The sequence below is a fragment of the Coccinella septempunctata genome, chromosome 4 (genome assembly GCF_907165205.1).
Source record: "Coccinella septempunctata chromosome 4, icCocSept1.1, whole genome shotgun sequence".
Taxonomy (NCBI): Eukaryota; Metazoa; Arthropoda; class Insecta; order Coleoptera; family Coccinellidae; genus Coccinella; species Coccinella septempunctata.
This window is the reverse complement of record NC_058192.1, coordinates 7,061,977-7,350,334: the sequence shown is the minus strand read 5'-3', so window position 1 is coordinate 7,350,334 and position 288,358 is coordinate 7,061,977. Positions and strand designations below refer to the sequence as shown.

Sequence of the window (288,358 nt, the reverse complement as noted above, 5' to 3'; positions counted from 1 at the left end):
TACTATACCATCTATTCCATTCTCTACTCTACTCTCTACTCTTCACTCTCTTCACTCTATTCTCTACACTAGTCTCTACTCTTATGTCTACTCCACTCTCTATTCTACTGTCTATTCCTCTCTCTACACTACACTCTACTCACTACTCTCTACTCTCTACTCACTACTCTATACTCTCTACTCTCTACTCTTACTCTAGTCTACAGGGTGTCCGGGGAATAACTGTACATACTCTTACCAGAGATAGAGTTGGACTAGCTGGTTACGCATTGACTATAAAAAATTAATTTCTGGATTTCCCTAGAAAGCTACAGGGTGATTTTCCAACTTCATGGAAATACTTAGACCATCATAAAATCCAAACTTATTGACGGATATTATTGAAACTTGGGAGGTTATTGACACATGCTAAGGTCAAGTCAGAAAGATATCAATTGTTTCATTATTCCAGGGCAGGACTCATTAATATTCATCTAAAGTGTTCAGGGCAAAAAAAACACTTTGTATTTCAAATGACAAATAATTGATTCGTTTTTTAGGAAGAAGCTAAATTATGCTTCAATTCTCGGTATCACTCAAAGTTGTCACATCAAGAATTATTTTTTTATGAATTTTTGAATTTAGATAAAGTTCGAAAATTTGAATTTTTCACCATGAAAAAAACTGAAAACGTCATGTTTGAATATAAAATGCGAATGTATTAGTAGAAAATTTACAAAAAAGTTCAGAGCTTTAATAAGCACTTCAATAACGAAACACTAACAAATGAACGATATTTCAAAAGTGGTTCGAAATGAAAACCAATAGCTTGTATACATTTCTCTTGCCGAATTTTCAAATCGGACACAGCCTTTCGAATCATATCACCATTATTTCTTAAAATATCGCAACAGTTGATTATTCTGTTCATCACTCGGTTCATCAGCTGTTCTCTCCACTGGAAGAAGTGTAACTTTGGTCTATATCATTGTTGTCGAACACCCAGTATACATAAGAATAATTTTGAAATATGCTTCTGTATACCCTATACACATCACCAAATTTTTTTTCAAAATACCTTCATTTACTCCCTCAAAGTGAAATCCGCGTCTGGGGTGGCCACCCAGTATATCAACAAATTATTATAGTCTTCTTCACCTTCAGTGACTTTTCTAAGAAAATTTATTATTTATTTTCATCCTGCACAAGATGAGTATGTCCTGTTCAGGTAAAAAAATTGCAATTTTCGAACTTTATCCAAATTAAAAAATTCATAAAAAAATAATTGTTGATGTGACAACTTTGAGCGGTACCAAAAATTGAAGCATAATTTAGCTTCTTTCAAAAAAGCTAATCAATTATTTGTAATTCGAAATACAAAGTGTTTTTTTTAACCTGAACACTTTAAATGGAGATTAATGAGTCCGGCCCTGGAATAATGGAATAATTGTTATCTTTCTGACTCAACCTTAGCATGTGTCAAGAACCTCCTAAGTTTCAATAAGATCCGTCAATAAGTTTGGATTTTATGATAATCTAAGTATTTCCATGAAGTTGGAAAATCACCCTGTAGCTTTCTAAGGAAATCCAGAAATTAATTTTTTATAGTCAATCCGTAATCAGCTAGTCCAACTCTATCTCTGGTATGAGTATGTACAGTTACTCCCCGGACACCCTGTATACTTTTCTGTCTACTCTACTCTCTACTCTTCTATCTACTCTACTCTTTACTCTACTATCTATTCTTCTCTTCTCTCTACTCTTCACTCTACTCTCTAATCTTATTCTAGTCTCCACTTTTCTGTCTGCTCAACTCTCTACTGTACTGTCCATTCTACTCTCTACTCTTCTATCTATTCTACTCTCTACTCTGCTCTCTACTCTTCTATCTACTCTACTCTCTACTCTACTATCTATTCTTCTCTCTACTCTACTCTCTACCCTATTCTAATCCGGACAAACAGACAAATATTTCAAAAAGAAAATTACAGACAGAGACTCCAGTTTCATTTCTTATCTAGTATAAAAGGGTTTAAAGCACTTGAATTGTTTCTTTTTTCAAGTTTTTGGAAGAGAGATCAATCAATCGGCCAAACCTCGATATTCTCACCGAAATGTCCGGTCGATAGGGTCCGTAGGAGCAAGTGGCTAATCGTCCGGACTGCCGATCGAAGATCTTATGTGAACACCCATGATTTCATGTAATATCCGAAGTACCAGTCTTGAAATAGCTCTTCCAGCCCTCGGGGTCCCTCGATCCGGGTGCCTGCGCTGCCGTCCGTCGGTCCGTCTGTCCGTGCGTCCGAAGGTGCCTATTAGATCGCAGACGGTCCGCGCCCCGGGACACGACAATCAACTCCTTCTTGTTCCTTGCTGGAGAGGAGGCCGTGGATGTCGGGCCTCCTCGCATGGATTTGATCACAGAGCGTATCGCATCGTGATTTTTATGAAAGATAACATAATATTGGTTAACTTGTCTCGCGATATGAAATATCGACCGATTTTTTCCGTGAAATGTGATCACGAGGGGTTTCGAGAGAGCTGGATCCCTGACCTCCTGGAAGGATAAAGACGAAAATTTACTGCGTATAAGAGTTCTAGAGTTATTGTGCATCTATCCATATGTTTTGGAATCTGCTAGGGTTAACAATCATCATTCTTATACCTCATTACTAACAATAAATAAATCATCTATCATATAGGAAAAAAAGGATGATGATGATGGTAACAAACTTTTCTATGGAATTTTCATCTGGAGTGTGGCAAAATGGTTCTCTTACTTAAAAACAAGCTGTCACATAGAAGGTTTCGTGTTTTTGTTGATGATAATACTAGTAATTTCAAAACATCATCTGCTGGTTATCTCCAAGACTTATGCTACATGGGCAAACTAACCTACCAAAATTTCTACTTAAGTATACGAGGATATAATAATAATAATATTATCCAGCGTATCCAGCGTATTCCAGCTGTGCTGGAAAACGAACATCACAAGCTCTACTGGGATCGCACGGTTCTCACAGACCGAAAAATAACCCACAATAGACCAGACCTCATATTGCTCAATAAGGATGAGGACAGAGCACTATTCATCGACGTGGCAATTCCAAATAATACCAATCTTCTAGATAGGCACACTGAAAAAATTTCAAAATACAGAGATCTCGAGGAACAGACCAGAAGACAGTGGAAGCTGAAAGATATCAAGACCATCCCTATTGTCATTTCATCTACAGGCCTGATACCGAAGAAACTACTAGAGAACTTGAGGAAACTTCAGTTGGACGAAAATATCTATAGAGTCATGCAGAAGGCGGTACTGCTCGGAACGGCGAGAACTGTACGCAAGTACATGGGGAATGCAGAGGAACACCGTCTGCTCCGACAGGAAGTGCGGGTGGAGCAGGAATCCAACCTACAGCAGGGAGGCGAGGAGCGACCCGGACCCGACCACCATCACGAGCCCGAAAACCTGGAAAGGGCTCCAACAGAGCTTAATCCTTTTGATATCTGAGATATCTGGGATAAGTGAATTTTCCTCTGGAGAGGAGTGTGAAAGCCGCAAGGCTAAAGTCATAATAACGTTTATTGATCCTTTGAGACATTTATAATGTATAGGACAAGTCATAAGGTGGAAAATAGAAATTACATTATCTAAGCAATATAACATCATTAAGGTATTCATTTACTGTATAATAACATTTGTTCAGCATCAAGTTCTTAACAGTTTTTCTAAAATTTCTGGAATCGAGAGATCGAACACTATGAGGCAAATGATTATAAAGTCTAATACATTGATAGGAAGGAGACATCTCAAACTTAGTTGTTTTATGCTTAGGGACAAATAGAGTTCTTTCACTTCTGGTACCATAGTTATGAAAACTAGACAACCGAACAATATTTTCCTCATTTTCTTTCACGTGCAGAAGACATTTGAAAATAAAAATGGAAGGTAAGGTTAGTATTCTATGCTCTGTAAATATGGGTCTACAGGATGAACGTGAAGGTATACTGAATATCAATCGCAAGATACGCTTCTGTAATATAAAAGCTCTTCCAACGTCCGAACAGTTTCCCCACAGCAGAATATTATAGGATAAGTGGCTATAAGCCAAACTGTAGTAGATGTTTATGAGTGACTCTAGCGGAAGTAAGTTTTTAACCCTATTCATGGCATAGTAAGAACTGTTCAACTTTTTGCATACGGACTCTACGTGCAAGCCCCATTTCAAGTGGTTGTCAAGGTGAATGCCAAGAAATTTAGTATCGTTCTTAGACAAAATAACATTATTTAAATGGTCAAGCACCAGAATACGATCACTTTGCCCGATTGTAAAGTAAATACATTCGGTTTTATTTATGTTTATCATTAAGTTATTTTTATGACACCAGGTTACGAAACTTTCTATTAATAGCTGACATAGAGCCTGAAGCTCATCGAATGTTAGGGCTGAAACCACTACCGAAACATCATCAGCAAACAGACTTATCATAAAGTTCCTTATTAGCGACGAAAAGCCTCTACACGTGAGCACTTTCAGGAACATTGCTCTCAAATTAACGGGGAGATCATTGATGAAGAGCAGAAAAATAAGAGGCCCAAGGACCGATCCTTGTGGTACTCCAAGACTCAGATAATTTTCGTCAGATAAGCAGCTACCAACTCTAACAAAAATTGATCTACCCTCAAGATAGCTCCGGAGCCAATCCGAAAAAACCCCTCCAAAACCCAAGTTGTAGCATTTGTCGAGTATGAACTTAAGTGATAAACTATCGAATGCCCGCGACAGGTCAAAAAATAAACCTGCTACATGTAGGCCATTGTCGAGGCATTCATAAACATAATCAACAATTGAAAACTTCTTAGCCTACTATAGAACCAAACAAAATTTCATTGTCAAAATATTTTATTACTCAACATATTCTCCTTTTAATTGGATACTGTTATTACAGCGAACCTGCAAGGTCTCTAGACCTTTCAAAATAAATGTTTCTTCTTGCTCTGCAAACCAGACCCCCACAGCTTTTATTACCTCCTCGTTGGAAGAAAATCTACGACCTTTTAAACTTTTTTCAGTTGAGGAAAGAGATGATAGTCGGATAGAGCCAAATCTGGTGAATAAGGGTGGTGTTCTTGTAATTCAAAACCTAAATCACGAATTTTTTGCATGGCAACATGAGATTTTTGTGCAGGGGCGTTGTCCTGCAAAAAAAAACACCTCTGGATATCTTTCCGCGTCATTTGTCTTTAATTTTTTCCCTTAGAGTGGTCAGTAATGTCGAACAGTAATCTCCGGTTATTGTTCTACCCTTATCCAGAAAATCAATCATGACTACTCCATGGCAATCTCAAAAAAAAAAACTGAAGCAAGAACTTTTCCAGCAGATTTTTGAACACGAAACTTCTTAGGTCTTGGAGAACCAGAATGTCGCCATTCCATCGATTGTTGCTTCGTTTCTGGATCGTAGAAATGTACCAAAATCTCATCCATCGTAACAATTCGGTTTAAGAAGTCTACATCGTTTCTAAATCGAGCACAGATCGAACGCGATGCTTCTACCCTTGCACGCTTTTGGCCAACATTCAAACATTTGGGGATTCATTTTGCAGCAATTTTTCTCATGTACAAATTGACGTGAACTATATAATGAACGCGTTCGTATGAAATATTCATTGCTTCAGATATCCGTTTTAGCCCAATTCGACGGTCTGATAAAATCATGTCATGAACTGCATCGATATTTTCGGGGACTGACACGGAAACTGGCCTTCCCGATCGGTCATCATCTTCAATGGAAAATTTACCTCTTTTGAAGCTTGCAGTGCAAATTTTTCACGGTCGCATACGAAGGACATCGATCACCAACGCTATTAAGCATATCTTCGTAAATCTGCTTACCTCTCAACCCTTTTAAATACAGGTACTTGATGATGGCTCGATACTCCAATTTTTCGATTTTCGCAATTTCGGTGGACATCTTTCTTTTAATTTCTTGCGTTACTCTGGTTTACTTTTTTGACCTCAAACTTCCCACTGACACTTCTAATGAGATATTGTTCGTTGCTATGGTAACGCAATATTTTTTTATGCATGGAACTGGTCTAGGCTAAATAGATATCAATACATCCTCGTAATGGGATATTTCTATGAGAAATATATTGCCCTTATTCGACATGGTATTCCCTACTGCTAAAAGTCAATATCTGCTATCAACGTTCTGGTGATCATTGATCGAAAGTCTAAACTCCGCCATCCGAAAATAAATCCGTAGTCGATGCAAATGTATCTACGTGTAATTTCATCGGATCCATTAATCAAATCATCGCCGATCGTGATCTACGTTCAGATAAACGGAAAAGTCTGCCGACGGCCAGACGCATTTTAAGTGAACAAATAGTGTCCATCTGGACCTGGTCGAATTTAAATTGCTAATAATCCGAGTTCTTCCGATTCACATTAGGTTTCTGACGAAAGGCGATAAATCGGTGCTCGGTCTGTTGGGGTCGCAGTTTTTACATAAACGAATGTGATTTACATCGTTTACTGGTGATGTGGGCGTTTGATACATCCGCCATTTATAAAGAGGACAAATTCATGAACACTCCTAATGTATAAGGGTATTGAAATTCAAAAATGAAAGGAGCTAAGAATTTTTCACTATATCCTTGTAATCTGAAATTTCTGCTGATTTGGAATCCCTTAAGGCTTCGTTTCAAAGTCTCCAAAGTTTGTTAAATTTGATGATACAGAACTATTCAATGTTTAGCATGTGAACTGTTTGCTACAGAGCAAATGGTATGACTATAGAGCAATTTTCTAAACTTGGAGAATTGCAGCTGAGTGAAATCTCAATTCAATTATTCTTTTCACGCACACATTGATCTAACAAGAAAACACCCTATAAGTAATCCACGTCGGACATGCTAATAAATAGCTACTGTATGTTTCGATGGTCGATATGGCAAACAAGAAAAAATCATCCTCCCATCGTTCTGAGAGCTCTAATGTAATTCTAATTGAAAGTGAGACATTTTAGTAATTTATACGATTTCAATGCCTCCGATATGCAATTAACCGGCCAGATCTGCTCCTTTCGTTATTTATCGATCCGTATACGCGGCTCCTGCGTGCCAAACGAAACGCATAATTAATAAATAATATGTTGCATGATTTAATAGTTATAAATAAATCGCAACGGTGCAGCGATTATAATCGCTAAATAATTCAAAACGTGGACATGTGTTATTGTATCTCGGTATTGGAATGTGAAATCAAATTCCAAGTGACAGTTATGGGAGCTGAAATTATGTAATTGGAGTTTTTGTGCCATTTTCTTGTTTCGCCGGTGACATGTGTCAACGAATTCACGTAAACGCTGGACATGGCGATAATTTCTAAATCTGCAGGGTAGAGAAAGGCGCACCTATACTCCATTCACATTTATTTTAGCAGTCGGTTGCCCATGAAATGATTAGCTCAAGTTTTTGTAACTAGAACGGAGTAAGGTTGGCACTCATGAAATGTCGTTAATGTCATAACGCCGTTGCCGCAACTAATATCGATTTTTATTACGAAAATGTCGAAAGGTATTGAAAAAAGAGACAGGGTTTCAGGAAGTGCTATTTAGAATTCAGGTCCGCTCATTCAAATAGTTATACCCTGATATTCCAAAATCCACAATACGTCAGACGGTAGCGAACATATTCAATGTAAGATAATTTATATTATGTTTCATCTGAATCTAAACGACTTATATTTCAGCTGAATATCTCCACAATTAGTAAGATTGTGAATGAAGAGGATGACAAAGAATTTCCTTCTATTGGGAGACCCAAAAAAGTGGTGGCGTTTGAGAATTTTATGTTTGAATAAATTAATGCGAAAAGTTTACTACAATATTTTCGATTAATGTCATCGTAGAATAAGTTCCCGAAAATTGATTTTTCTATTTTTCATTTGACTTGTCCTTTACATTGTAAATGTCGTAAGGTATCAATAAATACCTAATGTATTAAGATGAACATCCACAAATACGCGCCAGTTGTCCTTTTAATTGTTTATTCATGTTTTGTTCAAAGGTGAAGTTCATCTTGACTTGGAACTTCCTTTAATTCCTCTAACTTATATCGATGCAAGATGATTTTTGTTGAAGAATTTAACATTCTTGTAATTATCTGTTAATTCCTTCAGGAGATACCCATTCCCAACCCCTGCATCATGCGCATTTCATCTTCGGGTTAATATTTTTGAAATCTACAACTGATGTAACGTATTCAAACTTTAGCCAAAGAAGATAACAAACATTAACTCTCCTCCAGTTAGTGCATATTATGATATTATACTGATCTCTTGTATTTTCCATGCAAATAACGGGATTTGGTATGCCTTCAATCAGTTTGTATAAACTTCAATTATGTTCGTCACATATTTTCCGAAGAGATTCGATATTGTGATAAAATACGTAATAACAGAAACTTTAACGTAGAACGGGCAACATAGCGTTGATTTAAAATCCAAAAATGTTTTGACAAGCGTCATAACCCCACATTTTCGTACTATACAGAGTGAAATGTGTCAAATTTCCATGTCACTACAAATTATGATTGAGGTTGCCAATTGAAATATTCTTCTAATAAACAAATAGGGAATTTGAGTTGTTAATTTAAGGAAAAATTCATCAACTTCCAATAATAATGATGTGCAGATGACAGAATGACATTGACAGTCGAAAGAACCGTTTGTAGTGTGGACCATAGAATTTTTTTTACATGTATGACGAAACTGAGATAAGTTATTGGGCATAAAATGGTCCATTAATTTTTGGATTGTAATGGGGGATAGAATTTTTCACTGATGACAGTAATTTTTAAGGAATATCAAGCATTTCTTGAATCCCACGGATAATTGTGCAACCTTTAATAAGTTGGCGTCAACACGTAGCGCTACGGGCACTGAAACGGGCGATACAGCTGCAACAATACCCGGCTAACACTAATTATGATCTGGACCGACAGACATTTACCTGGAATCACAAAAATTCTAGCACAAGACTGACATCGAATAATTGTTATGATTAAAAATCGTTTTGAAGATACTTTATTTCATGATCCTCTTCATAACCGTATAATTTACCTCGAGATCATGTGGTCCTGGACGTTAATTTTTTTATTACATAATTCGAGACTGGGTGAGACTCACTTTATTGTTTCAGGAAGACGACCAATAGTCATCGAAATGATAACTTTTCGAATTATGGGTTCGATTGCGGTTAGACTGAACCGAACATTGTTTATTATGGAATTATAGTGGGTGGATCTCGGTTTTCGAGGGCCTTGAGCTATCTGAACGTTTCAAGAAATTCGAAAATATCTTAAATAACAGTTATGTGGATTTAATGGTCTGAAGGCAGTGGAAATATTCGGTTATGGTCTCAGAACTATACTTACAATGATATTCGTTTAGGGAGTCGCCTGTCTTTTAATAAAAATTAGTTTTATTATAGTTGTTTCGCCTTTTTTGTGAGGTTAAATTATTGTCCCTTTATTCCGAGCTATTTTAGGAGGATCTATGAAGGTAAAGCAATAGGTTTCAATGTTATTCAAAATGGTTCGTTTCACTCTAAGACCAGCTTTAGCACAATCAGTTCCCGACTATTTAATACTCCTTGATAATACATAGGTACCTTGTGATTGGGCAATACACTGCTCAAAACTACAAATATTTTAACAGTAGATCCTTGACGTCAAAAGAAACATTTTTTTCGAAACGGCTCGGTTTGAAAGATACCAGGGCCATATTTTTTTATATGGGCCTAATAAAAAAAAAAATGGTATAGGAAAGAAGTGCTTCTCTTGACTTCAAGAGTCAACTGTTAAAATATTTGTACGAGTCAAAGACTCACCTTGTATAGGTATAGGTATAGTGACTTTAAGCAAAGGCCAATTTTTCTGTTGGATACATATAGAGAACATGCTAAGAGCGTAGTTTTATACCTAATCAATTTTGTCTATCTCAGAAGGAATACCTAAAGAAGTTTTAAAATTTGAAGGACTGGTCTTTTGTGTACCTGATTATTCTACGGAATTTTTGGAGACTGCAACAGTGGATTAGGCGAGTAACCCAAAAACAATGTTAAATGTTGCGGTGTTCGGATATAACGTTAAAAAAATGCTAGACCACATCTTGGGATTCAGAATGAAACTGCTCTCCAATCTGGCTTCTCAGCAATATGTGACGATACCAGTATGAACCTGCATTTATGTGCAGTAGAACTTCATCTAATTGCAGCTCGTAAATACCCGTAATTACGCATTGTCTGAAAAATATCGAAAATACCGCAAATCGAACCATCAGATAACCCATAAGCCACGTGCAATGCGGTCGTACAAGGCTTCTTTGAAATTTCTGCAGATCGTAAAACACCATTGTTGGCCGGCAGAGCGCACGGTAGCAGCTCGATCGACCATCAATAAATAAAGAAGAAGAAGTAACAATGCCAAGTGCGCGGTTCCGTCCATAGATCTGGAGGTTCGGTCCCGCTCTGCCAGTGGACCTGGAGGATCTTCTTCGTGAGCGGGTCTGAAGAGGGTGTTGCCCTGGTTGGGCCGCTGCTGGCCCGAATGGCATAACGTAAATCTTGTCGCGAACGGTAGCATCGCAGAAAACAATTGTTCTTGCTTAACGTCGGTTAGTATAAATGTTATGCTCTTGTTTTCTGTCTTCTTTTTGCAGATGCGCCATTGGTGGTGGTATGGAACGATGTATAGATTGTCATGATTCTATCGTGCTGCTGGTTTTGCCGAAAATTTCTTCACCCAAACATCCTTCTTGTTCTTGAAGGAGCATTTCTGTGTTGGCATAAATTTCTCATCTATCTTTCAGTATACTGCCGAGCTATCTCGAATAATCTAGGAGAAAATACACTGCTCAAAAATTGAACTAGGTTTTTGGAGAGAAAACTCACTTTTTGCACTTGAACCAAATTGTCAGCATTGCTGTAGCATGTAGGTACTATGTGGAGAGGCGTATATTTGCATTTTATATATGTTACATAATATAGGAGTCATTTATACAGAGTGAGTCTTTGAGTCGTACAAATATTTCAACCGTAAATTCTTGAGGTCAAAAGAAACACTTTTTTTCTATACCTTTTTTTTCGATTCGGCACGATTCAGAATAACAAGCTAAATCTGTGACACTGCATATCTGTGAATCTTTCAAACAGAATTGTATTCAGCCAAAGTACCCAATTTTTCGAATTTCATAAATACTTTCTGAACATCGAATTACTCGAAAACAGCGTATTATACGAGATAATACTTTTATTTTACAAAACGTTCAAATATTCATTAGATAGCTTCCATCTTAGTTTCAAGAGTTGGGTTCTTTGGATTCGTGGTATTTTTATGGTACGTTATGGTCATAATGAGAAACCAGGAAGACGTGGGTGATATCTTGTCTTCGAAAAATATTCATCAAACGAATGAGAAACTATATTCCGAAATTCATTTCATTCGATAAAACCCTTTGTGAGATAGAACTGTTTTCCAACAGCCTGTATCTTTTGAACCGAGCCGGTTCGAAAAAATGGTGAAGAAAAAAGTGGTTCTTTTGACCTCAAAAATCAAAACATATCTTAGATTTGGCTGGACATTGAGTAAACTTTGAATCAGAGTTTCTTCAGTAAGTATGAAACAATTTGAAATTAACAAATCTCCTTATATTCAAATAATTTAAAAATGTTCTGGTAGTACTCAATCGTACTAAAGAGCTCAATTGCAATATGAATATTTTCAGATTCACCCTCCATATCCCCAGATCATTACCAACCTACTCGTCATCATTTTTCACAACCCATTTAGGAATTATCCTGATCCACGAAACAAAGGAACACCGCGAAGAATCCCCACAAACAAATGTTGTTTTAATAGCATAATTAGAGGCATTTTTCGTTCGAGAACTTAACACTGCTTAATACCCATTTAATGTTTTAACAGGGTATGGTTACCTGGTCTAGACAATGTTGTGACGTTAAAACGCCCTAATTTGACGTTAAGGGCCGAAAAGAAACTTGGTTCTCTCAATTAAATCATCCTCGAGTCATCGAAACTGTAATTATACACAACTATAATATATAATATGAAATTATACACGGCGTTAGAGTTGTTCGACTGCCTTGTCTTTATTCTCGATATAATAGTTTGGACGTATAGTATATAAGAGGTTTTGGCGCTAAAAAGCACAAAATATCAAAACATTCACTAGTTTTTTCCGAGCAATATGGGTCCAAAAATTTATTGATCTTTTTGCAGGTTTGCGTTTCTCGCTTAACGCACTGTTGAAGTCTCCAACAATTCCATCGAATTACAACTATTATCGAAGAACTGGGGAAGTGATTCCGTTGTAAATCAATAGTAAATGGCCACAGAAGGCATTTACATAGGAATTCATCTAGTTGAAGCATTTTATAACAATCTACACTCCAACAAGCAAGAAAACCAAGGTGATCCATGCATATAAGTAGATATGGATTTTGGATTGAGTCTTCATCACTCACTGCTTTATGAATGGAAATTACGCACGTGTGAGAAAATTTGAATTTAAGCATAAGTTGACAATATCCATTGACGATAAGTGCATGCGTTTAATGAATTGCAAATTAGAATAATTCTCACTTTCATTTAAATATTCATGGAATTTGAGCATTTCCATATGTTACATATTATACAAATTTCAATCAGCAGGGAATTTATGGGAATTCCATGCTGAACATCGAGAAAATCAGGAAATGGACTATTTGAGAGGGAGAAGAATTTCGAGGTTGATGCAATTCGATATGCACGTGTCGAAGCATCAGCATCCACTCAATTGCATTCAGAGGTTACTTGATAATGTACAGGCTATCCCTAATTCAATGTCCAGTGAGATGATCTCAGCAAATTTTGAAAATTAATCATTCTTATTAGCCCTGGATTTTGGTTTGTAAAAATTGATGCTAACAAGCTGGAAATGCTGGAAATATCACTAAACTGAAGTTTACGACAATTTTCTGCCAAGACTTTACTTTTGGGGACCAAGAAACTTCAAAATTGTTAGGTTAGGTTAGGTTAGGTTAGTTTAGGTTAGCTTAAGTTAGGTTAGGTTAGGTTAGGTTAGTTTAAGTTAGGTTAAGTTAGGTTAGGTTAGGTTTTGTTAGGTTAGGTTTTCCATTTTTTGCAATTTTCACTCTGATGAGGCTTCTCAAACAGTTGTAGCCGAATGTTGCTCAGTCTTTTGCTGCTGATACCTGAGTAGACAACAGCTCATTGTTCGTTTCAGTAACTTCCACTTCGTTTTTCCCTTCTCGAGCTTTTGACAACATACAGACGTTCGGATTGTGAACACATGTGTTCTGCTTTCCTTTTCCTGGCTTATTTTTTTTTTTTTAATTTGCGATCCATTTTGAACTAGACTAGGCTAATGAATTTTCAAAGCTGAAAAAATGTTTATTCATCGATGAAAACAGATGATATGAGCGTGACTGGCAAGACAGTTTTTCCGCCTTTTAAACTGAGTAGAAAAAATTACCAAATTTGGGCGATCAATTGTGGCTGAACCACTTGTATGTTTCAAACGATTCTGATGTCATTGGAAAGGCTATTTCCTCTTCTATGAAATTAGTAACAATAGTTTTTTTGTCCCATGCACTCTCCTCAGTGAAAATTGCGAAAAAACAAAAATTCCCAGGATTCTTGGTCCCCAAAAGTTGACCTTGGCAGAAATTTGTCGCAAACCTCATTTTTCCTCCTAATTCGCTCAGGATATATAGAAAAATTCTTCCAATATCTCATAAAAAGATCTCTGGGGTATTGAAGGAATGAAAATGCATCGTTCGGCTCGTCAAAAATTCAGAAACAATTTGTTCTCTACAAGGTACCCCGCGGAGTCTAAAAACCTCAGTTTCCAAGACACCAAACCAACCGAGAATTATGTTGATGAGTGCAAGTTTTTCAGCCGAAAACGGCTACGGTGCACACCGGAGGAGTCCCTGTAATGTACCCGATGTACAACAGCATACCTACATGGCTGAAACAACAGCGAATAGCTTCATAATGGAATAAATCCCCATTTAAACCATATCCAAACCGTGATTATTCATTTATGCCACGGCCCATTCCGAGCCAATAACTAATCAAAATCGGACATGTCTCGCATTCAGCCCCAATAACTTCGAGACCGATGGACCGATCGTTTTTCGTGCCGGCACTGTATACGCATAGTCCAGCGGACGACAAAACACCAGTAGTCACAGCGGATCTGCAGAAATAAGTAATTAGGAGCAATAAGAAATCGAGGCACGGCAACTGTATTAATAAATACGAGTACCGCGATCCGTCCTGAACCTTTTGAATATTCATGGTGGACATACTGGACGCAGGACAGTGGCGCTACGGCTGGCGAGGAATTTTTACGACATGGCTCTCTTTATGACCGCAGTGAATTTTTGGTATAACGCATAAATCATTATAAGGATTAATTAGAGTTCGAGGACTGGCGATTGTATCAGTGGAATCCGGAATATTTAAAGAGACAACTAAAGACTTTGTAATCTGTGGAATTCGATTACATCCTCTATCAGTTATACTACCATATTTACCCTTTGGATAATTTTTTCTAGATTTTGTTCAAGAAGCAACCCTTGTACAACTAATCCCACGTTGGATATCTTCAGAAATCAGAATCTTTTGGGACAGCAATTTTTTCTGAGGTATTTTGGAGTGGATATTTATACGAGGGTATATTCAAACCCTAAATCACGAATTTTTTGCATGGCGACATGAGATTTGTGTGCAGGGGCGTTGTCCTGCAAAAACAAAACACCTTTGGATATCTTTCCGCGTCTTTTCTCTTTAATTTTTTCACGTAGAGTGGTCAGTAATGTCGAATAGTAATCTCCGGTTATTGTTCTACCCTTATCCAGAAAATTAATCATGAGTACTCCACGGCAATCCCAAAAAACTGAAGCAAGAACATTTAAAGCAGATTTTTGGACACGAAATTTCTTAGGTCTTGGAGAACCAGAGTGTCGCCATTCCATCGATTGTTGCTTTGTTTCTGGATCGTAGAAATGTACCAAGTCCTATCGTTTTCAAATCGAGCACAGATCGAACGCGATGCTTTTACCCTTGCACGGTTTTGATCAAAAGATTTGGGGATCCATTTTGAAGCAATTTTTCTCATGTCCAAATTGACGTGAACTATATGATGAACGCGTTCGTATGAAATATTCAGTGCTTCAGATATCCGTTTTAGCCTAATTCGACGGTCTGATAAAATCATGTCATGAACTGCATCGATATTTTCGGGGACTGACACAGAAAATGGCCTTCCCGATCGGTCATCATCTCCAATGGAAAATTTACCTCTTTTGAAGCTCGCAGTCCAATTTTTCACGGTTCACATATTTTTTTTAACTAAAAAGAACCACAATGTTGAAAATGTGATGGCTTGCTCCACGAACCTCTGTTGGGCTTTTCTTTCAACTGACAGGAGCTCTTTTGGGACATGTCACACTATTTTGAAAGATACATCAATTTGTTTCAGAAAATTGAAGATGTTGATGACCCTAGTGGAATGACCTTCTCCCAGAGTATTACTAATTGATAACTTGAATCGATTTTTTTCTGATGAAGCCTGGTTATATCTATATGGATACATCAATTCTCAAACTAAGAGGATCCAAAAACCAGTAAACGTTTTCATTGAGATTTGACCCTTCATTTCAGCAAAAAATGAGAGAAGTGTTTGGAGCAAAGAGAATATTTACTGCAACTGCCTTAATTATGGAGAACTCTGCAACCATAAGCAGCTCATTCTGATTAAATCTTGTAATTCAGTTTCAGTATTCATCAATGCCATATTTATGGAGAATTGAAACTGTTGAGATTTTTACTGTCATTGATTCAAGTACAACCTCTTTTCATAATTGAAAGTACAAAAGACAGTTGAATTTTTATCGATTATGTTTCCGATCCCCTCAGATTGTTTAAATTCTTGTAATCTAACTCCATGAAAGAAATACTTTTCAAGAGTTGGAAGAAATCAGTTTTTCTGAAAAAGTGCCTTTCCATACAAAATAACCACATATAGGTTAACGCCATCAATGTTGCATTTTGGAAACATGAAGTGATTCGTATAACGTGCAGTCACAGAACATTAACTTCCAAAATCCCATAGTCTACTTGATCTTGAATCTTTTAGAATGTACAATATTAGACAATAGGTACGCAAGCTGAGTTAGTTTTCGAATTATTGAACTTTGAATCTCCTAGAACGCTCTACAAGATGAGCTTTCATCTTGTATAATCTAGACTGTAAAGTGTACGGAAAAATGTTGAATGACTATGTCGTGAAAGCATTTAGCTTACTGCAGGATTGTTTAGAAAACTGTTTGGAGGGATGTATCGAATTCGATATTTTAATCATCATCCAGATCACTTGTAACCCCATCCCAGCCTGTGCCAATGGAACACCGCCCTCTGGAACAGTTATTTATATTTAAAGAAGCATCCTGTCCGCCGGTCCTTTTTTTTCCTGCCGCGAGTTAGGCCGGTAGAACAGGGGCACTGTCATACGCGCCTGTCGAACGTTATTTATATGTCTGCGATGCTACAATGGACTCTGCCAGCCTGTTTGAATACCGCATGAACCAAATTCCTTCGAGGCCCACGAAGTGAGCTAGGCAGATTTCGGCACAAGGTTAAACATGAAGGAACAAGGGAGCCATCTAATCCAACCAAAATATTGACGCTTTCTAAACTCGAAAAATAGGATGGGTAAAAATTAACGAACTCCTCTAAAAATCATTGAAATTTCATCATATTCTAATGATGGAATATTGGAAATCTGTTAGGTCTTCCACAATATGCACAATATTAACAGTAGAGTCATTCGGGGCAGTGTGCGCACTTTTGCCTTTCAAGCCATACCCTGTTTCAAATGTTGAAGCTAGGAAAATTAAAACATATTCATAAGATAGAGAATTTCCTAATCTATAAAAAAACATCAAAAAGCAAACAAACAAAAACGTTTTTTTTTCCGCAAAAAAAAATTTAAAAGTGAAAGTCGGAGTGCGTTCACATACCTCGTATTGCGTGTAAGTGTGCGCACCCTCACGGGGTAAGTGAACGCAGTGCTTAGTGAACCACACAATCAAAACAAATTACAAAATAATGTCATCAAATTGTTACAATATTAGAGAAATGCTGTTTATTGTCAATTCAGAAGCGCCTTTTTACAAGCAGTGCATTGTTTTTCGTGCCACAATTCCTGGTGAACACAACACTTGATACATTCCCCTATTAGTGGCTCTTCATATTTTTCCGAACAAATAGGACAATATTGATCGAGTCTTAACCAAGAAAATCAACAATATCATAATTTATTCCTCACTGAACTAATGCTCATATAATGAATCTATGCGCACACTTACCCGCGCACACTTTCCCCAGTAAGCCAAAATTTGAATTAACGTTCTTATAGAGTTGAGCAGCTAAGAGAACCTAAAATTTTTTATTATATATTCAGAAAAATGGCCATGATCGAATAATATATTCATTAACACTGTCGGACTCGGAACTTGGACCTGGCAGAATTTGCAGAGATGCTAAAAATTAACAAGAAAACTAGTGAATTTGATTGATTGCAAATAAAAAGTTAACGAAACGTCGCACGGCGCACTCCTATGAAAAACTAATTTGGCGATTCTGCGCCCTTGCTTCACCCAAATGAACCCCTCTTTCATACATTGCATAGTCGAGATATACGCACTGCGCACACTTACCCTCTGCGCTCAGTTACTTCGAATGACTACCTATTCAGTTTGTGGAGAAAATTCGAAAATGAGATTAATTCTGTTAATTTTTCAGTGAATACAGAATGTCTGATCTATTTTTACCAAGAACGTGATCGTGATTCATATAGCCTTATTCTACATAGAAGAATCTGTGAAATCTATTCCCAGACATTTCACAAGATTAAACCTCTTTTCTGTGTGTTATTCAAGTGCTGTAAATAATGTTTGGGGCTGAGCTAGCTCTGAGCATTAGTACATGAGTGCAGTATTCAAATTTTGGTTAGATCTACCTAAGGTAGATTCAGATTCCAGGCCATTTAGATTCCTGTAATCTATCTCAATAACAGAAATGTATTTCGCACGATTGAAGAAATTTTTATTGAATCTGGCAATAACTCTTTCTGAACGTGACTAAAAGGATCAACCATGAAACAATGGATCCTATATGTGAAGTGGATGAAATTGAAACCACCACGATTGCATCTGGTTCACAAATCCCCTAGTGTTTTCAGAATTCCCCAACAATTCCATCTCCTCAACAGATTTTATCGAGTCATTGTTATCAATATTGGTTTCTCGGTAATCAGCAGTCCAAGTGGGCTTTTGAAGGGTCATCAGTTAAGAACCATACGGAAGAAAAGTTAATGGAGAAGTGGGAGACTTACAGACGTATAGTATTTTGCCAAGTCACCCTATTGATGGGTTCGAGAATGATAATATCATAAAGAATTCTTCGAAAATTCAGATACAGATTGGAATATCAGTGTTGAGGTGGTATTTCTAGGTGATAAAATATGGAAATTGATCTAACTACGTAGTTTCGAATCCATTATATTGATATTGTCCTGTTGCATATGTAGGATAGTGAATTTACAAGAAAGTTTGAGTAATGCTTCAATGCGTTATTTGCATAGCTACGGTATATTTCATTTGCGAAATGCTCATTTGTATTCGCTCAGCGGAAATCAAACTATGTATCTTTATTAAATCTCTCAGTTTGTGACAGTAGAATCAGTGAATAATTTGAATATCACGAGGAAGTCGTTCGGTACATGTCAACAATGGAATTTTATGTTAGACAGTGCAAAAAAAGCCGCATAAAATGAAATGCCAACTAAAGCACGTTACTTTTTATCTCTTCAAGCATTCGCACAATTGGAACTCAAGTTTGATGTGATGAATTTCCGTACCAACATTTTCTAACGAAAAATTGGGCTGAGGCAGAAGAATTCCACACAATTCTTCAATTATCTCTTCTCACGTAACCGTTTATGAAATAGCTCTTCCGCTGGATGCTACCCATAAAAAATTCCCCCGTCCAGCTTCTATACGATTCGATCAATAGCACTTGATGGGTATCGATTCTTAGAATTAATGGTCGCGGTAATGTATCGAAACTGCTTCGCTTTCATTTCGGACAACATGACCGCGGGCGAAGAACGGAGGCTCGAACATCCACCATACTTCCATAGAATTACGTATAAACAACGCGGGTCCGGATTTATATCAAGAGATACGCGAGCGTGTGCGTGGGCCCCATGCGATATAATTTACCGGCCATCTCCGGAATGGATAATGACTGAGTTATTATCGAAAGTGCCCCTTTGGTCTTGTACAGTAGCCGGGATCGATATTTTGGTACTGCGGAGATGGTCCGATCGATACGCTCTCGAGAGGGACGCTCATCTTTTTGCCGTTTTCGGCATTCCTTTTGATGGTTCCAGTTAGAAGAGTTACGAGGCTGCATTGTGGGCTTTATTATACGAGACTTCAACTTGTATATGTATTTTTGAAGCATGCTATTCTCTTCATATCGAACACTTTTTTCATGTGCCAGATATATCTCCAAAATTTGGAGATTGAATACGAGGATGTAATGATATCTAGTTAGCCTAGACCAGTTCCATGCATAAACAAAATATTGCGTTACCATAGCAACGAACAATAACTCATTAGAAGTGTCAGTGTGAAGTTTGAGGTCAAGAAAGTAAACCAGAGATACCCAATAAATTAAAAGAAAGAAGATGTCCACCGAAATTATTGTGAAAATCGAAAAAATTGAGTATCGAGCCATCATCAAGTACCTGAATTTAAAAGTGTTAAGAGGTAAGCAGATCTACGAAGATATGCTTAATACCCTTGGTGATCAATGTCCTTCGTATGCGACCGTGAAAAATTCGACTGCAAGCTTCATTTTCCATTGAAGATGATGACCAATCGGGAAGGCCAGTTTATCGATGCAGTTCATGACATGATTTTATCAGACCGTCGAATTGTGTTAAAACGGATATCTGAAGCACTGAATATTTCATACGAACGAATGCATCATATAGTTCACGTCAATTTGGACGTGAGAAAAATTGCTACAAAAAGGATCCCTGAATGTTTGAATGTTGACCAAAAGCGTGCAAGGGAAGAAGCATCGCCTTCGATCTGTGCTCGATTTGAATATGATGTAGACTTCTTAAACCGAATTGTTACTATGGATAGAGACTTGGGTACATTTCTACGATCCAGAAATAAAGCAACAATAGATGGAATGGCGACACTCCGGTTCTCCAAGACCCAAGAAGTTTCGTGTCCAAAATCTGCTGGAAAAGTTCTTGCTTCAGTTTTTTGGGATTGCCATGATTGATTTTCTGGATGAGACAAGAACAATAACCAGAGATTACTGATCACTCTACGGGAAAAAATTAAAGAGAAGAGACGCGGAAACCTATCCAAAGGTGTTTTGTTTTTGCAGGACAACGCCCCTGCACACAAATCTCGTGTTGACATGCAAAAAATTCGTGATTTAGGGTTTGAACACCCCTCTTATTCACCAGATTTGGCTCCATCCGACTACCATCTCTTTCCTTAACTGAAAAAAAGTTTAAAAAGTCGTAAATTTTCTTGCAACAGGGTCTGGTTTCCAGAGCAAGAAGAAACATTTTTTTTGAAAGGTCTAGAAATGTTGCAGGTTCGCTGTAATAAATGTATCCAATTAAGAGGAGAATATGAGTGAAGGCTCCTATTGAGCTTTGTTTCTATATTTTCTTGGTAATGATGACTTCACTCAACTAAACGGAGTAAAGAGTGCAACTTCATTTTAAGTTCATCAGAAAACAAAAAAATATCAGAGAACCACCAGAGTTCACCATGTACTTACGGTGTCACTGGTTAATCAAGAAATTTCAAGATCTTGAAATTTCTTTCTTGAGTCAAGACGAGATTCAATTAAGTCCTTTCGTTTGCATAAAAAGTGTAGCACTTTTCTACACTCGATTTTAGTATTCGTTTGCTGAGTGAATTTACATCAGTGTAGAGCAGGTATAGTTTATCTTCATCTGCTTTTGACTATGTGTAGATGAACTACAATTCCTCTAAACTGGTATAAATCAAATCGAGTGTAGAAAAGTGCTACACTTTTTATGCAAACGAAAGGAACTCATATGTATGTCAAGAAAACTTTATGACAAGATTCTTCTGAATTTCTTGACTTTTTTTCAAGACAAGACAAGAAGTTTATCATCAAGACGAGAATTCTTGTCTTGTCGACACCTTCAGAACGCTAACTTGGTACAGCAGACGCTGAGAATTATGTTTAAGTTGATAATATCGACCTTCGAACTTCCATAGCACTGTAGTTTCAGAATAAAATCATGAAAAATGTACCGAAAGATCGCCTTTGAAAAATTCTTGAGAAAATGCGAGTTTTTTCTGCTTTCTATTCCAAATCTTCGTCGTTGTAGCCCACAAACCGAGGACTTTCGGGATTAGTCTCCAGTTGATTGGGGAGATCCTAAATCCGAACTCTCAAGCCCGTATTGCGGACACCACGGATGGCGAGAATAACGCCCACGCTCAACTCTGCCCATTTCCTCGACTTCCACATCCTCCATCTGATCGATCAGTGAATGACGTTTGTGCAGACGATTCTATGAATCGGGGGGCCCACGCTCGTCTCCAACAATGGGCCCCGGGCGCGGTGACTTGCAGAAGGGCCAAGCCAGACTATAATGCCGCCGCGCCCGCCAAGGCACCTCCGCCGTGTCATTACGAGGGGTTGCGGGCCGCGAGGGGCTGCCCACGCGCTTCTTTCTGCTCGGCCCAGCCATTGTACGTGCCCGTGCCCTTGTAAAGGAGACGCTTATTGTTATTTTTTGGGTTCGTGCGCCCGAAAGAGGTAAAATATCGATTAGAAGGATCGTAGGCTTTACGCCGATTCGGAGTTACTGAATTATAGAGACTTGAGGTGCCACCATACAGAGTGAGCCTTTGACTCGTATTCTTGAGGTCACTTTTTTCCTATACCATTTTTTCCGATTCGGCCCTGATATGATATATAAAATATATGTCCATTTTGAGTTTTCATAAGGAGCTGTGCCACCACTGGAAAAAACACAATTACCTTCAGATTCATCTTACTCGAAAACGCGTTCATCATTTAATAGTTCACGTCAATTTGGACATGAGAAAAATTGCTGCAAAATGGATCCCCAAATGTTTGAATGTTGACCAAAAGCGTGCAAGGGTAGAAGTATCGCGTTCGATCTGTGCTCGATTTGAAAACGATGTTGACTTCTTGAACCGAATTGTTACTATGGATGAGACTTGGGTACATTTCTACGATCCAGAAACAAAGCAACAATCGATGGAATGGCGACACTCTGGTTCTACAAGACCTAAGAATTTTCGTGTCCAAAAATCAGCTGGAAAAGTTCTTGATTCAGTTTTTTGGGATTGCCATGGAGTAATCATGATTGATTTTTTTGGATAAGAGTAGAAAAATAACCGGGGATTACTATTCGACATTACTAACCACTCTACGGGAAAAAATTAAAGAGAAAAGACGCGAAAAGCTATCCAAAGGTGATTTGTTTTTGCAGGGCAACGCCCCTGCACACAAATCTCATGTTGCCATGCAAAAAATTCGTGATTTTGGGTTTGAATTACTAGAAAACCCCCCTTATTCACCAGATTTGGCTCCATCCGACTATCATCTCTTTCCTCAACTGAAAAAAGGAATTACCGAGGGCGGTAATAAAAGCTGTGGAGGTCTGGTTTGCAGAACAAGAAGAAAAATTTTTTTTGAAAGGTCTAGAGTCGTTGCAAGTACGCTGTAATAAATGTATTCAATTGATAGGAGAGTATGTTGAGTAGTAAAATAAAATTTTGTTTCATTCTAGGCATCTAGGCTAAGAATTTTTCAATATACCCTCGTACTACTATGAGCCCTGAACCTTCCTACAGTTTTGTTGTTCCCAATTTATGAACTGAGGAAACTGAATTAGATTTTCATCAAAATAAGTTTCAGTAAATGGAAGGATGAGCTGAAAATATCCTCTTTTCTCCAAATTCATCTCATATCTTCTTCTGGCAGATTCAAAAACATAACCCAAACAAAATCTAGATCTTAATACACAGCGAGAGCAAAAGCTTCTTTGAAGACTTTCTTAGTATTGTACCAGCATACTCTTTTCTTTAACCCATCGAATTTTTAATAGACTATTAATCATAATGATCGAACGGTTTCGAGAGGCTTTAGCTTAGTGATCCCGGACCTCTCCGTTGATTATACGCCCAGCCTTGCTTTTCTTAGTCCTAGTAGACCAGCGTTTGTGAGTTTGGGATGTAGCTCACGGCGAAAAAGTCACCTGTCAAAAATGGTACCACATGAACGTGTGGCGGCCTCAAAAAGATGGGGATGCAAGGAGCAGTGGCGTATGCAAATCAGCCTGGGACTGAATAAATTCCTGATAATGAGGATAAATCATTGAGCTTACGAGCTGCTGGCTCATATTTCCAATGATGAACTTGATAAATATAGGATGCTCGAGGAAATGGGGAATTCTGCAAGAAATATTTATAATTTAGGTACCAAGATCATCACAACAAGAGACCTCTGAAAAGCAAACAGTAAAACAGGATAGGAACCGTCTTTTCGATTCAGCGGTGTCTGCAGATGCATTACAATCATTGATATCATATCGAATGACTTGCTATTCTTAGTGAGTGCTGTCATCTTCTGAGAGATGACAACTCTAAACTATGACATTATTAGGTAATAATGGAAATCAACGTACGCCTCAACAATGCATCAAAATATTTCATGGAGTTAAGTGTTACTACTGCATTTATAGTTTCTTAAGTTGAATGACGTTGTTTCACTAACAAGAATGGTGAACAAATTATTCCTGCTAGTTATTGGTACTGAAGTAGCAGTAATATGAATTATACATAGAGATAGAACACTTGAACGCATTGTAAATTACATTTTTTGTAAAATCAGCAGGAATATTCAGTTTTTCAATTTTCATGGACTTTGCTACATGTACCTGGCGGAAAAAATAGCAATATCGATTGAATTAACTTTTCAGATATCCTGGAACTTTTTTCTTTATAATTTGCTGGATCTTCTGGTGCAGTGCTCCTGAAGACAACATAATTTTTAATGTTTCGTCTTAAGGTTCAGGTCCTGATTTCAGGTAAGTATGCCCAAAGCATCTTCGACGAAAAATCATTTCTCGACGACACTGAAGGAAACACCGCAGGGTAAGTCGGCAATATTCGGCTGCAAGTGGGCCATGTACGATGTCCATAATTAAGTGGCGATCGTCGAGACTGAATTTTATATAGAGCCCTGGGCCTTGGGCACCGTGACCACTCACTTGATCCTTCTTTTGCTCACCACTAAACGCCGAATATTACAGTGTAGCGAATGAAAATTCGATACCAACTCACTGCTTTGGAATGTCACAGACAATCCTACTCGAAATATTCTCACTGGAGTTCGCATTGTTTCCACTACGATCTCGATGATCCTGTAAATATCCTGAGGCAGTCTACACACAACACAGGTGTGTTTCAATCAATTGAATAATTAGTCCAGTTGTAAAATTCCTTCGAATCATTGAATTTATGGAGAAACACCGTTGCTATATTCAAAAAATAAATCAGAGAAAAAACAAGAGTATTATCTTCAGTTGGAAGGTCCTATAACCTGATTAATTCAGCATTATGGTAAAATAAAGTCCCAAATAATCTGTTTCTTGATCCAAATGTCTCAAATCATTGAATTGATGTAGCTGATAGAGATACACCGTTGCTATATTCGAAAAATACAAAAAGAACTGGGAAAGCAAAAAATAAAAATCAGAAAAAACATTTTGTATAATCTGTTTCTTCCTCCACTCCTCTCAATTATTACCATACTTATCGGATCTATCAGAGATTACATATTTTCCTCGGCATAAACATCATGATACATCAACTGCCATCATCGTCGCAGCTACCATTCGTTCAAATCCAATAATCCTTCAAGGAGCCTTCAATTCAAAGTTCAAACAATAAGCAAGATTATCTCCTGAAAGCACAGCTACTACCATTCTTCAAAAATCGAACTGGGTGTGAACTGGGTGTTCAGCGAGATGGATGGCTGGACCCATATGCGTGGGTGAATTCAATTTGGAAAAATCTCATCTTCCTAACGGATCCACGGTGAAAGAGCGAAGAAGATAAGTAAAGATGGGTCAGCAGATGAGTCTTCTCGCTGTCAGGAGGTGGGAATCTTTGCAAGTGAATCTCCATCGGTTTGCAGAGACGGCTTGAGCTCTTCATACGCCATTTGGCCTATGTGTGAGTGTTTACGTGAATGAGGCTAATTGTTAGAAGCAACATTTATTATAAGAATCAATTTCAAATTGGTTCACTAACATTTTGATGAGTATTCTGATAGGAATCTGAGAACTAGCTAAGTTCATCTCGTTTTTGTGTAAAATTTACTCCAGGGAGCCTTATGAATTGAACTGGGAAATTGGAAATGAAGAAAAAACGTTGCCAAATTGAAAGTTTAGTATGGAATATGGAATTAAATGTTTTCGAACATGCTGAGACTATTGGAAGTAAAATCAGCAGTCTTTTTGTCTTCCTTTGTTTTTTCAGCCTCGATCGGTATATTTTCAAAGACGACTTTTAATCTGCAATATATTCTATTATGTTTATTTTATCGGTTTAAAACTTTGTGATAAAAATGTGATGCTCAGCTAGATCTTTCTATCAGAATGATTACTGGATCCATTAGATTCAATGGTTACTAGTTCTTTCAAACATTGTACCGCCCTATATTCGTAGACAGAGTGTAGTTATAAATTCTTGGAATAAATTCCACTCCTTTCCCGACTCATTTCCAATTCTGTCCTATACTCCGCAAAATACGATTCCCAGACTGAAGTGGTGTAAATCCTTATGGTCCAACTCCTGGTTTTGATAAGAACGTATAAGAACAGGTCATGGAAGTTGCAATAATATGTTTCCCGATGGATTCGGTTGAAAGCCATAGTTGTGAGTGTGGGTAACCAGATGAAACCATTAATCACCTGGTTATTTCCAGATTTATGAATTTCAGGATGGTTTTAGAGCTATTTATGGAGTTTCTGAATCTTTTTTGAATTTAATTGTGAATTTAAGGTGAATCTGATATATAGAACTCAATTTATTAGCTCATATTATCCTGCTTTTTATTTCAGATAAAATTTTCTGGTATTTTGGAGAAGACTTCCTGGATTTTCTATATTTCTTTGAAGAAAGGATTAATTTTTGCAGTGCGAGATGCCCTTCAATATGAAATATTTCAGCTTTTTTTCTTAACAGCTTCATCTCTTACAATCCACTACACTCATGAGGAAAAAGAGTTTTTCACTGGAGTTCTTGTATCATACGCAAAATTGTATGGTAACACGCTAACCTGTGCTAAAACTGTATCTTAAACACATGCTATAATTATTGTTTGATCTCAAGAATTGTAATGCTCTATATCAAAAAAATATATATTCATAGCTTCCATTGAGACTGGAATAGGTCCCAAGTAGATACCTAAAGAATGAATAAATAAATTATGAATGAAAATTGAATTCATTTTGTACCATCTCTTCTTGTTTAATGGAAAGGCTCCTTTCCACTACTCTTATGACTATTTCTATATGTCTAAGTATGCGCTGAAAAAATATGATCATGTTGGAAGATGTTGTAAGAATTTAATTATGTATTTTACTTGTAGGATTCTTCCAGTACTTTCACCAAATCATCATTTCCATCCATTCATTGTCTTCCCTATCTGCTAACCTACAATCAACAGTTCAAAGGACAATCCGCGATACCACCTAAGAAAAACGGTTCTCATTCCAAGTCAACATAAATCTTCCACGAACCATTTAATTTCTCAGACAATTATCGATTGCCACAATGTACCGGGTGATCTCCATTCGTCCAATTCCCATTGGAATTGAATCATTCCATCTGTAATTCAGTCCGTTAGCGGACGGAAGAAAAAAAAACGACCAGAGCTGCATTATCTAAATCCGAACTACGATCGGACTGTATTGTTAGCCGGCGTTTTCGTATATCACGCTTATGGAATCGTGTACCGGAGAAGATGCAAAAATGCCGAGGAGATGAAACGTTCTCCACTTGCAGAACACACACAAACTATAATTATGTATAAGGGAGTAAACATTATGGCAGAGCGTATCGGATGTTGTTGCCAGGGGCGGAATTGGCGTATCAAATAATATAAATAAATTAGTTATTTCGTTTTGGCCGCGGGTAGGATTTAAACTCAAAAGGTGAAATGCGCCTTCGTATTTAACGCTGTTGTTGTTCGGACTGTCTCGCGATTGTCCGAAGGAATCGGTTGGGTTTAACGCCTTGAGGAGTGTTGAACCGCACTTCATGCATAAGAAGTTCGGGTAATTGTTTCATCACCTCAATGAAGAGGATCACTCGGCTCGGCATGACAAAGGTCAGTCGAAGAAGATACACTGAAAGGTATCTCCTGCAAATTTAACACACTGATATTCATTTCTGATATTTTGAAGTAGCTAGGCATAACCAGAATTATACAGGGTGAGTCTGTGACTCGTAAAAAGATTTTAACAGTAGATTCTTCAGGTCAAAAGAAATGCTTTTTTTCTTTACCATTTCTTCGGAATCGGCTCGGTTTAAAAGTTACAGGCCTTCGAAAAACCACAAAAAATTTTTTTATCAGTTCTATCTCACAAACGGTTTCATCGAATGAAATGAATTTCGGAATATAGTCTTTCATTTGTTTGTTGAATCTTTTTCGAACACAAGATATCACTCATGTATTCCAGTTTTCTCATTATGACCACTATGTACCACAAAAGTACCAAAAATTCAAAGAACACAACTCTTAACACTAAGTTGGACGCTATCTAATGAATATTTGAACGTTTTGTGAAATAAAAGTATTCTTCATGTTTTCTCGTATAATGCGCCGTTTTCGAGTAATTTGATGTTCAAAAATTAAAAAGTATCTGTGAAATTTGAGAAATTGGGTACTTTGGCTGAATACAACGCTGTTTAAAAGATCCACAGCTGTGTAGTGTCACAGATTTAGCTAGTTATTCTGAAGGTAATTTTGTTATTCCAGGGGTGGCTCAGCTCATTATGAAAACTTAAAATGGCTATATCTTTTTATCAGGGCCGAACAGGAAAAAATGGTTTAGGAAAAAAGTGCTTCTTTTGACCTCAAGAATTTACTGTAAACATATTTGTACGAGTCAAAGTCTCACCCTGTATATTTCTGACGCACCAGAGTATGAGTTACTGTTAGTTCTTTGAGCCAAATAAACAATGTTTTTGAGAACCCCTTATATATATTCTTTTGATATAGAGCATTACAATCTTGAACAGCAAACAATAATTATAGCATGTGTATGAGATACAGTTTTAGCAGAGGTTAGCGTAACGGGGTACCATACAAATTGGTGTATGATACAAGAGCTTAGGGAAAAACCTCAGTAAAAAAAACCCTTTCTCCCCGTGAGTGTAGTGGATTGTAATTGTTCACGAAATAAGCTGAAATATTCCATATTGAAGGGCATCTCACACTGCAAAAATTGATTCTTTCTCCAACAAAAAGGAAAATCCAGAAAGTCTTCTCCAAGATACCAGAAACTTTTATCTGAAATAAAGAGAAAACAAAAGCAGAAAAACGTAAAATAATAAAATTAGAACCCCTTGCTACCGAGAAATGTTTATGTATATCTACTGCATTTTGACGGTCAGAGGCGGAGTTTTACTTGAATGTGATGAGAGCATAGATCTGCTTGCTGAATTTAAAGTTCATCTGAGTGAAATTCAACCCATTAGCTTCAAAACGCTTTTTTAACCCAATTTAACCACCGCCACAGGAATGCAACTGGAAAGGTTCATGAAATAGCAAAAAACTATATCGTGCTGAAATGCATTATGCAAATTTCGGCCAGTCCATATTTAAGTCGATGAAACAGATTTTACTGAGTATGGTTTCCTTGAATATGGGTCAGTTTGAGAGATTGCCACATTCAGTCAGAAATATAAAAATCAGGGAAATGCAAAATATCTCTCATTATTTACATAGCACACAAAAATATCAACTGACAATCTGGAAATGGTTTCGTACCATGCAGAGGGAAGTTTTGTGTGGATTAAATAGAATTGTATTCGGAATCACTTTTTATACACCCTTTTCGAAGTTGAAATGAATTCAGAGAAAGATATATTTCGTAGAAATCAATTGATTTCTGTTGAGGGAATTAAAAACAGTAAAATATCAATGTCTGAAGAGCTTCTACCTTTCAAACACTCAGTAAATATTAACGTTTGATGAAAATCTATCACTGAACTAATAACAGTGCAAAAACTTACATGAAACGCCATGCATAGAGAAGCTTTTGGGGTTTATACTTGAAAATAATTTTTTTTCAGAAGAATTTGCACTTTTGCTTGCTATACGGCTATAGGTACGAACAATCTGCTCAAGTTTTCTATGCATTTCGACAACGTTGCTTCCCTTCCTTCATGCAAATCGCCTGAGAAAGAATATAGAGCATCCCGACCATATAATTTCATGAACCGTTCGGCAAAATTGTGAAAGAATAGATCATCATAAAGGTCTTCTTCAGTAATGTCCAGGAAGCTTTCGTGCTACTTCTCATTAAATCCGCATTGGACTTAATTGGGTGGGTTATTTTGCCCCATTTACCATAGCATATTTGCATGCACATTGCCAGTACTGATCGTGTTGGATGGGTATGGGTTACGACCTTGGAAAAGTTAATTTTGATGGTACATCGTGAAAAAGGTCCATATGAATTTTGTCGATTCAAGCCTTGTAAGGCCTGATCCTTGAACATTGAACTCTTCTATTGAATTTTTCATTTAACACAAAATGAAATATCCTTTCACAATTTTTTATTTAATGTTTATGTGTAAAAAGTCTCCGAATTCATAAAAACTCGAAAATTTTTCAGAAAATATCATGGAAAAATGTGTAATTTTTCTAAATATCGATTATCTGGAACTCGCTGACAGCATACAATGGAAATGGTCAACTGAACCAACCCATAGGTGCTCCAGGTACATGTATTGTGCATTCTGTGCTCGAAAAAAATTTCTGTCTTACCTCACATACTCCACTCGGTTCACCAATGAAAAGTGTCACACAAAGTCCGCCATTTCTGATTGGCGGTGTACAACGCAATACAGCTTAATGGCCGCGATTGGGAGGCAGGCCATGGATGAGACAAAAGCCAATCGCTTTTGCCGCGACCGCGGCGGTGTTCCGGACACATGCTCTCACGACACTCACGTGTCTTTTTCTCCGGAGTTGGAGTATGCTATTGTTCTCCGGGAGGAAACAATTGACTAACGCGCGATTACCCATTGTTCCCTTCACGTCCGTAGGAGTCTATGCGGGGTTGAAACGATGCATTCAATACCCATAACCGCCACTCTTAGTCTCTCTGACTATTTGGTCCTTCGAGTTGGATTTTTTCGACACAGTCAGGGAAATTGATACGGTGAATAAACTTGAGAGGTCCGAACGTTATATCCATATTTCCACGCACTGAGACAAAAAAAGATGAAGTAGAATCAACATATAAGATGATCGAAATGTGTTTGGTGATAGATTTGCTCCATCCTGAATTAATTTGATGATTTTTTTAAAGTTGTATCAGATCAAAGTTTTGAATATGAAGAATTATTGCTTTGTTACTGAAAAAATAGACGATTGCATTTCGTATATGACCCACAGTTGCAAAATTTAAAAGTTGAGGAATAGAAAAAGGCAAGAAAGAAGGAGAAAAGTTTGAAATTTCATTAAATGGAAGATAAGGTGGTGGTAGTAACTGATTACTGCCCTTTATAGGCAAATAGCAATCGAATAAGGGTGCATCATTCAAAAATGAAAAAAGAATAAAGAAGGAAACAAAAATAGATATCCGTTTGGCAAAGGTTATTCGGGATAAATTATAAATTGTGAGCTATAATAAATGTAAGTAAATTATCGAATACAAGGAATCCATACAGCATAGCTTCTCAAATGAATAACTCATTATTTACAGAATCTTAAAATCCAGGTAATTACGAAAAAAAAAGGCTGAAAAGAACGAATAATAGATAAATATTTATAGTAGATTGGTGCCAAGACATATCTCCAGATTGCATGGTTGCAAAGTGGCGAAAGCGCTAGTAATATCCCGAAATTTTTAAATTGAGAAGTGGATTAATGTCTGAAAATTAAATATCAATGAATATGTTAACGGCGTGCAGACAAATTATTGAATTCTGAAAAAGTACACCTCCGGGCAGGATTCGAACCCGCGCCCCTCAAGAGGCGCCCCTCAAGAGGGGCGCGGGTTCGAATCCTGCCCGGAGGTGTACTTTTTCAGAATTCAATAATTTGTCTGCACGCCGTTAACATATTCATTGCTAGTAATATCCTACTGCACCCTATCTATTCGTTTAAACAACACTACCCAGAAGGAAGGAGCTTGTCGAATGACCCAGATTTCACAGATGAAATCGTCAATCATTCAAATTTGCTCGAGAGGAAGTATTCCCCAAGTTATCCTTGTCAAAATCTCTAACGTAACTACATAACATATGGCTTGATACGATTATTTCTCTAAATTCATCAGGTGTTGACTCAAGAGTCGTTGTTTCCTTATTTCAGGTTTTAGTTTGTTATTCTGCATAAATCTCTCATGGCCCTCAAAAGAATTTTATATTTTTGACCCCCGTGAAAAACCTCCTGGTTTGGGGTATTGAATCAGATTTGATCCTTGATGGCAAAATATTATCCTTCAACAATGTCAAAACCAAGATATTAAACAAGGTGAGTCTTTGACTCGTACAAATATTTTAGCTGTAGATTCTTGAGGTAGAAAGAAACACTTTTTCTTTTCACCATTTTTTCCGAATCAGCTCGGTTTAAAAGATACAGGTTGTTGAAAATCCATAAAAAAAAATTATTTTTAGTTCTATCTCATAAAAAATTTAATCGATTAAAATAAATTTCGGAATATTGTTTTTCATTTATTCGATGAATCCTATTCGAACACAAGATATCACCCACGTTTTCCAGTTTTCTCATTATGACCACTACGTACCATAAAAATTCAGAAAACCCAACACTGGAAACTAAGTTGGACGTTATCTAATGAATATTTGAACGTTTTCTTAAATGAAAGTATTCATCATATTGTCTCGTATAAAGGCCGTTTTTGAGTAATTTGATGTTCAAAAATAAAAATACCTGTAAAATTCGAAAAATTGGGTACTTTGACCGACTACAACTCTTGTTAAAAGATCCACAGATGTGAAGTGTCACAGATTTGGTTAGTTAATTTTGTTTTTCTAGGGGTGGCACAGCCAAGTGTTTCTTTTGACCTCAAGAAAGACCTGTTGAAATATTTGTACGAGTCAGAAACACACACTGTATCATTTTACCCATTGAAAATGTCATAATCATTCAAACTCGCCATAGGCGCAGTAATGAGATGATCCTTGAAATAATCCACCTGGCACACATCAATTAAACAAACTATCCTTCGATAACATCGGACGGTGTGCATATAAAAACGGGTAACTCGGTTACATTTATCCGTGTCATACGCGGTTATAAAAATAATAACAGGATTTAAAGGACTAATGACGGCCCATTTGGGTAATTCCCGTGTAGTGCGCGTATGGCTGAAAAGGCCTGCACCCATTCTGCTTTTTTTTCGTCTGGTGTCTTTGTCAGTCGGATGTGGACCGTTCCAAAGGGCCAATTATCATAATGGCCGCGTTGACAAATATCAAAACTCAATGGGGCGCTTTTGCCTTGGAGGAAAGCGGACCCGTAGTTATGAATAAGTCATGGGTGGTGTGGTCGCGACTGATCCCATTTACATCCATGGGTAGGCATATCGCTGTAATTACACACGCTGAATGCGTATGTTGGACCAAACTACTCCATGAGATATTTTCGAAATTGTAGGTAAATCATTAGGTACTAGCAAAATTGATAAGATAAATCGTGTTTTCTATGACACTCAATTGGAAAAATGGGTTTTTTCTGCTTGCACAGTGAACGACACTCCAGTGTGGGAAGTATCATTTTCTGAAAATACTCTTGAGGTTAACTTCGTACACATCATTGCAGAGAACCTTTCGATATGATAGTTAATAGTGAATGCTGGACACCTATAAACATATATACGAAGCTTTAGGCCTTAGACTCAATATCGACAAAACCAAAATCCTGGTAAGTCCGCCAGAAAGCCTTCAAACACATATCAGCTTGGAGAATAAAACTCTAGAACAGATCGAGCAGTTCAAATACTTGGGAAGCTTCATAAATGCTAGGGCTAACCTAGACACGGAAATACACAACCGTATCAATTCGGCATCACGGGCATTCAGCTAAAGGTCAGAGTGTTTCAAAATCACGACCTCAATCTGAAGACCGCTGTTTACAAAGCAGTAGTCCTCCCAACGCTTCTTCACGGAAGCGAAAGCTAGACGCCCTACAGGCGACATATTAAACAGCTTGAACAAACGCAACAACGTCATCTAAGACAGATAATGCACATCAGATGGTTCCACAAAGTTTCGAATGCAGAAGTCTTGCAACGCGCGAGTAGTATAACAATTGAGACTCAAGTAACGAGGGCCCGACACAGATGGAGCGGCCACATTCTGAGGATGCAAGACACAAGACTCCCCAAAAAAGCTCTGTATGGCGAATTGACAGAGGGAGCCCGGAAACCAGGAGACCAGTATAAGCGGTTTGAGGATATACTACATCAATTCCTAAAATCAGTTAATGCCAATCATAACTAGGAACAACTAGCGTTAAACAGGTCACAGTGGAGGTTTATGGTGCACAGTTATAATGGAGACTCGAGAAGAATACAGCGGCGGGCAGATCTGGTTGGTGACTATCCATGCCCGGAGTGTGGAAGGATCTGTTGGTCACGGTTTGGTCTCTTCAGTCACAGGAGGGCACACAGTCGCAATTAGCACTAAGTTCTGTTCTTTTTTGTATATTTATTCCCAGCAATGAATGAATGAATGTATGGTCCAGAGTCCCAATGAACTCCAGTATCTGAGAGGGCTTCTAAGAGGCTAATTGCTCATTCCTTGCTCAGGCTTGAAATGGCGAGGCATTCTATGACCAGAGGTGAGCAGGAGTTTCATTCATTCTAATCATATGCTTTCTAAGGCGACATGTCCTGTGAGGAAGCGTAATTTATTCTTACTCAGATCCAAATGCTTCTTGGATCTTGCAGTTTTAAAATTATGGAATTATGGAGGAATTCTTGGAATGATCCATTCCAAGGGAAGATTCCTTTAGAGTGTTCGTCTTTTTGTTTCTTCCTTCTCCAGAAAGTCTTTCCTACACCACAGATCTGGGCCAGTAAATGTTGTTTGTGCTCCTTTTATGGAGATTGTGTTGGCTTCCTCGTTATGATGTTCTTTATTATGACACATCCATATTTGAAGTGAGAGAAAAAGAATCTTGGGGATGTCCCCCAAAAATACTGCCAGGGATGCACGTCATAATTGTGAGGCTAGTAATCACTTACGAGGCAATAGTCTGGCATGCCAAGAAAATAAGGAATCAGAGAACCTGGGCCTCTCTAGTCTCTAAGTATGGAAAACATTTACTACGATGCCAAGTAAAAAGGAAGATGGAGAAAGTCAACCCACCCCTTAAATCCTAAAAAGAAATCCTATTAAATGGTACCAGATGGTTCGAAAACCCCAACAGGAGCAGGCACCAGATGCTAAACCGTTGTCCAAGCGTAATTCAAGCAAAAATATGACATAACGTCTATATTAAAGCTCTTATCTGCGAGGTGATAGTTGCCTCAGCTGACAAGAGCTTCCCCAAATAGTCGGAAGAACACACATTCGCAATTTGTCCCTTTTTTGTACAGGTAACTTGAAGACGACATGACAATATTCCTTCCAGTCTAGTTGACGGTCAAGCCAAGAAGATCCGAATGTGATTAGTCTCGATTTGAGGCCGAAAAGATACAGATAAGTACCGAGATGGGCCTTCGCATCATCGAATCCAGGAACAAAGAGATATTAAATTGTTCCATTTCCTTTGAGATCCCGTGGCGGGCATCCGCAGAAACCGCGGGAGCACGGCATAATTTAATAAACCGCACACCGCTCAACCGCAGATTCCACGTTGACATGAGGTTCCATTGTTCTCGAAATAAATATCGATCCGATGGCCGGTCGAAACGGGGAGCTGGACCCCGTACGGCAAAAAAACCCGATATCGAAGTACCGCACGTGTTCGTCTCTCAAATCCCAAATCTGAACTAGACAGTAGGAATTCGATTCATCGCAAGGCCCGTTAATTTATATTATGTCTGTCCCGCGGCCCGGAAAAAATGGCATTGGGTCCTGGCGAGTTGACGGAATGCCATTTTGGGACATTTTCGAACGACTAATGACGAGGAGTTTCGAATTTTCGAGTTTTTTCTGGTCTAGGTGATGGTTATTGCTGAGTTGTGGAGGCAAGCGTCAATGGAATCCGTTGATGATCCCGGATCGGACGTCTATGTTGGGACTGGCCAGTCGCTGACGCTATCAGCGACAGTTTGGTAGATGCTAGGTTTGACTTTGTACAGGATGGGCAAAATTCGATGGGATTGGAAGACAGCTCTGTATCCATAAGATCTAGGGAAAAATAGATGGCACGTTTCTGACATCGGTCTTTCTCGATCCTCAGAAGGTTATGCAGTTAAGCTTTACACCTACCTCTGCTTGTCTTCATCCTTCATTTGGTCTCAGTTTATCAAGCCACTTAATAAAAGTTCAAAGTAATAATTCATTTTTTTATGTCCCTATTACAAACCATCGCCTCCTTTTGAGAACCTCGCTGATAACTTGGTTATACAGTGAGATACTGCGTTTTACGAGGATATATTATGAAATTCTTTGCCTACTATAGAACCAAACAAAATTTCAATGTCAAAATATTTTATTACTCAACATATTCTCCCCTTAATTGGATACATTCATTACAGCAAAGCTGCAACGTCTCTAGACCGTTCAAACAAAAGTTTCTTCTTGTTCTGCAAACCAGACCTCCACAGCTTTTATTACCTCCTTGTTGGAAGAAAATTTACGACCTTTTGAACTTTTTTTCAGTTGAGGAAAGAGATGATAGTCGGTTTGAGCAAAATCTGGTGAATAAGAGGGGTGTTCTAGTAATTCGAACCCAAAATCACGAATTTTTTGCATGGCAATATGAGATTTGTGTGCAGAGGCGTTGTCCTGCAAAATCAAAACCCTTGGATAGCTTTCCGCGTCTTTTATCTTTAATTTTTCCCGTCGAGTCATCAGTAATGTCGAATAGGTCTTGGAAAACCAAAGTGTCGCCATCCCATCGATTGTTGCTTTGTTTCTGGATCGTAGAAATGTACTCAAGACTCATCTATAGTAACAATTCGGTTTTTGAAGTCTACATCGTTTTCAAATAGAGCACAAATCGAACGCGATGCTTCTGCCCTTGCACGCTTTTGGTCAACATTCAAACATTTGGGGATCCATTTTGCAGCAATTTTTCTCATGTCCAAATTGACCTGAATTATATTATGATGAAAGCGTTCGTATGAAATATTCAGTGCTTCAGATATCCGTTTTAGCCCAATTCGACGTTCTGCTAAAATCATATCATGAACTTCATCGATATTTTCGGGGACTGACACAGAAACTGTCCTTCCCGATCGGTCATCATCTTCAATGGAAAATTTACCTCTTTTGAAGCTTGCAGTCCAATTGTTCACCGTCGCATACGAAGGACATTGATCACCAAGGGTAAAGCATATCTTCGTGAATCTGCTCACCTCTTAACCTTTTTAAATACAGGTACTTGATGATGGCACGATACTCCAATTTTTCGATTTTCACAATTTCGGTGGACATTTTCTTTCTTTTAATTTATTGCGTAACTCTGGTTTACTTTTTTGACCTCAAACTTCACACTGACACTTCTTATGAGTTAGTGTTCGTTTCTATGGTGACGCAATATTTTTTTTGCATGGAACTGGTCTAGGCTAACCAGATATCAATACATCCTCGCATAGTGAAAGTAACTCTACAACCCGAGGTTTTTGAACATAATTTCATCCATATCTTGTATCTACTCGTACTTTCAAATCAAAGGTATCTGATAAAATTATGAAGGATATGCAGACGAAGAGAAACGATTTCCTACATTTGAACCATTGTTTCTTCGAATATGAGTAAATCCAGAGTTATGAATGAGAAATTTCATCAACGAAAGAATTTTTCTCTCAATGAATCGGTTGACTCCGCAAAAGCACCCACATAATCCAGTAAAACTGCATCAGTAGGTACAAAAACATCCATAATAGTCAAATACAAAGCACACAAAGGGGGAAAAATCGCAGAGGCACCCTCAGAAAACTGAAGTGTACCATCTCCTGCACTCTTGCACCAATGTTTACTGCCGGCATCTGGAGTGAGCGGAGATGGCCCTAGAAACAGAAAGCAAGAACACGCATCTGACTTGCAAATGAAGAAGCCCGGCATGAATCACACTCTCTCTCTGTGCTCCTCACAGTCCATTGAGTACGCGAGAACATTACATGCCTCATACTTTTCTGTGCTTTCAGTTTTCACCCTCTCGAGGGAAACGCTCGACTGTGGATAATATAGGCGACAGATCATCGATATTGATGGATGGGACGATCTGTCAGTTTTCGGTAAGGAGTTTTCCGCTTCATGGGGTTCGATTAGACGGTAGGATCCCAGTGGAGGGGCAGTCATCTGTGGCCTAGGGGGTTCATTAATTAAGTTATTGTCCATTTGCGACCTAATGAAGCGTGGAGTGATTCGGGAAAACTGATTTTCGCCAGAAGAAACTTGGCCCTGGATGAATCAGGTCCACTAGAACTTTCCGTGTCTCAATATTACGAAAGCGCTGAGGTGCCACACCAAAAAAAAAAATTCTAATTGTAAGCACAATTCCGACTTGCATAGAATGTCCGAATTCTGACATTCAAGTCAGAATTCTGACTTGCAACTCCGAATTCTGAGATACAAGTCGGAATTCTGAGATACAATTCGGAATTCCGAGATACAAGTCGGAATTTTGAGATGCAAGGCAGGAGGATGGCTAAAATAGGTCTAATGACTTTTGTTTTTTTTGCATTTGATCCGTGAATGTGTTTTTGGCTTCTTGGAGGAAATTTGGATGAATGAAATGATATTTTTCTTTTCGGTTGCACCATAGCTGAGCTGCCTCAAAGATTCGTGCTCAGTGCTTGTGAAAGCACTTGGAGTATTTTTGTACTCCCGAGAATTAAGCTCCTGGGAACTTTTCAAAACTTTTCTCACTGCTTAGTGATTCGAGCACTTTATCGAAATTCCTACATCCCGTTTCATAATCAAGTTCAAAGTCACTTTAAGTTTCGTTTAGTGTCAGTTTCGGTGGGGTCAAAGAAAAGCTTCAAAATTGAAGGAGCTCTGAGTTTGATTATGAAACTGGCCATTAGTCCTTAGTAATCCTTATAAAGTGCTCGCGAGAGGCCTTCGGAAATCGTGTCAAAACACGAAGAAGCGATCGACTTATTGTCACCCTACAAGCATATATGGATACTACAGATATATTATATATTATCATATTATCCTGATTACCCGTAGGTTACGACGAACCCCTCAGAAGCTCAGTGAGCTTAAAGTTAAAACTTTTGAAAGAAAAGAGATAGGGTAGGCGTAGATTAAAGGTCCTAATGTGCCTATACATGCCTTAAATGAGACAAATCTGCTCTACAGAGGGCATTTTGCTCACATGATTCGGCAACAATCGAATGCAACAAAACATTCGACCAATTCTAGCCCTACTACTGTCTTGTATCTGAGAATTCTGACTTGTATCTCAGAATTCCGACTTGTAACTCAGAATTCCGACTTGTATCTCACAATTCCGACTTGTAACTCAGAATTCCGACTCGTAACTCAGAATTCCGACTTGTATCTCAGAATTCCGACTTGTATCTCAAAATTCCGACTTGTATCTCAGAATTTCGACTTGTATCTCAGAATTTCGACTTGTATCTCAGAATTCCGACTTGTAACTCAGAATTCCGACTTGCAAGTCGGAATTCCGCCTTGTATCTCAGAATTTCGACTTGTATCTCAGAATTTCGACTTGTATCTCAGAATTCCGACTTGTATCTCAGAATTTCGACTTGTATCTCAGAATTCCGACTTGTAACTCAGAATTCTGACTTGCAATTCGGAATTACGACTTGTTACTCAGAATTCTGACTTAGCAAGTCGGAATTAAACATTTGGATTATTTTTTGTGTGTGGCCCTTCAGCGCTTTCGTACAATATACTGTAGATTAAATAAAAAAATTATTTCCTTGCATTATTCGAAACCCACTTGTGCTCAAAGGCAAGGCAGTTTCAGTTCGGGAGTATATTTTCTCGAAAATTTACTTTTAGAAGAGGTTGCTCTTTCAGAATATGTATCAAGAGTTAAAGAATCGTCAAGACCGAACGATTGCAGTATTTGCAGTTGCAGTTGCAGAGTTTCTCTTTCAGAATATGTATCACTTTCTGACCTACGCGGTCGAAAGTTGTCCCAAAAAGATGGGGTCAGTGGAAAATACATCAAGACCGAATGATACTCTGCTTCGCATTCTCATGCCAAGCACCACTTGCCTCCTCAAATGAGAAGTTTCAATGTGGTTTCCTTTCAAACATATAGCTTACTGAAAAATTATCCAGTTTTGTTATCAGTATTATTTGGTATTAGTAAGTTAGTGCTTTCCATACTCACCCTGTATTGGTTGCACTTGTATTCTTCCCGAATCAAGGGGTTGTAGCATCACGCAGCACCCCAAGCGGTCCTATTTACATATTGATATATCAATCCTTCCCGAAAGAATTTGAGAGGAGTAGGCGATGGCTTTATTGAAATGCAATTATGCCGAACAAAAGAGGAGCGACGCAACGCGTCACGTGCGCGCGTAACTCGATGTGCAACCGACCGTTAACCAACAAACAGTGCTACCAACGGTGGCACAGTATGAAGCATTATTGCGTAAATAACCTTCATTAAAAGAAAGGCGGGATTTTGAGTCAATATTGGCAGACGTACGTTTTGGCCTCACGCACGTCATAGACGATCAGGGCTGATCTGACACTGATCTGAGGTGACAGCTAACAAACAATCTATATTAGTAATGAAAATGCTGCATCTAGCACAGGTTTCATGGGACCTTTACCGCCCGATTCAGCTGCCATTCAGTTTTTTCTAATGCGAATGATGCGAGAGAAATGTCAAATGAAAATCGGCTACTAAAGACATTGAATTGACATTCAACAGGTTTAGATACTCTATAAATCAAAAGTCGAAACTGTATCATAAAATTCTCACTACAACATCCTTCTTGTACTTGTAATCGTTTCTGTATTCATTATGAAAGTTGCAGATAACAAAATTCTTTACAACTTTTGTCTGAAGCAATTTTACATACATACCTACATTTTACAGTTTTTTAGTTAGAGGGCGATAAGGGTGAGGAGCTTAGCCGCACATGCGAAAGGCCAAGGTCAATGTAGAAACCCAGTCTAATTTACATACATTGCCATATATCTCAAAAACATTTAAAAGTAGAGAAAATTGTTTCGAATAAAATTTGTAGAAAATGTTATACTCTAAAACTTTCGTAATGAATACGAAAATAATTTGAAGCCCAGGAGAGGAGATAATTCAAAATCACTGATTTTTGTGACCTTTATTTTTTTTCTTCACAAACCTTTAAGGGCTTTCACTTCCAATCTCTGAAACAAAATCAATTAAAAATGAAATCAACGATTTGCTCCTGCGTGAATTCTTGCACTAATTTGTCAGGAGCAAATTAACTAGAAAAAATTGTTGCCTGACAATGAACTCAAAATAAATAACGTAAACTATAATTCTTCGTAACGTTTCGGAGTCTATATCAGACTCCTTCATCAGACGAAAAAATCTACTTTTGAAAATCTTCTGGAATTGTCGCTTTTTGTCTGACATTAATTGTCAACACACAGAAACAGAGACTGCACAGAAACGTTGATTCATTTAATTTTGAAATTACCGGATGACAGTTCCTTCTTTAATAAATTGATCCAAATATGATCTATTCCTACCGAACAATTTGCCAAATTATTATCCTGATCTAATAGAATACACGTAGACTCTTTAATTTTTCGTTTATAATGGTCTGGTTCTGTCATTAAAATTTTTGTGTTGTCCCAATCCATCATTTTTTCCTTTATTCTTGAATCATTAGCTTCAAAATAAGAAAAAAAAAACAGCCGAAAGTTTATTATTATGAACAATCAACCAAAAACCTCCATAAAACGATAGCTCTAACCTGTCATGGTGCTTTGATCGAATGATCGATGCACCTCGTCATACAGACCCATTAGTGAATGGACAAAGGGCCATAATTCCACCGGGTAATTGAAGGTAGTCGCTGAAAAATTCAGTGCAGAAAAATGGACCTCTGTCCGTCCGAAGATTCCAAGAACGATGCAAATGACGTCGTTGCCCAAGATTGATACTTGGCAGTTATCTTGGAACGAGGTTGTTCCACTTTAATGGGACACCCCACGATCGAACACATCGTCCACGGTATGGCTATCATTTCGCTGGATGCCAAACAAATGAGACCACTTTGCTACTGTTTCCAGCGCATTCCTCTCTAATTCACTTGCCGCCTCGTATCAAAACCTATTTACCTTCTTTTTTTGGTTTTATTTGAACAAGAAACGCGCTGGGTGTTTGGAGCCTGGAAAAATTCAGTAGAATGTCATTGAAAATTGAAGATTTTCGGCCATTGAAGATAAAGAGACACTGCGAATGCCGAATTCATAAATTCATTGGTCTATTGATTCCAGTAGGTAATAAACAGTATCGAGCCATCATCAAGTACCTGTATTTAAAAGGGTTAAGTGGTAACCAGATTTACGAAGATATGCTTAATACTCTTGGTGATCAATGTCCTTCGTATACCTACGACCGTGAAAAATTGGACTGCAAGCTTCAGAAGATCTAAATTTTCCGTTGAAGATGATGAACGATCAGGAAGGCCAGGTTTTGTGTCAGTCCCCGAAAATATCGATGCAGTTCATTACATGATTTTATCAGACCGTCGAATTGGGCTAAAACGGATATCTGAAGCACTGAATATTTCATACGAATGCGTTCATCATATAGTTCACGTCAATTTGGACATGAGAAAAATTGCTGCAAAATGGATGCCCAAATGTTTGAATATTGACCAAAAGCGTGCAAGGGTAGAAACATCGCGTTCTATCTGTGCTCGATTTGAAAACGATGTAGACTTCCTCAACCGAATTGTTACTATGGATGAGACTTGGGTACATTTCTACGATCCAGAAACAAAGCAGCAATCGATAGAATGGCGACACTCTAGTTTTCCAAGTTTCGTGTCCAAAAATCTGCTGAAAAAGTTCTTGCTTCAGTTGTTTGGGATTGCCATGGAGTAATCATGATTGATTTTTTGGATAAGGGTAGAACAATAACCGGAGATTACTATTCGACATTACTGACCACTCTACGGGAAAAAATTAAAGAGAAAAGACGCGGAAAGCTATCCAAAGGTATTTTGTTTTTGCTGGATAACTCCCCTGCACACAAATCTCATGTTGTCATGCAAAAATTTATTATTATTCTGAATTACTAGGACACCCCCCTTATTCATCAGATTTGGCTTCCTCCGACTATCATCTCTTTCCTCAACTGAAACAAAGTTTAAAAGGTCGTAAATTTTCTTTCAACGAGGAGGTAATAAAAACTGTGGAGGTCTGGTTTGCAGAGAGAAGAAAGAAAGGTGTAGAGACGTTGCAGGATCGTTGTAATAATAAATGCATATAATTAAGAGGAGAATATGTTGAGTAATAAAATATTTTGACATTGAAATTTTGTTTGGTTCTATAGTAGGCTAAGAATTTTTCAATATATCCTTGTAGAATCGGTTTTGTTCAGAAGACCTCAAAATATCTACCAAATAACGAGCGAGCTCATCGACGCTTCGTTAATGAAATGATGTCATGGCTGCTATTCCAGCAGTGGGAAAAGCAGAGCAACTTCGATTTCTCCCCATTCTTCCCAGATTTATTACGGTTACTATACATTCTCACATTACTTCCCATCGTCGAGCAAAACATTTAATCAGATCAACACAAATCATAGCGACCCCTCGAACTGCACCATCCCCAACAAAAAGGACGATGCAAATATTTTTACGATTCCCAGCGTCATGCTACCGGACAAGCGATTAGTTCAGTCCACGGTCCATTCTCTCAAGCAGTTCCTGCGATTCTGTGAATCGGAAACAATTTGACATCGCTTAGGTCGCGTGGCGTCATCATTAGCAGGCGTGAGGGGGCGCAAGTTCGAACTGGTATTATCGTGAGCGATTTAGTCAAGTCTGACGCTTTATACCGGTGTCATTGTGCGTAAAAAGTGCAGTTGTCATCGTTGCGCCAAGGGGTGGTTATGATTTATGGCCTGGGTTTGCCGGTAGTGACATGGCGTTTTGTATTTAGTGTAATTTTTTCTACGCTTTTGTTCGGGTCATATTTATGTCCCGTGTATCCTCCTCCTTTTCATGACCGCCCCATTTAGTAACGCCATTGATATTGAGTGAATATTAAGGGAGACGTTGACCAGTTAGGGGTCCGTTATAGTTTTTGGAAGCTCCAAACTCATTTAACAATGATACTCTCTGAGATTCACAAATTATCTCTGTATAGCTTCGAATATCACATCCTTGGAGATGAGACATAATGAGAGATAATAACTAGCAATCCACCCAACATAAACAAACTTTGTTATCTTCATCTTCAAACCAAATTCTATGCACTCCATATCCTAAGACAGTAATAGAACATCCTGATTTTCAGACAGAGTAGAAAATAGTTCATTTTCGGGGGTTCTGAGTCCTTGCCATTTTCGACCTATTCTGAAAGAGCAACTCTTCTAGTTAAGAATCTGAAAATTTCATCCATCTCGGCATAACCCTTCGATCTTGAGGAAGTTTTAACTGAACCCAACTTTTTGGGAATTTTTCGAAGGTCATCTTTAGAGTAATTTTTCTTCCAGGAAAATTATCGTAGATCTGAAGGTGATACATATTCTGGAAGAACAACTCTTCTAGTAATAAATCTGAGAATTTCATCCATCTCGGCATAACCCTTCGATCTTGAGGAAGTTTTAACTAAACCCAACTTTTTGGGAATTTTTCGAAGGTCATCTTCAGAGTAATTTTTCTTCCAGGAAAATTATCGTAGATCTGAAGGTGATACATATTCTGGAAGAGCAACTCTTCTAGTAATAAATCTGAGAATTTTATCCATCTCGGCATAAAGCTACATTCACAATCAATTCACGGGCCGAAGTGCACTTCGGCACGGAAGCTTAGCAGATGGCGTTCTCTGTTACCATTCACAATGAAATTCAAGACAAAATTTCTTGCAAGTTGCAAACTATCACTTCGGCAAGGAATTTCGTGCCGGCTATAGATGATGCTGATGCTTATGTTTTGATCAGTTACATTTTTGATTCATTTGAGTATTTGGTACCAAGATTATTGCGAATGGTAAATTTCGTGCCGAAGTGCACTTCGGCCCGCGAATTGATTGTGAATGCAGCTTAACACTTCGATCTTGAAGAAGTTTTAACTGAACCCAACTTTTTGGGAATTTTTCGAAGGTGATCTTTAGAGTAATTTTTCTTACAGAAAAATTATCGTAGATCTGAAGGTGATACATATTCTGGAAGAGCAATTCTTCTAGTAATAAATCTGAGAATTTTATCCATCTCGGCATAACACTTCGATCTTGAAGAAGTTTTAACTGAACCCAACTTTTTGGGAATTTTTCGAAGGTGATTTTTAGAGTATTTTTTCTTACAGGAAAATTATCGTAGATCTGAAGGTGATACATATTCTAGAAGAGCAACTCATCTAGTAAAAAATCTGAGAACTTTATCCATCTCGGCATAACAGTTCGATCTTGAGGAAGTTTTAACTGAACACAACTTTTTGGGAATTTTTCGAAGGTCATCTTTAGAGTAATTTTTCTTCCAGGAAAATTATCGTTGATCTAAAGGTGATACATATTCTGGAAGAGCAAATCTTCTAATAATAAATCTGAGAATTTTATCCATCTCGGCATAACAGTTCGATCTTGAGGAAGTTTTAACTAAACCCAACTTTTTGGAAATTTTTCGAAGCTCATTTTTAAAGTAATTTATGTTCCAGGAAAATTATCGTAAATCTAAATATGATACATATTCTGAAAGAGCAACTTGGAAGTGGAATGAAAATGTTTAGCTAATATTCGCCATTGGCATACAGGCCAAGGAAAATGCTCTGATAATGTTGAACTTAACTAGTCAAACTTGATCAATTTTTATCTTCACCATTTCAGTTTATGTCTGAATCTGGAAGATAAATAAATAGAATTTATTGAGAATAATATTCTGATCGAAGTTTTCCGACTCAATGAGAACCACTTTACCGCAAGTATTTTCCTGTATCGGCCAACTGTGTTCATCGATAAATCGGACTAAATCAAGCGTTAAAGCTACCTGTAAGCCTCTCTAGATGACTGATGATGGCAATGTCAAGAATGAATACATATGGCTCTTCTGAAAAGGTCCATCGTATATTTAATAGATCTAAATCATGTAAAATGAATGCTTTTTTCTGGTCGTCTCTCTTGGTTAGTAGCCTGTCTTTCTGAGCGGCACTTGAAATATTACTTATTAAATCGGCCTCGATTTCACAGTCTTGTTAGGTGTTGTTTGTTATTCGGTCGAGAAGCCTAATTAATTGGTCCTTTTGTAACTGAGCGTACCTTCGAAAAGGATTAGCCTCTTTTGAGATATAGTGGCCATAACTTGTACGCAGTCGTTTTTTCATCTGATTTATATCCTATAGATTATCAATGTGGCACTGGGAATGTGATTTTAACTCATTAGATTTCAACGGGGATCGAAATGATATCCACATATTTCACAGTTAGAACTGTTGCCTTTTTTTACTATCAATAATCCTAATATTCTAATTGTGAAAATATTTCCTTTTTGGTTGAATATTTTTAATTATAAGTGTTATGCAAGTTATCTCTGATAAAGTTTCCATAGAATATGGTCCAATTATCTTCTGCTGTTAAGTAGTATTTAAGTATTTTGTAACGCATCACAATTTTATCATTCAAAATGAGGTATATCTTGAAAACTATAATGCTAATCGGAAATATCACCTATGGTGTACAATAAAATTAGTTCAAGATGATAGTTTACAAACTATGCTACGTTTTTGGCCGAAAAATTGTGAAATATCACAAAATACGAGTAGTAGAATCTTGAATATCCTTACAACAGAAGATAATTGGACAATATTCTATAGGTACTTTTTGTTTCTCATTGCCTGTAGAATCACTCTGTTTGGCCTGAGGTAATTTGCACACGCTATATATACGAATTTATTATAAGTTCAAGCCAGAAGTATTAAATAAATTTATATTTTTTGAAGCCTAGGAAAGGTTAATTTTAACTGGACGTCATATGAAATGTGTAGGTACACTCTTTTAAACATTGGGAAGATCTGTGAATCCCATCTCTAATCTTTCTACTTCGTCTAGTATGAATTGCAAACGCTTTCGAACCCCTTAGTATTAATGGCATCTATCCAAGATGTTCAAACCATAAGAACGTTCAAAGAAATGAAGAATCAGCAGCTCACATCTTAATCAAAATCCGCACAACATCATCAATCAAAACGGGAAGCTCACGATCAATGGTCCAGCTGATTCCGAGTGAGGATTGAAGATTCCCTCAACTTCAATCTCACGCAACCACTTCACAGATTCTCCCAATATGAAACCACACCGGAAAATCTATGATCGTCATCTGAATGGGACCCAGATATATAGACCTTAGACGCGTCCAATCTCATTTCATAAGGCCGTATAACTTTTGACTCCTAAAAATATAAAAAACCTCTTTCAAACGTCGAGTTGACTACGAACAAAAGTAAACAGATTGTAGGTGGGGCACCTGTCCGAATTGGCCATAAATTTCAGGAACTTTCAGTTTTTATTTGATTTATCGTGGTCCACGGTCGAACAGTTAATTTTTCTGAAGGGGTCGCTTACCTATTTTTACCTGCTCGACGCTCTTGACGCTCCACGGTCCACGGTATTAATCAACAGGTGTTCTTCGATGTGGAGACGCGGGGCTTTGTGCGTAGTCGGGATTCGCAACGATTGACAGATTTTATCTGTATCCCTTTTTCGAGATGCCATTTGACAACCCTGGGAGTGGCTCGGAGACGCTTCCAAAGATCTTGGAAATATCGGGAGTTGATATCGATCTCGGGGAACCGTGAAAATTGAAAAAAGGCACTTGATATCGAACACTTTTGGAATCATGAAAAGATGGGAACTATTGTCCACTCCGTCGCTGAAAACAAATTGATCGTCAGGCAAAGAAATTTCTCTAGGAATCAAACGGTGCCGCGGTGTGAACTTTACTTGAAGGACAGGCACATTCTCATCCTGCGCTCAATTAACTCCAAGGACTTCTGTTCACCTAAAATCCTTTTTTTTATTGTGAAACATTCTTGCAATATGGAACATGGCAATCCGAATAAGCAGTAAATACAAAGTTAACTGTGGACAAATCAGATGACGAATGATGCTTAGCTTTTACTTTCACAGCGACAAACTTTGCAAATGTTCAGTTGAAAATTCGTCAAAACCGAACGGTTGCGCCGAGATGGATGAAATTCTCAGATTTTTAACTAGAAGAGTTTCTCTTTCAGAATATGTATAGCATTTCCATCTACGGTTACTTTTATTGAGAGATAAACCACTCGCTAGCTGATCTTTGAAAAATCCTGAAAAAGATGGGTTCAGTTAAAAATTCGTCAAGACCGAACGGTTGCACCTAGATGGATGAAATTTTCATATTTATTACTAAAAGAATTGCTCTTTAAGAATATGCATCACATTTCTATCTACGGTTACTTTTATTAAGAGATAAACCACTCAAACACTAACCTTTGAAAAGTTCTGAAAAAGATGGGTTCAGTTAAAAATTCTTCAAGACCGAACGGTTGCGCCGAGATGGATGAAATTTTCAGAGTTATTACTAGAAGAGTTGCTCTTTCAAAATATGTATCACATTTTTATCTAAGGTTACCTTTAGTGAGAAATAAACCACTCGCAAGCTGATCTTCGAAAACTCCTGAAAAAGATGGGTTCAGTTAAAAATTCGTCAAGACCGAACGGTTGCGCCGAGATGGATGAAATTCTCTTATTTTCAACTAGAAGAGTTGCTCTTTCAGAATATGTATCACATTTCCATCTACGGTTACTTTTAGTGAGAGATAAACCACTCGCAAGCTGGCCATCGAAAAATCCTGAAAAAGATGAGTTCAGTTAAAAATTCGTCAAGACCGAACGGTTGCGCCGAAATGGATGAAATTCTCAGATTTTCAACTAGAAGAGTTGCTTTTACAGAATATGTATCATATTTTTATCTACGGTTACTTTTATTGAGGGATTAACCACTCGCAAGCTGACCTTTGAAAAATCCTGAAAAAGATGGGTTCAGTTAAAAATTCGGTAAGACCGAACGGTTGGGCCGGGATGGATGAAATTCTCAGAGCTCCAACTAGAAGAGTTGCTCTTTCAGAATATGTATCACATTTCCATCTACGGTTACTTTTATTGAGAGATAAACCACTCGCAAGCGACCTTCGAAAAATCCTGAAAAAGATAGGTTCAGTTAAAAATTCGTCAAGACCGAACGGTTGCACCTAGATGGATGAAATTCTCAGATTTTCAACTAGAAGAGTTTCTCTTTCAGAATATGTATCACATTTCCATCTACGGTTACTTTTATCGACAGATAAACCACTCGCAAGCTGATCTTCGAAAAAACCTTCAGTTAAAAATGGGAACAACAATAAGGCAGAGGATTCTAGAGCTTCATATCATAAATTATTCGTCCACCGAAAAACACTGTGAATTGTAAGATGCGGTCTCCGACATCTGAACAATTTTCAATTTCTGTTGACGACCTCTTCTAGATGTTATCCACTATATCAATCTGTTCGACGATTCCGTCCCGGCCACAATGGCATTCGAGATGGAACGAGATCCTCTAACACTATCAATATAAAATATAACATGGCAGGCCGTATAGAAAAATTCCATCTAGAAAAACCAAAGGCCCACAATAAACCCCAAAATAAACAACCGTCAAAGGGCAATTTTAATGAAAAATGAAGGATCCCGTTGCTTCACTAGAGGGCGGAGATGGAAAAAACGAGCTCTTTACACCATTGTTTATGGGATTCCCCCGTGGGGGGTCGGAGCCCCCCGCTATAAGTTCGCCAGTCACTCTTCTGCCCGATCACACGTCCCAGTGTTTAATTTGGCCGCTGAGGATGTTCTTAGGATGTTTTCAGGATTTTATGGTAGTCGAAAATCTCTTTGATAAAATTCTCGTTGCCGTCCGAAACATTTCCCACCACAGCATAGGGATATTGTTATAATCTGTCCATCCTCGACTTCCGAAAGAAAATAGCTAGAAACTAGAAAAATAAGATTACACACTAATGGTAAACATACTATGATGGAAAAATTTGGTCCTCTCAATATACTAGGATGTATTGATATCTACTTAGTCAAGTGTCAGTGTGAAGTTTGAGGTCGAAAAAAATAAATTAAAAGGAAGAAGATGTCCACCGGAATTGTGAAAATCGAAAAATTGGAGTATCGAGACATCATCAAGTACAAAGGGTTAAGAGGTAAACAGATTTACGAAGATATGCTTAATACCTTTGATGATCAATGTCCTTCGTATGCAACCGTGAAAAATTGGACTGCAAGCTTCAAAAGAGGTAAATTTTCCATTGAAGATGATGACCGATCTAGAAGGCCAGTTTCTGTGTCAGTCCCCGAAAATATCGATGCAGGTCATGACATGATTTTATCAGACCGTCGAACTGGGCTAAAACAGATATCTGTAGCACTGAATATTTCATACGAATGCGTTCAACATATAGTTCACGTCAATTTGGAGTAATTTGGACATGAGAAAAATTGCTGCAAAATGGATCCCCAAATGTTTGAATGTTGACCAAAAGCGTGCAATGGCAGAAGCATCGCTCTGTGCTCGATTTGAAAACGATGAAGACTTCCTCAACCGAATTGTTACTATGGATGAGACTTGGGTACATTTATACGATCTAGAAACAAAGCAACAATCGATGGAATAGCGACACTCTGGTTCTCCAAGGCCTAAGAAGTTTCGTGTCCCAAAATCTGCTGGAAAAGTTCTTGCTTCAGTTTTTTGGGATTGCCATGGAGTAATCATGATTGATTGTTTGGATAAAGGTAGAACAATAACCGGAGATTACTATTCGACATGACTGACCACTTTACGGGAAAAAATTAAAGAGAAAAGATGCGGAAAGCTATTCAAAGGTGTTTTGTTTTTGCAGGACAACGGCACTGCACACAAATCTCATGTTGCCATACAAAAAATTCGTGATTAAGGGTTTGAATTACTAGAACACCCCCCTTATTTCGCAGATTTGGCTCCATCCGACTATCATCTCTTTCTTCAACTGAAAAAAAAATTTAAATGGTCGTAAATTTTCTTCCAACAAGGAGGTAATAAAAGCTGTGGGGGTCTGGTTTGCAGAGCAAGAATAAACATTTTTTTTAAAGGTCTAGAGACGTTGCAGGTTCGCTGTAATAAATGTAATTAAGAGGAGAATATGTTGAGTAATGAAATATTTTGACATTGAAATTTTGTTTGGTTCTATAGTGGGCTAAGAAATTTTCAATATATCTTCGTATTATCAAAAAAAATCTTATTCGTGAAATAGTTCTCTTATTACTTCGGTCAGACATCATTATTGTCAAACCTATTATTTTCGATCCACGCTCCTAGCAGAGGTCCTAGTCCCCCTCATACAGACTTTATCGCCGATATGATTCAAAATAAGCCATTAGACTCCCCGAAAATACAACAATAATGCCAGTCTAAACGACCCTACTTCCGGAAAATGCAACCGGAACTTTCCGGAGTCATTTCGCGATTTACGCTGCTTTGTTCAAACCTAAAAAGAGTCCACGATAATGGAGATGTATCAGTATTATCGGACTTGGAGGAGTCACTTTGAATGGGATATATTTGGATCATTTATTTCATTACGTCCACTTCTATGCGGGGTGCATTTTTATTTCCACTGTTTTTTTTTTCTAATGGAAGTATCTATTGGTCACAGAATAGTTCATTTTTGCCACCCACTGGCCATATATCTCAGGATTCATTTGCTGATATATGTGACATCTACTTATACCAGTACGACGCAATCATATTTTCTATATGTAGTAAAAAAAGTAGCCACGGTAATAATTTATTAAATATTCATTTAATTCACTGAATGAGTAGCTGAATTAGCTATTAGCTAAGCTATTTATGGATAAAAAAATTTTCCAACATATAATATGTACGGTTTATTTAATTTTTAGGCTCAGTATCAAAAATGCGGACTAATAACTCATAACTTGATGACTCCTAGCTCTAGCTCCATGGCTCAATACATGATGTTTTCTGATTTTTATTCTGAATAATGAAGGTTGAACTATTTTGAAAATATCGGAAGTGAATTTATGTGTAAAAAACTGCCCCATTTTAGTTGCAATGCATTGGAAACCTTCGTAAAATATCAGCAGTTTAAGGAATTTCCGCTTTCTTCATCTACCAACTTCATTCTTGAAATTCATATGAATCTTAACGGAGAAAAAAAAATGGTATTCTTCCTCGAGCATGAAGTTCTCTGGTACAGTCGTGAATTCCGAACGTGACAAGCCAAATACGGTTTCCACCCGCGGATGTGCTTGGTGTTAGCATATTGCTACTGTTTGCGATATTGCGGATGTCCAACAATACTTATTGAAACAATTCCGATACCTTTAGCACCGACAGAATCGTGTTTATCGACTGGTTGGTTGAGATATTGGCAGATTCGAAGACACCAGTGCCATTTTTTCCGTTGGCTGCAAGCATTGTCTGGACCTTCTAGGATGTAGATGGGCTTAGACCGTATTTTGAGCAGATTGCAAGCACTGATGAAGAAAATTACGAATAAGGAAATTAAAAAACAAATATTCGTTAATATTAAATGAAATCACTAAACAAACAGACATAACTCGGAATTGGCAAGTCTAGTGTAATAAAAATTTCAGGTCAAACTTTTTCAAAAGTGAAGATTGTTGGTATTTTTGGGATTGCATGATTTCCATTTTTTTTCAGTATTCCTTTTGACCGGAAGCAACTTTTTCATTCTGCCTTCAAGGTCACAGAAATAGGCCACAACTTTTCAGGGGTAGCTAAAGAGTCAGTCATGTTCCTGCCATATCCACTCAAAAAAAAAGATACAATCTGCCGTTGACATGTTAGACGTGCATAAAAATATTCGTATTGTTCTTTTGACGTGATTTTACATAACTCAGATCTCGTATCGAGATAAAAAACGATGTGCTACCTACCAGATTCATAAGATAAGTGGACAAACGGTTGATATTAAATTCGCGGTATACGGAAAAAAATATGAGGTTTCTTGAATTTCGACAGATAGTTATCTTGAGTGATTGCAACCCCTTCCGACTTTTCACCCCGAAAACAAAGGATCCACGGCTCGGAAGACCACCATTTTTCAGAAGCCTTATCTTGTGACATCTCAGGGAAGAAACGTCAACACTACATTGTCTGCAGGGAGCGAAACTGATGTTTTATGAACGTTAAACATATGTTTACAAGGTCCTAAATAATTGTTCCTGTTGACTCCGAATTTAAACTATGCAATTATAAGTTATGCCCTTCTACGTCAGTAGAAGAAACCGTCCCTTCAAAATTTACCGTTAGGTTTTACCTGGTGACGAACTGTCTGAAGTGTCTGTAGGCCTAAACATGGTCCTTCGAAATGAAAGGAAAGAATTCAATTTTAAATTTCCAGAATATAATTTTTTAAGAGGCCAAAATGTAGATATCTATATCTTACTGAGATGGGACAAATTTTGAGTTGCCCGAATGTCGAAATTTACTCAAAAAAAATTCTTAGTCTATACATTTAATCAAGGCCAGTCTGTCAGGGTTGATATTGTCAAGGGCGGATTTAGGGGGGGGGCACGGGGGCACGTGCCCCCCCCAGACGGACGGATCTTTCTATACATACTTGAACTCTTAAAAATAAAAGTGAAGTTCATTTCTCACAGTTACTGTTGATTTTTTTGCTCGTCTGCCCGTTGTGCCCCCCCCAGAAAAAAATCCTGGATCCGCCCTTGGATATTGTAGTTTAGCAAACCAAAAAAAACTTAGGAAACTTTCTGTCTGCGCTTTGCGATGTGGTATAAAACAGTATTAATGTAATTAATTCCAAAAGAACAATAAAAAATTATCTTGAAGCATCTTGTACACATTCGCTGGAGAATTTCACAATCCAAAATAACAAGCCAAGATTGTCTTCGTTTGTGCTCTGCTATCAGAAAGTTAGGCTTTTCAGCAAAATTACTTTTTCGTATCATTTGTTCACATGTCGTAAAGGACGCAATATAAAATATGGCGTCTACTTAATTTCATCACATTCAACAAGAGGGTGTTCCGCAACCACAAGAGTAATGTTTCCATTCCATTAACTCTGTCTGTCCTCACGTTTTACAGACAATCGCCAAAGTGGAGAACAGAGGCACCTAAACATTTTCACCAGCTCTATGATCCTTTTTATTTTGATACTTCCCAGAAAATGCCAATATATGAACAAAAATAAACACCCTAATCATTCTCTTCCTGCATTTGAAGAGAGAGAAAAATATTTTGACCGAAATTCGCCAATTCAACACTACAAAATATCAAAAGAAATATAGCTCTCTCATGCTAAAGCATGTTTTATATTCAGCGTCATATTCTCGTTTTTATGGCAGCTGTTTTCTGATAATTCACTCAACTTAATCTGGATTTCCTTGAACTCCCAAAGGCACCCTTTTGAGAACTGCCGTTTACATACTAGAAAAACTACTGAGTTTCCCATAAAGAAACTGTGGGTTTCGGTTTTTATGGAAGCTAATAGAATTAGGTGATCAGTGAGTTGCGGTTCTAGTAAGCGAATTGAATGGATTGTCCCCACATTACGAGACCAGGAAAGTTGCCCATATGTCGCTTATATCAACAGCGGACACAGAATGTGGAGGAAAAAGCAGTTCGATCCATTTGGGATAATAATTCACCAAAGCAGAACATCAGTTTCTATCAATGATACATTTAAGGGAAACGAGAAGTATTCGCATAATTGGCTGAATTCAATTTATAATTTTCAGGCTTTCTAATATACAGACACAGGGTGATTCATATGAATGAATCTATCTATCATCAGTTTGAAGAGTGAAATATGTTCTGTAGTTCTCCATACGATTCTACCACCAGATTTGAAAATTCATCCTTTTAGCTGCCATCTAAAATTGATGGCACATCACCAAATTCAGTACAACTTCCGATCCAGATAATGCAATTCAAATTCGAGTCGATTCTGACAGAGGTGACCTACCTGAAATCTTTTCGACAACTGGCCTGTATAAATATTGAACGATATGCTAAAAATCCGTCGCCTATTTCTTCTCCCCAGACTTAAAAGGTTTGTTTATGTCAGAATATTAATGCCCCACCATAAGTTCTCGATTTATAAACCCGACAAAAATATTACCATCATAATGAATGATGTGGCGAACTGATAAAATGTGTCGAAATGTAAAACAACTACCGTTCCAGTTTTATTAGCATTTTAAATTTTTATTGACCATTATTAATAGTTTTCACTTCTGACCCACGCACGCAAACCATTGAATATTCAATTGTTCGGGTAGAGGGTCATCCTCCTTCGAAGTACCCAAGTATATAAATTACAGTGGTTCGCATCCACTTTCATTGTCAGCTTATTGGCCTTGAAATTGTGACAATACCTATTAATATCGGTACAATGGAACAATTCAACGGACAACGATGATGTAGTACAAAATATCGGTTCGAGAATGGCTATGAGGGTGGTAAAAAACCTTTGGACAGGGCTATGGTGAAGATAACAACGGTACCGATTCAAAGGGATATAATTTCTGGAAATTATTAGTCAGATTATTCATATTTACCTACCTGAAATGGCAACAGTAGGCAAGATTGCTTCAGAGCGACTACATAATTTGTGTTAGAGCGTTTTTGTATGACAAAAAGTATACTTTTTGTGTCAGAAATGGCTTGACCTTTTCTTGCAGCGGTTTTTTTACTCCTTTCCTTTTTATTTCTATTATTATTCGAAATCTCTCAATTGTACACACTTATCTTTTCAATCATTGTGAGTAAGCACAAGCCATTTTCCTACCAATTAGATCATGAAGTTAAAAACAAATAATCTTAACCGTTGAAACGCTGATAACCGTTAACAGGTATCAATCGTGTATATGGACAACACGCTGAGGCCCTAATTGCTAGCAGGCCCCTAGGGGGCGCTACAACGGTCAAGTGTAATGGATTTCGAATAAAACACTTTGGCTGGAGAAGAAAAATGGTCCGAAGAAATACCTTCAAAACCCTGTTGACAAGGGTAATTAATTAATCTTGTGGGAAAACAAATAGATAGTACTTGAGCCGAGACAAGTATTGATCGGACTTGGAATGTCGTGAAAATGAACTTAGGGACCATGTTACTTAGTCCCACAACCAATTATGCGTGTAAACCGTGAAAGAAGTGAAGTAAAGAAGGCCACAAATCTGAGCTGATGTTGGCGATGACATTTTTGAGGTATAGTGGCATATATTTGTAGATAGGCACTTTCGGTATTTTTTTCATTGACAATCAGGGAATCAAAAAGGTTGATTTGAATCAATTCTGACTTTGGTGGTGCATCAATTACTCCAGTTGATCACTAATGAAAAATAGAGAAAAGACAAGGAAGAGGACCACACTCCTAGGTGAAGAATATAATAGCTAACGTTTGGACGTTAGCTCACAACGTCCAAAATGGCCAATTTATGCCACGGTTGTCACCAATATTAACTAGAAGGGGCACTGGAAGAAGTCCTATCTAACGTGTATTTCATAAGGTCTAGCTCATTTTCCCTCAGTTCATCAGAGAAATATTTTCACTGTGACACCAAGATTTGCTCATTTCTCAATCGAACTGCAAATATTCCAGATTGATTAAAAGGACTAGTTAGTCGACTACGTTAATCGTTCTCTATCAGGATAGTTGGGCATATGACCGTATATGCAACATCATCATGACCTGTTCGAAAATCAATCAAATCCGTTAATTCCCGTGAAATCACATCGAGCTCACCTTTTGTATCTTTATAGAACGTTTGTTCAGCAATTTGTATTTCAGTTGTCCAAGATCGGAATTCACATCGATTAATCAATGTCTAGTTGGCCAGCTCTTCTCCGCGGGTGGTAAACTGGCGTCAAATGGGAATCTGCCGAATCTGTAGAAGCTTTCTGTTTTTTTGGGAAATTATTACTACCCGTGGCTGACCTAGGTAATATTCTTCGGAAGACGAGAGGTCTGCGAAAGAGTCTTGCTGATTTGAGAAGTATGCTAGTTTTGACAGATTAAAATATAGTTACCTGTGATTCGGAGAAACTCAACCTATGCTCCACACCTTTACCCAAAGTTTTAGCTTCTTCGGGACTTGATTGCCTATTGTTTGTTAACCCACCTGAGATGGATATTTGATAGGAGCTTGTTCGTATCTCTCAACTGAGTCACCAAGCATTTGTCACCTTGAAGAGAGAAAAAAGGCTAATGGGGTAGAAAATATATAATTTGGACAATTCAAAACAAAATTAACCCAAGTCAGCTGGAGGAAAATCTAAAGGAAGAAAACTTGGATTAAATATTTTCAGCTTAACTAACCACTACTCAAATCATATTTGAGATGACATGAACATAACAGTTCCGGACTTATGGGCCTCTGAAATTATGCAGAAAAAAAAAGTAAGTCCTTTTGATATTCGCAATTCTTCCAATTTACGTTACTTCTGCCATCTACATCCGATGAAGTGAACTTATCACGAATATCCTTGACTATACGCTTAGATTTCTTCAGTAGTATCAACCGATTTGAGAGTACTCCTAAAGGATGGCGCTTGAGAAGCTGTACCTAAATTACAGAATTCTTCCTAGGTATCATTCAAATTTTATTTCTTCATTAGGGTTGGTTGGAATTCGAAACATCAGATTTAGTGTGTAAATATAACTTTATTTTTGAGCTACAGCCAGTTATTTTATCGTAAAACTATCACATTATCAATTGGACTGAAAGGCCTTGTTGTCGATTCCATTTTTACTCTTTTCCGTTTTGGTTTCAAGGTTTGTTCCAGCCTGCTCAGCCCATGGTTGCAACTCTCCTGTTGCAAAAAGTCCGTAGATTATACATCCTGTTAAATATATTCCCGCACTTGTGAAAAAGACCACTTGCCATTCCCCTCTCGTCTGAAAAAAGTTTTCAGAATGGTTATCAACCTATTAATACATACAAATCAATTTTTTTCAACAAATACTCCATAGATTTCTATCAATTTAATCTTATTTTATCAAAATCTGATCACTCAGAAATTTCATAGCTTTGAAACTGCAAACACTGAATACTCACAGGGGTTGTGACCACATATCCTGATAATATGGGACTCACTATTCCTGGAATTGAGCCAATGGTATTACCGATTCCCATAAGAACACTGGCATGTTGTGGGGCAATATCCAAATAATTCACACTGTTAAAAACATAGTTGAAATCAGAAGATATAAAGATATTTATAGGATAATGTAAAGACTTTGTTTTATTTCCAGAAGAGAAGTTATGTCAAAATTTCAAACGCTGTGTAAACCAACCCTGTTTACCTGAATCCAGCCAACGAAAAAGATCCTAGGCCAGCTGCAAATATCAAACATATCATTCCCATGGTCGCTGTGGTGGCGAAGGAAGCTCCAATGAGGAAAATCGATTGCGAAATAAACGCTCCACAATTGAAAAGTTTCCTAACTTGAGTTACTGTCAGAATTTTTTTCACTAAAAACCAATCAGCGATGTGGCCAGACAAAAGGAGCATAATTGACATAACCAAATAAGGCAATGCTGCCATGAACCCAGTGTGTGCAATGTCAAACTCCAAAATATCTGGAAAAAATGTTTAGAATATAATGAGAAACACAGTAAATCCAGGACTTCTGATTGTCCATAGTGGTTAAAAAGCGTCCTTCATAAAATTAACCCATTCTCAATCGATTCTGAAATCAATGCACTAATTTATCTTTGGATGTCATCTTAGCGGATGTTACTGAACAGGATCTTTCTGTCGCGAAAAGATTTCATTAAATCGTCAATCACCCATTGATTTATTGAGCAATTCCTTATAACCTCACATAAAATTCAAATAAACGATTCAATTATATTTCCAAGGAATTTGTCATTATTGTGATTGCATGTAAGATGGAAATCACATTGTGGTAGACATATGGAAATTGATGGAAAGAAAAAAGGATCAGTGATATGCTTTGAATGTATGATGAACACTCACTCACCTTTCATATACTTCGGTAGTTGGGTCAAAAAAGTATAAAAACCCCAGTTCTCACTGAAATTAGCGGCTATTATAGCCCATACAGGTACTGAAGTCAAAATACTTTTCCATGGGTGTCTCACCGTCTTCCTCTCAGTAGTCCCCAAAGATTCCGTTATGTATTTCAACTCTTCTTTAGATATTTTAGGATCGCTAGTCGGTCTCTCGTAAAGCAAGACGTTCCACATGACAAACCAAATGACCCCAACAACCCCTGCCAAAAAAATATGTTTCAAGCTCAAGATTGATCAGTTTTCGATCAACAAGGACACAAGTTATGATTCAATACAGCTTACCAAAAACGTAAAATATACTTGGCCATCCAAGCCATTCAGAAAGTAGAGCACACACTGGCATTGATACTACAGTTCCAAAGTAGGAACCGGTGAAGGCAAAAGTAGCTAATCTACTCCTCTCTAGAGGTGGCGCCCATTGGGACCAGACAGCGTGGATACATGGATAAGTTACACCCTAAACCAACAGAACATAAAACAAGATGACAAAATTGAGAGTTTAATTAGTATACCCATAGATCTTTACCTCAAAAATCCCTTCCAGAACCCTGAGCGCTATGAATAAATATACAGAAATATTCGCAACTAGTGGTGAGATCAAGGTCATGAAAGCTGTAGCTCCTACACCAATTCCAAACAGCCTCTGACCCCCAATTTTCATGGCCAACCAGCCACCCAGCAATTGGGTGGTGATGTATCCGTAGAAAAATGAACTTAGCACATAACCTTGTAGTTTTGAATCCCAGTCGAATTCTCTCACCTGAAAGGTTTCAGGGTTGAAAAGAAGAAGAACTATTCATTATGGTTGTAAACGTACATAAACTGTATCGTTGCCTATTAGAACTGGTTTGTTTTCAGTCATTACAACTATAGCTATACTCAGGTTGGCCCTCAGAGCATAAACGTTGAAGAAACCTAAAAACGCCATGAATGCTACAACGTATCTTCTTCTCTTCCAGAACTTCCATCCTGGACTCTCATCAGGAGTACTAAAAAAAAAAGTTTATAAAAATTATTTAGATGAAGTTCTTCTGATTATTCTTGATTTATAGTGTATCGAAAGCAATACAAGGCAAGAGATGGTGAATTTTTTAATTAATCTTCATCAATATATAGTAAGAATACCTATGAGTTACCAGACACTTTGAATGATGTAGCACTCAGTACTGCTGATAGATTTCATGCTGTAATCAACTGAAACTACAACTCCCCTCAGTAATTTTAATTTTATCGGCAGTTTTACGCAATAACACAATTAGTTTGTTAGAATTATCGACTGCAATGCAATTCCCTCTGTTGGTACAATTTCAGTGAAGAAATTATTTGTTTTTATCCTACAGTAGGCACTCCTTGTATTTTGTCATATTCTGCGAAGCCTACTAGAGTGGTCTCTTGATCAAAAAGATACATAACGCCGAAACAAAAAGTTATGACTCTCATATACAGGGTATGAATGAATATAGTTGCTGAAAAATTCAAGAAGTATTTCTTTGTCAAAAATTGGTGTTGGTCATATTTGTTTTGAAACAATAAGGTAACATTATAATGTTATGAAAAAATCAAATCATTTGAGGGTTTGAAAAGCGCGATATACCTACGACATTCATCGTTATTTGAACCTCTATTCAGCGCTTTTTTTTGAAAAAAGATATGGATTTAAATTATAGTGAAATCGCTTATGCTAACTACCTACTTATCTATCATGACTCTCAAGTAGTGGGAAGTAGAGTGCAGTGACTATGTAATTGTTCTGAGTTTCATACATACTTAATTCGCTCATTTGATTCGTTTTTTTATGGTAGCATAAATGTTTTGGGTTGTGTAATTCGAATTAATCAGAATATTAGAGGAAACGGAAATGTCAATTCTGTTCAAGGGCCCTAAATGAAAAAAATGTTCCTAATAAGTCTCGAGTAGTTAGAAAATGAGATCCCTCTAAAATTTTTTCATGGTATCGCCTTCAATTTGATCACAACACAAAAAATTCAAGATTATAATAATTATAATTAAAAAACAAAGAAAGTTGTAAAATGACTAGGACAGATATAAGGTAAAGCTGAGTTATCTTCAATTTTCGATATGCTCGCTACACTATATCGAATAAAATGCAAACTATAGGATATAACATCTGAACTAAAATTTGTAAATTAATTTTGTGGATTCTAAAAAAAGTGTACTGAATTCATGATCCCAAATGAATGCGATGAACCTTGAATGGTATCAAAATACCTGGGTAGGGGTATCATTTTTGCGAAGCCTCTGTTAATTGAAATTTCAAATAATAAATATTCATAATATTTGCGATTCTGCTGTACCATAGTTCAAAAAACGGATACAGATGAAAATTCATGGCCCACTGAACAAATATTTGGATGGTTCATAAAAATGTTTCGACGATTGGAGCTGTGAAAAAGACATGAAAAATTCTATATTGGAATTATGCCTTCCTCAGGAAACATATTATGCGAATTATCCTTGGGGTACCTGGCAAAATGAAGAAATGATTTCATTTATTCCATCTCTATCATGTCAGAACTATTTTTCAGTAAGAGTCGTTGGATTGAATCACTTGGATTGAAATTGTTACGGTATTCACAAAAAAGAGTATTTTCAATGCACCCAACCGAACAATAATGGATTATGGCGATAGAATTTTTTGTTGTGGGGATATTAGCATTATTGCTGCACAATTCGAAAAGGAATTTTTATCACGCCGTAAAAAAATCGTTCATGCAACAATCGTACTTACTCGAAACATTTCGCTAGTGATAATGAAATTTTTCAACAACAAAGGAAACTCACTTAGTACAATTCTTCCGACCATGCCCTAAATTGCACAATGATATCTGCTAAAATGTTTAGCCTTATCGACTTTTTCGAAAAATTATACATAATTACCTCGATCACCATCAATGAACTCTCTGTAGTTTCAAATACTTCGATGATAGGTAATGTACAGCAGGCAACAGGACATATTCAATAAGGAACAGAGGTTCTTCTCAAGCAGAAAAAAATTACGGGTTACATACATTTTTTTGGAACACAACAGAATGAAATAATTGAAAAAATTTATTTTCAAAATATTCAACTCTGGAAATAAGACTTGAAATCAGTGACGGCTCGTGCCCATAAGGTGTGGGTCGGCCAGACCCAGGATATACAGGGGAATATCCTGAAATAAAATTAATATCTATTTTTTCAACCAATAACTGAAAATGAAAACGCGGAATCCCACCATAATCTCTGTTTTTCTAAAATTAAATATTGATATATTTTTTGTCGATTAAGTTTCTGAAGATAAGTTGGATAGGGTTGCGGCTAAGGGATGGAAAAAAATATTCAATTTTATTTCCCAAAAATAAATGCAATCAGAAATGACATGTTTTTCAGCATCTTGATGTTAAGTTATTGGTTGAGAAACTACTCATTGATAGAAAAAGAAGGTAATTGAAAAGCAATTGGTGGGTTTCAGTGTCTTCATTTTGAGTGGTTGATTAATATTGAAGAAATATTAATTTTATTCCAGACTTATGCCCCATCCTGTTGATATAGTCTGATTTATTTTTATACAACAGTGTATATAAGTTTCGTTTTCAATGCGATATAAAGGCTTGTTTTTGGAGAAAGAATGTACTATACTTCTTTGTTTTTGCCCAGCTTTTGAATAATAGTTTTATTCTTCTTCGGTGTCTCTCTGTAAATACCGATAACAAATTTATTACAACACAAAACGTCAATACGAATCAAAATTTTAAGTTCACTGAAACACATCTACAATTTTGATTTCAAGTGAAAATGTACTAATTTTTCCTTTCTTTATTTCACCATTCTTCCTTCTACTGTCACATGATCTTGTGACAGGATGCAAAGTTTGTTTCGATTTGCTACTACTCCAATTATTCAACAATTAGAGAAATTTAGAACCACTCAGATTGTCAAAATTTACGAAATGAATCGAAGAAAACTGATAAACACGTGCACCCCTTTCTCTTATTCTACGACACTGACCTAATTCAATTCATAATATGGGAACAGCGAACAGCGATGCGGATGCGATTCTTATATCCCCACTCCGAGGCTCGGCCGACCGGCCTACGCGTATTCAAGAAGCTTGGAAATCACCGTGCCCTTATAAATTCACTAGGAATTACGAATTTTTATGGTCAAAAAATCACTAAACTACTCTTATACGGTCGGAATACCCTTTTTCAAAAATTAACTATTCATTTAATAATAAAAAAATCTAACTATAATTAGGGATATACTATATTTTCATTGACTAAAACTACTCTTAAAAGGTGCGAATACGCTCTTTTCTAAAATAGACATAATATTTAATGATTTACTATTCATTTGATAATATAATATCTTAGAATAGACAATGAGGAAATCTAGAAATATGACAACTAAACGACCAAACCATAGCAAGGTAGGCCCAACTCGTGCTGGCCGACCGTGTATGTATCTAGCAGCGACGTAATACGATGTTCAACTTGGTGATAACTGCGTGCGACGTAGGGGCTGTATAGTACAATAACTTGAAGCGTTTCACTAGGCTACTGCCGGCTGGCCGACCTAGCGTGTAGCGTGTTTATCGTAAGGAAAGAGAACTTCGAAATAAACTAACTCAGGGCGACAGGGGCGTCACGTTGATCGAAATAAGTTGTCGTACGTATTACTAGGGAATTAATCGAGAATTTAATATCGAAATTAATCATTTGGAATAAGTTTTGAAGAATAAAATAATTATAATTATTTTCCATTTCTCGATTATTTTTGGGTCGGCCCGGCCGACCCTGCATACCCGGACGAGCCGTCATTGCTTGAAATAACACGTTCCGAAAAATTTTCAAAGAAAAAAAAATACAACTCAACGGTGAAGTGGAAAACTGAATGGAATATATATAAAAAATCAAAACCAATATTTTTGGTGAAGGTATTTTCAAATAATTCTTCATGCTAAGCTATACGTGAGAGAATTCGACAATTTATTTTGAAAATCTGTAAATAGGACGGTATGAGCTCACAGTAGGACAGTAGGGACTAGAATAAAATATCAAATAAAATATTCATCTGGGATAAAACTCACCAAGTCTCTGGTATTCCCTTTTCAACTACCATATTTCCACTGTATCATCTATCTCTATTCACTAGGAGCTCGTTGAGGTATGCGATTATCACAATAAGTTATACTTTTCTTTACATTTTCTTGCTCGGTTCTGAAGATACGTGAGCATCCATTTCAATTGGATTTGAATCTAACATTCAAGGAACCCAGAGCAGAGCTCCGCTTAGAAAATCTGCTGACCGACGACAATGAAACCTGGGAGAAATATACTCATGAAAAATGTTTCGAGTCAACCAGAATGAAAACCACAAATAATAGGTATATTATATATTTATGTAACTGCTTGCAAAATTAGTGCAGCGTTTTTTTACGCGAGTTGGTCAATTTGTTGCCTGAGGCCCTACAAGAGTTGCAAATTTCTGCGCGGAGCAAAGAGCGGATATTAAAACATATTTACAAATCGTGAAATTTGCAATTTTTTCGAAGGGTTTTCCCCCACAACAATTCCCCAACATGATATAAGAATTTGAATTATTTTCAATACTATTCCTATTAAATTCTAACATTAATTCCTTGTGACCTATTTGGGAAATGCATTAAATTCATACAACAAATTTCTCATGGTAATTTAAGAAGTTTTAAATTTCTTAATGAAAAATTTCCACTAAAGTTTTCACTCTTTCTGCAGGAACCCCTTCAAAACTTCGAAATAGGTTTTACCTGAACTATTTATCTTTAGCAGTTTTGCACAGTTAATATAAAACATAACAATAACCTTACGTACCTCCACCCAACTTCACACTATGCAGTAGCGCAGAATAATATTGGAATAAGATAAAGCTGAATTTTTTAATGTCTCTGTTTTCCCTGCAAACATGGAAAACCAGGGACAAAATATAGCAAATACTGGAAAAATTCCGGTTCAAAACTCAAATACTGAATTCTCACTTTCAACTACTATACATGAATGTTATCTGTTAACGTGTCTGAATTCGAAAAAGGTGATGAATGAATAAATTCTTAGATGCGATAACGAGTTAATGCTGTTATTATTTATATTAGCATTTGGAGTAAATAAAAATGATTGTGATTAGCACGAAGGTGTGAAAAATTTGGGGGCTCTGGATACCACAATCATAAATAGATTAGCAATTAAATCGAGGACAATATCATATGGTGTCTGCACCTCAGAGAACATAAAGTGAAAAAGATTTTAATCGTTATTCAGGTCAGGTTAAGATTAAACATGACCATACATTTTTTTAAGAGTTTACAAAACCCTTAGATATCATTTGAAAATTCTGTTGCTAGGATGTTTGGATTTTTCCATAAGTTAAGAACATTAAATCCCAGATTTCTTGCAGCAGACCTACCTATCAGTTATCAGTGGACTTTTCTTATGAGAAAACGAAAATTTGCTAATCATGTAGAGGGAGTCCTTTGAGATTTTGCATTCTGTCATTCTACTACAGTGGAGCATTATTTATCTTATTTGAAAATATCAAAAGTTCTGGTAAATGTACGTGAATTATTATTTAGAAGGATACTTTTGTAATGGAAGGTATTATTTAAGGTAATTGTATAGATTCGAATCATGGATTCCCATAAAAATAAAACATTATTGATTCCAATTGCTAGGTGTTCATGCACTAGAGGTTATATAATAATAATAATTAATTTAGCGAATTACTCGGTGAATATGAAATCAAGCGTAAATTTATATCTTCATCTAGAATTCCATTGTCTTCATTAGTAATAATAGGTGATGGAAGGTTCTTTTGAGCCTATTCTGTCATTAGTAGAACATTCGAAACGAATATCAGCAAATTTTTGAATTCTTGTAATTTCAATAATTTCTGGTTATTACATTATCTTGAATGATTTACTCAGGTTTTCATGGTTACAATTCATTGATTACTTGAACTATATCTGACATTGTTACAATACTGAAAAATGATAAAACATATAACGCACACATTACTGAAAGCATAAAGCGTGGAGTAAAAGCGGAAATAATGCTTTTATGACATTTTTCTCCAATTGCTAACACTAAGATTAATCAGCTGGGAAAATAACAATAGTAACGGGCAATAAAGGATTTTTATTAATAAAGTATAATTCAACAACGATTGTCTGGATAATTTACAAAATGATTTCAGTCATCCTTCGTGGATTTGGAAGATAATAGCCCCAATTAGACTTTATTGTTAGGTAATATATGATTTGGAGTTTGCGATATGAACATGAATTGATAAAAAATTCGTCATATTTCGACAGTTAGGAAATATTAATTGGAGTTGGAGGAAATATTGCGTTGAACGCAAAAAAAGTGAAAGAAATATTTATTTAATAGCATATATGCCTAATAATATTAATATTTATGTTACAACACATATAAAGGTTCATCACATATTCACATATCATCGTTTTGAAATGTCTGATTATCTATTCCTCTCTGTTGTTCTATTTTTTCCAGCCGGTTACTTGGTTGTAAAGTTTCTGATTCCTTAGCCCAACTTTGAACTTCTCCAGAAGCGAATGTCCAATAGAACAAGCATCCGAATAAGTACACTGCCGCTGTCACGTAAAATACCACTTGCCATTCGCCTTTTGTCTGAAAATGTATTCAATAAAAGAAAATTAATCGCAAAAATTGGCTTGTTTTAAAAAAAACTCTTTCGGTTTTTCCTTCTCCGGTCATACTAAATTTTTTCTGTTTCATGAAAACTGTTAACTTACAGGAGTAGTCACAATATATCCTGATAGAATGGGGCTAACTATACCAGGTAGTGTCGCAAAACTATTTCCTATTCCCATCAACACACTAGCGTGGGTCGGTGCAATATCGAGATGATTCACACTGAAAACAGATTATTAAATAAATAATATTTTTACGGCAGCAAGTACACACAAAGTCTATAATTTTATTTTAAGGGATTTTCGTGTTGAAAGCAAAAAATAATGTACCTGAATCCAGCCCAGGCAAATGCTCCCAGTCCAACAGCCATAATCAAGCAGATCATAGAAACAGTAGCAGATGTGGCATATGCTGTTCCCATCATAAAAACTGTCTGAGAAATGAAAGCACCACAGTTGAACATTTTACGCACTTGAGTCACGTTAAACACTCCCTTCACTAGCAACCAATCGGCAAGTTGTCCAGAGAGTGGAAGCGTAATAGACATGGCTAAATAAGGGAGAGCTGCCATGGCTCCAGTCTTTGCCAGGTCAAAATCCAATATATCTACGACAAACATCATTGTAAAAACAACCTATTTTACAAAAGAAACCTGTAAACCTTTAAGATATTTTGGCAGCTGCGTCAATAGCGTATAAAAGCCCCAATTCTCGCTGAAGTGGGCGATCACTATGGACCAAACTGGCATGGATGTGAATATACTTTTCCATGGATATTTGATTCTTTTCTCGGCATTCTCTCCGAGAGATTCTGTTATGTATCTAAGTTCTGCATCAGTTATTAGTGGATCCTCAGAAGGTCTTTCTGAGATTAAGACTACCCAAAGCGAATACCAAAATATACCGACGATACCTGAAAAATATACATCACAAATTGCAAATGAATCATGGTCAGAATATAATTACCGAATACGTAAAAGATGCTGGGCCAACCAAACCATTTGGCTAAAAGGGCACAAGCTGGCATCGACACAACAGTTCCAGCATAGCTTCCAGTGAAGGCTATAGTTGCTAATCTGCTTCTCTCTAGAGGTGGAGCCCACTGAGACCAAACTGCATGAATGCATGGATACGTAACACCCTGAAACAATGACAAGTGGATAAATGAAAGACCTAAAAGCATGTAACTCTTCATTGTAGTTGTCATTTACCTCAAATACTCCCTCCAAAACTCTCAAGAGAATCAAAGATGTTACACCCATGTTTGCTGCTAAAGGAGTCGCTAGTGTTAACACTGCAGTCGCTGCAACTCCCACCCCGTAAAGTCTTTTACCTCCAATCCTCATTGCAAACCACCCTCCTATAAGTTGCGTTGTTATATATCCATAAAAGAAAGAACTCAATACATATCCTTGGACTGTTGAATCCCAATCGAATTCCCTAGTCTAGAAAGAACATCATGGAGTTACTATTTTATATTTCAATGTACATAATGATCCAGAAGCTTATTTGATACGTTATTCAAAACTTACATAAGAAATTGTTCCATTTTCAAGTACTAAAGTTTTATTTTCTGTCATAGCAACTATAGCGATGCTCAAGTTCACACGAAGAGCATAAATCATGAAAAATCCAAAAAATGCCATGGTAGCGACAACATATCTCCGTTTACGCCAGAATTTCCAACTTGAGGTTTCATCTTCATTACTGAAAATATTTATGGATAAGGTGAAATTTCGAAACATATTTTCTACTACGTATTCAGAAAAATTCGATTCATTAAACGCAATATTCTGCGTATTTTTTGGGGGACATTCCTTGTCCGAATTGACCTCCAATTCTGTTATCCAAAATACGAATCGTTGCCTTTTTTGGTTCAATTGACAATTTATTATTATATAGTATATAATATCAACAGTTCTCCCAAAGTATGTTTTTCTCCTCGCAAATATTTTGTATTTGATACGCGGTTTATATTATGGTGGATGCGCTTTGAATAAATACTGAAATTTCTTATTTCCTTCGGTTATTCAAGTGGTCATAGAGCCAATGAAAGCCCATCGGCTTCTCAAAAAGGTGACATATTTATTTTCCATTGGTTCCGACCAAGAAATGTTTAAAAAAAGTGTATTGTAAGATATTATCGCATGGCCAGAGTAGGTATGCCAGATAAAAGTAGAGAAAGTAATAATATTTTGTAAACAAGGAAGTATTATAGTTATTACAACAAATAATAAATTGCAATGTTCTTTGTTCGCCACTACAGAAAAGCATTTATCGACATACCCGTTTTGATTCATCCTGTTTCCCAAATTATCTTTTCTTTCACTCCTTTGGACCATATCGATTCAATTTCGAGGAAACTAGAACCATTATCGAAATTTCTATCGAAGGTTCTCTCGCTTCACACTACAATGCGGAATTGAGAGCATTCCGTTAGCTGAAATAACTTGACTTGGCTAGAACATTGCGATTGACTGATTAAGAACCAACAGTAAGGTAAGGCAAAATCCTTGCCGCTTTTACTTTCCCATACTGTCTTTCTGGGTTCTTAACATTGATAACTGGAATGGATGAAGAGGTGTGGAACTGTTGAGAATTGCAATAGCATGAGGTGCAATGTTAAGGCGAAATTTTATCGCTTCTCTTGATAAAGTCTGGTGAATATTATATCCTTCGTAATTCAATGTGCATTACCTGAGCATAACAATTTTCTTATCTAGGAAAGATCGGATGACTTATTCAATTGTTGCTGGAAACTCAAGCGACTGCTTTCATTTAAACCTGTAATCCAAAAATTGCAGGTATTTCCTTATCAGTTGTGCTTAGGCTCACACAAATCTGAAAAAATCAATAGAAAGTGTAAAACGATAAGTACACTCATATTCTGACCGGCTGAATAGATAAAGTCGAATAAAAAAATGTACAGTCTGATTGGCGATCAAACTGATCAATTTTTATAACTTGTGTAATTTTTACAAAAACAAATTCATTTCAAAATTCTCACTTGGTTCGAAAAATATTTGTTGCATTTTATGGTATCCCAGTCCCGTTGAACCCATGCAAATATTAAAGTGCCATCGATGAAACTTGATTTCTCACCCTAATCAAGCACTAGAATACCTTTTATTTTCGAACATATGGATAGGGCAGGAAATGGTATTTCCCGATGGAAATCTCTTTGACTTCACATCATCGACGCAAGTGCAGAGAGTATCATTTACGTTTAATAGGCATGATATAGCTTACTCACAACCGGGAAAATAATAATTTGTAGTAATATTTGTTTTTTATGAAAGATAGGAGGCTAAAAATAATTCTACAACAGAAAGTAAAATCTTTTACGATTACATTACTGTAACCCAATTTATAGACAAATAAATTACATAATGACTATAGTACAGCATGGAATATTATCTAAATAAAAAAAAATTCAATTATAAAAAACTGTCGGCTATTTTTGATAATGAATAAAATTGATCGGTCAGTATCGATAATTAAGATAATTAATATTTCATATTTTGGATTATTCTCAAGATATAGTCCGCCAGAAAATTATAGTTTTTTATTATCAGATAAAACTATCCGGATGTATACAGAAAAAATCCAACGGCACTATATATGTAGGAAGGTATATTTTTGTTGATTCATTTTCCAGTATTGTAAAGAAATTCCATTCTGAATAATTTTACTATTTTGAATGAATTCATTGCTTGTCGATATCATTCAATTTTTTCATTCATCTTCTTTTGTTCATTCATTTATTTATAACTCATTGATAAAAAAATTGACAGATGGCAATGCTCGTATTTTGTATTGTAGAAACATATTCTTGGTGAAATTACTGCCCAACATAAATTGTAAGCTTATATAGTGAAATGATTCTTCTGATTCATTTTGTTATCATCGCGATTATTTGTTTGGAAAGAAGAATGAATTCTGTTGAGTCTGAGCGTAGGTCATTTGTACCAGCGATGCGTCATTCATGTCATTCATTCATGAATACTCCAAGGACGGAAGTGTCAAAATAATCTAATCAACAAAGCGAGAAGATAAACCTCAATTTTATTCTAGTTTCTTTTCAGAGACAAAAGTTAATGTTGTCGGTATTAAATAATTCACTTTTTCCTTGGGATGGCATACGTTAACGTGAGAGACTGGAATGTGGACCAAGTGACTGATTGGCTCAAAGGTATTTTTTATTTTGAAACTGAGACAGGTTCCAACAAGTTGAGACAGGAATTTGAAGATTTTCCTCCGAATGTTTTATCTCTTATTGGATCCACTCAATTATCATCTGAATTTTGTTTAAAGATATATTCCATTGTTTTTAGATTTCCACTCCCTTTTTTTCTCTCAGTAAAATTCCTAATACTGAATCATTAAAACGGACATATACTGAAATTTTTTCATTTTAGGGTTGGATAGCGCTGTGTCTCATTATACAACATCTTTCTTGAATAATGGAGTTACAGGAGGGCAGTTACTCAATCTCCGAGCTGATGATCTTGAACACTTGGGTGTTAAGATTCTTGGGCATCAGGAAATAATTCTCGAGGCTGTCGAGCATTTGAGGCATTTCGTAAGTTCTTGATTAGATTTGAATTATCTTAAGTTCAATTAAATTTTTTAACATTGTAGCACTATGAGTTAGATAAGGAAAATTTACAAACCTTAGCCTTAAAGTTATCAAGCGCAGCAAATTCATTGTATAGAGAATTGTTGACGGTGGAAGATGATTGTAGACCTTTCAAATCACAGACTTTATCGGATGTCCATAACATCATATCTGCTATCAAACCTCTGGTCTTTTGGCTTGATAGGTGAGTGAAAACTATACATTTCTCATGTTTCTCTACATCACTAGAAATATTTATCCATAACCATATCCAAGAGGAATAACATGATTGTGACAAATTCAATGAGAGCTAATTTTTAGGGCTCCATTTGCTGGGGATAAGGATTATATGGATTGTAAAACACAAATGCTACAGTTGGCATTTGAAATGGCAACAAATGCGCATAGAGATATATTTTCAGAACAACCTGTAGTCACAATACGAAGAATTTGTGAAAAATTAACTAAAATGGCAGATCATATTATCCAAGTGAGTAGGCAATCACTTCATTTCAACCACTTCTCTCCAATTTGTATTCTTCCATACTCAATTGATGTTTTACAGGACATATCTGATCCTATGATATTACAACCAGCTTCATTAGATTTGGCTACTTTGAAAAAGAAAGAACAAGAGTTGGGGTTTTTCATCTTACCTAGCAATCATGCAATTCATCAGATTGCAGATATCAAATTTGGTTCGCCTGCTCATAGCAGTTCCAAAATTGAAGAAGGGGATGAAATTGTACAGGTAAATAAATTTTTGGCATCTTTTTAATATGAGGGGAATTTTTCTAGAATACTTAAACCTATTTTTCTAGGTGAATTATATGACTGTAGTTGGTTGGCAAAGAAAAAACGTAATGTTTCTTCTGCAAGAATCACCGCCAGAAATTGTTCTCACTTTGAAGAAGAGGCCAAGGCACACCAAAGTATATGGACAAATATACATGAAACCTTACAGATTACCCAGCAAGAAGCGGGGTCAGCCTTATTCAAGATGGAATGAAAGCCTTCCATCACCAGTTCTGCTGCCTATCCCAGATCTGCGTCCCCTGAGAATTGAAAAGTAAAATCTTTCATTTAAAAGGAGATCATTCAATAATTTTATGTTTTTTCTAGAATAACCCCAGTTGATGATCCAGTAGACTCGGGAAATGAAATTAGTGAAAGCTACAGTGACACTGAATCACCTCCAGATAGCATAATAGACAGTGGAACAAGATTATATCCCATAAAACCTATTTCCAATTTGCAGAGAAGGAATACTTTCAATGGAGGAACAAGTACTAGTATGCTCAAATCTTTTTCTATTGAACAGGTAAGGTTAGACTTCATAATTATTGTATATCTATGTTAACAAATAATTCCTACATATTTTAATATTATTCATTGTGACATTCTTTTTTTAGTGTCGGGAAATGTTGAAAAACCAAGCTGCAACTCCTACTGCTAGCTCGAATCACATCAATAATTCTAACTTCGAAGAAGATTCAAAATGTCTTCGTGATAAAAGTGCTTCCTGTAGTGTCGGTCTAGAATTGAGTCCTCGTCCAACAACCGTTATCGGTTTATCTTCCAAGAAATCGTCTTTCAAAAAACTGAAGTGTTCCAAAAAAGTCAATTTCGATGATGAAAGAGTTGAGTTAAGCTCATCGAAAACTTTGAAGCCGCCAGATAGTAATTTGAATGAAGAGAAAAGTTTGAGTTTGAATAGTCTGAGCGGGGTTACAGAAGCTAACGTAGATTTCATCGATGAAGGTAGAGAATTGACGGATAGGTCTAGTATGACTTCTGGTTGGCAAAAGGAAATTGTCGAGGAATTGATTGAATCCATAAAATCGAAGCCAAATAAGTTAGCGCCCCCTCCTCCCCCGCCACTGCCACAGGAAGAGCTGCCTTTGAAAAATGATGAAGAGAAAAATATTGCAGAAAAACCCCAATCTTTGAAGGACAGTGTTCTGAGTGAAGTGAGTTCAAACTCCTTTTTTGTGGAATTATTTACTTAATGATTTATTATTCCAGGTGAAAGTGAATGTACATGATATCATCAAGAAATTGGACAAACAATCGGCACAAGTATCCAATAATTTTAGTCAAAATAAACCTAAAGTTTTGCCTAGAACCCAAGTTAAAAAAATATCTGACAGTTTCTCCAGAAACGACAAAAAACCAGTTGTACCCCCTAGAAGCATTACGACAGTAATTACAACCACGAAACTCAGGGGAAGACTTGATAAGAGCCACAGCACTCCAGCATATGATACATCAGAAGAAATAAAACCTTGTGAAGGACTGCAAAAAAGTGCGGAAAAACGTGAAAAAATCATCTCAGGTGCGTTTGATCTAATTTTAATTTCTATATAAGTATGTAATTCTGCTGTATGTGTGTTTGTCAATTCAATTCTTCTACATTTTATCCTGTTTTCTTTTTGTTTCCAGACAATGAAGAAAAAAATATAACCATTAGAAAAGAAATTGAGACAGTTGTAGAGGCAGTGAAGCTTTGTGAGAGTGAAACTATAAAGGAAGTAGAAATGACAAGTGAAATAACAAGAAGCTATGAAAAGACTGAAAAGATAAAAATAACCGAGGTGAAGACAATTAGGAGGAGTTCTTCGAGAGAAATGCTAAATGATGGGTGTGGTACTATTAAGAATGACAGTTTAACCAAATTGGAGATAGGCATACCCTGTGTTGATGCTCCTACGTACTCCTTAGATTCTAGATCAAATACAGTGAGTGACGATGATAAATCAGCCTTGGATACTTCGGAAAATGAGAAACCAGCTTATGTGCCGATACAAGAACAAGAGATTGTACCTCCAAAACCACCACCAAGGTAGCTTCTTGTATAATTATTTTTATTTTTAATATTACGATTTTATTCTTACAGAACATTCGGCATTGTTGACATGAATAAACCTGCCTATCCAGCAGACTCCCCAAAACCAATCAATCTCCTAGAACTGACAAAACCATCACAACCATCCGTAAACACACCACCCCGTGCACCGCCCAGAGTTTTTGAATTTCCCGATTCAAAATTGCAGAATTTGCCGCATCAATACATGACTATTACAGAAAATGGTTCCTTCAGAAATGACACTAAATTTTCCGAGGAAAAATTGGGAAAACAATTCGAACCAAAATCTGTATCTACGCCTGTCAATAAAGCGAAAATGGATTTTCCTGATCATGAGCCTCCATCTTATAAGAACAGTTCAATGTTGGAAATAAATAAGAACGAGAAAGTATCTCCGACAAATTCCATGATCCGTGCTATGATTTATTCAAAAACCAAGCCGAAGAGGAAAAATCTTATTGCAAGTAAGATTTGAGTTTTTTTTTATTTAACAATGTGTCATTTTTTTATTTTATTGATTTTTCAGAGAGAAGAAAAGTCACAGTGAATGATTTAAGTCCTCCAGATATTCAAGGTTGGTTATATCAGAGACTACGTTTGAAGCAAACGCAGCATGTCAGTTGGGAGAGGAGATGGTTCGTTTTGTTGGGAAACTGTCTTTACGGTTACAAATCCAAAGAGGATCCAAGGGCAGCATGTTTGATTTTCCTGTCAGGATTCACAGTTGCTGTAGCTAGTGAGGTATACATTCTTAATTAAACATACAACTAATTCCACTTACACCTACCCTATGAAACCCATTTGATTTTGTGAAGCGTCAAATATACTTTTTCTTCCAGGTCAAATCAAGATCGAACGCATTTAAAGTTTACCATACTGGTACAGTGTTCTATTTTTCCGCTGAAGACCACGAGACCCTCCAATGCTGGATAGATTTGATTACTTCGGCTACATTATTAGCTGACAATTCCAAAACGAACGATGGGACCCTTTTTTCAGAGACGGACGATTCTGACACCGAAAAATCTAGAAATTCCGAAAAGCAGAACGATTCCCTGAAAAAATTCGGTTCCCTCAAGAAATTCTCCTCGAAAAAAAGCTCCAGTGCGAGCCAGGACGGTAGCACAAGTTTGGATAGGAAATGGTTCTTCAACAAGTCGAGTAGTCAATCTAAAAATGCGCTTCCTGTACCAACTGCGCAGTTCAGATCTTACAGAAAGATCAGAACTAGCGAGACGCACACCGAAAGCGTCACTACCGGAAATTTCACTTCGCACGTGCCATTTTTTGTTCCTTCCATGGAGAAACAACATATGAAAAATATTAGTGTACCAAATCTTTCCGTGGATCCTGCGCCAACTATAGCTTTAACTGAAAACATCAGTAAATTACCAATGGTGAGTGATGTAGATTTTCAAGACATTTCTATACAGATGTTCCGAAATCAAAAATTTGGTCAGACAAGAATTTTTAATTTCCGAACCGTTAATCTTTGGTCCTAACTGATTCTGATTGATTTATTCTAGAAAAGCAAACCTACAAATTATATTCATGCCAGCAATCCTAGTTTGTGCAATACTCATGACTTAATAGTACCACAAACAACCACTAAAAAATCATACAAGCCATGCATTGATAATTTGGCTGGATTCGTTACTCTAGAGGAATTGATGATAAGACAAACAGAAGAAAGGAAAAAAAATCCTCACGCAGCCTTCGAAGATCCCGCTCCTATCAATCTGAATTTGATAAAACCTGATGTCGTTTATGGTGAGGATTTGAATAGAGTTAGCTGAACTTGATTTAATATAATTTATTATAGGTGAAGTGCCTATCCGTCCTAAAGAGAAGAAAGAAAAGGAAGATAAGGAAGTCAAAGTGGAACAAAATAAAGTATCACACAAAAAGTGGAATAAGTCTGATAAATCAAGTAGTTCAAATGTATATTATCCCAAAAATTTAGAAGAGAGCCCAGAATCAAGTAGCGAATCAAGCAGTTCCTGTTTTGGGAAAAGATTGGGTTCTTTGAAGAAAAATCAAAAGAGTAATATCGAATACGATAGCAAGACTGCCACATATCCTAAAACAGCAAAAGGTTTTGACAAGAAGATGAATAGTTCCCTACCTAGAATGCATAGGTTGCCAGAAAAATATAGGGAAGATGATGCTGGTATTCAGTATTTTTCAGATAGGAATTTAGCTTCGTCAAAGTTTGGTGAAAGATCTTATGAAATGATTTATTGCCCCGAAACAATCACAGAAACGGTACAGTTCGCTCAAAATCGTTCACTTGGAAGTAAGTATCGCTGCCTTTCATATTGTTACAGATTTTAAAAACAAGAATATCATTTCAGATGCCGAAAATTCCAAAAAGAACAAGATCAAGAAACAACACAGTTTTTCGTCGTCCGATAAAAAAGTGAAGTCGGAAAAATCGCTGTTTTTCGATACGCCCAAATATCACAAAATATCCGATTCTTCCACGAGTAAGATCAAGTTGAAGTCCGCCATGCAGTACACCCCTATGTCTCTGCCCTTGACTCAGGATCCAAAATCTCGGCCGAAATTCGCTTTCGAACTGAATCTCGACGAAAAGTCGAGCAAGCCGTCTGGGAAGCTGAAGCAGATTTTCGGGAAACAGGGCGATCAGAAGAAGGAAAAGACGTTTCTGGGTTCTCCCAAGTTGCACAGGGCGATTTTCAAGAAGGGCAACACTTCGAACGCCCTCGACTCTACGTGGCCAATAGCTACACAGGTAGGTTGAGAAAAGTTGATTTTTCCATGATTGAATCGTAAAGGGATCACAATTTAATGAAAAAAAAAATTATGAGATGTAGCAATCCGAACAGAGAACGATAATAGGTTCAACCATCAAATCATCTTACCGAATAGCTTCTCAGAGCAGTTTTGTCATTCGGTATTTCTTTTAGCAGATCATTCTCCAAGACGCTTCCTATCTTATGTCGAACTTACCACCAGTGGCGTCCGAGCCTGCTTTACCACCACCTCTACCCGCCGCACCACATCCTGATTACCCAGGATTAGAATATCCACCAGTATTCGAGCCAGAAACGTATTCTTTGGCCGATCCTCAAAGTAGCCTGTCAATTTTGAGGAAACAGGGGAAAGGAAACAATTGATCCCCCTCTCTAAGACATGTGGCAATAATGTTTGTATACTCTATTATACGGAAGTGTATAATTTATGGAAAAATGGAATGATAAGAATCTGTGATCTAGAGGTGCTTATTCTCACAATTCTCATAATCACATTTAATACATTAAGAGAATACCAAAATAATTACTAACATGATCATTAGAATAGTATACGTTTCAATTTGGAAGCTGTGATGATAAATGAATCGTTATCAATATTTTCAGAATTGAAATATGTGAAGAATTTGATTGGACAACTCTGTTGAACTTGTGGAATAATCAAAAGTAGATAAATATCACGATATGTGATTTTTGTTGAATAGTGTATTTGAAATCTTTATTATTCGAAAAACTTAGGAATTTTTGAAAATGAATTATGTACTTCTTATAATGTGTCAATTATTATTCTTGCTCTTTATGAACTTGCCAAATAGTAGAAAGTATTCTATTTTTCTAGATATTCCGGTTGCAATATGCTGTATTTAGTACTCCAAAAGTCTCCTTACTAGTTTGTATATTATTTTATTCCTTCAAAATGTTATTTTGACTTTGTTGAATAAACATTATATTTATTACTCTTTGTTTTTTCTTTTGGACCTAAATATTCATATTATCCTGATTCTCCATAGAAACCGAAGTACCCCTCAGATAAAATATCGCTGAAATTATGTCTAAATTTCGCCATTTATAACTGGTGATCAGCTGGATTTGTTTTGAAAAATTCTCAAAGGAAACTATTGTTCTTAATAGGCAAGCTTTATTAGATATTGATAACCGACATAAATATGATTCATCATTTTCTCAAAGGATGAAATCCTGTGAGCCACGTCTTCGAGGAGCGGAAATGGAGAGTACATATTATAACGGAGCTTTTTAACCCCATTTGTCTCCTTCTGTTCTGTTAATTCCTTCGTAGAATTAATGTAGGTATAAATGAAAAAGGAAGGCTTCTCCCCTATGGTGTATATTTTGTGGAATTTTCCAACCTCCATGCTTTTTCTTTCACCTTTGTTCAAGACCTTCACTTCTTCAGACTCTTGGCTTTCAAACAAAACGGTTCCTTCAAGGATTTCGAGAGATACATTCCTCAATTCAGGACTCACATAATTTTCTAGACTCATATCTGTGACGAAATTAGAGTTAGGAATTTATTGTTCATTCCTAAGCTTAAAGAACTCACCAGGAAAATCGCTGATGAATACCACATCTGAGGAATTCGACCACGAGTACACATGCTCTGATAGTTTCGATATTTTTTCTCGAAATCCGCTATATTCTGATAGGAGCGGCAGTAACCATTCCACGTTGTTAAAAACTGACCAATTGGCTTTCAAAAGGTCATAATTTGGGTCGAACATTCGCTGTTGAATTCTGCCGTTCATTGAACACCAAACGTCGATGTATACAGAGATATTTTTGGAGATTTCTGGATTATGGGCTGAAATAACATAAAATGTAACAACTTTTTTTTCCTTGAGTAATTTAATAGATGAAACTGCATATCTTCTTGATAAACTGAAATGTTAGAAGAAGGAAATCAAGACTTTTCTCAATAAATAGAATAAACTGATAAAAAGCCCAGTTTCAAACGAAAAATTCGAATTGATAAAAGAATTTATTTTACCGGCTAAATTTTTCTTGACGCACTGGGCGTATTGTACGCACATATCTGCATGCTTGTTCCACCTGTCATTCAGAGTCCATGCTGAAGAATCCAAAAAGTATTCTTGTCCTGAAACATTGTCCACAACCTTGACTACCACTAGGTTAGTATCCCAACCATGTACCATCATGTCCCAGGAATATCCATAAAGTCCATTCGTCCAGTTGTTATAACCCTGTCAAAAATACAAGAACATACGAATTTGTAATAAAATGAAAAAATTCACAATTATAAATATCTTTAGCTTGATAATTTGGCTTTATTTTTATGGAGCTTTGGGAATAGGATGTAGTCTACCCTTGTAAGCCTATCAACAATCCTCCACTAATTATATATAACTCATATTCTTCCAAAAAACTCACCTTTGTTATGGAATGAGAAAAGGGCAGAAATGTTTGCAGTGCACAATGCGTTAATAACAATGAAACCGCCAATCTACGCTTCCAGTTAATACGTATTCTCTCATCAGAGCAATCCCTGGAACAAACATTCTTCTTTTGTTCCTCATAAGCCTTTCGTCCAGTTATGACTGCCCTTAATTTTTCTGGCCAATCTTCTTCACAAAACAGGGGTAATGTAGCTAAACAAACATATGGAAACAACCCTAGAATCGAAAGTATTACTTTTAAGTTTCCACGTTTCTTAAATTTTATCCTACCAATGCTGAACATTCTTGAGTTCATCAGATGAAAGAGGGAGCACAAGAATATTCCAACAGGTCTTGTGAATTCGAGCAAAATCAAGAAACCAATTGTCAAGTCGAATATACATCCAATCCAATGGATAACGAGATAGTCAACTTGTTCGGGCGTTAGAAAAAGTCTGCAAGGAATGGGGAATATATTATTCCTAAATTGATCTTATTGCGAAATAGTATGAAATGAATTTTTGTTCTGCCTGGTTTCTATGAAAAGTTCTAGTGCTTTCGAAAAGTTCGATTTGCGTCACAAATTTCGAAAATTTGAAAACTTACTTAAAACAGGATATCATGAGTTGATTAGAAATATGTCTATTTCAATGTCCAAATTACCTGAAAGGAATGAACACCCAGTGATTTCCCATGTTGTTCATGGCATAGCCTTCTAGCCATTCCCAGTTACTCTTCTTTATCCCTGCCAAAAAGTACAACATGAAGAACTGAAATTTCAATATGAAATAGTTCCAGTTCGGCACAGGTTTATTTCGGATTCTTTTATCAAACAAGCCATCCAAAGAGCTGGAAACCAGATTGAAATATTTCATATAAGATTTTTCGGAGTCCATATGAGACATTTTGAAAATAATATTCTCGGACTCAAATAGATTGGTGATACACCAGTTTCAGTTGGATTCATCATTAAACACAAACATTATTTATCTAAATAATATGAGAAAAAATCTTTCAAACATTTCCATGAAATTTGAAAACAAGAAAATGATATTTCATGAAATGAAGAATGAAGAATTACCTTCGTGCACGTCGAGTAATGAACGAAATATGTAACTTTTGAAACATCAATTAAGAGAAAAATAGTACCAGTAATGATTTGCCGATGATCCAAGTAGTAATATGGTAAGCAATCCATAAAGATAGGTGTGATTGTTCCAGAATGATTTATCCAGCAAAAATATGTACCAGTAAGGAACAGCGAACATAAGTACAGATAAACGGAATTGTAGCCCTAACGTTATTCCAATAGTACCTGAAATATTTATTAAATGAGTAAGTCAACATCATATCAAGGAAGTAAATTGGAATGGAAGGGTTGAATTTATAGATGATCATCAGCTTCTATATTTAAAGTTAACAACGACATTTTTACTCACCCAACCACATGATTCCATATAAGATAGACATATATTCGTAATTTAGAGGTTTTATGAAATCCATTAATGGAAAATGACAAATCTGAGGGTTTCCATATCTGATTGATATATCGGCTCCACCTCTTTCTTCTGGTAGATCCAGCATCATTAGCAACCCTTAAAACGTACGAAATTTTCATTTTCATCATCATTCTTAACTTCAGAATATCCGCAAATGGACTTATTAAAGAAAAAAATTATACATTGAAAATTACTACTCGAAAAGTGGAAAGGTGTACTTTTAGTATATAGAAAATGATTCAAAATTAGCAACTCGAAAAAAGATTGGTTGGGGTTAACGAAAAACTTCACGAATTTTCGTCATTCGATCAGCTATTTCTGAAATACCCCATTTTCCACACTGAATTAATAAAATTCATTTTCAGTGTTTAATAAATAGTCTTTTTCTGTTGTATTTCGACAAAAATTCGAGTTTGTTATAGGAAATAAGACAGAATTGAACATTTTCTCTTACCAAACATAATCCGAATCACTCCCAAACTAGAAGGATGTTTCGGCAAATACATGAAAGAAACCAGATCGTCAAATGTATAAAATTTTCCGAACATTTTCCGGAGAAAGCTGCTTGAATTATTGGTTTTCATTATACACCCAAAATTTCACCGAAATATAATAGACTAGAACAAGAAACACGAGAGAAATCTATCTTAGCGGTGCATATTCTAATCTCTAGAACGGCTCACTTCTGTTACCAGACATCATTAAACAATTAAGATTTATCTCTAGTTCACTATTCGAATTTAACCTCTGACATTCGTTCGGTAGAATCGGAGCACAGCGCGACAACCTGTGGATCACAACAAACAAGACGTTTTCTGGAAGATTGAGTTTTATGGCAAGAATTTACGTCGGAGATGTGTAAATTCGTATCCATAACAACCACGGTCATCCCCAGACTTGAGATGTCTCCTCATTATTGTTCTTTATTACCTTACCAATCAATAGGAGTATCAGGAATACTTTTTCAGGTAACCAAGGAAATAGTCGCATTCTTCGTTATGTCTGGAGATGCAAAGACGTTCAAAATCAATGTGAATAAAAAACTTTTTAATTTTCAGTGAAGATTTTCAACTCTGAGTTTTCGGATTCGAAGAAACATGCTACATTTTGAAGATTTGAGAATAACGATAGAATGTGGCCTAACCTTTGTCAATTTATCTAGATCTAGAATCGAACACCTTTTTTGAGATGATCCAATTGCCTCCTAGGTGAAGCATACACCAGGTCACATATATTCACCAAAGTCTGTGGAAATGGCCTTAATGGCTTATCGAGTGGAAGAAATTCATCTTCATTGGATCTAATTCTTGAAACTGATCCTTATATTCAGTATCAAATCACCTACAATGAAGAATTTCGATTGTAGTCGAATGGTGCGTGATAAATGAGAAAGGCGCAGTAGCCATTCGAACAACTGCTGCACCAGATTCAATGGAATATAGCTTCTATGTTTTTTGTTTGAGGTTGTCATTAATTTATTGACTTTTTGGAAACTTATCAAAAATGTACAAAAACTTAATACTCTGTCTATTCTTAAGCGTTATTGTAAGAGTGAAATGCAACAGTGCGGCACACAGTAAAGTAGCCAGTAATATAGCAGTGACAGCTGCGGAAGAAGCTAAGGCCGCACATGAGGCACAAGCTCCTGCTGGGCAGCAAGCTGCACATCAAGTAAAGGAACAGCTAGCCGATAAAGCTGTCGAGGCTGCAAAGGCGGCCCAGGCCGCTTTAGCTGGTAAAGAAACATATCTATCTGAAATACACAGGGAAAGAGAAGCCGCTAGGACGATAGGTGAGAACTTTTCAGTCAAAAATAATTAAACACTTCATATTTTTCCATTGCATTAGTGATTGCGAGAGTATTATCTAGAATATCCGAAAAATTATACAGGTACTGATTGTCTAGGCCTAATTGATTTATTCATCAATTTGACTATTCAAACAAAAAGTCGTCCTTAAAATTATCCCTATTTTTCCTTTTGTGTTATCACAATATCACCCAGACTTAGTTTTGCCCATTGTTAATTTTCATTCAAATATAGGTTTTCGAACACGCTAAGTCTATTACGAGCAATTTCGAGAGCCTATTTCTCTTAGTTTAAATTACCATCTCCGAAATGGTATTTTTCAAAAATTGCAAATTTCAATCTGCCATATCTCCTGTTATATTTATCTGATCCAATTGGGATTTCCGGTTATATAATCAGCGTTGCCTAGGCTTCCACCCTAGCACAAAAACTCGATTTCAAAAATCTCGATTTTTTTGGTCAAAAATGAGCAAGGGGTTGGACCCCCCTAAAATCACCTTTTTGCTACTCTGTCTAAAAATCAGGATGTTCTACTACTGTTCTAGGATATGGAGCGCATAATATTTGTTTTGAAGATTCTAGAAAACCAAACAGTTGATGATTCAATAGAGAATTGCACTGTAGAGAGCTGTTCGAAGTCAACTCGAAAATGAAAAGTGGAAAAACAAAAAAAATTATTTTCTCCTAAACGGTGCCAGATATTTGAAATTTTGGTATGGAAATATAGGTTTTCGAACACGCTGAATCCATTGCGAGCAATTTCGAAAGCCTATTTCCCTTCGTTTAGATTTTCATCTTGAAAATGGCATTTTTCAAAAATTGCAATTTTTCAATCTGCGATATCTCCTGTTATATTCGTCTGATACAATTGGGATTTCCGGTTATATAATCAGCGTTGCCTAGGCTTCAACCCTAGCACAAAAACTCGATTTCGAAAATCTCGATTTTTTTGGTCAAAAATGAGCAAGGGGTTAGACCCCCCTAAAATCACCTTTTTGCTATTCTGTCTAAAAATCAGGATAATCTACTACTGTTCTAGGATATGGAGCGCATAATATTTGTTTTGAAGATTCTAGAAAACCAAACAGTTGATGATTCAATAGAGAATTGCACTGTAGAGAGCTGTTCGAAGTCAACTCGAAAATGAAAAGTGGAAAAACAAAAAAAATTATTTTCTCCGAAACAGTGCCAGATATTTGAAATTTTGGTATGGAAATATAGGTTTTCGAACACGCTGAATCCATTGCGAGCAATTTCGAAAGCCTATCTCCCTTCGTTTAGATTTTCATCTTGAAAATGGCATTTTTCAAAAATTGCAATTTTTCAATCTGCGATATCTTCTGTTATATTCGTCTGATCCTATTGGGATTTCCGGTTATGTAATCAACGTTGCCTAGGCTTCCACCCTAGCACAAAAACTCGATTTCGAAAATCTCAATTTTTTTGGTCAAAAATGAGCAAGGGGTTAGACCCCCCTAAAATCACCTTTTTGCTACTCTGTCTGAAAATCAGGATGTTCTACTACTGTTCTAGGATATGGAGCGCATAATATTTGTTTTGAAGATTCTAGAAAACCAAACAGTTGATGATTCAATAGAGAATTGCACTCTAGAGAGCTGTTCGAAGTCAACTCGAAAATGAAAAGTGGAAAAAAAAAAAATTATTTTCTCCGAAACAGTGCCAGATATTTGAAATTTTGGTATGGAAATATAGGTTTTCGAACACGCTGAATCCATTGCGAGCATTTTCGAAAGCCTATCTCCCTTCGTTTAGATTTTCATTTTGAAAATGGCATTTTTCAAAAATTGCAATTTTTCAATCTGCGATATCTCCTGTTATATTCGTCTGATCCAATTGGGATTTCCGGTTGTATAATCAGCGTTGCCTAGGCTTCCACCCTAGCACAAAAACTCGATTTCGAAAATCTCGATTTTTTGGTCAAAATTGAGCAAGGGGTTAGACCCCCCTAAAATCACCTTTTTCTACTCTATATAAAAATCAGGATGTTCTACTACTGATCTAGGATATGGAGCGCATAAAATTTGTTTTGAAGATTCTAGAAAACCAAACAGTTGATGATTCAATAGAAAATTGCACTCTAGAGAGCTGTTCGAATTTAACTCGAAAATGAAAAGTGGAAAAACAAAAAAAATTATTTTCTCCGAAACAGTGCCAGATATTTGAAATTTTGGTATGGAAATATAGGTTTTCGAACACGCTGAATCCATTGCGAGCATTTTCGAAAGCCTATCTCTCTTCGTTTAGATTTTCATCTTGAAAATGGCATTTTTCAAAAATTGCAATTTTTCAATCTGCGATATCTCCTGTTATATTCGTCTGATCCAATTGGGATTTCCGGTTATATAATCAGCGTTGCCTAGGATTCCACCCTAGCATAAAAACTCCATTTCGAAAATCTCGATTTTTTTGGTCAAAAATGAGCAAGGGGTTAGACCCCCCTAAAATCACCTTTTTGCTATTCTGTCTGAAAATCAGGACGTTCTACTACTGTTCTAGGATATGGAGCGCATAATATTTGTTTTGAAGATTCAAGAAAACCTAACAGTTGATGATTCAATAGAGAATTGCACTCTAGAGAGCTGTTCGAAGTCAACTCGAAAATGAAAAGTGGAAAAACAAAAAAACATTTTTTCTCCTAAACAGTACCAGATATTTGAAATTTTGGTATGGAAATATGGGTTTTCGAACACATTGAATCCATTGCGAGCAATTTCGAAAGCCTATCTCCCTTCGTTTAGATTTTCATCTTGAAAATGGCATTTTTCAAAAATTGCAATTATTCAATCTGCGATATTTCCTGTTATATTCGTCTGATCCAATTGGGATTTCCGGTTATATAATCAGCGTTGCCTAGGCTTCCACCCTAGCACAAAAACTCGATTTCGAAAATCTCGATTTTTTTGGTCAAAAATGAGCAAAGGGTTAGACCCCCCTAAAATCACCTTTTTGCTATTCTGTCTAAAAATCAGGATGTTCTACAACTGTTCTAGGATATGGAGCGCATAATATTTGTTTTGAAGATTCTAGAAAACCAAACAGTTGATGATTCAATAGAGAATTGCACTCTAGAGAGCTGTTCGAAGTCAACTCGAAAATGAAAAGTGGAAAAAAAAAAAAAAATTTTTTCTCCTAAACAGTGCCAGATATTTGAAATTTTGGTATGGAAATATAGGTTTTCGAACACGCTGAATCCATTGCAAGCAATTTCGGAAGCCTATCTCCCTTCGTTTAGATTTTCATCTTGAAAATGGCATTTTTCAAAAATTGCAATTTTTCAATCTGCGATATCTCCTGTTATATTCGTCTGATCCAATTGGGATTTCCGGTTATGTAATCAGCGTTGCATAGGCTTCCACCCTAGCACAAAAACTCGATTTCGAAAATCTCAATTTTTTTGGTCAAAAATGAGCAACGGGTTAGACCCCCCTAAAATCACCTTTTTGCTACTCTGTCTGAAAATCAGGATGTTCTACTACTGTTCTAGGATATGGAGCGCATAATATTTGTTTTGAAGATTCTAGAAAACCAAACAGTTGATGATTCAATAGAGAATTGCACTCTAGAGAGCTGTTCGAAGTCAACTCGAAAATGAAAAGTGGAAAAACAAAAAAAATTATTTTCTCCGAAACAGTGCCAGATATTTGAAATTTTGGTATGGAAATATAGGTTTTCGAACACGCTGAAACCATTGCGAGCAATTTCGAAAGCCCATCTCCCTTCGTTTAGATTTTCATCTTGAAAATGGCATTTTTCAAAAATTGCAATTTTTCAATCTGCGATATCTCCTGATATATTCGTCTGATCCAATTGGGATTTCCGGTTATGTAATCAGCGTTGCCTAGGCTTCCACCCTAGCACAAAAACTCGATTTCGAAAATCCCGATTTTTTTGGTCAAAAATGAGCAAAGAGTTAGTCCCCCCTAAAATCACCTTTTTGCTATTCTGTCTAAAAATCAGGATGTTCTACAACTGTTCTAGGATATGGAGCGCATAATATTTGTTTTGAAGATTCTAGAAAACCAAACAGTTGATGATTCAATAGAGAATTGCACTCTAGAGAGCTGTTCGAAGTCAACTCGAAAATGAAAAGTGGAAAAACAAAAAAATTTTTTTTCTCCTAAACAGTGCCAGATATTTGAAATTTTGGTATGGAAATATAGGTTTTCGAACACGCTGAATCCATTGCGAGCATTTTCGAAAGCCTATCTCCCTTCGTTTAGATTTTCATTTTGAAAATGGCATTTTTCAAAAATTGCAATTTTTCAATCTGCGATATCTCCTGATATATTCGTCTGATCCAATTGGGATTTCCGGTTATGTAATCAGCGTTGCATAGGCTTCCACCCTAGCACAAAAACTCGATTTCGAAAATCTCAATTTTTTTGGTCAAAAATGAGCAACGGGTTAGACCCCCCTAAAATCACCTTTTTGCTACTCTGTCTGAAAATCAGGATGTTCTACTACTGTTCTAGGATATGGAGCGCATAATATTTGTTTTGAAGATTCTAGAAAACCAAACAGTTGATGATTCAATAGAGAATTGCACTCTAGAGAGCTGTTCGAAGTCAACTCGAAAATGAAAAGTGGAAAAACAAAAAAAATTATTTTCTCCGAAACAGTGCCAGATATTTGAAATTTTGGTATGGAAATATAGGTTTTCGAACACGCTGAAACCATTGCGAGCAATTTCGAAAGCCCATCTCCCTTCGTTTAGATTTTCATCTTGAAAATGGCATTTTTCAAAAATTGCAATTTTTCAATCTGCGATATCTCCTGATATATTCGTCTGATCCAATTGGGATTTCCGGTTATGTAATCAGCGTTGCCTAGGCTTCCACCCTAGCACAAAAACTCGATTTCGAAAATCTCGATTTTTTTGGTCAAAAATGAGCAAGGGGTTAGACCCCCCTAAAATCACCTTTTTGCTATTCTGTCTAAAAATCAGGATGTTCTACTACTGTTCTAGGATATGGAGCGCATAATATTTGTTTTGAAGATTCTAGAAAACCAAACAGTTGATGATTCAATAGAGAATTGCACTCTAGAGAGCTGTTCGAAGTCAACTCGAAAATGAAAAGTGGAAAAACAAAAAAAATTTTTTTCTCCTAAACAGTGCCAGACATTTGAAATTTTGGTATGGAAATATAGGTTTTCGAACACGCTGAATCCATTGCGAGCATTTTCGAAAGCCTATCTCCCTTCGTTTAGATTTTCATCCTGAAAATGGCATTTTTCAAAAATTGCAATTTTTCAATCTGCGATATCTCCTGTTATATTCGTCTGATCCAATTGGGATTTCCGGTTATATAATCAGCGTTGCCTAGGATTCCACCCTAGCACAAAAACTCGATTTCGAAAATCTCGATTTTTTTGGTCAGAAATGAGCAAGGGGTTAGACCCCCCTAAAATCACCTTTTTGCTATTCTGTCTAAAAATCAGGATGTTCTACAACTGTTCTAGGATATGGAGCGCATAATATTTGTTTTGAAGATTCTAGAAAACCAAACAGTTGATGATTCAATAGAGAATTGCACTCTAGAGAGCTGTTCGAAGTCAACTCGAAAATGAAAAGTGGAAAAACAAAAAAATTTTTTTTCTCCTAAACAGTGCCAGATATTTGAAATTTTGGTATGGAAATATAGGTTTTCGAACACGCTGAATCCATTGCGAGCAATTTCGAAAGCCTATCTCCCTTCGTTTAGATTTTCATCTTGAAAATGGCATTTTTCAAAAATTGCAATTTTTCAATCTGCGATATCTCCTGTTATATTCGTCTGATCCAATTGGGATTTCCGGTTATGTAATCAGCGTTGCATAGGCTTCCACCCTAGCACAAAAACTCGATTTCGAAAATCTCAATTTTTTTGGTCAAAAATGAGCAACGGGTTAGACCCCCCTAAAATCACCTTTTTGCTACTCTGTCTGAAAATCAGGATGTTCTACTACTGTTCTAGGATATGGAGCGCATAATATTTGTTTTGAAGATTCTAGAAAACCAAACAGTTGATGATTCAATAGAGAATTGCACTCTAGAGAGCTGTTCGAAGTCAACTCGAAAATGAAAAGTGGAAAAACAAAAAAAATTATTTTCTCCGAAACAGTGCCAGATAATTGAAATTTTGGTATGGAAATATAGGTTTTCGAACACGCTGAAACCATTGCGAGCAATTTCGAAAGCCCATCTCCCTTCGTTTAGATTTTCATCTTGAAAATGGCATTTTTCAAAAATTGCAATTTTTCAATCTGCGATATCTCCTGATATATTCGTCTGATCCAATTGGGATTTCCGGTTATGTAATCAGCGTTGCCTAGGCTTCCACCCTAGCACAAAAACTCGATTTCGAAAATCTCGATTTTTTTGGTCAAAAATGAGCAAGGGGTTAGACCCCCCTAAAATCACCTTTTTGCTATTCTGTCTAAAAATCAAGATGTTCTACTACTGTTCTAGGATATGGAGCGCATAATATTTGTTTTGAAGATTCTAGAAAACCAAACAGTTGATGATTCAATAGAGAATTGCACTCTAGAGAGCTGTTCGAAGTCAACTCGAAAATGAAAAGTGGAAAAACAAAAAAAATTTTTTTCTCCTAAACAGTGCCAGACATTTGAAATTTTGGTATGGAAATATAGGTTTTCGAACACGCTGAATCCATTGCGAGCATTTTCGAAAGCCTATCTCCCTTCGTTTAGATTTTAATCCTGAAAATGGCATTTTTCAAAAATTGCAATTTTTCAATCTGCGATATCTCCTGTTATATTCGTCTGATCCAATTGGGATTTCCGGTTATATAATCAGCGTTGCCTAGGATTCCACCCTAGCACAAAAACTCGATTTCGAAAATCTCGATTTTTTTGGTCAGAAATGAGCAAGGGGTTAGACCCCCCTAAAATCACCTTTTTGCTATTCTGTCTAAAAATCAGGATGTTCTACAACTGTTCTAGGATATGGAGCGCATAATATTTGTTTTGAAGATTCTAGAAAACCAAACAGTTGATGATTCAATAGAGAATTGCACTCTAGAGAGCTGTTCGAAGTCAACTCGAAAATGAAAAGTGGAAAAACAAAAAAATTTTTTTTCTCCTAAACAGTGCCAGATATTTGAAATTTTGGTATGGAAATATAGGTTTTCGAACACGCTGAATCCATTGCGAGCAATTTCGAAAGCGTATCTCCCTTCGTTTAGATTTTCATCTTGAAAATGGCATTTTTCAAAAATTGCAATTATTCAATCTGCGATATCTCCTGATATATTCGTCTGATCCAATTGGGATTTCCGGTTATGTAATCAGCGTTGCCTAGGCTTCCACCCTAGCACAAAAACTCGATTTCGAAAATCTCGATTTTTTTGGTCAAAAATGAGCAAGGGGTTAGACCCCCCTAAAATCACCTTTTTGCTACTCTGTCTAAAAATCAGGATGTTCTACAACTGTTCTAGGATATGGAGCGCATAATATTTGTTTTGAAGATTCTAGAAAACCAAACAGTTGATGATTCAATAGAGAATTGCACTCTAGAGAGCTGTTCGAAGTCAACTCGAAAATGAAAAGTGGAAAAACAAAAAAAAATATTTTCTCCCAAACAGTGCCAGATATTTGAAATTTTGGTTTGGAAATATAGGTTTTCGAACACGCTGAATCCATTGCGAGCAATTTCGAAAGCCTATCTTCCTTTGTTTAGATTTTCATCTTGAAAATGGCATTTTTCAAAAATTGCAATTTTTCAATCTGTGATATCTCCTGTTATAGTCGTCTGATCCAATTGGGATTTCTGGTTAAATAATCAGCGTTGCCTAGGCTTCCACCCTAGCACAAAAACTCGATTTCGAAAATCTCGATTTTTTTGGTCAAAAATGAGCAAGGGGTTAGACCCCCCTAAAATCACCTTTTTGCTTCTCTGTCTAAAAATCAGGATGTTCTACTACTGTTCTAGGATATGGAGCGCATAATATTTGTTTTGAAGATTCTAGAAAACCAAACAGTTGATGATTCAATAGAGAATTGCACTCTAGAGAGCTGTTCGAAGTCAACACGAAAATGAAAAGTGGAAAAACAAAAAAAATTTTTTTCTCCTAAACAGTGCCAGATATTTGAAATTTTTGTATGAAAATATAGGTTTTCGAACACGCTGAATCCATTGCGAGCAATTTCGAAAGCCTATCTCCCTTCGTTTAGATTTTCATCTTGGAAATGGCATTTTGCAAAAATTGCGAATTTCACTTGAGAATTCATCAAAACCAAACGGTTATGCCGAGATGGATCAAGTTCGCAGATTTGCTACTAGAAGAGTTGCTCTTTCAGAATATGTATCACGTTTAGATCTACGATAATTTTCCTGGAAGATAAATTACTCTAAATATGACCTTCGAAAAATTCCCAAAAAGTTGGGTTCAGTTAAAACTGTTAGTTAAATCTATTGCGAGCAATTTCGAAAGCCTATTTCTCTTAGTTTAATCTGCAATATCTTCTGTTAAATTGGTATCCAGCTAATGCTTGAGTATTCTACAACTTTTGCTTGTTTAAGCCCAGACACGCTCACACCATCCTCAAGCTGATGGCCCATGGGCTTATCGCTTCGAATAAAGGTTTCTACCATAATGAAAAACAAATGTAACTCTATTTTCAGTGCAGGAAGAAAGAGCCAGTAAAATCGAACTAGAAAATACGGCGAACAGCGCCACCAGGACATCCCACGAAGCCCACGCACTCGTGAAGCTGCTAGCCACGGCTGGACAGCTGGCTCAAGGATCCGGCGCGAATGAGAGGTCCTCCCTGGACCTCCTCCGTCTGCAGCTGGCCGAAAAAGTGAAGGAGATTGAGGCCGCGAGAGCTAAACTTGAACAGTTGTGCAGCGAACTTTGCGCTGCCCGAAATGACCTAGCTGCAACCAAATGTGCTGCAAGGAAAGCTATTCAGCAAGCTGCTGAGGCTCGACAGTCTGCCATGAGAGGTCGAAGGCGAACAAGGACAGCTAATGCCGAAAGGAGTGAAGCAAATAACAACAAATGAGTCATCTACGCAAAAAACGCTTTTGAGTTGGTTTTACAGTTTTATACAATGATGAAACACTTACTTATCGTTTTCAGTGGAGCTCTGGCCCATGAGTTTCTTAGGGCTATAAATTACTATAATACAGTATATACAATAAAAGTTTATTCGATTTTGAAGTTTCCTTTATTTGAGAAACGAATGAGTTGTGGAATCACATAAAACTTTTATGTAAGAAGAACAGTTGTTCGTAGTTTTATGTCGGCAGTACTTGTCTTGAGACCTACCATCAAATCAGGGCAGCAGGGTGAATAAAACAATCTCGAACTTCGTAGAATTTTAATATAAAATATCATTTTCTTCACAATAAAATAACCTCAGTAGTATGAACACTATCTACACAGCGTCAAGAATAGAAGCTTTTAGCAAATATAAAAACCTATATACGTACATTTATAAGTTAGGTTCATTCTCATCAACCCTTTCTATTATGCAATAAATATTATCACAGTAAAACAAGGGAGGGTCTATCAAAAGACCCCCATTCAGTGTATAAGAGAATTGATTCAAATTGAATAAAAGTTTGATATTATCAAACTCTCGATGGATTCTCTATGGAAATTCAACATTAGAGAGCTAGGGGCTTTGAAATATTGAAATAAATACTAATATAATTCATGGCTGATCATTTTCTGCTACAGAAAAAATTAAATGGTTTTGAGGAGCCTTCATTCATAGGATATTTTGCTCAATCAAGTTTAATGTGGTGAATATAAGAATTTCGATCTAAATGCATGGTTTTCTCGACAGTTTGATCGAATTGATTCGAAATCTGTTCAGTTCATGAGTATTCGATTAAGTTGATATGAAGAAAAAATTTTCATACAGTCATTCGATAAATCAAAAAATCAATCCCTCAATCAGTTGAACAAATATTGGGTTGGATAAGCTAAATGTTCTGATAGACAAAAATGTCTCAAAGTTTCATCTTTGACTTCATATCTGTTTCTCTATATTCGCTAAAAGCAATTAGCAAAGAGTAAGAAAATTGTGTCCGATTAGTTCCTACTCCAGAATAGAATAACTTCGAAATATTACTCTTAGCTCTGGTTGGAAACTTCACAACTCAGTGACATTCATCAGAAAACATTCCATCATAAAAAATTTTCGAATGTCTTATTCAAATCATTTCAGTTTCTTTCTTTGATAGTTCCCAGAACGCATTTCTCGTTGCTGTGATGATTCAGTCCTCCATTCTTGTTCTCAGCAGGAATATATGCCAATGGGTTCGTTACAATATTGATTTCCGGTTTTTGGCATTTTCCCTCAAGAAAATATGTTTCCATTGAACCCTTTCCTTTCACCTCTATGGTTCCTCTACAAGACATAGGATAACCCTTCGAGTGGAGAATTTGATAAACTTCTTTCGTCACCTGAAAAAGTCAAAAGTATTGAATTTAGTGAACAATCCAAAATACCATACTTAGGACTTTTGATAATAATAATACGACTCCATTTATTGTCAAGATGGAGTTCAGTGGAAAAATGATTGTGAAAATATCGTTTCTTCAATCTATATATTATAAAGCAAGTCCATGTTATCTGTGAAACATTACACAGCCCAAAGTGAAATACATAGTGATCGAAATTTAAACCCGAAAATGAATCCAAATACCAGCTGAAAAGTTGTGACTTCTCTATCTAATTTTGGACTTTCCATCATAATCGAGTTTGTCAGTGTCATGAACTCTTTGCATCGTTGAGGGATCCATTAATTTTAATTCGTATACTATCCGTTGAATATCTCGCATGATACAGCAGTCCATCATCCGAGAGAAGTAAAATAGAGTTATAATTTATTTTGTGACTGATGAACTGCATTATGTAACACGGCAGAAGTGGGAAAAACACGTAGGTACTGATAATGGAGGCCAGGTCACAAAGGGCTAATTTGTTTGGTTCCATATATTTCTTTATGTTACGTTATTTCAGAAAATATATTGCTCAAGACATTCATTTTGGTTTTATAAATTATTGATGATTATAGAGAAGCAGGATCTCATAAGACTAACAGTTTTGTTTCCATTTTCATAATAATGAACAGAGTGAGAAGTGTAGAAAGTAAAAATGGATAACTGACAATCTAACTGGAATGCATAAAATACTGACTCGACATTTCATGCATCTGCATGTACTCTTGAACTCGTAACTCATTGATTTCCCGAAACAGTGCACTGGAATTTATATTTTCATATTCACGATCAAACGATAAAACCCAACATAAATTCCAGATCCTTCAAATGAGCAAGCGACGTTTTTTGCTGCCTCACTCTTATACTTTCATTTGCCTCATAGCCATCGAACTCGTATCTCTTTGTATGTAGCCATGTCAGCACGTGAAATTGTTATTTCATTCGCATCTTGAAAGGGGACGAAGAGACAGACGAGAAACGGATTGAGTAGATCTCGAGGGAGGGTGAACACTGCTTATTACTTTTGTGAGCTTGTCAGATCCATTTCATTCACAATACATTTTTTCATTCTGGGACGGGAACGGAGTTTTGAATGGTCGTTAAATAAGGGATGAAATTGTTTTCGGAAAGTGCAATATGCATGATGACTGAGGACAATCCTTTTAGTGTTTCCCTAATTATGGGGAGACCAAGATTACTAAAGTACATAATTGATTATTCGTCGCATTATATAAGTGACTTTTTGATCAATTTCTTCAACATCGGTAACTACAAGATATGAAAAGTCTTCCAGATGGAATGAAATCACTACGTATTATGAATCGCTCAGTATTACAGGGAGAGAGCATTCGTCTAACAGTGGTGACAGTAGAGATAACCACACTTCTTATGCACGAGTAGTAAGTAGGGGTAATATAAGAGAAATCCTTCTCCTGCTTTTATCCAACTTACTTGTATCTTGTCCAACAGACATGTGCTGTCCATTCTACTGGCGACATTCACAGCATTTCCCCAAATATCATATTGTGGTTTCCTCACTCCAATCACACCAGCCACCACTGGACCTACGTTTATCCCTATACGGATCCTGAAAGTGTTGAAGGAGTGCTCGTTGACTTCTGCCAATTGTTCCTTCAGTCGAAGGGCATAGTCCGCCATTGCTGTCACGTGTTTGTAGTCCTGCATATCGCAAGTATTCTGAGTGAGCCCTGAAAATCTTTCATCATTGAACATATCTTTCATTGCTTCACTTTTCTGGTCTGAAGAAATATAATTTGGTCGAAACGTGAAAAAATTGTAGCCCAGATCATATTGTAGACTGAAGTAGATTTGAGAATCAACTTTGAATGAGATATACCTACATTCGAACGAAATGAATGAATAGAATTCATAATGGCTTTAACTTATCATTTTCTTTAGTGGAAAAGCGGAAGGGGAAAACAATATATCGTGACGAAATTAATTGAAATTCAAGGCCTGCCTCGATAATATACCATTAAAGGAGAGTCATTTATCGGCTGGAAATTGAGGGTATGCAGAGCAAACATACCGCCATTAATGAACTTCGCGATAACAGTTTTTCATTTCGTGGTGGAAAATCACCGATGACTCCAGAATAAATTGCAGCATCCCCCAGACGAAGAGTGTTTGCTCATATAACGGGAAAATTTATATTCGTTCTCCTTTTACATATTTCCCAGGGGCTAAATGCATATTTCGAAGAACATAGATGTTTCAGATTAATATTTCTGCAGCGACAGAAATAGTTTCGCTCTCCGCAAACTATTTAGCATTATCTGAATATTTGTGATGGAAATTTGTAAATTAACCTAGATTTCATTTTCCTGATAAGTATCTCCTGAATATGCTCACCTGAAGCAGCCATATAAGTGGCTCCTGTAGACTTTATTTTCTCGATGTATTTGAATTGATCCTCCGACAGTAATTCATCAAAATCAGCGATTATTTCGTTCAGCAACCTCAAACACTCGACGCCCTCGTTGTTACCTTCTAGTTCCACGTAAAATTCGCTAAAATTAGGAATCGATGCGAACAAAACACAAACGAAATCACATTGCTCGTGGTACAGTTCCTGAAAAATATTTAAAAAATTCACTCCATAATTTGCCATTGCCAGAAGGACAAAAAGCTTATCGACTAGGTATTTCTTCAACATTGCAATGGTACATTGAAACTCACATCATTGTTTTTCTCGCTGTTGAGAAAATGCTCGGCCACATGCACCGGTAAGATATTATCCAATAGTTTTCTGTTGTACGCTTCTAGGTGCTCCATATCTTCTTTTTCCTCTAGTGGCATTGGGAAAGAATTATAAATGAGTATAAGAAAACGTTGATTTTGGTCGAGGTTCTTTTCCTGATAAACAGTGAAAACGTTTGGATAAAGTAATAATTTTTTTGATGAGGTTATCTTATGAGTTGAAACCACCATCATGTTTTTTGATTCTGTCTATTGATTGACGAAAAAACAACGAAATGAAACTATGAGAAAGCCTGTTTCGAATAAGGAAGAATAAAAATTACAAATATTATGGACAAAAAGCATGAAATTTCAATAACAAACATTCAACTACTATTTTTTCTCCCACTGGTCCTTTTCCAACATAACACACTGTATAATTTAAGGAATATGAGAATGGTTCCTATCTCGTTGTTTATGCATTATTCAAAGCGAGTTTCATGGAAATTTTGAATATTCAGGAGTAATTTCGCTGTGAACACGAGTCTTTTTCAAACTGATTCTGCTGCGAGAATATCAAATTCAAGTATAGTTTTCAGAATGATAATTTCTGAGCAGTCCGGCATTTCCCTTAAAGGAAATGCATCTTCCCTATTATCATTAATCCTCCCAACCATACTTTCTGCTGAGCAAATTGGCACGTGCGTGAGGAAAAGAGAAAATTACACGAAATAAATGAGTTGGATAAAGCAGAATATTCCAGATCAAGCAATATGAGCCTCATTTTTCCGTTGGTAATTCCAATTCGCACTAATATAGCTGCGTTATCCGGAGTTAAACGTAGAAAAATCGAAAATCAAATGACAAGCTCCAACGGCAGAAAAATGAGACTCACAATTTGATCCTCTTCGGTTCAGGTCGCACCGACTAATTGAATGCAATTTTCCCATAGCGTGATAATGGATGAAATACTGAAACCATATACGGAGCATCGTATGACGGCAGAGATTTTCGAATCAGATTTAACCTAATTGGCGCGTCGGCAATGTGCGTAATGCCGACTTAATTGGGTGTTTTTTTCAAAAACTATGCTCACCGGTGGCTTGTAGTTTCCAAACGAAGTCCAGTCTATAGGTTGCCTCTGTCTGTTGGCCGTGTATGATCAGGGCTATCACCACAGCCACCAAAAGGACCAGATTCAGGTACTGTTGAGTAAGAGTCGATTCACTATAAAACGAGGTGACACAAATTAGAGTTTATGAAATATTTGCATATTTAGATTTCAAGGAAAGAATGAAGACGCGTTTTAACTAAATTTTCAGATAATTCTCGTATTTATTGAAGATTGAGTGGTGACGTTTAACATTTGGAAAATTATCCAAATTTATTTCCATTAATCCATATACCCTGTATTTACCCCTGTAGTGCTTTCAGAATATTTTCGTATAGAATTTCGCGCACAAGAAGTCTAGAATGCAGACTGCGAAACAAACGTATTATGAAGCAGATCCATCTGACCGTAATTCCTGATCTAGTTATAATCCGGCATTTGCTTTACTTCTGCCCAGTGGAGGGTTCACTTCTCCAAAGCAGTAATTATTACGGTTTATGTGATATTTTGTTTCAGACTTCTGTTCTCTCTAGTAGTGTGCTTTCAACTTGATTTAGTATGAATTGTTGATATAAATTTTCACATCTCACATTCGGTATTTCAAAGCTCGAATATTATATGTTTATTTATTCATTTATAAATTCAAAGGGAGATATGAAATTCATACTCTTGAATTGAAAAGTAAACATTATTAGGTAGTTAAGAAACTAAAGTAAGAATACGTGATCATCTTCGATGAAATTATTATTATTTGATCAATTTAGAAATTTTTGAAGCCACAAATGGTGCATCAGAATAAAGAATCTATAGCTACAGGAAGGAAGGTTGAAGCATGCAATATTCAAAATGAAGAGAACAGATTCTTACCTTGGCGTCAAACATACCAGTTGATTATCACTTGAGTATGAAATGTACACTATCATAAATCCAATCATTCCACCACTGAGAAGGATTGTTTTGCACAATGATATGAGTACTTGGTAAACTGCACAAGCTATCATCGATAGTAATACGAGTAAAAGAATATACTGAAAAAATTTATACACAGGTAAATGATGAAATCACTCAAAAACTATTATCCAGGGCAGTGCGGTACATGGAAATAAAGGAAGCATTGCTTGCCCCAAAAGTATCAAATGAGGAGGAATTCTAGCATTGAAAGTTATTATTTTATTCAATTGGGAATATTCTGAATAGTGAAGATCAAGCTTTAAGAATCTGTAAACGAATAAGCTGTGGTAATGACACATATTTTTTAATGAACATCAATATCAGTATGACGATAATATAGAATAATTATAGAATAGTTCGTCAAGAACTGAGAATCCAACAAAATAGGTGAGTTATTATGAAATCGCTTTCCTTATTTCAAATTTAACCGCACGCATCAACTTTTATTAACTGTACCATACTTACATCGACTAGAAAATAAAATTTACAGTCTTTGTCAGAAACAGTCACTTGATTTTCAGTCGAAATATTGAAGCAACTAATACTACCAGCAGTGGTCCTGTTCAAACAATCTGTTTGATTCCCAAGAGAGAGCTAAAATTGATCGAATATAAATTGAGCATACGAATATATCCACAAAAAACTTACTGTATTTAACATAGACAATGCGTAAATAGAGACCGCCATGAGGAATGAAAATACTTGAGCAATATTTCTGTTTCGATGGATGTACATGGAGAATGCTTTGAGACGTCCGCAAACTCCCTGAAAAACTCCTATATTCATGTGGAAATAGATACGAAAATTGACTTACAATAAATCTGAAGTTCTTCGAATAAACTAAAATAGGAATCGACACAAGTAGAAATATAATAGGAAGTGAATATAGCAAAGCCTCGGAATTCCTGAAACGTAAAAGGTATTGACCATTACTTCGAATGCGAAAAAGACAGACTTACCATTTGATAATCAACGATTGTACGAAAAATATTGTCACGAAGCAAAAAGTTGAACAGAAAAAGTATAAACTCAACATCCTATCCCTTTCCAGAGCATACTGAAACGAAAATTGTATGTAATTTGTGAATTTGACAGTGTTCATTTGATTTCATCATAAATATACTTATGAAACTGTGTTATCTTTATTTGACTTGGGTAGGTTGAAATATACGTATGTAATATTTTGAGGGATTTACATATATCACAGAAAATTCATTTCCGCAGTTAAGGAGCATCTCTAGTGAGGATAGTTACCTTGGCTTCTTTCACAGTGTCTCTGAAACTCAGTAAAATACTCCTGCAATGCTCTGATCTCAATCTATCTATACTTCTAGCATCTATTGCTCGCATCAGATATTCGTTAACTTCATCATCGGTGTTTTTCAGCCGTTCTGGTGTTTCGTTGAAGCCAAGCCTGAAAGAAAGTGAAATATATCTATTGATATTTCTTGGTTTCGAATTTTTCGGACAGTGGTTCATAAACAGGTGGGTTCATAATTGAAATATTAATTGTAAAATTAATGTAGAATGTATGAATCCTATTATGCTTTCTGTGTTTTTACTAGTTTTGTTTTCGTATTCTTTGTGTTATAGAGTTTATTTTTTGTTGACTTATTCTATTTATTTGTTTTATATTTATGGTGTATTTTTGAATTTGTCACGAATATTTTATTAAGAATGAGTGCCCTTCTATTTGTATCGATGTGTTTTGAAAGGGAGTAAATCTTAGATGCTAAAATCAACATCGATTGTAGTTGATTCCTACAGAAAAACAGGAAAATTCGAATTTCGATCAAAGCTTTTTTTATCCAAATCGATCCATAGAGGTTTGTCGAGGTACAACACAAAGAAATATCGAAAGACATCGCCACCTTTAGAGCTCATTTATCGGAATTTATTCCGCTAAAGGGAGCGCAGACTTTGGGGATATGAAAATGAAAAACCTCTCATTGAATTTTATGCTTCGAGCAACGAAATGGCAATTTGAGAGCGTGAATTTTCGACGTATTACTGTCATTTCGAAATCACTCTACGGTGGCTGCGGTGTGATATACGAATATTGAAACAGATCAATAAAGCACCGATAATTTCCGTTTCATAATTGAATAACGATTCCTGATGGCATCAGTCATATCTCTCCACGTGTGCCATATAAATGGTGCCGCTGCTGGAAGATGGGAGAAGCTGGGGAAATTTCATTTATTGACAGTTGTGCTTTCAGCTGACTTTTTCAATGGAATGAAACCTGATAGATTTGAAAGAAGTTTTCTCATCACTCTCTTGCATGCTTTTTCCCCTCTTCTGTAAGAATTGCAATACGAAATAATATCTATAATCCATCCTAGACATTTGTTGATGTCCTAAAAGTATCAACCCAAGGACATACACGCACTAGTAAGACATTTATTTAATTCAGAAATGAACAGACAAGATGAGAGGAGTCCTTGTTCAACCAAGCCGAGCTTAATTCGATAAATTCAGTAAATTATTATTAGCCATTCGAGGATAATTCTCCGGAAAGTGAGGGGTTTTTATAGTATCCTTCGGTTTTATGTGTGTAACAGAGCTGATAACTGCTTCTCCGCGCTGGGCCTAATTTAACGTCTTTTCTTACCAGCAAACTACCCCCATCATCATTCTGTGTTTGCCGTTGTCCTCAAATTGCCCCGTTTAATACCCCTCGTCCCAATCATTTTCTCGCGTAATTCTGTCGCAAGACGACCCTATAAAAATATCATTGACCTTCCCCTTATTGACTACAAACTCCGAGTTCTGTCCCAAGTTGGACGCTGGCATCGGGAGCATCTATTTTAGACCTGATTTCATTTTCACGCAACTTCGATTTCGAGCTCCCTTCAATTTAGGTCCCGATGAAATTTTATAACCTATGAATCGGCCATTATTGAGTGTTTGTACCGGGTATGCGGGATAGTTTGTGAGCAAATAATATTCATGTTCTCCTATACTTGGTGCGAAGCTTTTTAACACAGAAGGGGATGTGTCATATTTTCTGCTACATCTCATAATCCTCAGATGCACTTTTGTGATGACGGATTTTGAAGAAGTTGAAGAATTCAAGGAACTCTTTGGTTTGAATAGTTTCGAGACAATATTCACAGATTTAGGAAGCTAAGGTTGAGAATAAGTGATAAGAACCATCGAAGATGTGCATAATATGCACATAATAATTCATTTTATGCATTTATTTAGTTGAAGACCAGTATCATTTTTCAGTGGGAGTTCAGGGTACCCCTATATCATTCCAAAACATGAAAAAAGAAGGAATAGGCAGCTACAACATAGATAATTCATAAATGCATTTCTGGGAAGATGATTCATCATTCCTTTCGTACGATTTTATTGATTGAAACAAATCTGATTAATGATGAAACAAGTGGGATAAATATTCCCACACGTTTTTTTAGCTTTTGCATTTTTGTCAAGACAGCTAGAATGGCATCCAATTAAAACCTGATGCCCTTGCTGAATCGACTTTCATTATAAAAGATCTTCTTCTCTAAAACCTACTGGCATATCTGAATAGTTTTCATTGCTACTGGAATATGATCCTTTTTCCATATTCACTACTTAAAGTTACATAGTGGAGTTCGACGCTATCCAGATAACAATGGAAATGGAAAAGAGTTTTATACGTCGACCGTGGAGCAGAAAAGTTAACCAATCTCGAAATGCTTGTTAAAACGAACCCAAGCTAAATGCGACGTGCTTGAAAAAGGGTAAATGCCTTATTTGGACGGAAATATCCCCTTTCTATGAAACAAACGTGCATAAAAGGATGTGTTCCCGACTATGTAACATCGTTATCATGCCGAAGCTGAAGAATAATCTCACATCACTGGATAGCATTCACATCGTTATTGTTGCGCAGAACGTAGCTGCAAAAATGACACAATAACGAAGGGAGTTTCGTATCAAACCAAGATGATAAATTTGCTGGAAAAACTGAACTTTCGAAAAAATATCGCTTCTTGAATCGATTTCCTTCGTAATCCTTTTGGAATCATTGAAAATTTTTGAATGAATCAAATTACAAGCAGCCAAATCTGTTGTGAAAACAAGTCTATGTTGTATTTGCCTAGAATTGATCCACCCTTTCACACCCAATCGCTCGGAGGGGCTATAAAAAGATATTTCCGAAAAGTTCATAAGAAGTTTTCTGATAAGAAAGTAGACTTTTCGTGTCCCAGAGACACTCGCCTAGACGTACACAAGCCGGAGGCAAAGAGGATAATGCAGACAGGTAAATGGTCCGGTTGTTGGCAAACTTTCTGCGAAATCTGGAGCGAATTCGAGTTCACTCCTGTGTGAACAAGTGGGGGAGAAGTCAAAACAAGCAGAAAGATTAATTGGAAATTCGGCTTTCGTCCGACTGATCGATATCACGTGTTATTTGTTTCAAAAATGCCCGTCCGTATGACCTACTTAATTTTATTCGCTTGGAAAAACGTGAATTGATTTTTTTATGGATATTTTCCCTGAGAATTATTCGTTATGTCACGACCAAATGGCCGCAATTTTAAAAGGGTCTTTTCAATAAAGAATTTGTAAAAATATTTTTTGAATAGGTTCACTCACTTGTTATGCTTTCCATGTTGAGATCCATGGCCCATCATTCTCATTTCTTTGGAAATATTACCATTCATTGATCGAGAATGAGATGTTGATGATCCCTGCAATCAATCAGTACAGTTTAGGATAAAATAAATTATCCTAGTCACCCAGAACATGAATTATAGAAAGCCTGATTTTTTTCTGAAAGCATTAGGAATCAGTGAGTTCATTCGCCATTTTGCAACTAGATATGTACACTGTAAATTAGCGTAAACCAGCCAAAGATATTACAATCTTTGAAACCATCTACAATTACTTGCATGTACATGATGAATGTTTATTATTATTATGTTCGAAATTAATTTTTATGATGCAGGGGGAAACCTGTTTTGCACAAATATATTTATCAATTGATAGAAAAAATGCCCTAGATAGGATATTTGTTGATTAGCCAACTTGTAAACACTGAAAACAAACAAAACATTCCTCGAGAACCTCTAACTTGTTTGGAATTCTTGAAGCGTGTCATTATTTACGAGTTACGAGAATTATCGAAGTTCAGAGCTTAAACTGGATAGTGAAGGCACATCTAGCATCTCTCGAACTTGTTGGCTCTTTGTTCCTAACCCGGTATAATTTACAGCTTTTTCGGTAGAAGGAGAATTATACTGATCAATGAAACGTTTGAGTCAACGCCTAACTTCATATTAACTCCAATATGATTCCGATAAATTCTTCCAGAAAATTATCATGACCAATTGAAGAGAGAAAGATAGTTTTTTTTTCGTTTTCCCCATTATGACCCATGGTTTGACCTTGTTTTGTCGTTGAGTGAATTCGAAGGAAAGTGGCTCATTATATTTGGATACTTTTCTCTTATACTTACTCCCCTATATGAAGGCGCTATAATGAGGTATGTATCGATGTTGTGATCCTTAAGGTATGAGTTTCTGTCACCACCATTTCCTGGTTCTACCACATAATCGTTACCCAAACATTTCAACGTTTCTTTGGTTATGTGCACTCTCCTGAAATTCAGCGAATTTTCGAGAATAAGCTCCCGAATTTTGTGCACATAATTTTCACTTACCCAGAGATTCCACCACTCTCCATGTGATTCGCAAGTGTTACATCGTTTGACCATACATCAAACTGCCATTTTCTTAGGCCTAGTACTCCACAGTGGACTCTTCCAGTGTGAATGCCCACTCGCATATTGACATTAACCGCCATTACTTCTCTCACTAGACTGAAAAAATCTTCAATTAAGCCTTAATGTATATCGAATACGAATATTTTATGCGACCTATTTGCTGAGAAGAAACACATATCACTTAATTATGTGACCCAACAAAATTTTCAGATGTTTAAACAATAACAAACCTACTGAAAGTCCTCCATTGTCGATTCTATTGCACACTTGCATATGGGTTATGAATCAATCAAATAGATTGAATTTTTTTTGAAAAATTGGTTTGGATCCTCCTGAGAATATTTAATTGGGAGAAACGTAATTATAATCAATTCAGTTCGGAGCGAATTCAATTAACAGTCACGTTCAAGGGAGCTATAAATTTTCAATTCCTCATTCTAATCCACTTGCTTTGTAGTTGCTCAGTGGCATTTGAGCTCTGAGTATTTCCATTTTCTCCTATCGGGAAAAGTCGTAGGATTGTAAGGAATTTTCATAATTGAGTAGTGAAGTCGATAATGAATAAAAAAATGAGATAGGAAAATTTTGAAGAATATAATCCTGAAACGGTTTTGAAATATGTGTTTTAGTAAGGGTTTTTGCCTGAATGATAAATTTTCTGAGTAATGAAGAATTTATTCGGTTAGTCACAAGAATCAACTCCAATTTTCTGGAATCGAGAATGATGAACCATCATGAAATAAAATCTAGAGAAAATATCAATAGAAAAAGATTCATAAGTCAAGATTGTTTAAAATACTACTGATACAGAAGCTATAGAGGTATCCATACAGAATGTAGCGATGGATTTATTTCATTTAGACCTGAAAGAATTAGAAAGAGTCTCTCGGATATGCATATTTCCATATGCCTTCCATGAGGCTAAGGACCTTCTCATCTTTTGATGAAAAAAAACTGCGTCCTCGTTGTGATAAACTTATCGCGAATTTTTTTCTTTTGTCGAGAAATCTGATAGTCCTCTTTGAGCCTTGTTATCATTTCAACGAAATTTGCCAAAAGAATATATTGCTATGGTCTTTTGATCTCACAAAGCAGGGGTGTCTCTCACGGAACAATATTAAAACCCAATCTTCTCTCTTTTATATTCTTCATGCTCATTTTACTCTATTTTGTGCCTGCCAGAATGAACCGGTCCTATCGCATTTCTGCGAAGATGGAGGTCTGGTGCCGCATAGAAAACTTGTCAAACTTTTTCTGTGAAGTTCTTCCGACTCCAGGAAAGAACCGAATGAATATTTGAACGGTTTTTTGCCGATGTCGAGAAAGAGCATTTCAGCGGAAGGTAAGGTTAAATTTTGTGTTTCTTTAGATTGCTCGAGTGGAATCAATGAATTATTACTCAGAGTGAAATATATGGACCGTTGTAGCTTTGAGTATTCAATGAATATTCAATGGTTGCAGTCACCTTTCGAGTAAATTCGTTAGTTCGCTGAGAATTTGATATTTTTTTGAAATTGAACTGAAGCGCTCTCAAGTGGATATGCAGGGTTGATTTTTCATTCCATAGGATAATTAATATCTAATATTTCTCACATTTTACAAGGTAATAAACTTGTAGTTATGTGTAACAACCTTCAATTTCTCTGAAATACAATGTGGAACTTACTGTTTGAGTTTTTCATGTATATTGGTCAGAGAAATTGTAAAAATTCGGAAAAACCTCATTGTGGACAAAATCGGATTATTAAACGGTCACAAACTTGAAGATTAAGGGACATAACACGAATATGAGCTGCGATATTTTGAAGCTAGCTTTCGTTTGAGTTCAAAGTTGAATAAAACCTAGAAAAAACAGTGAGAGTTGGTTTATCCACCCCCATATCTGCAATTATCTTGAGAGCATATAAAAACTTCATCAAAAAGGAAGTTCATCTTAATCACCGGTCCCTGAAACATTATATTCAGAAGAAAAAAGGATCGGAAGCAGAACGAAGTGGGGGTTAACTTTTGTAATATCAGCACGGGAGCGAAGTTTTAATGGTACATCTATCCCGCTTTTTCACGCTGATTTTGTCGGAGTATATTAAAATGGACGGACAGGTACACGACGCAAGGTGGTGAAAGTCATAATTCATTTAGGATTGAATGAACGACTCGAAAAGTTTTCAATGAATCTCTACGTGAAATTTGAGAGGTGAAATTTATGAAGTGTTGTTTAATGAAATTTCAACTGAAAGTCTCGAACAAATTTAATGAAGATGTAGGTTTCAATGTAGCTGAGTTCGCGATTATTCTGTCATAATTTGGCAGATAAAAGTGAAATTCAGGTTTCCGGCAAGCATAAAAGTACGTTTACTAATGACTGTTTGCACCGAAGAATTCGAGGCGTGTTCAACGTTAAGGTTCACTTATTTCTCTCGCTGATATCGATTGCATTCACTACAGGAATCACTGAAATAATGAGATATTTCAAGCTTAATTTTCTCCGCCACTGTTAGAAATGTATCTTGTTATCCCCAAATAATCTGGTTTATACACTGCGCAAAAAAATTAACGCACATTCTGAAAATCTCAATTTTAATGAAAGTTAACTCTACATTGACTTTATAACTTATTTTTTATGTTCTCTCGGGAAGGTTTTGAGCGAAACAAGACACATTAAATGGAAGAAAAATTCAGGATTTCACCGAATCTTATGTGAAAGAAGAGAAATGAACAATTTTCAAAATATTGAAATGCTGATAAGTGATTTAATACTTGGTATTTCCACCCCTTGCGTTAATTACAGCTCGGCAACGACGGTTCATACTCAAAATGAGTGATCTTAAAATGTTCTGATCTAATACTTCCCAGATTTCTCCGAGTTGGATTCCTAAGTCATTAAGAGTAGCTGGATGACCTTCTATTGAGGTTTTCCCAAACCTGCTCAATCGGATTGAGATCTGGACTTCTTGCTGGCCATTCTATTCGAGAGACTTCAACCTCTTCAAGGTACTTCTGAACGATGCGCGCACGATGGGGTCTGGCATTATCGTCCATAAAAATGAAATTTTCACCAATGTATGAGGCAAATGACACTAAATGCTCTTCAAGAATGTTCCTTATATACTCATCAGCATTCATAGCTCCATTATCAACGACCACTAGGTCTGTGCGAGCAGTCAAAGATATTTCACCCCATACCATAATCGATTCTCCCCCGAAACCTGTAGTATTCAGAAAATTGCACTGAGCATATCTTTCATGTGGACGTCTGTATACAAGGGAACGTCGATCACAATGGTAGAGGCAGAATCTAGAATCATCTGTGAAGAGAACTGTTTCCCAATCGGCCTCTTCCCAATGGATATGCTCATCTCTCGCAAAATCCAAACGCGCCCTTCGATGGGCTGGGGTAAGAGCTGGGCCTCTTGCCGCGACACGAGGCCTTAAATCATATTCTCTGAGGCGATTTCTTATTGTCTGAGTGCTAATTTGCACCTCATGAGTTTGCTCAAGCTGAATTTGAAGGAGGCGAGCGGTTGCAAACCGTTGTCTCAACGAAGAAACTCTCAAGTAACGTTCTTGAATAGTAGTTGTTACCCGTGGTCTACCCTGTCCTGGTCTTCGGACATTCATACCTGTCTCCCTGAATCGCTGCAACATTCTGGACACACTTGTATGGGAAACTCCAAACCTTTCTGCAATTCTTGTGTATGTCCACCCTTCATCTCGCAAAACTACCGCTTGGGCACATTCCTCTTGCGTCAAATTGCGTGTTTCGCGTTGCATAGCGATCGAGTGTGAAAAATCAAACGAAAGAAAAACTATTGATCACTAGAATTGATCGAGGACAACTGATTTCAGAATGGAGCCAATACATTCAAAATCTGATAATATCATCTTTTTTTATGCTGGGAAAAAACATCTGTATTGAAGAAAACCGTTGAAAGTGGATAACATATCCATGCATAATTCTGATAAAAATAATTATCATTGTGAACACTTTCAGTTGTAGAATAAATTTGAGATTTCCATAATGTGCGTTAATTTTTTTGCGCAGTGTATTAAATGGGTCATCAATGATCCTTACTCCTTTGAATTTCCAATGAAGGACTCGTAAGATAAATGATAAAAAATTAAATAAATTCAAAATCTAATATCAGACGGAATAGGTAGAGATCAATCAGGTTGAACCAGCCGCAGTTTCGTCTCGAGCGTCTTTGATTGATTCACCCGCGTTCATTAGGTTAATAGCTCAATATTTGGGGTCCTGAAATCACGGACTACTACTTACGCTATGGCATCAATCATGTCTAGTCCCATTTCTACCGTGCATTGAGCGTGATCTGGTCTGGCTTCTGGCAAGCCGGAAACGCAATAGTAGCAGTCACCCAGGAGCTTAATTCTGAGACAATGGTGTTCAGCAGCCAAACGGTCGAACCTGGAACGATTAATTAACACGGGTAGGTATTTGAGACAATATTACATCTGTAGGAAATTAACTAGTTATGTTTGCTTTCGTCGTAGAGACTGTGGAAGGTTCAATGTTCAGCCTGTTGACTGAGGTTAGGGTATCTTTTTCCTCCCCCACATAAAGGCGTATTTGTGAATTAACAGTATCAGAAAAATAAAAAAACATTAGTCTTGAAAAATTCGTTGGGGTTTAGATTTTCAATTAAGCTCAGTTTACCATGTGAAAATGAAAAAAAAATTTTGATAAAATTGGAACCCCACTTTTAATTGACGATAGTGTCGGTGTATTTAAAGTTACAATCATCAAAAAGCAGTGGAATACCAGAAACTATTCGGGTTATGGTCACAGAAATATGATATTAAATATTTCGAATTGGAACAGCAATTAATCTTTGCATTTTATAATTATTCATCGAATTTCGGGAATGGTTATTCCCAATTTCCGGCGTTCAGTTTATTCATCCGGTACAACGGCTGATACATTTGGTTTAGATTCCACAGGATATATCCGTTCCAGATCAATTTGCAGAAGAGTAACGTTCTGCTATTAAATATATTCAATTATTCTATCCGTATCTGATATCTGTGATTTTAATGCTCATGTACTGACGAGAAATTATTTTTGCCTTGTCGTTGTCAGTTTTGCGGCTAAAAATAACGGATGTTGAGTCTTGAATGAAATGCGATATGATGGCATGCCACAAAACATTGGTTCTTCAAGCTGAAATTCTGAAGAAACGGTTCTCTTTATAAGGAGGTTTGTCAGAAATTTCGGCATTCGAACTCCAATTTTGAATCAGCAACTACCAGAAAATGTTGAAACAATTTAATATATTCTTGGATCACCAATGAAATATAAAATTTTTTGAGAAAACAATTAGTATATCTATCATGTAACGAATGAAATAGTACCTGCGCATTCGCGCATTCGCCAATTTGCAACGCGGGCACTGGCCCAAAAAGGAAATACTATTCACATAAAGTCACAAATTTCGAGTGGCGTATCTTCCAGGAAAATTATCGTAGATATAAATGTGGTACATATTTTGAACTCTGAGAATTTCATCCAGCTCGGCATAACCGTTCGATCTTGAGGAAGTTTTAACTGAACCCAACTTCTTGGGAATTTTTCGAAGGTCATTTTTCGAGTAATGTATCTTCCAGGAAAATTATCGTAGATCTAAACGTGATACATATTCTGAAAGAGCAACTCTTCTTGTAATAAATCTGAGAACTTCATCCATTTCGGCACAACCGTTCGGTCTTGCGGAAGTTTTAACTGAACCCAACTTTTTAGGAATTTTTCGAAGGTCATATTTAAAGTAATTTTTCTTCCAGAAAAATTATCGTAAATCTCAACGTGATACATATTCTGGAAGAGCAAATCTTCTAGTAATTAATCTGAGAACTTAATCCATTTCGACACAACCATTTGGTCTTGAGGAAGTTTGAACTGAACCCAACTTTTTGGGAATTTTTCGAAGTTCATCTTCAGAGTAATTTATCTTCCAGGAAAATTATCGTAGATCCAAACGTGATACATATTCTGAAAGAGCAACTCTTCGAGTAACAAATCTGAGAACTTCATCCATCTCGACTTAACCGTTCGGTGTTGACGAATTCTCAAGTGAAATTCGCAATTTTTAAGACATGCCATTTCCTAGATGAAAATCTCAACGATGGGAGATAGGCTTTCGAAACTATTCGCATTAGATTCAGTCTGTTCGAAAGTCTATATTCTCATGCCAAAATTTTAAATATCTGTCCCAGTTTAGGAGAAAATAATTTTTTTTTGTTTTTCCACTTTTCATTTTCGAGTTGACTTCGAAGAGCTCTCTGGGGTGCAATTCTCTAGTGAATCATCAACTGTTTAGTTTTCTAGAATCTTCAAAACAAATTCTATGCACTCCATATCCTAAGACAGTAATAGGACATCCTGATTTTCAGACAGAGTATCAAATAGGTCATTCCAGGGGGGTCTAACCACCTGCTCATTTTTGACCCAAAAAATCGAGATTTTCGAAATCGAGTTTTTATGCTAAGGTGTTGCCTAAACAATGCTGACTACATATCTAATCGGAAATCCCAATTTGAATAGACGAATATTACAGGAGATATCGAAGATTGAAATTCGCAGTTTTTTTAGAATACCTTTTCGGAGATGAAAATCTGAACTAAGAGAAATAGGCTTTCGAAATTACTCGCAATAGATCAACGAGCATTGATATATCATGTAGCAATCCATGTTCTCTAACTCCCTCACTTAGTCATCTATCAATCTGTCATAATTAATTAATGGGTCATTTTGAGAGCCAATCTTGCTCTCTTATTGAGACACCCTTGAGGACAGCAATAGTCAACCCCTGCCCTATGCTAGTATCCGAATTTTGCACGTTTTCTATTGATTGTAAGTTCCTCATCCAAAGCATATTCTGCGAAGGCTACCAAAGACAAGGTACTCTATCATCAGATGATTCTCCTCCCCACAGAATCAACACTTTTCCTCCTAGCGATGATAGAGAACTTTCTCCCTTCTGCAGCTATCGTCATATTGACTACTTCATGTTCATCTCCGATAACGTCATCATTTCAATGGGATAGACGCGATCTGTCATCCACATATCAGGATTGATCTCAAGGGATTAATGGACCCCTATGCCGATAGGCGAATAATTCAGCTCCCTGAAATCGATAAATCCATCGAGGGATCATGTAACATTTGCAGTTATCAAAGCTTGCTTCCACAGGAAGGTATTCGGACAATCGCATTTATTTTCGTATGATGAATGACATGGAAGTTATGTATTTGATATAAGGCAATTTTCTCATCAGCAACTCACGATACAAGGCTAAGGTCGCACTCTAATGAAACATCCCCTAAATGTATAATCTACAACCCATTAATTATATGCTGTAATAATTATGTCGCATGAAAATTGTTATGAATGTGTCGTATTCTCCATCTTCACCCACCGAAACGATCTTATCTTGGCAAATAAATCGATTTCCATCATCAATCTCGGATATTCCTCCTAATGGACTTCTGGAGTATCCCGCAGTCGAAAAACTATTAGATACTTAGCCAGTTAACGATGTTAAGCCATCTCGGCACGTGTATAAACGGGTATGTTCAACCCTCGCGTCGCGGGTTCACTTGCCTGCTTGCTTTATTCGCTCAAGGATTGATTTTCTTATTGAGTTACGACCGTAGTGGGATGATATTGCGGCTCAAAAGGGGATGAAAGGATTTAACGTACCAATCGTCGAGTAATTGAAGCTGCTTCGGTGTAGATGAAACCCGCCACCTGTACCTACTACGTTTTTTTTCAGATAATCGATAAACGAGAAAAGGCCAACTATCAAAGTAAGACATGAGGATTCCTAAAAGGAATTTACTAGAGACTGTTCACATTTTTGATTAATTATTTTCAATGATGGAACATGAAGAGAATTATAATTTAATATAACCCCTGAGATTATGGGAATTCGGTTTTGTTTATTTGCTCAAAATACTTCCAAACTCTCTCAGTCATCTAGAGAAACAAAAATCATTCGTTGTTTTCTTTAAAGGCTGTGAGATTTTCTTCCGAAAACGTCCATAGTGGAAACAGTCCACTTCAAAACATAGAATTATGAAGGTATACCACATGCCGTTAACAGTGTCTTGCAGAAAAATTCAATAGTAAAAAGATATGCTTTATACCTGGGTGTTTTCGATTTTTGTGAACAAAAAAAATACTCCATTCACTTTTATTTTAGCACTCGGTTGGCCATGGAAATTTGACACATTTCACTCTGTATAGTACGAAAATGTGGGTTTATGAAGCTTGTCAAAACATTTTTGGGTTTTGATTGATATTACGTATTTATCACAATATCGAATCTCTTCAGAAAATATGAAGTCGAAAATATGTGACGAACATAATTGAAGTTTATAGTTTATACAAACTGATTGAAGGCATACCAAATCCAGTTATTTGCATGAAAAATACAAGAGATCAGTATAATATCATAATATGCACTAGCTTGAGGAGAGTTAATGTTCGTTATCTTTTTTGGCTGAAGTTTGAATACGTTACATCAGTTGTAGATTTCAAAAATATTAACCCGAAGATGAAATGCATATGATGCAGTGGTTGGGAATGGGTATCTCCCGAAGGAATTAACGGATAATTACAAGAATGTTAAATTCTTGAACAAAAATCTTCTTGCATCAATGTAAGTAAAAGGAATTAAAGGAAGTTTCAAGACAAGATGAACTTCATCTTTGGACAAAAATTTCACATGAATAAGTAATCAACAGGACAACTGGCGCGTATTTGTGGCTGTTCATCTTAATACATTGATATAATAATAATAATTAGGTATTTATTGGTACCTTAAGACATTTACAATGTATAGGACAAATCAAATGAAATATAGAAAAATCAATTTTCGGGAACTTATTCTACGATGACATTCATCGAAAATCCTGTAGTAAACTATTCGAAATAATTCACTCAAACATAAAATTCTCAAATGCCACCACTTTTTTGGGTCTCCCAATAGAAGGAAATACTTTGTCATCCTCTTCATTCACAATCTTTCTGATTGTGGAAATATTCAGCTGAAATATAAGTCGTTTAGATTCAGATGAAACTTTATATAAATTCTCTTGCATTGAATATGTTCGCTACCGTCTGACGTATTGTGGATTTTAGAATATGAGGGTATAACTACTTATTTGAATGAGCGGACCTGAATTCTAAATAGCACTTCCTGAAACCCTGTCTCTTTTTTCAATTCCGTTCAGCATTTTCGTAATACAAATTGATATTAATTGTGGCAACGGCGTTATGACATTAACGACATTTCATGAGTGCCAACCTTAAGCCGTTCTAGTTACAAAAACTTGAGAAAATTACTTCATGGCCAACCGACTGCTAAAATAAATGTGAATGGATTATACATGCATCCTCGATCCTAATCATGTATTGTCGGTAACTGAAGAACACTATAGGTACATGTGCATTAAAATCATCGACTATATTGAATGTGTCAAGGAAAAAATAAAGGATTCTTATGAAGATATTGAGCTATGTGCCCTGAATAGATACTTTGAAGAATTTAAAAAAAAACGAAAAAATATTGAAAGGTATATTAACTCTTACTAGAGCCAACAAGCATGATTTCACTCGAAATCCAGCTCAAATCATCAATTTTATCCGCCCAATTAATATTTGTTGACTCTTCAACGATTTTATCTGAAACCTCAGTTATATTTACGGGCAGATTTCAGCGAAAAAGTACCTCTGCACGAAACGCTATCCACCGAAAACAGAAGAGATTTAATTGACACTTAAATCCTTCCAACAATACCGAATATTGGCGGAGCTTTTCAGAGTGTACCTTAAATGAATTTATTAACGGTGCTGAAGAGGATAAGCACTCACCTGGCAAACAATTCGTTGAGAATTCTAACAAGCTCTTCAGCTGTACATTGATCGGACAGGGTCGTGAATCCGCAGATGTCGGCAAAGAGGATGCTGGAAAATTTAACCCTCAGTTGATTCTGGCCTCAGAGAGATTTGATGAGATAGTCAAAGCAAGAACGGATTAGTCCAGAACACTTTGCAAAAAACCAGACAAAAAGAGTAGAAATATTAATTATAGACACAAATATTAATTATATTATATTTTTCTGAACTGTACACGATGATCATATGAGCACATTTGAAAGTTACTCCAAATCTTCGAGGTATTGAGTGGAAAAAACACCTGAATATATCGAAATTTCAATATTGAATGCGGTTCAGCAGTCTTCTTTGCAAACTGAAAAATAAACCAATATATCAATAGGCTCACCTTACATTTTCATGTCTTTGTATATAAATCTTGTGAAATTGCTCTTTCTTTGGCTTGCCAGCAATATCAGCTTTCATCTCCATAGCTACATGGCGGGGAAGTACAGAAAGCAAAAGGCGCTCCTGAAAAATGAGCGACAAAAAAGAGATTATATTCAAATCGGATTATTTTCAGGAAAATTCTCAATTTTGCAACACATTGAACGTTTTCTCAAGTCTTGCTTTCCTCTACCTCGAAGTCTTGAGTTTCATATCAAGACTGACAAAAGACCCTTCTCTTAAGCTAGTTCATCCATTAGGGCGACTCATAAAAAAGGTATTACTCATCGAATACAATTTTTTTCTGCGTTGTTTCATATCACGAACAAATTACCACCCAATGGTGGTATAGACTCACGGCCAGAATTTCGCTCACCTGTTGTTGGTTCTCCCTCTGAATTTTCAATCTAGCTTCGATACATTGTCGAGTTTCCAAGAAAGCTTTCCTTTGGGCAACCTCTCGAGGATAGTGAGTGCATATTCCAGCCACGTTGCCACAGAAAAGAATTGCCAGACAGCAAATAATCTGAAATGTCACCCGTCTGTTCAGTAAGCACCAGACGACATTTAATTATGAGAAAGAGACACCAAGTACTCAGACCATCCATTTCGAATAGATGTAACGAGGATGAGGGAATTAAAAACGTGATTTGAGATCTTCATGGCTGTGATTTCTCCTCGAAGTTAGGAATTAGTTCGGTGCACTGAAAACGCGAAAAACTCGGCGAACTATTTATTTAGCAGGAACTAAGAATACGATATCTCTGAGTTCTTTCCTCATTTCGTTTTTTCATCTATTGACAACTTTCCAAGGAAATATTTTTCAAGATATAAGAAGCCTCAGTGAAAATTTGACAAATATGAATATATAACAGTAACATTTTCTAATGCCCTGACTCCCTGCCTTTTTATAGTAGGTTCTCGATTCTATATTGGATCTGAAATAATCTTCCTTGTAACCTAAAAGTAAGAAAGATTCGACTCTTCTGATTACTTGGCAAAAAACCAAAAAAGGCACTTCTGTTTTGCCGAACTGTTGATTTTCAACAACCCTCAGTCACCAGTGACATGCTTGTTTATATTTCCGATGAATGAAAGTTAAATAAATAACTACGGATGGGCATTCAAGCGCTTTCCACCGAAGCTGAGTCCGAAGCGATGGAAAATTGGAAATTTCAGCCAACTGAAATATTGACCATCGGATTCTCGACATTCCTTGTTTATCCATTCGATATAATTCAATCGGATATATGTATTTCAAGTTCCTATCAATAGCTTCCGATTTCATGGATTCCATTCCATGTTTACAATGATTCAGAATTTTATTGAGATAGGGAACGGTATGTTTTTGATCGGGGATTACTAATAAAGGTTTTCCCAGAATTCTTCCAACACAGAAGGATTTATGTATCTGAAATAAGCATAAAAAAGTTTAATCCTTCTCAAATAATCACGGATTGGTGGAATTCAAAATAGTGGATCAAGGGTTGAAAATATCTCACACAAAGTTCCTCACTGTCCAGATGTGACTTTTTTGTTCCTTTCTTTTCAATTTTATTACTTCATTCATTTCACAGGAATACTTTTCATATTCAAGTGAACGGATTGAACTGTTACATGTCAACTCGTCAGCCATAGTGTGATCACTAGTGCATACCTGGATTATTTTCCATCCCCACTGGAGCCTAAGTGGCGAACAAAATCGAGGAAAATACGATGGTATCTCTACAAGATAAAAGAGAAAATCCACTCACCTCTGGGATCGCCACCAAATAACCGGCATAGTAAACTAACATCATTTGGGAGAGAGCTAGTATAATTCCAGCCAGAAGAGCATCTTTCAACCTAATTGGCATCAGGGCATATGTCAAGTACGTGAACACAAGGCAGAATGTCGTCCCCAATAATGGACGTTCTTGCTCGCAGAAAACAGTCACACATACCTGGAAAAAAGATTGGGTTTTATCCCTGGCGGAATTAACGTTTGAGTTAATGTTGCGAAAACTACATTAATGGCTTACGTTGGACTTGAATGAATGTTTATTCACGATTTACTAACTTAATGGGAAGAGTTGTTTGGATGAAAACATTGTAGAATCTTAGATTATCTATTGAAATGCTAAAAGTTAATAATTTCAATAGTTTCATAAGTGATATCGATATCAACCCGCGCATTCGGTATTTTGCAATAATAACTGTATTTCAACGAAAATTATCCTGTTTCATTCAGCAGAAATTCAAGGATTGATTAATGAAAAGTTTCCTTTTCGTTTTCTTTAACGTTAACTTTGAAATATACTAATATAAGAAGCTTTTTTAACTGTCCTTCATTACAAAAGCGATATAATTAAACAGGAGATGAACAGACAGATTTTAGTTTTGATATTTGAGTGTATTGTACGTGGAAAAATACCAGATTGATCGATATACGCTGCAAAATTCAGCATTATAGAAGAAACTAGAAGAAAGATAAAACACTCACCTCCAGTGTGACGAAAGTCACCAAGATGAAGTACGAAATTATAATAAGATACACTTCATTCATGGCTGGTTTAGAGAGGATTCCCAGGAGAACTGCAACAAAATTTTGAGTCAGAGTTTTGTGGGATGGATTCCCACAACATTTTTTTATTTAATATAACTCAGAGGGAAAATTGGAACTTACAATGCGTAACAATGCGTCTCAAACTGAATTGAAATGGTGACTGAAAATGGTTGACTAGATATGACTGATTACTGACTGAAATTCATACTTGTCACGTATCAATTCGTATCATTTTAAACAAGTCCTCAGGCATGAAACGCGTAATTGTTATACTGACTAGTAGATTGGTGAAATACAGTGAATTTCCACCCCTCATTTATAAAACGCATTGTAAGTGTTAACTAGACTTGAATTTACGAGTTTGACAGACAAACCAACCAATAAGATTCGAGATGTCTCTTATACACTGAGCCAGAATCAAAAAAGGACGATTTTCAGCGATGTTAATGGACCATCTCTCAAGGTTATCGTTACAAAAACATTTTTGTCAAACCGTATTCCGCTGCTATAATTCCAGTCAATTTTAGCCCTTTTCAGCAGGTTAGGTTAGATTAGGTGAGGTTCGGTTAGGTTAGGTTGGTTTCCAGAAGGTTAAACAGAATTTTTTGCAAAATATTTGGAATGTTCATTGCCATGACATTATATTATTTTTGAAGGAACCTGCTTTGAAGGCAGAACGAAAAATACAATGAATATCAGGCCACAAGGTTATTCACGCAGTATCCACTGCCAGTGTCTACAGAACCGAAGTTTTTTTTCCGAAATACTCTGAATTGTATTCATGTAGAGTCATTCGGGGTAACTGAGCGCAGTGGGTAAGTGTGCGCAGTGCGTATATCTCGACTATGCAATGTATGAAAGAGGGGTTCATTTGGGTGAAGCAAGGGCGCAGAATCGCCATATTAGTTTTTCATAGGAGTGCGCCGTGCCACGTTTCTTTAACTTTTTATTTGCAATCAATCAAATTCACTAGTTTTCTTGTTAATTTTTAGCATCTCTGCAAATTCCGGTAGAAGTTCCGAGTCCCTCAGTGTTAAACAATATTTTATTCGATCATTGGCATATTAATCTAAATATATAATAAAAAATTTTAGGTTCTCTTAGCTGCTTAACTCTATAAGAACGTCAATTCAAATTTTGGCTTACTGGGGAAAGTGTGCGCGGGTAAGTGTGCGCATAGATTCATTATAAGGGCATTAGTTCAGTGAGGAATAAATTATGACATTGTTGATTTTCTTGGTTAAGACTCGATCCATATTGTCCTATTTGTTCAGAAAAATATGAAGAGCCACCAACAGGGGAATCTATCAAGTGTTGTGTTCACCAAGAATTGTGGCACGAACAATAATGCACTGCTTGTAAAAAGGCGCTCCTGTATTGACAATAAACAGCATTTCTCTAATATTGTAACATTTTGATGACATTATTTTGTAATTTGTTTTGATTGTGTGGTTCACTAAGCACTGCGTTCACTTACCCCGTAAGGGTGCGCACACTTACCCGCAATACGGGGCAAGTGAGCGCACTCCGACTTTCTCTATTAAATTCTTTTTTGCGGGAAGAAAACGTTTTTGTTTGTTTGCTTTTTGATGTTTTTTTATAGATTAGAAAATTCTCTATCTTATGAATATGTTTTAATTTTCCTAGCTTCAACATTTGAAACAGGGTATGGCTTGAAAGGCAAAAGTGCGCACAGTTGCCCCGAATGACTCTACGGTACTCTTTTTGACACAGTAAATAATTATTTTGATTCAATTGTTTTCCGTTAAAAAGAGCACCAGAATATTGTTGTTTTTTTTTGAGCAGCTATGGCAATTCCTCCCTTCGTTGTCAACCTCGAAAAGAAATATTCCCAAGTATACATGTAAGAAAACAGTTTTCTTAGTTCATTGGGTTCACCGCAAGCACGCAACAGATGAAAGAATCTCCGTGAAGCTGAATAAGGTACGGCAAACATTCAATTTTGGAGCGCTCCATTTTTCATCGGAAATCCTTTCAATGCCTGCGGGCCATTCAGCAATTCTAACTTCTAAGTCTTCGACTCGACCCGAAAACATACTGTGGTAAACAGGAAGGAGAGAAACCGTCTAATTTTAGTTTCTCATGCAACAAAAGAGCCCCACGCTTACGCAGCCCCGAGGACGATGAAATGGATTTCTAAGAAGGCGAGATATTTCAGGTTGTATATACCCCCCATATAAAAGCCCTCCTTAGTGTTCCGAAACCTCGCTACGTCCTCCGATAAATCAATTCGTGAGAAATAAATGATCGCCAGAAAATGTTAATACGGCTGTGTGTATCGGATTCGCAAACGTCTCAATTCTAGGGCGGAATTTGTAGAATATTAGGTATTTTATATATTCATGGAACGAGAATGAATTGTGTGGCGGAGAACGATATGAAATTGTTTTGATTTATTGATGAAAAGGAAACAAGGGAGGCTTCTATTCCAGTTTCAGTGGAATTTGATGTTTCTTTGTTGATTTTCAGACAAAAACGACATGCTCTTATTTCGAAAGATGATGCAGCAATGGAAACTAGGTTACTCTGGGGTTACCATGCATGTATGGCTCACAATAATTCTTCGTCCCTATGAGTATTTTATATTTTACAAGCAGGATGTTCTTGAAGATGAGTCTTTCTTCAGCAGAATCAAAATAAACTTTCTCCAAAAACCACCTATACAAAACCTTCAAGATGAAGAAGACGATGAGAAATTAAATTTAATAACAGATTCTTTGTTGGATGTTGAAAGGGACATTTTCGAGTAATTCAGGCAAGTTGGTGCTGTGAACGGAAATTGGCAGTCTGTTTATTCTCACTTTGAATTTCTGGAGATTGGAGATTATACTCCAACGAAAACACATCAACTGGAAGCTTGTCCACAAATTTCCAGTTCAGTGAAAGAAGGGTTTCTACTGAATAGGAGTTCTTGGAGTCCGAAACGCACTTGCGTGAAATTGGGCAGTCGTAGGGGAGACTAGGGAGGGTTGATACGTTTTTTGGAATTTTTATTTTGGAAACTGAATTATATGAAGAAACAGGACTTTTCTTATATTATATAATTCTTCAATTAATCGTTCTATAAAATAAATATAGAAGTCTCAAAACATAAACATCTTATTCTGTACAGAACGTTGAACACAAAAACATACAAACTGTCTCAAGCCTCCCCACATATGGGAGGATTGATACGATGTACTGGGAGGTATGAGACACAAATTGAAAATATAAGTTCCATTGGCATCACTTGCAAATGTCACATATAAACATTTTTGTGCCTTTTCTAACACGGGCAAATTCTTCGTCGCGCCATTGCGAGCACACCTGACATCTGATCCAGAATTCGTTTGATTTAGAGGATGAAAATGAACCATTGTAATATATATAGGCTACATGTTCGCCCTCTCAGTCATATTCCCCAACTGTGTCATCCTCATTGTCCGAAATACCCCGGTCTACATAATCTTTCTTTCGTGTACCTCTTTTGTTTGATTTTCTTGGTTCTTGTTCTGCCTCGGCTATGTACGCTGCTGGATGTACTAGAATTATTTAGCTCAGTAGGTAAGTCAGCAATGATACTGGCTTGCTTTGGACCCATAGGTTTAGAAAAATCAGGAAATGGTTGGTTAGTCACTTCCGCACAAGAAAAGTCAAAAAGTCGGCCTCGTTAAATACATGAGGATTGTACGGATAAATTCCAGTTGTTAAAAATCCCCTTGATATGTTGGATGGTGAAAACGCCTTCATGTAAGCCTATCCAACTAGATACGGAATATTTTTTGAAGATGATACATGTATCAAGCCTCCCCACGAGAAATGTCTCAAACCTCCCTGGAAGCAATTTTTAAAGTGATTTATATTTTCATCTTATACTCATATATTTTGAAAACCGAATAAAACTGTAAATTGAGTAGTTTTATGCATATTTCCCAGTGAAATGTTTGTTTATGCCGAAGTATTAATGCATGATCATAAAACCCTTAGGTAACTCGAGTAAAAACTTACAATTTCTCACCTCGAAATAGTCTTTGTTGAATATTTCACAAACAAACTACTGTTAGCCTCACAGATTAACGTCACGCAATGCCCTCTGCCAAAGAATAGTGTTCACTAGTATAATACTTTTGAAAACGGCTACAGACCGCGGATGTAAGCCTGTATCAAGCCTCCCCATGTATCAATGCTCCCTAGTCTCCCCTACTGTTTTTTTTCTGGAAGGTATCGAAGCAAATGAACGTTTAGGTGATAAGCTCTGAACATGTTAGCAGTATTCGAGTTCTGGCCTGATCTGGACCTCGTTAAGTAGAAGGATTTTCAAAAACATGATCTCTCTACCAGATTCATAAATCATGGTTGATTAGGATTTGGAAATCAGATTAATCGAGATTCGACTGTTGATAACAGAACTCCTGGACTAAGAGAGTTTTGCTTAGAAGCAGATCCGTACTCCACAAAGTATTGAATCGTATTTAACATGTAGGAATGATAATTACGTCATTTTAAGAGTTACATTGACGATTTTTAGTGAAGTATTTATTTTGATGGGTTGGCACTTTCTGTTTAAGAGACTTCTTCGAGAACATCCTGATAATATTGCACATTTTTCTTTTTCATCAAGGTATCCATATTCAGGAAGTTTGTACCTCCTTCTCCCTTATCACAGCAATAACTTAACGGTTTAGTATCCAATTTTGTACGATCTCATCACGACATCATATCCTCATCGATAACCTTCGACTGAGAAAACACTCTATCACCTTGCCCAGACTTTTCTGAGGATAATATGAATGATCGACATGGTAAACTTTAAATTCACTTCAATTTCCGATCAGTCAAGCGAGGGATATGAGTTAGATCGGACTTTCGGATCGAAGGGAGAGTAACAAGCAGAACATTTTCAGGACCAATCAATCGAAAGGGGGATAGGTTATTTAGGGACTGGTGTTTGCCAGGCAATTCTATCGCTCTGAACCCGTAGGAGGGTTGTGAATGCGTAAAATATTGACACAGAACGCCTTCGAATAATGGATTTTTTTTATTCTTCGGAGACGGTTTATCGTAATCGAGTTCGATGAAAGATTATGAAGACTTTGCGAGTGGTTTTTCTTCGTCGTAAAATGGATTATGTGGCGTGAAAATTTTTCCAGGGTTGTGGGACTACGAACGTGATGGAATACTTCTTAATAATATTACGAGTACTAATGGACTCTGAAATGAACAAAGTGACCCAGCAAAGACCGAAAATTTCTTCGAAACCCCAAAAAGTGTTATAAGGTTGTCCCTAATTTCATTTCAAAAACGATTTGCAGTTTGTATCTTATAAAAGACTACCTTTTATGCTTTGTGCATTGAAACGCACACATTTGTTGTTCTTTTCCTCATCATATAGAAATATTCAAAGCTCCAGTAGAAACTCACTACTGAGTGAGAGAGACACAAAAATATTTGTGTTATTTCGAATATCAAATCTTTGTTGAAATCATATGAAAAGTTTGTTCATATCTTATTCAAACGCTGTGTCATATTGATTCTCTAGTTTCATTGAGAACCCCAATCATTAGTTGAATTCATCTAACCTCATTGATATCAGGGTATCATTCCAGACCAGATAAATGGAAATCTAAAAACCCAATCTCTCACCCAAGCGAAAAAAAAAGTATTATTCTTATTTCTCCTTTCTCCCCCGCTTCAAGAACTCTGCCAACTTTACCATTACCCTAATTGTTGTTTCTGATTTAAAACTTCAAATCGCTCCGGTCTCTGGCGAAAAGTAGAACAGGCAAATATTTTTTTGGCTCTCGCATAATCTCAGTTGTGAGCTTATAGATTGCAGCTTCAACTGAATATTTACGAGGATGAAAAAAATCTGCTTGGGAAACCAATATCAGGATTGATTGGAAGTTGTTATATTCAATAATCGAATTGACAAAAAGGCGTGATATATGGGCAAAATATTTGAAGCTGAGACGGAGATGTCTTCCTGAGATTCAGTAAAGAATGAATAATATCTTGAAGGATTAGCAGCTAAAATCGAAACTTAGTGGAACACTGTGAAATTGAAACTTAGTTAGGAACAATAAGTATTAGTTCTGATGGAAAGTTCTGGAAGAATTTTATCTGTTTGAAATCACTATCAATATAATATCAATCAATATAATTCATTCAAACTTACTCCCGTATACGGCTATGCAGCATGCTGATGTAGCAATCATAACGAGCTCCTTATGAAAAGGATCGAAACCAATTCTAGAACTCGTAGGTTGTGTCTTCCAGGAAGACGGAGACTTCTGTTGCATAACAATAATATCCGTAGCAGCTAGGAGTAATAAGACGATGCATAGTATGAGTAATAAGGATAGAAGATTTGTCATGTTGCTCTGGTTCATCTTCAGGAAATATCTCTGGTAGAGCATCTCGACCTAGAATAGAAAAGATCGAAGATGAATTCGGCATATAATTGACAAAACGCAGTTTGGGTTCAATAATTAATTGTATTTCAGTATCAGCATATTCTGTGGAGTAATTTAATTTATTTTTGTTAAGTCTAAACTTGAATCAATCTCCCTCAATCATATATGAAAATTCATCAGAGTGATTCAATAGAGGCTGATGCATATTTTCTCGATCAAAATTGATAGTCTACACATGTCCGAGCACGCAATGCCAACAGAAGTTCCATTATTTGGAATGGTCTGCGGAAATATTGTGCCACAACTGGAATACGATCCAACAATAGGTGAATTGTTCCCGAAAATTGGCAACAGGTCGCTGTCGTTACACAGTTGTTCATCCACAATAGCTTTCTGCAGGGGAGATGGAACACCAGGATGTGGAAAATAATCCATGTAGCAGGTGAATGCGCGAAACTTTTCATCTAATGATGCCTGCTGCGTGCTGAAAGTTGAGACCTGCAGGTCCTGTCATAACGATATCGAGTGCTAACGAGATGAAAAGTTTTTCACATTCTGTTTTAGCGACAGTTTCAAGTTCTCGTTTTAATAGTGCATGCTCTACTTGCGTGGCCCCTATAACTTTTGGTAGTTTTCAGCTTTATATTCAGGAAACATCGTAGTAGGTACTTGGGCATCCGAAATTAGTTAATTTTAAATGAAACTAAGTGAAATTTCACTTCACTTCATCGCCTGCCCCTCAATATTTGTTCCGCTTCGCATCACCTAACATGTCCCAAAAATTAATTCTAACCATGAAATTACCACAAGCGGAAATATTCCTCTCCTCGACCGAGTCAAATCCAGAACATCCAGAACTTGTCGCCTGCATAATTCAGACGCCTTCTGTCTCCCCAACGTTCCTCCATGCATTAAATATTTATGAAAATAATCCGGTGGCTTTCATACTCTCTAATTTGGGGAGATTTTCGAAATGAAAAGCTCGGGACGTACTGAAATTTTGTCGGGGAATCAGAGGCCGACCCATATGGTAATTCCGAATGAAACTCGGTTACTAACTGTAGATTTGGGCTGAGTGTGGATGTGCGTGATTGGGTTTTGTGTAAAAAGTTCGTTAGGCTGTACGTTAATTGAATGATGTTGGAAAGGTGAGAAAAGGATGAAATTGTGTTAGCCTCAGTTGGTTACGCAATGATGATTGCCATAACAACCTGGAATTTCATCAGAAGACAATTCTTGATTAATGAGTTTTCAGCTCATAATGATATAGAGTCAGTTTAGAGTATATAACTCACAATATTCATATCTTCTTTAGTTTTCATATAAAATTGAGGAGTTTGACATACACCCTCTACAAGAAGAGGAAAGCAGTTAAGATTTTTAAATAGAAACCCTAACATTATTCAACTTTCATTTCGATGCCAATCTTTTTGAAAATTTAGGTCTCATGTAGATGCTGAAGAATGGGATCTACTAATTGTATTTATGTCTTTCCATCACTCTCCGCACACTAAATATGAACGAGATGCCCACAGAATAGAGGGATGTTAGAACTAGTAGTTACCTGTACATTCTTGAATTGTAAATTTCCACAAAACTTCCACAGGAATTTCTTCAATTTCCCAGAAAATCCAGTGGGTTGATTTACCCTGTTGTGTGATACGAGTAGATCTGCTTCAGTTTCTTTGCCCTCGTGCTCTGGACTTGAATTCAGAACAGAATCCGATTCTTTCAGAGGAGGAGACCTCGAAACACCCACCTGAAAATGTTAAGTCTCATCGAAATTGCGTATGCGATACGCGGTATGGAAATATCAAAGTAAAAACACCGAAGCAGGGCGAATGTACTGGTACAGATTGAAGCTGAGTTCAAGGTTGAATCCAGCAGAAGCTATCAGAATTGAGCAGGGTGCAAACTCGAACTCGGTTCTGATGTTAGCGATAAATTATGCCTAGAAGGTATCAGGACCTTTTGCTGAAAAACCTCTTGAAATAATTATTTTCATCTGCCGAGAAACAAAATTTCTGATTTGATTATTTATTCTATGCTTTTCATTTTTCCCCACAGTTACATGTACTCTCCCAACCTTTTGTTCGAATATTATTTTGGGCTTCTATCACACCGTGAATTTTTTTTGTCGTCCAGTTCGAAGCAATATTGGGAATTTCAATTCAATAGGAAGCTATAGCTGATAAAAATTGATTGGAAAATTTGTACCAACCAGCCAAAAAGCAGGCAAACAGAAAAGCGAGCAAATATTTCATTTTCATTCAGTTATGAGCTTCATCCCACTGCGAAGTTACTTTGAAATCGATTACAACAAACAGATGAATATCATATCCTAGCAATAATCCCAAATTGATAAATTCCAAAGCAACACACAGTTGATATCTCTTGTCACTTCCATATCGATTTTTTTTTTCAAACTATGATCATCGCCATCGTGTAAAAATAATTAGATCTAACATCTTAAACTCACTAATTTCGATGAAGAATTATGAATCACTGTATATTAAATGTCCTTGAGTTGTACCTAGTTATATAATTCTATAGTTAGTTTCACTAAAGATAAAATATTTCATTGAATCTGGTGTTCAATGATCGCTTTTTGTTTTCATGAAGAAGCCTTCAAATCTTTCGTGATATTGTTAGAAAAATGTGAGGATCTGCTGAAAGAATCGATAGCTCCATTTGTGCCAACCACACAAACAAGAAAGCAAGTTCAAGAAAAGTGATAATGGGGGCAGAAGCAGCAGACTATAATAAAGTATTGTTTGGATTTTCCAAGCTCGGTTGGAAACTTAGATTACATCAGTCCATTCCCAGACGTTTTCTGATCAATAATCCCCCGAGCACAGTAAACAGACGAATTATTAAACCCCTATTCGCAACATTCCAATCAATGTCCAATACCTTCTGGCGCTGTTGCGAATAACATCAATCTTAACTATATATGGCCCGCCATTCTGTCCCGACTTACCGCCATCAAACTTGAAGACAGGCTGGTCTTATCTTTGGACCCGAAGTGTTCTATGACCTGCCAATTACTTTTTCTGTAGCCTTCGGAGGCGCCCGAGGGCAGGGGGCTCATGTTGACCGTCGAGGGGGTGGAATGGCCGCTTGCACTCGAGCCGAAGCCCTCGTGAAGGATATTCGCACCCCTTGCGTTCTGTTTCAAACTGGTCCATTTGCGGGTGCATCCTTTCCTCGAGTCCTGTAAAAGAAGAGCTCGAGATGATTCTTCTCGTTAACAAGTCGATAAGATACAGTTTCCCTTGTTTTGGAATGAAAATTCCTATTAAGATCGACCTAGCGATCGCAAAGTCCAATTCAATATAATAGTTGGATATTGAATTGGACTTTGCGATGTTTGACACCTGTTTCTCTTACAAATACTTCCCTCTCGATGGAGAAATGGAACACAGAGAAATTCATTCAAGCACCAAGGCCATCATATTCGATCTGAAGCAGTTATAAGAGTTTCCAACTCCCAGGGCAAGGAGAGACTGATGCCCAACAACAAATTCAAGACTTAACTGCAATGGAGATAAGAGAAATGAGCAAGCCTCATCGTTAAACCTACTTAAAATTTCGTTGATGCAAACGGACATTACTCACTGTCATGTAGGGTTTTTTCTGGGGCTTCCAGTAAATGCAACAAACTTAGGCTAGAATTTCCTAGCACCAATTTCAGATGTCGATTTTCCATCGAGTATAACTTGAAAAGTAATTTTTTTTTTTAAATATCTGCTTGCATTTTCATCATCTACGCCCTGGAATTAGGTAAGAGTATCAATTTGGTTTCGATCGGAGTCAAAAAATTTTTGGAAATTTCTCAAAAAATTCGACCTCTCCGATTTCCACCAAAATCGAATTATTTACTGAATCGAGGTCGTAGATTACGAATATGCAAACAGATTTTTTGTATGAGGAAAATTTTTTAAGTTATGGCCTACGGAAAATCCGAAATTTCAGACCTTCGCGGAAAAAATCATAAAATCTAAACTGTGCGCTGTAGCTGAATAAAAATTGGACGTTTTATTCGCAAAGGATCAACCTATATGTTAAAAAATCAGCATATGTCCAGTACAATTTTTCTAGCTGCTGTAGCTCTTCAAAGTTGACCAAATTTTTCTATAGGATACTGCAGAATCAAAGCACAATTCTACAATCTTTGTATCTTTGATGAACCTAGGGAGAGACATAGAGAAGACTCTGAGCATCAATTTGCAGTTTCTCTAGCCCGACATACTAGTTGACTTTCATTTGAGAAATAACTTGTTTTTGGTACTGCAAAAAATTTCTCAATGCGTAAGAATTTGTGGAATTGTTAGAAAAACAACGAGAGTCAATATCTTCTCCTGCACCCGAGAAAACAATCAACTCATTACCCTAATCCTTTCTTTCCACGGAAAAACAAACAAATCAGCCAGAAACTGAGAACAGCATTGTTAATTAGAAGCTAGTAACACTGTAGAATCCAAACTTTTTTAATTACCATCACGGGAATAGCAAATATACCGCGAGATTTATAATACTGAGAACTTCAGCTAGTCCGTTGTTCGAACAGGAAAGTTCATGAATTCTACAAGGAAAAGTTCACTAAGGGTTAAGATATTCCAATGAATTGAAAGTAAACAAAAATTGGAGCATTTCGAACTGTATGGAAATCATAATAAAGAACCTACATTTAAGATAAATTCTCCTTCCAATTGACGCCTAGAGGCTGAATATCCTTGACTGAAGGACCAGATCTTCTATCGTCATTTCAGAATTAAAGAATTATATTTTATTTCGTCCGTATGAGCGAAGCAACCCTCTGATGGCAAACCCTGAGAGGAAATGGCCTCCCAGGAGTGTGAGACTCCTGCTGTTTGAATACTCACTAAAATATATTTCACACATTCTTGGGTTGGGACAGTTCTTAACCCTGCCGTTATAGCGTTCTTTAACAAATCAAATGATCTACAAATTATGGTCTTTACAGTTTATGGGAACTGATGACTCGTGGAACACTGATTCATTTTTAATTTTGTTACAAAATAAGACCTCATTGCTTCTAAGTATCTTATAATGCTGAGTATTTTGACAGGAACTAGGACAGGTGGTGAAGAACAAGATCTTATAATCAGTATCACCATCCAGACAGTAATTTATGTATCTATTTCTTTGAGTCTGTGAGATTTCTGTCTAGCAGACTTTTATCTTGCTTCAATGCGTGTATTTGTCGAGTTGGCGCAAAAGCACAATTACAATATATGCCAGCTTTGTCATTCTGGATTACTGCTTTCCTTCCTGAATAGAAAGGCTCCATGATTCCTGATTTCCATCTTCATGAGCAGGTTCTTCACTTCTCAGTTTTTTTGCCTTCTCCAACATTTCTTGGTGTTGTTGGAATTCTAAACTTTGCAAACCTCTGCCTCTGCCGTATTAGGGGAAGGTATATCCTTTGTATCGAAGTGTTAGGATGTATGCTATGATTCTTTTTCATCACTTTTCTTGTGGATCCGTTGAGCCCGAGAATTTCATTCGCCATCTTAGAAATACTAGGTGACTATAGAGACTGCCAAGCTTGGAATTCCCATGGAACAGTGCTACCACGTGCTTGTTGAAAACAACTGCGAACGGGGCGCAGAAAATATTTCATTGAGATAACGAGCAATACACATCTCATCGTTTCGCCTCAACGCATTCAGCGTAATTCCACAGATTTACTCGGGATCCTGACGCAGCTTAAAGCGGCAAACTCGAAAAATAAGGGGGAACAGGTACACATAATAACCTCACATTTGAAACATCCCTGGAAGAGGGGTCTATCGCGGGCTGTTGCCCTAATTGCGTTCAGCTTTTGTTTGAATCTCAAGGCGCTTCCTTATGTAATTGGGGGAGTTCCGCTATAAACTTCCGTCGGTCCCTTTCTTGAGGGCGGCAAAGCAGATTGAAATTCATATTGGGGCGAGGAGCCCCAATGGCGCCTTTGGACTGAGCCGGGGCTATATCTTGCGGGAGTCTTTGGCTGGATTGGATTTGTGGATAGCGATGTGGTCTGAGGAGATTTCGGATGATTACATCATTTATGTGAAAAATCCCCCGAGGTAACCTTGCAGATTTCGGATGGAGAAATCGCTGAAAATCCGTATTTTGAATATTATGATACCTGACCTTCAGATTTTAACTGCTTTGAGCTTGGGAAGAGACACAAATCTGCTTCTTGACTGAAGCAGAATTCGCAGCTTTCCGCCAACCATGCATTCCCAACACTATCAGTGTGGAAAATGAGTCATTCACACAAAAATACCTGAAGACAATCAACCTGGCGCATTCGCCATTCTGCATTTTAGTTAGTGATACTTTCACATTGATTATACAAGGATGTATTGATATCTTGTTAGCCTAGACCAGTTCCATGCATAAAAAAAATATTGCGTTACCATAGCAACGAAAAACAAGAACAATAACGCATTAGAAGTGTCAGTGTGAAGTTTGAGGTCAAAAAAGTAAACCAGAGTTACGAAATAAATTAAAAGAAAGAAGATGTCCACCGAAATTGTGAAAATCGAAAAATTGGAGTATCGAGCCATCATCAAGTACCTGTATTTAAAAAGGGTTAAGAGGTAAGCAGATTTACGAAGATATGCTTAATACCCTTGGTGATCAATGTCCTTCGTATGCGACCGTAAAAAATTGGACTGCAAGCTTCAAAAGAGGTAAATTTTCCATTGAAGATGATCTGGACCGATCTGGAAGGCCAGTTTCTGTGTCAGTCCCCGAAAATATCGATGCAGTTCATAACACGATTGTATCAGACCATCGAATTGGGCTGAAATGGATATCTGAAGCACTGAATATTTCATACGAACGCGTTCATCATATAGTTTACGTCAATTTGGACATGAGAAAAATTGCTGCAAAATGGATCCCCAAATGTTGACCAAAAGCGTGCAAGGGTAGAAGCATCGCGTTCGATCTGTGCTCGATTTGAAAACGATGTAGACTTCTTAAACGAATTGTTACTGTGGATGAGACTTGGGTACATTTCTACGATCCAGAAAGCAACAATCGATGGAATGGCGACACTCTGGTTCTCCAAGACCTAAGAAGTTTCGTGCCCAAAAATTTGCTGGAAAAGTTCTTGGTTCAGTTTTTTGGGATTGCCATGGAGTAATCATGATTGATTTTTTGGATAAGGGTGGAACAATAACCGGAGATTACTATTCGACATTACTGATCACTCTACGGAAAAAATGAAAGAGAAAAGACGCGGGAAAGCTATCCAAAGGTATTTTGTTCTTGCAGGTCAACGCCCCTGCACACAAATCTCATGCTGCCATGCAAAAAAAACTCGTGATTTAGGGTTTGAATTACTAGAACACCCCCCATATTAACTAAATTTGGCTTCATCCGCCTATCATCTCTTTCCTCTACTGAAAAAATGTTTAAAAGGTCGTGAACCCTCTTCCAACGAGGAGGTAATAAATCTGTGGAGGTCTGGTTTACAGAGCAAGAAGAAACATTTTTTTTGAAAGGTCAAGTGACGTTGCAGGCGCGCTGTAATAAATGTATCCAATTATGAGGAGAATATGTTGAGTAATAAAATATTTTGACATTGATATTTTGTTTGGTTCTATAGTAGGCTAAGAATTTTTCAATACATCCTCGTATTATTTGTGATATTTTCGGTAACTGAATCTCAAATAGGCACTATATAAATATGCGAAAATACCAAAAAGAAGTTCACCGAATTCCACAAATTTTCCAGGCTGAAACCTGAAACATATTCTCTCTACACTCATTCATGTTGAATTAATCGAAAGCAGCAATCCATCAGCGTTCAATTCCATTCGTACGTGGTGAGTGAATCTAAATCGAAAATAACTGAACAATATTTAGGTACTCATCATCATGAAGTATCGGTAACTAGCAACTTCACCAACGTACGTTGGTTGTTCAGCGATAAACTTTAGATTTAGTTCCAGCATTCGTATAAGCGATTATATACAATTCGAGCAATTTGTATCTGTTTGAACAGGACTAAGGATTTCAGATCTCCTAATGTGTATTTCTCAACGCAAACTAGTGAAATTTTCCCCAATTAATGTGTTTGAACCTTTCTCACATAGAATTCACCATAAACCCCATCAAATACGAAATTTGAGAAGGACTTTAAGAAAACGGAATTTCAAAGCTAGTAAAAAAGGTTGCCCTCAATAAATAAATCACCATAAGATATTCTTTATGGCACACATCAATATTTCATTCCACAATCAGGTGGAGATCACTACTAAGAATTCAACGATGATAAATTTGACGAAGTTATATCAACACTCGTGTAGATACTAATAATATTTCATGCTACAAGGTTGAAATAGATGCTCATTTCAAGCCACGTACAAAACTTCGACCAGCATTAGCTGTCAAAACATCCTAAATTAATTCTAACATCAAACGTAGACCTTATCACCAAGAACAATGGATGATAAGGTCTTATTTCCTGTTCATGAATTTTCCTTACCCCATCTCTCCGATGGCAATCTCTGAGGCTCAGTCTTTGTTTCCAATCCCGTTTGCGGGATGAATCTGTGCTGAATGATCTTAGCATGGGTTTGGTGGCCATTTTCTGAAACGAGATAAATTATATTTGAATTATTGTTCTGTTCACCGATGACTGAAACTGAATCGAGGTTGATATTCCATTCTTAACTATACATATACTATACAGTTCAATAAACATCAGGAATTATTGATAAGATCATACACGTATAGGCATCTAGAATTCCATTTTCTTCACTTATTAAATGTTATTGATTTATCGAAAATATTTTCTTAAGTTGATTTGTAAACAAGACAAGGCTTGAAGTTCTTCTGTCCTAGGATATTGAGTGCATAGAATTTGTTTTGAGAATTCTAGAAAATCAATCAGTTGATGAATTTCACTGCATAGAGCTCTTCGAAATCAACTCGAAAATGAAAATTGAAAAAAACAAAAAAAATTATTTTCTCCTAAACAGGGTCAGATATTTGAAATGTTCATATGAAAATATATGTTCTCGAACTAGCAATTTTGGGAGACTATCTCCTTCGTTTAGATTTTCATCTTGGAAATGGCATTTTTCAAAAATTGCAAATTTCACTTGAGAATTCGTCAAGACCGAACTGTTATATCAAGATGGATGAAATTCTCAGATTTATCACTAGAAGAGTTGTTCTTTCATAATATGTATCACGTTTAGATCACAATAATTTTCCTGGAAGATAAACTACTCTGAAGATGACCTTCGAAAAATTTACAAAAAGATGGGTTTAATTAAAACTTCCTCAAGGTCGAACGGTTGTACCGAGGTCTATGAAATTTCGACATTTATTATTAGAGGAGCTGCTCTTTTAAAATATGTATCGCATTTCGATCTACGATGATCTAGATTCCAAACACATAAAACAATAGGTGATCCCGCATCTAATAATAGGTAACAAGTTCATGGCGTGCTATCACAGTCACTTTCTGAATACTAATGCCAAAAAATCGATCACCAGCTGTTTGGTTGAACTTCAATTAGGAAGTTTGTTCGGTTTCGATTTCAATGAATGGAGAATGAAATTGAATTTTGAACCTTAATCTCCCAGTGTGATTGGAGGGAATGCTCCCTAAATCTTCTTCGCAAATTCAAACAATTTATACCGATTAAACTTCCTTTGTAAACTTTGATGGATGAATAAACATTTTTTCTGAATGTAGAACCAGTAGATATACTGATCAACTTCACCCCAGACAATTTAACATATTCAATAAATAATAGAATCTACGTGGAAAAACTGGTATAAGAATAATATTCATACAAATCCTTGAAATAAAAAAGAGCTGATAAACCCCATCAGTGACCAAATATGATCATGGTGGTGTATCGATTATTCTCCATTGAGTTTCTAAATTGTTCAAGGTATAATTTTTAAAATTGATTCTTTCAGGTTAATTTTTTTTGTTCATTCATGAGGGGATTGAATATCTTCTGTTCGCAAACACTCTCACAATAGTCTGAAACCCTGCTTCGTTGTCGATTTCAATCGAATTGAAAATTGGAATAGGCCCCATTGTTCCGAATGTTTCATGGAACGAAGTAGACCGATTTAAAAAGCAAGAACAGAGCGCCAAATTGTTACCATTTCGTTTCTGAACAATCCGCGCGCCCGCCATGCGGAAATGCCTTCTACCATCCCTTTTCAAAAGTAACAAATGCTGTCCTCGATACAGACCGGAAAACAATAAAAGGCGCGTTAATAAAATCTGGGTAATACTGGAGCTGTCCCCTCCGAAATTTATTCGATTGGCAGATCCCTTTATCTCGTTCTGTATTGTCTTGAATTTTATTATCTGATGTAGGTGTTTACGTTATTCTCTTCCGAGCTGTTCTATCTGCCCGTGTAATATAAACCACACACAGTATGATACCCTCTAATCTTGAGACGACACAAAAAAATCACACTCTACACAGCTGTGAAGATCATCTCAGGGAGACATCAAAAATAGGAAAATTTTATATAACTGAACATTCGCTTCAAGCACAGAGCACCTCTTATCACCGTAGTCACCATAGTCCACTAATTGCGAACATTTCAACAATTAACTCCTGCATCAATTCGAAGAGATGTAAATTTTTTTCCTCCTCCATACAGACAAGTTCCTTGTTTATTCAAATTAAAATATACTGTGAAAAACTGGATCGTTTGTAATAAATGGTTCGAAATAAAAAAATCCTGTCGAGATTTCATATCCGCATTCCCCAAGGTATACCTACTACTCCGCTACATCGTCCGTTTTCATATTTAATACACCCGGAGCACTTCCGAGGCAAAATTTCAGAAAAATCTGGAAATAAAAACGCCTTACGCAGAGCAACATCGAGCTTTATGAAATATTCACCATCGGAAATACGTGTTTCCAACAAATTCGAAGCACTTGTCAATAAGCATCGGAAAACCGCAAATTGCTTTTCAAATTCGCTAGGGAAACTTCGCTGAGGTCGAAAACAGACTTGGTGTTGTATTTCGTATGAATTAAATAGTAGTATTTGCCATTTCCGATAATATGATAGGTGCACGGATTTCGAAGTTCGATGAGATTCTGTTCGAGTTATGTGTATCCGGAAATAAACGCAAAATCTCGGAGATTTTGTAGACATATTCTGAAGAATATTTCAGTTCTTCAACTTCACTACCTTGGCGTCCTTAGCTAACCCCATGTTTCATCAATAGGCAATCTAGATTGAATGAAAAAATATCTGAATAAAATAATATCAAAAAACTGATTTGGATCACTGACCTTCAATCGATTCATCTCAGGAATATTCACTTCAAGATACTGAAAAAAGTTCAGCTGATATGTTCTTGTTTTTTTTAGAAAAAAAAGAAGAGCTTCATAAAAAAAAATTTGATTCAAAATAAAATCCCTCAATCTTTAATTCCACCCCTTCTTTTTTCTTCTTTCTAATTTCAACAGTGAGATGTGTACAGATGTGAATAGTTTCCCAGAAATCCTAGATGAAGACTTTTCTGGATTAAAAGGCCGTATATCCCTTGACCCGAGATGCAGCGAGACTAAAATGCACGGTAGTGAACAATCGGGAACAAAATCATAATCATTTTATGCCTCTATTTTGTATTTCCTGTCGGCGAGAAGTGGTTTGCTCGCAATATAATTTGATCTAACGATACATAGACTAAATAGGTCTAAAGATAAGGAACTAATCAATCAACGGCGGATTGTGGTCATTTCAACTAATTGGAAGGTAACGGAACTCCTTCAAGGATTCGTAAGTGCAATGAAATTTGACGTAGTAGATATCGCATAGAGTCAGGCGTCGTTTCTTCATGTTGAGAATTCGATACTATTTATGTACGTCATGAAACTACTAATACAATTTATTCGTCTATTTTTAGATCATTTTATTCGTGGAGATTTTTCAGATGAATCATTGGCTTGTGAATTGGTGATTTTAGAAAGTGCAAATGAATTTTCACCAAGAAACAAACTCATATTTTGATTCGATATCAAAACTCTAACAACTTATTAATATTATTCATTTTGTTCAGCAGCACTAGGAGAGCACTGTTAGGTGTAATCAAAGCATAGCAAAAATTGGGTGATAGGGGATCAAACAATAATCACGAATAAAGAAAATGACATTTCATGGACATCTTAAGTGCCTTCGTTCTGAAAAAACGTATAAACCATCATTTTGTTCAGTATTTGTTTCCCTATCAACCAACTGATTGCGACAACTGTCAATAACGTCACTCCAAGTGCTATATTGATTCAGTCTCCTCAAAGTTAACAAAATTTGATCAATATTTCCACTTTACTTTGTACGAAAAGGGGTGAACCATGGACATCAAAACTATAATCATTTCTGTTGGCGGGAAATTCAAATCCTGCGTGAATTTTTGGCCCCTTTCGCAACTCTATGTTTTCCTCCTCCTCTAACCTCATTTTGCCCGGCAGCGGATGACACTATCAATTGAAATTAATGGCGTCCAACGTTTTCCATCACTTCCGAAGTACAAATTCTTCCTTACTCGGAAATAGAGACGCCGATGAAAGATGTTTCCGCAATTTCCTCCTACGCCTACAGTCTGTGACGAAAGCGCCTATTTTTGTAAGTGAATTGATTCAGAAGATTGAGATGGCATCCGCAATATCTCACAGAACCCACTCAACTCTATGCGATACGAGCGATGACTCTTATCGTCCACAGAAAGCGGAGAAATCGAGAATTGAAATTTTGAAAAGAATGAAGAATTTTTTTGCCAATTTCGCAATTACTAATCATTTTTTTCAGTTTAGATTATTGTACTTCTCTCAGATTTGTTGGAACTGAGATTATACCACTACTTGTCGAGTGGATTGATCTGTTCTGAAGTGAATTTGAGAGGATAAATTAAAATTAAAAAATTAAATAAATGAATGAAATTATCGTCAATAATTGAGTTAATATGAGAAGTACTTTAAGTAACGTTGACTCAAGAAATGTGTTTGTTAAAACGTACAAACTCTAATTGTACCAGAAAGGGAAATAAACGTCGAAAATACCTTTTGACAAGTGCACTAGTTTCCCAGGATCCAGTTTCTATTTGACTTCAGGGATAAATAAAATGCATTTTCGAGAAACTATATTCATACAACATACTTTGTGGCTTCAATATTTCGAATCCCCTCTTTCCAATTTGCATAAAGAAATAATTTCAACCGTTAAGATGAAAACCCTTTCAGTAGCCCCATAAATCCAGGGCGGATGTCTTTGTTGTGAAATCCTAAGCAAGAAGCAATATCGGCACATGTTATTTTATTATTCCACAAAATCCTAAACGTCTTTGGTCCATATCGTCGGAAATATGGTAATGGGATAGACGAGTAACGGGCAAGGTAGTAAAAACATCTTGAGGCATGAAATACAGGTGCTTCCCTTCCCAGCCAAATTACATAGTCCAAAAGATCTGAGTAGGATCTCGGATTCCTCCTCAGCGTACAATTTGCCAATTCGCAGAGAGTGCTTAGTTGGAGTTCCCCTGAAGTAGCATTAATGAAATAGAAAAATCATATTCCAATTTGCGAATCTCGAATTGCTCTTTCGGGGATCACTTCTGCTGAGTTGGAATTAGAGGAAATACAGGTCCTTACGAGCCTAACCCAAAGTTTGAGCGTTTGGGAAGATATGAATTTGTCCAGAGATTTTTCAGGTAAATTCAAATCAGTTTCATGTTGAAGAAGATGAAGCAATTATTCGTGTACCTATTTTTGAAAGCCTCATTCCCTTTTCGACTTTTTCTTAACAGACAGTTTTTCACTGAGCTCGGACATAATGCTCAGAATTTTGGTGTTCAGACAAACAACATCCATCTACAACATGCAATAACTCACTTGAGTGACAATTTTCTCTGCTCTCGCTATAACCTCAAAAATTATGTTGAGTAGTGGAATTAATGTCTGTGAATGTTATTGATACTTAAAAATTATATTCTCGAGGAAACAGCAATAAAAAATAGTTCAAATCTCAATTTTTAGGATTACCTATATATTAATTGGATTTCCGTCAGTTCTATCGAGCACTTTACTTTCCAAGATAATTTTACCACAATATTTTTATAGGAAATGGTATAAGCTTCCGGCAATATGCAGAGAAAACAAGCTGAAGGTAATTCACAGGTTCATGCATAATGGTTATTCTTTTTGTGCCAAACAAATGCTCCCGCAGAAAAGGACATACAGAAGATATTTGACTATGATGCTTGCATTTTTTATGAACGATTACTGGAAGATCCATTTTTTCTTCAGGAACAGGAAAGGCAAAATGTAAAATGCTATGAATCATTGACTTGAGTTTGATGATACTGAAGCATTCGATCCAGAACATTTTTTTTTAAATTTACATCTTTGAAAATCGCAGGGAAGCATATTCACTTCACATCTTTTCTCTGTAACCAATTCCGTTTCTACTTAGCATTTTTCTCAATAACTTTCTCGATTTCATAAAATCAGGCTCTGTCATCAAGATTTATCTGAAAACTGATGAGAACATCACAAGTAAATACGTTGTAGTGGGTCGTAGATTTTAGATTTTACTGTTTCTTTGTTACTGTACTTTATAATTTCCTTCTTCTTTTAATCCCTAACAATCTCAATTCCTATTTGAAAATGTGCAAGTGGGTAGGGATGGGCGAAAAATATCGATATATCGAAATATCGATATTTTTTAAAAAAATAATCGATAAATATCGTCGATATTTCGAATTCCGATACTATCGACTATCGATATTTATTTCGAAGTATCAAATTTCGATATTTTTCCATGTGTCGCACATCGTTGATCTGATGTGTTAACGACCACGACAATGAGTGGTGTATTGGGTTAACTTCGTAGTTCAATCCTTCGTATCTACGCATTGAACTCTATGGGTTCCCATAGAGTTCAATGTATCTACGGTACGGGTGGTTCATTGTTACGCTTTGTGACAGTAGTTCTAAACGAAAAGAAAAGGAGTGCACGTGCAATTACTGCAATTTGCACTTAAAATAGTAATTGATATTAGTTTTGTATTTTAAATAATGAAAATATTGATAACACTTTCAAATCTGTGCTTCATTCCGAATATTTTAATAAAGCTCATGGGTAACCACAAATTTGGTATATATCGTTAAACCGATATATTCAAATAATAAAAATATTGATAACACTTCCAAATCTGTGTTTCATCACGAATATTCTAATATATCGATATATCGAAATATCGATATTTTTTCACGATATATATCGATACTGTCGAGAAATATCGATACAATATATATCGATATTTTTTTCACGTTTGCCCATCCCTACAAGTGGGGAAGGATATGTCGAGGACCCAGAGAATACTTAACCTTTCTAGAGTTGTTGAGATATTCTGAGTGCCAATAACCATAGGTTTCTGTGTAACGAGGATAAATCCGATTCAGCTCCGAAATTGGATTACACGCATCTCAAATCGAAACGAAACTTCCGATATTATTCATGAAGAGAGATCCCACAACGCTTTGCTACCAAAACATAACTTTCGAGCACGTAGCAGCACATCCCACATCCTTATCCACTCTTCCCTTAAGTTATTTATCAGCATTGCCATTAACAAAGTGCCGAATTAAAAGCGGGCTCAGCAGGTCCTAGCACCCCTCCTTAAGTTCGTTTGGAGGGCTAATAAATGAGTTATATCTCCTTTCACGGACCGGATCCTAAGTCCTTTTAGACCTCCTCAATGGGTGTCTAATTCTAATCACTCCTTTTCTCCAAGAGAGTCGGTGAGAAAAAGTTATTTTGCAGAATCCACTTCTAATTAGCAGAATGAGGTGGAAATTGTGTATGTTCTTGGAATGAGATAATCTAACATAGATAACGAGGTAATTACTGCAAGCGTAGGAACTTTGGAGGAAACATTTCTCAGAATCACAAGCGACGTGAAACACAAAATTGAATGAATGCAATTTTGGGATTCTCAATTTCACAACAATTATTTACAGCAAAGACCGAAACTAGGATTCAACATTGTGGATAGAGAAAATAATCAAAATCATTCAAAAAATACCTAATTCTTTCACCTTAATGCTTAAAAATATGGATAACGTCATATATAAAATTTGGTGCACCCTATTTAACATTTACCTACATCAATAAGAGCGTAATTTAAAATACTAACCTGTCCGAACCTATTCACACAAAAAACCTTCTGATTTACTGCGAAGTAATGACTCGAAGCTATAATTTAAAGGAGTGTTATCTATAAAAACAGTTTATAAATTTAAATATTCATTTTCGAAATGTTAAACATTAAAATAATCATTTTCCTCCATATTTATCAGAAACACAATTGAACCAATTTCCTGAAACATCAACAACAATAATTATTGGCTAATGTATAGAGAATGAACTTGGGAAATGCTCTAATTTGGAGGGAAATTTCGAGAGTATGTAGATAGTTTTATCCGAAAGTAATTTGAGTATTTGTTAGATTAGTTTATTATGTTCCAGAATTATATCGCCTTGTCGCTTTAAAAGGGTCGCTTCTGTGTGAAATTTCCAAAAAATTGATGTGTGAAATTCGCAGAGTTTTTGGCGATGAAACTCATCAGCATCAGCCCCGAACTCGATGAACCAAAATCGATTGAGTCGTTCGCTAATGACGGAATGAATTAGGCTCGAAAATTCATTTTCCGGCTGTTGCGTTTAATCGATCGCTAATTTATTCCTACTCATGAGAAAATTCTGACCAAATACGCCCAGTTCAGCGACAGCAAATGAATCGAACAAATATTCACAATTAGTTACGGCACAGAAATATAAAAAACACATTGTCGCAAAGGAAATTGGAAGTACAATTAACATTTTCCTAACTACATGTGTAAATGGTGCAGTATCTCTAGGAAATTTCCTTTGAATTTAGAGGAATTCCAACCAGATATCCATTTCTGAATACACCGATAACTGTTAAGGGCTTTTCAGGAAAAAAATTCAGGTTTCATTTCCTTTGTGGTATCTCAAATAATTGACCATGATATGGCTGTTCAAATTTAAATAAAAATCAATGAAATTGTATTTTCGAAATAAGGAGAATTATCTAGTATAATTTTCAAGGAATAATAGACAGAAAACATAATGATCTCATGATTTCTATAATAAGGGATACCATTATTACAAATTCTATATAAAATTATATATCGAACCTTCCTGGAATCCTCAAGATATTCGATAGAAAGGAAGAAAGAAAGATCAACGAAAAAAGCGCAAAAATAACCTAATCAAACGGTTCGCAGTTTTTACAGCGTATAATGAATGCAAGGTGAAAATTTCGTAAAAGGGCGAAAAACCATTCCTTCCTTCGTGATTATATTCCGGTACAGAGCAGCATTTCTAGCATTAAATTTTAATTTCAACACTTCGTTCCAATTGAGCTCACCTCGAAAAGCCATTTTTCGATCTTTTGCAGACGCGAATTTATGTTTACTTTTAATAAAAGTCTCATTCAGGCCAACTTTCCAGCAGTAAATTGGAAAAATTCCACACCGCCTTTTAAAGTACTCTATAGTCAGCAGACCTGATATTCAGGTTTGCCTGGAATAAAACAAGGGGCAGGCGAGGAAAAATATCCAGCTTCCAATAAATGGTCATACATTTTTTAATGTTTCATTTGTACATTTTCCTTCATGATTTACTTACCCTATTTCTGGTGAAAAAATATCCATCTATCAATCCACACAATATTTTCCCTTGAATAGAAAAATACTTATGTGAAATAACCAATGATTTTCTAAGGAAATTAATATATAAAAATAGCACATTGTTTAATCCGTTCATTTGTTAGCCCAATAAACTGAGCGTTGAATGGAATTGGCGTTTCAAAATACTGTTGGATTGAATTCCTGTTTCGAATACACGAAATGAAGATGATTATTCAAAGACGAATGGGAGTAAAGAGGAATCAGAAAAGTTTTCAGCTTCCTTGTCACAGGGTAACATCCTAATTAAAAATTCATTCAAAGTGACAATCTCAACTTCAGATATCTCTTTGTTCGAGAGGGGAAATAGCAGAAAACATTATGAAATTAACCCAGTTTATCGTCCTATGTCAAACTGTAGTCCCTAGAAAATGAACCAGAGATAAAGGTAAAATATTTGTTTATGATGTTATCGCAGCCCCTTTAACTTGATCGGAATTAGAAGTTCAACAGACTTTTCCTTTTAGATTTATTTGAGCCACGAAAAATTCTATTTGCTTTACAATTTCTTGGGGACTGGGGTCTTGAAGGAAGATTTGCAGGTTTGCAATAATTGAAATAACTGTATACGCGCGGTTTCTAGGATCAAGAATGACGATGAGCTCTTCTTCCAATACTATTTCAGAAATAGTAAATGAAGAAGTCAGAAAGAGATAAATTTAAATAGGGTTTTCCCAAGAAGAGTTCCTCACTTCCATATTGTAGGTATTATGAAGGTGTGCAATTGAGCTTGGCTTACATACCACGTCCTTGTTGACCACAAAAAGAAAATCTTAAATCCCCGAAATTTTTCTACAAGAACTGAGTAGTTGAATGCTTGAGAAATATCATTAGTAAGGTCTGTATAAATGCTCAAGTGCTTCAAAACCCCATTGGTTCAACATAAAAGTATTTTCAATGCAAAGAAAACGTTTTTAGAACTATTGAAACAGTAACTGATTCTGGAAGATTAGAACAACGTCATCCAGTAATTCTCCGAAGGCATTGATATCCTCTCACATTTCAAATCTTATTTGGGTGTTCCAGTTCTGATTTGGAAGTCACAATCGATATTATGTTGTGGGGAAAGAGGGGCAGTGGGGTTGGCGGAAAGCCAAACAAATCCTTGTAATACACCGATTCCATAAAAGAGATACCGTGCAATTCGACTTCAGTTTCCCATTCTTTCTATCTCGTATACACTCGTTCGATTTCATTTCGCCCAACTTGTGAATACAAGGAAGATATCGAAGGAGGATCCAATTTCTCCAGATAGTACTTTGTCGTACGGTTGAAGACATAAATACTAAGTGACAATAGAAGTGTTATCACGCCCAGAAGGAAAATCTTCCTCAACTTGTCTGTTTTTCGGCGACAGAATGGCTATACTGAAGCATGCTATGTATGGCAACAATATCAGCGTTTACATGCATTCGTGATACTACATACGGTAAAACTGCCCTAAATTCAAAGCAAGACTACAAGACTGCTTTACAGAGACATCGTAGTAAAGAAATAAAAAGAATATAGGGTATGCATGATTGAAAAAGGTTCCTTCTGTAACAAGCAGAGTTAAATCTGCGTTTAATCAACAGACTTCATAATTTGAGCAGTGTGTTTTCCAGAGGAAATTCGGACACTACATTTGTGAAGTGAATAATCGAACTCAGTACTCATAATTCATGCAAGGTTATAGTGTTCATTATCAAGTCACACGCCAAAGTTAAGATCAATTAATTGAATATTCAGTGGGAACTCAAACTTGATTGAAACTCCAAATAGTTCACTCAGATTCACCTTAATGTTAGATGATGTATAGGGTAATTTGATTGTTGAGCCAGTGGATACTCTATTGTCCTTTGGGTATTTTATGATGAAAAGTAAATGAAACTATTCTTTGGTATGCCAGTAGAACCCAGGCAGGGTCATATTCATACTCCTCAAACCATAATACTAACAAGAACTCCATAATTATCGATACACAAATTTTCAAATATAATGTATACTTGTCAGGATTTAACAGTCAATAGAGCTACTTGTATGTAGGACTTAAAGTTGCGGTGTATAAACAGATGGAATGGAGATCAATTTGAAAGCAGAAATCTTATAAAAATACTCTGGAGCATACCCTCTATTTACAAACAAACTATCTTGGTTTTCGCGAGTGAAAGTGGCACTGTTCATGTTTGTTCACTTCAAACTGATGTATTATGTGAATTCACCCCTGAGAAAAATATTATTTGCATCTACAATATGCACGAATGGGTCGCTCATACTGAGACCAATTTCAACTCACATGTTGTACCTAATAGTTATTTTCTATATACCATTATTTTGCGATTAGAGTCATGCGAATTCTTTTTTCACGGGAACGGTACACTTACACTTAAATTTTATACATTTTTCCTCGATACATGGACCAATTCATTTCGTTGCTTGCATGCTTTGGAGGGAAATAGTAATAAAACAGTTTTAATAGTCTTCAATAGAGATTCACTGAGGCAATAATCATTCCTTAGGACCTTCTGAAATTGAGGATACCAGTTAGCGAAAAAATAAAATGAATCGTTAACTTGAAAACACGAATTTCACAACTTCGAGTATATAACTTGAAGTGAACAATGGCCTTATGGAATTGACGCCGCTGAAGAAGATTGTAGAAGGTACGAAAATAAAATATCCAATCATTTTTAAGTATCCATAACTCATTCTACAGAATAAAAGCCGACAGATGGACTTTATTGAAACGTCAATTGATGTACCACTTGTTACTTCTTCCATATACCTTGTGTTTTCACATACTGGATATATGGCAATGCCTTTTTATGGCGAAATAACTTCTATATGCCCTCCGAAACCAATTAAAGATGCACTATTGTGCAGTCACTGCACGCATGTTTAGCATTGAGATGCCAGAAGTTCTAGATGTTCTCTATTCACTGAATTCAAGAATAAAAATATGTCATTGAGTAACAGAAGGAAAGTGTATTTGACAATGATATATTCGAAGATAATAAGTGTAGAAACGGTGGCACAGTGAGGTGTAATACGAGTATACAATAATAAAAGTTACCAAGATATTCGGGATGTTTTTCCAGTTGGATAATATTACATAATCGGTCTTCAATATGGAACTGGAAACTGTTGAAAATGTAGTTTTTTCATAGGAATTGTATGTAAAGATTGTATTCAATTGAAACATTTTGAAATCGCCCAAATATCTTGTGGTGTTGGTACGGATCGTATATCCACTTTCTAAACGAAAGTGGAGTCTTTTCAGATTGGATGTGGACAAATGGTACCAAAAGTTACTCGAGTAGATATCACCCGGAGAGATGGATAGAGACCAGCAAAGAGAAGCTGGAAGAAAGATGAGGAGAAAAACTATAACTTCCAGAAACTTGCAGTGGGGGTCGTGCTTTGACCGAAAAAAAAGGAAAATGGGACAAAGATCTCATGTTTAAAACCTCTGATACTTTGCTTGATCTCAAACCGACATTGGGCGTTGCAAGGCTCTCAAATCACTTCAATGTTAATGACATCAAACATACTTTTTTGTCTTTCAGAGTGAATCCCAAGGTTTCCGGCATAACCATTTTGGCGAGGGTTAATATTGCATCATTCGCTGCCCAGGAAAATAAACTATACGAACATACTCGTCAGATGGAGCAGCTTTCAATCCGGTCGAAAACTTTAATTAGTTTCAGTTCGGTTCAGTTTCTACAGAATAATATTCGCTCCACCCGCTGCCCACCCCCGTTAGTCAGTTGTCAATTAGCTTAAGATGTTGAACTTGGGAAGGCTTTGAATCGAGTTGAGTGTTGCTCTTTGGATCTTGCTGTTTCAGTACCTAACAAGGTATCGATTATACTAGAAAGGTTTTTATTAGCGAGCCTTTAATAATTCCGTACTGTACACGGTTATCCACTCACGGATATCATTGGATATTGGGCTTCATTAACACAAATATTGATAGGGCGAAATTGCAGAAAAAATACAAAAAAGAAAAATTTTTCATTTTGTTCATTATTTCCAAGAATAAACCTTTGGGGTTGTTGATATATTATTTTGGCAATAATGGACCTCGTGTTGCCTCCTAAAATTTAGAAGAATCTAAAATTAACAGGAAAAATTTTCACCAAACCCTTAAAAGTTCTTCGAAGTTTCATCAAATACAGGAGCTTCGGGGGCAATTATTATTGATACGAACAAAAACTCCATATAAAACTAATTTTAACTTCTGTCCTCAACTCGAGTTTCGCCATAATGAGTGTCAGCTTCCTTTTTCACTTATCTAGGGAGGCCTTTATGGATTTAGTTCGTAGCAGAATATTCATTTTCCTTCGGGATCGATTGTGAGTTAAACCACAGTCTCACGTACACGAAATGAATAGCTGAATTTTAAACCATTCATGAGGTGAATGAGAAAACGTTGATTTCGATATGCTTCAATGGAAACAATTTTTAGATATACATATATCAGGGCAGATCACGAAAATCGAACATTGAAGTCCCATACACACTTCTTTTTCTACAGAACATCTACTGAACAAAATTTTCAAGTTTTGTGCATTTCAATTCTGGTAAAATAACCTGGTGAAGATCAACCCTACAAGCTCTTCAGTCTTGACTAAATGGACAGGCACAAAAACAAGATTCATAAACCATTCCAAATATTCTCTCTTAAGGAAAAACTCCCATTTTGCTTAGTTTTCAATTTCATGATCTCACCTCTCGCCTACTCGCAGTTCAAATAGGAAGGTAATTAAATTCCTGAAGAACGGTATTTCATCTTAAAACTCGAGTCGTTCATCACTTGGAACAAGATTAATTTCTGGACGTGCTATTAAGGTTTATTCAGTTTTATTTGGATGATGCGGTTTTAGGATTATCTGCAATGGAGTTTTCTTGAAGCACTCGGATAATTTGATATTGCAGTATGGTGGAAAACTGAGATACAAGGTTACATTTCGTGGATAATCAGGACAACCGCAATATAATTGAGATAGAAGGATATATGAAATTTTTACCTTTTGTACCCGAAGAAACTGAAACGATAGATCACTTGTTATGTCAAAATCATTCACTCATCAGGCTCATTTTAAATGCTCTACCAATTATTTTGGATCAAAACGATTTAGTCCAGTTTTATCGATATCTAACAAACATCTTTTTATATCTGCAAGTGATTTATTTTGAAATTATTTTATTTTGGTTTTGTTCACCCCAAAAATATTAGACAGTTAGATAGTACGTTTTCTAGTAAATATTTCCCAATCAATATCGTGTTTCATGGTATCTGCTTACTCTCAATTCAAGCCAGTTCTATTTTTCTTGTGATCTTCCATGCTAATATTGAGCTTCCTTTGATGAATTGCATGTCTACGAAATCGACATAAAGTCTTGGTAACTACAGTAAACAAAGTCATCAATTCAACACCGCACTCTTACAAATAAATATCGAATTTTCAACTCCAGACATTTTGTTCGTCCATCGAAATAAATGGCCAATAAAATTTATTTTATTGGGTCATATACGATGGAATTAAGCAATTCCATGCTCTTTGGAAATGAATTAGTTATGCTATCCCCACTGATATTATATTTGATTCATAATTCGTAATATTTTTGAGGTAATCGACTGAATCGTGGAGAATTGGTGTGGAAACACAACCAACATTTGAAAAGAGTGTCTCGTGAAATTTTTCATATAAAAATCTCTATCTGCCAATGACTGATTTATTCTAAACAGTGAATAATTTCCGAAATTGTTCCGCTCAAAAGCTCTGTTCTGTTTCAACCCCAATTTCCCTTCAATAGTGACAAATCAGAGTCCGACTAAAATTCCCATTATGCACAGGTCATCATCCAACCTGGTGAACTCCAAATCAGGACGTTGTGTGTTAGTTGCTAAGTTCCTATATACGGTATTGGGAAAATCACTGAACCCCACTCTAACGTTACACATGGCCTTTAATTCCGTATGTACATAATGAAGGTATTGTGATATGCAGCATGCATGCAGAAGTCTGTACAATGGAGTTCGTTTGATAAAGCTCGAGAGCACTTGCTTCGCAAGCTGAGAACGCTGCATCTTCCTTTTGGAATTTGGAATTTATGCAGGTATGCCAAGGGGACCTTTTTCTTCGGAAACGGATCCAATTTCTACTGCAAGAAATAAGAGAAAACAAACAAATCTATGTTAAATAATGGATTTAATCGAGAATATAAATGGAGTATTTCGTAAATCAGTGAATAGAGAGGGCAGTATGGTCGGAACAACTAAGAAAATAACATTAACGAAGAAATTTCATTATCACAATGTATGAATTTGCATTCGTATTAACACGTGACAATATCAAATGTCTATTACCGTCTCATTTAGTGCATATAAAGGCTCCATTAAGTTAGAAGGCGAGAGGGTAGATTATTCAATTAAAATTCAAAATATTCAACGCCAACCTTGCTTATATTCACGACTTCCATCTTACGGATGCTTCGAATAATTAATATCCAGGTTGAAACCATAATGCAGTTCCTTTTAAGCTGAAAGTTCCCGCAATGACTTGATTCGAACAATGAAGTTGGTTTATAATGAAATTCGAAGATTACAACCATCAACAGAGTATATTGGAACAAACACGAAAACATACACATTTTATACGAGTGAATGATGATATTTTGTTAGAGATAGATGTTTATGAGATTTGCTGTTGGGAAAATCGTGTATTTCAATCCTTTAAGTTCGTGAATATACCGATTTTTAACTAGCTCGGAAAAACCCGAAACTACTGCCATATTATTTATATAAAAATAAATATCTCCAGAGTAAACTTAAATAGATATAATAGCCCAATTTCAATAACAATTATGGCCGAAAAATCCATCTCTTCTCGATATTAATGGACGCCAAGCTCCAGGATATTTCCGTTCAGTCTAATATCCATTAAAACTAATTTACCAATCGACTCCACGTTTCCTAATCGCGACAATCATGGTTCATCAGTTGAGAAGAAAGCCACGAGAAAACAGAATGAAGGTTCCAGATTGCGCGTGGCGCGAATGTAATCAAATTTAAATTATTAATCGCTTTTCTTGTCTAATTGGAACTCCATCCGTCTCCGGATTAACGAGTTGATCTTGATGGATCTTTGGGTTGTCCCATCAGATGATGATGAATGACGCGATATTCGATCTTGAATTTCCCATTTAATTCACAATTGATAATCGCTGTTTTGAGGGGGAAATTGAGGCAAGGAAACCTCGCACCAAAAAATTTCATTTGGGCGCAAATTGGTGAATGCGCCAGGTCATCATTGCGTCAATCATTGCCCCATTGTATTCAAGCATAGGCATAGAGACATGGACTGAGCAATGTCAGCATGAAATTGGCTTTTTTATAGAAAGACAGAAATGATCGTCGGGCATTAACCTGTCTCTTTTTTGTTCAAATAGAGGTGAGTATGGACTAATCAAAATTCTAGAAAAAGAGAACTGCATGCCCAACGTTCAGTTTCTCTCTGTCACTTTTTTTGACCGTATTTCATGCATAGATAGAAAGGAAAGGCACAGTCCATGTCTATATGTCTAGGTATGTATTCAAGGAAATTCCGGAATTTTGAAAGTAGCATTGTCTTTATATGAAAGGGTGTTTCACGAGTGATTGGCCATAGGCTAGTGGTAGATGGAGGTCATCTAGCCCTCTCAGAAAAATTGCTTCTTCTGAACAGATGTGCCCTGATATGTCAAATCAATGAAAAGATAATTTTTCGAGCTATGTAGAGAGAGACCCAAAATGCGTTCTCCTAAGCTAAATATTTCAACTACTTCAACGAAAGCTAGGTAGGAATAGAAGTAAAAGAATTTAACTCACACCATAACACTGTCATTCTAATTTCCTAGTGACATACTAAGAATATGTAATATCATTGAGTATTAAACCATAATACCATGATACTCAATGGTAATATGTGGTATATGCATTTCTCCTGAATACTAATCGCAATTTTTTTCATTTCTTCTTTCCTTGAGAGAAACAGATCAAATTCTCTCATCTATATGGAAATAACCATCGCAAAGTTTCAAAATCAACCACATTTGGAATTCATAGCAGGGAGAGCCAGTTATCCCATAAGCTTTTGAATATATTATTCAAGGATCCTTCGAAAGTGTAGGAAAGGATTGTTCAATTCCCACAAGCTATTTTTCATAAACATACGAGTTTTCACCAAAACTGTGCAACTCAAATCGATGGAAGGATAGTCAGATATTTATTTCATGGGTATCGAAAAAGAACCAGTGGAAGATGAGAATAAGAAGAAGTCCCTTAAACAACCTGAAAATTTGAATGAAACACAAGGGCAAAATAAGTCTTCTCGAAAAAGAAAAATGCTCCTTTTGTTGAACTCAGGGGATGTGGTAATTACCTTTCGTTGTGGGAAAAGAATCGATTCTCTTTAAGGTTTATAAATGACTTGGGGTGATTTTTGAATGGCCATAAAGAATCATCAAAAAAGTGTATGGGTGAGAATGCGAATTATTTCATCTTCTAGGTAATTGATAGCTGTGTGTGCTTACCAGTGGTAAATGTTAGTTATTTTTTGTTCAGTTAAAATAACGATGATAAAATGCTGGGGTGAATTCAGTAGGGTATACTTATAAGGGGTTTTTATTTACCGTAAGTAAATAACAGAATCCTTTCCAGATAAAAAAATTTAGATTATTCTGGAAAAGCTTCAGACAGGTCATTCTTTCTCCAAGAGAGTCTTGAGAATTGAATTTACGATACTTGATGAAAATCCATAAAGAAAAATAATGGATCTGAAAATACTTCAGAAGTGTAGAATTCTATATTTTCATCTTTGTTGGAATATTCTATTATAATTTCGCCCCATTCAAAATACTATATTTCTGACTATCAAAGAGGTGTTTTATACAACTCAACTCTAGTCTCTACCTAATATCAGTCACCAACTAAATTAGAATTCGTAACAAAATTCGATTCGAATTAAAATCCCTAGGTACTAGAAACGCACAACTCATCCTCGTGTTCATCCTCAACAGAACTCGACTTAGGTATTCATCTCGCTAATAACCAGTCTACATCTTCCCTACGCCATTATAAATCGAAATTGTGTACAATTATACTCGACGAACTTTTATGAAACTCCAGAGAATTTTCCGTTCTATTCGTCTTCATATTCTCGAGAGTTTCCTGAAAACGCGAATCCACACTAAAAGTTGAGATACTTCAAATAGGATGCGAAAAAGAGGGACTAATGGTAATTTGGGCTTCGGATCCCTATGAAACGAGGTGTAAAATGGGGGTTTCCGAGTTTTAGGTATTCCCTTCAGAAGATCGTTATGAGCAAGCTGATTTCACTTTTTTCTGGAATGAACGGAGACGGAATAAATCTCTTGCTCGATGAAAACCCTGATTTGGCTGTAAATTTTTCACTCAGAGACAATGAAAACTGATTTACTATAAGCGGGAGCGTTAGGTTTTGATGAAACAGGTGTTTTCCCATGAGTTCATGATCATTTGGAAACACGTGGGGAAATATTCTCAAAGATTTGTCTTATTCAAACGAATTCTGTAAATTTATGGATCTCAAAAATTATATTTTTTGAAAAAGTCTTCATTTGCTTGTGATGTCGAGTCAAAATAGCTCACCTTATTAAATATATCATCACAAAATTGCAGCTGGCCAAAAATATTTCAGCGTAAATGAGTGTATGGGAAAATTCCTGCATATATTTTTTTCCTGAATCCCGAAAAAATCTTTTATGGTACAAGCAATAAATTCAATTTCATAGTGTATTGTTTCTGAATAACTTCCGAATAATTATGCTGAAGTGACGTGTTTGTTATGATCTTAATTGCTGCCGGCAATTCTGGGGGCGTCCCTGGACGACGGTTTTATTAACATAGGGTTATTAATTTTTATCGGAACACTGTTTACCGTCATAAAGTCAGCCATACACTACACGATGTCTCGCACCTCTACGGTGTTAGGATTCGCACTATATACGCCAAAGTAATACCTATCATGGGGATATTTTCGTGGTCCTACGTTTGTTGTGCACTTAAGATTATTGATATGGATCTATACTTTCCATGAACAGTGATAATTCGATAAAAAATTCCCAAATTTTCAGATTAAGCAGCTTCAAGCCAAAAAATATTCCTCAGTTTCCATTCGTATGGCTTCATTACTTAAACTTCTTCTAATGAGGTAACTATTAAGGGGTTAAATCATTCTTGGAGCTTCGAGCTTCATATTATTGTCTGGCCTTCATTTCCTCATCTCCAAATTTTCTTTTCGGTATTGGGAAAATAGTGAAACTGATTTCCTTCGAAACCCACACAAAAATCAATCATTTCAACGAAAATATAGATTGCGAACAACGAAAACTAGCCTTTGTTGAGGTTTGTATCATCGAAAAGTCTCAGTCATTCATTCCTCAGAAAGATTTATTATCAGGTGATTAGATAGAAGCTCTTTACATTCCCGATACACCTGAGACCATAGAAATCGAAGAATTCTCACAGGTACGATTCTGAATTAGCCAAAAATTTTAGCAATAATAAGTCTGAACGTGTGTGGCGCATTCGGAATATTTATCTCTCATTTCAATTACTTACGCAGGCAGTTATTGAACTTTTATTCGATAGCACGGGGTAGTCCTTCGTCAAAAAGAACATGGTAAATATTCCAATTTCACTTTTTATTGCTCCGTAATTAACTCTTAACGATATCACTCACTGTAAGTACATATTTCGTTAGGTTCTCAGAATTATATGCAGCATGATTAGGTCAACCTATAATCATGCAGTTTCAATTACTATAGGTAAACTGATTATTGATTTTTGCGATAACGTTTCTATTAGCTATTATCTTAGAGATTCAAATGACATCAGTGAGTCAACAAATTCTACGAATTCTATTTGAATACACGCAAAATGTAGCCCACAATACACCCCGATATATCTGATTATAACGAACTAAATGCTACAAAAAGCAGATTAAACAATATTCTATGAAGAGGAAAGATAAAACAGAAGTATATTATTATTAATTTTAGGGCACACTTACCCATTTGAAGTTATTTCAGTACTTGGTACGAAGAATTGTACTCGTCTTGTAAGAATTATCGATGTTGTGTCCCTAGTAAATGAATGGACTATAGGAGGAAATCAAAGAATTCGAATAATCATGAAAATAGCGTCCTCAACAATAAATTATTGGACTGATTCAAATCGATCTGAATGTTTTGATTTCACGAATACAGTCGTTACCACAACATACCGCCAAATTGTTCGGATATAAATTTTATAGCCCATATAGCATGCTATAGGAATCCAATAGTTTTCCAACAAATCGATTTCATTCGATACTAAAATTAACAATTTGACGGTACTTCGCATTCCTCTCTGGTTTTTATGTATCTATAGTGATTTTTTCTACAGACGAGATTTAAATTAATGTAGCAAGGAGGAGCAATTTTGCTGATGGTAGATAATTTAGTTCCAGCTACTTTATTTTGGAAATGGAGTACGAAAAAAAAATCGCATCTCACGAATATACAGGTCAATACAAAATCAGCAAGAGCATTGTGTTCCTGTGTATTTCTAGCAGTTACCACGAAATAATCCACGTTTATAATATCCCGTTCAATGTTACCAACGACCAATGTTTATATGTGGACTGTATAGGTTGTCTGAAAGCATTTGAATCAATCGAACAGGGGATTTACGTAGCCATCAATATAGTGATAGCATCTATTTCGAGCATTCAATGTTTACACTTTGTAATGACTCCACAAATGAGCAAAACATGTGCTGAAAACTTTGTTTCGACTAATTTATTCGCTCGCAGTTGTCGAACACGACTCTAATCAAAAGATCGGCCAAGCTGGCTTTAGCTACTTGCCAACATTTGGAATCGACACTATTCAGCTTTGATCATTTCTGCTATAAATTCCACACGGTTTTCATCGAGTCTCATTTTCCGATGGATTTTACGCATCGAAATTAATTTTCTAAAGGGGGACCTGAACGAGTTGGAGTTGATTGCTTTCTCTTACGTTGAAGCTGTTGAATGGAAATTGTTCGTTACGTTCATGTTATAATGGGAAAATATGCCGTAAGTTCACAAAAGAAAACGGTAATTGAAAATTTGGATCAAAGGCATCCCATTACCTTATCGATATTAAGTTTTTCCTTTATTGACTAAATCTCTCCAATCATACATAAAATTTTTTGAATTAATATCCAGTTCATGCAAATTTTTCAAGGAAAAATCCAGTTTCTCCCTATTGCAGTACAGAAATAATTCAAGAAAACTCCACCAAACGAATACTCTCAGTTCGTACAATTTTTCGAATAAACCTATGCGTATATCATCCCCTGTTCAGGCTCTACAAACATCCAGCAGAGTTCAAAATGAAAACATACAAAATATGATGCTATTAAAGTGATGAATTTCAAGATATTAAAAGGAATTTCGCGACATACCCGTGGAATAATAAGAAATTTCGCAAAATATATAACTCTCACCAATTTCTATCATAATAAAAGTTATTTATGCACTTCCATAATTGAAGGTTGAACTCATTCACTTTTTATAAATAGGTACACTAAGTAATGAATTCTTGCCACAATAAGAAGAATAGTTCCATAATGAATTTCAGGAATACTATTCATAGAAATACGGTCAGGAACGTACTACATATTATTTCAAACCAGACTTCACAAAGATAAAAATGTTGGAAGTGTTAAATTGTTAGGTAGACTCTTTAGACAATTTTTTGGAACTACTTTGTTAGATGGAAAATAAAGGATTGTTATCACTGTTTCTACCTGAACTGAACATAATTCAGCGATGTGGATTCCCAAGAAATTGCAGACTAGTACACAGATCCATTTATAAGTACATTATTATACTTATGCTTGAATTTTTAATGACCGTGTTGTTGACATGTTGGTTCATCTTATTGAAACCGTCCATATAATCATGAACAGAGTCAATAAATAGCTATTCAACGCTAATGATTGCATGTAATGCTGTGAATGACATCACTCCTGAGGGAATGTTGGTTAATGATCCTAGTAGCAAATTGAGCTCATTAAATAGTAACCTCTTAAGTATTTGGGAACTGCTCAACAGAGACATATGCCTATGCTTCAATATCAATATGAAATGATATTCATATCAGATAAAACCAACAACATGGCATACTCAGTAATATTTATTCTATGAAACTATACTTTGTATTGGAAATGTGATGTATGAGTATGTGTTATTCTCTTCAGGTTAGTTCTTCAGATATTTTTCTCCAGATTAGCTGGATGTAACTGAATACATATTTCGCCAACTGTGTTTCGGTCCACACTCCACATCGAATTCATCCCTCGGCAAATACAATTAATCAACGGGTTATGGGCCCAGATTGCTCTGTTCAAACCTAAATCTTCCTCATGAAAAGCGCAGAATATAAATTATATTATGGCTGATATATCCGATCCAAACGTGATTTGCTTTTGTTCCTGATCAGAAATCATTCAGCTATATATAACACCAGGCTAGGCAAAAACATGTCACAACCTGTTCGTATTACAATGGCGTTTTCAGAGAAAATGCATGGTATCGATCGCCTTTTACAGGGGCTACGTTCATTTTCATCCATTTGATTAGGCTCTAGCTGAGCGTAATTTTAATATGTAGGTATGCAGCAGCCTCCATCGCATAAGTATTTTAATTATTGGTTTTCGATCAATTCGGTCACGAATGAACTCCAACCTCTTGACAGTTCATTGGTTTTTTTATTCTCATTCTCAGAATGAAGGAAAAATTAAACCCATTTTCGACTGACTCTGATTAGTACGAAAATTTCCATACGTACCAAAATGAGCCAATAGACTTTATATGATCTTAATTATGATGCTATGGTAAGGATGTTTCATCTTCGAATACTCAAGTTGAAGAATTTATTCCTTCTTCTTTAGTTCTAATGGCACTGAGTAAAGAAAGTATGTGAGTGGTTTACATATAACTTTATCAAAGGGGCCAGGAAGTAAATTATCAAGGAATTATTATGTAATACTCATTAATTACAATGAATAAGACATCAATAACCAATAATGTTATATTATTCCTTAGAGAGAATGATACAAAATATCAATTATGTATGCATGAGATATGAATTACCCACAGCTCGGACATAGCTGTCATATCTAAAAAAACAACTGTTAATATCCTAAAATTAATCATTATCGATATAATCGATTCTTTTCAGTGGTAACATGAAGATGCCAGAAATCCACCTACGTGTGTAATTTGAAAAGTTTATCCTCCTTTTTCCATTCTTTCGGCTTGAAAGAACCCTCCGGAAACACCATTTATACCTCACTGAAAGACTTTGTCCTTTGAGGACCATTCTAGAAATCTAATTTATTGCTAGATTTGAAGTAACTTCGAGAAGTCTCCAAGAGGGAATACTCCAAAGAGGGTGAAATAAGTTGGGAGAATTAAATCATCGTTTAAATTTTATTTGGAGAACCTTACTTCATAATCGAATACAGGGAAAGGTGCTTTACATGAAAAAAAACTTATCTTTCATCAGGATAGAGTTTAACAGCCAGAATCTGCATAGATATACTGGCTACGTAAGAGATTTTGTAAAATCTTATGAAAAAATTAGCCGTGTAATAAATTACATACCTAGTTTCGATAGTTTTTCCTTTCAAGTTGATAGTCAGAAATTACTAAATGCAAGTCTGGTTAAAATATCCACAAATGTGTGTATCTTAGATTTAGCTTGTTATCTTGAAGGGAATTTCGTTTTTCCAGAGAGGGCATAGCCCATTATGAAAACTTGAAATGCCTATATCTTTTTATCTAGGCTGAATCGGAAAAAATGGTGAAGAAAGCAAGTGTTTCTCTTGACCAAGAATCTTAAAAATACCAATGTACAAGTCATTGACTCATCTTGTATAAAATAAAACATTATAGGCACAAAAAATTTTGAATTTAATGAGTCCGTTAAAAAATGTTTTAGAAATATGAGTTTTTATGTTCCGCTCCCTAATTTCCAACCATCAGATTGCGTGGATTGGAGGGAAAAGCTGAAAGGATTACTCTTTATTTTTATATCATGTATGTATAGTAGAGGTACCCTCAATAGTTTTCAACTAAAAGCTTGGAGTATGGACGGACTGACTGTTTTCTACTCCTTGTTTGAAATTTCCTTGCCTCGAAAGTAAATTGCGAGAATTTCAGGGGGGGTTGCATGTAATATGCCTAATTAGAAATCAAAATGCAAAATTTTGAGGAAACTGCACGCGCTCCACATATAGCACCTCGGAAACCGGCACTGAACGCGCACCAGTCTAATTGAAAATTCAAACACACAAACGAAATCATATAATTATTACTTTATTACCGCCACCGTCAATTCAAGCAGGCAGTATAAACAAAACGCCATACCTCCAATAACCAACGTTGTAACGAGGCAAAATTCAAGGCCGGATGGGTAAATAGCTGCTTTCGTCTTCCGCAACTCGGCACAATTCACGAATATGTCACTCGAAAATACCGGAAAAAACACTTGACGACCGTGCGAATCGCGTCAGATCGCGCGCAACTATCATCAAGTTGGCGGATGCGACTGAACCGCCGGTACGCGCGAGACGAATTGAAGTGCCGCGGACGCGACAAGTCGGCTGGGCGAATGCGGGTGCAAGCGCAAGAGGAAAATTCGGGATTGAACATGTGGCGGGGGCAGGACTAAAATCCTTCAAGTGCCATTAGAACCGGCCTACTGATGTTTTAGTGGCTATCAAACGGGAGCGAAGTGCGATAAAATCGTTTTCACGATCACGTATGAACAAGAAGGATTAGTGATGACAACAGAAAGTTTGGGAAATTGTGCGGACCTGCGTGGTTTTCCATTGGCTACGTTTTATGCTCCAAAGCAATATTTTGATCCAGATGAATTACTTTTCCACCTACTACCAAGATGTATGGTCGAATATTGCTGTTTGGTTCATATTGACGCACTTTTTATAACACTGGTGGGATGAAATGGGGAAATTTTCAGTTTTTCCTATCCAAATTCTTTCTTCCTAAAACAAACTCTAACTAATTTACTAGGCAATAAGCTTATTACACATTTTTTTTTTGTTACATCACCAGAAATCATGTTCGATTCTACCCCAGAATGGGCGAAGTGCATTGCAATCACCCCTTAAAATCTACAACTATCCCAGAATCTATGCAAATCTAAGAAATGAACCAATTTGGCAGATGGCGATCAAAGTGGTTTAATGCTGGATTCCTGAGCAGTGTAACCCAAGAAATAAATCTATCTAGTGGCAGATGTAGATGATTAGCATTAGCTACTTCATCATTTCTCTGGTCTTAGTTCTTAGTTTAAGATTATAATCTAGTAACACTGCAGATTGGTTTCTATCTTAGGTCTCAATTCTTGGGAAGGCTACTTAAGCCGGAGCCCATTATAAGCAGTTGCATGAATGGCCAATGTTTTGTGGATTTGTGCAATCTTCCTGAGATTTCAGACCAATCCATCCATATGGCGATCATTTCATCGCCATTAGTTCCTTAGGTTTTAGTTCTTAGGAAGGATTCCTCTTCTTCTTCTACGTGCCTCCACCTGGCTGAACTGAGGCCTTGTTGAGCATTGTTCGTCCGCATGCAGTTGAACACTATTAGGGTGGGTAGTCTGTGCAGTTGAAGAGACGGCATAGGAATTCTTGTTACGCTAAGAATTATTAACTATGGGCATCATCCCATCAAATTACATAGCTAATACACCTTCATATATTATATGCTAATCTCGGCATCGAATATCTCCAGCGAATTCACTACTATTTATCGGTAAAAGTCAACAGACCAGACAGAATTATTATTAGAGAAAGTACATACAGGAAAAACGACAAGAGTGCAATTGTGGCACCTTCGCCATTTTGCAACCAATAGATAGTGCAAAATGGTAAATCGAACTTTGCATTAACTTGGTAAGTATTATGACAGTAATAATGTGGAATGGTAAACCTTTCTATTCTAAGTAAAACCTAGAGTATATTAGTGAATAATTCCTTATTAGGGACTCTTGAATATGCGTTGCTGGTAAATGACTCGATTTACCCCATCATTTCAAAAAGAATATGAAATTTTGATATAAAATTTTAAGTAAAATGTCCTTCGGTAAATAAGCTAGACTGCAAGTGATTCTAGAGTTTTTGGTTCCTGATGGCTAGAATGAAGATTGGATTTTTTCTGATTGCAAGAATTAAAAACTTTCAAACGAACGTATGTGGATCATAATTTGAGTCAACGAAAAAGAGGTGCCTCCAGTTAGTGAGGACAAGACGCGAATCATATTAAATGTGCCTTCACTCCTCAAATTTTTTTGATGGCCAATGTTCTTTAGAGCCGACCTATATTATGCTTGAAAAGCTTATCAGAACTCGCCAAATCCTACCTGTAAGCAGTCTAGTTTCGAGCGCCTAGAGAAAGTCCTGTGGCTCAATACGATAGCACTTTGTCATCTAGCTAGAGCATTTGTCCAGACTTAGGATCAAATGATCCATCGTAATCCCATTTTCCACCTTCGTGGATCATTTATTTAATAAAAAACTGTATCTTTTATTAAGTCAAGTTTGATTTGTTGATAAAGTCGATTGGGAAAGTAGATAATGAAAGAACCAATTTAAGGAACAGACTTTATTTCTCAGTGTCAAATTTGATGCAAAATTGAATCAACACACATGTTGCCAACGATCACAACAGTGTCTAATATTCAATATAATCAAAATATGATTATTACAATTCACTTAATGACTAGTACCCACAAAATTTCAAATAAAAAATTTCGGCATCGATAATGCATTTTATAACAAATAAAGAACCCAAAAATTAAGATAAATACTCCAATATTGTAAATGTCAGAGAGAAATGATCTGTTCGTTTTTGTACTTTGCGGATTTTTTTGGATTTTTTTTTTAAACGTTGTAGTTCGCCCGCCTTCTATCAGAAAACGGTAAATGACAAGTTAGATGTTTCTTCACTTTTTTTGGCACAACATTTACAAGTTTGATGTTAACGGTAAATGTTGAATTTTAATTTTTTTTTACATTTTTCTTGTTATGAGGACAAAATCATGCAGCCAGACATAAGGTCTTCAAGACATTTCAATGACAACATGTTTAATATGCAGGTTTGTCGCATGGCCGACTACCACCAACGCCCAGTATAAATTTATACAAATTAATTTATTTTCCACCTTATAAAACACTAATGGGAAATATATAAAAAGTATCAAAAGTTTATTCACACAATATGGGCACTTGGGAGGGTCGTGAGACAAACTTTTCCAGATATGATCAAATTTCATCTTGGATTGCTATCAAGTAACTACTACACACTTCTGAAATTATTCCTATGAACACGATTACCAATGAAAAAATAAACGTCGCACAGTGAAATGCCTTTTGTCTGCTTAGAAAAACTCACGCGCTAAAGTTGTTAACATAGTATTGTTATAATTAAACGGTATTTTTGTTTCAAGACTCAGCGTGAGAACGCTTAAGCCGTGCTTTCTGTGGTTGTGTTCTGCACTGGCTGACTCTCCTGAAAAAATCAGTATGGTTAATGAAAAGCACAAGAAAATATTGCAGGAATAAATTCATTAAAAGTTTATTATTTTGAAGGAAATTATTTTTGTGATCTAGGAAGAAATAAGCAAAGAAAATGTCTTGAAGAAAAAGGAAATGTGATCAATCAACTGAAAAATAGCTACTTACTTCAGCGTTAGCAGGTGCAGTTGTGTCTTGAGCCTAAAAGAAGAGGGAAAAAATGTAAGAGATTTCATAAGAAAAAAAGACTACTGAGAATGAAGGAAAGACAAGTTTAGGAATGCTCTTCATGTGAACGGATGAATACTTACTGGTTTACCATTTGTAGACTCGGACTGGGAGTTACCACCGCGCGGACGTGGGGGTCCGCGACGACGGTAGCGTGGACGTGGTGGTCCACGAGGTCCATCTTGGCCCACTAGCTCTGCAGGTCCTTGACCGCCTCCTTGGCTGTCTTGAGAACGAGGGCGTCTTCCACCACGTCTGCCTCCACGGAAGTTTCTACTGTAGAATAAATGAAATTTTCAGCACAAATAAAAAAATTAAGGGCGTTCAATCAAACAGAGTCAAGAGATCTCATAAATGTCAATTTATTTTCGAACGACTTAGATATTTACATGTTCCCCAAAATTAGTTGAAATCGAATGAATGGATCATTCGATTGGAAAACTAATTATGGAGTTATTGTGCTCTAGCACACCTATGACTCAAGCATTTCTTAAGAATTTCAGAAATGGATCTAAGGGGTGTGCGGAGAAGAAAAACATATATTTGTGGTTCTTAATTATGCTTGGCAGGCATCTAGAATTGTGAATACTGAATGTAAGATTTACCTTCCGAAGAACCTTCTTGGGGGTCCCCTGCCCCTTGGTCCTTCTCCGTTATCTTCACCACCTCCCTGAGGTCCACCACGGAATGGACGATAACCGTAACCTCCGCCGCCATAACCGCCACGGCCCCTCCTTGGTCTATATCTGCGAAGCGCATTACCACTTCCTTCTCCACCAGATAATGTGCCGTCTTTAGCTTCTCCTTCGCTCTGGCTTTCTTTCTGAGGCCTCCTGCCGGGTCCGCCTCCTCTTTGGCCACCCCTGCCTCCTCTGGGATAATACCATTGACGGTAACCACGACGCCTGTCCGCTGCGTATGGTGAGCCACGGACAGCTTCTCCATTTGGACCGGTGACATTAGCCGCCTCATTTCCTTTCTCACCAACAACTACATTAAATTCCACTATTTCTCCGTCACCTACTGATCGGACAACTTTCCTTGGGTTATTCTTTGTGATAGCAGACTGAAAACACACAATAATGCCTCAATCAATCTGTACTAAGCTAGACAAAATGAAAGAAAATAATAAACTATTAACAGAAATAATGTTCCCCAATATAGTTTGAATAAAATGCACGAAAGTCATTCCATTATGAAAACCAAAATTGGAGGTATTATGCTTTGGCACAACTATGACTCAAGCATTTCTTTAGAAGTCAGAAATGGATCTAAGGGCTGTGCAAGATCGTAACATACTAATTAATATTGTATAAATACCTGATGTACAAATACGTCTTCTTTGGTATCATTCCTGTTGATGAATCCATAGCCACTCTTGACGTTGAACCATTTCACAGTTCCAGTAACCTTTGTTGCTGAAAATCAATGGATCGGTAAAAAATCAAGAAAGAACCATCTCAGAATTAAGAATGATATTCGATAATTTGTCTTCCTGTGGCCTTCACTAACTGTTCAACTCCATTAATTCACTTTTAGTTTTAGAATAACATTGAACACAAAGAAAACAATTCCAATGTCACATAACCAAAGAAATTGGTTGAAATAAAAGGAGTTATCTCATCACTATAAATATACATGAGAACTTGAATATCAGAATTGACAGCTAGCAAAATTTGTGTTATCAGTTCAGAAATAAACAAAGGAGAATTAATTGATATTTTTATCATGCCCACTGATCCCAAACATGTGTAGTGTATACAAAAAATGAGATAACGATTCGATATAAACACCTTTTTAGTAGTTTTTACAATTTATTAGATTGATAATAGATTTAGTATCAGTAAAGATATTAATAAACTAAAATGTCATCATTTACCTCGAATGAATTCACAAGAATAATTCAACAATGAATATTGAAGTAACGAAAAATAGGAGATATCCGTCTTCTGAGATTGAATAGTTCAATGCACCATTTTGTTTAGATGCTCGAGCGTAATTATTGAGATGAACAATGGCGCCACCGAAAAATTTTCGAAATCAAATTGCAACGATCATACAATGAGAACAACCAAAAAAACTGAGTACCACGAAGCCACTGGAATTCAATCGAAATGCAATCAAAAGAGACATCGTGATATCGAGTAGTATTTTAAATGATTGTTTTAAAAGCCATGTGCTCTATAATATGGACGCCACAAAAGCCCACGCGGACATTTTGAAAAGATGAAATAAACAGAAATTAGCTCACCTATCACTTCTTTATTTTTCACCGTCGTTTTTGGATTCGGTTGTTCAACCGGCTGTATTTCCGCCGTTTCAGCCATTATTCAGATGTTGGAGGGCCGGTGGAAGATGTTGTACTCCGCGCTACCTCACCGAGATGTTGCTTTGCTTCCTGCTTATACAGTTGTTGAAGATCTTGTCGATGTTCAAATTTTTCCTCACTAAATAAACTCGGTGAGACAGGTAAAAGACGTACCCGCGATTGTTTAATTTCACCGTCTCAAACTAAATCAGGCGAACTGAATCAGACGTAAGTCGGTTCTCATTGTAATTATCCGAAATACGCATGCGTTTCCATGGCGTCCACTTTTTTTGTTTTACTCATTTGTCTACAGCATAGAAATGGCAAATTTTTGCTAAACAGCCTTCTTCTCTAGAAAAATCTATGAAAATCATGTTTTATTGATATGATAACTCTGATAAAACCGTTGTTTTGATAGTAGCCTACGTAATAATAATAGATTACGTAGGCTACGCTGGGATATATCATATTTTGCCGGATGCTCGAGAATATTTCAGAACTGATACTAGCTGCAGATTTATATTTGTATGATTCACTCAACATGAGCAATTATAAAAGATAATATTCTAAATATTCGATATTTATCTATTCATGTCGTGTAAGTGCATGAATCTTTCGATTGCGAATCATTTTCTGACTGAATTTTTCAAAAATCACTTGGATATTTTTTTTAACATGATTAAATGGAACATTTCATAAAAGTTCCAAAACAAAATGTACAATTTCAAATTGTTAACAATTTGTCAAATTCTGTAAACTTCATCTTCATCTGATTATTACTTTCATATTATACATTATTTCAATCTGACGAATTTGTATATTTCAAGATTTAATGGTCTGTACAAAGAAATGATTGTTACATATTCTAATCTAATGTTTCATACTTTTGTATTTCAAGTATCACCAGCGCATCCACCAATTTTGTGTGATGAAATTATGGATGAAAAGGACGAATTTTGAGTTTTTGCGCCTTTTTTCCCAGCCCATTTGTCTGCAATTATCTGATTTGAGTGGAAAATCTTAAATGATTGAGTTTTACTCATTTATGAAAAATTTTTAGTCAAATGTCAAGTTTAATGCCGGACTACTAGCATCTGAAAGAAAAGAGATATCAGGCAGATGCTTTCGGAGTTAACTGTAGGCATCTTCGATTTTGTGCTCAATGCTCAATATTCAAAAAATACTGATCTAATGGAATTAGAACTCTGTATTTGGTCGAAGAGTACTGATACGAAGAGTAGTGCAAAATTTCATGTCGATCGTCAATATTTAGAAAATATTGAGAAAATAAATTGGTTTTTCTAGAACAGAAGCAAGGGGCAAGGGGTTCATTACCCAGATGGATTACCAGTTACCACTGACCGCTCGTGTTAATATGAACAAGTACCTACTCAGTACTTTTTCCATTTTTTCAATGTTAATGTACTAAACACAGACTTTTTCCATAATAAGAACAAGGAAATCATTAAACAATTGTCCCACAATTAAATTATTTCGTTATATTTTTACTCGAACTAAAAATAACATAAGTATTTACAAAGTACCTATATGCTGAAATAGATAAAAATCACAATACTGATAGGAAATGAGCTCATTTCTAATGGAATTTCAGTAAAAATCATTCCTGGAATTTTCAATCATGGGCACTTGAGAGCACGAATCACCTTTTTAGAAATATATCGTTTTTTTTTTCAAAATTGACCTTTTTTGAGGGGAATTGAAAGAAGACTTATTTTCTATTACCTAGTTGACTGTGCTCTTAAGATTTCTTCATTCAGAAAATTTCCTACAAATGATTTCACTATATTATAAAAAATCATATCAAATCAAAATTTGCATCATAGATGGAATTCTTTATTTAAAATCGAAGGCAATCTCTGGTTTAGGATATAAGTAACCATCAGATTTTGGTGGCAAGTAATGTCTGTCTTCTTGGGTTGTACTGGGTCGGGTAGTGGAAGTAACAAATGGCCTTAGAGTTGATGTTACAGGTTGGTATGGTTTGTAGGTAGAAGGGCTATAAGTGAATGGTTTTGATGTGGTACTTGCAGAAGGTTTGAACGAAGGACCGTAAGTGAACGGTTTGGGTGTGGTACTTGCTGAAGGTTTGAAGGAAGGTCCATAAGTGAAGGGTTTGGATGTGGTACTCGCTGAAGGTTGGAACGTAGGACCATAAGTGAATGGTTTGGATGTGGTACTTGCAGAAGGTTTAAACGAAGGACCATAAGTGAACGGTTTGAATGTGGTGCTTGCAGAAGTTTGGAATGATGGACCGTAAGTGAATGGTTTTGACGTGGTACTCACAGATGGTTCGAACGAAGGGCCATAGGTGAATGGCTTGGATGTAGATGGTTTTTGTGTGGACGATACATATGAATAAGATCCTTGTGTACTGCTTTGAGGTATGTAAGGCTTATAAGTTGATGGACTATAAGTAAATGGTTTCGAAGTACTAATTGAAACGGAAGGGGTGAAAGAGGGACCATACGTAAATGGTTTTTTTGAGGGCGCTACATAGGTATAAGGTCTTTGTGTAGTTATCTGAGGTGTAGAAGGCTTAAAGGTTGAAGGTCTAACTGTACTAGTGAAAGAAGTAATGAACTGTTTATATGTTGAAGGAACTGACCTATCAGTAGTACTGACCGGAACGTAAGGTGCATTAGTAATAGGTTTATATGTTGATGAAACATAAGTTATCGGTTTCTGAGTTGTGTAGGAAGGTACAAAAGGTTTAAGGGTAGAGGGACTGATGAAAATTGCTGGTTTGTATGTAGATGTTGGATAAGTAAAAGGTTTTGAAGTTTTAATTGGGCCAACAGGTTTTGGGGTATAAGTGTAAGGTTTAAAAGTAGACTGAGCAAAAGTCTGAGGTTTTATTGTGGAAACATCAACAGGGGGAATGTAGCCTGGGCCTTCATAAACGGGTTTCCGACTCGGTTTAGGTGAAGTGAATAGTTGTGAACTAGAAGGCCTCGAAGGGAAGGATGGACTAGGTCTTGGGATTTTACTTGTAGTAAATTGCGGTGGTTTTTGAGTAGCATCAGAATAGATATTTATAGGAGGTTGAGAAGATATTGGGAAAGGTGCAGGTTTTTTGGCGGGTTGGTAACTAGGAAATTGTGGAATGGGTTGTAAAGATGGTTTTTTAACAGGCTGAGTGGGTGGAGCTGTTGCAAATTGATATGATGGGAATTGGGGCTGTGGAGTTGGTCTATAAGATGAACTCGAGGATGGTTGTGGTTTATAAGTGGAAGACGAAATCTCTTGGATAACTGGCTTTTTGGGCTTTTCATAAACGTAGCCAGTTGAAGGTGGACGTTGTGGTTGGATCGTTTGAATTGGCTGTATCGGTTTTTGTGGTATTACCGTTTGGGGTGTCGAAAATTGTGGTAGTTGATAGCTGGGTTTTGAAGGAGTTTTAACTGGTTGTTTAGATGGAGGCTGATAACTGGGTTTTGATGGGCGAAAAACGGGCTCCTGAATTGTGGGGGTCTTTGATGTTTCTGTAAATGTAAAACTGGGTTTGTAACTCGGAAATTGGGTTGATGGTATTGGGCGATAAGCAGGTTGCTGTGGCAAAGGGGTTTGAATAGGTGTTTTAAATGGACGTTGAGAACTATCGAAAGGTTTATTCGTTTGTACTTCAACAAATGGTTTCTTTGGTTTATCATAATTATACCCAGGTGAAGGTGTACCTGCAGGTACAACTCTATTAGGAGGTGGCGTTACCACAGCTGTTGGAGAGAAGGGAACCTGTGGCCTTTTAGTTGGTTGCTGTGGAAATCCACTCGGCCTGTATGGAGCTGGTTGAGGCCTGTACTGTGGAATTTGTGGACCAGGTGTTGGGCGACTAAAAGGTGTTTGTGGTGTTGGAGTTCGGTTAGGTTGATAACTGGGTAAAGAAGGAATGAAACTCGGTTTTTCCGGAATCTGTGGTGTCAAGGAGGGTTTATAAGAAGGTTTTTGAGGCTCAGGTTTTTTAGAAACCTGATAGCTTGGTGTTTGTGGAGCCGGACGATATCCAGGCACTGGGACAGAAGGAATGAAGCTTGGCCTTTGAGGTAAGGATGTTTCTGGAGTAAACGGCTTGTATGCCGGTTGAGGAGATGGAGAAACCTGGGGAGGGCGATAACTTGGTATTTGTGGAATTGGACGGTATTGCTGAGGCTGGGGAGCAGGAGTTTGCGCAGGTTTGTAGCTTGGTATAGAGGGAAGTGCGCTAGGTTTCTGGGGAATAGTTGTTGATGGCAATGAAGTTTTATAGGCAGGCTGTTGAGGGCTGTAAGTTGGGGGTTCCGAGGTTGGACGATACGTGGGCAATTTTTGAGCAGGCGTTGGTGATGGCTGATAAGTTGGCCGAGAAACAGGTCTCTGAGGTTGATAGCTAGGCCGTTGAGGTGACTCAGAGGGTTTGTATGTTTGTGATGGTGCCTCAATGAAAGGTTTTTTCGGTTTTTCGTAAACATATCCACTTGGTTCTTTAGGAACTGGAGTACTGATTGTAACTTGGGATGAAGGAAACTGAGGTCTGATACTTGGTGTATAAATAGGACGTTGGGGTGTTTGAATTGACGGATACGAAGGTTTTTGAGGCGTATATGCTGGATAGGACGGCTGTTGAGGCTTGTATGTTGGATACTGATTGCTTGGTATCGAAGGAACGAAAGCAGGCTTCTGAGATGAAGGTTTGAATGATATACCAGGAGTTGGGAAACCTGGAGTCGGCGATGGGCGTTCTAAGGGTTTTTGTGTTGAAGGAACTGGGGAAGGTTTATACTGGGGTTGATATGATGGTTGATAGCTCGGCCTGGAAGGAGTTGGTCTTGAAATTGCAGGTACTCTGGTTGGTGTAGCTTGAGGTTTGGGGAACGGAGATTGTGGTATCGGACGAATAATAGGAGGTTGAGGAGTTGACGGATATTCTATTGGTTTTAAAATTGGTTGAATAGTTGGATTTTTAGGTTTCTCGTAATTATAACCTGTGAAAGGTTTTTCTACTGGAGATGGTGTAGGTTTATACGCAGGTAACTGAGGAAAAGAAGGTTTTGAAGGAACTAAAGAGGGTTTTTCAAACTGGGGAACACGGGAGGGCTCAGTTGAAGGCTTATATGCAGGTTTCTGTGGTTTAGGAAAATCGGGAATTTGATAAGAAGGTAATTGTGGTGGTTTATATTGAGGAGGTTTCGGGGAAGGTTGATAATTTGGAAATGAAGGGACTGAAAATGGCCTCTGTGTTGCTGGCTTTTCTGTTGATTTTACTGGAGTAATATTAGGAAATTGAGGTGATGGTGTTGGACGATAGATTGGCGACTGAGGTGAAGGAGTTTGGGTTGGGCGATAGTTCGGTCGTTGGGGTGTTGGTGCTTCTACGAAAGGGACCTTGGGTTTGTCATAAATATAACCTGTTGACGAGGAGGAGCTAGGGGCAGGTCTATAGTTTGGAATTGTACCAGGCTTAGGGGAAGGCTGATATGATGGTTTTTGAGGAAGTGGTTTATAGGGTATGTTTGGAATTTGAGTACTAGGCCTCTGTGGCGTGGTTTGTGGAGGTCTGTAGGCTGGCTGAAGTGTTTGCACTGCAGGAGGTTGAGGTTTGAAGGATGGTGTTGGTGCATTTTGGATTGGTGGTTTCTTTGTGGAAGGCAATTGGAAACTAGGAACTTGTGGAGGAAATGTTTGTGATGGGCGATATATAGGCTTTTCGGTGAATCCTATTGATGGTGTTGAAGGAAGTTTCGGTGGTCCTTGAGGCGCAGGTCGTGCTGACGAGATTGGTCGCCCAAATGGCGATTGTGGCGTTGAAGTTTCCACCGGTTTGAAGCTTGGTTTTGATGGAACAGTTTGTGGAAATGGTTTCGCCGGCGTGGGATAGTTGTATCCGTTCGTTGGTTGTGGCTGTGGTTTCTGTTGTGGCTGTTGCGGGAATGAAAAACTTGGTTTAGTCGAACTAGGTCTGAACGGAGTTTGGGTCACTGGCTCCCTGGAAGGTACCGAACTTGTTACTGTTGGCGACGGACGATAACTCGGCAGCTGCGGGGCGGGTGTTTGTTTTGGTTGTTGATAAGTTGGAAAACTTGGCCTTGGGGTTGTCTGCTGCGACGGCTTAAATGATGGAAATTGATATGCAGGTCTTTCTGTTGGCCTCGCTGGAGTTTTAGACGGCTGATAGCTCGGTATTTTTTGTGGCTGAAATGTTGTCGATGGAGCTTTGGGGCGTTGTGTTGGAATAGGACCCTCTTCAAATGGTACCTTTGGCTTTTCATAAATATATCCATCCTGACTGTTGACTTGAAAGGAGTTAACTGATGATGCATATCCCCCTTGCAAAATCTCATTCTCCCTTATGGTTTTTTCTTCTCCATTGAGTATCTTTTGTCCAAACTCGTAAGTCGGCCGATTTCTTGATTCAATTTTTCTCGAATTTGTTCTGAATTGATTCTTAGAATCAATATCAGCATCATTCAAGACACTGGAATCTAAGGTAATAACAGGTATTCTGTAACCATTTAATTCTTTTTGATAATCAGGTTCATTTCGAAGTTTAGCATCCAACTTTTGACTTTCAAAAATGCTATTATTTTCCTCTTCGGAAAATAAGTCATTCTGTCTCTTTTTTCTGGCAGTTTCTGACTCTGCCAAAAAGAGCGTAGTCACCAATAATATGTAAATTGCGTATTTCTGAAACAGATAATTTATTTAAATAAGGTTGTTCATCTCGAATTCAGTTCATTATGTTTTGTTGAAAGGAAAATGGTAACATATTATGCATATACAACTGATTTCTTTATCTCATACTTCTCGATGAGAGGGAGTTGCGGAAAAATTGTATTTCTTCGAATTATGTTTGAATAGGTGTACTTCAAAGTCTAGAAGAGTTCCCATCTCTTATTATTACTACAAAACCATACCGAAATGAACTTCAGTATGATATCCAACAACATTCGATGAAGTAAGGTTTGTTTGTGTGGAATAGGTACTGATGGGTGCTCATTTATATACGGCTTAAGCATCGGCATAAAGAGGAACATTTAGATATATGGATAAATTAATCGATTAACGAATAAAAGGAAGGAATTTCGTCCAAGCTTCATCCAACGAACCACGCCACAAAAATCCTAACTTTGACCTTTACTTTGATCCATCATCAAAACCGACATAAGAGCCCATGACCCATGGCTGGGTAAAATTAACACTCCTCACTCGAATTAACATTATGTTAAATCCGGCATTGTATAATTATGTCATCTATTGGTCTCCGTGTTCGGTTAATAATTTAGATACTTTTCATAAATAAAAATGAAGGTCTTCGCTACATCTATACAAGGAAATAGCATCGGCTTGCATCATCGGCAAGTACTGAGCATTGTATGCCATCCTTTCCCTGCTAGCAGATACTTCGTTGGCTAATGTTAGGGTTTCGAAAAATTTCAAAATCGTGATATGATAATTGACGGTATAAGTTCAGAATAATTTGAATCAATTACATGATTTCATGTTCGAGTACTGAATAAAAAGTTATGGTTACAAGTCCACCCCAATCTAATCAATCAACTGAGTAAAGTTAATAGGTTGACGATATAAATCGAATTATAAAAAAACAAGAATGTCTGCTCAATTTCATTCCTATTAGTTTTCTGGATTAAAAAAAAAGGTTTTCCCACGGATAACTGCCTGAAAAGTGAAAAGCATTCCATTCAAGTAATCAAGTAATTCAAGCGTGTTTTGGTATAAGGATTACCCTTTAATGATTCGTGCACAATTGCAACGTGAGTACACAGTATAGACACCAACTGTGTGTTGGTGTCTATACTGTGGTGAGTACTTCGAAAAATATTGGCCGGGAGCGTGATGTTATTGACACACATACAGAACACAAACCTCTTATATAATGAAGTCCGCTCCGGTGAATCCTCATAAAATCCCGGAGTTGTCGCCCCATGATTTATAGTAATCATGAAGATGGTCATGGAAAAGTAGGAATATATTCTTAATTGGTTCCCAGTAAGACTGACGCATCAAATGGGTATCAACGAAATCGAAAGTAGGAGGTCAAGATCCTAATAATCTCATGAACGAATGAGACTCACCTTTATAAATTTCTATATAGAGTGAGTAGAAGTAACGCTCAAAATTCACATCTTAGGTATTCGCTATTTTGCAGAAAATGCAAATTTCATATCAAATTGAGTAGTTTGTCATGCTCACTCTACTAGAGGAGGAGGGTAGTTTTTTTAAATGCAATGAATTTTCAATACCTAATGAATATTTTTAATTAGGTTGAAGAAAAACTCTTGAATGGGTGCCTAAGCTTGTGGAAAATTGGATTCTACAGGACAATAGAGAAATTTTTTCAATTTTCACTTGTTCCTTGAAAATTTTTTGCAGACTCTTTGAGATTGATCAATAAACCTTTGGGTTGAAACTCAAAACAATTTTACAGTTTATGATTTCACACCTGAAACCCTGATTTTCATGTTTTCTACCATGACGAAATTTAATATTTTACGCAATATTATCTAATGACGACCACGAATGGAAGATATTATGAGGCTATTAAAAATGTAATTAAAATCTATTTGGAACGAGTAGGATGAATCTTTCCACATTATAGATTGTGTCCTTATAATAAGACTACAAATATGCGTATTGGTTTTTCCACACAACACTGGAGTCCTTGATTTCAGAAAGAAGCAATCACATCAGATTAGTTTTCTTCGTTTGAAAATTTTAAGAATAGGGTGTTAAAGGTCAAACATGGGAACTTTCCTCATGTTTTCGTTGAAAAAATTGGAGGTAGGTATAAGAGATACATGCACTTTTCTTTTATTGTTTTTTTAAGGGTTTCCACTCTTCAAAACCACTTTCTTCTCGAATATTTTTGGACGAGGAATCACTTCCTGCATTTTTCCGCATTCTGGGTAAACACCCTGTAGTTCCTGATTAACATCCATGGTCAAAACAACCATTCATATTCATAGCTGAAATCCTATCTATTGTTTTACCGGTTGATATTTTATTCAGTATTGTACAATAGGACGAAGATGATATCTTGCAAATTTATTCGACTTGTTTGTTTCAATTAACAGCAGCATTTTCACGAACACTAATAAATATTCAAATTTTGAATCTGTGATTTGAATTTTCGGGTAGTTATCACTGTATCGATTAATATACTACTCATACGTATTCATTCATAGAAGATTTTTTTCAGTGTTAGTTAGAAGTGCTCACGTGACATGGGAAAACAATAAAATAAAAACTGATCAAATGACAATTATTAGGTATCTAGAACGTCTGTAGGTTCTTCTAGTCAAGAGAAGATTCTAGGTTTAAAGAAAATATATTATATGATAATAGTTATGTAATAGAAGATACCGTAATACATATTTACTTTTATGGAAATAATATTGCGCTAGTAGGCGTGAACGTTAACAAACTAGTTATATGGATAGTATCAATGAGACATAAATTGTTCAGTATCAGGTTTGACCTGTGACCTTAGAAGTGAGGCAGCAGGAGATTTCTTTAATAAATAATCAAATGAAGTCTCATCAAATCATGGAAAAAATTGGATAATTAACGTCTTTTAATTTCTTCTGGTTGTTCAACTGCATGTCTCTCTTTTGCGAATTTTCTAATTGTTGTAGCAACAACCACTATGAAAATATACCTGATGGACAGAGAAGTATCTAAGAAAACCATAATTATATGCAAAATTACGTGTCCACTTCATTCTACCTGAGACTTACGCAACTGTCTATCCATACCAACCTCAAAATGTCAAACCCAGAACTTATACCTAATAATTAATAACATCTTCTGAATGATAGCTGAATCGATTCAGAATAACATTTTGCATTCACGTTATCCTCTCAATAAGCAATCAGCTCATGTGTAGTATTTTCATAGCGGTTTCAATGATACGATGTTGAACATGTTGAGTGAAGAGCAATTTTATTATTCTTGTTATCTATTCATTCACAGGTACTCGATAAATCGTTTGATTATGCATCATTGTTTGTTCTCAGACATTAAAACTATCTTCTCTACTGTTATAAAAATTCTGAAGAGATTAACGAAGCAAGGTTCGTCGATCATCGAATGAATATTACGATTTTCAAACAATTCGATGTGACGATGTATGTACCTTTGCTTAAAAGAACTAAAGCAGAGTTCAGTCATAAAAAGAAACAGCTAAAAAAGCTTCCAAGAGATCTTTATATATGCAAAGATCCAATTCATAATTATTTTTCCTATGATCCTTTTTCAGGAAGTTTTGAATCAAACATTAGAAGTTTCATAATTTCACAATTTTCAGTTGGGAGATAGCCAAAATACGAATTACGCAAAACCAAAAAAAAACTGACATATCATGAGAATAATTATGACTTGTAACCGACATTTCTAATCAATTATATACCGAATTGAGCCTGTAGTAATTAAGATAATTATGCACGGAACCTATTAATCTGCTCCATAGTCAGGTTACAAATCTTGAATAACATTGATGATCATATTAACACTTCTATGAACTTCTCCACCTGATCATTCGATTCAAGATGCAAATGAGCCGGCTTCACTCTGTTGGTTATTGACTGAACAGTTCTGTTGTTGAACTATTTTGTAATCTATTTGTCAAATATTAATAGTGCTTGGGCAATCCTTCCTAACCAAATGTTCTTCAAAGTTAATGAAGTTGATGAATTAATCTAGTGACATATAATATAATTTATATTTAATGGAAATTAGATGCTGCATGGATAATGGATATACCATCATCAAAGGTAACTTTTTATGAATAGTCATAAAAATTGTGTGTTGTAAATCAACAAAGTCTGGCCGCTGATGGATGATATTCGATGCGTGGGAGTTTGGAGGATCTATACAAATTTTTCTAGCCAAATGAGGAGACAATTCAGAAAGTTCTGACCCTAACTGATGTGTTTTGGAAGCGTCATGTCGAAATTCCAATGTTCGCATAGAGTATATATGTGGAATTTGAAAAAATATTGGATTCAATGAAAATCTTCATTTAATCGGAGTAGAAGCAAACTTTTCTAGGGTGACAAATGATAGAGGTATTCGAGTATACCAGGAAGTTTTCGTATAAATGTCTCACAAAAACTCATTACTTATTTTTCGATTACAGCATTGATCACAGGGTCTTATATTTCAAGCTCATCATGAACGCTGATGATTTCATTGTTCTTCGAAGGTTTTGATAACTGCATCCTTTTACAGCATCGATAGTTACAATGAGAATCTAACCTGTCAGATTTCTGCTGAAATCAATCAAATTGCATCAACTGCATTAACATTTGATGAGACCATAGTTGGATCTAGTGAAGAACAGAATTGTCGATTCAGGAGCTGAAGGTTGAATACAATGCGTCAACAGCTGTCAAAGTCAAAGTAATAATTCATGAATCGATTCCACCGTTGAATAACAGTTATCTAACAGTTATCGAAAAAACAATCAATCAAATTATTTGAAAAAAGTTTTCTCGAAATAAAATTTCCCACGTCTAGATGTTTTTTGGATAAGCTTAGGTTTTAAATTATCGAACCTTACTGCTTAAAAAATTTACGAATATCTACAACTTCTTCTCGATCGTAGAAGAACCATCAGTCAAGGCTGCCACTCGTCCTTCTATAGCACGGAAGTTACCTAGAAGTACCGTCTATCTACAGTCCCATTCAATATTTTTCACTCGGGCTTATATAAGTGAATCACTGACATTTTCCATTGAACTTTCTTGCTGTTTTCGCCACTTAATCGATGATATTTTGCAGTGCAAAAATCAATGACATTTCGAATTTTTGAATCGAATGAACTGCTTCGAATCTAGATTCAGATATAATGGCTGTTGGCTGCTAGGCGGTTAGTAATGAAATGGACATCTCATTATAGTGATATGCAACCGTTCAATAGGCTTCATATTGTTTGAATAAATAGGATTTCGTGCATCTATGTGTGAATTGATTAGATATTGGGAAAGATACGTATGTACGTTCATTTCGAAATATTCGTGGAGAAATGCAACGAATATTTGAAGGAACAGAAACACCAAGATACATTACTGTATAAGTACTCAATTATCGCTTTAGAAGTGATCAATCTCAATCACCATTAAATCGATTATGAATCGATCATATTTAAGTATATTTCTTTTCAGCGAATTTGACGACATCTGCTGTCTTCTAAAATTGATGTTTTTTTTATTTGTATTGCAATTTGTCTCTTTAAACTCAATTAGAGAGTTGTGTAATCCTGGGCCATCTACAAAACGATACAAAACGAAGATGTTTGCAATCAGTTTTCATGTTTTATGTCTATACGGATGAGATTCGATTTTTTTGATAATGGGTATGATTAGGTACATTCTACATGTTGTGTATCCTTAAATCTCTTTTTCTTATATTAATTAGTTTTTTCACCTAACCTTCTTCAAAATGATGATGATTTCAAAATGATCTTCTCTCTTTTGTCTTTGAAAGCTCTCAAACTAGGTATTAATCTATTTTATTGTACCATATACTTTTGTGGACAATTCAAAGAAGAATATGCTCAACAAAAACCTCAAGATAACCTTGAAATCTTGTTCCCGCCAAAGAGTTATTGTCTAAGGTTCACTTCTGCTATTTTTAGTGGGATGTCTTCATTTTATAACTATTTGAATTTGAAAAACTTTCTCGGAATCAAGTCACCACGAAAGGTAGGATTTATGTTATGCTCGAATCACATTACAGAATTTTCTGGTATGTATTAAATAATTTGTTCTCTTTTTCGTTTGCAATTTTTCATAACTTCCAACTGATTAAGTTATGAAAATATTGAGACTTGCTCTATTTGAGACAGAATAGTTTTCACAACATGAACATTTTGAAAAGGAATGGTTGACTATATCATCACATATCTATATTAATATGCAGGGTGTAAAAAAATTACGAGTGCGAGGAAATTTGCTCAGAATGGATAAAGCTAGCCAGAATAAAAATTTTTAGTGGTATAATATAATATATTTAGATGCCATTTTTAGGGGCAGTATCCAAAACAGGTGCTACCCAAAAACAAAAAATTGATATGAAAGACCAACACTGTTTTTTTTTTAAAAAGAGTCACCCCTCAAATTCATTCATTCCAGAAATATTCACAAGTTTTTGATGTCTCCTTTATTTTTACCGGTGGTAATTCGATAAATGGAGAAATTTCCCCACGGGAGTTAATTAAAATATATTTTTTTTATTGAAAATAAAGATGAGAAAGCAATACAAAAGAGAATTCGCATATACTAAAGATATCCATAAAACCTATTTATAATGAGCATCAAATCCTGAATCCTCCCAATGAGATTAATAATATTTCAAATTCTATTCAGATAAAGGCTAGAAAACCTGTGTTGAGATTAAATATTGAATTTTATCTTATCGAATTCCTTTTTAAAAGTTACAAAAAGTGGAATAATATGATTTTGAAAGAAATCTGAACACCTAAGAAAATTTCAAACTACCTGCATCTAAGGCTCGACTGTAAAATACATTTGACGATCGAATTCTCATTATTTCATTGCGTCAGTTTGTGAAAACCCATCATTCACCACATTCATAAATCATATGCAGATTCGTGAACATCCAATGGTCGCCGAAGATCACATTGCGCAAAAAAAATTCATAGGAAAAGGCGTGTTCTTTGACCTACCATGTTTCATGCCAAATGTATCCTCTCATAAACTGAACAAACAGCACGGGCACTATATAGAGATTTGACTAATTTCAAATTCCCACAAGATTGTCTTTTATATGTTATCTTAACGATACGAAGGTAATCAACTTGCAAAATCCTCCTTCTCCACAATGGAGAGTCTTCTTCATGCCGCTAATAAGCCGCTACCGAGATATGTGAGGAGGTGGATAGATTTGGACGCTCATATAGATTGATTACCAACGATCTTGATTAGTTTTTAGCGCCCTTAGAAGTTCTCATTCATACAAAAGGTGAAAGATGGTCTCGAAAATTTTCTCAAAGGGTATCTAAACGCCAAAAATAAATGAAAGGACGAAAAAACACGACATTGACTTAATCCATACTTGAGCCGGTATAAGCAGTTGCCTTAGGTGCTCTTATAGCGGAATTCTTCTCAAATTCGAAGTTCTTCGAAGTTCCCCAGAATTCTTCATCTCTTTTCCTCAAGGATCTAGAAAACGCCAAGGTCGATAGAGAGCCTCCGGTATTATCCAAATTTATTTTCCATGCTTCAATGCCATGATGGTATCAGTGAATAATTTTTATGAATCTACACATCAGAGAATAAAACCAAAGATTAACATGAGACGTTTTGAAATTGGTATTTACCTATTATTTCAATTACTCGTCATACAGTTTTCCCTCAAGAATAAAAAAAAATTATATAATCAGTTGAAGAATTCCTGTTAGAAATTATGGAAATCTTTTCTGTTGAATTTTCTAGCCTCATGCCTTATGAACATAGGCGGAAATGAACATTTTTTGTGGGGGGGGCACCCCTTAGGAAGGTATGAGGTAATCGCACCCGAGGTAAAGATGTTGGGTGGAGAAGAAATCCGAAAATTCTAGAAATGGCTAAAAACAACGAAAAAGCTCCAGAATTGCTGTTTTTCACCGCTGTTTTCTAATTTCTCTATTTGTCTGGGGAGGGCACCGTGGACATCTGGGGGGGGCACGGCCCCCCCTGGACCCCCCCTATTTCCGCCTATGCTTATGAAATGATTTCTCAAGTGAAAAAGGTTTACCTAAACCACGTTATTTGTGATTGCTATTTGGCAATGCCAAATTATTCAGTCCAATATATTTCAAATCAAAGCGTTGTAATTGAGTAGGTATCAGAAAATCAAAACTCCACCAATGAACTCTTCACATATGTTTTTTTAGACTAGAAAAATTATTATCATCTATATCATTCTAAATGAAAGTTAAAAAATTTCAGAAATTCTTGAGCTGCACCTTGGTATTTTTTATTAGTGAATGTTATTGCAACGATATCTTAAGATATTATATTAGTTTCCTATTATTTATGTTATCGACAGCAAAATATCCTTTTTTCCATTAGTTTTTTTTAAATTTCTTACGCTCAGCCTGGACTAAAAATTGAAAGAGGTGAAATCTTTGATTTTGATAAAAAGAAACCTCGTTGATTTGGCCAAAGATTATAGAGTAACTAACTTTGGATTTGGCTTGATTTGGAGATTTGGCAAAGTTAATATTTGTTTAATCTTCCTCTTTGGTTTTGATTCAGACATAGACTTTTTGAGGAGTAGTTCAAACGTCTCACCAAATTCCCCTTCCTTACTTCATTGTTATTTACATTTAAATTATCAATTTGACGTTTGATGTTCAATACAAAAATTATTCGAAAATCTTCGATATTTTTATATTCTCCACTTCTCCAGAGATCTGTTGGTTGAGCGGATAGAGTGCAGTCAATATTGTCATCTCAATTACCGACAATGACAAAATGAATTGGGATTGATTATTGAATTCAGGCGTATCTCTCTACTGCTCTCTAGCCATCATTTCGAACTGTAAAATAAATTAATTTTACCTTTTAAAACAATGGAAGAAGATGACCACGATGAACTGTTACAAGTAACAGACGAAGAATCGTCCGATACAGAAGATCAAGATCTTGATCATTGTAGCTCAACAGAAACTCAAGAAGATGAAACCTATCTGGGAAACTGCAGATATCCAATAAGCAGTAACTACTCTAAATGCGAATTTCTAAGAACAAAAATTGCGCTCCTTTTCTCCTCAACTTCTCTCATAATTTTACTACCACCATACCTTGATTCGATGAATGTGAAAAGTGACGCATACAATTTGATTTTGGTGAACTCGACCTTTACTCTCTGTTCTCTCTATTTCATTATAATGACTGGAAAACTATTTTTCAAGTCATACAAAAATTTTAAATTTACTGATATTCCCATGAAGTATTCAAGGATAATTATTTTGTCATTTTTATATACATCAAGTGGATTTTTAATAATCTACGCGGTAGATAGAAAGAGAGTTATGTGCCATTTACAGGACCCTATGAAGGGAATAATTTTGGTGTTCTCATTGCTCTATTACTTCATTTTTTGCAGAAAGTGTGAGTAAAGAGAGTGACCAATCAATTTGAGTATAAATATAATATTTTCTTTTGTAGTTATGGGTTTACAGAGAATCTTTTCGGCAACAACAATCATTGTGGGTCTTTTCATCACAGTAGACTATGGCCTTTGCGATGAATTCAGATGTAGGGGTTATGAACGAGTTCGTGTTGCTGATGATACTGGAAGTTGGCCATGGAAAACTCACTCTACCTGGATTGTGATATATGTTGTTGGATTAGCACTTTTTTCGGGGTATTTTACCCTACTAGAGAGATTTCTGTTAACAACAAATGTGAGTTTTCTAAAAAATCTCTTCTATAATTTGAAAATTTTCTATATTACAGGAACCCTCATCAAATAACACACCATCGTTTCTCACTACAATTTCAAGATCCATTGCCTTCCCAACAATAGATAACAGGATGAACATATTCAGAAATAATCATCAGTCTACTAATGAGGGAAATGGCAAAATATCAGCAGTTCATGTTTCTTTATTCTTACATATTTCAGGATGGGTAATGATAGTCTTTATGTTCTGGACTGACTTGGTTCCCTCAATTGGCAAAGTAAGTAGTGGGCTATTCATTATCTGAAATAATCGTCTTTAACATATCAATGTGTTCTGCTTCTAGGAATCAACTTTTATAGGCTTGTTTAATTCAACTAAGCAAGGTATCATTTGTCATTTCACACCTCAATTGTTCCAAAGCCAAGAATTCAATGATTGTGGAAATATTTTTCCTTTCTCCTGGTTATTCCTTGGAAGTTACATCTTGTTCAGCATTATGTCCATAAAATTTCTGATTATATCTCAATCAGCAGTTTATACCATTGCTGTTATGAGTTCCTCTTTACCATTAGTTGGAATTTGGTGGAGTTTATTCAAGTTAATTCCACTGCAGAATGGTGGTAAGTGAAATATTAATTATTATAACAAAAAAAAATGCAATATAACAAAACAAAACATTAACAATTTTCTCACAAAAAAGCAGGAATCTTTCTGTTGGTTGTAATAAATAAAATACATAACTATGAATTATTATTTGATGATTGTTTATTTTATCTTTATCTCAGGTTCAGTGATTCTTTGGTCTCCATCACTCTCTGGAGAATTAATTTGCTCCTTACTGGGTCTTCCAATAGTCCTCATCGGCTTGTTTTTGTTTTATAAGTCACATTTCAGAGACAACCTTTGGTCAGGCCTTACGTCCAATTACATTACTATGCCCTCACATACTGCATAAGAAATATAGTCTACTTATTGGAAAATATTCAATATTTTGTGAGAGCATTTATAATATAAACTATGTTGTTATATGGGCCTTGAGTACTAATCATAATAGGTTTCTTTGTAGATTGTTGAGAACCTAATCAAGCTTTTTATTCAGGTTTTTTTTTGAATAACCTTAACATACTAAGTAGAATTTTATGATTCATTCAGCTCAATATCCTTTTGTGTTGAAGCATAATTTCGTCAAATATTACAATTTTTATTTTCAAAACACTCCATAGAATTTAACGAGATGCCTACATAGAGAGAAGTAACAAATATTAGCTGAAGATGACTTATAATAGTGCCTGTGATCCTATACTGCTTAAAAATTATTACACTTTTTTAACAAAGAACAATTGATGTAATTTTATTCCTCAATGGAAAAAAATTGTGCCAAATTAGGTCAAAGAATCGAATTATACATAAAATAGAAGAACTGGTAACATAGTAGCAATCAGAATAAGTCAAAATGGTATTTATTTTGAGGTGATAATCAAGTCCTTTTTTGATAGATATTGTCCATATTTACTGCTTGAGGCTCCAGCTCTTCTATGTATACCCTCTATATTCCAAAGTATGTTATTCTATTGAATCTTATATTTTTGAGATGATCCTCCAAATATAAAACAAGTGCAGGTAGAATATTGCTCATAAAAGTAACTTAAGGTTTTAATACTTGATTATTTGTTCTAATTTCATGAATCAAATAGGTGTTGTTAACGCTTCAAGGTTTTTATTTCGATTTATACTTGAATCATTGTTGTTTCATTTAAACAGATTTACCAATTTTCTTAAATCAGCTTTATAACATCGTAATTCGATAAGATTTTTAATGCGGTAGTTTTCTAGTCTCATACTTTTATTTCCATGTTACATTCTTGAAACTCCAGAATTGATGGCTGAATATCTATCAGCTCAGCGGTTTCGACTCTGTAGTTTATTGAATAGCTTTAAAAGACTGAGTAATTTATATTTTATGTCAAATTCAATATTGATATATGGGTGGTAGAAAATTGTTTATTTGATTTATGTAGAATTTTGTTTTCTTATGGATTATTTTATTTTAAATGTTAAAATGGTATAAGTATTTATGAATAATCTCTTATATGTGATTTTAGAATGTACAACAGACTGTATTATATAGTGTACTCATTGTTGATTATTGTTATGTATATTACGTAAATATTTATAAGTACATGTACTGTAGAGTGTTGGAAAAGGGTAGTTCTTCTGAATATGAAAAATTTGTTGATTCCGTCTTATTGTCTGAGATTGAATATTTCGAATAGTGGATTTTATTGGTGATATATTAAATGTTTATCTATGTATGGGCTATATACAACATTAAATATTGATGAATATCATAAGTTATTTTCACCTTATTTCCCTTCCTAGGGCCTGTTCCGATATTGCTGCTAGTACTGGCCCGCAATCGAATAACAATAGAACTCGAACGACTGGGCCAATAGGCATCGTTTCTGAAATACTGACAGTACTGTTCAGGAATATCGGAACAGACGGCTTATATAACTGATCAGAAAGGTTTTTATTATAGAATCGAGGTTTATTTTTAATTCATATTATGAACCTTTCAGAGTGATGCCGGAAGACTAGAATATCACATATATAATCTATGAGGCAATGGCTGTTCAATCACCGGGTTCGTTTTAGTTGTTGAGCTAGACAACAATTATTGCACCTGTACATAAGGGTGGGGGAGGGGAGGAGGATTCAGATTATAGAGAAGACTTCTCTGTAAACTGTGGTAAAGGACATTACAAATGACTAGCAACGTTTTCGATATCATTGGGATCCACGTGATTCACTGGTATATATGGCTTTGGTAGGAATCTATCCCAGAGGGTTAGTCTAGGATATTCGGCATCGAAAAGGTTCTAAGATTCGAATGAAGCGATACGCATTTCCAGTCACTTATAACATCGAAAGTAGGTTGCTACTCTATAATGGTTAGATTTTGTCGCCATCTATGGAGTTTCAGTGATATATATTAATTGAATGAAGAATCACACATTTTTTTTGTTTCATGTATGTCACGTGAGAGATGAAAGTCAACTAGGTTTCGACGCTGTTTTGATATCAGAATGCAGAATAATTTCTGCGCTTCCGATGTTTCGTCTTCGATTTTTGTTTCTGACTAAGGAACTCCAAATCTAATAAAAAGCAGAGGCGCGTCGACTACTGAATTATTATTTTTTTTCGGAAATAATAAGTGAAACTCTTTTCAAAGTTAACCGTCCAACGATATTGACCCAGTTATACGCACGTACAACTTTCATCGGCAAAATAACGGAGGGACAAGAATTGACTACGATCATTCAAATTTCGCGCAATCTAGTCGAACTCTGAAATAGGAATTCGTTCGACACGTGCTTGAATAACTTATTTTTTCAAATTCTACTACAATGAAGAGGGGATCGGTGTAAACATGAATGAAAATAATTCAAATAATTTGTTATTAATGCACTTGCAATGCTCGTGATGTCAAAGCACTCCAGTGCCATCTATTTGTTAGGCGCACGCGTCTGATTGGAGCTTCTGCGTTGCCAAGCTGCACGAAATTTACTCCCAGTAAGAATAGAATAGAAAATTCTGCCCATGAATTTTAAAATTTTTTTTTTTAATAGAATATTGTCACTAAATCTTTACATATTCTTGTAAAATTGTATAAATATAGAAACGTTTTCTGATTTTTTTAAATAGTCTTGATTATTGTCCAATATTTTCATCGAAATCCTCTACCATTTGTATATTGTGGCAAAACCCCTTTATTCGCTCCAAATATTCAGATATTTCAGATAATTTTCAGCCAATTAATTTCCCTTGGATAAAAACGACTTTAGAATGTTGCATTTTGAATAAGGCAGATTTTTGTGAAGTAATTTGTGGTAGGGAAGACTCTAAAAGACCGAAAATGTCCTCACTACTGTTATATTATGATGCGCTTATTATAAGTATACAGTGATAGTGGTCAAGACCTTCGAATATTCGAAAATATTTTTATCTAGAACTCTAGAAGTACTTATGGTAAATTTATGTATTTATGATGTTATAGTTATATATTGCGAATGATAACCAGTTACAATATTGAAAATGAAACTAAGATTATAAGTAGATAAGAATCGACCCTAAGCTGTGAAGAATTTTTGTGAGAATAATTTTTGTAAGAGGAATCTCAGTAAATCTATTGAAGAGCTATGAGTCGTGGCAACACTGATGCGCTGTGAAGGTGGACCGTCATAGTGTTGCGTTTACGGTGAGCTTCGCCCTCTGCTAAATTAAAACAAAGTGTGGTGCATATTTGTTGATGTTAACCTTAAACGTGGATTAAACTGTCAAAATGGAGTTGATTTGTCCATCATTAGTGCATCAACGTCCAGCTAAAAGTAGACACAGAACTTGAAACTGGGACTAACCTAATTCAAGTGAGTTTTTTATTGGTGAACTATTGTGTTGTCACTTCGATATGAAACGTCCTTGATAAAAGGGTGTTCTAGTATCAATAACTGTAATCTCCCCCCACACGTTCACTGAAACAAAAATGCTTATATGTTTATGTTACATAAACATTATTTTCAGATGGTTTCTATTTATCGATCATCTGGTTTTACTTCCATTTTCCTGACTTGATCTTCGGTTTTGTGGTCTGGGTGTAAGCAGTACAGAGATCTGTAACTCGGTTTTTGTCAATGTTGAAATTATGTTCAGAGGGTGGGTGCCCTATCAAATATCTTTGTCCGAAATATTTTAAGTAAGCATGCCAAAACTATTTGCTTTTCAGTCAGGGGTATGTCCATTTTGATTTTCTCATAAATGACTTGTAGTCGCGCAGTTCGCTCAAGGGTTTTGGTTAATCAATTAACTAACATTTATATGCGTTGACTTTGTATATAGGGGAAGGGGGGTATTCGGGGTATCACTTCTATAGTTCTATTGAAATTTCTGAAATGAACGTAAGTATGAGTTTTCGTTGGCATACTGTATATTCAGAGGGAATTTATTCCCGATATGAAATGTTGATCTTGATGCACATGTGGAAAGTTGGTATACGTGATACCTATATCATTTTACCTTCTTACGTACTTACCCACAATAAGTGTACATCCACTCTTTATTGCTTTTCATTGAATTAATTTTTTCAAGAATAAATATTGAAATTCTCTTATTGAGTTTTTCGTTCAGTAGGGCCTCAGAGCATAAGAAATCTATGAGAAAAAATTTCCACGTATAAGTGATATCAGTAGTCTAATAAATTCATTCTAGAATGTAGGCATATCATATGCCTTTTATATGCTACGGTATACATATTATACATATGTACATACATGTAAATAGTATGCTCGGGAGTAAGGTACTCCAAAATAATAAATTTACTGAAGGCATAGTGGAATGAATGAAACTACTTGTATCACTAGATTGATTTTTTCAAATTTAAGATCCACATTTCCATTGCTCATCGCTTATCGGTCATTCCTATTGCTAGATGCTAAAAAAACCTTGATTGCTTGAAATTTGTGTAAAACTTCATTCTTATTGGTATTCCGAAGACGAAACCTATCAGCCGCCAGCCGTATCATCTTCTGCATTTCAGCTGGTCACGTTTGAACTGTAAGAAATGTATAAAGCGACATTTACCAAATTTTCGAGTAAATTTCTTCTCATTTCGACTATTTCGTACTGATCTCTGAATCCTTCGGAAGCCAGATCAAAATCGTTCCTAGAGAAACTTGAATTTTACGAGGAATTGTATACATTCATCTAGGCGATGGCGATAGGTATTTTGAAAATTACAGTAGGAGTGATGCAAATCGCATCACTCCTGCATAGGTATTTCAAACTTTTAGTGAAGAATGTGCGAAATTATTTTGGGTTATATTATTTTTATTACCACTGAATTTTTTCCACTTTGAGACACACAACTCTAAATATTTGTGTTTATTTTTCGAGAATAAAGACGATGGAATGTGTATTCAAAGTAGGCATTGGAGTTTTTTTGCAGACAAAATGTTGATGATATTTCTAGTATCTTTCAAGATATGGATGAGAATTTGAAAATATGATTACTTGCATTTTCAAAAATGGATTCAGACATCTAGCATTTCATTCTAGAGTTAGACTTAAGGGATCGATATAGAACGGAAGTGACAGATGTCATTGATATTAACCTCCTGCGTAAAATTGATTCAAATAAGAAATTGCAACCATATTTCAAGACTTTTAAGAAAAAATCTATAACAATCGCAGTTGGCACTTATCAGTAGTATCATGTTTTTGCATGCTTGTTTCTAGAAATGATAGCGTCATCAGTTTGTCCAAATGTCTGTAATTTTGATCCTTAAGTGGTCTCAAACTCAATGATGTAGAATTCGTGGTCAAATTCAATTCTGCTCGGCTGCAGCTGTAAGCAATTTTAACTTCCGTTTCGAAGGAGAAGAATGGCTAGGGACTTGTCATTTTAGGGGTAGGGTAGGTTAATGGGTATCGTATCAGTAAGAAATAAAAAAACCCTTGCAATTGTTGGGGAACAACATCAATTTTAGTTTCTAAGGAAAAAATAACTTTTCAGGTGCCATCTTCAGAGAGCAGGGGCTTTTCAAAAACAAAACATTTGAAAGGCCCACCACTAATCCCTATAAGTCTATAATGCCAGAGGGAAGGTTTCATAGCATGACGATTTTGAACAATCGGTACATTTTTCTTTCTGATTGACTCAATTTAAACTTTTTTCTACATCCATATTTCTGTACGATTCAAAAATAATATTTGTGGCCATGTCGAAGTAACCCGACACCGCAATAGGAAGTAGGCATCGAAAATTAGAATGATGGCTAAAAAACGCGTACACCAGTGTCCAGTTGGTCACTTGTTTCCTATCCAGTCACCTTACGGCTACGAGGTCGATGACACACTTCTCTGTGATACATTCGTCGATTTTAATCTCGCTGCATTTGGTTGGAAAAGGTCCAGTGAGTGGCTTGCGTCATGGAATCACGTGAAATATTGCCCATTTTTCTGTGAAAACCAAACAAATCCGCCCCTGATAAAGTGTAATTTAAGTAATGTTAGTATTTCCCTAATTCAATGTTTCCAGTATGTTGGAAAAGGCTAAGTAGAAAGAAATCTCAAAAAAGTCCAGAGAATTTAGGTCGCTTTATCTAAAAGGCCACCAAAATCCTGAATGGTAGCTCTGTACACTCCCTCTTTTCACAATCATTCCAATCTTCCTTTTGTAGAATGAAAAATTTTGTTATTACATATAAGTATATTTGGTATTATTGATGAAATAAAAAATTTGAATGCTACAAGCGCTCTTGAGGGGGTGTAATATACCCCCTATAATCCCCTGTAGGACCGCCCATGGATATATGTAATATTGTAGTACGGTTCGGGGAGGACCATTGTCCCTCGATAATGAATCGATACAAAATGGAGAATTCAAGCCTAGGCATGATGATCATGCAAATAAAAATCATTATTTTTCAACAATTTTGGGTTAGCTAGGGCCATATTCCTGAAAGATTTCAGAAAAGGCCAGATTTCCATTTTGAAGTGCTTAACAAGGGAGGGGTCAAAGATGATTTATAGACGATCTATAGGTTGTGTCATTTCTGTTGAGGGCTTTAGATAGTGGGAGAGTTTGAACAGTACAAACCGAAAATCGGGAACATGGTCTTATCGAGTGAAAGTGTTAAAATTTGAAAACAGTGTTTAGGCAACAGGATAAAATTTCTAATTCGTCTTACTTGTGAGGTAACATTATAACTTCATATTATCCGAAATACTCTTTAATTTTAATATGCCTTTTCGCTTATTAAATTCTGATTTTTGTATTGAATCCAATAACTCTTAGATGAATCTCTCGAGTAGTTCTAGACACTACATTGTCCGTACTTTTATGTGTTTACTCAACATTTTTTGCATATCAGTATGAACTGGTAGATTACCTACATATAATATATCTTCTTTGATTAACTCATACTAAACTTCAATACAAAGGAAGACTCAGATATTCCTATTCAGATCAGAATTATTACTAATTCTACTTATTTGCTTGTTAAAAAGCCATTTGAAGGGCACATAATTGCACCCCCGAAAATAATCTTTATCTACGACTATAATTTGCAACAAATATGAAGAAGATGGAGAACCATTGATAGTGTAATTTCGAGTTCGTTTTCCTATATTTTGTTTAGTTGCGTCTTTCTGGGAATAATATGGGATTTGTTGTGTTTTGTTTACTCTCGTGTTTACTGTACTTACTGTAAGCAAAATAATCTGGGATTTTGTAGTTGTTTGAAAGTTTAGACGGATTTCAGTCGATGATGATCCATATGCCTTGTTATACAGGGTGTAATTGCGAAAAAATAGCACCTGAAAAGCCATGTTCGATTTTTCTCAGAAACCAGAGAAGTGACAGAATTTGAATTGAACAAACCTTCTATGGAAGTGAGAAGGCAATACAAAAATTGATGGTACTCCCCTATAATGCATAAATGATATCCGTCTACTAGGTAAATTTAGGATCGAAGATAATTCTAGCCTATACAACTCACGCTATACGTACCACTTGATTTTTTTTGAAGAATGGCAACTATAAGCATGAATTGACAAGAGACCCTATGTGTTCAAAATGAATCAAGCTATCAAAATTTGATTTTTCAGTGGTATTATATGAATAGGGAACCAATTTTCTCGCGGGACAAATTTTAAAGTTTGCATTTCTTACTCCTTGTCTGCTCAATTTCATTTCTGTCAGGATTCTGGTTTCCAAGAAAAAAATTTCATTTCTTTTCAGGTGCTATCTTTAGGGAATTGTTTCTATGTGGGGTTGCTAAAAAAAAATCATATGAAAGATTCACACCATTTTTTGACAAGGATTCAACCCAATTTTATCGCAACTATGCATTTACATTCTGTGTAGTAGAATCAGCTACGTGTGTTCTTGGAATTCGTTGTAGTATACCTATAACTGAATTTTTTTTTCAGATTTAAGATACCATCGCCATGGTGAACGGTAATGTCGATAAAAACAATACCAGCACCAATACGAAACCGGACGAAGAGAGTACTGAGCAGGAAGGAGTTGCTTCATCATTAGACACAACAGCTTCCTCTTCACGAAAATCTTCCGACGCGGAACCTCCATCTGACAACCACAAGAAAGTCGATGTAGGGGATGGAGAAGCCGGTACTCGAGCCATGGCCGAGGTTTCCACGAAAATTGGCCTGTTTTGCAACGTCCCCTTGAACAAAATACGTTTGAGCAGCGAGGAAGAAAGTTCGTCGAAAATCAAGCAAGTCTCTCGTAAACTGCTCTGCCTGTATTGCGACAGAAGTTTCGTCAGTTCAAATCTTCGGCAGAAACACGTAGAGCGTTGTCATTCGGAAAAGCAAAACCGTCGGTTAAGTTCGCGTAAGCTTCAAAGTCAGTTCACGACGACAGCATGTTTTCATTGTGATAAGTTGCCAGTAGAACATTCACTAAGGCAGCTATTCGAACATCTTGTCTCGGCACATTCGCAGAAATATTTCGGATGTTTACTCTGTGAGGAGAGGTTTTTGAATCAGATACATTTAAACGATCATAATACCAAGCTTCACAATTTATCACAGAAAGAACACCAAAAAGTGCACCTAGTTAACATCGATGACGAATCGAAAAACGATGAAGCAAATAGAACATCTAGCACCACTGAAGACAGCAAGGGCAAGGAACAAAAATCCACGAAAAACAACGCCAAAAAGAAAAAATCAACAACTAACGCAAAACCACCACCCAGACAGTTGAGAAACAGGAAGAAAGTAACCGTAAAAGCTTCCAAAGTCGGTTTGAAAAGAAGCAAAAGGTTACAATCAGCTCAAAACAAAGTTCCTGTCCGAAAAAAGAAAACTAAAGCAGTGGAATCGGCGAAATCAGATGAAATAACTTCGAAAACAACAGATAAAGCAAAGACCAGCGCAGTAAATCCATATCCAGAATTCGATAATTATTACCGGGTGAAAAAAATTACCGATCATTCGATAGATAACTTGAAGATAAGTTCTCTAACTTTCGATGATGTTTTCGACAAAGCCTTTTTTAATCGGATCAAGTGCAATATCCAGGAGAATCTGTTGTACCATCTCGATGGTAAACTATTCAAAAACGAAGAATCTGAAAGTAGGATTTCAAATTTTGAAAAAAATCCACCAACTCAGGAAATTTCCAGTAATAGTTCAGAAAATTTCGGTTGTGATTTATCTTTGAATGCGGTCACCCCAGTCACTTCAATTTTAACTTCAAATTTTGGGGAAGATTTGGAGTCACAAATTGAGTATGGATCGAAACCTTCAAAGAAGAAATTACAGATTAGGCAAGACCCAGTTAGGCATAAATATGTCACGAGGAGAAAATACCAAGCAAGTATTCTTGAACACAAAGAGAACAGAGATCTCAGTAAATTAGACATGTGGACACAGTTGATCATCAAAGATCGTCAGCAGAAGGTGTTGAATGGTCAGAAAAGTGCCAAGGAGATATTAGAATATACAACCTGTGCTGAGTACAAATTGAAAATTCAAAGAAATGAATTGAATAGAATATTAGATCGTAGGGGACCTTTCGAAGATCTTAAAGAAGAAGCAAGTAAGAAAGCAGCTTTAGAACAACTAAACTCTGACTCTAACAACGAAATCAGTGAGGAATGTTTCAAAGAAGTCCGAATCCTTATGGAAGACCTCTTATCTAAAGTGTCTAAAAATTGTTTTGGCGATCAAGATGATACTTTAACGAATATTATCAAGTTGGACGAAAAAGCCGATTTTCTAGACAAAGAAGATATTCCGGAGCTGCCTGACTACTTGAAACTTCGAAGAAAATCCTCGGCACCCAGTGAAGATGAAATAGATAAGTCTGATAGAATTGCATTGATATGTTCATCACAAGAAACTGAAAACTATGAGTTACCAACAAATACGGTTAGAAGTAAGGATGAAATGGTTGAATTATCAGGGGAATGGGCCAGATCCCGCATTTATGTTTGTGCAGCGTGTGGTTTGAAAGTTCCAAATATGAAACTGTTAATTGATCACAAAAGCATTTATCATCAGAACTCTTGGGTGCAACATTACGAACTGGTGGGTAACCAAAGTGAACTTTATAGACATTTGTGTATACCTGGACTAGGAAAAGTCGGTCATGTTGAAGAAACAATACCCTGCAAAGCGTGGTTGAAAAGTGAATCTCGCGTGTGTACAAAGTGTGGTAAAGTGTGCAATTCGCTTTCGGAGTTACATAGACATATTTTAGAATGTGGAGGAGATTGGACTTGGATGTTGGCGAGGAAGAAGTGTAAATATAGGCCGTTTGGAGCAAGGAAAAAGAGGAGAGGTTAGTGCACTTGATATTTTTTCATTCATATCAATTACACTTATACTACAGAAGCAATCTTTCATTCATGAACTTATCATGTTATCCAAATCGTGGCCACTTGATAGTAGAGCGCTTGTCATTCTGGAACAATTTTTTTTTCTAAATCCGTTGCAGAGGATGTAGGTTCAGAATCTGGAAAATATTTCTGTCTCTGTGTTACCTATCTATATTGTCGACACGCTACGATTGGCAATTTTGAATCTATCCAGCCGTTTTCGAGTTCTTCGAATTCACCGGAAATTCTTCAGTAGATTTTTTCATTTATGATTATGCTCAAATAGGCAGATCTTTTAAATAGATTATTCTACGGTTCTCAAACAAAAATCACAAAACTTAATGATATAAATATCTCGACAAAAATACACCTACAAGTTTGAGACTTAATCACATATGTTCAGCCATAAAAATGGTAAAACTCTTCATGCTTAAACATTTTGCAGGTTTGGTTAAGAGAATTCGAGTAAGTAATCAAAAGACTGATCAAACAGAGAAGAAGAAGTACAAGAAAACATTTGAAGGTCCAAGACAGCGGCCCAGTGATGGTAAGTTTTCGATTTTCAGCGATGAACATCATACTTTCATATTTTACGATCTTGTATTTTCAGCGGATACTATTCAAAGGATGTTGGCTAACCTTCCTCCTAAGAGATCATCTCGTAAAAGCATTTGTATGAAGGATGGCTTCCCAAGGAACAGGCAAAAATCTCCGAAAAATAAGAAACAAGTTATGAAATGTGGGAAAATTGTGAGGCACAAATCAACTTATGATACCAATGAGGAAACTGCTAAAAAACCCAGTAATCATAAGAATGCCTCCATAAGGCATACTGTCAGAAGCATAAGTAGGACATTATCTAGTAAAATTTTAGACACAAATAGTAAATTGAAAGTTAAGAGACAATTGATTCAGAAGATCAGTAGACGATCACCTAGAAAGAGTTCACAAAATGAGTTGGAAACAACCGACGAAGCTAACAAAAATGAAGAAACTGCGGAAAAACGTACAAATATCAAGAAAAATATCAACAATGCTAAAACAAAAAAGGAAGGGGATCTAGACAGAATGAAATGTATTCTCAAAGAAAAAGTGAATATGAAGACTTTCTTCCCAGTATCTAAACGTAAGGCGTCGAAAAATCCAACAAAACTAACAGAAAATCTTAATTCTGATACATCTCAGCTATCTCTAAATATTGAGGTTAAAAATGATGCTGATAGTTCAAAAAATAAAGCTACAAAAAATGTGATCAACTTAATTAAGAAATCTTTAAACATTACTAAGAAGGTGAAAGTGAATTCGAAAAATGACGCAAATATGAGTGGAAATTCTGAACCTATAGTTGTGATAGAAAAATTACCCCAGGAACAAACTGAGATGAAACCAATACCAGCAACGAAGAAAGTACCTACTAAGAGGAAGTTGAGAAGTAGCTTTCGTAAAGTGATTGATAAAGTCAAGAAATTAAAATTGGATAATACTACTTCATCCATTCCCAATGAAAAGAATCAGGAAACAACCAGAAAACCTGTGAATTCTTTTTTAGGCCACGGAGCAAGAGAAAAAGAGAAACTGGCGACAGTTTTGGTTCCCTTAGTAGAAGAGTTAAAAGAAAATCCACCATCAAACCTTGCATTTGTGCAGAATGCAATGGATAATAATTCACCTACAGAAGAATCCCTAATACCCGAAAACATCTTCAATTTGCAACACAACACCGAAGATCTGCTTCAAGCAAAAAGTCCATTGGATACTATAACCAATGAACTGAAAAAGAATGAAACAATGAACTATTTTAGTACAATGAGTGCTAAAGTGAGTAATCTACCCGAATCTAAAACCGAAACCAGCAAAAAATCTACTGTTATCGAATCAGGAAGCAATGCTACTACACCCAATCAGAATTCTGCAATTTCACCGAACGAAGAAGCATCACAAGTGAAAGGAATGTCTCAGTTGAGCATAGAGACTGCCGCTAAATCTGACAAAAGCCCTTTAGTAAGTCCAATGCTGAGTCCATCAATGTTATCTCCCAAATTGAAGGGAAAAATACGGAAACCCAATAGAGGGTTGAATGATTGCATTGCTATGCTGACTAAAAAAGCTTTCGAAGAGACCCATAAATCTGAGGTTGTTTCTGATCTTGAACAAACAACAGAAAACACAAAGTTGGACAACACAAATGAAGCTCACAAAATAATTCGAGCAAACGAATGTATTTTGAAAATTCCGGTCATTGAAACTAATTCTTTGATTCTGTCAGAGGTATTAGATCTTTCAAAACCAAAAAAGTCCGAGGACGCCAACACTCGCGAAAATACTAAGGATTCATTAAGTTTGAAACCAACTCCGTTTTGGAACCCTTTGAATGAAATGTGCAATAGCCAGAATTCTGTGAAAGATTCAAAGTTAATATGGCAGAAAAGTAGTCCTAATACAGTCGTCAATTCATCTTTTGAAAAAGCTATTCTGAAAATACCAAAATTTATTGAAGTTTCCAGAAGTAATAACGTTGATAACATTATTCAGGGTGTCATAGAAAATTATGACGAGCCTAATACAAAAGCAGACATGACGAAGTCTTATTTAAAGGTGCCATCTGTTGGACTATTGACTTCAGTTGATAGGGTTATTGAAGAAGTTGTGAGAGGGAATTTCACAAGTTCATCAAATGAAGCAATTTCTAAGACAAAATCAGCAGCAGATAGGAAAAGTCTACCGAAAGAGAACAATATTGTACCTCAACATACATCATCGAAATCCAAGAAAGTTACAAAAAAGAACAAACAGGATAATAATTCATCGAACAATGAAAAGATTATTTCTGCAAATGTTTCTTGTTTGGGAGAGGGAGCTGATGAGGGGAAAAACCAACAAAATGGGACATGTGGGAAATTGGATATTCCTCAAATAGTTGTAACTCCCTCTATAGATTTGGTTGTGAGTGGATCACCTGTCAAAAGTATAGATATGAGTTATCCTGGGTCATCTTTGGAGGCTCCTTCAGTAAAAGAATCAACATTTAAAGAAGAATCAAAAGCAAATGATACACTTGATGGAAAGATAGTTCACACCAATTCAGATATTGTAGATATGAAAAATGTCAGCGTTTCACCTGTTTGTACAACAGTTAAGAGAAAGACTGGCAAAAAAATTGGGGAGGTCAGAAGAAGAACTAGCAAAAAACCGTTGGATAATTCCAAGGATAAGGTAGCGCAATCGAAATCAGACGAGTATGATATAGAAAAAATCGAATTAAATTTGAAAACACAAGATATTCTTCCCATTTTCCCTCAAACTAATGAACCTGAAATACTGGAAGAAAAACAACTACCTGTGAACGATAACAAAATAATTACTGCTTGCACGAATATTTCCCCAATACAACCGTGTAATGGCGGCAACCAATCGTCTTCCGAGGGTGTTGCAGATACAGAATCTCACGAACTACACGGAGAACAAAATGAAGTTGTGAATAATCTAGAAGAAAATTCCAAGAATAAGATTTCCATCTTAGAACAGATTGAAATTACGGAAGAGAATAATGAAACTATAACAGTGGATACTTCTGCTGCTGCTGTACTTAATGCAGAAGTGGTGGTTTCTGAAAATAATGAAGATAATGACTTAAAAGCCAATTCAACTGACTCTGAAGATGACCTGCCTTTGTTAGTATTAAAAAGCAGAAGTAAAAAGAGTGAAATGAGTGAAGCATCTCCTGAAAACACAAAAGAAATATCCACATCCTCAAAATACCAATCAAAAAATATTGAAAAAAACGAAGAGGGAAAAGCAGAGGCATGTAGAGACGAAAATATTGAAAAAATTAGTGATGAAAATGTTGAACAACGTGAAGAATGCATCACTGAAATTTTCGAAAGTAGCTTAGCTGGAAAAAATGTAGAAGAAAATACTGAACAATCCAAAGAAGAAAATTCTGAAAAATTGGATGATGAAAGTTTGAAAATAACGGAAAGCACTGCCATTGAGACTCCACCAAACAATTTGTTAACTGAAAATGAAAAACATCTTGATGCCGATCAATGTTCAAGTATTGCAGAAAGTGAGAGCAACTTCAAACAAGGCGAGGATAGAAGGAAGTCACCAAGAAAAATATCCAACTCAGTTGATACGAAACCTCGGAAAAATGGTAAAAAGTCGAATAAACAAAAACAATCATCCAAACATAAAGTTGACAGAGGGTTAGAAGCAACAATTGATGAAGTAAATGTAACAGAAAAAATGGTTGAGCAGAAAGAGCAACCTGAAAAATGTTGTGCTAATACATCTGATGAAGTGTTACACAAAGATGTAGATGTAGATGCAGAAATAAGTTCCGTTTTAAAACCATTGGATACAGTGGTGATAGATACACAAAAGAAATCAAAAAATTTTCTTGTTGATGCAAGTGCTCCTAACTTCACGAACAGCGTGATAAATTCGCCGTTATTCTCGATGAAATCGAGTAAAAATAAAAAGAAGGATAAAAATAAGCATGATTCAGTTAAGACGAAGTTAATTTTCAAATTTCCGAAAATTATTCTTAAAGAACCCGTTCTGCGCATTCCTCCTAGAGATATTTCCGATTGTACGAGTTTCGTAAATAAAACTGAAAGTTCCCAAGACAAGGGCATCAAATTGATTCTTGACAATCCATTTTCCAGTATTAAAGATCGAGAGGCAACAAAAATTTTGTCAATAACTAACAAGCCTGATGTTCCAGGGAAATCAACAGAACATTTGGTGGCACCAAAATTGAAAACACCAAATAAGAAAAAGAGTAGCAAACACAAAAAGAAGTCTTCGAAATCTTCAGTCAAGGGAGATGAGAAAGAAATCGTGGATGAAATTCATCAAAATACTTTAGAAGATACCAACACGTCTTCACATTCAAATTTAGCAATTAATAAGGACCTTTTCACTGCACAGGACAATAAAACGATGCTTGATGATTTCGACCTCCCATTAATTTCACCCGACTCCAGAAGTATTCAAGATATTCCTAGACCTGCAGAGCAAAAAGATAAAATTCATGATTCATCCAAAGTAATTCAACCAATAACATTAAAATTGCAAGCTAGTTCCCTGAAAAAGTGTGCTTCAAAAAATTCGAGAAAGAAAAAGAATAAGTTGACAAAACCTAACCTTTCCTCAATTGCAAGTGAGCTGGATGACAAAACTGAGGAAAATTATTTTCCTAGTTCAGAGGAATCGGAGATGGCCAGTATTGAAAAAATTCTCCCTGAAATTAGAGAAACCAAAGAATTGTCAACTCACGAGGTCAAAGAAATCGAGGAAGCCGTAGAAAAATCATCTCATACAAAAATTGATGCAATTGACCCACTAGGGTCAGAAACTGCAAATATAATGATCCCGTCAAAAATTCAAGAAGAGAATATACCTGAACAACCAACCAGATCTGACAACACAGATAAAAGTAACTTAGGGATAGAAAATAAAGAAAGCATACCTGTTAAATCTGGAAGAAGTTTACGATCCACTGTGAAAATTACATACAAACAGTCTAATATTTTCGCACTTCAAATAGAAGATAAAGAAATCTCAGATCTGAAAATAATGGAAAAACCTAAAAACTTTCAAATCAAGAATGGTTCATGTAGCGAGATGCTGTTATCAGATGAGAAAAAACTGGAGGCAGTTGTAGAATCAAATGACTCGCAACCTAAAGACTTTATAAGTAAGGAAGTGCCAGATTATGATTCATTCCAAAGTGACATAAAAACGTCCTCAGATAAGAAATTTATTACAGATTTAGATCCTCAACTAAAAAAATTGCAGAATAAAGATACTGTAGAAACTGCCATTGAGTCCTTATCCATCAGTTCCCAAAAAACGACAGAGGGTGAACAAGATTTAACTGGAGACTACTCGAAATTAAATTCATTGAATACTGTTAAGCCAGATGCAGAGATCGAAATGCCAGTTACAAAATCGAAAAAAAATAAGAGGTCATCTAAAACTAAGAAAGTATCAAGTAAGATCAGTGACTGCAAAATGGATACTTCAATGAAGTATTGTGAAATTTCTGAAGAAAAAGTAACAAGACCATTTATCACCGCTAGCATTATCGAAACTAACATTTCCAATGAAGTTCTGGATATCCAAACCAAGACTCAGTCGTCCAATGGGAATATTTCGCAAACTGAAAGTGTTGTACAAGAAGAATCTCCACAAACACATGAAGAAGAACCAATTGAAGATCTACTGGCTTCAGGTAAATATGAAGACTCAAGTTTCTCAGAAGGAGAACTGGTGATAAATGAGAGTTTTGAAAATCAGGAAAGTAATATTCTAGAAGAACCCAATTTGACTGAGGATACATTTGAAACTTCCACTACAGAAATTAATAATTTGCCCGAAGAAAAAGAGGAAGCGATTCTTGATACCGAATGCAGTGTTATGGAACAGAAAAAACAAAAGAACAAAAAAAATAAAAAAGCTAAACGTTCCAAATCCAAAGAAATACCTCATACCGAAAACCATAGCCTGAAAGCAGTCGAAGCTTTCAATTCAAACGAAAATTCATCAACTAAGACTAACGATTATCTTGTGAATAAAGAACTGTGCGAAAAAGTGGAATCCATAGGTGTGAACAAACTGGAAGACATTGATTCTGAACTCAATGATGCTATCAAGAATCTTTATCAAGATTCACTAAGTGTAAATCTCGCACATAAGAAAAAAGACGAATTCGAATTTGAAGAAGATGCGCTACCTATATGCGTCTTAGCTCCAAAATTGAAAAAGAAAAAACCTGACGTAGTTAAATACCAAGATGACTTTATGGATTCTATTCCACTCTGCAAGGAAAAGCAAGAATCGGCATCAAGTTCATCTCCTCATTTTGATATCGATTTGCAAGTTCCTTCTTTGGATTCAGGTACAGTGAGGAGACAGCGATCAGCAAAATCTAAAGCTTTGGAAAATATAAACGTCATCGAAAAGAAGCTTGATCAGATACTAGATATGGATGTTTCACCGAAGCTTAACAGTCATAAGGAAAAATCAAGCGTCCACCCCTCTAATAAAAAGAAGGTTTTAAAAAATAAAGAAGCAATTACAGAAAATACTCTTTTGAAGGATACCATTAAATGGACTCCAAAGGACATACCAACTGAAGAGAACAAGATTGAGGATACTCCTTGTCATAGGAAGGGTAGAGCTGCTAAGTCAAAAGCAATTCAAAACATAAAAGTTTTAGAAACCAAGACAATTGATTTTGAAGACATTGATGAAAACGTGAAAAAATCACAGAATACTGACGAAAATGAAAAGTTTAAGAAAATTGCTAAATCTAAAGATAAACACGTTCCACGAATTGAAAGTAATGAAAATATGATTGATAACCATTTCACAGAGAAAAATACTAGAAACGAAAAAATATCCAAAAAGGAAAATAAAATTGAAGCCGCTCCACCACTCCCCTTGTCTTCTGCTCCTGTCGACACAAGCCTTTCAAAAATTAAGGAGGTGCTCAAATTAGCCAACAAGAAGAATGTCAATGAATTGAATAAATATCCTTGGGTTCAGCGCGAATCCGAACTGAACAAACTTGAAGAAAACGATTCAGTTTGTGAAGCTAGTAAGAAAACAGATGAAATATCGTCCGTAGAAAAGATTGAAGGGATTAAATCAAAAATCACAAAGGAAAAAATCGTTTACGAAAACGATAAACCTAAAACGAATAGTGAAATGGAAAGTATTAAGAACTCAATATCAGAAATTGGCGATTATTACCTCGAAAACTTATTTTCCGGTAGGATTTCTACTGGAGAAAAATTAGACAATCATCAGAAACAAAAAATTAAGGATAATCTACACGGACCCTTCGATACTCCAAGTGGAAAAGATAGAACAGATTGTTATGATATTGCTAACATTGATGAAGAAAACGATTTGGAAGATCAAGTATCTTTTTCGTTATCTCCTTCGAAGAAACAAAAGAAACCAACAAAAAATCGTCAACTTCATGTTGATGAAATCAAGGAAAATCATCTGAAGATATCTGAAGACACACCAATTACTAAGAATAGGGGTGATAAAGTGTTGGAACATATCCATAATATTTCTCAAATAACTGACGTCAATACAACTGATCTAATTGATTCATTGGATGTAACTTTAAAGACAACTGTTGATGAAATTAGCTCTATCTTAATGGAGAAGAGGGATGAACCAGATATCACGAACTATTCAAAAGAGAATAATTTTGGAGAAACTAAAAGACTACAGACGAATAAATCAAACGAATCCAGAAAGCATCGTAATGGTAAAAAACCCAGTAATGATGAACAGAAATCGTCCCAAATATTCGATGAAAAGTCAGACAAAGCCTGCAAAAAGAAGAGGAATAGAGATAGCAGTTTCGAGGAATCCACAATTGGAAAAGAAAAAGTTCAGAACCTCGAAATGAGAACATCACTTGAAATGGAGAGCAAGAGACGAAGTAAAAGAGCTTGCAAAGTGAATACCTATAATGAAAATGAACTAGCCGAGGCTATTTTTGAGCAAGCAGCTTCTGAAAAAGAAAAAGCGAAAAAAAAGAGAGCAGATGAAGTCATTAACGATTCTTCTAGCTCCGCAAGTGCCAAGAAGATCACTGCTTCTGATGTATCTACAGAGAAAAAATTGAATACTGATGAATTATTCGATTTGCTTAAAGCTACTGCACCAGACAATTTGATTGCCTTGAAACCAGTTGAAGAGAGTCCTTCTAATACTCCCATAACAGATGATACTTTTGATGATGAGTTTGATGACATCCTGAGAAAATCACAGGCTCTATTCGGGGAGAAACCTTACAAAAAACTTGATGACATCTGTAGGTCTGATGACTCATCCAATACCTCCAAATTAACAGACTTCGAAAGATCAGAGGATAATACCGAATCGAATGATCTGTTGAAAAAATCTACACATAATTACATCGATGATACTTTTAATAATTCCGTATCTTCCATCAGCAAAAGCCAAACTGATAAGTCTGAGGAAATTTCAACTTCTCAATCAGATGATTTGTACTGTGATATTTGCAAAAAATCGTTCAAACGAATTGATAATTTGATTAAACACAGAACGACTCTCACTCATATTGCGAAGTTATCTGAAATAGAAGCCAAAGAAGCCCAAAATAAATTGAGAGTTGAAGTACAGATCAACGACGATTCATCATATTCAAATGTAGACATTGATTGTCAGAAGCAGACCAGCTCTAGAGGTTATTCATATCCCAGCAATACTGGAAATGACGCCTTAAAAATTGCTGAAATCATTACAGAGGCACTCGAAAAGCCCGCTCCACATGCAGACCGAGGTTTTTCTGAGATAATAAATCCGTTGCCAGAATACAGACGGTACAAAAGCTTAGGGGAAAGGAAAAGTTTTGAATATGATCAAGACAGCCCTAATTTATCCGAAAATATCGATGCCAATCATTACGAACCAAAAATCTCCAAAAACACAGGAGTAATTCTAGAGAAGCAGATCACTCTGTTACAAAATATTGTCGGCTTGGATTATGCAAATGATGCATCTACGTCTTCATTCCGTTCCTTAGGGAATAGTGTAGCCAGTCCTATCAGCGAGGTCAGCACCAAGTTGGAAGATTCCACTAACCATGTGTTTCCTATCGACTTGGAACGTGAAACTGTCAGAACGCGTAAAATTGAAGGCTTTCTCAAACCTCCCCAAATCGAAGACATTTCTGAAGACAGTGTCAATCCAAGGAATTCGGAAGATATCAAATCTAGGAAAGTTTTGAATCGCGACGAAGAATTATTCCTTGAATGCTGCAGCCTACTCAAAAGTGGATCAGAAGTATCGAATTTTTCCAAAAAATCAAACAGAAATTCGTTTTTGAATAATATTCCCATCAGGATGTCGGAGGAACCAGATGTGTTAGAAACGAAGAACGTGGTTTATAAAATAACAGAAAATAGCTCGGATTATTCCAGGAGGGCGACCCCTTTGGGAGATAGTTTTGGCGATACTTCAAACTCGAACACAATTTCATCTAGCTGGGAAATGAATAAGAATGATCAGTTGCGTAAAAATCAAGAAAATTTCTTCAATTTTGGTGAAACTGAAAAAAAGGCTGAGAATGATCAGAGCTGTTTCGACACTTTAATGACCAAAAGTCCTTCACCAACTGATACTTCAACAAAACCTTCCAAAACTAAGCACAGGTGAGTGTACTAAATCTTATTATAGAATTTAAGTTAATGATTATGCACTAGTAACATTTACTGCATGCCACATTGAAAAGACAACTACAATACTAATTTACGTAACGAGTTCCGAAAGAAATATTTTACGAGACGAGATATGTTGCACTTTTGTATCTACCAGTAAAAAAATAAGGTCTACCGGCTAACTAGTTTTTGTACATTATATATCTATTGTTGAATGTTCTGTTGAAGATTATTATTGCAACCAAGATATTTGTTCCAGAAAATCAAACTTGGCCGTCAAACTTTCTAAGAAGAGAAGTAGTAATTTCAATAAGTCATCTTCTAAAATGCCTACCAAAGGTGCTATGAAAAATTTCGAAGGTTTGAAAGTATCTATTCAAGCCAGTGAAATGAAATTGGATAGTCTTAAAAAGAACATGTCTCTTAAGAAACAAGAAAACAATGGTTCTGAGAAAACGCAGTCCGAAAATAAATTCGTATCTCCTAAAAGTCCTCGAAGAAAATCGAAACCTGTTAAAAATAAACCACAGATTGACGATAGGTTCATTTTCAAGGTCAATAAGAAAACTTCGTTGAAAGATGCAGAGGAGACGATATCAAAATCATCTAAGGAAACTATAACTGATAAAGTGTCTGATGTTTACGATTTTGAGGAAACCCAGGACAATACAGATGTTTTCGCCAAACCGGATTTCAAATCTTTCAGAACAAAGGGAACAGATGCTATGAAGGAAGAAAATACACTTGAAAATAACTATGAAGCTCAAACTATGTCTAGTTCTTCGTCCTCTAATCTTTCCTGTAAAAAAGCTAAATCGAATGAATGCATCACGAAGAAAAAACATATGATCATGGGTCGTATTTTCAAAAACGCTGTTAAACCCAAATTAGATGAAGAGATTAGGGATATACCCGCTATTGATCATAATGAATTAGTTGAGAACTATGTCATGAATTGTACACCCAAGCACGAAGAAGAAGAATTCAAAAAACCTAAAATGACTGAAGAAGAAATGAATGATCTCTTTGACAAACTTCTGGATAAACCAGCAGAATCGCCTAAAAAATCATGTAATACAAATAAAACAGATAAAAATAATGGAACTAAAAAAAAACTGAAAACAAAATGTAAAAAGAGACACCGATCGAATTCTGATTCAACAGATGATGAGTTTGGATTGAATAGAATTGTCAAAAAGAGACCTAGTAGAAAGAACGCAAAAGAAGAAGATAATAGCATCAATTTAGAACAAGAACTGAAAGAATGCATTGGTGTTGCAAGCAGAAAGAGTCAGAGGAAATGTACTAGTGGTAAACAGAATGTTTTGGTTGAATATTGGAGCTCTGATGAATCTGCTTTTGAAACTTTTCTGGAAAATCATCTACAGGAACTTTCTGAAAAATCTGATTTACCCACATCCAAAGATGCCAAAGAAAAACAGGAAGAAGGCTCTAAAATTCCTTCTATTCCTACTCCAAAAGAAAATCCTTCTAAAAGTTCTGGTGAAAAGAGTAAAAAATCTAAAAGTAAAGTACTTCCCAAAAAGAAAGAAATCAAGGAATCTACAGCATCAAATGAGGTATCGGAAACTTTAGGTCAGCCTAATCGCAGAAAAAGAACAGCAGCCCATCCTCTCTATCATTGGTCCAGTTCCAGTGAGGACGAACTACATGATATGATTGAAGTTAAGTCAATACGAGATGATCCTGAAGATGAATATGATGAAGAGAGGCCTGTGCAACATGGATGGATAGTAGGTGATTCCCCAAAGAAGTTGGTAACTATGCTTGCACAAGCTAAAGGAAAAAAGACAGAGCCGGAGTCATTGGTGAAAGAGCAAGGAAAAAAAAAGAATTCCAATAGTTGACATTGAGAATTCTTGGATTAAATAAAGGTCTTGTATTATTCCAAAGGACTAGAGATATGCATTTAAAGAAAAGGATAGTGAGTGTATGTATAGAATTAATGTGAAAAAATTAGGACACTATATTCTTGGTGAATTATTTAAAACTTTAGAGATGCTGAAAATCTGTTATCTGTTCGAAGCTATTATATAGAAATTGTATATTATGAAACCTGAATAAAATGATATAAGAATGCAAAGCCATATCGCATTAATATTTGTGAAATTTGAATGGCAGCTTTACAAAGGTATAGCAAGCATTAATGAAGACATTTCTTTATTTGCAAAGTTAATGGTTTGGTCCACTTGGAATTTCATATTGCATATGTTCAATTTAATCAATGTATATTACCACCTACCTTAAAAAAATTATTTGGGATGCAGACTTTTTCCTGATTATGTCTTCCAATGTGAATAATTTAATGCAGATCACTTTTAGGCGGATTCGAAATTTTTAAATATATTTATTTTTCAAAGCAATAATCATTCTGGCATATCCAAATCAGGACACCTTTGCCATATTATAATTTTTAGATCTCAATAATTTTTGGAATCCTATAATTACGACTGAATTCTTTTGTTGCGACTGTTTATTTTATGAAAGCTTAGCAAAATATTGGTGGGCTTTTATACAGCAATTTTGATTGGTCTAGTCTCCTCGAAATATGTATGTATATAGAAAGTATAACAAATGAATATTATTTTTTTTTCTACAAAAATGTTTAAGTTTTTGAATGTGAAATATTGTTGTTTTATTAGATTTTTTAGCCCATGCAATGCTATGTTTAATATTCAAACCCTTATTGATTGGGCTATTTTTCTTTGTTTTATTTGGCGGGACTGCAAAACTTATGAAATTAAAAAAATATGTTTTCTGTTTCACTTTCAGAAATAGAATTTTTGCTTAATATCTTTGTTTTAACATTGAGCTTATTTTGTTCATGTTGCTTGCTGTTTCCACTGCCAATTTGTGCCTTTGGCCATTGTACATTTGGGTCGTGATAATCTTTTTGTGTAAATATGCATACATAAATTTAAAATGTTGAGAAGAAGCATAGTATGTGTAATTATTAGTCATGTATTGGGAACAAACTGGATTGGTGAAATATCTGTTTGTCAACATTCAATATGTATTGGTAAAATTGAAAAAAATTTTAATAAAAAATTCCCCATGAAAGTTTATTTGATTGAATGAAGAATTTCTTAGGGTGGTAATGGTTAGTTCAATGGATTATTGATCTCTTCTGTGCAACCACAATAAAGATGTAAAATAATATTAAAAAATAACACAAGTTTCAATTCTTTATATTACAATTTATGTTACAATTTTTTTCCTACGAAATTCGATTCCAAACAATTTCCAATTGTTCACAAATTTATTAATAATAAATAATTTATCTACATATTTCATACATCAGATGAGGGAGGATGCGTTGCGTTTTGAATTTGACCTTGTACATCTCTTATCTTCAGTTTCTGCTTCAATTTCTCCTCCTTGAGTTGTGTTAAAACAGGAGACTCTTTCGAGTTGTGGAAAGGCTCTATTACTATTTCCGGTTGGGTGGATTGTACGATCCCCGCGGGTGCCAAAACTTGTGGTGGATTGCGGTTTACTGAAAGGAAAGAAATCGGATGAAATGACATGAATTCGCAGAATTTCAATGGGCACCATAATTCGATTTGATAATCTGATGAAGAATAGTGGAAAAAGTCTAACTTTGTCATGGGTTGTGCTACATAGGGACTATAGTCTCCATAGCATCTATATAGCCCATGATGAACAAAAAGAAAAGTGCGCATTGGTTCAAATTTATTGTCCCAAGTTGCGATTGAACGAATTCACTCACCTAACTCCTCATCTTCATCGGCTACTGGAAGTGTTGGTGAAGCTACGTTATTGGGAAACTCTACAACGGTTACATTTTTTGGGTTATCAAAAACTCCCGATATATTGCCTTGTCCACCCTCAAATTCATTGGCATCTACCACTACTGCTTGATTGTCGACAGTTTCGAATACTGTATTCTGCACTTGCTGGGTCGTCGTAACAGTTTCAACCCTGATTGGTTTGGAAGGAACCGGCACGGCGTAAACAACTCTAACCTCAACTGGAACTTGGTTAAAGAAGAAGGAATCTTGGGTGACCGGAGCCAGGACTGCTCCGACTTTCAGGGGTATTCTATAGCCTCCGTGATAAATGAGGATTTCCGACGGAAACACAATACTAGTCTTCTTCAAGGCGTAGATCCACATCGGCTGCTCCAACTCTATCCTCACTCCTGGCACGCATTGTAGTAGGGAATTCGATTCTGTCCTTATGGTCAACATGGGCTTCTTTTGCGATACGCCCAGTATATCCGCACTCGACACCATATTTACGTTATCTCTCGGTATGGCGAACATTGGCACAATAGAAAATGTAGTGCCGATCACTTGGGGCGTTTCGGCAATTAAATTCAAGGTTTGATGCTGCGACTGGTAAAAAGTCAGATCGGGCTCTGGGAAACTTGGCAGATACGTATTGTAGGGAATTTGGTTTGCGTAGTTGAAAAGGCCATATCCCTGATTGAAAGGGTTCCTGCTGAAGCCATCGAAGTAAGGGTGCGAAGAGGTGGTTGTCGAATACAAAGCTACGAAGAATAGAATCCTCTGAAATGAAGACAAAAATATTATTCATATGCACAAGAGAAATATCTGCTACGAAAATCATCCTAGATCTAAATGTACCTGATTCATATTCTAAAAGAGCAACTTTTCTTTTCGAAATCTCGATCTTGACGTTTTTTTAACTAGCCCCATCTTTATGGGAATATTTCGATAGTCAACGTTCGAGTCGTTTGTCTCTCAATAAAAACAACCGTAGAGGGAAATGTGAGACATATTTTGAAAGAGCAACTCTTCTAGTAATACATCTGAGAATTCCATCCATCTCGGCACAACCGTTCGGTCTTGAGGAAGTTTCAACTGACCCCATCTTTTTGGATGATCTTCTCAGAAAAATCATGCTAGATCTAAATGTGATAGGTACATATACTCTAAAAATCTAACAGAGCAACCTCTACTATAAGTAAATACATATTTGAAACAATATTTCCCCCGATTTCTCAAAGGGTAACCATACTTCTATCGTGACCAATTCCTTTTTGATAAGGTTTTTTAATTTTTTGAGAATTTGAGTAAACTCTCTTGGATTTTCATTAATTCTCATTTCTTGTTGAGTGTTTAAGGCACAATCTCGATAAGTTTGTTTGATTTACTTCCATATTAATTTGATCAAATGCATACCACTTCGAATCTTTCTTCAAAAACGCATTTTCCATAAAAAGCAAGGCTGTCTTTGGTCTACGGCTTCCGCATATTTAGAGATTTGCGGTACACCCAACGCAAGGCCATCCTCAAAGTCCTGTCGGGCCCGGCAATATACGATTTACGCCCATATATCATCAAAAACCTGATTCAGAATTGTATGCGTGTTTTTTTATTGCTCCGTTACTCACAAAATCCATTATATGTCAATTGGCGTGAAAAGGTATGGCTTATAATTTTCGAATTTAATATCGGCCCGTAAGATTATAATTAACAGTCTGTATGTGAAATTGTACCGCCTTGAGACATTTGTTTTTCGGATGCTATAGAATTCTAGATATTTCGAGGATACGTTCTTGACATTGCGAAAAAGATTGAATGGGATTGACTCGGACGAGCGCCAGAAGAAATGCATCTTTAACTGCATATTATAGTAATTGATTGATTGAACCTCACTCTAAATGTACTCAAAACCTCTATATTCTTATATGGAATGTCTTCTCAGTTTCATTTCTGATGTATCCAAGAAGATGCTCAAAAATTTTTTATGAAAGACTTACAACCCTTCGCAACTATTCATTTACTTTTTTGGGCATTTCTCGTATTATGTAAACTGTCGATTTCAGATTTCAGTAAAATTCTCTCAAAAGTGGAAGTTTGGTGGCTCCATGATATCCTCATAAAATCAGACATTTCACTAAACATCGAAAAAATTCGAAAAACCTCGACCTTTATGGTAATCAGTTGAAACAAGTTCCTTGCTCTCGACTCCGATAAATTAAAGTTATATTTTAATGGAACCTCATTTGTATGCATGCGAAATATGAGACAGTGGCACATATTAAAGGTGGAATTTTTTTATCGGCTATCACGAGAAAGTAGCGGGGTCTTGATGGGATATTTCTCCAGACGGCAGGTATCATCTCCTGAAAACGGATTATTTATGACCAATATTTCCTGCCGATAAGTTTCCTTTCATCATATATGTGCGGACTTGGATTCTGGTTTTCTTGATATGATATTGAGCATCAATCAGCAATATCCACGCCCTAAATCGTATGATTGTATGTTGAAAAATGAGAACTCTTTAAATTCGCACAAATTCTGTGAATTCTCATTAGGTACCAAGGAAGTTTTGCAAACAAGAAACTGCAAGAATATTGTTTTCAGGGCCAAATATCCTTTTGAAATTGTTCAATAGATCAAGATATCCACCACTACAGCTATCAACCTAAAAAAATAATGGATTTCTTGCTCCCCAACCTAATATTTCATTGATGAAAACATAATGAGGATAATCAAGTAATCTATTGGATCATCTAATTGAAATCCAATCAATTACTTTTCCATTTTGTCGAGTGGAAAAGCATCATTTAGATATACCTACAAAAAAGTAGATTTGCAATTATATCCTCTGGTACTTGAACCGTAGTGAGTGATTTAGCTGATATTTTTCTTTCATAACCTGTTCCAAAGTTCAGCAGGAATTCTTGTATCCAGTATACACATGAGATAATATCGAATACTTTGACAGGAATGAGATGAAGAGATAATTTTAATTGTTCATTTAATCTTTAAATCGTGAAGCTGCCAATCTGGATATCACCGGCAGGAAGTTGCTTCTCGTTTCAATTAAAGCGGTATTTCTCATTATAATCCATAACCATATTCCTTGATATTTGAGAATTCTGAGCCTAGAAAATTTTTTCGATCAGTGAAAATACGATTTTAGACAGTTTTTCGCAAATATACCTACTTTTGCTTTCCAAATGAAGTCACACCATGCAATAATAAAAAAAATTCAAATGATTCATTCAGTGCAATTGTCTTATCACGTGTTGTTTGCTCAAAAATTTTGCTTTCAGAATTTAGTCAGCTCAAAATCTTTGACTGCAACCACGTCTGTTTCAAAATAATAGTGAAAAAAATTTGATTACTCAAAAGTTTCAGAGTACTTAAGCTTGTGAACGAAAAGGAAAGATGCAATAGATACAAAATCAACTATTTCTCAATGAACATAAAAAAATATTAAAAATCGCCCAAGATTCATACTCATCTGAATGAGTTCTCAGTTTTTATGAATTATGGACTATTGATCTTTGCTTTTGAATTTTGATCTAGGATTTACATTTCGTTTTCATATATTTTGTTTCTTTTCCAGTACTTTAGGGTCAGTTTTTTGGGAATTAGGTTAGATAAGGCCCAATTTTTTTCTTCATTTCTAAATATCTGTTGAAATATTCATCAGAAAATTCAAACAAAAAGTACAGTTCCATCTCACTAATGATTCCTTGAATGGGATACCTCACAGGATTCACACAATATTTCAATTTGTTGTACTAAAGTTGCCCTCATATTGAAAACCCCCTATTTAAAAATACTTCGATGATTGGGTAACCTAAGTCTAATAAATTTGAACACAGGCGCATGTGAATTTAATTCATTTTCTACTCGAAAAAACAATAGGTACTCTAAAAAGTATCTGAACCTAGTCCAGAAGCACGTTTTGGTGAAGTGAAAACCATCTGAAAATTTTTCGATTTTTTTTACCTTGTATCAAGCTTCGGTATGAATTGAGACGATGAAGAAGTGTGCTGAAAATTAACGTTCTTAAGCGGTGACATCCTCGACACCTATTTTCCTGAATACAATAGACAAATCTACAGTTGTTCAGGTCACTGATATGTATCGCTATTCTATATTAATATTAATGATGCTACTCACTATTTCGATCATGTTGACAATAATTATCGAAGCAGAGGCGAACCACTACACTGAGACCGCAGAAGGTGCGACGATCAAAGCAGATCGACTAAATAACAGGTCTTCAGATGCCTCAATATATACGAATAATGAAGAAAATGGAATAAGCACGTTCAGGAGGGAAGAAGGAGCGACCTGACTGCTCTAATGAGATGCACCAGCGGGCTCACCAAACCAGGAAAACGCATTTGGGAAAGGTCTCCGCACTTTTTATGAGCCTGTGCATACTGCACAGGATATAACATTGTATATTATTTAGTTTCAAAGAAGTATTTTATTCTTTTTCCGAATAGAGTGAATTAAACATCCTGAAGAGTTGTTGTCAGTTAGTCAATAGACACATGAAATCAAAAGGCTCGACTGAAGTGAAGTTTGAGGAAAGAATATATAAAATTACTTACGTATTTGTTATGATATTGCTTGGATATTTTTGAAAACAACGTTCATAAGCATTCATTATCAAATAGACTATGGAATTTTGGGGGTAAATGTTCTATTTCAGTGTCTAGTGGTGCTTAGCTTTTACCACCTTCATTAGCAGAGTGAAAATATGTCAGCAACTCAGAGACATTAATCTCCTGTGTGATTTTTTTCACTTTTTGTGAAGAATTCCTTAGTGGTGCCATCTTTAGGGGGCTGTATCTAAGCGAAGCTTAGATATGAAAGACCCAGACTATTTTTTGACAAGGAATCACTTTTTCACAACTATTCATCGACTCTCCGTATACAATTAAATTCGATAGGAATATTTTTATGTCTATAAGAATGCTAATTGAAAAATACGAAAACATTCAACGAACCGACGAAATCGCTCATTTAATTTTACCTGAAGTGACTGTTTTGAAATCTTACCCAGACGTGTATCCTTATTTTTTACCCATCCTGTCCAAAATGTTGTCATTTCTTTCAGTACCAAAAAAACTCGTCCTTGCAAGAGTATAACTGACCAACATTTCCGAATCACTGAATTATTTTCGTTCTACTCGATCATTTCATTAATGCTAAATTATTCCGAATCAGATGATTTTGTGCAAAAGCGATTGATGAGGCAGTTTGACTAAATTATGGGACAGATATGCAGTGTTGGATCTTCTGAAGGGCATTAAATCCCGAACAAAAATGTGGCATAAATTTGTCAAGGCATTTTGGGGTAAGTACCCAAGAAAAAAATATTTTTTCGCTCTCATATCTCCATACAGTAGTGAAGATTATTTCGAGAGATATTTTCTTTACAGCTTACATCGCCAGACCATTGTTTCAATTCAGTTTGAATGGGATGAAGTACCTACATACCGCAAAAAACGAGTTTCGGTTTACTTTTCAGCCCCTCCTGGTTAATCATATACCAAAATTGAAAAAGAAGGTGGCATTGGTCGGTACTGATTATAAATGATCGGTCTTTCACTCCTGTCAGTTGATTGCGATTTAAATGCCGTCGTCTATGTCGCACCATGCATTTTTATCAATTCCCTGGCTTAAATCAGCTAACGTCATTAAATGGCGCAGTTTCATAAAAATATGGAAACCTTGTTTTCGATTTTTTCAACACTGATGTCTTTAACCCGGATACTTGAGATAAGATCGCAGTGATTGGAATTATACAGATTGCTGGAAATTCCTCATGGTGGGCTGAATTCCATAAGCGTTTCAACAGTAGCATTTTAAGGTCTTCATGAAGATGAAGATATCATATTCAATCTAGAAGTTGAATGAAAAATTTTCACTATAGGGTGTCTTTGTACATCTACAGAATATTTTCAGAGGATAAAAATGTTTGCTGATGTTTGAACTTTCTTCACTTTTCCCAAAACGATTTCCATTGCCTGTTTCCTTCATATTCAAAATCGATTTTAGAATGAGCAGGTCACAATAGGTCTCACCCCGAAACTTGATATACTTCCCCATTGTTGGAGCGTATTTGATCACTTGCCTCTTGCACTCGCTAATTCACCCCAACTGGATGTTCATTTAGCCACAGTTGAGGTCTCGAATTTCAGCTCGATAAACAAACAGGTTAAAATTGACCCAGCTGCTGTACCACTCACTCATTTTTTTTTAGTCACATATCGAAACATATACCTAACCGGGAATATTGAAATTAATATTTTATTGATCAATATTTTGAGGCCTACTCATAATTCCGAAGTGGTTTCCATAAACAGGATTATTTATAAGGTTGTAAGAGCTGTAATTTGCATCCATCATATTTCATCGAGTAGGTTGTACACAAGATCGAATGACTACAATACCAGACTGTTAATTTGGACAACGACAAAGTATACCTACCTTTATATTACTCGCCACTTATGTATTTTCTACCTATTATCTACTCAAATATTTACCTATGATATCTCGATCACGTATTACTATGAATTTAACTTAAAGTCTATCGTTTATATCCGCTGTTTCAAGATTTAGTTCATTTTCAGTAATTTAGGCCCATACCAACGTGTGGTTTGCTCATTGGCTCAGCCAAAAAAGTTTGATTTGAATCATTCAATGAGGATCAAACGATCACTACAAGATTTGTTTAAATGTTGGACGCTGGAATTGAAAAAACTATTAGAGTTATTAAGATACATGAAATTGACTAAAGATTTCTGGTGTTGCCTCTCAAGATTCTCCCAGCTTTTGCCACTGAAAACTCACACAAACTATTTAGAGCCATTTTATGACTGTGGTCATGGTAAGGTTTGGTTTGCTACTTAGCTCTTCTTTCTGTTATCAGACACCTTTTCAGAAAGATTCTATCGTGAAAAACAGAACCAACTTTAATTTATTCACACTCAAACCCCAGAGCTTAGTCCTAGTTTTGTACAACCCCCTTCTACACATGATCCCTCTATCAGCAGTTCAGGCTCCATTGAATCTGGATTGAATAATTATAATGCGATTTATTAAAAGGACCGTGAGGTGCAAGCTGCAACATAGCTCGCTCAAGCAAGGATTAGGAGTTTGTTTGCGTTTGGATTTTAAAATCCCGTCTCGTTTAACGATTTGCACAATAACTTCATCAGTTTGTATTACCCTTAGGAAAGGCAAGTGTTAAAATTGTAAAGCTTGAGTGCTAATGAATTTTAGCAGTCGCGTACAAAGCTAACGAAAGTAGTTGTCGATTTATAAGGATGATAAATGAAACTATAGCTGAAAATTCCCTCTACGTTTATACGGAATCGATTAGGTTACTGATTACATTGGGGATTCTGTATTGGAGGATGATTATCACAGGCTCTACTGTATCGCAAGGTTCTAACAGACCTTCTTCATCTCAAAAAAGAAGCTCAAATTCAAATTTTTCTGTTGATTTTCCCAAAATATGATGATTTTTCGTATAGTAGCATTATTTGAGATGCAGGTTGAAATATTTCATGTTCACATATCTTTTATAGTCTGGAAGTGGGAGTTCAGGATTAAGGAAATTTCGAGCACTTATTATCTCTCATTCAATCTACAAAAAATACGAACTCATTTTTAATTAACAACCTTGCGAGGGATTCATTTGGTGGTCCTGCCTTGGGGTAGATTCGGTATCTAAATTTCATCAATGGTTCGTCGATAATCTGCATAATCTGAGGAACACGTGCGGTTCGTTCTGGACCAGGATGAAGTTTTCAATAAATTGTTCACAAAAGGACTTAATTACAATATACAAATCGAACTTGAGCGGTCACCAAGGCATGAAGATATCATTGCCCTTTGTATGTTAGTGGAATAGGGTCGATAGACACCTGTACTTTCCCGGACCTAGAGCAGAGAAGTAGGACTACCAAGCAAATGAAATCACTAGGGGTAGTCCCACTCTCGATCTGATATATACACTGTTGCCTCTATTTGGAAAATTTATTGGAAATGTGATTTTACTATGGAGATTTTATGTAATGTGTCTTTTTCACACGTACAAATATACTCCTGTCAAGTCTACCTTAAACAAAAACATGATTAGTGACCACTGAGATTCGGTTCTGCAGTTCAAGAATGTTCTCAAAAAATTTTTCGAATATTTTGGCAGTTTTTTCCTTGGAACATAGATATGTTCTAAGTATCACCTTCGAAAAATTCCCAAAAAGTTGAGTTCAGTGAAAACTTCCTCAAGACCGAACGGTTGCGCCGAGATGGGTGAACTTCTCAGATTTATAACGAGAAGAATTGCTCTATCAGAATATGTATCACTTTCAGATCTACGATAATTATCCTGGAAGAAAAACTATTCGAAACCTGACCTTCGAAATATTCACAAAAAACTGGGTTCAGTTGAAGCTTCCTCAAGACCGTATAGCTCAGCATTTATATATGCCATAAAAAAACCTAACTCCATTGTTTTTTGAAAAAACCTCCATTGAAAGGAAACCCATTTTTCACGTTTTTATGACATACCCTCAGAAGCTCTGTGAGCTTGTTCGAGTTCAGAGAACCAGTTGTGTTCAGTGACAACGAGTGGGCAGGTAGAATTCAGTTTGTTTCCAAAAAAAAATGCTAGGACAGGACGATTTTCATTTTTGATAGCGAACTTTTCAATGGTAAATTCTTTTATACCTGGCAGTCCAAAATTACATGGCGAATATTACCTCCACCTTTTCAAAACTCGAAATTTTTCACTTAATTTTTTAATTACACATGTTCATATGCGAAGAGCTCATACATATTCAGAATTCAGGACGAAGTCCTTGGCCTGGATGCAATATTAGCTCCTCACCCGGCAACAATGCATCCCCATCCAGCTGTTCCGTGTTAGTTCTGCTTACACACAACAAATAGTGCTTTAATGGTTAATCAACCCCAAATCTGCGCGCATCACATCATTCAGAAAAACTTGGGCAGCAAGTGGTTGGGAACCGGCACGTGCCAGGGAAACTGCACACGTGACGTGCTGGAGTGCAAGGTGCAGGAGCTGGAGGACCTGAGTTGCGGACAAGTGGATGATTATGATGCACCGTTTGAGCACCAGCATCTTCCGGGATATAGTTTCGTGTTTTAGGAAAGTCATGCGGAATTGACATGGTGATCTTTCTCGAAATTCAACAAACCCAATCAATGATAATTGCATACAACAGTTAATTACTTGAACGGTCTTCCAAATATTGAATTTCAACTCTCCATGACAGATTATCAACAAGTATCTACACTGTAAAACCAAATTCCAGTGTTTGTTCCTCAATGTATAGGATATCCAGAAATGCGTCAAACTATCACAGAATATTCTTGAAGATTCTTCAGTTGATTGACAGGAAAAAGGTCAGGTTTATAGAACAAAAACCACTCCTTAAAACAATGCCGACTAGTTTCGATTTTATTCTAAAATCATCCTCAAGGCTAGTTTTAAGAATGGAATAAAATCGAATGAAAATGATAATTTGTATTTTTATCATAAATCCACTCCTTTTAAACTTTGATGTTCGTTTATTATAAATGAAAATACCCCTTTTTCTCATCTGACTCTTATGCTACTGATGAATGGTGAAAATTGGAATGGACATTACCATTGAATACTCAAAGATACTACATAATATCGGTCTTTGATATTAGCTATCGAACAAAACGAAAATAGTGCTGTTGAACCACAATCTCTGAAGTGCTGTAGCGTCCAAACGAAGAGTTTTTTCGGACAAAGTAATATTTTTGGACATAACCTGCGATGTTTTGATGTCTTAAAACATGAACTGTGAAAATATCAGCACTCAAGCAGTGTTTGACATTGCTAACTCGAAAATTTGCTTGATAACTATTTTTTTCTTAGGGAATTATGACTAGGTACAGATGAAATGCTGATATAATTACTTCTTTTCTTAGGATTTAAGCGATAAAGTGAATCATTTAGTGCTTCATTTCAGGTCAATGGTTGATTGTTCTTACATACTTCAAATTTCATACTTCACCAATAAAATAAACCAAAAATATTGTATTCACCTTCATCACATTCCTTATTCCTCGATCCATTGGCAATTCCAGAAAAAAACCAGGCTGAATTAATGAAAATGATTGATATTAGATGTTGAACTTTCGAAAAGTTCTGATTTTGGTGGTATACCATTACAAATTAGTTGTCATCGCTCATATTTCATGGACGTTTACCTGCCGCGGTTTTGATTGATTAAAGCAATATAGGGAATTCTGACTAGGGGCTGGTCCACCCCACAGCCTCCGAAAAAAGACCCACCCACCAATTGTCCTCAGAGCAAGTGTTCACCCCCTACATTAAAGGCACATTAACATAGGGGAGGGGCGTTTCTAAAGTTTATTCTGCAACCTGATAAAATGCAAACATTTTGATAAAATACAGGGACGTGCTAGCCCTGGGTTATTCTCCCACGAAGTCATCCATGATTTTCACGAAAATGTTTCTTCAAATTGCTCGCAAATATCCTGCTGATAATTTTGGCTCAACATTATGAACTGCGAAGTTTGATGTATGTTTTTCTTATATTCTTGGGAAAGTCATAAATTATTTTCTCAATGAAAAATATTTCTTGGAAATTATTTTGCAAAAAGAATATTTAGATTACGTGAGATTTTTGGAGCTTTCTTGAATGAAAAGGTTGAATACTTATATTTATCCTCAGAGTTATGATGAATATATCAGAAAATATCCAACACAAAACAAACAAATCGGAAAATAATGAGTGAGAAAATTTGGAATTATAAATGTCCACACATAGAACAACACATGGTCGTATTGTTGGGGATGACAATGATAAATTATGATGCAAAGCATTTCCTTTCTGAAAACAAAATTAAAATTGTAAATAATTTCGAAGATCTACAATTGGTACAGTAAAATGGGGGAGTGAAAAATCATAGAACGCTTCAGGAGGGAATAAAAATTGGCAATATTTTACTATTCGAATCATACTGCTACCATTGTTGTCACCAGCATGTGAGAGTATCGCAGAATCCGCCCCTGATTCTGGTCCAGGAGGACTTATTCGGGGTTGTCCAAATGACAACAAGTCCCGGTGGGGTGGTAATCTATGATGATGTAAAACCACCAATATGATCTCCACTTTCAATTTCAATCGTCACAACAACCACACAACTAGTCGAACCATCTTCTAGCCCGGAAACATTATCGCTAGTGCCTTGAATTAAATTTGGTGAATTGTCAAAGTGATATTTTATATTCAACAGTATGTTGAAGTATTAGGGTGAAATATTTGGAATAACTTTTTTACACAAAGTTTTTCCCAAGGATTTTTAAAGAAAAATGTTCTCGATATTCACACCCGCGTTTACGTTTAAGAATAGAGGTGCTTCCCCATCTGAATCTATCACCAGCTATGTCACGGGTTCCGATAAGCTTTTGGTACCAGGAAAAGTTATAGCAAGCAATAATATAGCACAGGGTTCGATGACTTTACCAATAGAACCAGCCAAACTTTTTGGCAAACCAGACATTGTCCAGGTGAGCTTTCAATAATTTATTTGTTGTTTTTGTGATTTTATTAGTGGCACTATTTATGTTCGGAGTATGCAGAAAGTAAAAATGAATATTTATAGAATTTTTGATACTACTACTCTTTATGTTTTTACACTGAATGTTTATGAATAATAAACAGCTCCAAAAAATCTCTTTATATTATTAGACAATTCTTCAGTTTTTGTCCAAGTCTATACTTACTTACCTCTTCTATACAGTAAGCACCAATATTAAATAATCTCCACTTCAGGTTTCAGTTGCAATGAGCGGGTTTGGTACATTGATGTTGGACAGTAAATCTGAAGCGATTTGGTCTGAAGATGTACACTGGGTTAGAGCCATCCGTTTATCTGATGATTGTCATAATTACAATATACAGTTGAAGCTGAAACCATCGCAAAGGATATCTAATAATTTACCGAATAAAAATATTTCTGCTCCTCAATTGATTCTTCAAGTAGTGAGGCCTATAGTAGCAGGACAAGAACTATTATTATGGTTTTCTGAAGACATACTGGCAATGCTGCAGATAGCTTTTTTGACTCCAGCCAATATACAAGGTATGTACTAAAAATTGATAACAAGATTGCACAAATTATTCTTTATACGTGAAGGTCAGTTAAAAATTTCCATAATCCATTTTTCAGGCCAAAAAGAATATGTTTGTCTCAGATGTGGAGCCATGTACGAATCCCCGAACCCTCTCAAGCTACACATCACCTTAAATTGTGGAATACATCCAGTAACAAAGTTGTGGGATAAACTCGGTTCCATCCTCACCAACAGCAGCACTTCAGAAATCTTGGAGGGCGAAATTTTCGACTTTAAACTAGTACCTGATACATCTCTAACCCGTCAAAAAATTGCCATGGACTTAACAACTTCAACATCTCGAAGAGATTGCCTTAATAGCATAACTCATAGACCTTTTCTGGAGAATTCAGCCTTCAAACCCTTCAAAAGGAACGAGAACCATATTAGGGGTGCAGAAATTGGAGTTGAAGGAACTGTGAATTGGCCTCTGAACGTGGCTAATTTGACGTCATCAGGGAACATCAAGGTGAGTCAGAATTTCAATTTATTGCCAGTATTTAATATAGACAATTCCGTATTTTTTCATTGAGATGGGGAATGCTTTGATAAGGTGTAACAAGACCTAAACCATGCATCTAATTTTTTGTTGACATCTTTCTTAACAAAATAATCCATATGCTTATAATATGCGTCCAATTTTCCAGGAAGATGAAGCACAAATAGAATCTTTGGTCAGCAGTTTAGGAAAGACGAAGCAAGGTCATATGTGTGTTTATTGCGGAAAATGTTACTCAAGAAAATACGGATTGAAGATTCATATAAGAACACACACCGGATACAAGCCCTTAGAATGTAAATTTTGCAAGAGACCATTTGGCGATCCTAGTAACCTCAACAAACATGTTAGATTACATGCCGAAGGAAACACACCATACAGGTAAAAATATTGCCTTTACGTAAACGTCTGTTATTGCTTGATGTCAAATATTCTTCAATTTTATAGATTCATTTTTTATTTATATTCCAGATGTGATTTATGCGGAAAAGTTTTGGTTAGACGAAGAGATCTGGAGCGGCATTTAAAATCGAGACATATGCCAGAAACCCACCCAGATATGAATATTATCGTCAGTAGAAACAGTGAAGAAGACGTGGATGATGTGGAAAAAATGGCGTCGCCCAAGGATGACGCTTGAAAGTTATGATCAAATTTTAAATAGATAATTGTTGAGATTATGAAATATATATTTTTATTGGTTGATTTTTTATACATGTTGTACCGAAGGAGAGTCCATACAGATATTGAAATATATGAGAGTGATTATTATAAATGGCTATTTACTTACCTATGACCGAAATAAACTTCCTCCATTTCTTCAAAGGACAATTTTTTTTCTTGACTTTTATATTAGAAGGGGAAATTTTAATATTAAATTCATAATTGCTTCTGAATAATTTGTTTATTCAAATTGATAGAAAATATTTTCTTGAAGTAACAGTTCTATCTACGAATGCATTCTTTATTGATGAATTTGGTTAAGGAGTGTCTAGTGCGAAAGAAATTTCAGTTTCATGTTTTCGTTCTCAGCTTCTCTTCGCATATTGTCTTCAGTCTCCACCAGGCTCTGAAAGCTGCCAGAAATTTATTAGAATATCAGAATGCAATATTAAAAAAATAATGACACTACAATGGAATGAAATACTTCTATGTATCACATCAGAAACAAGAAATAAATCGATAGAACTATATTTTTCTTAGTGAATCATACTTATTAGAAACAAAAGGGCCTGAGTCTACGAAACAAGAAAGAAAATAAATCATTCGATAAAGAACCCGACACTAGAACCAGAAAAGTAAATAATAAAGTTATGATAAATCAAAGAAACATCGAAAAAAATAAAAAAAAATTCAAATAAGGATTGATAAAGGTATTCTAGCTATGAGTAAACACGCTCCTTGATATTTAATATGATCTTATCACATGAATTATATTAATTTATTCACTTTACGAGAATTTTTCCATTTTCACTTGAATTTTACGGATTAATGGATTATTTATGTACTCTACAGAATTCGTATGTTACTGAATGAGAAAACGATTGATATGTTGTTTTTCTTAGTGAATATCATAAATATATCCCTCTATAGATATCTATAGTTTCTTTGGAGCGATATCCATAAAGAAGTGTTGCTGTTTCAGAGAAAAATTGTGAGAGAAATTCACTAGCAGCTGGAATTTGCGGTTTAAATGGCTGAAGCGTTGGCGTTTGTTTTATTTCACGATATGTGTTCTTCGTCTGCAACATTATCGAGGTGGATATCTCCTAGAATTGATATATTACCGCAAAATAACCAACACCATTGGCAACAAAAACGCCCCTTCGCTTATAATGCAATTCTTCCTCGATGCATGATCTCTATCATAGACGCAGCATTAGCTAGGCATTGACTACGACTTCTGCAGCTGCTGCAGCACTACCCTGCAAAGCACGGGGAACACTTGCGTGGCTAATCAGCCCCGCCATCGGCACCTGTGGTTGCGAAACTAATCGTTTTTTCAATGCTCCATGGTCATGCCGAATGGAAGCGAGAACGAGTCATGAAAACCGTGACCAATAAACCACTGATTCATTGATTGTGTTATAAATGGTTGGGACATACAAACACCCCCGTATAGAGTCGTCAAGATGGAGGGAGCGATAGGGGGTGGATGGTCAAAGTAATGACGTGTCTCGATAAATTCCTACAAACTATAACAAAAATTTCTCAATCAAACTCTTGAAGATAAGTCCTAAATAGACGCTCTAAGTTTCGAAAACTGTGCATTTATTTGTTTAGCTTATGGCCACAACTCGTTATTAATTGAAAAAATGAATAAAACCCTGCATAACTATCCTAGGATAGTAGGAGGACTGAAGTCTACCAAAAGCGAAACATTGGATGATTCCTTGGTCAGTTCCATTCCAGAGATTCCTGAGGTGAACTGAAAACTGCAATACCCACTCACCGTATATTTATTGTTCAAATAGCATCTTGTTGCTCGTTATTCGTCGTTATCTTCGTTATATCTTGAGTTTCTTCGCTGTCTTCCGGAATGTCCATGACACTAGTCAATTCTTTTCTTCTATTCAGTATGTCTCGAATGATGCCTTGAAATTGAGTTATTAAAAAATGTGACTATTTCAACATGAAATTCTCACCGTTCAATACATCTCCTGAACTCAGAATATCACCCAGTTCTATTGTCACCTCCTCCATCAACCAAGGTAGAAGAGAACCATTCATAGAAACTATGACAAAATGGATGAGTATGAAGAGATATATGGTGACTTATTTTACCTTTATCCTCCGGTAGTATACCTTCCGATTGTAATTCCTCCAGTACTGGTGGAATCAACTGCGATAAATAATTTTCGAGAAGAATGGAGGTACCTCCTGTTTTATTACGACGCAAGCGATCAACGAAATGCTTCTCCAGTAATTCTCCAGCTATTCTTTCTTCTTCCGCTCTTATCTCCAGGTACCTCCGTTGTTGTTCTTTCAACGAAGCGAGTTCTTCTTCTTCCAGGATTTCTATCAAGGCGTTCTCGACAGTTTTCCCTACTAAAACTTCTAGAACTGGTTGAACCTCTTCTTCGAAATCGAAGAGCTGGAATGTAACGTCGATAAAAAGTTAAAATTTGCATCCCAAATTTTCAGTTTATAAAGTTTCCTTTCATAATTGATTTTAACACTTGTTTTCTGGTGTTTTTCGAAACTAACTGACATGATTTTATTAAATTCACTCACATCTCCAGGTATTATTTGAGTTTCCTCGTCCTGAGCTTCTCTTTTCACTTGTTGGGAACTGATGATTCCATCGAGCAGATCTAGTTCAGTTTGGACAACACTGTCTACATTAGGAGGTTTCAGGAGGATTGCTTGGAGGTAGTTGTCGGTCTGGTTTCCTTCACTCACCATTCGGATATTTCTTGTCGCATTTGAAGTAATCGTTTCGGATTTCTTACTGGATTGCATTCTAGCTTTTTTTCTTGCCATAGCTCTTCTTTTAGCTATTTCTTCTCTCGTTTTTTTCACCGGACTTTCTTCCTGAGGATTGCATAAGACTCACAAATTGAATAAAAATTGTTCCTAGTTATAAAATATAATCCTAACTCTATATGTATGACTAGCTTAGCATTATAGCTGTTGTTCGATAAAAGAGTAATGAAACATGAGATTTCATCCATGTTTCATATTTCATTGGTATCATGCATTTTTCTAGAATAGTGAAACAAAAAAGTAGATAGGTATATATAGCTCATGCTCAGGCAGGCTGCAAGGTTCAAGTTCAATGCAGAAAATAATTCTTAGGTGTCAGCCAATAAGTGGTTGAATTTCATACTAATGATTATGAAATATTTTTCGTCGTTTCATTAAAGAATTTTTTTTTCTTGGATGAAAGTACGAAAATCAAAGAAAAAGTTTATGATTGTATGGAAGCATGACTTTCAGCTATATGCTCTTACATACCTGCGACAGGAGTTTAGCATATGCAAAATATGGATTCCACTTGGGCTGCTTATTGAAATAAATTGAAAAAATTAATCAACCTACTTATCGACTCAAGATGCGATGAGATGGAAGAACGAATCTGTTATCTCTCATAGTGTATCTAACTACTTTGTGTTTTAGTTGAATAAACTGAAAATCTTTGTAGTCATCAACCATTTATCTACCACAAGAATCAAACATATTTGTTGTAAACTCACCAAGTCATTCTTTTGAGAAACTCCACTGTCTCCATCTCTATTGGTCGGTTTTTCAGGAGATAAGGTCCTTGTTTCTCTCCTGTAAAAATACGTAGTTAAATGTGAACACAATAGATGCAACATTTTGTTTCGCAACGTTGCGAAGCACCATTTGCAAAAGAGGCTTGCAGAGACGTACGCACTGTTTGCAACGTTTCGAAATGTTTAGCAACACGATGGTTAAGCTGGAAAAAAACAAAGTAACTCACTTTCTCCTTTGTCTTTGTTCATTTGATGTGTCAATTTCATAGCATTCCTTAGTGTATGACACTCCAGCAGCTATAGCGGCAGCTTCACACCTGGACCTGTGGACATTTTGCGGCGGGGATCTACTCAAAACCATTGGTCTGCTGACGAAAGCATACAACTGTTTTCTGATGGGAGCATTCTTCCTATTCAACTCGTCTTCTTCGATTCTGGACGTCTTGCTTGGCGGCGGCGATGTTTCAGGAGAAAGAAACTGGCCTTTCTTCACGGTGGTTATGAAGGGTTTTTTCGAATTAGAAGCGTCGTGACCCTTCCTATCCGTTTGGAGTTTTTTCAGTTTAGCGTCCAGGTTCCTCGTGAACTCATCCTGTGTTCTGTTTTTCGCCAAATTGTTCAGGTTTCCGTGAGAAGCGCTCAATTTGCGGAAGTTTGAGTTGTTGGACGAGAGCTTTTGAGGTACGTTGAGGTGTCCATTGGATTTGGTCAGATGTTTCTGTTGGCTGATTTGCTGACTGGTCAAGTCGACTCTCCTAGTCGGGTAGACAATGCCGTTCGGTTTTCTCTTTTGGTTTTCCGAACCAAACGGCTTGAAAATCCTTTCCCCCAGTACTGTCATTGGGAGGTTATCGTTGTTTATCACTTGAAAGGAAGTGTTATCATCTCCATCGTCAAAGAGCGATGTTTGTAATGGCAAGGCGACTTCCGTCATTTTCATTTAGATTTGAAGTAGGATCACATGTTTGTATTCAAGAAGATGTGTGCTATCTGAAATCGAATTATTAAGTCGTTTTGAAGATTCCAACAAGAAATAGACGATTCATGCAGAACTGCATTCTAAACACCCTTTCAAAGGTTATTGAGAAATGGGAAAAAATTCTTTTTCCTCGAATCAACACATTGATAATAATATTGTCGTCATAACGTTTATATAATCCAGGATAATGGATATCCTCTATACGAATCGATCTTTGCATATATGTGGTCTAATTTATATAAACAAGAGTTCAAACATCAAAAATCGATGCTTCTCAGCAATTATCTCGTCCATCATATTGAATAAAAAATGAGGTGCCTAGAATATCATCCAATGAATGTTTTCAGGTATGAACTCGCTATTAGTACTTTAGATATCTCAAATTATAGGAAAACATCGACACCCCAACTTAGATTTTAATGTTTTATGACTTAACACTCTCATTTTATTAATGGTATCTAATCATCATTATTTCATATTTGTGGAGAGCAGGAAAAGAACTCATAAAAATAAGTTTTCGAGCATTTTGAGGAAAAAGTTGAGCAAAACCAGAGAAAAAACTGTATTTCGTAGCTCAGACATGAGTTTGCTTCTCCATAACATTGATAATAATTGATATTTTGAACCCAATTTAACCCTTGTACCCCAACACTATATTGGAAATTGACATATCCAGAGTTTTCCTCAGTTGTCTTAGGGAAAAAATGACCATTTGCTCTTATATTATCAATGACGAAATATTTTTCAAAATAATAAAAATGCGAAACAATAATTTTATCGTTGATCTTTAGATTTACAAGCCAAATTACAATGTGTGATATTCCTTTTTGGTAGGAAAATTGTGCCTATTTAAGTTGACCTTTAAACTCTCGAAGACGACTCTCTAATGAAGTCAAAAGTATATATTATCAGATACCTATTCAACTATTTCAGTAAAACAGTGAATTATCAAGTATTCAGGTCTTATTATCGATTAAACTTAGCTAAGGCATTCAGCATAGATTGTATCTTTTAGTAGCGAACATTAGTGTATAAAATGTTTATGCAAAGACGTTTTAAGGGAAACCAAACCATAATTCTTGAAATTCAAAGAGTTGGCCTTTCACTTATTATTTTTACACAATATTCAATTCAACAGATTGTACAGAATGTTCAATTCTTGATGGGTTTCTAGGATTAACCTCTACCCTCAGCATCAGTTGAATAAATAAATATTTCTAGAGATCCTGTTGATAGTCGCTCATTTTTCGCAGATAATTTTTGTTCGCCGGAAAGAAAATAGGTTTTCTTGAAGACTGCTCAGTGAAATAGATCGTGAATTGCAGGTATGATAATTTATTCGAAAAATTTATCCAAAAACACGCTTACTCGTCTGTAAGGATTTTGTGTTCTTTCCCTTATTGATGTAATTTTTGAAGGTATTGTTATGGGGTGGAATAAGCTGTGAAATTCCCCCATTGAAAAAATCATTCGCTTGTTTCCAGTGCTTTCAAGGGCTTAAAAGTTATAATTACAACGAACAAACCTATTATGCGTTGCCGATTCATGGGGACAACTTATAAATCAATTCTCGAATGACGAGGTCCTTCGTATTTCACTAGGTCAGATCGGTTTCGTTCAACAAGGTATAGCACTTATTTCCCACAGAATTTACAATACAAACAAAGCTACCACAGGTTTTCATTGACCACTGACCGCTGACCAGTTAGTCCGATACTTTTAGAAAATGAACGCGCATGTCTTTTGCTCTTAAGAAAATACTCCCTTGTAGGAGAACTTTCTTCGTGTGCTGTTTGATCTTGGGGACCCAACAGGGGTTGCTTTATTCAGCGGTGGTAAATTCGACCCTTAATCACATCATTTTAGGATCGTTGGAAGGTTTCACAGCTTTTTGTGGACTCTGAGACCTCCGCTATATCGATTTTTCCCATGTTTTCAATGCTAATTAATTCTGCAGCAGTTCATAATTCTTTCTTATCGGGATTTTCATCAGGTTCCAAGGTCGGGATCGGCATGCGACTCACCGCACCGTGATTTTTTCTCGGAATTGTATCTATTTTCACTGTTACTTTCGATGAAACGCTCACTTTGAATTCAGGAGTAGAAGGATATGAATCTTCCCGATTGAAGAGCCACCCCTGATATTTCTCGTAGTATATAATGCAGCCCAAGTAATTCGTAATTCGCGTTACTTAAAATTCTCAAAAAAGCAACCCCCTACGAGAGGGCACTACCCAACCAAGAATATTCGAACAGGGAATTTGTATCAGAATCTTGGAAGTTCAACAAATGCGTTCAACACTAGAGGTTTTGTATAATTCCTAGTATTTTCGTACACAAAAAAATATTCAGAAGGGAGAGTTCGTTTTCCTTTTAAATACTAACCTGAGAAACTTGTATCGGACATTTCTAGAGAGGAGATTCCAAGAAATGCAATGTGAGAACGATGTTAGTAAGACCCTTTCCTAGTGGAGTGCATTTTGCTTATACGATATCACAGAACGAGATCATCTCACACATCATTAATGCATTTATCACACATCAAATAGTCAAATAGGAATTCACACTTACTATTTGCACAAAGAATGATCTCTCTCTCTTATTTGAAGCTGATAAGATAAAAAAGATAATTAAAATGATTCCATCGGCATCATTGCTAATAACGTTTCGTAAGGATGTGCATGCCAATGCCGCATTGATAGTTTTCAAACGCTTCTCAAATAAAGTTCACTCAATTGAATTATCTTGTTATAAACTCAAGTTAATGCTCATTTGTAGCAGCACTTTTAGGTTAGTGCTTGGCTAGGATGAGTCTGTTGAAACATTTACGTGGTACTAAGGCCAAGCCTGAAGTATACGGAGATGTTGAACCTCAGGTCGGATTCAAATTAGCTTATAATTCTAGAACCGGGGAAGTTTCAGTTAAAGTGTTGGGTGCTAAACAATTACCGACCAGTTATGGGACTACGAAGACGCAAGGATATTTGATCAAGGTGAGGAAAGAGATGATTCCGAGAGACCTTTGTTGAAGATTTTTAACTCTACTCACATCATATTTTTTTGAAATATTGACACAAAAGAAGCAGGGGAACTTTCCCAAGAGATCATCAATTTATCAGTTAGAATTGTTGTTAGAACTAAAACAATAATCGTAATTTATTCTGCATTATTTTTTTGTGATTCAAAATGCGAAAATCAACAAAAGACTCTTACTTTCACTCACACTTTCGAGTCAAAAGTTGGATTGAGTTCCAAATATCTTTAGGACATGGGAAGATTGATTTTATCCATTCAAAAATATTGATTTATGAACGAAGTTTCAACAATCAGAAGTATTATAACAACCAATCTTGTGAACTCAGAAACTATAGGAATTCGGTCATTATGTGTAGGTACTTCATCTTCAACGGAATGCAGAATTTTGTACATCGAATATTTGGTATCCAAATTATGCCGTATATTTGTCGTTTGCATCATTTGACCTCTCCAGTTAAAGCAATTTGCATGTTTACCAATCATTTCGCACGAGCTTCCTCTAAATAGTGGTATTTGTTTTTCACGTGACATCCTGTTTGAAAGCAGCCAATGTATCAACGTCTCAATAAAATCCTTATTATCAGAAATCACTTTTTTGCGTTCACTCACCTTACAGTCCACAGAGCGAATAGGTAATCTTCGAATAAAACACCTGACAGCGTTTTGTTCTATCTGCTCCTTAACTAAATTTATAAACAACGAGAAGAATTTAAAAAATAGTTGTACAAACTCTCGAATGCAAGTAGGTAAATAATACCATTATATCTCACAATTATTCCAATATTATGGTTCAATGAACTCAATTCTTTTGAACCAATATAAAAGCAAGTCCCATTGTCGAGGAATCTTTTCATTGTTCAATGAAAACCTTTTGAGTTTGATACAGAACAAATATCATTATGGTCGCACTGTCCATTCTTCGATCATTTGCTTGTGGTTTACACTCAGCCCTGAATGCGGTATATTCAATAAAAAATTGGAATAAAAGTATTTTAAAGCTTCATATTAATCAATTGGAGTAATTCAAAAGACTGGAGAGAAATTTGAGAGGGGATTTGTTTATAAGATGATCTGTTTATATGTTCCTATTTTTCAGCATATATTTTTATATGTCACTGTTTGGTAAAGGCATTATAGGTTATATGTTAAATAAAAAGAATAGAGATATTAAATACTTATTAGAAATAACCAACAGGCATACGAAAATACCCTGTGAAGTGTGTTTTTTGAATTCATTTTCAACCAATAAAACTTTGTAGAACACTCCTTTCTCTACACATCGGTGCATAAACGTTAGAGGGAAAGGGTTCTTGATCACAGAATTCTATGAATCATTTTGTTTCAGCTGACCGTTTTCCCGCAAAAAGACAAATTCGAAACGAAAATCGTAGAACAATCATGGCCAACCTTTGACGAAGAATACAAATTCAAGATACAGTCGAATTCGACGTCCGGGGATTCCTTGAAAGGAAAATTTGTATCGTTCACAGCGTACGCCCTTCTTTACGGGGAACAGGAAAAACGGAAGGAAAACACCACTTTCATCAGTAGATTCGTAGCGTTAACGGGGTTTCACCGTCAGAAGAGGGATAGTAGGATAAGGAAGAGTTTTCGAAGTTCCTTGAGCAATCGTAGAACGATAGGCAGCGTAACGTACAATTTGGAATTGAAAAATTTTAGCGTGAGAATAAGCGACGATGTTAGATCAACCCCTGAGATCTGGAGAGGTCTGAAGGAGATATCAAGTGGGGTAGTAAACAATTCGGTGAGTATTTTTATAGCTTGGGCCCAAAAACAAACGTTGTTACATCTTAGTGGACTTGACCATAGGTCACTTAGAAAAACTCCCATTATTTCTATCAATTCCTTGAACATTTAAATTTTTATTTGCTGATATCTATCCTTGATCGCATTCCCAACTAAATTGTTGTAATTTTCGCAAAAAGGTTCATTTTTTCCAACATATTCAAACAATTTTGAAAGGAGGTTTTCTGTTTGATTTATTCTTGCATTTTCTGATATTTGATTGAAATAATCAGGTATTTACGAGTAATATAACAGGTAAGGGCTTACCACCTTACTTGTACATGATTTGTTATTCCATAACTCAGTTCTTCAGTAGTTTGTGGATATTTTTTTTGGCATTTTTTCCTGCTAGATTTTTTAAATTTTGGTTTGATATAGGACAGGATTAGAATATTTTGGAAGTTTGGGTAATTGGGACCATTCGTGAAGAATTTATAGCTTTTTGGTTCGTGCATTATTGAATAGGTTCAGGCAAACCGATATGCTGATAACCTACTGCTCAGGGATGTTTAATATTTATAATCCAGTACCTATTTTCTCCTATCATGGCATTATATTTTTTTTTGTCAACCAATTATGTGATCTCATGATGCCCCATTCCATTGCAGGAATTGAACTATTTGGTTTAATGATCTGCAATGAATTGAAGTTTATCTGTACATTCCTGTTTATAATTGGAAAAACCAAAATAGAGGCATGCTTTCAATCCTCGAAGCTCTTAAAGTTTTATTCCTATCTTTTCAATAGATTGAGTAAACACAGTAATTGGGACAAAACAAATGATATAAGAGGTTGAATATCATTCGGATTCCCTCGTAATTGCCATATTTTATACCGTATAAAACATTCTGTACAGGGTGGGCAAAATTCGTTGTCTACTGAGAGGATCTCGAGAACTATAGCTATATAGCTATAACTTTTTTGTCTTTGAAGTTACAAATCTGAAACTTGAACCTTCTACACGCAATTTTTTACGTAGACTTCACTGACAAGCCCGAAATATTTTTTCATTTCGAATCATCAATTTTTTCAAATGCAAACTTTTATTGAATTTGTTATTTTTGATTTAGAAAAAAAATCTTCTGTCAGTAGATTCTACGTATGAAAGTACCTAAGAAGGTTCAAGATTCAGATCTGTTACTTTAAAGACAAAAAAGTTATGAGAGTTTCCGGAATCGTCAAAATCTCAATTTTTGTTTATAACTCGAAATCTAAAAATGATAGGCCGATTCTGTTTTCAGATTTGGATTAGTCATGAATAAAGAGCTCTAGAATGTGTCATCCGTTTTCTTCTAGCTGCTATAGTTCTCGAGATCCCCTCAGTAGACAATCAATTTTGCACACCCTGAAATGGTCGCACATTTTGTTCATTGTCCTCGGATTTTTGTTGATACTTGAACCATTTTTGAACTTCTAGAAAGACAACAAGAAGGGTAGTGTGGAGGTAACAATGTTATATACAGTAAGCGAAGAAGGAAATAAAGATATTATCGAGATAGGGGTCTCGAAATTGAGATGTACCGTACAAACGATGGAGGAACACGAGCGACTTGGAGGTGAGGAATTTTAGAAACACGTGACATATAATGAGTACCTCCTCAATTATTTGTTTTAGGGAAACTCTACCTGAAAATTTCCGCCTTCGAAATGGACGACGTCATACAGAAAATGAAAAGTGATAAGTTCGACCCAACCATAAGTTTGAAACTTGAAAAAAAGTCGGCTCGGTTGAAGGTCAAAGTTGACGAATACAGTTGCACTCAATTGAGGATATTGATCAAATTGATGTGCACTCCTCTCCTTGGTCACAAGTTGGAATTGGGCAGAATAGAGATAGACAGTAGGAGTGACATTTGGAAGGACATGATGAAGACTCCCATGGTGGCAATCACAAAAGTCATTAATCTGGAGTAACATAAATATTCTCATTTTTGGGCATCTGAGTTCACTTTGATCGTGGTGATATTTTATATTTATCCTATTTATATTGTAATAGAAAATTGATTAAAATCGAATTCTAATATTGAATACTCAGAATATCATTACTGAAATCATCTAGATCACTGAGTCCCATCTATATCTTTTTTCTATAATTCAAGTCATGTACTTAACAAAACTGAGTTAATTTCAATTTCACCAAATCAAAAAAATTGTTATTCCATATACTTATAATAAGCTCACAATATTTTATTCAGCTAAAGTAAAATCACAGGACGAAATGCCAATATCAATATCTGTTTCCCCTTTCTTCAACAGCCCTCTTCAGTTCATCGTTTAGAGTGAGGGGTTCTGGCATTGGTGGAGGTATTGCGAATCCTATACTTCTCTTATCACTGTCATCAACATCAGAATTTTTTCTGGACGTCTCTTCTGGTTGGTCCAAGAATCTGTTCGCATGAGTGTTGTTATTCACCTCTTTTTGGGCATCCCCATAGTCTGAATCTACAGAATTCCTGTCTTGGTCGGGATTATACCTGATGAAACCAGTTGGTCTTCTGGTTGAAACGTCCTTGAATTTTCTTTAAGAAAAAAGATGAGTATTTTAGCCTAAATATACTCATGAGTTTGAAATAGATGAAACAACTCACCCAGATGTCCTTTTAGACGGACGTTGTTCAACCATCTGTACGGTTTTTCTTCTAACGGGTTCTGAAAAGTCTTCTGAAAAGTCAGTTTCAGTTCTGTTCCTGAAAAGTACGTACTATGTATCATATATAAAGAGTGCGTTTAACCTTTGTATCAATGAATATCTGCTAAGATGTAGTTTCTACACTAAAAAGTCGTATCGAAAAAATACGTCTTTAGTCTTAGGTGGGTTTAAGGTATAATATGAACGTATTTAAAGTCAGGTTTCCAATTTGAATTTATTTGCTTCAATACTCATTCGCTGGACATAATATTCAATATTCATTAAGAGGATCTCGAAATATAATACAAAAACCAAAAAATATAGGAATAATTACCTCATCCTCTTAAAATAATAGATAACAGTGAGGATTACATAGGCAATAAGAATGATGAGGAGCACAATTGTGGTTATGATCCATCCTGTGTGACTGCAGTCGTCTGGAAAATTATTATTTTGAAGTTATAATAATATACATTTATTGTCCGAGAACAACAGAGGCCATAAGAGTTCAGATTATATGTTACATCCTGACATCTTACAAGTATGTATAATACACAGAAGGGAGTAGCACAAGAGATAACAATGTCTAACTTGGTCATTCGACATGTTAGAAAGAGTGGGATGAGGGTTAGAGAGGATTAATTGAAAAGTATTCATTTCCGAAACAAAATATACATACATTTCCCGGAAAATTCACCGTATCTTTTGAGTATAAAGAACATTTATGAATTAACGACGAACTTATTCATTTTCTTGAAATCTGTTTATCATTGAAACTGGTAAAATTTCAGGGGTGTTTCATTATTTTTTGTGTTCAATTACAAACGTTCCCTATTTGAAAAAATAAATCGAAATTGAGAGTTACCTGTATCGGTTTTTGGTGTGGTTTCAGTTGTTGATCCAGTGGGCGTTGTCGTTGTTGATTTGTCTGTGGTTGACGAAGTTGGATCGCTTCCTTCATATGATAAAGTCAAGAAAATTGCAGTCTTTATTCTTCTCTGAATTTCACCTAATTTCAAATCCACATACAAAGAGAGAGGAACTGTTTCCCTTTGTAACAGATCCTTAGGTATGCTTTTGACTAAATTCAATTCTACATTACCTGACTCATCGCAAATTGCATTGAAATATTCACTATATTCGCCTGAAATAAAGATATTTATCTGATAATTTCGGTTCTAGTCGTTGAGAAGAAAGCAAAGTGTAGGGCAAAGACGATTACTTATTCTAATTCTTTCCATAACTACTTACTGTCTTCTAGTTTACAATCAACGAAGTCAAAATCTTTATTATTCAGTGGTATAGTGATAGTTGGCATGGCGCCTTTAGCGTCATCATCAAATGTATAATTTCCAGTGAAGAAGGATTGGGTAAAGTCAACACCTTCCTCTCCATTCGGCAAAAACAATGTTATAAAAGCATCATCGAGAAATGAACCATCAGCTTTCTTCGATAATGTTATGATAATGTTGATTTCTGTATTCTTCAACATTTTCTCATCTAAATTATTTTTCTTTGCCAAGGTCCAACCACCACTAATAACTTCCATTTCGAAGTATTCATCTAGTTCATTCTCTAAAATTGGAGTGAAATATTTTTTCAGTTGAAATTTCCAAAGAGTTGAAATTTACCTATTTTTATATCGACATCAGCATCCGACTCAGTCAGTTCAATAGTATCTGTCATCTTTATCTCATGATTGGCACCATTAATTTCATAGTGAGCCGTATATTTTTTTGTCAAAAATTTCACTTCTTCAGTGGTACTCTTGGGAAATATTATAATGACATCGGCTTCACTGACCCCTACATCTTTCGAAACATAGCATTCTACAGTTATTCGGACAATTCCTTCTGCTATTATTTCCTTGCTGAAGGGTGTTTTTATGGTTAGATCCACTTCTTCCCCATTCAAAGCGATATTGAAAAAGGAAGAGTATGCTGCAATATACAAAATATCAATGTGGTGGTTTACTCAGGCTTCAGTCAGAAGAAACTGTTTATTCCTCATATTATTCGAAACAACTTTTTTTATCCTTTTGAAAAGAAAATTACGTACCATCTTCTGGAATATCACATTGTAGTCCACTTCTGGAGCCTGCCAACTTGGTGCTTTGTCCATTTCTTGCCACTAGGGTTGTATTCTCCAGAATATAATCGTAAAAATACGAGGGCTGAGTAAAAGAAGGAGGTTCACTCAACTTTTCGTCAATTTTGAATGTGACCGGAACAGTACTGTGCCGAGGGGGATCCCCGGTATCCTGTAGGATTCAATTAGGTGAAGAAAAACGAATATAATTTAAAATATAAATGGACAAACGAATTATTTTTCAACGAGAAAATGGAGATTTTTTTAGGTACAAAATATTAACCGAAGATTTTCTCCTTCATTTTCCACAGTCCAAATGGGTTTTGAGCAAAAAGAACTAAACTCACTGTTGCTGTAAGTTGAAAGGTCCGATCTGCTGTTAGCTTTTCCACTCCATTGAACTCTAATTGCAATTTGTAGGAATAATTCTGCACATATGACGTTTCATACGTGAGTTCGCTTCCGAAATCCGAAGTGAAAATTATATTCTGATTGGAAAAATCGAAATCTTGTACTATTATTTCATCCCCGAAGTTTGTGATGCTGTTCTTTGGTGACATCGGCATTGGCATAGTATAAGTATAACTATTCTTTAGGAATACCGGGTCATAATCGTTTATATCAATTACAGTTATGGCAAATGTCTGAAAAAAAAGAACTGTGAGAAACAATCCCTGAATAAATTAATTGAATTTTCCCCAAATTACCAGGGTTCTTTCTTTCCCATCAGCGCAAGTCACACCAATTGTTGAAACTATTCTAACACTATTACCATTCACTACATGGTTTGTGCGGTCTATTTGTGAAAAATTAGATGACGGAGTAATTGTGAACAATTTTTTCTCCTTATCCAGTTTGATACAGAAGTAGTTGTAACATGGTCCATGTCCTATTATCGAGAAAATTTAAATCAGTCTCTACGTATTTTATGGACAAAGATTTAAAAAAATATATGGGGAATTGAGATTGAGCGCTTAGATAATATGCTTTATAGGAAATTCTTGAATTGCCAATTAATAGAGAATCATGAAGGATGAATAGGTAAGAAACATGTAATTGATATCAAACTCACTTTCTATGTTTTTATAGGTTTCACTAAAAATTACTTTGTGCGTATCGTTGTCTTTGATAGGATCGGGCAAGTCCAAACTAGTGTTCCAATCATTATCAGTTATATTTTCGACGTAGCAGTTTCCATCAAGATTGTCATCTAGAATAAAGCTACCATTTAATCTACAGTAATGAAAATATCATGAAATATCAATAAATTGTGGAATAATAAGAGTAATTTGTAATAACCGCCAGATTTGATGCGATGAAAAATTTGAATCTGACTCAGAAGAATGTGAATATTCGTAATGATGAAGTGTGGACTTTCCTGTTGAAGGATTTCGAATGAATAAAAAATAATCAAATCATCATAGTCTTTCAAAACTGTCAAACTGAGCTACATCAAGGGTTTACCTAGAGCTTGATTAGCATGAATCAATAAAAGAACACTTGCTACACATAAGAAATGCATTTTATCCACAATTTTTCATTACACCTCACAGAAACCACCTTCGAGATAGCTTGTTATCCGTTTAATCTCTCTGAAATAAATCGATTTCATTGTTCATTAATATGATTATATCGAATAGATAAGTAGGTCGCATTCGAGATATGATAGAGGTTGTGTGCTTCCCCAAAATAGTATCCTAATTTCATTTCTGTTCAATATCTTTGTGTTTTGCATATGTGATCTTCTCGTTCTGATCGTGGTTAGAACAGAATTTTATTTATATGCTCCATTCTGTCGGAAAAGTTTTGAATATGATTTGTTTCAATTAGAATCGAAATTGATTCACCTTTATAAAAACCTCTGATATTGAATCAACTACTGCTTGGAGCTAAATTGAACTGACAAACTTCCATCACTCTAAGTATTAACAGAAATACAATTTCATCGAGAAAGAGTAAATATTGACCATGGCTTTGGTCTCATTTGACATCGTCAGAGCAACATAACTCATTCATTCTAACGACGTCAATTCACTCCCCTATCTCCGCTCTGAGAGTTGGAATGAGATGCCACGAAGTTCTCACTTTGTCAACGCCTAGGTGCGCAACGACCGATTGAAAATTTAACATCTTTAAAGGAATTAAAAACATGTAAAAAACTACCGAAAAAATCACATACATATACTCCAACTTTTTTATTCGTACAGAATCGAGAACCTCATACAGTGAATCTACAAAGGTACATATTTATAGTTTTTCACTATGTTCCTTCGGCATGACACCAGATTCGTAGTTTTCTCCAGCCTTGCCCGCGATATATTTCACTGGAATCCTTGGTGCTAAGTTTATCATGCTAGCCCACTGACCCTCGCAAAGATGCTGGAACCTCATATTCTTCAGGAGTTTACCACCAAGATCGCCAGGTCCTCTACAAGTTGGCTGAGAATCCCAAAGCTTATTGTTATTATCAGAAACCCACCTGAAATCCAAAATAACATCTTCCGTTTTCTCAATTCTCATAATGAAAAACTTTCTTGTAACTACTCACAACGCGAGATACAGAATATGACAATCACAATGCCACTGGTTCTTTGTCATCTTGATTGAAGTTATGTTTTTCAGGGGATCTAGAGTATTAGGTTGCAGGAAGCGGAATTTGTTGCTATCTAAATGCCTACAACAACATGGCGATAATCCCTTTTTTTGAGTAATTACTATAATGAAACTTACAACTTTTGGACATTGGGTGCGTACAAGAAAACGTCAGGATGAATGTTTTCTAGAAGATTGTTGTTTATCAGTAATGCGGAAAGATTGTCCAATCCCATCAGAGCCTTCTCTCCTAACTCGACTAGAGAATTCGAGTAAAGAATCAGTTTTAACATTTTGCTATTTTGAAGAAATAACCCCTCCGGTATATCTAGTATGTAATTCTGACCCAAATTCAATTCTACAAGTTCTGTGAGATCTTGGAAAGTATCTAGATCGAGCTTGAAGAAAACATTATTGGAGTATATTCTCCACATAGAACTATGATCGAAGATATTTATACTCACCTTCGCTATTCTATTCGATGCAAGTTGAAGAATTTTAAGATTGTGCATGTTACCAAAAAATCTTCTGGAAATGTGAGAAATTCGGTTTTTCCTCAAGTTCAAATATTCCAAATTGGATAAAGTATCTAGAATACCTGCGGAAATAAAATGACAACATATTATATGTATAATTTTTTTCGTCTGTTTCTGGACATCAGTGTTATAATGTTTTACTTTTTTTTGCTTCACCAAAATTATTTATATTCATTGATGTGAAATATAAATAATTTCTGATATGCATAAATATAGGTTAACCAATATTTATCATGGAAAAAAACAGTTTACCCTCATCCAAATCCTTCAGTTGATTTTCAGCTAAGTTCAGTCTGGTCAAAGAACTCAAATCTCTAAAAATACCTGCAGGTATTGACTGTAGTTCATTGTTACTTATATCCAAATCCTCCAAATATTTCAAGTTACTGAACAGTAGTTCTGGAAGTGTCTTCAGTCTGTTACCAGATAAATGCAACATGATGACATCTTGACAGACAGCGAAAATATCTTCTGGCATACTTTTGAGTCGATTGAAGGAAATATCCAACGTTTTGATGTTTCTCAAACCCCAGAATATGTTCTTGTGGAAATCGAGCAAGAAGTTTTTGTGCAAACGCCTGTAAAAAACAAAAGGAAATGCTGTGATTTTAAACTTTAAGATTAGGTTGAATACGAAAATAGCAAAAACTAAATTCTGAAAAAAATTGAAGGTAGACCCCCAATTTAAGGCATAGGAATTCCATATTTGGACACATTCCTCGAAGTATTCTACTTACAGGTATTTCAGATCTTCGAGTTCATCGAAAATCGACTCTGGCAAATAGTCCAATTCGTTGTCGAACAGATCCAATTCTGTTAAAAACAAAAGGTGCTTGAACGCATCTTTGTTTATTGTGGTAAGTTTGTTCATGCCGAGATCTCTAGAAATAGAATGGAGTTGAAACTTTTTGTGAGTTTTTTTCGAAGAAGTACCCACATAACTGAAGCATCGTGTGGAATTATCTGCTCTGAAGGTAAGGATGGTATATTCTGCTGCCAGCAGCTAATGGATTTTGTCTCTGGTAAACATGTGCAAGGTCCTTTGGAGCATTCGAGCCATCTATTGTCATCTCTGGAGATAACCCATACTGCAAAATCATTTAAAGCACTCTTTAAATGTTATTTGGGTCCTTTTTTCTGAATAATCGATCTTACAATGAGAGATTTTTCCTCGAATACTCTTGCTGCGCATCTGTATACAGATTTTCCGATATTAATGCGACAAAATTTGATCGCAGATTCTCGTGACAAACTTTGGGGACCACTTTTTTAATTTTTGCTTGGGGGGCCATGCTTTCCCCCCAAAAAAGACCCTTTCTTATCTCAGAATCCATGGTAGTTCCGCGTATTTTGAGTTGAAATAATTATGAAAATGTCCTCCTTATCTTGTAAAAATTATCTCTTTTCCTACGAGTTTTTCTGATATGATCTTTTGAAGATTAACCGCCGATGACATTCAAAACAGTATTTTCATGTTTACTTTTCATGAAAACCAATGTGTCCATTATGAGTAGCTATCAATATGAGATGCTGTGATTGTAGCCAGAATTGGTTCCAGTTGACATTCTCATCTCTCGAGTGGAAAAATATGTTTTTCATTCAGAAAAAATAAAAAGCCACATGATTTCAGCATAAATTGAATACGTACCAATCCTTACATAATAATAATATGCTAAAATACCTGGTTGTTCTAGTGATCGTATTCTCCTTTCTAAGTTATGAAGAAGATTGTTTGTCATGTTCTCCATCAGCTCATAACCAAATTCTTCAGCGAAGAATTTAGCCTCTCTCAAACCCTCACAGGCATTCATCAGGCATTCGTGTTTTTCACATCCAACAAGGGAAAAGAGGAAGAAAAATATCACCAACATTTTGCTAATTCTTCTTCTGAGCAAGATATCTATCTGACTGACCTATAAATTCAATGTACTGACCTAAATTAGGACTATTGTCTTCTAGATTACATCAATTATATCGTTAATAAGATTTACTGCAACTAATTTGAAATTGGCCAACAAGTGGAGAGTAGAGATAATTTTCAATTTGTATCTATCCAAATGGGGATTGTAGGTGGTGTCACTGTATACATTATAGTTGCGAACTACAACTCCCAAGGCAGAAGTTGTGAAAAATCAGGGTAGTGGTAAGCAAAGATAAAGAAAAAGAAGATGTAGAAATATAAGGTTCGTTCAACCTTCAAATACTGACGTAATCAAAAATAAATATCGACAACGTGACAGGTTTTGTTATTTTGTTGGTTTTTTTGTGATTTTTTTTCCGCTATGTATAATAATTCTCCACGATTTGGAATCCAAAAACCTACCCCTACACCCCCTGAAGTTGGTCCTTTCACTTATATCCTTGATGATTGTTTTCAGCTACAAAGAGGTAAATCCAAAGATATTAATATTATTATTTTAGTGGTGTTTATCTTTGGGTAAATCACCCGTTGAAAACCGAAGTTTCACTTTTTTCTTGAGGGAAAACCTAATCTAAGATATTTCATTCGAATGAAGAAATGCAATTTTTATCGATACCATTCTCAAAAAAGTAATGTTGAATAGCTTCATGTCCTTTTGGTTCGTCGATGAAAAATCGATGTGGTGTCTGCAAATATTTTCGAGTGAAATGACGGAGAGCTTATTTGGACGTTATATCCAGAAAATATATACTCTGTAGTAATCCTTTCGTTTGAATCTTTCGTTTATTCCTAATTTTCGAAAACGTTTTCTCAGTTTGTTTGGTGTGGCAGATTTTACCAAATACGAAAGCGACAATACAAGCTTGTCATTCTTCCTTTTTGTGTTTCAGTGAATGTAGTGCCATTTGGAGCTACTTCTGAAAGAAAAAATACCTTTGCACATGTGAAGTATACCGACGCTCTTTATGATGCTAGGTCGACTAAGAATATTGTGGTACGTAAAAAAATATCAAGCTTCAAGAAATGCTGAACCAAAAAGTAACTCTCTGGTTTAGCATTTGGCTCTTTGGCTAAACAGCTAAGCTCACCATTTAGACCTGCAATTCATTGTTAAAGATGCTTCTTTCATTGTATTCTATAATTTATCATCCCCATCAATGATATTGAAATGGCTTTCATCTTTCCGGAGGCTTTTTGAATATTTAAAACTCTGTTGGGATGCCCATATCAAACAATTGGAGGGGTTCTTTCGAGTCCTATAACGGCAGAGTACGCCACCTGTCTTTAGGTAGACGGATATCACGGTGGATGTTTGTAGAACCACAGCGTTTTAAAGTAGACGGTTGTGGTAGAACCCTGTTATACTGATAAAAGCAGCGCTTGGGGAGAGTCACCAAAGATTTAAACAAAATCATTATCCCTTGGGACTACCGATACCCGCAACTAATTACTGACAACTCAAACGTATTTAACGTTTCTACGGAAATGTTTTCGAAGCCAGAGTGCACCCAAATTTTACATTTAATTTTTTGTAGGGGGGTCATTCCTTGAGGAACAAAGCTAAACGGTTCGTATACAAGCATTCGGATGTGCCTCCACCTGGCACATATGATCCGAAGCTACCAGGAAAGCGGAAACAACCATCCAATATACCACCACCTGGTAAAGGCAGAATTTATCTCTGCAACGTACCGTACAGTTCCTTGGGTAGCTCACCCTCTATACCAACGAAAAGGGATGCCTATGGATATAAAATAGGCGAGAATGGAAGTATAATCAAAAATATCGTCCCTCGAAGGCAGAAAGAAGTAGGACCCTCGACGTATTATATCCGTGTGGTAAGTTCATCGGATCCTGCCCTATGGAGGGTAACAATAAGGACTTTTTGAATTTTTCTTGAACATGTGACGCCCTCTGTCGTCCAACTGCTCAACAGATTGTCCTTCGCACCCTAAATTTCTGTTTCCAGTCCTCCTGCGTGAACGAGGATCCCTACAGCGGTTGCAGATGGTCCCGTCAAACCTCTGCGAGGACGACGTACAAAATCAAAGAGGGCCCCGGACCAGCTGCCTACGACGTTCGGAAGGTATCTACGTGTCGACGCGACGATGTTGAGGAGGAGTACCGGGAGATGGCAAAACGATTTTCGTATCTACCTAGATATACCGAACAGCAAATGTCCATGGCTCAGCGACAGGTAAAACGAAAAGAGAAAGTTCAATTCTGATGGGAAATGGGTGAAAATATTCGGGAGATAAAAAGCAATTTTGATTTATAATGGATCCATTTTTAGATTCTTCCGAAAATTTCCCGTATGTACTGGATGTACTGGATGTACTGGATTTGTACGAGTCGAAGACTCGTACAAATATTTTAACAGTAGATTCTTGAGGTCAAAGGAAACACTTTTTTCCTATACGATGTTTTCTGATTCGGCCCTGATAAAAGATATGGCTATTTTAAGTTTTCATAATGAGCTGTGTTACCCCTGGAAAAACAAAATTACCTTCAGAATAACTAGCTAAATCTGCGACCCTCCTACACATCTATGGGTCTTTCAAACAGAGTTGTATTCAGCCAAAGTACACAATTTTTCGAATTTCACAGATAGTTTTTAATTTTGGAACATCAAATTACTCGAAAAAGGCTCATTGTAGGAGAAAATATAAAGAATAATACTTTTATTTTTCTGAACGTTCAAATATTCATTAGATAGCGTCAATCTTAGTTTCAAGAGTTGGATCCTTTGAATTTTTGGCATTTTTAAGGTACGTAATGGTCATGGGTGATATCTTGTGTTCGAAAAAGATTCGTCAAGCAAATAAAAAACTATATTCCGAAATTCATTTCATTCGATGAAACCGTTTGGGAGAAAGAACCAAAAATAACATTTTTTTATGATTTTTCAAGAGCCTGTATCTTTTAAACCGAGGCGATTCGGAATAAATGGTGAAGGAAAAAAGTGTTTCCTTTGACCTCAAAATCTACAGATGAAATATTTGTACTAGTCGAAGGCTCACCCTATTTGCAAAAAAGGAATTTGTCGAATATGATGATCAAATAATGGGAAAACAAGAAAAAATGGAAAAAAACTATCAAATAATGTCAAAACTTAACTTGAAAATACAATACATATATCTGTTCAACTATACTTCATTCAAATTTATTTTAGCAGTCGGTTGGCCATGAAATAATTTTCTCAAGTTTTTGTAACTAGAACGAAGTTAGGTTGGCACTCATGAAATGTCGTTAATGTCATAACGCCGTTGCCACAACTAATATCAATTTTTATTACGAAAATTCGAAAATGCCGTTGATTGAAAAAAGAGACAGGGTTTCAGGAAGTGCTATTTAGAATTCAGGTCCGCTCATTCAAATAGTTATACCCTGATATTCTAAAATCCACAATACGTCAGACGGTAGCGAACATATTCAATGTAAGAGAATTTATATATATAATGTTTCATCTGAATCTAAACGACTTATATTTCAGCTGAATATTTCCACAATCAGAAAGATTGTGAATGAAGAGTATGACAAAGAATTTCCTTCTATTGGGAGACCCAAAAAAGTGGTGGCATTTCAGAATTTTATGTTTGAGTGAATTAATGCGAAAAGTTAACTACAAGATTTTCGATAAATGTCATCGGAGAATGAGTTCCCTAAGATGGATTTTTCTGTTTTTCATTTGACTTATCCTATACAATGTCTTAAGGTAATAATAAATACCTAATTATTATAATTACATCAATGTGTTAAGATGAATAGCCACAAATACGCGCAAATTGCCCTGTTACTGTTTATTCATGTGAAATTTTTGTTCAACGGTGAAATTGCACCTTAACTTGAAACTTCCTTCAACTCCTTTTACTTATATTGATGCAAGATGATTTTTATTGAAAAATTTAACATTCTTGTAATTATCTGTTAATTCCTTCGGGAGATACCCATTCCCTACCCCTGCATCATATGCATTTCATCTTCGGGTTAATATTTTTGAAATCTACAAATGATGTAAGCCAAAGAAGATAACGAACATTAACTCTCCCCAAGCTAGTGCATATTATGATATTATACTGATCTCTTGTATTTTCCATGCAAATAACTGGATTTGGTATGCCTTCAATCAGTTTGTATAAACTTCAATTATGTTCGTCAGATATTTTCCGAAGAGATTCGTCATTGTGATGAAATACGTAATAACAGAAACTTTTACGTAGAACGGGCAACATAGCGTTGATTTAAAACCCAAAAATGTTTTGACAAGCTTCATAACCACACATTTTCGTACTATACAGAGTGAAATGTGTCAAATTTCCATGGCCAACCGACTGCTAAAATAAAGTTGAATGAAGTATACTTTGAACAGATTGTGAACAATTCTGAGTGAGAACCAAAAAAAATCTGAGAAAAAAGCTCAACATTGTACCTAGATCAACTTGTCAAAATTCTGCGCAGTTGTCAAAGTGGATCGGGGCTCAAACTCAGCTTGAACTTGAACTGTACAATTGGGCGTTCATTTTGTATCACCACTTGGGTTTGATTTTGATAGCCTGCCAAGAATTGTTAAACGATTAAGGCTACCCAAAGGCACAGATAGAATCTAAAAAAAGTACGTGTTTGGTCGAATATGCACAAGGTTAGCAACCCCTCCATTGAGATGCATTTTGAGATATTCAGTTCGATATCTTCGGCACAAGTGAAGATTGTGATGTTCTATCCAAAAAATATGGGATCAATTCGAACTGAATTTTCAGATGTCCGGTTTTGTTTCTATGGATTAACTGGATTTCTGTGATGACCTGACTTTAATGAGGAGGCTCGGTAAAAATTCGATGGTAGAATCCTTGTTCTCGTGACCGTATGCCAAAATATTCGAATCTGCATTTCCAATTATTCCAAGACAAACCGCGGACAATGACGTATAAATGTGGTCCGCGGCAGACATCTGGGCTGCATCTTCCCACAATCACCCCGAGTTCGGGATTGAAAAAAAGCAACAAGCGCATCCCGCCATAGATCAATTTCCCCCGTCCCACAAGACCACCGAGAGAATAAACCCGTCTTCGATTCGTACCTTCCTTTTTCTACTCCTCCAAACGTGCATAATAAATACTCGGTCCGGATGGATTCGTTCCAATTAGTGGAACTAGCGGCAATTTGCGGATTCCTTATCTCCGGCCCGCTCCTCTCACACTAGAAATTGGGCAAACGAAAATATCCTCTTGAGACGCCCACGCGATCTGCCTCGGAATTAATGAAGCCCGCTTCCTTTTCACCGAGCTCGGCCGGCGATGCGGCTTAGGTCGGGTGGGTAATGGGGTATTTTCCTAAATTTCAAAATATATATCAACGAAATCCTCATATCTCAAATATATGGAAAAGTATTTTTTTTCTATTTTAACAGTTGTATTTAGCCTGTTTTTAATTACGGAAATTCACATCGCGGAGGCATTCTCCCAGAAACATTCTACGTCACTTTTAAAATCCGGCATCGTTGGAACACTCATCAATTTTTCTCATCCAATTTTCTGATCTCCATATATTATTGCGTCTATGGTTGTGTATTGCCATCAATGACTCTCATCAATGTTTTCTGATCTCCATAGACTTGATAATATATTATTGAGTCTATGGTTGTTTATTGTCAGTTAATATTCGATCTTCCTTGGGCTGTTATTGTTGATGAAAGAAGGCATTGCTGATATATTTTATAGGTTCCTAAAGTCATCAATATGAAAAAGTTTACAGGTGGTAAATTTTCGCTGCTTGCTTTTGAAAAATTCGACTCCATTTCCACAAGTTATAACAATCTGACAAGAACGTTTAAAACAATGTCAGAAACTGTCATCGGTTTCAGGAAGATATAATTCTGTATCTTGGAACATAAATACATAAATGCATTTATGTTCCAAGTTCTATATAATATCCTCTTGATCAGTTCCGATGTTGTCGAATTCACAAAAATTACTAGACTCTAGTAAAGGCATTCTACGTCACAAGCTCTCACGTATTTTTTTTCAAAGGCTATATTTTTTTTCCTACTGAATTTTGAGTGGAACCTTTTATGTGGTGACTAACCAATGGAAAATGGTTTCCAAAAATAATTTTTAATTCTTTTTTTGAGTTTTAGGAAAATACCCCATTGTTCTAGGCCATGCACGTTGAATCGTCCTTGTTTCTGTCATTATTTTTTACCAAAGAATGGCTGGCACTGGTAGATTGTAGAGTACGAAGATCGAAACACTCTACGAAGACGCTGAAATCACCTAGTCACAAGCTGAGCAACTAATGCAGTGAAAAAACTGTTAACACACGTATTTTGAGCTCTATAAATGCAGCTTATGAAACTTTTATAGGATACGCGTTGATACAGAAGGTTCTAGAAACGTAAAGTTTGTATCTCTTTCTCAAAATACAAAATTCCGTTGAACTACTGCGGGCAAAAGCTATAGACGTCGATAAAATTGGGGGATGCTTATTTGAATACTTGATTGTTAATTATTCTTAAAGCACCACAATTCCTGACTCATTCTCTTAATAGACAATTCTAGAATGGCATTACTTTCGTTACGATTACTTGGGAATCATTAGAATGTTATAAGCCTTCGTTCAATTGGGAACAAACCTCTAGAGTCTAGACTATAGGATCCAAATTCATATACAGGGTGACTAAACAAATTCGAAGGACTTAGGGAGATAATTGCTCGATGAAAATGAGCAGGGGTAGTTCCTATAATTTTCTATCGAAATCGACCTCCCTTCCAAGATACAGCCTTTGGAAGGCGATGACGAGGTGACAATTTTTTACGGGTTCTAAAAAACACTGAGTCATAAAACTATACATAGTATAGAATAAGTAGATGTTACTCACACAATTTTTTTAGATTTCAAAATTGTATCATTAGGGGTTTAAAATAACAACCCCTCATGATTTTCATTCAAAAATTGTTTTATTGGGATAGATTTTCGGAAAATGAAATTGTCTTGTGGTTTCCCATTCAGTTCTGGAGAAAAAAAGTCTCTTGCGAAATTTCGATGCAGTCGATATTTTTCTCGGAATAAATAAAAACTTACGAGCAGTTCTAAACACTGTTCATTCCATTTCATCGTATAAGTGTTCCATAGAATGACTACATCCCGCTAAAATATTTACATGCATCAACTCTCTGCCTCATAGACCTTCGTATACTGCTTGTAAGTTTTTATTTATTCCGAGAAAAGTATCGACTGTATCGAAATTTTGAGACAGACTTTTTTCTCCAGAATTGAATGGGAAACCATAAGAGAATTTTATTTTTAGAAAATCTATCCCACGAAAACAATTTTTGAAGGAAAATCATAAAGGGTTGTTATTTTCAACCCCTAATACTATAGTTATGAGATCTAAAAAAATTATGTGAGTAACATCTACTTGATGCTTCATATTATTTATAAATTTATGACTCAGTGTTCTTTAGAACCAGTAAAAAACTGTCAACTCATCATCGCCTTCCAAATGCTGTATCTTAAAAGGGAGGTCGATTTCGAAAAAAATTTGAAGGAACTACCCCTGCTCATTTTCATCGAGGAATCATCTCCCTAAGTCCTTCGCAATTGTTTACAGACACCCTGTATAATAAAAGGATCGATTAGCTCAACAATTCAGTTGCTGCCATGAAAGTTCTGCCCAATTGATGATGGAATGCCCATGGAATACCCTGTTTCTTTTCAGAATTACCCTGCACCGAACCAATACGAAAAAACTTCGTGTTTCACCTACAAGCCACCTGTTACGACAGTTGTAAAGCCATTTATCGCAAGAAAACCAAGATTCGAACAGCTGAAGGAACGCGAAGAAGCTTTCCACGCAATTTATGATACTATGACGCCGATGGGCTATAAAGTCTCACCTTCGGTTAAGGAAATTCCCTTTACATTCACCGATGGAAGGTTCAAGAAGAGGAAAAAGGAATCCTACGGTGAGTAGGGTGAATTTTCTAGGATTTGCTCAAAAAATTCCCGACAATTCTCTTGCAAAGCCACTGTCCATGGTTATCACATCTAAGATGTTGAATTTCACACTAGCTTCACCGACAATTTCTAGGTGAATAGCTTAATAATAGATTATTTTAAAATATTTCATCCCCAACGTTTGCCGACATTTGTTGTACATCATCTGTTGATCTTCCAGATCCTGACCTATACCTTCCGAAGGGTTTCACTGAGGAACTGATCGAGAAAAATCTGAAGCCTTATTCCCTATTCAAACCACCGTTCGATTCCACCGTTCGTAGGGAAATAAACTTCGTGGCGTATGATTCCCATCTTAAACCAGATTGCGCGGTGTATCCTCGAGAGAAGGTACCTCCTGGATATCGACTGGAGAAAGGACACAGCATCTTCCTTTCAACGACTGAAAGATACGACTCAAAAGTAACGGTGGTAAGTATGTATCTATCTACATAAAGTACAATGTTTTCAGATGAATTCTCTGCTTAATTAACGCCTTTTATATTCGAGTGGCTTATCTGAATGGAAGGTTTCATTGTTTATTGAAGGTCTCGTCGATCACAGGTAGCTTCCTAGGTACCTCAACCTTAGGAACACTATGGGTTGACCAATTTTTCACTTTTTGGTTGATATCTAGCCTTTTGAGCTAAGATTTCCTAGAGTTTCCGTTAGTGGGATAGAATCGATCCTGTGCAATTTTTGAGTAACCGAATTTTCAACATTTGACAGCTGACAACTCGTAAGTGAATGCTGTAAAAGGCAGCTGCATCTGCTCCCACACCGGCACCGGTTTAGGATTTTTCTATCAGGAATAACTTTTCAACGTCCGTCAACGTAGTTCAAAATAGGAAGCCTTTTTGGCTTGTTCGTTGTTGGGAATAAAGGACTATGTAAAATTTATTTCTGAAGGAATTTGTCGATTTGATCGTACCCTGCACAGCATGCGCCATCATCATTGACGATTGAAGTCATTTTCCCCGTTGTCATTCAGGACTTGTCTTCTAATCCACTTACGAGTAATCATCGAGGGGTCGTGGGGGGGACATTTCTTTTCATTAAATCCTTATTAGGACCCCCCGCCACGAACACGCGGTATAATGAAACGACAATATACGATACGAATACGATGCAAACTTAATTTAGAGTGGCGAGAGCAATCCAATCCCTGATGTCCTGATGTTGTAAATCGAAATCCGGAAAGTGCGGCCCGCAAATAGATAAATCAGGGTGAAAACGAGCAGGCCGAAAGGGGGACACGGGATTGTGGACTGTGCACAAGAGGAGATTAGTATCGATTAGGACGTACATAATTCTCGGGCCGAAAAATTATTGCAACAAGAGATTCGAGGGGTAGCCTGAGAAGCTGAAAAACCGAATTCAAAGATAATTGAATCAATATGGCATCATTCTTATTGTTGGCACAATATTATGATTAGGATTTCTGAAAATATACTTTCGAAAGCCTTATTTCGGTACCAGGGCACAAGAACAAGAGGCTATGCTATAGTATTCTTTGCATATGTTTCGTGAAAATAGGGTCCTCTTGATAAATAACAACAACAACAACAACAAACAGTCTTTATTTCAAATCAATGGTTACAATAATAAATACTGATACCAAATGAAATGAAATAGTGTCAAATAAGCAGTTTTAATTCATGAAATCATCAAGACAGTAAGGTTTCAGACTCAGTAGAAGCTTGAAAATCTTCTTCTTGAACAAGTTGAAGTTGTTTTCCCTCTGTATTACCCCAGGTAGACTATTGAAAAGTTTTAGGCATCTGTATTGCATTTGATTTTGACTTGTCGTCAATCTATATTTAGGAAGGTTATATGATGAGGTTCTTGTATTATATCTTTTCTTAAGGGTCCTATACTTGCTGAACAATTCTTGGTTCTTATGAAAAAATAGGAGGCATTCCTGAATATATATCCCATAGATCGTCAAGATTCCTTTTCGTCTGAAATAACCGCGACATGATTCCCTATAACTCAGTTTACACATTATTCTGAGTGCCTTTTTCTGCAGGACAAATAGAGATGAAACATTACCACTGCCGTAAAAGGTTATTCCGAATCTAAGCTGTGACTCAATTCTCAATTGTTCCATAATATGCAGTTCTTAGTGTTGTGGAGTCAACATACCTTGAGAGAATCCTTAGAGCATAAACTGAAGAACTAGCCTTATTACAAAGTTACTGTATGTGTGAGTGCCAGCTCAGTTCTTCATCTACATGGAGGCCAAGGAATTTAACACATCTTGATACTGCGTATTGTTGATTTTGTAACGAGATACTCTCTGGTGGTTGTATTCCAGAATTTACAGGATGAAACAGTACAATACCTGTTTTAATTTTATTCAAAATGAGGTTATTTCGGTCGAACCACATCTCAGCTTGCAGGAATACATCCTCAAGCAGCTGCCTCAGCTCTGGCCACAAGGATCATTAGGAGGTTTGAGTCATCTGCATAATTTACTGTATTCACTTCATTTGTGTAACATTGTGAATTCTGTATGAAATCATTAATATAAATAATGAAAAAAATAATCCAAAACTCAACAACAAAATAGGCCCAGAAATGGGTAATTCGCCCCTTGAAAACTACCCTTATAGTTGGGGAGCCGACGATGCTGAATCGGGATTTACTCGGGGGTCGTGGAGACCTAGTGGATTTAGAAGAATAGTTGGTAGAAAGAGAAAAAAGTTCATTGATGTATGCACTTTTAGAGGTGGGGAAAGCTTCTGCAGGTTTTCAAAGATGAAAAAAAAATTGTCAGGTGTACACATACTCGAGCGTGTCAGATTGAGATACTGTATATGCCCTACGTGTCTCTGATAATAAATTCATGTTAATCTGACAGTTTGCGTGGTGGGGCTGGCCGTAAGGAAGAGTTGAAAATGGTAAAAAAAAATTATTCGAGCGTGTCAGATTTTTAGAGAATATGTTAATTGGACCCAAAGGAAGCTATATTTCAAGAGACAGACAATTCGGATGTGACGCAAGGTCACAGTTGTACATACTCGAGCGTGTCAGATTTTCATACAGATAGTCTCGGTGTTGCAGACGTTTTGACCCATTAATCTGACACTAATCAGGGAGTTTTTCTTAATCTCACAGTTTGAAGGTGATTAGAAGGCATTTTTTTAAACATCTCTCCTCCTGTACCTCTGATCGTTTTTGTATTCATTATGAAAGTTTCATATAATAAAATTCTATACAACTTTTGTCTGAAACAATTTTACATACTCTTAACCATTTTCGAGTTAGAGGCCCATAAGGGCGAGGAGCTTAGCCACACATGCGAAAAGCCAAGGTCAATGTAGGAACCCAGTCTAATGTACATTCATCGCCATATATCTCGAAAACGTTCAAATGTAGAAAAAATTGCTTCCAACATAATTTGTAGAAAATATTATGCCCTACAACTTTTATTATGAATGCGAAAACAATTTGAAGCTGAGGAGAGGAGATGATTCAAAAAAACTGATTTTTGTGAACTTTATGACCAATTTTTAAAGTTTCGGCTTGCTGAAACTGTCAGATTATCCGTCTGTTCCGATATTCCTGAACAGTACTGTCAGTATTTCAGAGACGATGCCTATTGGCCCAGTCGTTCGAGTTCTATTGTTATTCGATTGCGAGCCAGTAAAACCAGCAATATCGGAACAGGCCCTATATTTTTTCCGTCATTCTTGATTCGTTAGCTTAAAAATAAGAAAAAAAGCCACCGCGCTCGAGAATGTACAAGTGACGTTTTTTTTTGCAAGTTTGACGCCCTTCCACACATTTTCGTCACGCTTAAATTGCCAGGTAAGAGAATATATACTTTTCAACATGTAATTAACCACATATATCTTAATCTGATACGCTTTTTCACTATTCTGACAGACTGTCCTAGACAATTCCCCTTTATACAGGTCTAATTTTTGGTAGAGGGACTTTACAGGGTCCAAGGTATCTCCCCTTATATTACTCTGACACGCTCCAGTAAATCCCGAATTTTCCTCTTGGGCTCCTCAACTATTAGTGATAGTGAATACCAGTAGAATACCAGGTGTTGGTATCTTCAAATAATAACCAACATTTTCGTTGCCCCAACTTGATCAGGGTGATCTGTAATGAGCTGTCGAAATATCGATCATAAATTTCCATCCTGGGAAAGCAAATATTGTCGGAAGGATAATATTCCGAGGTCGGTTATTATTCTTTCGACGTTAATTGCCAGGTACACATGTCCAGAACGGCACACGTGTGTTTGGGTCCCGTGTGCATCGACGACGTGTACGCTGCAGCTGAAAGTTAGTGCCACCGATGGTTTTGACGTCCCGTCAAATCGGAATCGTTTAAAATTCGATATACGCCGAGCGACAGGAGCGGAGGAGCGGAGGATAAAGTTTGGGGGTGCTGGGGGTTGGTGCCGTATGTTTTGGAAAATAATATGCAGATTGCGTCCCTGTTTATTGAAGGTGCGTGTGCCTAAGGCGGTTCGCTGGTTCGTCTACCTTTCACGTTGTAGTGACAGTTATTGATGGGGTCCTGAATTTCTAACGTGGAGGCCTCTTGAAGGTGAGGGGATGATTATTCATCGCGGATTATCCGAAACAAATTGGGAAAACCTGTAGAGGTCTTCGATGACTCAAATTTTTTGTAGAAGTTGGTTGTGGACCGCACACATGAGAATGAGCAAATCAGAATGATTCAGTAGAATGTATTCTGTTAAGAATTAGGAGTTGATAGTGAGACAAGAGTGTAGAAGTAATTACCTGTAAAGGTATACAGGGTCAGAATTATTCAGAGGCTGACTGTACTATAGGAATATCGAAAAACGTTAAAAATAAAGGGTGGCTTAAATCACAAAAAAGTAGTATACCAGTATAATCACTATATGAGATTATAACTACATACTGAATTTCCTGTAGTTATCTACAAAAACAAATGAGTTATGAAGAAAAAATTATAATCTTGATTTTCAGTTTTTTCGAGATATCTCAGGAACCATCAAAGATATTTGGGAACTGTTCACACCCACCCACTCATCCTTGAGGACTTTTTCGTAATTTAAGCTACCCTGTATTTCTAACAGTTTTCGATATCCCTGTAGTCCCCCTCTAAATAGTTCTAATCCTGTATAACTGTTTATAATTATTGTAACACTGTTAAATAATAAAATGTATCGATATATAGGGTGAGTCTTCCACTCGTACAAATATTTTAGCAGCAGATTTTTGAGGTCAATAGAAACACTTTTTTCCTTTGCCATTTATTCCGAATCGCCTCGGTTTAAAAGGTACAGGCTATTGAAAAACCATAAAAAAATGTTATTTTTGGTTCTTTCTCCCAAACGGTTTCATCGAATGAAATGAATTTCGGAATATAGTTTTTTATTTGCTTGATGAATTTTTTTCGAACACAAGATATCACCCCCTCTTTTCAGTTTTCTCATTATGACCATTACGTACCTTAAAAATACCAAAAATTCAAAGAACCCAACTCTTGAAACTATGTTCGACTCTAACTAATGAATATTTGAACGTAAAGTAAAATAGAAGTATTATTCTTTATATTTTCTCCTACAATGGGATGTTTTCGTGTAATTTGATATTCAAAAATTGAAAAATATCTGTGAAATTTGCAAAATTGTGTACTTTGGCTGAATACAACTCTGTTTGTGAGATCCACAGATGTGTAATGTCACAGATTTAGCAAGTTATTCAGAAGGTTATTCTGTTTTTCCAGGGGTGGCACAGCTCATTATGAAAACTTAAAATGGATACATCTTTTTATCTGGGCCGAATCGAAAAAAATGGTATATGAAAAAAGTGTTTCTTTTGATCTCAAGACTCTACTGTTGAAAGTCAGAGACTCACCCTGTATAGTATTGAATATTAATTGAAAATAGGGAAATTCAGATACTCATGACACTTCATCGATCAGATGATCCATGGAAGGATTTGGCGGAATTCCTTAGCACAGTTTCGAAACGTAGAAACTCTGTCGAAACAACGCATCACCAGAAGAGGTTTTCCTCCACACGGGTCGGGGGTAAATATCTCCAATTCCCATTCACGGTTTGCCCCATTTCCATCAGAACCGGTCTAATTAATCATTCGTATACAAGCCGCCCCCCAGAACCGTTCGCGATTCAAAACCATGATCAAAAGTTAAACAATATATTTCAATTATCGTAGTGCGACACCCTTGGATGTTTGCACATGGTCTGTCGCATGGGGGTGGAAATTGTCGATCGGCGGAAGGGGCGCGGGGATGGAGAACTCGTTCGTTATTTATATATCCTGGATACGGGGAATGAATCTGAGGTGATGTGCCGACGTATAAGGGCGTTCATCTAACAAGCAATGATATGTGTAGTTTTCGCTGGGATTTGTTATGACCTGGGGTGGGGGATCTCTTTAGGGGGGCGTTAAAACTGTTAGCAGTCGATAAATAAGGAAAGCTAGAGAATCGTAATCCTTGGTTATGTCCAGGCGATAATCATACACCTTTATGATTCCTCCAAGGGAAACTGATTAAATCAGTTCATTGCTCCTATTGAGGCTCTACTCCAAAAAAACCTTGAAGGAAGGAAAGAAACAATCTCAATTTTTCAGTACTTTGTATTCTCATTAACCAACTCCACATACTACGAAAGCGCTCAAGTGCCGCACAAACAAAAGATTCCAAATGAACAATTCCGACTTGCAAGTCGGAATTCTGAGATACATGTCAGAATTCTGACTTGCAAGTCGGAATTCTGAGATACAAGTCGGAATTCTGAGATACAAGTCGGAATTCTGAGATACAAGTCGGAATTCTGAGATACAAGTCGGAATTTTGAGATACAAGTCGGAATTATGAGATACAAGTCGGAATTCTGAGATACAAGTCGGAATTCTGAGATACAAGTCGAAATTCAGAGATACAAGTCGGAATTCTGAGATACAAGTCGGCATTCTGAGATACCTACAAGTCGTAATTCCGACTTGTAAGTCGGAATTTTGAGATGCAAGGCAGGAAGAGGGCTAAAATAGGTCTAATGACTTTTGTTATTTTGCATTTGATCCGTGAATGTGTTTTTGGCTTCTTGGAGGAATTTTGGATGAATGGAATGATATTCAATTTTTCTCTTCGGTTCCACCAGCTGAGCTGTCCCAAAGCTTTATGCTCAGTGCTTGTGAAAGCATTTTTTGTACTCCCGAGAATTATGCTCCTGGGAACTTTCCTAAACCTTTCTCAGTGCTAAGTGATTCGAGCACTTTATCGAAATTCCATCCAGTTTCATAATCAAGTTCAAAGTCACATAAAGTTTAGTGTCAGTTTCGGCAGGGTTAAAGAAAAGCTTTAAAATTGAAGGGGCTTTAAGTTTGATTATGAAACTGGCCGTTAGTCCTTAATAATCCCTATAAAGTGTTCGCGAGTGTTCTGAGAATCCTGACTTGTACCTCAGAATTCCGACTTGTAACTCAGAATTCCGACTTGTAACTCAGAATTCCGACTTGTATCTCAGAATTCCGACTTGTATCTCAGAATTCCGACTTGGAACTCAGAATTCTGACTTGTAACTCAGAATTCCGACTTATATCTCAGAATTCCGACTTGGAACTCAGAATTCTGACTTGTAACTCAGAATTCCGACTTGTATCTCAGAATTCCGACTTGTATCTCAGAATTCCTACTTGTAACTCAGAATTCTGACTTACAATTCGGAATTCCGACTTGTAACTCAGAAATCTGACTTAGCAAATCGGAATTATACATTTGGAACACACATTTGGAATATAAATTTTCAACTCTTGAAGAGAAATAATAGATTTTCTGAAATTCCGAATTTTATTTTTTTCATCTATAAATTTCTTCCCGCGTTCACGATGTCAGAAAACGCACGATAGTCGACCCCAACGGTTCATAATTCACGCAGGAACTTGTTCCATTGAAAACACGACTCTTCCATACATAAAGTCTAAATTGAACGTGGCCGTGTGATAGCATCGCGGTCATACGTCGTAAACACTGTATGCATCCGTAAATCAGACGATTAACGTGGTGGACCGACATTTCAATTAACGATATAATGTCCAGCCATAACCATAGATAAATATAAATAATGTCCCATTAACAATCGGCTCGGACACGTGTATTTGGTGCCTTTGTGGCTCTCGCTGTAATGAATCCCGGTCTCTGAATCATGACACTTTCTGCCTACGTGAAATATATGTTTCCAAAGTTCGATTCCAGCAAACTCCTTCGATGTTTACACTTGCACTAGACGTTGAAGAATAATATTCAATTTGGGACCTACCAATTTCCATATATCTAATGATATATAATCTAATTTTCAAACCATCAAGGAAAGATTTAAGTAATCGATGAGAAACAGCACTGTATATGAGCGTTAAGTAATGATTACAATGGTATTAGTACCTACTTTTCAGTCCATTCTTTCCTGAAGGAAAATTTGCCCTCTTGATGAGTTGAATTTTCGAATATCTAGTCAAACACTCCTTGAAAAAGTAATCACTTTATGAGTTATGAGAATTACAATTCGAACAGATATTCACATTTGAATTAAATTTATTCTTCTAGATGCCCATGTGTGAGGCTATATTTTTGAGGCTCTTCCATGGCTTTCTTTCGAATATCCAAATACTTTTCCACTCATTTCCACATATTCTTCGAAATGGGTTTTATTTGTGATGAAGACAGAATTGATTCCATTATTTTACGAGTTGAATTTCATGAGTTGATCGCTATCGCTTAGAATGTCGAATGCATTTACATTGGGGATGTTACTTTCTAGGCTCCACCTGTAACGAGATATGCCATTACGGAATGCTTCAACAAAAATAGAAATAAAACTTCTTATAATAAAAAGAAGCTCCCATTCCTCGAAACAGCGGAAAGGAAAACAGTTATACTCCCTCATAAGGATAATCCCGGTATGTTTCTCGTAACAATGAATTATTACCGACTCTAATATTCGTCTTTCAGGACCAGCTGACTACATGGGACAAGAAGTTATGAGAGGTAATGGTTTCTTGTTCGATCGTACGAAAAGATTCAAGGAGGAGAAAGTGGACGCTCCACCCCCAGACCATTATTACGTAAGTGGAATTTTCAAACGGGGGAGTCTTTGACTCCTACAAATATTACAACAGTAGATTCTTGAGATCGAAAGAAACACTTTTTCCTTTACGATTTTTACTGAATCGCCTCGGTTTGAGAGATACAGGCTGTTGAAAAACCATAAAAATCTCACAAACGGTTTTTATCGAATGAAATGAATTTCCGAATATAGTTTTTCATTTATTTGATGAATCTTTTTCGAACAGAAGATATCACCAACGTCTTCCAGTTTTCTCATTATGACCATGTGTAGAGTCACAGACTTAGCTAGCTATACTGAAGGTAATTTTGGTTTACCAGCACAGCTCATTATGAAAACTTAACATGGCTATATATTTTATCAGACCGTATCGGAAAATTGGTATAGGAAAAAAGGGTTTCTTTTGACCCCAACTCTACTGTTGAAATAGGTAAAGTTTTCGTTGGCCCACCTGGTACAATACAATTAAATATCTTGTCCTGATAATTCCAATGTGTAATGTGCAGAAAAATCTTAGAACATAGATACATGAAATGGAAAATTTTCATTCCAAAGACTGGAGTGAGATAGTTGCTTAGTGTCGCCAATTGAGACAGTTGACTCGGATATCAGTGTCACATCAATTTTCAATACGAATAGATAGGAAGTATGTAAATTTTTCAATATTACGCCACTGCATTAGTGTCATGCTAGACAAAGAAACACCGAATGTGTGTACTACAAAACATTTATTTGTAGCACTGTATGTCCATTCCATATATCTATGTTCTAAGAGAAAAATATGTGCCCAATTGAGAGACTTTTTAGTGTTCACGTTAAAGTTAACTTTCAAATGGTGATTGGTCCAAATTTTTACCCTTATCTAACCTATCTCTAGGATAGATGGAGAACAGAAAACCGAAAACCCCAATCATCTTTAAATTTTCCACCTATCCTAGAGATAGGGGTCAATTTCTTGTGAAACACGCTGTATCAACCCTCCCAATATGAATTTCAGCGTAAGGTCGATACTCCCCGAAAACTCAAAGTATCCTCGATACTTAATCTATCGGAATAGCATTCATTTCACCATTAGCCCGATGTTTTGATTTATTCCTCCTCGATGTAACTGACATTTTGCCCTCTGCCTTCTCCCGTTTGCCGAAAGACGTGACTCATACAACGGGGGCGCTCACTAAAGCGTGCATCCTCCCCGTAAAGATCACCATGAACTTCTTGACGACGCGAAACGTAGTATGAATTGCAGTAATATCGATCTTCATTGAAAATCCTTTACATTCGGAGACATTTCGACGTGGCAGGGGGGCCCCCCTCTTGTTTCGGGGTGAGCGAGAAGGGCTATTATTGCGCTGGCTTTGGGGTGCCGACTCTGTATCGGAGTCGCCCCAGAACTGACGAAGTGAAATGGAAAAATTCGGACGCATACAAAGATAGTGAAATCGATCCTTCAAATTTAAATTTCGTGATCTTTTGCAACATGAAGAATAGTTGTTGGAGGTGGGAATGCCTCTCTTCACTGAGGCTACATTTGACCCATTGTATACCCCTACAAAGAGCTACTTAGCTGCACTTCAACTCGAACTAGTCCTATTCCTCAATCATTAACCCCATATGCTCCTCTTCACTAAACTCTCAAAACTTTAAAGGAAGGAATGGATGCTAAACCATTCTTTTTTTAGTTAGGAAGGGGTTCTTTTGGCTACTATGATCCAGGAACGTTAGACCTGAATACAGGGAGTACCGTGGATCAATGGAGTGTTTAAAGAGAGAGTATTAGCATAAAAAAGTTCCCGCTAAACGTGTTCGGTAGCAGAGAATTTCAGAGTCTGGATGCTATTCTTTGTTTTCATGAAATTATTCACTACTGTCTCCATCGTTGTCATGTATCTGTAAAAGAGGCATAGGTGGGCACCCAAACCACCTCTATTAAAGCCACTGGCAAAACAACTCCTGGGGGAGTATTATCTTCCCTTCTATGGAGCTTAGTAGTGGATGAGCTGTTTCATATGCTCACGCAGAGCTTGTGAAGGCTATACTAACGTCATGGTTCTTATAGTAAGAGGAAAATTGGAAAGCACCTTATGCGATTTAATGCAAAAAGACCTCAGAATTATTAGGCTAAAATCCTCCCAAAGATCAAAGCACTGCGACTAAGCATACTTCTGTATAATAAAAAGTCAAGATAGTGTTCCAAATTGGCGTTTCAGGACTTGGCGCATTCACCAATTTGCAACCAACAATACCTGTTTGACTCTTAACAGTAGGAAAGGAGCATTTTTCCTGTAGCTGTGTTGAATTTGAAACGATGAATCGAAGTTAAAAACCAACCATCTATTCTCAAGCAGGTTGTGGAAGAAGCATTCCTTCAGCAACGGCCCAAGAATGATGAATCTCATAAATCTGCTCCCTCTCAAGAAACTCTGACCTAGCGTACATGTAAAGGAGAGTGAGATGCAAATGATATCAACCTCGTGATTTCCCCGCAGACCCAGATTATACCTTTGTCCTGGGCCCTTCGCGATTTCGTAACCAACCGCCGTCGAATTATAAAATTTTCACAGAATCAGCGCTGCGAAAAATTGGGCCCCACTTGTTGCTAGGTCTCGTTCGTCGATAAAAAAAAGAATGGATCAACTCGCAAATTGGACGCCTCAGAGGAAGGCGTCTGGAAGTTCATCGAAAAACTCGAACTGGCATTGAAATAGTTCGAACTGAATTACTGAAAAGGATAAAGACACCATCTCTCGAAAACTTCGGTTTCGACCATACCAAACTAATTACACCGAGATTGAATCATTTATGAAGTGAAATTTCATAAGTAGAAATCATCTGAAACAGCTTAAAATTGTTTTTAAGTAACGACACCACCTCCGAGCCATAAAAAACCCCAATCTCGACCGAATCGATAGAAAAATTCGGCTCACCCCTATGGATAAATCGAAATCTGGTAGCGTTATCTTCTAAGGTTGCCCAATAATTGACACCGGAGTATAAAGAACGAAGGAAGCCAAAAGAAAGAATAAGATTACTTGGCGGCAACGGCCTCGGCTGTGCGGGACTTTTCTAGAGATTCCCTGGAAGATTGTAATATATTCTGTACGAGCGTGTGATTTATCACGCACGCCTATCATTTTCCCCGCTAATTCCACCTGGATTTTCTCAGAGAGCGGCCTCGTGGCCTTGTTAATATTCAGGGAATATATCATTGGGATTTATTCGGGTATTCTTTCAGCAGATCAGGAAATGGCGCTACGAGGAATATTTAAACTTAATAGCGTTCATATTTGACACTTGGGGACGATATTTATTTCTGACACTTGTAGCATATAACGTGCGTTCAAAAAATTTCGTTGTCAAGTAGGCTACGGAATTTCGAAGGTTGGTACTCGGTGTCTAAACGTAATCCTTAGCTTCTGCTGTACCATTTTTCGAGTAATCTGTCAAGTTAGTGTTATGGATTGTTGTTGTTTTGTCAGCAAATTATGAGGATGGTTTTTACCGACGACATTTATGATTGAATTCCACTGTTTCACCAAAATAGGGAGAAAATGGAAGGCGAGTGGAAGTATTTCATTGATAAATGTTTCAGCGATATGGCTGTAGATTTTCAATATTTCCTCAGTACTGTTAGTTACAGTTTATATAAAAGTGTTCATCATCTCTATATACAGGGTGGTCCGAATCGTAACCACGTATTCTACATCAAAAATAAGCCCTAGTTTGTCATATAAACATATGTCGAGAAATGTTTCCTCTCCGAGATACGGGGTGTTGAAATTATAGAAAAAAAAATGTTTTTATTAATAACTTTCACACTGCTTGACATATTTTTATGAAATTTGAGACATAGGTTTTGAACGTCAAGGAGCACTTTTTGCATAATATCATTTCTTTTTTATTCTACCAGTGGCGTCCGTACTGCAGCGAGACTAAATATTTTCAGATAAAAAAATGATGCGCCACTGGTTTTTCCGACAATAAAAATTACTATTTAAATCCTTATTTAATTTGGAGAAAATTCGGTCTCCTGACTTTTTGCTGTACGAGGCACCGTTTCCTGTTAAAAAAATAAAACACATTCTCATGCATGAAGAAATCGCCAAAATTTGATATGGTACTCCTAGGTACATAATAATAAGACTATTTTTGCTATATCAAATTTTGGCGATTCTTCATGCATGAGAATGTGTTTTATTTTTTTGACCGGAAACGGTGCCTCGTGCAGCAAAAAGTCAAGAGATCGAATTTGCTCCAAATCAAATAAGGATTTAAATAGTATTTTTTTTTGTCGGAAAATCCAGGGGCGTATCATTTTTTTTAACTGGAAATATTCAGTCTCGCTGCAGTGCGAACGCCACTGGTAGAATAGAAAAGAAATGATATAATGCTAAAAGTGCTCCTTGACTCTCAAAACCTATGTCTCAAATTTCATAAAAACATTTCAAGCAGTGTGAAAGTTATCAATAAAGAACATTTTTTTTCTATAATTTTAACACTTCGTATCTCGGAGAGGAATCATTTCTCGACATATGTTTATATGACAAACTGGGCCTTATTTTTGATGTAGAATACGTGGTTAAAATTTCATGGTCACGATCTAGCGCTGATTCAAAACCCAAAAATGTTTTGACAAGCGTCTTATCCTCATATTTTCGTAGTATACAGTGTGAAATGTTTCAAATTTCCAATGGACTATCGATTAGGTCAGCGGTTATGAACGACAAAAGGCTTAGCGGCTCGTCAAGTCTTCGAAATCATAAATCCCGCACTCAGGGATCCATACTATCCTTGATGATTTATCCGTACGTCTGTCGCAGTCGAAGATAAAAATCCACGGCCATTCCGAGCCTCCGAAGGGGCGAATTTTCATCGCGAACGCGGTCCCAGATTTATCGCGTGCCATTAACATAACCTCACTTTCAAAATATGTCCCGGTCGCGGTTTAAAGAACAATGCGATTGGCATGAAGTGACGCCGCCGAGAGAGCAGTTGGCTGCGTCAGCCGAATTCGCGAACACAGAAAAAAACGTATAATTCATAGATGGGCCAAAGGGCTGAGAAATGCGAACGTCAATTCCAAGCCTTCGGTCGAGTGCTCTCTTTGCCGCTTTGGACCGCGAGTAAATCGTGGAATGATTGAGTAGATCCGAATCGCAGGAATTAGGATTGATTCCTTTAGGTTCCCGGGGGTCTTTACGGGTGCGTAATCACGTTGAGAGGTGCAACCTGCCAATTCTTCGAACGGGGTCAGAGGTATTCCTTGAGGAGTGCCTTGAATGTTTAGTCCCATTCGGAATCAATGAAAATTGATGGTTAAATGGTGGTCGAGGCACTGTTGGCAAGGCGTGAATGGTATTTCGGCTTATCTTCTGGAAGATTGATTTGAATGTTTATTCCATTAAATCATAGCAATTTCTGGTCAATATTCTATAATGAGACACTTATAGTTATGGAGAGTAGAGAGAAGGAGAACTATCGCTGCTTTGAGACCATAGATTTTTTGTCTCCTAAAATATGTACCAATAGGGTAGTTCATGCTTTTGCCAACAGAAGCGCTTGCCATCACAAGATGGCGAAATTTTGATTCAAACTAATTGTAGTTGGCTGAGTGAATTGGAGAAAAGGAGAATAAAACTTTCGTGTGCATTTTTGAGAGAAAATTGGAAAAAACCTTACCTCGAGAATCGACTCGGAATCAATTTGTGTGTCAAGAGCTCTTTTGCGATGAAAATATCAGAAAGATGTTGGATTCATTATGAACAAAATCGAAATTGTCATCCCTAGTGAGAAGTGGAATCTTCTGAATCTAACCAATAAAACTACATGGTTCAGAAGTAGATATTCTCGAAGAATTTTGTTGGCATAATATAATATATTGTTTATAACGGTTCTCAGCTGAGTATTAAAAACAGAATCTACTCTAATACCAAAGTTTTAAATCTGAGATTGCTACCTTTTGTTGTCTTGATGTGTACTACTCCTCACTGCGAATTTATATTATTTTGAAGATTACAGTAAACCAACTAACATACCTGTTTTCAATAAACAATGATGAACAAACGTAGGTAAATTTTTTTTGATCGGTGATTTCTTTTGAATTTCATTGATTTCGTCATTTATTAGGAATGAATAAACCTCATAATAAGTCCCCTTTATAATTTGACTTGTATTTTATTGCATATAATTCAGAGAACTCATATTTAATATAGATTTGAAGAAAGGTATTTGAAAAATCATCAGAAAAACCACGATGACACATAACCTAAAATAAAATGAAGGCTGTTAATTTAGAATTGACGCTAAAATCCCCCACCCCTTATCGATAAACGTAGCGATCGCAGCGACTCCTAGCCTACGTTCCCCGTTTTCGGGGACACATTTTTAGTACGGCGATCGTTCTCCTTCTCTCTACTCTCCATACTTATAGTGATCTACTACAATCACCATAGAACTGTGTTCATTCTACATAGAACAGTGTTTATTCTACAGATATTGACGTGGAAAAGGATGACCACACCTGTGACTGAGGTCATACTTGTTCCAGTTTTTCAAACTATGTTTTCACCGTTGAATCTTATTCTTATTCGGTATTTTTGCATGACCACATCTCTTTTTATTGTGGAGGGTCATTCCATGAGGGTTCAAGAACTCTATTGCTCTTCATATTGACTCACACAAGGCCACAGGACACAAAAGGTTGTTCATAAATATTAGGACAGATCGATAGGTGGCGACATCATTATCAAACAATGAAAACTGCATGGAATTTTCGGTCAAATATTGATCTACGAGCATGTGATAGTGGCAGATCTCATCGCAAAAATTGAACATTATATAACAGCTACTCTTCAGCATATTCCCATTGAAGCATCTCCATGCCTACAAAGTCCAATTCACCCAACAGCTCCTTTCGTATGTACGAATCACCCACTGGATATCCGAACAACAAGAACTGCTAGCCAATTTATCTCTCACGCATGATTTCATTATCGAAGTTAACCTCGGACGCCTGTACGCCAGGTATCAGGTAACATTTCAGGACTAATGGTCCATCCTGCAGGTCTTTAGCCTCCGCTCAATATCTCTCATACACCGGACCTCGGAACTTATTACTCAGGTTATGGTTGTCCGATAAAAATCCCCATAAAATTGATTCGGGCAATCCTGAAGGCCGATCATGTACCTTTATTACCCCTGCTAAAATTTAGAGCTGGCAATTCGTAGAGGTTATCCCTTAACCTTTATTTACGTGGTTTGCGTGTATACTGCCGTCAGTGTTGCATCATTCGATTCAAGCTTAATTCATCATTCTGAGAGCTTTTTTCTGTTATGCGTGTAGCGTTCGCGGTGGATGAATACACCCTCGAATTCGGATGTTTGTGGCTTGAAGATGAGTCATTTTAATTATGGTCAATTTGACTACTTGGCGTATATGAACGCACTGACGTGAAGGAAGAAATAATGATTTCGATTGATGGTTTGCTTACAACAACCTATATGGTCATAGATAGTTTTTTCAAGACTTTATATTTATTGGATTATATTTCTTTGGATTTCTTGGTGATTCGGCAAATAATAACAGTAATAAGAATGAGTAAGTTGCAGAAGTATATATCAAACGATAATATTAAACGTAGGATAATGAGAGAACAGTTTGAAACAGATAGAAGAAATTTAACGGACAAAACCCTCTTTACGGTTAATGTTTCTCAGAGGGTTATGTCCGTCAAATTTCTTCTATATGTTTCAAACGATTTATTCATTCATTCATTGCTGTGTCCCGTGAATTAATCTACAAAAAGGCATAACAAAGAACAGACTTATCATTTCTTGGGGCTAATTGCGACTGTGTGCCCTCCTTTGACTGAAGGGACTCAACCGTGACCTACAGATCCTTCCACACTCCGGGCATGGATAGTCACCAACCAGATCTGGCCGCCGCTGTATTCTTCTCGAGTCTCCATTATAACTGTGCACCATAGTTCTCCTCTGGGACCTGTCTAACGCTAGTTGTTCCCAGTTATGATTGGCATTAATTGATTTTAGGGATTGATGTAGTGTATCCTTAAACCGCTTATACTAGCCTCCTGGTTTCCGGGCTCCCTCTGCCAATTCGCCATACAGAGCTATTTTGGGGTCTTGTGTCTTGCATCCTCAGAATGTGGCCGCTCCATCTGAGTCGGGCCCTCGTTACTTGAGTATCAATTGTTGTACAACTCGTGCGTTGCAAGACTTCTGCATCTGATGTGTATTATCTGTCTTAGATGACGTTGTTGCGTTTGTTCAAGCTGTTTAATATGTCGCCTGTAGGGCGTCCATTTTCGCTTCCGTAAAGAAGCGTTGGGAGGACGACTGCTTTGTAAACAGCTGTCTTGGTCTTCAGATTGAGGTCGTGATTTTGAAACACTCTGACCTTTAGCTTCCAGAATGCCCGTGATGCCGAATTGATGCGGTTGTGTATTTCCGTGTCTAGGTCAGCCCTAGTATTTATGAAGCTTCCCAAGTATTTGAACTGCTCAACCTGTTCTAGGGTTTCATTCTACAGGCTGATATGTGTTTGAAGGTTTTCTGGGGGACTTACAAGGATTTTGGTTTTGTCGATATTGAGTCTAAGGCCTAAAGCTTCGTATATATGTTTATAGGTGTCCAGCATTATCTGTAGATCCTTTGGGCTGCTAGCGATAAGTGCGCAGTCGTCTGCATTTTGAAGTTCCGTGATAACCTTTGAACGGGTTTTTGCTCTGAGGCGCTTCAAGTTGAATAGGCCTCCATCAAATCTGAATCTTATTCTAACACCTCTTACAGGCATACTCATGTCAGCAATTATCGAGAAAGCTATGGCGAAAATATTGAACTTTAAAGACGCTAACACGCAGCCTTGTTTTATTCCAGAGTTGGTTAAGAAATGGTCGGTTGTAGAGCCATTATGCTGTATTCTAGCGGTGTTGTTGGTATGAAGGCTTTTACATAGTGCTAAGAATTTTTCGGGTACTCCAAGGCGGGCCATGATTTTCCATAGCGATAATTATAGCATCTACTTGAGATACAGTTTTAGCAGAGGTTAGCCTAACGTGGTACCATACAATTTTGCGTATGATACAAGAGCTTGGGGAAAAAGCCCAGTGAAAAAACCCTTTCTTTTCGTAAGTGTAGTAGGAAGAGATGAATTTGTTTACAAAAAAAACTGAAATATTTGCGATTTAAGGACATCTCACACTGCGAGGAAATCCAGTCCAAGTTCCAAAGCAGATAGATGTGAGATAATAAATCAAATTGACCTAAAACTTACCACACAATTCAAACATGGCATGTATAGCCTTAGAACTATCCTGAAATTTATAAATTGGACAATGATCAACAAACCAACCATGCTTTCTTCTGGTTCAGCGCATTCCTCATTAGGGCTCTCAACTCAATTCCATCGTAAAAGCATACTATTCAACTATTGCAATGTCCGTGACCTGTTCTTAAACGATTCAGAATACACAATATCTTCCTGGGAAGATCAAAACCAGGAACTCTATTCGAGGGATCAGTAACTAATTCTTGGTTGAAAATAGTGCTCCTATTCCATTCAGACTGCCAAATGTCCTTGTCCTTTATATTCGAATTAAAGAAAGACTTGCAGAAGTTAAATCATAAAACTTAGAAACTGCTTAAATATTCAGAGAGAGTTCTGAAACTCCTTGATAGGATTCAGTATTAACCCCATTACATATTAACCCCATACTCATAGGTGATACAGAGTCTGTGTGGATCCCGAAAATACACAGTGAAACCGATGTGGAGAAAATTTTCCACTTCACTCCTCTCAAACTCCGATACGCCTACGCCTACGCCTACGAAAAACATGCTCCCGTTCTACTAGAAAATACAGTGATCCCGATGGGGATGATAGGACCTATTTCGAGCCTCTTCCTATCCGAGACCCGTCGAACGGGATATATAGGCTCAAGTGAAGTGTTTCCATTGAAACCAAATTTCGCAAAATATTTTCCCTCGTCCTCCTGAAGAACCACCGCAAGTGTATCTAATGATAACAGACATTTACTTCCTCGAGTGCCCCGGGAATGAGGCCGCGTGTGTGAAGGGGTGAAGTGCATATTGAAGTTGGCTGTTGACTTTGGCTGTTAACTCGGTTAACCAACAGCCTCGAAATGGAAATTGTTCAGGAACGACGCCTCGGCGTCGGCTTGTTTTCGTTCTCGGTGTTCACTATTGTCTATTATTATCGCGGGCTGATATCTGCGTTCCGGCGGTTAGACAGGACACCGACCCGTCGCTCGAATGGAGATTTCTGAAGGGGTGTGGATGCGTTGATTGATATCGACGGAGAGTGGAGGACTTCCAGTGAAACTCGGAATCAGCGATTCAGTTCTGGCTCTGGATGAAGTGCTCTCGGCACTGATCGATGTGAAAACTACGATTACAAGTGGAGAAAGTGGCAGCAATCATCATGAAGGCCTAGGCTTATGGCCAGCTTGATTGTCCGATCAACGATTCACAACTTTCTCATTCCTGTTTGAATAGACTGAAAAGTAGCAAAGGAAAATCATTAATAGGTCGTATCTTGATCATAATTTGATGAGAGAATAATGTTCTGCATGATACTAACTGAATTATTGATTTGAAACAAATCATTGGCTGATTCTTCGATCAAGATTGGCAATATCAGGACTGTGAATAGTAATAAACTGGTCTTGGCACTGATTGATGTGAAAACTACGTTTACAAGTGGAGAAAGTGGCAGCAATCATCATGGAGGTCTAGGCTTATGACCAGTTTGATTATCTGATCAACGATTCGACAACTTTTTCATTCCTGTTTGAATATATTGAAAAGTAGCAATGGAGGATCATTAAATGGTCGTATGTTAATCATAATTTGATGAGAAAATAATATTCTGCATGATCCTTACTGAATTATTGATTGGTAACAAATCATTGCCTGATTCTTCGATCAAGATTGACGAAATCAGACCTGTGAATAGCAATAAAATGCTCTCGGCACTGATCGATGTGAAAACTACGTTTACAAGTGGATAAATTGGCAGCAATCATCATGAAGGTCTAGGATTATGGCCAGTTTGATTGTCTGATCAACGATTCGACAACTTTCTCATTCCTGTTCGAATAGATTGAAAAGTAGCAAAGGAAGATCATTAAACGGTCGTATCTTTATCATAATTTGATGAGAGAATAATGTTCTGCATGATCCTTACTGAATTATTGATTGGAAACAAATCATTGACTGATTCTTCGATCAAGACTGACGAAATCGGGCCTGTGAATAGCAATAAAGTGCTTTCGGCACTGATCAATGTGAAAACTACGTTTACAAGTGGAGAAAGTGTCAGCAATCATCATGAAGGCCTAGGGTTATGGCCAGTTTGATTATCTGATCAACGATTCGACAACTTTTTCATTCCTGTTTGAATATATTGAAAAGTAGCAATGGAGGATCATTAAATGGTCGTATGTTAATCATAATTTGATGAGAGAATAATATTCTGCATGATCCTTACTGAATTATTGATTGGAAACAAATCATTGAATGATTCTTCGATCAAGACTGACGAAATCGGGCCTGTGAATAGCAATAAAGTGCTTTTGGCACTGATCAATGTGAAAACTACGTTTACAAGTGGAGAAAGTGTCAGCAATCATCATGAAGGCCTAGGGTTATGGCCAGTTTGATTGTCTGATCAACTATTCGACAACTTTGTCATTCCTGTTCGAATATATTGAAAAGTAGCAATGGAGGATCATTAAACGGTCGCATGTTAATCCTAATTTGATGAGAGAATAATGTTCTGCATGATCCTTACTGAATTATTGATTGGAAACAAATCATTGGCTGATTCTTCGATCAAGCTTGGCGATATCAGCCCTGTGACTACCAATAACCCGTCCTGTCTTATCTATTTTGGGCTATTGTTGAATTCCTTTCACGAGATCAAATTCTAATTCTTTTTTTCCCTTCCACTGCGAAACTTTAGTGAACAAGTCTCTGGTTTATTAGTGATATGGCACATTTTTATTGATACGATCTAAATTTATCGGAATCGAGGAATCGATGTTTTGTTGTTCTTGATACTTTTTGTAAAACTGTTGTAATTATTTAAAAAAAAATTGGCACATTATCACACCACACATTTCGGTATTCAGTCGTATTTAATGATATTCAACTTTTATTCGTATTTCAGTTCTAATTCACTAGACCATATTCGATTAAAAGCGTATCTATCTATTTGAAACTTAATTCTTCTTTTTATTTCTTCTTGAGATTCCAAATTGGTATAAGAACTAGATAAGAGTCGTTCCGATGGATTGCTCACGTCAAATGCATATTTCTTTTTTCTACGATCCACATTTGATGACGCGTATGGGTATGGCTGCAAATTGGTGAATGCGCCAGGCACTTAAATCATACCTACTTGACAATGTTATTGTTTATTCTTTTTTATAAAAGAATCCTGACAAAATCGGAGACTGGGAATGTAATGAGTTCTTTCATATCGACAAAATTGTCTGTACTTTCTTCTGATTCGAAAAAAAAAACAATGTATTTATCTAACGAAAAAAGCAGTCTATTGTTGGAAATACTGTAACAAATGTTGTAACAACCCTATTTTTCATCCGGACATCTGAAAGCTGTCCAGAATTATTGCATATATGAATCTTTTCCATTTGTTTTACTCATCCAGGATGAAATATGTTTTCAGTGTCAATTTTCTTTGCTAATTGATTTTACTTTTCTTTCATTCAATCACGATTGAACAATGCAACTGACCACCTTATCGGGTCGAAACGAACTCCACATCCCATGATACTAAACCACACTCAACAATAAATGTCCAGAAATACCGTAACGCCCAACTTTCGTCCTGATGATGTCATTATCCATAAACGAAAAATAAGCGAACATGTCCAATCCCTCGTTAATCGAATCGTAGCCATGCAAATGTGGTCGGAGCTGTGGAAAACATGGAACTATCCTTCATTTATTTTCAACGATCGTCATCCGATCAACGGCCACTTGATCACGTCGATTTATCAGGATTTTTTGTTTGTCGTCGTACTCTACGCTCGGATACCTGACGCCAACGCCAGACAGAGTATGGCGAATTGAAATTTTTTTTCGATAGGTTATTTTCCGAACCAGACATAACCGACAACCGAAATTTTCGATGTCAATCACTGTGTGTGTAATGTTGAAGGTTTTCGGAAGCTTTTGCTTCATTATTATTGGTCGGTGATGTATGAAAAATGGATCAATAGAACGAAATTGAAACAAACCTGTTTGCAGTTTACGAAGTTTTGCTTCACATTTGTGACAAGGGCACTAAACTCAATCTGCTGCTTATTATAATTCTTCATCAGTGAATGACAATCAAAGTATTAAATGCTCAAACGAACATATTAATCTCTTTGAAAAATGAGTTGAATTGTATCGTTTGATTTTTAACTTTGAATTTTTCTCAGTAATCTTAGTTAGGTCCAAAGGTTCCAGATGATATTTCGAACTTTATGTTATTTCTGCTTCATCATAAGTTTAATTATTTTAGATTTATATACAGCAATCATTTTCCAATTTCGATCTTTAAACTTTCTGAAGAAACATGTTCGATTTGAAAAAACCTTGTGGACATTGATCTAGAGACTATTTATGTCGTATATGTTGGCTACAATTGAACACTAAACTTACTTTTCCTCGATTTTTGAGTGTTGAATGAAAATACGTTAAGTACAAATTTCTTGAATTGGACCGAATCGTATTCCAATCCGACAACGCTGCACGAATCCGCATGCTTCCAATTTATGATCCTGTAGCTTCAATTGATATGACTTTATTGAGGGTACGTTGTTAACACGTTAACTAGTTTGCCGCTCGAAACTTCATCATTGCGATCGGCGTAGTATTCAGTCGTTTCAGCCTCCATAAAATTGAATTGCTCATTTCTTATTTGCCGATGTTGTTTCGTTCAAATTGAGCAGTTACTCAACCGCCCACAAGACCACTTGGAGGATGTTGAAGTGAGGCGACAGAATAAATTTTGCTCTTCAGAGAAAATCACATTTTTGGTAGGGGACTTTATCTATGACAAAAAGAATGGGTGACAAGTGAATAAAAATATATGTATTTGTTGGGATTTTGAATGATATACTAGGTAACATCAAATTGAGAACACTCAGTAGTAGTTGGAACCTTTTATGGGATGAAACATAATGATCTGGAAGAAACTCCAACGCTGCATATGAAAGATGAAGCAAAAATGACCCAAAGATACACCTAATTATTAATATTCAATAAGAAAAGACCCTATAAGATATTATTCATATATTTCATCAAGAACACATCGATAAAGGTCAACAGATCCAACATATGAAATCTAAGTATTCAATATTCGCTACTGAAGAATTTACCAGTTAGGTACCCTTACTTTTTTCATTCGAAAATCTGGGAAAAAAGTTTGAAAACCGCTGTAGCGTGACCTACAGTGTAATACATTACGAACTTCACCCCAAAGCCTGTAACCAATTTACTCTCATTGGAAAAAACCCTTCCGAATTGCAGCGAAAACCTTCACGCTTTCGGTCGTAGCACGAAAGAAGGTGCTAACAACGATTACCCCAAAGAAATGAAAATCCCCTGGAGCACAATACCCTCGCTGAAACGAGAAAACTGAAAATCCCCTAACACGAAATCGACAAGGTTGTACCCACGAGCTCATAAACCATCGAAAGATGTTAATCAGCCGCCTGTTTCATCTAGTTATATCATGAAAACCGACGAACGAGATTGATTCTCCAATAGTGACGAGAATCCACAATAAAATACACTGTAAAGTTGAGAACAAGAAACGGAAAATCATCCCTCCCCCCTATTCCAACTTTCTGGGTCGAATAAGACAGGGAAATCCTCTCGCGAAGGACCAAAAAGACAAAGAACCGGCCCGCTACCGATAGTTCCCTGATTTCCCGTAACGGCGCTTCTGCTTACTTATTTAAACATCCAATTCGACCGTACCACGTGCCATACCGACTACACGCTTTTCTCTTCCGTACACTCATCAAGTTTTCACGACGGCCTGATGGAAAAGTGTCAGAGGAGACGTTCCATCTTTCCGTCGAGGAAAAACGGGGGAAATTTCGTTAACGGCTTTCTGGATCTCGGTGCGTGGTTCGTTTGCCGATGTCGTGAAGTTTAAAATTTCGACGAGGTTATAGGATGGACCGATTTTCGTTGAATTCGTTTTTCGAGTCATTTTTATGAGTTTGGAATTAGGGAGAGTTAGGGGAGCTTGAACAATAGAAGTGTTAGAAATTATCTGATATCGAGAAGTTTCTGAGATGTCCTCCTCAGGATAAAATCTGAGTTGTCCAGAAATTTCCTGGAAAAAACTCGTAGTCACGGAAATATTGGACTGAACTCTTCAATGAACAATACAGGGTGTATTTGAAGGTGAGGCTTTTTTCCAACAGAAGGTAGAACTAGCCAATATGAAGCGTTTCACCAAAAGTCACCTATAGAAACCTTTCAAAATTACAAAGTTGAAAAAAAATTGTAAATGCTTACTGAAATAGATCCTCATACGACCCTAGACCTTTTGTTAGCTAAATTATAGCAAAGCAGTGGGAAAAAACTCGTCCCCTGATTCGACCATGTGGTTTCGTTTACGATATTGGCTCGTTCGATATTTACGTGGTAATGAAAATGAAAATTTAGGATTGCCGATTTGTTCTCATTATTTTTGAGTAACTTACACGATTTTATGAAATGGTTCGTTTCGATACCAACTGACAGAACAGACTTAGGATACAAGTGTAAAAAATAGAAAAATACTTCAAAATCTCACCAATAAAATTCGTCTAAATTATTCACGAATTTTTTCACAATGGGCATCAGAATATTCTTGTTCGAACATTTCAACAATCTTCGTATAAATGGGATGAAATGGGGAAACATCATAGCACTTTTCCAACATAACTAACATAAGCACTTTCAAGAAACTGCCTCGATTTTCTACGTTTATTTTATTACCCTAAATTGCACGATGAAATCATTATGATTCTCTCAAAAGCGGCCTGATGCATCTAATCCGATGAACTTGGTACTGAACCATTTATTGTCCAGCCATATGTTTATGTTTTGTTTCGTTTTTGAGATGCCGGAGTCACCTTCCACAGTCCCCTACTTGGAATTCAATGAAATTTTGCCGAATTTCTAGGGGTTGTATCTTAGCCATCTTGGATATTTTATATACATAGATGAGTTTTGGTTAAACGACTTATTTTGATGTGTTCTACCTTCTGTCAAAAAAAGGATCACCGTTGAAAACATCCTGTATAAGCCAACCTGTGGCACAGTTCAGCTAAACTCTGCTAAAGATGACCCTCGAAAAATTCCCAAAAAGTTAGGTTCAGTTAAAACTCCCTCGAGAACGAACGGTTACGCCGAGATGGGTGAAGTTCTCAGATTTATTATTAGAAGAATTGCTCTATCAGAATAAGTATCACATTTAGATCTTCGATTATTTTTCTGGAAGATAATCGACTCGAAAGCTGACCTTCGAAAAATTCCCAAAAAGTTGGGTTCAGTTCAAACTTTCTCAAGACCGAACGGTTGTGCCGAGATGGGTGAAGTTCTCAGATTTGACACAAGAAAACTTGCTCTTTCAGAATGTGTATCACGGTTAGATCTACGATGATTTTCCTGGAAGAAAAATTACTCTAAAGATGACCTTCGAAAATTTCCCAAAAAGTTGAGAGAAAAAAAGTTGAAATTTTCTCAAGATTGAACGGTTGCAGAGGGAAGCTCTGAGAAATTTCGAGATTTATTACGAGAAGAGTTGCTCTTCTCGAATATATAAAAATATAGGTGATTCAATATTCGAAAACATTGATATTTCCTGGAAACGTATTGCCTAGGAAAGTGTCTCCTTCTTTTTGAGCAGATGCACATCTGGCACATGAATTCTGGGTAGGAATAAGAATCTTTGGTTCGGAATCTGGACGGAAACTGCAAAGGGGGACATCTCCGAACGGTGTCGAGGTTTTCCCCCTCAATATCCAGGGCGCAATTCGAATAAACGGTTATGTTTATTCGATTCGTATTTACAACGCCGCTATGGAGATGATGAACGGAGATCGCGTCGTAAAAACCGGGTAAAATCGGCGAAAACCCCCTTTTTCGTCCACTGAAACCGTGACTCATCGCGTCGTGCGGAAACGTCGGGGAGGGCCAGATTTGATTTTTATTGTTTCGGCCGTTCTGGCCGCGTCATTTCCGGCCGTTTCCCGGCCTCCTCCGACGGCCGCGAACTTGAAGAATGGAGCGGGCACGCGGACTAATTGCCGTATGGGAAATTCATCCATCACTAGAACGGGAGACGCTGAGATCAGCCGTATATGGTGGAGTTTTCCGAGCGCGCGTATTCGATGAAACAACGGAAAATCTGAGTTATCGCCCGCGTCCGATCGTACATTTATGAGTTATTTGTACGGGATCACCGTTCATCATCGACGGCGCTGAGTTTTTCCGCCCCCTTTGCTTCCTGTTTGCGCCGATATTATTTTGCTGAGGGTTCTATTCTTCGCGGCAATAATCGTCAATCTCCGATCGGTTATTAATTGCTGCTGGAGAAGTTGGAGGTGATTTATGTAGTTCGGAAGGTCCATACAATGGAAAAAGGGGAAGAAGTAGATAAACAACAAACAACACTGTGATTTCGATAATTATTTTTGATATATCGAAAAATCTCTGAAAATCATGAAAGCAGTGAAGATTTCGATTGAAATTCGATCTGGGAGGACTCTTCACCTACAGAAACACTTCAGGTTTTAACTCCCAGTCTCTGAAACAAAATCAATTAAAAATTGATTTGCCCCTGCGTAAATTCTTGCACTTATTTGTCAGGAGCAAACCAGATACAAAAAATTGTTGCCTGACAATGTTACGAAGTTACATTTAGAGTCATTCGGGGCAACTGTGCGCACTTTTTCCTTTCAAGCCATACGCCATACACTGTTTCAAATGTTGAAGCTAGGAAAATTAAAACATATTCATAGGATAGAGAATTTTCTAATCTATAAAAAAACATCAAAAAGCCAACAAATCAAAAACGTTTTCTTTCCGCAAAAAGAAATTTAATGATGAAAGTCGGAGTGCGTTCACATGCCCCGTATTGCGGGTAAGTGTGCGCACCCTCACGGGGTAAGTGAACGCAGTGCTTAGTGAACCACACAAACAAAACAAATTGCGAAATAATGTCATCAAAATGTTACAATATTAGAGAAATGCTGTTTATTGTCAATACAGAAGCGCCTTTTTATAAGCACTGCATTATGGTTCGTGCCACAATTCCTGGTGAACACAACACTTGATACATTACCCTGTTGGTGGCTCTTCATATTTTTCCGAACAAATAGGAGAATATTGATGGAGTCTTAACCAAGAAAATCAACAATGTCATAATTTATTCCTCACTGAACTAATGCCCATATAATGAATCTATGCGCACACTTACCCGCGCACACTTTCCCCAGTAAGCCAAAATTTGAATTGAGGTTCTTATAGAGTTGAGCAGCTAAGAGAAATTAAAATTTTTTATTATATATTTTGATTAATATGCCCATGATCGAATAAAACATTGTTTAACACTGTCGGACTCGGAACTTGGACCTGGCAGAATTTGCAGAGATGCTGAAAATTAACAAGAAAACTAGTGAATTTGATTGATTGCAAATAAAAAGTTAACGAAACGTCGCACGGCGCACTCTTATGAAAAACTTATTTGGGGATTCTGCGCCCTTGCTTCACCCAAATGAACCCCTCTTTCATACATTGCATAGTCGAGATATACGCACTGCGCACACTTACCCACTGCGCTCAGTTACCCCGAATGACTCCAATTTTGAAGTTTCATTTTTCGTTTATTATCAGGCAACAATTTTTTGTATCTGGTTTGCTCCTGACAAATTAGTGCAAGAATTTACGCATAGGAGCAAATCAATTATTTCAATTTTGAGTTTCAGAAGATTGTGATGATTCCAATAACTTTTATGGTGAAACAGATGTCATCTTGCCAGTTGACATTTAAAAATGATTGGGTTTAATAGGAGAATGTTTAAGTGATATGTTTCAGAAAAATATGCAAAGAATTTGGTATTCATTGGGCTATTTCTATCATTTTGTCTTATTCTGACTAACATCCAAAAACTCTAACCATTGTTATCGGAAAAGATGAAAAGAATTAGTAGAAAATAGACTGATCAGGGATAACCTAACCTAACGTAACCTAACCTAACCTCATTGCAGTCAAACCTAAGAATCAAAATAAAAAAAAGGAGTGCCTTCATGAAATACCGTGTGATTGTGGAAGAACCTATATTGGAGAATATAAACGTCTTCAACAAACAAAAAAGAGCTCCCTCCATAAACGATTCATATCGTTTATAACCATTGTTATCGGAAAAGATGAAAAGAATTAGTAGAAAACAGACTGATCAGGGATAACCTTACCTAACCTAATCTAACATAACCCAACCTAACCTAACCTAACCTCATTGCAGTCAAACCTAAGAATCAAAATAAAAAAAAGGGACTGCCCTCATGAAACACCGTGTGATTGTGGAAGAACCTAGATTGGAGAAGCTAAAAGTCTTCAACAAACAAAAAAGAGCTCCATCCATAAACGATTCATATAAATATATGCTCGTCCAATTCCTGGGATGAGATTAAATGGGATGGGCACTCAGAAACGTCTGAGCCTGAGATCCAATAACAAATAAACATTTGAAAAACGTGAACAAAAAATCAACTAAATCAAGCTCTCACTGAACCAGAACAAGAATATATTGAAATCGAATTCTCATAACCTTTTGATAGGAATCTACAGACAACATTTGTGGCCTAGGCAGCATGCTACCTACTAGGGCTAACCTAGGCACGGAAATAAATAACCGTATCTATTCGGCATCACGGGCATTCTGGAAGCTAAAGGTTAGAGTGTTTCAAAATCACGACCTCAATTTGAAGACCAAGACAGCTGTTTACAAAGCAGTGGTCCGTCCAACGCTTCTTTACGGAAGCGAAAGCTGGACGCCCTACAGGCGACATATTAAAGCAGGTTGAACAAACGCAACAACATCATCTAAGACAGATAATGCACATCAGATGGTTCCACAAAGTTTCGAATGCAGAAGTCTTGCAACGCGCGAGTTGTACAACAATTGAGACTCAAGTAACGAGGGCCCGACTCAGATGGAGCGGCCACATTCTGAGGATGCAAAACACAAGACTCCCCAAAATAGCTCTGTATGGCGAATTGACAGAGGGAGCTCGGAAACCAGGAGGCCAGTATAAGCGGTTTAAGGATACACTACATCAATCCCTAAAATCATTTAATGCCAATCATAACTGGGAACAACTAGCGTTAGACAGGTCACAGTGGAGATCTATGGTGCACAGTTATAATGGAGACTCGAGAAGAATTCAGCGGCGGCCAGATATGTTTGGTGACTATCCATGCCCGGAGTGTGGAAGGATCTGTAGGTCACGGTTGGGTCTCTTCAGTCACAGGAGGGTACACAGTCGCAATTAGCCCCAAGAAATTATAAGTCTGTTCTTTTTTATGTCTTTTGTAGATTTATTCCCGGTAACGGGATACAGCAATGAATGAATGAATGAAGGTGGCGCACCCGTTTGTTTATATCTCAGTAGACTCTACCCGATTTTTTCGAGAAGTTCGTTTTCAAGGTTTCAGAATGACTCTTGTTCGATCTTATGACTTCCTAGCCAGAATGAATATTGAAAAAACGGAGGAAAACCGAATCTTTCTCATGGGAACATCTCAGTCCATCAAACCTCCAGAATTGCTGCCGCATTATCTAAGATGCCCGACGTAATCACCCCAGACAAACCCCGATTCCTTCTGGAGGAATTCTATCGGAAGAGACAGGGTAAAGTTTTTATCCGTATATCGCCTTTCCATTGAATACCCGAAAATCCCCCTTAACAATCGTATCGGTCGAAACTGTCAGTATAAGTTTCTTTCGCGTACATGATGAACTTGAGGAACGCCGGGTAATCGAGAGGGGGTAGATGCGGAAAAATCGATACGGGCAAACAAGAAAACAGAGATTTGTTCAAGGAAATCGCATGCTTAAGGAACATTCGCTGGGGGGAGTCTTTTCTACGCGGGAAATAGTGCATTTTCTGTTGAAAGCGAATGTGCGTTTCGTCTGGACCCCAGATTTGCGAGGATTTACGACCACTTGCAGATGCGTATCCGAAGAATTCCAATCCCTTATTGGCACAAGAAAAAGTAGATTTGAAAATGACTTTCTCCGTAAAGAGAAAAGATGCCCTAGACTTGCATTGAACCCTTGTTCATATAATAAGGTCTATCAACAAGGATTGAACCTAGGATTGCTGTCTTTCAGTCACTTAGTAACATTAAAACTATGGGCAAACTTATTTGTCTACTCAACAATTCGAGGTACTCAAGAAATAGTTGACAATTTCACTTATAATAAGTAGTATATGCCTTATTTGGTGAATTAATTAAGCTTCACAGTCAATTAACGTCAGAGGTTTCCAGACTTTAACACTATGTACAGATTGATGTTTAAATGTTTATCTATTTAAGCTGTTATAGATTTAACATTATAAAGGGATTACAGTGCAGGTCTATTGTGCCTAAATCAGAGCTGTTTTAACCATCTACAGTTCACCTTCTAGTTCCAGAGTTCTAAAGAACTCCAGGGTTTTAGGGGATTATGTCCTCACTCCTGAAAGCATTCTTTTCGTTGGTGAAGTATTCTGGAATCAAGTGAATAGAATCCCATAGAATCTTCGTATACAACACACCACAGTTTCTGATGAGCCCAATCAAATCAGATGCTTCCTGGGGCAACAGTGTCTTGTGAAGCCAGTGGGGATGTGCGACTTATTTTTACTTAGATCCAGATACCTTTTAGGTTTCGTAGCTTCAACTTTTTGGCATGATACATCCCTGGATGATTCCTCCAAAGTTTTTTTCTCCTTCTACTTAGGCAGTACAGTGGAAAAAAAATTGCAGTCGCAAACATAGACAAGGAAGAATGCTTATTTGCATTTATTGTTCACTATAGCCAAGCTTTCAATTAATAGGAGTATTTCACAAAATCTGAATGCTTTTCTTCTGGAAAAGTAATTTATATTGTGCATTATCGATATTAGTTCACTCGGTTGAATGTACCTCCAGTAAATTAATTCGATTTTCAACGCCCCTCAGTGGAAAATGCGTGTTGGGTTATGAGAACAGTAAATTTCACAGATAAGATCGTTTTCTCATGGTCTATGGCTAACAGAGAGTCGCTCATTGTTTATGTGCGTGAAGATCGCGTTGAATTCTATTCAAGGAAGGAAGTTGTTAAAATGAAAGACGAGGGTAATCAGATAATCACTAAAAATATTTACACTTCCTCATTCTCGTATCTCCAGGAGTCTACTACCGTTTTATTATGTAGGTGTATGTACACAGAGGGTTCATTGAATGCCGGCAAAGAAGTTATTGAATAAAACATGTTGTTCGATGATATATTACCCGATAAAAAATATATGACGTCCATTGATCTTCAACAATATGGTATGAAGTAGAAAATTTGAAATTAAGAGTTGAATGAGCGTTGCTTGCATGTGCTCTGTTTTGATTTTTAATACAACGTTTAGATCTTCAAGAAATTGACCATATTTTGTACAGTGGCGGAGACTAATCTCAATAAGGTGAAGGGGAAGGTTAGAGGTTGGCTCAGGTAGTTGTTTTTTCCTTTCAATGCCCCTTAGACGTAGTATAGTCTAGAAAAAGTTTCAATATTTCAAAGAGTACCAGAAAATTTTCAGTTTTCTTCGTTTTCTATACGCCCCCGCAAATTTTACCGACCTCGCTCGCTCGCTCAATGTAACCTGCTCTTGATAAATACCTTCCGCGATTCGCCAAGGGGTAATTCTCTAAATTTACCCTGGTAATGTTTCAAATTCAACCGAAATAACCCAACTCGTTGTGTATACAGCTGCGTCTTGAGGACCGGCTCTGTGCAGGCCACCCCTAAGCGATTAGTTACGGACAATAAACAGAAAGTCTGGCTGCGGGGGTGTTCTGTCGTCTGGAGGAGTAATATAAGCGACGCATCATCGGGGATGTTTTCGCGTACTTTTGAAGGACGCGCAAATTCACGAAGTAAAATCGAAGGGCCCATTGTTATGGAGATATTTACGACGTAGGGCTAAAAGTCGTAAAATGATCGTGATCAGCGCTTATGGAGGATATAACTCGATTCTGGTTGCCGCGGGGTTAGTTCAAGTCCGCCATCATTATTACTGAAAACTGAACGATCTTCAACTGGAAACTGTTTATGGGGTGAACTGAATATCTTTCCTCGTTTCGATGGTTTTATGTACATTTATATATCTTTATTTTTCATTACCTTGTTCGAATAATTTCCAAGCTATAATAAATCGGTCATTGTTTAATTTTTCATGGGTGAATTGTTGAATTATCAGGAGAGCTCATGAATTTTTAGCGATAATCGATTACAGTGGTCCATTATTCGAAATAAATATCTGAAATCTGACGTTATATTTTGACATTTTGACCCCCAGTTTCACAAAGCTTGATCCGGGAATCAACGCTTGATTGACGCATTAACGTCAACTTGTTTTCAATCGATAATTCAGTCATAAACATCCAGAATATCATTCTCGAATCAAATTAAAATCTATATACGTTCATCTGATGATCCTCAACTGCAACTTCTTCAATGAATAGAGAAATAAAAAAGTTTCAGTGAAATCTTTTGGGAAATCGAGGCCAATCAAAGATTTGTGAAACCCGAAGTCAATTTACTCGGAATATGACGTCTCTTTTGCTATTTTCTTTCATTTTATTTGATTACATTTATAATAAACCTACATTTGAATGGTTTCGTATATATTTCGAAAAGAGTAGCAGATTCTTTATTGTAACTTCATGAGGTTATTTCGATCTACATAATATCTGGATCCACAAGGGTGTTCACAAATGAATTAGGTCAATTATTATGGTCTCCCCAATAGATACTCTTTCAATTTATAACTGTGGAATAATTTCATCTGTATGTACTGTATTTTATTTGCAGAATTGTGTATTTTTCCAGATTCACCCCTTATACGGTGAGAGCATCTACGGGGCAAAGAACACCTTCAATCTGAAGATCGCAGAGTCAGTCCTGAGAACACGACTGAGAGTTCCGCCGAAGGACACCTTCAAGGACTACATCAAGACCCTGAAAACGAAGAAAAAATTACGATGTTACGCAACCATCCTCGACGAATAAATCAGAGTTCAACTCAGCGTTCACGTGAAAAAAACAGTCCTTTCCTCTGGTTCCACAAAGTCGAAAAAACGCCATATAAAATTCGGAAAAATGAATTCCAACTAACCAACCTCTGATTGCGGGTATTCGCTACGAACCGCGCTCTGCAAAAAATTCCCGGCAAAAAGAGAAGCTAAACTTTTACCCATCGTTACAATGTCATAGCGGAAGGGCAAAGTATCGTTTTTCAACTGTACGTTTCTAATGCGTCGAGCAAGAAAGGAATTTTCCCTTGCCTTCCTCTTTGTTATGAAACTTTAATAATCGCAGTGACTGGAAGAGGAAACCTATAAATCCTTATAGTTGGGATTGAGGTATGCGGTCGCTGGCAACTTCCGTAGATATTTTCTACTCGGGAACTTTGCAAGTTAGAATTTCGCCCGGTGATTAAAGGGGGTCTATCCTGGTTTTTCGTACGGAGTAGATGGCTAAAGTTAGGTACGATTGTTTGTTATTCGGAAGGGTATGTAAAAATGAGCGAAGTTCATTTTGTTTCGATAATTCGAACTCGTGAAGTTATTGGGTTTGAGTCCATAGAAAAAGCATGGCATTGATCCAGTATTTCTAACGATAATTTTGAGTGTTTCCGTTTATATTCAGCCTATTTTCAAGAATCTTCTATAATAATAATAGGTATGATATAATATCAACAAGTGTTGCGATCTGAATTGAACTGGCCAATTTGCCATCGTCAAGGTCCCAAATGGAGCACGCCCCATCGAAAAAAAGCAGATGATGACCATGGTTTCGGTCTCATTTGACCTCATCAGAGCAACATAGCTTTTTTCTCCGATGGAGAACGTTTGGAAATGATGGACCCTTACTCAATACTGGCAAGCGCTACTGAGTAATATCCAGTAACACAGCGACTACTGAGTACTATACAGTTACCCAGAGCGCCACCCAGTATGAAACTGTGTCCGATTCAATTTCCGAATAGAAACCAAGACGAAGACGTTACTGGCTATTACTCAGTAGCGTTTGCCAGTAGTGAATAAGGTTCCATCAATTCCAAAGCTATATTGCTCTAAATAGGTCAAATGAGACCGAAACCATGGCCAGCATCTGCTTTTCTTCGATGGGGCGTAGTCCATTTGGGGACTTGACGATATGGCAAATTGGCTAGTTAAATTCAGATCGTAACACTTGTTGATAATCATATCAGCGGGTGGTATGCATCTGAATTTATCCTTATCTATATTGTTTGAAGAGGTTATGATTTAGCAACGTTTTGACTGTCACTTTCATGGATATTAATAGATAAATGTAAAGAATTTATGACTTTAAGGAGGAGATGAGTTGCACTTCGATTTCAAGCAATACAGTTTCAGAGTTCTGATGAACTCCAGTATCCAAGATGAGTTCAAGTAGGTTGCTTACTCATTCCTTCAAGTTTCTAGGCCAAAGCATTTTTTGCGTTGTTTTGCAATGACGAGGCATTCATTCATCAGGTGATCTGTAGTTTCATCCTTCTCTCCACAGGATCTGCACTCGACTGTTTCTGCTAGGCCCATTCTAAGTACGTTCCTTCTCAGGCGATAATGCTCTGTAATAATCCAGTAAGGAGCTGTAGCATATCCTTGATAAGATCCAGTTACTTCTTAGATCTCCAGAGTGGAAGTTCCCAAGGATTTTTCTCTTTTCTCTTTCAGTTTTCCCTTCCTCTGATACTCTTTCTTGTGAGTAAATTTTCCTATGACTAGTGTGTAGGCCACTTCATTTCCCAGACTAAACATACCTTGTTATCATGGCCTGGATGCTGGATGCAGAATATGATATGGAAATGCCGAAATAGGTCATGATACAAGGTATATTTAGTCTGGGTAAAGAAGTGGACTACACACTTGTCATAGGAAAATGCGCTCAAAATAGGACACAGTGGGCAGAAATGGGAAGACCTACAAGAGCTGATTGGATTATATCATCTTAGAATTTTGACGTGAGAACTGTGGGCTCTGGATGGTAGTCTGACTTTCAGAATCAGGTATCGCTATGTCACATTCTCCTCTATGTTTCTTTCTTGGTTTATTTCCAGGCATATTTTTATCGCACATGTTTCTACCTGAAAGACCCTTGGCCTAGCGGTAGTGATCTGGTGTCAGCCCCAAATACTCCTGAGTATAGAGTTGAGAAAGTGCGAGTACCTCACAACTTGCTTTGTGGAAAGGATATCTATGTGGTAATGAGTTTGTATTATCTTTCCTACAGAATAATGAGTCTGTTTCAAAATTTATAGTTCTATAGTTTAAATTTTCGTGAAAATTTAAATTTTTTCACTTCTCTTTCGCGTTAGCACTTTGTAGTATTTTTTTTATTGGAATATTCATTCAAACCATTACACCAGAAGTCCTCCTCAACGGCATACCAAAAAAAAAGAGGGTCAAAGATTATCACGATCAAAACTCAAAAACTCAATCGATCTACATCTTAAAACAATATATGAGCCCATCTTCTAGCAGCTTGAGAACTAAATAGCACGAAAAAGCATAAAGTATCGGCCCCGATGACCAACATGGGGACGAAACGGCTGCTGCACCGGAATTTCCGCCTGGCTGAGATCGAAGACGATCCCTCAAAGCGGCCCCAGATCGATTTATTTGACATAAATATTAACGCACCATCAGCATTTTACCCGTACGGATGCTGCTTGTTGCGGAAACATAGGGAGGAACTTCAGCCAGCGTAACTGGCTGTTTGGAGAAGGGCTAGGCCAGAATCCTGAATCGCAAGTTTATTGCTTCATTAGGAGTTGGGTGGAATTTGGTAGGCTGTGCGTATTGGAAAACAGATTCCATTTTCGGGGGATTATTGTTCGGTGTTATCACGGGAAGGTCTGGAATCCCTGGGATGATTCCTAAGAAGGAAATCCCGGAAGTTCACTTGTCAATCAATAATCTCGATTGGGGGATGAAGAATTTCTGGAAAATGAAACTATTTTCTGGTTTAATTATGGTATTGACCACATTAATTCAATATTTAAGGAATAAAATGAAAAAAACTTTTTATATATTTTAAAATGATGCAATATGAACAGGGTGGGAAAAATTCTTTGTCTACTGAGGGGATCTCGAGAACTATAGCAGCTAAAAGAAAACGGATGACAAATTTCCGAGCTCATTTTCAGAGAAACAAAGAATGGTGAAAACCGTAGCCTCCTATTATTCTTCGTTATTGAGTTATTAGCGAGAAATGAGAATTTGACGATTTCGAAAAGTTCTCATAACTTTTTTGTCTTTGAAGTTACAGATCTGAAACTTGAACCTTCTAGAGGCACTTTTTAAGTAGAATCCACTGACGTGCACAAGATATTTTTTATCATTAGACGAACTCTCGTTTTCTTGAATGCAACTTTCATTGAATTTGTTATTTTTGAATTGGAAAAAAATCTTTGTCAGTAGATTCTTCGTATAAAAGTGCCAAAAAAGGCTCAAGTTTTAGAACAAAAAAGTTATGAACTTTTCGAAATCGTCAAAATGTCAATTTTTGTTTATAACTCAAAATCTAGAAATGATAGTTCAGTTCTGTTTTCAGATTTGGATAAGTCAGGAAAAAGATCTCAAATTCTGTCATCCGTTTTCTTCTAGCTGCTACAGGCGACATATTAAACAGCTTGAACAATCGCAACAACGTCATCTAAGACAAATAATGCACCTCAGATTGTTCCACAAAGTTTCGGATGCAGAAGTCTTGCAACGCGCGAGTTTTACAACAATTGAGACTCAAGTAACGAGGGCCCGACTCAGATGCAGCGGCCACATTCTGAGGATGCAAGATACAAGACTCCCCAAAATAGCTTTGTATGGCGAATTCACAGAGGGAGCCCGAAAACCTGGAGGCCAGTATAAGCGGTTTAAGGATACACTACATCAATCCCTGAAATCAGTTAATGCCAATCATAACTGGGAACAACTAGCGTTGGACAGGTCACAGTGGAGGTCTTTGGTACACAGTTATAATGGAGACTCGAGAAGGATACAGCGGCGGCCAGATCTGATTTGTGACTATCCATGCCCGGAGTGTGGAAGGATCTGTAGGTCACGGTTGGGTCTCTTCAGTCACAGGAGGGCACACAGTCGCAATTAGCCCTAAGAAATTATGAGTCTGTTCTTTTTTTATGTCCTTTTGTAGATTTATTCCCGGTAACGGGATACAGCAATGAATGAATGAGCTGCTATAGTTCTCGAGATCCCCTCAGTGGACAACGAATTTTGCCCACCCTGTACATATGGTTCTTGGAGGATCTTCTGTTTTCTTCAATGAAGAGGTAATTACAAACAAGCCTTATATGGTTCTCATTATTTAGTTTTGACTTTCTCATGAGAAAAACGCGGAAAATATATCCAAGGAGTTTCTGTATACATGAAATCCTTACATTGGCGTAGCAACCATTTGAAAATAATCAGGGTGCATGTGTGTTTACATAAAAATCATGATGAATCGAATATCTAACTCTTGATTATTCCATGTTTATCGAACCGACTGGATCAATTCTTGACGATTTGAGGCGAAACGATGAATCATCTCTATTTCAATAGCCAAACGTCATTAACTATCGAAGCGTATGAGCTGACTGTCAGTCTGCTACGTCAAAGGACGTCCAATAAACCAACGTCGTAGATCGGGCACATGTGCACCCTGACAAGGGAAACGGGAAGCGGAAAAAATGATAAAAAGCAATCCCGTCCTAACGGGACTTGCGACAAGCGGCTGTCAAGTGTGGTCGGGCGGCGTCGCCCCAGCAGCAGCAGCGTCGGGACGCTACGCGCGCGCCGCGCGTCCAAGCTAAAAGCCCCCGAGTAATTGTCACTTGTGAATTGGCTCAATTCCATTTAAACATGAAATTCGCAGGCGGCTGCAGCGCCTTCTGAAGAAGGAGGATCCAATTGCATGACTACCCCTTGCAATTTTATAGGAAAATTCGGGTTTGATTGGGAGGAATTGTCTGTGGGGACCCAACGTGAGAAAAATGTAACTGAGGGCTTTGTAAATCGACAAACCTCCTTGTGCTGAGTTGAGGAAACCATAACTCACTATGGACTGAAAGAGTGGGATTAGAATTTTCACTTATACATAAAGAATTTACGAAAAACATGATATTTCAATTAGTTTTTTAATGAGTTTTTTTATGATTCAATACGATCTATTTAGAAGGGAAATATGTCCATCAAATCAGATATATCTGCGTCTATTTATTCGTTCTGGATATGATCGATTTCATATCGTAAATTGAAATGACAAATACAGAAATGTTACTTTTCAAACGATTTGTATAATTCGGTATTTATTCTGCATCTAACAATCAATTCAGTGCTGGGAATGAAAAAGTGGGTGGTTATCTGTGGAAATCTTTTTATTAGATTGTTTCCTACAAATGCGAATTCCAGGCAAAAATAATGGAATTGGGAAAATGTTCTTCAGTAATATTTACATAATAAGAGAAATATGAATATATTAAATCCTCTACTCATAAAAAATAAAACAAAAATTATGTATTTAAAATGGATATCGCTAAAAACCTCCCAATAATTCTTACAACCAAAAATGTACTATATTTTCAAGTGAACCTTCGAAAAACACCCCTGCTTATTATCGATTTCAAGCTTTTATGTGTCCATACGAGTCTGGAAATATTTGTTTACGTTCCTTTTATTCATGTGACTTCAGAATACTTCAAAATTTTCCGCAGTTTCTCCATTTTATTTCTGTGATATTCCGTGCTTATGTGGATTATACCTAAGATGTCTTAAATGTTTTTAGACATCTTAAATATACCTTAGAACATAGATACATGGAATGGAAAATAAACATTCCAAAGACTGGAGTGAGATAGTTGCTTAGTGTCGCCAATCACAATTGAGACAGTTGATTCGGACATCATTGGCGCATCAATTTTCAGTACGAATAGACAGGACGTATGTGAATTTAGCAATGAACAGAAGACTGAATTTCATGAATTATGAAACATATAGATGTGACAGAATTACAAACACCGGAGGAGGAGTAGCAATATTGGTGAGAACAGATCTGAAACACTACTTTAAAAGTAGATCCGACGAAACACAAGGAAAAACAGAAAAAGTGACGATTGTTGCCGAATTAAATCGGCAAAGAGTCGAAATAACCTCGGCGTATAAGCCACCACAAAACAATCTATTGGAAGAAGAGATAAACAACATGTTGGAAGGATCAAACCCGAAAATCTCCATCGGAGATTTCAACTGTAAATCCCCATTATGGAATAGCATAACAGAGAATAGAAATGGCAAAAAACTCAAGGATTTCGCCGAAAAACAAAATGCCATAGTGATTGGACCAGAGCTACCGACATATCTTGCTTTTGGAAGAGGAATACCAGATGTAATAGATATCGCGATATTGAAAAATATAAGTCAAGAATTCTCGATTGAAACTTTGGAAGATGGAACCTCAAACCACAATCCCGTGGAATTGACAATTGGAGAAGAACCAAGAGAAAAACTGTTGGAAATAAGAGAATATACCAATTGGACTAAATACAGCCATTTAATACAATCGGAAATAACAGAAATTCCAACAATAAACACTCCAGACGATCTGGAATGTGCGGTTGATAAACTGGAAGAGATTATATTGAAAGCTTACGAAAAAAGCACGAGAAGAGTGAAGAGACCAGCTCCAAGTCATCCGCATGGCGATACGCCTAAAGAAGTAAAAGATCTTATACAAGAAAATCGAAGACTAAGAAGAATATATAGGATGAACAAAAATGATCTGAATAGAAGGAACCTCAACCGACATAGCCAAGTTCTGAAAAATGCCCTGAAAGATCTAAGAACAAGCAGATGGAACAAAAGGGTGCAAGAACTGAATACAATCGATCATTCTGCATGGAGAATGCAAAAAAGCCTACGAGGAGAAAAGACTAAAATTCCACCCCTACACGGAGAAAGGGGAATGGCTTATACCAATACTGATAAGGCAGATGCATTGGCGGACTCGATCGAACGAGAATCGAGAATAAATTACAGGATAGACGACGATAATGAAGATTTGGAAGAACTGGTTGAAGAAAATGATGAAGAAATGGATGAATTACCAGCGACTGCTGAAATAGACAAGCCAACATCGCCAAATGAAATCAGGGAAATAATAAGAAGTTTGAAGAAGAGGAAAGCTCCCGGAAGCGATAAAATAACGAATGTTATGTTAAAGAAATTACCTAGAAAAGGTATAGCCGCTCTAACAAATATCGCGAATGGAATTATGAGGACAGAACACTACCCAGAAAAATGGAAAACAGCAGAAGTCATAGTATTCAATAAACCATTCAAAGAGAAGAAGTTTCCACAAAACTACAGACCGATAAGTCTACTGTCGGCTTTAGGAAAAGTAGTAGAAAGAATTATCGCCACGAGGCTAAATGAGGAAACCGAAAATCTGGAACTAATTCCACCAGAACAGTTCGGATTCAGAAGAGAGCATTCAACAGAACAACAATTATTGAGGCTCACAGAGTACATAACAGAGGGATTCCAAAATAAACAAGCTACAGGTCTTGTTTTACTAGACGTCGCCAGAGCATTCGACAGAGTATGGCATGAAGGATTAATATATAAGATGAGATGTGCTGGATATTCGATCAAAATATGCAAGTTGATACGGAATTATCTCAAAAATAGAAGATTTTACGTGAAAGTGGGAGGAGAATGCTCCTCAACAAGAGATATAGAGGCTGGAGTACCCCAAGGATCAGTACTTGGGCCACTTCTGTACAACATATACATCCACGATATTCCGAAAAATCCAAGAACCATGCTAACGTTATATGCTGACGACACAGGCATAGCAACTCGACACCGAAACCCTGAAATAATAGAACGAGTTCTACAAGAGTCGATTGACGAAACAAATGACTGGTGCATAAAGTGGAAAATCAAGCTCAATGGACAAAAGAGCCAAGCAATATTACTACAGAAGAGAAGACTGCGACCCACAACGAAACTGGATGTTGACGGCGAAGAAATCGACTGGAAAAATGAAGCCAAATATTTAGGAATAACGCTTGACAAAGGACTTACTTGGAAAAGTCATATCAAACAAGCAATCGACAAAACGAAAGCAGCGATGAATAGACTCTATCCTCTGATAGGAAGAAGAAGCCACATGTCGAAAGAGACAAAATTGAAGATAATCAAAGCCGTTGCTAGGCCTCAACTGACTTATGGATCAGTTGCCTGGGGTTTCGCGGCAAAGAGCCATATCAAAAGAATTCAGGCCACTGAAAACAAGCTGCTACGATGTGCAATAGATGCACCTTGGTTTGTCAGGAATAGACAGATTTATAAGGACCTGAAATGGGAAACCATAACGGAATTCATGAACAGAAAAGCAGAGAAATTATTCGAAACAGCGAAAAACCATCCGAATCAAGAACTCAGGAGACTAGTGGACTACGACCCAGAGGAAGACAAAAGGAGAATGCGAATTTACCGAAGGAGACCAAGAGATCAATTAAAAAGAGATTAAAATAACAACAGAAACTTATTGAAAAATTCAATAAAGTGTTAATCCAATAGAGGATAAACACATAAATCCCAGCACGATAGTGTGCGAGAAGAAAACCGATCAAGAGATGAACGGTTTATAGGCAAATGCCCGGAACCAAAATTCAAGAAGCAGTAGGGTTTTTAGTGGGTCTCGAGCTCAGGAGAGTGAGAAACCCCACACTGTTCCCCCTCAGGAGATGAGGGTGGTTCGTCTGTCTTGCAGATTTTCCCCCTGCTACATCAAAAAAAAAAAAAAAAAAAAAAAAAAATTTAGCAATAAAACGCCAATGCCTTAGTGTCGCGCAAGACAGAGAAACATCGAATGTGTGGACTACAAACAATTCATTCGTAGCACTGAATGCCCATTCCATGTATCTATGTTCTAAGAAATATACCTTATATTTGTATTCTTTCGAACATTTATAAAATTCTTCAAAACTGTCTAAGATATCTACTAACTGGATTAAAGGTGGATGGGAAAGAATTTATTGCTATTGCAAAATGGTGAATGCACCGGTAAAATCTCCTACCTACGTCCATGACACGTACACATGCCTCGAACATTCGTCTACTCGAAATGTTTCGTCTGTCAGATGCACACTCTTAGGATGTCTCCGACTAATATGAAAATTCTCGTGATTGACATCGACTTAAATTGAATTTTTATCTAGAGAGAAACAGCGGAAAACCTCTGTCGATTTTTATTCATAAGAACGCTTCTTACTTCGCTAATTTACTATAGAAATTTCACATAATGTTCATTTTGATAGAAGGTATACATCGAAGTCCATCATCAGTCTTTTAAAATATAGTATCTGTAATTTTTTTTCTGACTTTATGGATGCCCCTGTATTACAGACACTTTTCCAGTTTGCTAGTCTACCTGGACTGTAAACATAATATTGAGATAACAAAAATTTATTGATGCAAACAAACAATTTCAAAACGATCCACTTCATCGCTAAAACTATAACATTTATCGAATCAAGATCGTATTCAGTATCCACATTCCAAACTTGTCGGTTCAAGCGATGGCACCCCTTGAAAGTAAATTATGCATACGAACCACACAGAACATCTAACGAACTAAATATATGGCTCTTCACAGATACACACGAGCTGCTGTTAATTAAATTAGCAATGCTAAAAGCTAATGGAACAAACGCATTCCACTACGGATTTCTCACGTTTCCCAATTTTCAACCAAGTCGAGACTGCATCGGAAAATGTCGATTTTTCAACGTTTTATTCGACAGGAAAACCTAAAAAATATCCTTTTTTTGTCGTGATCGAATCAGGATTTCGTACAAAGCTCGCAATGCTCTCGCATTTAAATCATCAGAACTTTTTCAGGGCCCTCCGAATCTACAAGAGAATTTGAAGTGAAACATTTAATGGAGCATGCTGTATTATGTCGACTCTGATGATGAGAATTTTTGCACGACTTAACGATCGAATTATATGATAAGGTTCGGAGTTGGAGAAGTTTATTAAGGAATTATGACTATTTTGGACTCGATGAAAACTTGGACGCTGCTTTGTATTCAGGATGGAGGATTACGAAAGGGCCAGAGTTCCTTTCGAAGTTGTGATGAATTAAATAATTGAAATTAGATAGAAACTTAACGGATGTCTCGGCGAGAAGGGCATACATAATTTTTTTCATAAAATACTCTACTGCGACGAGTCATTGTATTCATTAAGTTTTGAAATAATTACTGATCTCACACATTAAACTTATTATGTTAATCTTCAGATTTATTACTAGAAGAGTTGCTTTTTCAGAATATGTATCACAATTCCATCTACGGTTGCTTTTATTGAGAAATAAACGACTCGAAAGCTGACCTTCGGAAAATCCTGAAAATGATAGGTTCAGTTAAAAATTCGTCAAGACCGAACGGTTGCGCCGAGATGGATGAAATTCTCAGATTTATTACTAGAAGAGTTGCTCTTTCAGGATATGTATCACATTTCCATCGTCGGTTACTTTTATTTAGAGATAAACGACTCGAAATCTGACCTTCGAAAAATCCTGAAAAAGATAGGTTCAGTTAAAAACTCGTCAAGACCGAATCGTTGCGCAGAGATGGATGAAATTCTCAGATTTATTACTAGAAGAGTTGCTCTTTCAGAATATGTATCCCATATCCAACTACGGTTACTTTTATTGAAAGATAAACGACTCGTAAGTTGACCTTCGAAA

General features: G+C 36.5%; 17 protein-coding genes and 1 non-coding gene across 24 annotated transcripts; 7 read left to right on the top strand and 11 right to left on the bottom strand.

The window, feature by feature from the left end:
• Nucleotides 1–57,508: 57,508 nt before the first annotated feature.
• LOC123311589 (vesicular glutamate transporter 1-like) lies at nt 57,509–64,981 on the bottom strand. Of its 4 annotated transcripts, none has more exons than XM_044895636.1 (9): nt 64,692–64,981; nt 63,993–64,226; nt 59,721–59,892; nt 59,430–59,663; nt 59,186–59,360; nt 58,852–59,103; nt 58,171–58,447; nt 57,923–58,043; nt 57,509–57,762 (listed from the first exon to the last, which is right to left on the bottom strand). In XM_044895636.1, exons 2-9 carry the CDS (start codon nt 64,022–64,024, stop codon nt 57,577–57,579), a joined length of 1,449 nt encoding a protein of 482 aa, XP_044751571.1. In that variant the 5' UTR covers nt 64,025–64,226; nt 64,692–64,981; the 3' UTR covers nt 57,509–57,576. The 4 variants fall into 4 exon arrangements, with proteins under 4 accessions (XP_044751571.1, XP_044751572.1, XP_044751570.1 ...); XM_044895637.1 differs by having other exon boundaries at nt 64,747–64,981; XM_044895635.1 differs by having other exon boundaries at nt 64,756–64,981.
• Nucleotides 64,982–66,296: 1,315 nt separating this feature from the next.
• Nucleotides 66,297–69,812, bottom strand: LOC123311588 (sialin-like). 2 transcript variants are annotated; one of them, XM_044895634.1, is made up of 9 exons: nt 69,616–69,812; nt 69,306–69,449; nt 68,141–68,315; nt 67,820–68,053; nt 67,575–67,749; nt 67,270–67,521; nt 66,939–67,215; nt 66,711–66,831; nt 66,297–66,585 (listed from the first exon to the last, which is right to left on the bottom strand). In XM_044895634.1, the coding sequence occupies exons 2-9, from the start codon at nt 69,311–69,313 to the stop codon at nt 66,385–66,387; spliced, it is 1,443 nt and encodes a 480-aa protein (XP_044751569.1). In that variant the 5' UTR covers nt 69,314–69,449; nt 69,616–69,812; the 3' UTR covers nt 66,297–66,384. The 2 variants fall into 2 exon arrangements, with proteins under 2 accessions (XP_044751569.1, XP_044751567.1); XM_044895632.1 differs by lacking the exons at nt 69,306–69,449; nt 69,616–69,812 and adding an exon at nt 68,895–69,288.
• An 807-nt stretch (nt 69,813–70,619) lies between these two features.
• LOC123310821 lies at nt 70,620–77,822 on the top strand. Of its 2 annotated transcripts, none has more exons than XM_044894492.1 (17): nt 70,620–70,800; nt 71,027–71,190; nt 71,250–71,431; nt 71,548–71,716; nt 71,792–71,977; nt 72,048–72,295; nt 72,349–72,547; nt 72,639–73,196; nt 73,252–73,561; nt 73,669–74,068; nt 74,123–74,556; nt 74,619–74,833; nt 74,932–75,489; nt 75,619–75,862; nt 75,915–76,388; nt 76,447–76,847; nt 77,026–77,822. In XM_044894492.1, exons 1-17 carry the CDS (start codon nt 70,743–70,745, stop codon nt 77,230–77,232), a joined length of 5,007 nt encoding a protein of 1,668 aa, XP_044750427.1. In that variant the 5' UTR covers nt 70,620–70,742; the 3' UTR covers nt 77,233–77,822. The 2 variants fall into 2 exon arrangements, with proteins under 2 accessions (XP_044750427.1, XP_044750426.1); XM_044894491.1 differs by having other exon boundaries at nt 77,023–77,822.
• Nucleotides 77,823–77,987: 165 nt separating this feature from the next.
• Nucleotides 77,988–81,488, bottom strand: LOC123310822 (vitamin K-dependent gamma-carboxylase). The gene is made up of 9 exons (XM_044894494.1): nt 81,231–81,488; nt 80,717–80,872; nt 80,427–80,592; nt 79,941–80,126; nt 79,569–79,732; nt 79,273–79,514; nt 78,872–79,085; nt 78,428–78,685; nt 77,988–78,370 (listed from the first exon to the last, which is right to left on the bottom strand). The coding sequence occupies exons 1-9, from the start codon at nt 81,358–81,360 to the stop codon at nt 77,991–77,993; spliced, it is 1,896 nt and encodes a 631-aa protein (XP_044750429.1). The 5' UTR covers nt 81,361–81,488; the 3' UTR covers nt 77,988–77,990.
• Nucleotides 81,489–82,216: 728 nt separating this feature from the next.
• LOC123310823 (uncharacterized protein CG45076-like) lies at nt 82,217–91,766 on the top strand. The gene is made up of 2 exons (XM_044894495.1): nt 82,217–82,568; nt 91,229–91,766. Exons 1-2 carry the CDS (start codon nt 82,280–82,282, stop codon nt 91,609–91,611), a joined length of 672 nt encoding a protein of 223 aa, XP_044750430.1. The 5' UTR covers nt 82,217–82,279; the 3' UTR covers nt 91,612–91,766.
• Nucleotides 91,767–91,915: 149 nt separating this feature from the next.
• Nucleotides 91,916–151,451, bottom strand: LOC123311554 (adenylate cyclase type 6). Its single transcript, XM_044895590.1, has 25 exons — nt 151,260–151,451; nt 131,357–131,461; nt 125,825–126,058; nt 124,409–124,603; nt 122,607–122,853; nt 116,369–116,460; nt 115,641–115,829; nt 114,263–114,412; nt 113,849–113,970; nt 113,437–113,529; nt 107,826–107,972; nt 103,487–103,645; nt 103,283–103,424; nt 102,421–102,515; nt 99,079–99,238; nt 98,784–98,881; nt 98,639–98,729; nt 98,473–98,589; nt 98,290–98,418; nt 97,741–97,901; nt 96,859–96,989; nt 95,763–95,872; nt 95,436–95,655; nt 94,515–94,771; nt 91,916–93,023 (listed from the first exon to the last, which is right to left on the bottom strand). Exons 1-25 carry the CDS (start codon nt 151,317–151,319, stop codon nt 92,781–92,783), a joined length of 3,747 nt encoding a protein of 1,248 aa, XP_044751525.1. The 5' UTR covers nt 151,320–151,451; the 3' UTR covers nt 91,916–92,780.
• Nucleotides 151,452–158,346: 6,895 nt separating this feature from the next.
• Nucleotides 158,347–161,938, bottom strand: LOC123311163 (Y-box factor homolog). Of its 2 annotated transcripts, XM_044894966.1 has the most exons (6): nt 161,752–161,937; nt 160,821–160,918; nt 160,106–160,566; nt 159,584–159,776; nt 159,441–159,473; nt 158,347–159,267 (listed from the first exon to the last, which is right to left on the bottom strand). In XM_044894966.1, the coding sequence occupies exons 1-6, from the start codon at nt 161,825–161,827 to the stop codon at nt 159,223–159,225; spliced, it is 906 nt and encodes a 301-aa protein (XP_044750901.1). In that variant the 5' UTR covers nt 161,828–161,937; the 3' UTR covers nt 158,347–159,222. The 2 variants fall into 2 exon arrangements, with proteins under 2 accessions (XP_044750901.1, XP_044750902.1); XM_044894967.1 differs by lacking the exon at nt 159,441–159,473 and having other exon boundaries at nt 161,752–161,938.
• LOC123312637 lies at nt 160,649–160,785 on the bottom strand. Its single transcript, XR_006537673.1, has one exon. It is a non-coding gene; the product is annotated as a small nucleolar RNA SNORA53 (small nucleolar RNA).
• A 1,349-nt stretch (nt 161,939–163,287) lies between the features above and the next one.
• Nucleotides 163,288–175,641, bottom strand: LOC123311619 (adhesive plaque matrix protein-like). The gene is made up of 2 exons (XM_044895675.1): nt 175,508–175,641; nt 163,288–168,486 (listed from the first exon to the last, which is right to left on the bottom strand). The coding sequence occupies exons 1-2, from the start codon at nt 175,508–175,510 to the stop codon at nt 163,663–163,665; spliced, it is 4,827 nt and encodes a 1,608-aa protein (XP_044751610.1). The 5' UTR covers nt 175,511–175,641; the 3' UTR covers nt 163,288–163,662.
• Nucleotides 175,642–178,302: 2,661 nt separating this feature from the next.
• On the top strand, nt 178,303–179,285 carry LOC123311783. The gene is made up of 3 exons (XM_044895874.1): nt 178,303–178,511; nt 178,578–178,854; nt 179,020–179,285. The coding sequence occupies exons 1-3, from the start codon at nt 178,365–178,367 to the stop codon at nt 179,187–179,189; spliced, it is 594 nt and encodes a 197-aa protein (XP_044751809.1). The 5' UTR covers nt 178,303–178,364; the 3' UTR covers nt 179,190–179,285.
• Nucleotides 179,286–182,464: 3,179 nt separating this feature from the next.
• Nucleotides 182,465–202,937, top strand: LOC123311995. The gene is made up of 5 exons (XM_044896162.1): nt 182,465–182,661; nt 187,223–189,605; nt 190,088–190,189; nt 190,253–199,850; nt 200,116–202,937. The coding sequence occupies exons 2-5, from the start codon at nt 187,241–187,243 to the stop codon at nt 201,722–201,724; spliced, it is 13,674 nt and encodes a 4,557-aa protein (XP_044752097.1). The 5' UTR covers nt 182,465–182,661; nt 187,223–187,240; the 3' UTR covers nt 201,725–202,937.
• A 112-nt stretch (nt 202,938–203,049) lies between these two features.
• LOC123311469 lies at nt 203,050–207,958 on the bottom strand. Its single transcript, XM_044895480.1, has 3 exons — nt 207,791–207,958; nt 203,608–204,409; nt 203,050–203,373 (listed from the first exon to the last, which is right to left on the bottom strand). The coding sequence occupies exons 1-3, from the start codon at nt 207,800–207,802 to the stop codon at nt 203,168–203,170; spliced, it is 1,020 nt and encodes a 339-aa protein (XP_044751415.1). The 5' UTR covers nt 207,803–207,958; the 3' UTR covers nt 203,050–203,167.
• A 6,945-nt stretch (nt 207,959–214,903) lies between these two features.
• LOC123311545 (zinc finger protein 426) lies at nt 214,904–217,035 on the top strand. Its single transcript, XM_044895581.1, has 5 exons — nt 214,904–215,225; nt 215,491–215,800; nt 215,888–216,300; nt 216,479–216,711; nt 216,802–217,035. The coding sequence occupies exons 1-5, from the start codon at nt 215,028–215,030 to the stop codon at nt 216,968–216,970; spliced, it is 1,323 nt and encodes a 440-aa protein (XP_044751516.1). The 5' UTR covers nt 214,904–215,027; the 3' UTR covers nt 216,971–217,035.
• Nucleotides 217,036–218,767: 1,732 nt separating this feature from the next.
• On the bottom strand, nt 218,768–224,076 carry LOC123310796 (radial spoke head protein 3 homolog B-like). Its single transcript, XM_044894455.1, has 8 exons — nt 223,912–224,076; nt 220,775–221,537; nt 220,527–220,605; nt 220,288–220,332; nt 219,565–219,864; nt 219,115–219,424; nt 218,976–219,065; nt 218,768–218,924 (listed from the first exon to the last, which is right to left on the bottom strand). Exons 2-8 carry the CDS (start codon nt 221,485–221,487, stop codon nt 218,797–218,799), a joined length of 1,665 nt encoding a protein of 554 aa, XP_044750390.1. The 5' UTR covers nt 221,488–221,537; nt 223,912–224,076; the 3' UTR covers nt 218,768–218,796.
• A 96-nt stretch (nt 224,077–224,172) lies between these two features.
• On the top strand, nt 224,173–228,396 carry LOC123311488. Its single transcript, XM_044895502.1, has 4 exons — nt 224,173–224,519; nt 225,908–226,327; nt 227,786–227,924; nt 227,984–228,396. The coding sequence occupies exons 1-4, from the start codon at nt 224,334–224,336 to the stop codon at nt 228,280–228,282; spliced, it is 1,044 nt and encodes a 347-aa protein (XP_044751437.1). The 5' UTR covers nt 224,173–224,333; the 3' UTR covers nt 228,283–228,396.
• Nucleotides 228,397–228,521: 125 nt separating this feature from the next.
• LOC123311486 lies at nt 228,522–232,691 on the bottom strand. Its single transcript, XM_044895501.1, has 11 exons — nt 232,550–232,691; nt 232,158–232,295; nt 231,793–231,974; nt 231,433–231,729; nt 231,056–231,257; nt 230,629–230,937; nt 230,249–230,572; nt 229,863–230,141; nt 229,332–229,434; nt 228,957–229,055; nt 228,522–228,887 (listed from the first exon to the last, which is right to left on the bottom strand). Exons 1-11 carry the CDS (start codon nt 232,605–232,607, stop codon nt 228,596–228,598), a joined length of 2,283 nt encoding a protein of 760 aa, XP_044751436.1. The 5' UTR covers nt 232,608–232,691; the 3' UTR covers nt 228,522–228,595.
• Nucleotides 232,692–233,267: 576 nt separating this feature from the next.
• LOC123312321 (carboxypeptidase N subunit 2-like) lies at nt 233,268–236,298 on the bottom strand. Its single transcript, XM_044896687.1, has 8 exons — nt 235,895–236,298; nt 235,151–235,301; nt 234,951–235,094; nt 234,466–234,791; nt 234,142–234,275; nt 233,816–234,075; nt 233,634–233,759; nt 233,268–233,564 (listed from the first exon to the last, which is right to left on the bottom strand). Exons 1-8 carry the CDS (start codon nt 236,082–236,084, stop codon nt 233,333–233,335), a joined length of 1,563 nt encoding a protein of 520 aa, XP_044752622.1. The 5' UTR covers nt 236,085–236,298; the 3' UTR covers nt 233,268–233,332.
• Nucleotides 236,299–236,414: 116 nt separating this feature from the next.
• Nucleotides 236,415–277,605, top strand: LOC123312320 (sperm-tail PG-rich repeat-containing protein 2-like). The gene is made up of 9 exons (XM_044896686.1): nt 236,415–236,601; nt 237,025–237,128; nt 237,670–237,972; nt 238,104–238,331; nt 243,849–244,095; nt 244,308–244,558; nt 252,924–253,062; nt 253,115–253,227; nt 277,409–277,605. Exons 1-9 carry the CDS (start codon nt 236,496–236,498, stop codon nt 277,586–277,588), a joined length of 1,671 nt encoding a protein of 556 aa, XP_044752621.1. The 5' UTR covers nt 236,415–236,495; the 3' UTR covers nt 277,589–277,605.
• Nucleotides 277,606–288,358: the final 10,753 nt, after the last annotated feature.

Excerpts from the sequence above, each read along its gene's own strand:
- LOC123311589 (XM_044895636.1), bottom strand. The coding sequence starts at position 64,024 with ATGGTAGTTGAAAAGGGAATACCAGAGACTTG. Across the intron at positions 59,893-63,992 it reads AAGGGAATACCAGAGACTTG|TACTCCTGATGAGAGTCCAG; the intron begins GTGAGTTTTATC and ends TTTTTTTTTTAG. Across the intron at positions 57,763-57,922 it reads GATATGTGGTCACAACCCCT|ACGAGAGGGGAATGGCAAGT; the intron begins GTGAGTATTCAG and ends AACTTTTTTCAG.
- LOC123311588 (XM_044895632.1), bottom strand. The coding sequence starts at position 68,950 with ATGGTCCAAAGGAGTGAAAGAAAAGATAATTTGGGAAACAGGATGAAT. Across the intron at positions 68,054-68,140 it reads AAAATGGAACAATTTCTTAT|ACTAGGGAATTCGATTGGGA; the intron begins GTAAGTTTTGAA and ends TGTTCTTTCTAG. Across the intron at positions 66,586-66,710 it reads GATATATTGTGACTACTCCT|ACAAAAGGCGAATGGCAAGT; the intron begins GTAAGTTAACAG and ends ATACATTTTCAG.
- LOC123310821 (XM_044894491.1), top strand. The coding sequence starts at position 70,743 with ATGGCATACGTTAACGTGAGAGACTGGAATGTGGACCAAGTGACTGAT. Across the intron at positions 72,296-72,348 it reads CGTCCCCTGAGAATTGAAAA|AATAACCCCAGTTGATGATC; the intron begins GTAAAATCTTTC and ends TGTTTTTTCTAG. Across the intron at positions 72,548-72,638 it reads AATCTTTTTCTATTGAACAG|TGTCGGGAAATGTTGAAAAA; the intron begins GTAAGGTTAGAC and ends TTCTTTTTTTAG.
- LOC123310822 (XM_044894494.1), bottom strand. The coding sequence starts at position 81,360 with ATGAAAACCAATAATTCAAGCAGCTTTCTCCGGAAAATGTTCGGAAAA. Across the intron at positions 79,515-79,568 it reads CTCAAGAATGTTCAGCATTG|GGTTGTTTCCATATGTTTGT; the intron begins GTAGGATAAAAT and ends TTTCGATTCTAG. Across the intron at positions 78,371-78,427 it reads ATTCATCAGCGATTTTCCTG|ATATGAGTCTAGAAAATTAT; the intron begins GTGAGTTCTTTA and ends ATTTCGTCACAG.
- LOC123310823 (XM_044894495.1), top strand. The coding sequence starts at position 82,280 with ATGTACAAAAACTTAATACTCTGTCTATTCTTAAGCGTTATTGTAAGA. Across the intron at positions 82,569-91,228 it reads AGAAGCCGCTAGGACGATAG|TGCAGGAAGAAAGAGCCAGT; the intron begins GTGAGAACTTTT and ends CTCTATTTTCAG.
- LOC123311554 (XM_044895590.1), bottom strand. The coding sequence starts at position 151,319 with ATGTTCTTTTTGACGAAGGACTACCCCGTGCTATCGAATAAAAGTTCA. Across the intron at positions 102,516-103,282 it reads TAGCGCCTTCATATAGGGGA|GGATCATCAACATCTCATTC; the intron begins GTAAGTATAAGA and ends GATTGATTGCAG. Across the intron at positions 95,873-96,858 it reads TTGGAAACTACAAGCCACCG|AGGAAAAAGAAGATATGGAG; the intron begins GTGAGCATAGTT and ends CAATGCCACTAG.
- LOC123311163 (XM_044894966.1), bottom strand. The coding sequence starts at position 161,827 with ATGGCTGAAACGGCGGAAATACAGCCGGTTGAACAACCGAATCCAAAA. Across the intron at positions 159,474-159,583 it reads AGTCTACAAATGGTAAACCA|GCTCAAGACACAACTGCACC; the intron begins GTAAGTATTCAT and ends CTCTTCTTTTAG. Across the intron at positions 159,268-159,440 it reads CTGCACCTGCTAACGCTGAA|GAGAGTCAGCCAGTGCAGAA; the intron begins GTAAGTAGCTAT and ends TGATTTTTTCAG.
- LOC123311783 (XM_044895874.1), top strand. The coding sequence starts at position 178,365 with ATGAACATATTCAGAAATAATCATCAGTCTACTAATGAGGGAAATGGC. Across the intron at positions 178,512-178,577 it reads TGGTTCCCTCAATTGGCAAA|GAATCAACTTTTATAGGCTT; the intron begins GTAAGTAGTGGG and ends TTCTGCTTCTAG. Across the intron at positions 178,855-179,019 it reads AATTCCACTGCAGAATGGTG|GTTCAGTGATTCTTTGGTCT; the intron begins GTAAGTGAAATA and ends TCTTTATCTCAG.
- LOC123311995 (XM_044896162.1), top strand. The coding sequence starts at position 187,241 with ATGGTGAACGGTAATGTCGATAAAAACAATACCAGCACCAATACGAAA. Across the intron at positions 189,606-190,087 it reads AGCAAGGAAAAAGAGGAGAG|GTTTGGTTAAGAGAATTCGA; the intron begins GTTAGTGCACTT and ends AACATTTTGCAG. Across the intron at positions 190,190-190,252 it reads AAGACAGCGGCCCAGTGATG|CGGATACTATTCAAAGGATG; the intron begins GTAAGTTTTCGA and ends TTGTATTTTCAG.
- LOC123311469 (XM_044895480.1), bottom strand. Across the intron at positions 203,374-203,607 it reads CGATGAAGATGAGGAGTTAG|TAAACCGCAATCCACCACAA; the intron begins GTGAGTGAATTC and ends CTTTCCTTTCAG.
- LOC123311545 (XM_044895581.1), top strand. The coding sequence starts at position 215,028 with ATGTTCTCGATATTCACACCCGCGTTTACGTTTAAGAATAGAGGTGCT. Across the intron at positions 215,226-215,490 it reads GCAAACCAGACATTGTCCAG|GTTTCAGTTGCAATGAGCGG; the intron begins GTGAGCTTTCAA and ends TCTCCACTTCAG. Across the intron at positions 215,801-215,887 it reads GACTCCAGCCAATATACAAG|GCCAAAAAGAATATGTTTGT; the intron begins GTATGTACTAAA and ends TCCATTTTTCAG.
- LOC123310796 (XM_044894455.1), bottom strand. The coding sequence starts at position 221,487 with ATGAAAATGACGGAAGTCGCCTTGCCATTACAAACATCGCTCTTTGAC. Across the intron at positions 220,606-220,774 it reads GAACAAAGACAAAGGAGAAA|GAGAGAAACAAGGACCTTAT; the intron begins GTGAGTTACTTT and ends GTATTTTTACAG. Across the intron at positions 218,925-218,975 it reads TTCAGGAGATGTATTGAACG|GCATCATTCGAGACATACTG; the intron begins GTGAGAATTTCA and ends CTCAATTTCAAG.
- LOC123311488 (XM_044895502.1), top strand. The coding sequence starts at position 224,334 with ATGAGTCTGTTGAAACATTTACGTGGTACTAAGGCCAAGCCTGAAGTA. Across the intron at positions 224,520-225,907 it reads CGCAAGGATATTTGATCAAG|CTGACCGTTTTCCCGCAAAA; the intron begins GTGAGGAAAGAG and ends ATTTTGTTTCAG. Across the intron at positions 226,328-227,785 it reads GTGGGGTAGTAAACAATTCG|AAAGACAACAAGAAGGGTAG; the intron begins GTGAGTATTTTT and ends TTGAACTTCTAG.
- LOC123311486 (XM_044895501.1), bottom strand. The coding sequence starts at position 232,607 with ATGCATTTCTTATGTGTAGCAAGTGTTCTTTTATTGATTCATGCTAAT. Across the intron at positions 230,573-230,628 it reads TGATGTCGATATAAAAATAG|AGAATGAACTAGATGAATAC; the intron begins GTAAATTTCAAC and ends CTCCAATTTTAG. Across the intron at positions 229,435-229,862 it reads CACACCAAAAACCGATACAG|ACGACTGCAGTCACACAGGA; the intron begins GTAACTCTCAAT and ends ATAATTTTCCAG.
- LOC123312321 (XM_044896687.1), bottom strand. The coding sequence starts at position 236,084 with ATGTTGGTGATATTTTTCTTCCTCTTTTCCCTTGTTGGATGTGAAAAA. Across the intron at positions 235,302-235,894 it reads ACGATCACTAGAACAACCAG|TATGGGTTATCTCCAGAGAT; the intron begins GTATTTTAGCAT and ends ATGATTTTGCAG. Across the intron at positions 233,565-233,633 it reads CATATTCTGTATCTCGCGTT|GTGGGTTTCTGATAATAACA; the intron begins GTGAGTAGTTAC and ends TTTGGATTTCAG.
- LOC123312320 (XM_044896686.1), top strand. The coding sequence starts at position 236,496 with ATGTATAATAATTCTCCACGATTTGGAATCCAAAAACCTACCCCTACA. Across the intron at positions 236,602-237,024 it reads TTGTTTTCAGCTACAAAGAG|TGAATGTAGTGCCATTTGGA; the intron begins GTAAATCCAAAG and ends TTTGTGTTTCAG. Across the intron at positions 244,559-252,923 it reads ACGACTCAAAAGTAACGGTG|GCTCCACCTGTAACGAGATA; the intron begins GTAAGTATGTAT and ends GTTACTTTCTAG.